The sequence below is a fragment of the Cheilinus undulatus genome, linkage group 1 (genome assembly GCF_018320785.1).
Source record: "Cheilinus undulatus linkage group 1, ASM1832078v1, whole genome shotgun sequence".
Taxonomy (NCBI): Eukaryota; Metazoa; Chordata; class Actinopteri; order Labriformes; family Labridae; genus Cheilinus; species Cheilinus undulatus.
In genome coordinates, this window is record NC_054865.1 from 32,919,565 (window position 1) to 33,174,740 (window position 255,176).

General features: G+C 38.4%; 8 protein-coding genes across 11 annotated transcripts in view; 1 reads left to right on the forward strand and 7 right to left on the reverse strand.

Annotated features, from left to right (window-relative positions):
- fes (FES proto-oncogene, tyrosine kinase) overlaps positions 1-5,798 on the reverse strand; it is a 25,066-nt gene extending 19,268 nt beyond the window's left edge. The window contains exons 1-4 of the mRNA XM_041791568.1: positions 5,490-5,798; positions 1,842-2,015; positions 178-274; positions 1-43 (exon numbers count right to left, since the gene is read on the reverse strand). The exon at positions 1-43 is cut by the window's left edge and continues 141 nt beyond it. Coding sequence (XP_041647502.1) covers positions 1-43; positions 178-274; positions 1,842-2,015; positions 5,490-5,714 — 539 coding nt within the window. The 5' untranslated portion in view covers positions 5,715-5,798. The remainder of the gene's footprint in view (positions 44-177; positions 275-1,841; positions 2,016-5,489) is intronic.
- Positions 5,799-13,730: 7,932 nt separating this feature from the next.
- Positions 13,731-151,340, reverse strand: furina (furin (paired basic amino acid cleaving enzyme) a). 3 transcript variants are annotated; one of them, XM_041789352.1, is made up of 17 exons: positions 151,183-151,340; positions 150,626-150,726; positions 141,191-141,516; positions 89,720-89,818; positions 74,823-74,918; positions 72,072-72,200; positions 70,409-70,485; positions 51,942-52,030; positions 40,202-40,374; positions 38,795-39,007; positions 32,441-32,541; positions 31,204-31,307; positions 30,880-30,997; positions 25,571-25,750; positions 25,342-25,466; positions 21,652-21,774; positions 13,731-18,410 (listed from the first exon to the last, which is right to left on the reverse strand). In XM_041789352.1, exons 3-17 carry the CDS (start codon positions 141,398-141,400, stop codon positions 17,803-17,805), a joined length of 2,445 nt encoding a protein of 814 aa, XP_041645286.1. In that variant the 5' UTR covers positions 141,401-141,516; positions 150,626-150,726; positions 151,183-151,340; the 3' UTR covers positions 13,731-17,802. The 3 variants fall into 3 exon arrangements, with proteins under 3 accessions (XP_041645286.1, XP_041645268.1, XP_041645277.1); XM_041789334.1 differs by lacking the exon at positions 150,626-150,726; XM_041789343.1 differs by lacking the exons at positions 150,626-150,726; positions 151,183-151,340 and adding an exon at positions 146,205-146,258.
- A 2,040-nt stretch (positions 151,341-153,380) lies between these two features.
- On the reverse strand, positions 153,381-181,173 carry LOC121504031 (stereocilin-like). The gene is made up of 29 exons (XM_041778667.1): positions 181,080-181,173; positions 179,847-180,974; positions 179,282-179,306; positions 178,639-179,188; positions 174,402-175,280; positions 174,258-174,320; positions 174,050-174,175; positions 173,657-173,823; positions 173,387-173,573; positions 172,617-172,729; positions 171,304-171,436; positions 171,041-171,223; positions 170,698-170,736; positions 170,417-170,618; positions 169,991-170,127; positions 163,744-163,802; positions 163,450-163,567; positions 163,227-163,309; positions 162,994-163,128; positions 162,344-162,544; positions 160,658-160,748; positions 160,384-160,555; positions 160,059-160,228; positions 159,661-159,816; positions 159,401-159,543; positions 158,180-158,328; positions 157,869-157,966; positions 153,661-153,808; positions 153,381-153,469 (listed from the first exon to the last, which is right to left on the reverse strand). The coding sequence occupies exons 1-29, from the start codon at positions 181,171-181,173 to the stop codon at positions 153,381-153,383; spliced, it is 5,838 nt and encodes a 1,945-aa protein (XP_041634601.1).
- A 2,517-nt stretch (positions 181,174-183,690) lies between these two features.
- LOC121506777 (transcription factor E2F4-like) lies at positions 183,691-191,436 on the reverse strand. 2 transcript variants are annotated; one of them, XM_041782655.1, is made up of 13 exons: positions 191,307-191,436; positions 191,034-191,127; positions 188,873-188,990; positions 188,732-188,789; positions 188,147-188,306; positions 187,610-187,719; positions 187,356-187,511; positions 187,070-187,113; positions 185,446-185,510; positions 185,037-185,355; positions 184,599-184,646; positions 184,453-184,497; positions 183,691-183,885 (listed from the first exon to the last, which is right to left on the reverse strand). In XM_041782655.1, exons 3-13 carry the CDS (start codon positions 188,979-188,981, stop codon positions 183,776-183,778), a joined length of 1,224 nt encoding a protein of 407 aa, XP_041638589.1. In that variant the 5' UTR covers positions 188,982-188,990; positions 191,034-191,127; positions 191,307-191,436; the 3' UTR covers positions 183,691-183,775. The 2 variants fall into 2 exon arrangements, with proteins under 2 accessions (XP_041638589.1, XP_041638582.1); XM_041782648.1 differs by having other exon boundaries at positions 191,034-191,141.
- Positions 191,437-191,492: 56 nt separating this feature from the next.
- Positions 191,493-198,034, forward strand: si:ch211-122f10.4 (cathepsin A-like). Its single transcript, XM_041782624.1, has 11 exons — positions 191,493-191,812; positions 192,256-192,367; positions 192,447-192,584; positions 192,670-192,828; positions 192,963-193,054; positions 193,486-193,570; positions 193,647-193,799; positions 193,887-194,032; positions 196,624-196,786; positions 196,873-196,962; positions 197,056-198,034. The coding sequence occupies exons 1-11, from the start codon at positions 191,643-191,645 to the stop codon at positions 197,137-197,139; spliced, it is 1,392 nt and encodes a 463-aa protein (XP_041638558.1). The 5' UTR covers positions 191,493-191,642; the 3' UTR covers positions 197,140-198,034.
- Positions 198,035-198,084: 50 nt separating this feature from the next.
- slc38a7 (solute carrier family 38 member 7) lies at positions 198,085-212,691 on the reverse strand. The gene is made up of 12 exons (XM_041782636.1): positions 212,630-212,691; positions 210,922-211,382; positions 209,653-209,706; positions 208,310-208,454; positions 207,679-207,823; positions 207,125-207,223; positions 206,934-206,991; positions 206,730-206,844; positions 205,560-205,707; positions 201,803-202,002; positions 201,665-201,716; positions 198,085-200,554 (listed from the first exon to the last, which is right to left on the reverse strand). Exons 2-12 carry the CDS (start codon positions 211,174-211,176, stop codon positions 200,452-200,454), a joined length of 1,374 nt encoding a protein of 457 aa, XP_041638570.1. The 5' UTR covers positions 211,177-211,382; positions 212,630-212,691; the 3' UTR covers positions 198,085-200,451.
- A 1,503-nt stretch (positions 212,692-214,194) lies between these two features.
- Positions 214,195-226,085, reverse strand: got2b (glutamic-oxaloacetic transaminase 2b, mitochondrial). The gene is made up of 10 exons (XM_041789587.1): positions 225,927-226,085; positions 222,251-222,407; positions 221,766-221,894; positions 221,626-221,685; positions 221,376-221,537; positions 221,030-221,134; positions 220,658-220,808; positions 219,146-219,311; positions 218,899-219,049; positions 214,195-215,497 (listed from the first exon to the last, which is right to left on the reverse strand). The coding sequence occupies exons 1-10, from the start codon at positions 226,007-226,009 to the stop codon at positions 215,375-215,377; spliced, it is 1,287 nt and encodes a 428-aa protein (XP_041645521.1). The 5' UTR covers positions 226,010-226,085; the 3' UTR covers positions 214,195-215,374.
- A 6,656-nt stretch (positions 226,086-232,741) lies between these two features.
- LOC121512471 (calretinin-like) lies at positions 232,742-250,641 on the reverse strand. The gene is made up of 11 exons (XM_041791755.1): positions 250,493-250,641; positions 242,079-242,155; positions 240,491-240,580; positions 240,122-240,202; positions 237,459-237,515; positions 236,881-236,958; positions 235,568-235,623; positions 235,222-235,261; positions 234,452-234,505; positions 233,440-233,511; positions 232,742-233,270 (listed from the first exon to the last, which is right to left on the reverse strand). Exons 1-11 carry the CDS (start codon positions 250,584-250,586, stop codon positions 233,154-233,156), a joined length of 816 nt encoding a protein of 271 aa, XP_041647689.1. The 5' UTR covers positions 250,587-250,641; the 3' UTR covers positions 232,742-233,153.
- Between the last annotated feature and the right edge of the window lie 4,535 nt (positions 250,642-255,176).

Consider the following 255,176-nt stretch of genomic DNA (forward strand, 5'->3'; position numbering starts at 1 on the left):
GAAGCCTTTATGTAACGCTCTTTAGCCTTGTCTCGCTCTTTATCTGCACACATGGAGGAGGAACACATGATGACATGTCTAAACATCACATATGACACTGTATTATAAAGACAGCCCTATACCATCAGTATGAAACTGATTCTGTTTAGAGAAGTAAGTGAGGCCAGCTTTCCACACCTTTGTAAGCCTCCATGTACTTCCTCTTGGCTTGAGCTGCATCTCTCACTGCTTGTCTGTAGCTGCTCTTCAGCCTCTCCAGCTCTGTCTGAGTCACCTAAGGCAGCGCGCAGACAAACAACAGGCCAGGAAATGGAAAACAGTGCAAGGATAAACGTTAAACAGAGGTGCTATATGTGTGGTTAAAACAATGCCTTCTTCAGCGTGAACGCAGCAACACAGGAAGTGGACAGTGACACTTTTTTACGTTGCACAGCAGAGAAACAAGAAACATTTGAAAAGACACGTGAGGAAATGATCTAATCTTTGTTGTGCTGCTGTTGTCAATACTTCCCATGATAGCATCTCTGACGTTGTTCAGTTGCAATCGCAGCGTGAAATCTTTCTATTGTAAAACTTCTATGCCCGTGTAACAAGAAGTCACCTGTTCTTAGAGGGTGGCTTAGTGAATTTAAAATAAACAAACAACAGGATAATAAGCAAACCAAGCCCAGGTGTGGATTAATGGAAATGAACACACCATTTTCTTTAGCCAGTTTAGAGCATGCACAGTTTGAATCTGCATCAAAATGTTACTGCAAAGTCTCTAAATAGTAAATTGAAGTGCACTTACCTGATATTTATTTTTGTATTGACTGTAATGTCAACATAACATACAAGGATGCATTATATTGTCAGCATGATATTATCTGCAGATTTGAGCGTCAAAAGTCAATTATTGTGAAGGCATGTATGAACATTTCTGCTGATATTCAAAACCAACACACTGGCTGTGAATATCAGCCTGATGTACAAATATGTTTTTGGAGTTTTAGGCAAGTCTTGTTCTTCGTTTATCCTCATTCCTTCAATTTTAAAAGACAGAAGTTTGTTTCTTCTTGTTCATCCTCAAACTTAAATGTCTTTTATAAGGACAGACATTTTAGGTTTGTCCAGCCACTGGTTTCTGTGTGGTGAAGTTACTGTGCTGGGTAATAGCTGTGAGCTAAAGTTTATTTCTCCATCTTCTGTTCTCAGTCCACCATCTTTCAAATCATATGTGCCGCTGCATGTGATTGGATTATTGTCTTCTTTGGTCTTGTCAGCCTTTAAGAGCCCCAGCTATTGTCTCTCTTTTTCTCCTTCATACACATTCACAAAAACATTCATATCTTAGCTTGTAAATTGATGTAGTTTAGAAGATATAATAGTTATTTGATAAATAAAGTGTCATTGATAACAAAAAATCTATTATAGATTTAAAGTGAAGTTGTCTTTGATTATTACACTGAGAAGGTCACGCCTTCTATTTATTTGAATACTGATATTTACTAAATTATCACGAAAATATTGTTGTTCAGGGCATGCAGATGGCCTAGCAGTCTAATGTGCGACCCATGTACGCGGGCGGCCCAGGTTTGAATCCGACCTGTGGTCCTTTACCGCATGTCTCTCCCAACTTTCATCCCATTTCTGACTCTATCCACAGTCGTCCTCTGTCCAATAAAGGCACTAAAAAGCCCAAAAATATATCTTAACAAAGATAAATAATAATAACAATAATATAATATTATATTAATAATAATATAACAGAACAGAACATCTCTATGACCTTCAGAAATGTTGGTCCTGATAAAGCTGTTCTGGAATGGTCATAAAAATGTGAGCGTGTTAGTTTGTCTCACCTTGCTGAGCTCCTGTCTCAGCAGGTTCCACTGGTCTGCGTAGGTTTTGCGGAGCTGCTGTTTGTCTCTGATGAGCAGAGTCAATTTGCTGAGGGGACCATTCAGCAGATCTTCAGAGCGTCTCTTCATCACTTGGCTCAGGAGTTCGGTCTGAGAGACCAGCACTCCCCATGACTGACAGACAGAAACAGAGGCAGACCACAGATCATATTAAAATTTTTATCAACCTTTATTCAGGTATCTAGGTGCAGTGAGGTTTTCCTCATTTTTAGTGATGTCGAGTAGAAAAAAAGAATGATTACAATTATTACCATGAATAATGGAGATTTCACTCAGAAAAACAATCACAAACTGAAGTGAAAAATTAGAAGTGATGAGCTCCAATTTTCTCAGGGAAGATTTCACATATTTGGAGCACAAAAGCTAAAAGCAGATCAACCAATCCAGGGTAAACCTGAGGTATATGAAGCTTTAGAGTAGGACAGTCAGCAGAGTGAGTTCGGAAATGTCAAGTGGACCAGGTTAGGATAGATATACACTATATTGCCAGAAGTATTCACTCACCTGCCTTGAACTTTAGTGAAATCCCATTCTTCATCTATAGGGTTTAAGATGATGTCAGTCCACCCTTTGCAGCTATAACAGCTTCAACTCTTCTGGGGAGGCTTTTCACAAGGTTTAGGAGTGTGTTTATGGGAATTTTTGACCATTCTTCCAGAAGCGCATTTGTGAGGTAACACACTGATGTTGGACGAGAAGGCCTGGCTCTCAGTGTCAGATCTAATTCATCCCAAAAGTGCTCTATCGGGTTGAGGTCAGGACCCTGCGCAGGCCAGTCAAGTTCATCCACACCCAACTCTCTCATCCATGTCTTTATGGACCTTGCTTTGTGCACTGGTGCACAGTCATGTCGGAACAGGAAGGGGCCATCCCCAAACTGTTCCCACAAAGTTGGGAGCATGGAATTGTCCAAAATCTCTTGGTATGCTGAAGTATTCAGAGTTCCTTTCACTGGAACTAAGGGGCCAAGCCCAGCTCCTGAACAACAACCCCACACCATAACCCCCCTCCACCAAACTTTACACTTGGCACAACACTGTCAGACAAGTACTGTTCTCCTGGCAAACCCAGACTCGTCCATCAGATTGCCAGATGGAGAAGCGTGATTAGTCACTCCAGAAAGCGCGTCTCCACTGCTCTAGAGTCCAGTGGCAGCGTGCGTTACACCACTGCATTGCACTTGTTGATATATGGCTTGGATGCAGCTGCTCGGCCATGGAAACCCATTCCATGAAGCTCTCTATGCACTGTTCTTGAGCTAATCTGAAAGCTACATGAAGTTTGGAGGTCTGTAGCGATTGACTGCAAAAAATTTGTTAGAATACCACTGACAGTTGACTGTAGAATATTTAGGAGTGAGGAAATTTCACGACTGGACTTGTTGCACAGGTGACATCCTATCACAGTACCACATTCTAGAATTCACTGAGCTCCTGAGAGCGACCCATTCTTTCACAAATGTTTGTAGAAACAGTCTGCATGCCTAGGTGCTTGATTTTATACACCTGTGGCCATGGAAGTGATGGTTTCAATTATTTGGATGGGTGAGTGAATACTTTTGGCAATATAGTGTATATGAGATGGTGTACGTCTGATAAGGGAAACAGGTGTTTAACCAACGCTGCTATACAGACACAATGATGAGTGACAGCCTCTAAAACACTTTTCTACAGTTAAAAGGAAGTTGGACTTCTTTCTGTATAAGAGTCTCTGTGTCTCTGATGAAGCTTGTTAGCTACACGATCAATATAGTATTTAAATGTAAAAGTTTCATCAAGCCACATCCAAAGATATTTATAGACTGTTACTCTTTCAGTATTATTATCACTGAGTGAGGATAAATGTAGAGAGTGAAGAGGAAAATCTCTAGCCCAGAACAAAGTATGCATTTTGTTTTGCTACAATTAAGATCAAGCTTAAGGCTTATACGCGTGTGTCAAGGATACTAAATGAAATCTGTAATGTCTAACACGGAATCAGCAAAAAAACACAGAATCATCTCATCAGCATAGAGATAGATATTACAATTATGAGAAAAGGAGAGAATATTATTGAAATAGAGCTTAAACAAGACAAGGCGCAGTGGAGCCCTGTGGAACACCTTTAATCGATGGTAAAAACTCAGTCTGACTGTTTCCTGCTTTCACACACCTAAATCAATCACAGGTAGCTCTGGAACCTTATACAGATCATGCAGTAAAAGCCAGCAGTACTGAATGTTTGTATGAGAAGTCCATGGTCGAAAACGTTTAATAAGTCAATCAAAACAGCTGCACAATGCCTCTTCTTGTTCACATCAAAAGCTATAACTGCTATAAAAGCAGAGACGGTCCTGTGCACGGATCTGAAACCTGACTGATGAGGGCTTAAGACAGATTTAGAATAAATGTTTTTAGTTGTTAATTTTATAGTGATCCCAGGATTGTAGACTGGCAGGATGATTTGGATATACGGAGATAATTATCAGAGTCTGTGTTGTCCTGCCTTATATAAAAGGAGCAGTTTTTTAGAAGAAATCAAAAGACTAAAAATGTGTGTAATATGTTCAGTGATAAATGACAAGGAAAGCTTTAAAAAGAAAGGATTCAAGCTGTCTGCTCCTGTGGATTTCCTAGGAACAATGGTTTCAAGGGCATGAGCTACATCAAATGGAGAGATGGGTTGTAGAGTAAACTGTGAGATTTTTTTATGCTGTTTGACAAGCACTGTTGTTAGATGTGGCCTCTCTAGCTACAGTGCATTCAGGAAAATGCTCAGACGACCTTCAATTTTTTTCTTATGTTGCAGCCTAATGCTAAAGTCGGAAAAAAACCAAAACCATTTCTTCTCATTAATCTGCACTCAGCACCCCACAATGACAAAGTGATTTTTTTTTTCAAATTTGCTACAAATAAAAAACACTGAAATATCACATTTGGACCCTTTAAAGCACTGTAAATTAAAGGCCTCACAGTTGACAATGTATTTCAGTGCAAAACCAAGCCATGAGGTCAAAGAATCCTGTCTCTGAACTCAGAGGCAGGATTATTGTAAGGCACAGATCTGGGGAAGGATATAAAAAACCCCTTCTGTCGCACTGAAAGTTCACAAGAACACAGTGGCCTCCATAATTCTCACATGGAAGAAGTTTGGCACAAGCTGGACTCTTCCAAGGTGAACTCCAATCAAGGTGCAGAAACATCTGAGCAAAGACGGAGAGAAATGGGAGGAACCTGCGCTAAGCTTCAAATGTTTTTACAAAGAGTCTGAATACTTATGTAAATGTGATTTCAGTTCTTTAATAAATTTGCAACAAAAAAAAATCTTTCACTTTGTCATGATTGGGTACTGAGTGTAGATTAGTGAGAATAACAATGATTTTCTTTTACTGTAGCATCTGCAACATAGGAAAAAAGAATAAGTGTAGCGTGTCTGAATACTTTCTAAATGGCCTGTATATCACTAAATAAATGACCACTGGCAGCGAAGTGCTTTTTCAAAGCCAGGAAGACATACAGTAAGTCACAGTTTTGTGCATCGTTCCTTACTAGAGTAAGTTCTGATCATGCTGATCATTTCTGGGTTTGGGAGCAGAGTGGTGTTTCTCACCTTGTTGAGCTGGCTGATGTAGTCCTGTCCTGCACCGCTCTGTGGTCTGTCCAGCTTCTCCACCATGGCAGCCATGTGGTGCAGCTGCACAGAAAACTCCCGTTCACTCTTAGCCCGCTGACCCATCCACTTCTTCATGACCTCCATCAGGTGAAGCTCTGAGTCCAGCAGCCTCATGACGGCTGCATGTGCCTGGGGGCACCACAAGTCTTCTCCAAAGCCCATCTCTGAATAATTCAACTCTCCTCCCTGCCAAGGTTTTGTTGACAGCAGAGCGTCCTACAACACCTCTGTGATCCTCAGGAGCGAGACAAGAAACAGAGCGGTGAGCTGAAGCAGCTGCTAATGACCAACAGCAGCTATTTCTCTGCGGCCACAGAGAAGTTTCATTTCCCTGTGAAGAAAAAAAGTCAAAGCTGCATGTGAAGCAGCACTTCCTCATGTCTGAGCGAATGTGTTGTTTAAACAGCATTTTGCTTTCAATTTTTATTTTTAACCACTGTTGAGACAAAAAAACTCTGGAACCTCTTGTATTACTGCAAATGTGGAAAGATTCATACCAGACCATTCGTACTTCATTTTTGCAGCTTCAGTCAAGTGCAGCTGGCTTTTAAGGTTTATGTCTCACTGGACAGGTGTTGTTTTTATGACGCTCATGGTAAAAGATAGTACAAATTCAACAATCTCCAGCAATATAAACAGTTTAAATTTAGATCCTTTAGTTCATTTGCAGAAAAAAGTAATGTATGGAAGCCCCACGAGGACACACTTTGTTGCATTTTATTTCATTCATTACAAGGTTGGAAAGTATTCATATATTTACTTGTGTCACTGTAACTAAAGCGTTTTTTTTATATCTGTGATTTTTTTAGTGGTTTTGAAACTTGCCATTTCATTTCTACTTATACTTTTTGGGAAGTATTTCACTTCACTCATTTTTAATCAAATCCAATACTGAAAGTAAAAATAAATCCAAATAGAAAAAAGTAGAGGTCCAAGCTATCTATCAGCTTCATAAAACTAGCCAGTTGTACCTACCACTTAGCCCCAGCCCTACATTTAGCGTGTTCATGACTTCTATGGTGGGGGTCCCTATTATTGTTGGAACGGTGGTGAAGTCTTGGGGCTACAAAAGCCCTTCAACCTGACTTTCATTTGCGAGATTTAAACATTTCAGCAACAATCTACGTATCATCATAATGTAATGTTGTCTTAATGCATTTTTAATGCATTGTGGCTCTTTAGATTTCAAACACGCCTTTTTCAAACATAGGTAGTAGAAATGTCTGGTAGTGCCATTAAGTCTGTTTACAGACACTGTCAACAATTATTGATGATATAGAGGAAGATCTCACCACAACACTGTATAACTCTGTTTGAATTGGGCCCTTGAAATTAAGGAGTAAGATTTAAAGTTAGAAATGGGAGTGAGGAAAAGTTTCCAAGTTAAGGTCTGTTATTTTTGGATGCATTTTTTGGTACCCATAAAAAAAGTTATACTCTTAAACCTTGAGTCAAATGCTATCTATTATATCTCATGGTTGATGTCCTCATAATACATAGGCAAATCACGTCACATAAAATGAAGCTTCAGAAAGAAAGGGAGAGAGAAAGAAAGGGAGCTGCAGTCGTTATTCTGAAAAGTCAATCACTCTTTAAGTGACTGTCAAATGAAAAAGAAAAAAAAAAAGAACCTGATATGAAAATAATGGTGGACTAAAGTTTGGGGGTCAGTGTGTAAACATGAGCAAAAAATAAGATTTATCTCTTTACTCATTTATTTATTAATTTACCTTTAACACAACAAAACGTGGACTGTTGTGCAAAACATGGCGTGCAAAGGCCTCTCTATGAAAAATGTACAGTTGCAATGCAATTTAAACTTTAACCCTCATCATAATGTAGCAATTCTCTGGTAACTACAGGTAGTATTTAACCCTAACCCTTACTCTCTACCCCTGACCCCTAACTCTCATAATATTGCAGCAATTCTTTGATTACTGTAAACGGTATTTTACCCTAACTGTCAACATTTAGTGCAATGTTACATACATAGATACTCTTATGTATGCTTTTCCAGTGCAATCATACATGCATAAACACATCTGTAAATGCAAACTATGCACAATAGGGCTATGTGCAATAATATTAGCACTTTAACTAACCAGGCCAAGGATGATGTGCAATCTCTTCTTTAAGCACGCTCATGATCATGTGCAGTTTATCAGCACACTTGCACTTTAGCACCATAGCACTTTACCGTCTTCCTTGTGCACTTTAACTGCAATGGTCACTTTATTCCTGGTCTCTTAAGCAAAGGTCAAGCAGTAACCTACTGTAACGTTATATTTGGGTCTTTGTATTTTATTGTACTGTCTATGTTGTCTGTTCTCTTGGTGTTGTCTGATTTTTATCTAGATTTTTAATGTACTCTTTGTTGTAAATATCATCAACCTGCCGGGGACTACAGATGGAAATTAGCCTACGGCTACAATCTGGCACATTTACATGTCCATGTTCATTAATGTGCATTACTCTTTGTAATAGATAAATAAAATAAAATAGAATAGAATAAAACATCTTACCTTTGTAATATTGTGGGAATTCTCTGGAAACTAACAGACATTTTACCTTAACCTTCTACCCCTAACCCTTTAAGCCTAGCCCTTGTAAAATTGTGGCAGTTCTCTGGATGTTAGGTAATATATTACAAAGTAATTTATAGGAAATAAGATAAGATTTTCTCTATTTTCTCGATAATTCCTAAAAACAATTTCTTCATTTTGGCCCTCTAAACTAAAATGAGTCCTTTCTGAAAAATTAAAAAAGCAATTTTTAGGGTTATAGTTAAGGTAAAAGTGCAGCGCTCTGATAAGAGTGCTTAAATTAAAATAAATAATACAAACTATAAGTGCTGCAAATCATCATAAAATCAATTTATTTGAGTTAAAAAGGGTTTAAAGGGGCTTCCCTCATGACCAGGTACCTAGATACAATCTCAGATAGTTTAAAATGTTAAAATCAATTGATAAGAATATGATTTGTCCTCCTAAACTGCTTTAAAATGGGCTAAAGAGGCAAGTGCTTCAAATAACATTATTAAAATGACAACATAGTGTTAGTGAAATATGCACAAGGTTAGAGTTTGAATCAAGGTCTGAAAATAACATGACTAGGTAAAAACCTAGTATATGGCTGACCACAACTATCTGGGATGCCTGTTGAAATGCCTGACTGGCAGAGTAATTTTGTCATTATTATTTTTTGTGAGCCAATTTTATGGTGGCTACTTATATGTACATAGCTACATGCCGTCCTCTCTCTCTCTCTGTCTCTCCTCTTAATAAAGATCTTCTCTGTGTACATATGAAACTCTACAGAGGCATGTGTCAGACTTCACTGATAGAGACAGACACTGAGTCACTGGGGATTGAATGTTTTTTAGATTTAAGTCTTTAATGGTAGTAATTTGATATTAACAATAAAACATTAACTGTTAATGAACACTTTACAGTAGGTGTGTGCGTGAGCATTGCGTTTGTGTGTGTCCCGCAGCAAGAAAGCAGACGAGGATGACAGGAGAGCAGCTGCGTAAAAGACACCCGAACGGTCAAAGAGAAAGGGACTATAGGAGAAACAGTGACGGGGACAGGAGCTCATGATGGAAAAATTGAAAACTGAAGATTGTGCACGACTCACAAATCACAAAATATATTCTATGCACAAGACAAGCTGTCGGTGTGGCTGTGTGTGTTGGATTTAAAAAGAACAGCGGTCCAGGTCGGAGTAAACTGCAGCGGTCTTGCAGCGATATCCAAGCTAACAGCTAACGGTGGGCAATATTGGACAAGCCCACCGCTATGATCAGAAAGCCATGCCGAAACAGACCGGGAGTAGAGCAAGAACTATATTTCTGTCACAGAACGCTTTCAGTGTTACTCTCTGTGCTTGTTTGGATAAGATATGTCTGGTTCAGACAGAAGTGCTGCTGTGGCTCAGTCCCAGGCCTGCTAATGACTAGCAGGCCTGCTAGTGGAGTCATTAGCTGGGACACAACTACTCATTAGCTGTATACAACAACTAACCCTTTCCCTGTAACTATCACATAATTACATATGTCAAAGCTGGGGGGGGCAGAAGAGTGACAACATTGTTTTCTGTCGCACGAGCAGCTGATGTACACAAGCAATCAGACAAGAAGTTGCCTTTTCCCCTCAACTATGACGTAATCATGCCAAAGCAGGTCAGAAGAGGAGAGAAAACATCTTTCCCAACATGAAAAACTTACAGGGTTGTTTTATTCTTTGTCAAACATAAATGTGGCCCAGTTCTGGTGAAGCAGAGGCTAAAGCTATATCTGAGGTATTTACAGCAGTGGAGGCAGTCATTAGGGCTTTCAGCACAAGAAAACCCCGCCCATAGTGCAACTCTGTATGTATGGCAAATATTGGTGCACTGATTCTACCTCTGTTTTCTTGCCATTATGTGTTTGTTTCAGCTCTTATCTTTAGATGTCCAAATAACCACCAACATTTAGTAATTAGCATGAGAATGGGAGTAAATAAAATGCATGGATGTCTACTGAGGACTTTCTTATACATGACTTCTTCTAAAAATGAAGCATTTTTCACATTGTTGCATTATCACTTTTTGAGTTTAGCAAATGATGTGAATATTTCCTCGATGACTTCTTTCTTCTTTTTATCTAACCAGGGAGTGAATTCATCATACCATAGTGTTAAAATGTGATGATGAACAGGTGGTGAGCAGAAAACAGCGCGGCTTTAAGGTTTCCCGCAGTGATCTAAGGTGTGATGCAGACAGGTTTTACTGCTGAACCCAACATGCTCATCAACTTAGCACTGAATGCTAACAGCATATTAAAGATACTGTAATGCAGAGCGCTACATAACTGTGAGAAATAGCCATACTGTTGAAAATGTTTTTCTTTTTTTTTTATCATATTGCTTACCGCCATTAGACCAAAGCAGACTGTAAAACTGCTGATGATGTTTGCTGCATATAATTTAAGAAAAAGCATTTCATTTTGTTTTTACCACAGTGTGAACCCAGTCTCACTCCATTACTTCTGTTTATGACTTGGTTTGTGTTGTGTGCAACTTCTCAGCTGTGAACTCGTTGGCTTAATTACAGCAGCCATACATCATCAAATACACTCATTACATAGAGAGGACAAACAGAAGAGACAAACAGAAGCTACACAATTCAGCACAACCAGGGTAGGTTTGAGAAACCACAGAGGAAATGACTGCTTTTATGTTTAGATGCAGCATAAAAAGTCATGTAGTAACTGATCAGACACTGCAGCTATAGAAACTGACAGTAATGTTACATTGGGCAATGTGTTTTAATATTTTACACTTGTGTTGATGTTACTAGTTTTTTTGTTTTTTTTTTGCTGCAGCTCAAGGAAGTGGAGCAACACTTGAAAACGATCATAAGTTCTCCTTAATCAAAACATCTTTAAAGTTTCCTGATCAGTTCAGAGTTTGGTATCTAAACTTTGCTTTAGTAGTTCAGGTTTTCCACTCAGACATATGTGTAACTTAAACTGCAGAAAATTTCAGAGAACTGCACCAATTAACATTTGCTTTGACATCTATTGCCCCTTAAAATATAAAGTGTAATGCTTTTCTGGCTCAGTAAGAGGTCATTCTGGAAGAATCTGTTGGGTTTCAGGCCCTAAACAAACAAGGTGCAACCTAAAAAAGTGTTTCTCACTGGTCGACACAGATGTTGCCCTTGTAAGATGTCAAAACATGATAAAATACTCTCTCTGGTGACCTCTTAATGAACAATATTTGACAAAGTGCCTTCCAGGGTGCCCTTCCAGTGGACAACATGTGATAAAGCGCCCTCGAGGCTGCCCTTTTGTAGCCAATACACAATAAAGTGCCCTCTAGGGTGTCTTTCTTGTGGATACTAAGGGGTTCCTAAGAAAACAGCATGTAAATGTTCACTATTAGAGCAATTTCTGTTCTTCCTACACATATACATTTTTATTTCTCATATGCCATTCTACCACATAGTAATCCACTAATTCATTATGTCAATATTGTGATATACCTAACTGCACTTTAGTTTTTAAGGAGCTTGGACCTTATCGTTGGGCCAGGGGTCCCCACTGCCTTTTGGATAATCAAAATCTATCGCAGAAAAGTCTGGACCAGCTCACCAGGTCTGCAGTTTTTACCTGACACTTTAAGGTTATATTTCTAAACTGTTCTCTGGGTTTTATTTGAAGAAATTATGGATTTATTTCACATAGAACAGTAGAGATAAGGACAAAATGACTACCCCTCTATAAAATATTCATGTTTTTAAAAGTATTTCTGCAAGTGCTGTTAAACAGAGTTTAAAGAATTTCTAACACAGCTTTTCCAAATATCTAGTTTTATTTTGGATGCAGAAATTGTTTAACTTTGCACACAGAAACATAATTAATTTACAAAAGCCCAAAGCTATCAGGGTCATAATTATTAGCCCCATTTACTGACCTTTTTGTTGAGCCATAGCATAAACCATGTTTTGAAATGTTGTGCTTTAACTTTGTAATGCTCAAAGCTTAAAACTGAGGGTTATTTTCCAATTTACACACATTATAAAAACTTCAGTAAGGGTTGTAGCCTTCTCTGAGAAAGCATCATGGCAAAAACAAAATAAATCAGTTTAGACTTGAGAAAAAGAATTTTTAATGCTCACAGAGCAGGAGAAAAATATACAAAGTTATCCCAGCGTTTCCAAGTGTCAAGAACTGGCGTGAGAAGAATCATCAAGAAATGTAAAGAGAGTCACACAGTCCAGAACAATCCTGGCAGAGGTAGGAAGAGAAAGATTTCAAAGACTCTGGAAAGAAAACAAGTGAGAGATGTATGTAAGACCTCAGAACAACTGCCAAGACACTAGTGAATGACTTAGCCAAGTCAGGAATTGTCGTCTCAAAGAAGACCATCAATAGAACCCTGCACAGGAATGGACCAAGAAAAACTCCACTTCTGCAGGAGAGACACCTTCAAGGTAGACTGAAGTGTTTTTAAGGACAACCTGGAGAAAGAATATTACTGGAAGAATGGCCTTAGGTCAAAAGGGAGTATTATGCTACGGGGATGCTTCAGTGTGTCTGGAACTGAAAATCTTGTGAACGTGGAATGAATCATGAAGAAACAAGGATATGTGAAGATTTGGAATGAAAATCTCAAGCAGTCAGCAGCAAAACGGGGCCTGGGTTGTCATTTTATTTTACAATGTGATAACAACCCAAAACATAGTATGTGGCTCCTGGTGAAGAACTACCTTCAGAGGGCCAAAGTTAACGTTATTGACTGGACTGAACAAAGCCCCGACTTGAATCCCACTGAAAATCTGTGGGGTGAACTGAAGACCAAGGTCTATGATAGAAGACCATCAAATCTGGAGGAGCTTGAGAGATTTGTTACAGGAGAATGAGCATGGATTCCTCAGGAGACGAGTCTGAGACTTGTTGAAAACTACTACAGGCTGTTATTCAGCAAAAAAGAGACACAACTGACTATTAACATCAGGAGGACTAAAAATTTAGACCCTGGTAGTTCCTGTGAAATAATCTTGTTTCTGTGTCAGAGGTAGAATGTAGGCACTCAAAACAAAACTGGGATGCTAGGAAGCTGTGTATAAAAAACATTGCTCTGTTTAGCAGCACTCAGGAAATACTTTTTAAAAAAGGACATTTTCATCATCTATCTATCTATCTATCTATCTATCTATATCTATATCTATCTATCTATATCTATCTATCTATCTATATCTATCCATCTATATATATATATAGATATATCTATATCTATATATATATCTATATATATATCTATATATATATATATATATATTTCACACTGGCAGGACCTGAAAGTTAAAGACTTGGTCTCATCCAATTATTTTAAGAGGATGCTAGATGACTTGGAGGCAGACACATCTGTATGTAGATGAGCTGCCTGGTTGATGCTTGAATGAAGGTGAAATAAAATAAACATATGGATTATAATAATATCCTGCTTAAAAAATTAAACCATATCAGTTACAGGGGACAATTAGTTGCAGAATTATTTATTGCAGAATAAATACTTTTACTTTTAATCTTTGAAGTATTACTACTGTGGAAGTTCTTTATTTGAATAAGATTTTGTGCTCACAGCAGAACTACATATTGGTGTGATGCATTAAGTTAATAAAGACACATTCAAATTTGCATAGATCTTTATTTTTAGTAGAATCTATAATTGACATCAATTAAATAAAAAGGAGAAAAAAAACAAGAGCAAAAAAATCTTTAAATTACAAGAAAATTACACTGCACCATTCATATAGTACAAAAATAGGCCTTATTTTAGAGTTTGTCCCATGTAAGATAGTCATTCTTGTACATTATTCATAGGTCACAAATCTATAAGGTACTGTGTGCAGCCACAGGCCGGGAACCTCAAACGAGAGGCGACAGAAGGTCAAGAGAGTGACCGACCTCGCCCACACCATCACAAAGTGTTTCATTTAGACTCAAACAAGCATGTGCACACGCAGATCTGATTCAGCCCTTTAGTTAATGGAGATGGGATACATTCTAGCGCCCCCCTCCACAGCTGCTGAACATACAGGCTGTCGCTGCAGGTCTTTAAAAAAAGGCAGATATGACAGAAGCATATCAATGAAACACTCTGAACACACATGAAGGGCTCGATGGACTGTGAAAACCTGAAAGCAACATGTTGTAATGCTAAACAGACAGCATTAAATGATTGTCTTTGGTTATGCCAAAGATATTGCTCCTATTTACTCCATCCAACTTCATATTGATCACTACATCCTAAGGCAGGAATGAAGCAACATCAAGCTTCAAATAATTCAGCTGAATAAAGGAAAAGCCTCCAATCATCATCATGAGTGACTTTTTATCATGAAAAGAGATGGTTCGCAGATTTTTCTGTAACATTCTTGTTATTTTCATGGTGAGGCTTCACATTTTGGTGCCAGTGAAGTGGTAGAGTTTTAATTATAAGCATCCTGGCACAGAGAACCTCTCCCTTTTTTTTAGTGTGTCGTTTCCATCGAAACTTTGCTGTAAGAATGAGCTGCATGCTGCTAATGGTTTTTCATCAGCTCACCGTGCTGTAGCAGCATGAGCTACTTAATGCTGCCCGCATTCACGCTTTCTTAAAAGTTGAACACATGAATGCACAAAGCTCTGAGTTAATCAGTTTAAACTTTTGAGTTTTCAGGCTGTAGTGGATAAGACATGAAGCCAAAATGAATAAATCATTTTGTGTGTGCACTCAAGGGGCAGCAGAAAGTTGAATAAACACCCCAAAACGTTTCACTTTAGGGGCAGCTTTAGTCTTTCAGGAAGCAATATGAATCTGGAAGGAAAGATGGACATTTGAAAATGCAGACATGACTAAGCATAAATAAACGAGTCCCATATTATAGTTCTGATTTTAAAAAAAGCTAGCTGAGCATTAAAATTTAAGTGTATGGAAGCAATTTTGGTGCCGCATTAGCCCCTAATCTGTTGTTTACACACTTCACGCCATGCTGGGAAGTCAATAAGGAGTCAAGTGTGAGGCTGTAGTTATTACATTTTTTTTAGATTAGCGTCCTCCTTAAACTGAGGCTAATAATAGCCTAAATGGCAGTAGGCACTAATGTACATCACACAGAGGGATGCAGCACACACTCATTACTCTGCAGCCACATTAGCTTCTCTCCTTTGGAGAGCACTTCCTCTAAAATCCTCTTTCTCTGCTGGGTTTCCAAAACTGTTTAGTTCTTCCTGAAACTGAAACTGCCATAATGAGCCAAATTTGCTGCACCTGCACAGATTGCTTGAGATAAATCAGGCTTTCTGGCTTGGTGCTGTGATTGAGAGCATTCATAAAAATCCTCCTTATTTTTTTAAAGGATGTTGGCTCATATTAGATAGAATCTCTTGTTTTCGTGTCATTTTCCAGTTAACTTTCTCTGTTTAGCAATTTAAATCACATTCAGTTTTGAATATTTATGAAACCATACCTTCTGAGAAGGTTAAATCATCATTATTTTGTTTGCTTGTGCACATTTCTCAGCCTCAATCCATGGTAAATGTTTGATTGTCATAAAAATAAGAACAAAAACCTTTTTTTCTCTTAATGGAGCCGCCTAGAAACAGAGTAAATCAAGTGCCCCACAATTTTAGCACTTAAACGCAGCATCTATGATCCTCTCACCCCTTCTAGTTTCAACAACAGATTTTAAAGCCTAGGTGTGACAGCGTATTGATGCTGATCCTAAAGGCCATATATTTGAAGGGAGATAGTGGGTTTAAAAGATGAGGATTTACACTTTCGGAAATGCCGTTGCTCTCTAAAACATAAATTTGATTCCTAAACCTTTCATGAGAAGCGATTCCATATGTGACCTATATATAATAATCATTGAACAGCTCCTATTACAGCACATGAACCTCGCTGAATGATATGAGAGGTAGATAAAAGGATGAGCAGCTGCAGTTTTGTATGCATGTCATCGCCATGACAACCTCTCTCAGCAAGCTCCACTGTTTTACTTCTGGAAAAAAAAAAAATCAACAATCAAAAAAAGAGATAGAGTGAACAACGGATTCAGAATATCTTCTCTGGATTGAATCAGGAGATGCATATTTAACGATAACCAGCCCAGGAGAAAAATCACTTTAAAACAATCTCCCCTTAAGGTATGATTAAAATCTCTCAGAATAAATAGTGGCTGCACTCTCACTTTGAATATAATTAATAGGCGCGTACGCTGAAGACGTAATCTGAAATTCAGATTAGAAGACTGGAGGGAAAGAGCAGAGACACTAAAGACAGCAGTCTCATGCAGCATTTTCTGAAGGGTATTTAAGATTTGTGAAAGAGATGAAGGAGGAGAGGAAATCTTAAGTTTAGAGGGCAGATCAAGATTTCTGGTTTCTTTAGCAGTAACACACATACATTTGCAAATTTTTAAATGATATGAGGCATGTGTAATAAGCTCTTGTAGTGCTAATTTGCTCTGACAAAAAAAAAAAAAGGAAAGCATCGATTTGTTGTAACAGGGTCTGCACAGCTGCTTTAAGAAGAGGCTCATGTTCCCTTTAGCCACATTTTGTTCCATCAGCTCCGGGATGTGAGCACTTCACACAAATAGCCCTGGGAGGGAAGGTGCCTCAGGCTTGATGGAGTAGCCTTTTTTCCCTTTTCCTTTAAATTTATCAGATTTTTTTTTTGATCTCCTCCTCTGATGGTTTGGAGGTTATGGGGGCAGATGAATTTAGAGTTTCTGGGAGTAAATCTCAAACGGCTGGAGGAAGCTTCACTGGATGTGTGACTCACCGTTTGTTTGGCCAGAGCTGAGAGAGATCTGTGCAGATTTTGTGTACAAAAGGAGAACTGAAGCCCCCATCGCAGAGAGATCTACAGCTATGGATTTAAAACATGACTGAGTGAGAGATAAATGTTGTTTCTAAGTTAATATGAAAGATTTCATCTAAAAGAGCTCTCAGACTGCTTTGGTGAGATGCTATTAGTCACCAACAGTCTGACAACTGTTATGCTTCTGATTTGTGCATTTCCAAAATTTCTCTTCAACTTCAGATTATTAGAGCTTTTCATGGAAAGATTTAGACACTGATGTCACTAAACAACCCTTCAGAGAGAATCAGTGTCTCCTAATCCGATTTAATGCCTCATATTACAAGTTTTTGTTATCACTTCAGCATTAAATGTGACAGGGCTGGCTTTAGTTTCTCTATAAAGGGCACTACACTGCATCAGATTTACACACTCACACAAACACACGTTCAACTCCTCACATTCAACAATCTCGTCTGGCTACTGCACTGAGACTGATGGAAAGCAGGATAAAAGAGGAAGAAAGCAAATAATAATCTGTTGTTTACTGTAACAAAAAGGAGACGGAGCTGGAGGGGAAAATGGACTCAGCACAGACGGACACTGTTAGTGATTGAGGGCAAGAGGAGGGAGAGAGCCGGTTTTAATAGAAGTGCGACCAAGTGTGAACAGAGCAAAGCCGGGGCCATCCCGAGCTCTGAGAGACAGCTGCTTCCCGATGAGTCTCTCTCTGTAGAGCTGAGGACGAGATCCTGAAGCAGGACTCAAATGAAATTCCAGTAACATAAAGACAGACGTTGAAAAAGAATGAGAGATAAAACCAGAGCCAGAGGACAGAAACCACAACCCTGAATCTTCAGCCCAAAGAGGGAGAGGGGTTTTAAAAGCAGGTTGGGAGGAGGGATGTGTTGGAGGCATTAAAGAGCACTTTGTGTTTTGATAAAGGCAGTCCTCTCGTTGTGGACGTCAAACTCTTCATTTTCAGAGTCTGTGTTTACCCCCTCATCCCCCCACACTGTCGGGATGCCACGGTACGACACTACCCTGTTCCCCCCGAGGCTAAAGCCGGCCCCGAGGCCACTGCCGGCTTCCAGGGAGGGCAGCTTGATGATGGCGCCAGAGCGGAGCTGCAGCATCAGGAAGACGCCGGCGAAGGTGGCGATGATGGCCATGCAGCTGAGCACGGCGATGGTGATGGGCAGCCGGGAGCTGAGCTCGAGCTGAGATTCCAAGTCCCCCTGACCCACCATGATGCTGCCAGGGGTCTCGCGCATGAACTGGTTGAGGTGTGTGCAGGTGCCGCTGATGGGGTCCAGCGACCTGTGAGGGGGGCATGACAGGCAGGCCTGACTGCTGAGGCTACTGCAGGTGAGGCAGGGCGACAGGCAGGGCAGGCATGCGGGGACGGACGCTGGTGCTATGGAGTTTCCCACGGTGTAGTTGAGGGGCTTCGACCCCACTGAGAAGCCTGCAGGACATTCTTTCACACAGCCCTCCTGAAAGAGGTAGTAGCCCGTGTTGCACTCTGAAATACAAAAAACAAAACTTTTAACTCTTCATATGAGTCAGACATCACAGAGAGGGAGAAGCAGGAGGTCTGCACACACAGCTGAGATTCAAAGTGCACAGTGTTCGTGGTAAAGTATACTGTGTCCAAACCTGTGGCTTTAAATGCTTATGCTGGGCTTGTGCAGTATCTTGTTAGTGTGTTTGAACTTTAGAAATACCATTTTCATTTTAGTAAGTGTAACTTTTGCCAAAAAAGAAAGAAAAAGTGATGATGAAAAGCTTTAGCATTTATATGCTGAGTGCAGCATCTTTAAGTCAACACAGAGCCTTTTCTATATGCAGCAGGTCCAGATGCAGGCCATTGCCTTTAAAGGCAATTAACAGACTGAGGGTGCTGGAGGCTAACAGAGCTGAAAACAGCAGTACGAGCCAACAGAAGGAGGCAAAACTCAAACACTGCAGGGTTTAGTCAATGTGTTCATACCCAGAGGAAACTACAGTTGTCAGACAGCGATGTGTACGACATGATACATGATAACCATTAGATAAGCAAATCCTGTGATCAAAATTCAATTATCCCTCAGATTATTTCATGTTTGATCCTGTCTGTAAGTGTCTCTAACAGCCTGTAGGGGTCAGACTGTCACCGTTTCACACACATGTAGGCGTAATCACAGGAGATGAGGAGACCTTGCCTCCAGCAGTATTTGTATCAGGAAAAAGATGGGAAGTATGGACACCATTAAATTTAAATTAGATTATTAAAAAGGGACATGGAATGAAATTTGAATTGATCTAATCTGCAGTCATTTAAAATTGATACTGATGCTTGAGTGAGATAACCAGATGACATCTGAAGAAAGAGTTTGAACAAGGTGATTGTTTGGCTTTGAAAAAAAAAGTCTTCTAACTGTGCTGCAGACTGAACATGGGATTGTATTTAATCTCATGGAGAATGTGAAGTTACATCATGCTACCTTACATGTTGGCGCTGAAGGAGCCATCTTACAGGATTTTGCACAATCCTTCCTGTTTTGTTCAGCTGAAACTGCAAAGATCGACAAAGTGCAGCAGCACTGCTGCATTAAAGAGTGCCAGAGAAGAACACATAGGAGGGGAAAACTGATGATGGAATATGTTTTTTTCCATCATGTGGAAGACAGGCTATGATATGATATGTTTACTCCAGTGCAGAAGACTTTCACTAAACACACAAAACAGCATTATGGAATTAGACTGAACTTTAATGTATTTGCTAATGTGCTGTGTTTTAGGTATCCGCCCTTTTCTCATTTCCTTTATTTCTAAATTTAACATCTGGACAGGTGTCGAAAATTAGCATTTTACTATAAACACTTACAGCGATGCATCTGGGACCTGTTCATGATTAAATGTCACAGCATCAATGCAACCGTGGGTCCATGTTAAAATAAACAGGTATGTTTTTTTTCTATAATAAGACTTTAAAAATTAAAATGTACTATTGGAAATTAGTGTTTTTCCATAGTTGCCATTTATCTTGATCTTTGCTGAGATGTTTCTTTTTTGGAGTCCACCTGAGGTAAATCAAGTTGATTGGACATGATTTAGAAAGGCACACACCTCTATATAGAAGGCTTCAGAGCTTACAATGCATATCAGAGCAGAAAACAAGCCATGAGGTCAAAGGAACTGCCTGCAGAGCTCAGAGACAGAAGTGTTGCAAGGCACAGATCTGGAGAAGGCTATAAAAAATTCTGCTGCACTGAAGTTTCCCAAGAGCACAATCGCCTCCATAATTCTCATGTGGAAGAAGTATAGCACAACCAGCACTCTTCCAAGAGCTGGTCTTCTGGCAAAACTGAGCAATCAGAGGAGAAGGGCCCTAGAGAGGTGGCAAAGAACCTGATGGTCACTATGCCATCCAGAGATCCTGTGTGGAGATGGGACAAAGGTCCAGAAGGACATACATCACTGCAGCCCTCCACAGATCTAGGCTCTCCTCTGTGCAACACACATGTAAGCACAACTGGCTTTCATTTGGAGTTTTTTGCCAACTCCAAGCCGGCTTTCAAGTGTATTGCACTGAGGACAGGCTTCTGTCTAGCCGCTCTGCCATAAGCCCAGATCTGTGGAGGGCTGCAGTGATGGTTGCCCTTCTTGAACTTTGTCCCATCTCCACACAGGATCTCTGGAGGTCAGTAAAAGTGACCGTCAGGTTCTTGGTCACCTCTTTTACTATGGCTCTTCTTTCCTAAAGGCTCAATTTGGCTGGGCAAACAGCTCCTGTTGTGCCAAACTTCTTCCATTTGAGGATTATGGAGGTGACTGTGCTCTTGGGGATCTTCCCCAAATCTGTGCCTTTCAACAATCCTCTCTGAGCTCTGCAGGCAGTTCCTTTGACCTCATAGCTTTCCAAATCAGGCCATCCCAATTTAATTTACCACAGGCTGACTCCAAATAAGGTGAGGAAACATCTCAGCAAAGATAGAGAAATGGGAGGAACTTAATATTGATTCAAGTATTTTTGGTAAGGGTCTGAATACTTACAGTAAGTCACTGAATACTTATGTGATACTATAGTTTTTAATATTTCAAATCAATTTTCAGTCTTTCTTTGATCTATCTAAATGAGAATGATTTTTTTTTTCAACTATAGCATCGGGCTATAAAATAAGAAAATTGAAAAAGTGTGGGGGGGTCTGAATAATTTCTGGATACACTTTAGTTCCCAAGCTTGTCATTTACAGATTTTTCACCCCTACACTGCATAACTGCCCATGAGTTTTCACAGTTTCATTGCATTTAAACTCATTCAAAGTGAAGCTCACAGATCAAACATGAGGTAGGATACAATGTTTGGATATATGTAGTTGATCATCAGAGTCATAATCCAGTCCCAAGCTGCTAACTCACGAATGATAAATTGACTCTTACATCATGCATTATTCTCTTTGTATCTTTGTTTCAACTTTAATTTCAATTTTACCTTTTTGCTTTCCTGTCTTTTCTCATTTCTTCCCCTTCCAATCAAATATAAGCCGTTCAATCATTTCTTCTTTCAGTACAAATAAAAGGCATCAGGTAACTGGTAAATAACCAAAGGTGTTCCTCAAAGGTAGCACCCATGACCCGGCATGCCTAGCACGTGACATCATCATCACTCTCCCTATTAGCCTCATAACGTCCAAACTGCTTTGTATATCACATCTCAACATGACTCAGTAGTTACACCACTCCTCCTCAGGTGTTGTAACAGTGTCAGACACAGGTCTTACCGATGCATATCTGCCTCAGGTCCAAAGTCTTACAGCTACTGTCACCGGGCTGAGCCTTCTCAGAAGAGCTGGAGGCTGCCGAGCCGGTGCCGTACAGCACCAGGATGAACTGGGTCAAAGTGCCTGAGAGAAGAAGATAAAGAGATGGATGAAAAAAGTGAAATTAACTGGAAAGTAAAGTAGGCCTGTCAAAAACATTATAAGGTTTTGGAACTCCTTAGGGCAGATTTAGTGAATGTATTCTCTCTTAGGTTTTCTGCATAAAGTGACAGGAAATGAGCTTCAGTTTAAAGACAGCATGATTTCACTTGCTGCCAAATATGAGTGCTATAAAGGGAACGTCTGAGAGGAATCATTGAAGTGTGGAGACTTGTGAGAGGATCTACTTTAGTAAACGACCCCTCACTGAGGAAGGAGCAGTGGCACGTTTGTCTACATCTGGTTTCTTGGCTTTCTTGGACTCTCAGTGTGGTGTGACAGTCATGAAGCCAAGGTCAATCATCAAGAGCTATAAACCACAGTTTCTATGTCTATCTGCTCAGCTTCCCTTTTCACGCGGTGTGACTGAAACTCATTTGTTATGAATCAAAAACAAATCAAAAAGCTGTTTTTTATCCACCAATAAATTTACGCCAATAACAGGAAAGCTGGCAGCTGAGTGTCATCTGACTGCATCAGAATGGTGTGAAGCAAGGCCATTAGACTCAGACCTCCATTCAACAGGTAAAAAGAGCACCAGCTGAGTGAAAAAGCATGTAGCTTGTCTACTTCAAACAATTTGTCTCGCTTACTGAGGTAAATCAGACTTGTGTGATGTGACTGTGAATGCTCACAGTGTGATAACGATGAAATTGAACTTTATTGTGAATGCACATACTTGAAGAAGCTTGTAGTTTATAAGGGAACTGGTTGTAGCAGACTTGCTCAAACTGAGCTTCACAGTTCTGCAAAGAAAGCAGGAGCTCAGAAACTCTGGATACAGGAACAGCTTGATCTCTAATCTGTTGGTCCTGAATCCTCTAACCATGAGCTAAACATGTGACTCAACAGATTTATACACGTTAAATAACACCATGTGGGGGCCGTTTTTTGCTGTTCTGGTGACCCAGTAACAGAGATGTATACAACTTGACTTCAATGGCTAAAGTATAAATCAACCTGTTATGTAAAAACACCCTCTGTCTATTCCTGTGGTTGCTCTCTGGATCAGTGCTCACAGAACAAAGCAAAAACACTAATATCTAAAAATCACACATTAAGAGCTTGTGTCCACAGCAGCTATTTTTTGTGACAGAAACTGTCATTTACAGTAGAAAACTAATGTGGTCCAGAGTTTTCAGCGCTCTGTGTCCTAAGGACAAAAACACCCTTTGAGTCAGCCTATTTTTTGTGCACTGCATTCACAGCAAAAAAGTTCAACTTCCATAGCACGGCTGGGCTTGTCAGTGTCACCTCTCCCTCACTGGCCAGTCATAATCAAAAATGGGTGCGACTTATGACACCAGCTTTGCAACAGCAATGGTGGAAGGGAAACCGATGTGACTTGTCTTTACAAGGGTTAAGTTTGATATGACATGGATACTGCTGAGGAAAGCAGAAGTCAACTTTTGTAATCTAGCAACAATAAACCCTGTTGAAACTGAGGTTGTGGGTGCTGCCAGCACAAAAAAAAAAAACAGCAGCTGTGGACACAGGCTCTTATCCTTACATCGATTTTATAAATTTTTTCCATTCAGTCATGGTCACTATTATTTGGCGTTTTTTTTTTTTTTTTTTTGGCATGTTGGTGGTGATGTTCATTTTGGTCTCATAAGATGAAAGAAATCTCCTCCACTTGACCATGGAGTCTCCCACATGCCTTTTGGTGAACTCTAGTTGAGATTCAATCTAAGCTTTCTTCAACAGTGTCTTTGTCTATGCCACTCTCCCATAAAGCTTTGACTGGTAAAGAACCCAGGCAACAGCTGTTGTATGCAGTCTCTCCTACCTAAGCTGCCGAAGCTTATAACTCCTTCAGAGTAGTCACAGGTGTCTTGGTGGCCACTTTCACTGCACAGTCACTCAGTTTGTGAAGATGGGCTGAGCTACGCAGATTTAACCACGTGCCATATTTCTTCCATTTCTTGATGTTGGATTAACTGAACTCTGGGGAATGATCAGTGCCTTTGAGGTTTTTTGTATCCTCCCTGATTTATACTTTTCAATATCCTTTTCTGAATTGACTGGAGTGTTCTTCATGGTGTAATAGTAGCCATGAATACTGATTAACCAGTACTTTACTAGACTTTCAAGAAAAAGGGGTCTCTGTACTACAATCACTTGAGACACATCCACTGCACCCAGATGATCCTCATTTCACTAATTGTGTGGCTACTAGCACTAATTGGCAATCAATTATTTTACGTTACATTTTTTGTTTAATTGGCACTACTTTCTAGAACTCTGTTTTCAGTTTGATGTTATTTTTTTGTCAAAAAAGCTAAATTATATTGACCATGTTTGATTTCTAAAATGCAAGGGGTGAATATTATTTATAGGCACTGTAGGAGGTATGACATTGTCTTCAGGGGGTACCAGAACCTACACAAACCTAACATCACTAACAGGAGCTTTTATTTAGTGCTTAACAATAATCCATTCGATATGTTAGTTGACAAAATTAGTTTGCTTCCGATAATTACCCAAACAGGGAAACTAAATCAGTATTTTTTTTTTCTTGATTGCTATTTTTTCAGTGAGGTTACAAATGCTTTACAATAAAATACAGACGACAGAAAAAGGGAAGCCATAAAAACCCCTCACAATACCAATATTTAATACGCAGGACATAAAAGACATAAACTGACTAATAATTTCAGGACACAAAAAATCCTTCTTAAGAGGAAAGCATTAGAGGATTAAAAAAAGTTAATCATGAGTTAATGATGGCCTGCAGAACTGCATCCACAGATATGAGGGATGAGTCGAGGAGAGGGTCAACAGATTTCACATTTGGGAGCAAGGTCATTGAAATCATTAACAGTAACAGATTAGTTGAAAATAATGTTAAAACCCACCATGAGAAGATGATTCAGACTCACCGAAGCAAGAACGGTTCTAAATTGTAGATGATATTTGTCACAGAGCAGTTAATTCGTAGAGGGACCCAAGAGTCAAGGGAAGTGGCAGAAATGGACGATGTGTATATCAAAATGACAGAATAAAGACTAAATTGCTGAATGAATCAGAGGCAATCCAGAAGTCATGATGCTATCTCTTTGATATCATTGTGGTTTAAAGAAAAATTACAGAGTAATGTGTTTTAAGCCTTGTTTACTTGTAAGAGATCATGCATTCTCTGTTTAAATTGAGCTTGTTTACATTTTAGTTTTGTCAGATCATCTATTTCATATTTATAATATGCTTAATTTAAGGGCTATTTTATTGTGCTTTTGTTAATCAATAAAATGATATTTCCAGTCAACAGGAAATTAACTGGCAGCAATCTTATAATGTAATAGTTTATGAGAGTGCCAAATTTCCTGTTTCCATCTTCTTGAATGGAGTATTTGTTGCTTCTCTTTATTAAATATCGTCTTTCACTTGGATAACAAAAGATGAGTTTAGACAAATACACAAACACGCAAACAAATATACTACTATATATATGTTTTGCATTCCTCTGACAAATAAAAAACTAAGACTATTTACCATAATCCCCAGTGCCGGCCACATTTTCAATTTCTAGTGCCCACGCCCCTGTTGGGTTCTCGTCCCAGGAATGGGTGGTCATGAATGCCCAGTCATTAAAGCCCTCTGAGGAGTAGTCATGAGGCCTGTAGGAGGATGATGAACATAAGCGATAGCAGTTTTGTTTATCAGAGAGTTGGTTTTTATACAGTAAGTGTAATTGCTTGAGTGTTCATGTGTGTGTTTGTACCTGGGGTGGAGCAGCGTGGAGCGTGTGCCTGCAGGACTAATGAGGTGGATCGCCAGGTTTCCTCTCCGGTTGTAGGACAGGGTGAGGCGGGCTTGGACGTGCTCAAGCGATGTCACATGACTGTCTGTACCAAAGCATGCGTCCACACTCTTGTTTATGTATAAATGGACGCCGATGTTCCTGACAAAAAAAAAAAAAAAAGATATACAAACAAATTAAGACGGCTGGCTTGTGAGTTTGGGATAAGCTAAACTCCATGTAAGTGTGACATTTTTGCTCCTGGCTGGTGTGCAAGCCCGTGAAGGGTGAAGAGTTTGTGGCCTGAACAGGATTAATGTCTCACAACCTGAAGACCCAGCGTCCTCTGTGGAAATAAAGCATCCACCTTTTTCAGTCTTCCCCCACAAATCCGCTTAGGAGATTACACGAATCCACAACAATACTGAGGAGAGGGAAGATGTTGGGTTTTAGTGACATTGAGGTGCCCAAATTATAGACAATATGTGCAACAATCACTAAACTGTCACACTGTTTTTAAAACACGCTCCCTCAGGGTTCTATGATAAATTTTTCATGATGTTTTAAAGGACTGCATAAACACTTGTGACCTTTGTGGCAGCCTCACATGAAAACACACTAAATGTTAATTTACCATAACACTTTTCCAGATACCAGCGACTGCCAACATTATTGCATGATGTAAACTGACAGCGACACTGCAGCCCACATTTGCATGTTTGGGCCAATACAATATGTATTTTTGTGACGTTTCGAGATAGAGCCAGAAAACCTGGAGGAAGAGAATGGAAATTTATACAAATAGCTGCTGAAGTTGATTTATGATTGCTAGTTGACTGCTGCAGCACAGACGTCTGTGATTTAAGGTCTGGAGGAAGGAAATTTGTGACACTGCTGGAGTTGTGGCATCTGTTATACAAGCACACACACAGAAATAGTGAAACCTGTAACTGGCAATCTGCCTTCAGTCACTGCAGAGAATCACCAGGTAAATATGAGAGCAAATCGCCAACAAGGAGAGAAGGCAACTTATGGAGTTTTTATAATAAACATTTCAGTCACAGCTGCAGGTGACAATCACTTCAGTGATGATGGATAACACTTCTGCTGCTCATATGAGCCAAACATAACGGTGTTATTTTATTTTTATCTTCCCTCTGTTTAGTATTTTTCCCTGGCATTCAACAAGTCCCAGCAGATCAGGTCCAATGCATGATGAAAAAAGAATTACCACACATTTATCACACATTTGAAATAATTTATTAAATTATCCTTAAATTAAATCTGTTTACAGCAGTAATCCTTGGGAGTCACAAAGAGGATTTTAATCCAGTGTGAATAAAAGCTTTTCAGGGCTACCAAAAATATTCTGTGAGTCGGCCAAACATGAGGGACTGCCATCCATTTGGCTGAGTGTGCCTGGGTGAGGACGGGGTGTTTCTAAATCATAAATCTATTCTTGAGCTTCCAAATTGTGAAGCACTCCAGTGAAATAATGCAAAAATTTGATGGTACTTTGAATCAAGTTTGTTCAGAACAAGTCCTTCAGAACAGTGTGGAGTATGATTCAAGGTTGAAACCATTGTTGGAAAAAGCCTGTATGCTCACCTTCATCTTCATGTTTAAAACTAGCCTGTTTGAAATACATGATTTCAACTCATATAAAAGACCCGCAAAATCTCCTAAATCTATTAGCAAACTTTTTCTAACACTAAACTTCAAACTCTGAAGGTATTCCTTCCACTCACAGAAGCCAAGGTTAGTGTGTGAGAGGTGCAGTTATGGTGATCATTATGTCTTTATGCTGCAGCGCTGTAGTGTCCTCATATGTGTGGCTTTTCTGAACACATTGTGATAACATAATCACAGGATGTATCAATGACAGCTAGAAAGACACTGAGCACCTACATGCTGACTTATTTCAAGTCATTCTAGATAAGTGAGCCAGCTAAACACCTAAAAACCTAAATTGAATAACCTGCCTTGACTGCTGCTCCCAGACGCTCGAACCATCTGCTCTGAGCGTCTCACAGCTGCAGTAAAAAGAGAGAGAACACTCAGACCCAGCAAGAGGAGTGACAGGGAGTGCATAATGAAGAGAGGATGTCAGAATGCGTTAAAAAACACTGACGCCATGAGAAGAAGAAAGAAAAATGGCTGAGGAGAAATGCAGAGCTCCAACAGTGAAGAGTGAACACAAAAATGACAAATTATTTTTGCTTTCCTTTAGAAAAAAGTTCCATCTCAAGTGGAGCCGAGTGCCTGCACACACACTCATAAAAACATACAGACACACAACTGAAGATAAAGACATTAAGTGTCACTACAGTACAGCATCAGACCTCGGTCAAACCCGAACATTTCTTACATCTACAGCCTGTTTGGACTATTTTAATATCATCTGCTCTAATCCCATCTATCTGCAGTAATACCAGACTCACTTTAAGTGAATCTAAATAATATGTTGCATATGCTATGCAACTCTTCTGCTGTTTCTTGAAATGATTTAATTTTTCTTCATCTGTCCATACTTTCTCATCTTTTCTTACCCAAACTTCTCTTTGCTCAACCATCAGCGGTCATAAGAGTCTCCCTTTATTTCTCTATGTAGTTTAAATGTTTTTTCCCCCATATGTGTGTTTATGTATTTCTCCTACGAGAGTTAAGTGATGTGCTCGTTTCTCCTGTGTTTATGTCGCCTAAACAGTAAACTGTATGATTTCAGTATGATTTCAAATTAGCACACATATTTAATATAAAATCTCGTGTTTGCAATGCACTTTTAATACCTCCCTTTTCTACCAAAAATTTGTCTGTATCCTACATATCGATGTGACCAGCAGAGTGCTGCCTGTGCTAAGTTCCCTGTCACAAACTACACGAGACTACAAAAAACTCATTCATACACAGCTAACTTCCCTATGTTCTGTAGAAAGAGGATTGACAAGGCTGTATTCATGTCAGTCCTTGACAATGGTGATGTTACATACAGACATGCAGCCTCTACAAACCTTACTCTGTTAATCACTCCATGTTAAGATTTATTACCGTTGATCTTTTAACACACATCATTGTAATCTATAGAGTAAGGTTGGACGGTCTTCACTCCTGACTTCACTTGCATATTTTATTTCTAAAACCCTTTTAGAAAAATAACCATCTTACCTCACTGAACTTCTCCGTTTTTTTTCTTTGAACAATTCTCACACAGGCTCTTCTAACCAGCTGCTTTTGTATGTTCCACTGCTCAGGTCAGAACTGGGAAAGACTACCTTTTCTTTTCTGCTCCTGACTCGTGAACAATTTATAGCAGCTGCTTAAACTCACTGAACTTTTACCTTTTGGGCTTTTTAGATATTTTATTCTAAACTTCCAATTTTTTTTCTGTAATTGTTTCATTTAAGTGTACCCTTTATGTTCACTTTTACAATTTAAATGATTAAACCTTTCACCTTAAATATTCAGGCCTCAAGCTCAGTACGCATCCTCAGTCTGAGGATTTTGCCTTTTAATCAGTGTTTTTTATTGCTTTGTATTCTCTGGATTGCTTCTGAAATTGACTTGACATCACTGAAAAGAAAGGTTGCTGCCTTAATGAAATCTTGAGTATAAATAAAGGCTGACTGATATTTACAGCCCATAAATTGTTTCATAGAAATTGTTGTACCTGATAATCACATTTAAAGCCAATATCTGCTAATACCAATATCATGACAATAATATTGTGCATCCCTTGAACACAGTTGATTTTTTTTTTCCTAAATAATGTATTTTGATTTATTAAGACAAAGACTTATTGGTCATTTTGCAGAACAAGTGGCTGATTTGCCTGACAGGTGGGCACACTGAAGTGGTTTGTCAGAAGACTAAAGGCCTCACCACCACCTCTGCTGTTACTACGCTTGCCACAAGTCAGTTAGCATCAGCATTTCCAATGTAATTGCTGTTTCTTAAAGCCAAAGAAGTATCCTAAAGCTGATGTTTTTTGTTGTTTTTGTAGGATTCTACATCACTGACTGCCGTCGGAGGACTGTTCCAATGTTGAGGATCCTCAAAATTTTTCCAAGGACTGAGTCTTTCAAACAGAGAATTTCCAAGGATGAACACAAGTATCCACCACTCACAGGAACAAGGGAAAAATGAATAAATAGCGCAATATCAAGAGGAAGTTGGGTCCTCCTGTGCACAAGACACTTTTAAATGCCCTGTTTCCACCATAAATATTTTATCAATATTTTGTGGCATCAAAGTAAAGCTTGACAATAATAGTAGGGCCATACAATCTGATTATGATTATATTATTTTATGATGACTATCATTATATAATCACATTATCATATTATGACTATATAATGATAGAATAACATATTAGACAGTGTTGGGTAAAAGTTGTCCAAGTCGTTGTCAGTGCCACTCTCATTTTGAATCCTGCCGCCGCTGTGTGTGTGGGTGCGACCACTTTTATGATGTAATCACACAGAGTCACTAGCCTGCTCCCAAACTGTGTTTAAGAGTTCCAGGGCAGACTCTGGCCTCGCCTCCAAGGGACCTGTCCTGGGAGGATCCCTCCCACGGAGGAAAGATTCTGGACTTTGAGAAACAGCTAATTACTCCTATTGTTGTTGCTTTATAGCAATAGAAACCAATGGATGGTGTCATTGTGAGTGCATTTATGTTTTCTACAGTCTATGGGCAAAATCTAACTTGTGATTCTGAGTTATACTAATCAAACAGAGTGGACATGACACACATTCAAAGGCAGTTGGCCGTTGCTATATGTCGTTTATAACTGGCAAGTGGAATGAGTGGTAAAGAGTTTTAATAGTTGGTAAAGCAAAAGGTTTCTAACCTGTTGGTTTTCTCAGTATGTAACGCAGTAATCTAACACGTTACATACAAAAAATAACACTACCCAACATTGGACACAAAGAACAGATAACTGCAATATCAACCCCTGAGGGAGTAAAAAGAGAAAAGGCAGCTAGAGGAAAGATTTGGTGGGTTTGTAAAGAAAAAGCTAACTCTCACTCAAACTCTCTCAAACATTTGCCTCTAGAATAAACTAAACAGCATCAATTCTACAGCACTGTTTAGGATTCAGCCTCATGTGTTACATACAAATAAACTAAACCAAACCCCCTGTTTGACCCAATTAGTTTGCTCTTATTTTTTAAATATACAACAAAGCTTTAACACTGTATATGTGGATATTTGTCATCACAGTCTTAAGTATAATTCAGAGAGCTTGTGCATGTTTAAAACGTGTGTGTGTTTAACTTAGGCATACTAACCTTGGGTCACAGACCATGGAGATCACACACTTCCTCTGTGGCCCCACACTTGTCCACACCTTTGCCAGAGATACAATTGCTCTGGCATCAAGCAGACCGTATCCATAAGAGTGACTAACTATAAAGAAAAGAAAGGAAGTACACATAAAAGCCTGTCTGCTGAGATACGAGCTTCATGGTGTACACGCCCCTTTCAAAACCACCATGACCTCTCTGGACAATTTAGCTTGTTATTATACTATATTACAAAAACAAAGTTATTATTATACGTTTAGACTTAAAGACCCCTGAAAACCAAAGAGAACTTAAAAGGAGTTGCAGTACCTTTGCGGCCGACCCCATTGGTCCTCCAGTCGTTGGTGAGCAGGTGGGTAGGGTGAGAAGTTTGTACAACCAGATGTTGCATGTCCCTCCAGGTGAGGTTTTTACTGGAACATGTGAATATGCAAGTACACACACACACAGACACACAACGCCACATAAAAGGAGGAGAGACACACACGCACATGGTGAGACTCTGACTTTGAAATCCAGTTAAAGCACTCAGCCAGATCAAACACATTCTCTGACAATGCTTCTTACAGTGTAAACCTGCAGGTGGACAGCTGATTAAACTCAGAAGACAATAAAGAAACAGTAACGGACTCTTCTGAATTACTCTAAATCTTTACTAAGCAGATGTTTGAACTCAATTCTGCCCTTCAGCAAAATGTTTCCAAAAAGAAAACCAAAGTGTTTATTCCAGCCTGCAGCTGTACAAAATTAACACAAAAGATACACAAACAGGGTTACACAAGGTCAAGATTGTATTTAACTTTAAATGTATAACTCTTATTTATTAAAATGAATCATATGATGTTGTTACTTTGCTTGATTATTTTCTCATCAAATCTGCTCCTAATTGCAATCCTTTTCCATCACCTCACTGTGTTTTTGCCTCAAGACTAATTACTCATTTTCAGTAGTTCTGCTGTTCGTGTTTGTCCCTCCATTAGTGCTGCGTGACTGGATAGGAATGATTAGTGCTTACATCATATGGTGTGGCTTTTATTTTGTACATGCTCTGCAGAAATCTGTCAGGCAGAGGGGCTAAAAAGTCACCCATGAATGTCATAATCAAGAGGAATTAATGCAACAACACAGACCACCACTAATTTGAGCCTGATTTTTAACTAGGGCATTAAGTCTAAAATCGTTTGTCTAAAAGTCTGCACAGAAAATACAAAGTAGAATAATGTTCCACTGACTGCCACTGAGTGACTTATTTGCATTTCAAAAATCCTACCCACATGCCTGAAAAGGGAACACAGGGACTCTGAATATTTTAGTCGAAATGCAAGTTGACCAATGACTTTCCCTGGAGTAATTACAGTCAGTCTAATCTTGAGTCCATTCAGCACAAATTGTATTTCTAACACTTTAAATTTCCATTGGATAAAGGATTTTAATCAGCGAAAAAGTCAGGAATATATGCAGATAAGGAGCCTGAGAAAGAGACTGCATAACTCAAAGAGAATTGCGAGGCTTGGTAAGACTCAGGAAAATGATGATAAGCACTTACTTGGCCTCGAGGGCGAGAGCGATGATCCCAGCAGCTAGCGGGGCAGAGGCAGAGGTGCCTGTGTGGGAGTCTGTGCATTTTGATTTGAGGTCTGTAGTCACCTAGGGAAGATGAACATAGTGGGCTTAAAGACAACTTCAACAAAAACCAGCAAAGTGAAAAAACTGCCTCAATGATGAGTTTGTTGCATTTTGTACCCATTAGACTGTCTCATGGATCATCTTTTATGCGTTGTTGTTGTTAAACAGAAAATATACAGACCTAATCCTCTGCTTATTCCATCAAAGAGATTTGCTGCTGATACTCACAAGTAGTTCACTTTTACAAGACATGAGTACAGTATAACCAGGGTGTCTTTTGAATGTCATTCCTCACAAACAGTGACAAAGGTTTTCAAGTTTAATGGGCACACCATGCTTGTTATTAACATTATAAGTAAAACCTGGAGTACGCTATGAGCAAGAGTAAAGGAACCCTTTTATTTAAAAGGGCAGTTAGATTCATGTGATTCATCCTTGAGGACACCTTTAAAACATCAGAGTAACAGGGAGTGAGCACAGTTCCTGTACCTACCCTTAAGTCAGTTATATTCAGCTGCAGCTCTAACAGAGTACAGCGTAGTTGGGATTTACATGAATATAATACATTACTGAAAGTTTTAAGTATGCTTAGTTTTCCGTCTTTAGCATCTTTAGTAGAGGGCCTCTTGTCTTTGTCCAATCAGCTTACAGAGCTCTGAGATTTGGTTGGTTAGTAGGCAGCATTTCATACAAGTTGATCTTTTATCCTGGACATTACATACTCCAGAGCAAGTAATGTTCTGCATAAGTTACCATGATGACCTATCACAGGAAGAAAAGAACCACCTTTGTAGTCCTAAAAACCCTGCTTAACCCTGAAGCTACCTTGATAACCAAATATCCTGCACTGTAGAATGCCCTCCTATTCCAATGCCCAGTTATTCAAAGATAAAGTCACAATAAATCAAATTTCTTGTCACCTATTTATTTACTCACATCTTCTCTCATTAATTATGTGTACTTGCTAGAGGCAAAAATCATCTAAAGGTTAAAGAATCAGGAACAAAACGCCCCTAGCATGACTCTGTTAGCAGCTGGAAATTGAAATCTTAAATATTCCACTCACCCTTTTTTAAAAACTACCAGTGAGCTGACTATGAGTGTCACTTCTTTCAGGGCGCAGTCACACTAGGTAATCTGTACTGTGCCTGGGCCCGTTTCAGCCTAAAGTCCGGTACGTTTGGCCAGTTTGAGTGCAATTGTTCTGTACTTTGGCACGGCATGCTTCGCGGCCCCAGCACGGAAGGACAAGGTGAGCACAGGCACAGCACAGATGCAAATGAAGGAGCACAAGTGCGAGAATGTGACGTAACAACAAAAGGACACGCTTCAGAGCGCAGACAGCACACCAGGCAGCAGCTGCATGCAAGAGACAGCAGGATGTTTTTCTAGAAAGATAGAGAGGGATCTATATATTTTGTCTCACTGTATTTCAACAAGTTACACAGATTTTATAAGAGCTGAAAAATTTAACTTTCCATAGCTCCACTTAGACCTTATTCTAATGGATTCCAGTCCAGTCCACATTTCTGACCAGTTTCTTGCAAAGTCAGGCTTTAACCACTGTGAGAGGTTTTTTTTGTTTGTGAAATAAAGCTTCTTCCCTTGATTGAGCCACAAACAGCAGCTCACAGGATAACACACACCTTTCATCCTCCGTGTGTAAAGTAGAGTCTGCCAAATACGTGGACATTTGTGTGCCGGGGTTAATCACACAGCTGATTTAACCTCTATAAAATTATAATGCCAACTATCATCCACTGAGTTAATATACCTTTAATTCTATTTTGAGTCATCAATAAGTGAAACTGTGGTCTTGATCGCTGATGTTTGAACGGAACATCGTTTATTAATCCCGTCGCATATTCACTTCCAGCTCTAGTCAGATGGATCATATTGCTCTTGTCACGGTTAAAAAAATCTTTAAACTGAACATTTAATCCTGCTCTGGACACAGGCTGTCCTGTGACAGGACAGCTTGTTTAGTGCAGCACTCACAGGCATCCAAATATATGCAGAAAGATGGCACAGTTCATGGCGCATCAAGGAATGCCAGGGGGATTCAGATAGTTTATGAACATGCAGAGGTATGACTGTAGGGGCTTATATAAGTTACAAAGTCCAGGTTTCATTCAGCAGAGGTGCTTGGAACTCTGATCAGGCTCAAGATTTTATGCTGTGAGTGATAACTCTTTGATATGATCTGCTTTCTCTCTCTCTCTCTCTCCTCACTTGGCTCTGTACAGATAACGTAGCTACAGATCCCAGGTCAGCTGAAATAAGTCGGGTGTCAGATCAGATATTGCATACATCTGTTGCTATTTTACAGCCTAAAAACAAACACTTATATAAACTGAGTCATCAACACGTATAAATTCATCAACGGTGGATGCTTTGTGTGATGACGTTGGGGCGTGACGTATCCATGCTCAGGCCTGGATGCGTTCAGCAGTGTGAGTGCGGGCCAAAGGAGGAACAGGGGAGGGGGTCAAATGGGCTTCAGCACAGTTACAATACGGCACGGTACAGATGGCCTAGTGTGAGTGCGCCCTCAGATGAGATCTCTTCAGTGACCCACAGCAGAGGGCTGTAGTTGTACTCCACTGAATATCTGCAGCTGCATGAATACATACTGAAGTGATGCGGGAGCAGCATGTTCTCACTCAGGAAAACTCATCTCAGGAGGGATAAAAGTTAGAAAATATTGTTGTGTGAAAAGCCCCTGGTCACCCATGTAGTAATCCTACAGGAGAAATCAGTGTGTATAAGCAAACAATGCAGATACAAAAGCATTCAGAAATCAGAGATCTTCTATTTGTGCTGACCAGCACACAGCCTCCAGAATCTGGTCTCTAAATGGACTAAGCAGAATAATAAATGCACTGAAGGAACTGACTTTAATGGTGCGATTATACATTCAGGAGATTCCTATATCCCCCTTACTTGAAATTGAAAGAGAAGGATAATATGAGCGTAATAAACAGAAGATATTCACTGCTGCCTAACCCCCGGAGGTCCCACCCTCTCTCTTCTCTTCTATTCCATCTCTTCATTCGGGGTTCATGAGTGACAGCACAATTAAATGAGTACAGCAGTGAAGCATTAAGGGACCAGCCACATGTCACGGAGATGTCATAAGCTGTCTGTCCGGTCGGCCTTGCTGCTAGAGAAAGAAAGACTGTGTTTATGACTGTGTGTGTGTGTGAGAGTAAGTGCATTCGCATGGTTTTATGTGAGGGGAATGTTAAGCAGCAACATATTGCCAGATGGAGTTTTAGCTGTTCACGATTCATAATAATTTTAATGGTCCAAGACGGGATGAATGGAGGAGAAGAAAAGGCAGTAGGATTGAAGAAGTGGAGCTGTGGTTCAAACAGCAGGCGTACGTTAAAGCTGGAGATCTCAGCTCTGTTTCTGAGCTAAAGCAGTTTTTAAATTCCTTCATTTATCTATTAAGATTCAAATGAATATGAACTGTTTTGATAACCAATCACTAAGTTGGCTACCAAAACTTTAAAATCTTCTGGTCGTCTTTATGTCATAGCAGCTTCTCATTTGAGTTTTAGTCAGGTGGTTGAAGAATTACTAAAATGATATTCAACCTTTGAAAATGTACAGCTAACAAGACTAGGTTAAAACGTAGGCCGCTTTCACATTAGGCCCAGTTGTTTCGGACTACACCGCGGCGTGATTCCTCCCCCTCCCCCCACTGGCTTGCTTTCACACTAGCAACATCGAACTGTGCCTGGGCCCACTTGTGTATTTACTCGGTCTGAAACAGCAGGTGGCTGTATGCACGTAGTTGGTTTACAACCCCGCAAAAGAGAAAAAGGAGGAAGAAGCTACCATGGCAACCACTGGGTCATGACCTGAGCGAAGAATGTTTTTGTTTTCACCCAGCAAAAATCCATCCTGCAGCCATGGATGACTTGAAATCTCCTTTTAAGAAGCCAGCGACATCACTCTTTGTATCTGCATATCTGCTACAGCTCAGAGGATTAAATGGGCTCATGCTGCACAGATACAGCGGTTTTTGATGATTTCTGCCCCTTATTGAGGAAAAATCTGAACAAACTGCCGCACTTTTGAAAGAAGTTTAGTTTTTACGATGACGTCATAAAGCTGATACAGCACTCTGTCCCATATCCGAGCGCGACTGCATTCACATCTCATCCGAACTGAGCCAGAGTCCACTTGAACTGTGCCCGAGACCACCTCCCCAAGTGGGCCCGGGCCCGGTGCCCAAGCGCGGTTCGTTTGCATTCACACTACCAAAACAAACTGGACTTTGGGCTCAAGTGCACTCGGGAGCAGGGGGGTAGGAGTAGCTCCACCTACTCCCCCGAACAAGGTACCCACAGTGCTATAGACAGAGCATTACTCTGACATGCCAGATAGACTGTTTAATATATCCATCGCATGGATATATTCCACATTCATCTGGGAAAGCTCCCATAGAAAGTGTTTGGGAAGGGCAGAACTTTTCAAAAAAATCTCAGATGTTAAAGCAACATGTACAGTTTATACAAATCATTAAAACAACTAATGTAACACTGATCTCTAGTGACAGCTTTCTTAATTTATGAAAAACTAATCAGACAAATCAAAGATAAAATATATTAGTCATCCTCTCCTCATCTGAATCAACAAACACAGCTCTTCCACTGGTGCAGTTTCTGGGTAAAATTTTATTCCAGTTGAAAACTAATTGGTCACAACATGCTTTGATAAAGTTATTAAAGACACAGAAAAACCAAAAAAATCATCTCATAAAGAATAATCAAATTTTCAGGCTGGATCCAGCTCATGTTTGTTTCCTTTGATAAATGACTCTAATCCCCCATTATGACCTCTTGTAGAACTATGAAGTTTTTCTTTAATTATGATGTGCCTGTGTTGTTTGACTTGTACACGTGCACCGGATGCACACGCACACAGACGTGAGTGATGGGATATAAAGGGCTGCCAATGGTTTCCCAGTACTCCGGTGATCTACTACAGGTGGCTGTAACACGCAAACAAACACAGCAACGTGCCAGCAGAGGCTGAGAGAAAGTAAACACTGATGTAAACAATCTGCTTTGCAAATGTTTCATTAGACAGGGAGTTAATTCAGCATGTTTGTGAGAGCTCAAGGATACATAGAGTATGGTTTGATGAATGTAAACATAACTTTAGTGTGTTTATTAAGAAACTCTATAGGTCAACCTTGAACAGCCTAAAACCATTGTTGGCAAGAATACTGATAAACTGAAATCATAACAGCTTCAGCACTGATTTAAATATTGGAAGGCCCAAGTAGTCTATGTTACTATAAAGAGGGAAACAGTGATAAGTATACTGCACAAGTAATTCTTAAAACAAAAACTCTGGCAGATTTTAAAATTTTTTGAATGACCTCTGGCAGAACAGTTTTTGGATTTTGTCCAAAATTAAAGAGTTAACATTAAAATCTGCACTTTAATCTTAATATATGCAGGCTATTGAGAATTTAACATTTTTACCTCTAAACAGTTTGACTTCCTCCTTCTCTTTCCCCCTTTAATTATTAAGTAAATTCTCTTTGAATAAAATACATGTTGTCAAGTTTAAACATTATTTTTTAAAATACATTATTCATTCATTTATTGTTTCCTTTCTTTAATTTTAGTAAATTACTCATATGCCAATGCACGATTATAGCCTGACCCGTTTTGGCATTTGGGATCTTTTGAATTTTAAAAGTGTCATGGTGAAGGACATGAAGAACACATCTGAGACACCTCACGGCTCCTGGATAGAAAGCCTACCAAGTCTGATTTTTGTCCTTCCTTCTATGATTTTTTCTGAGAAATCAGTGATGCTGACCAATAAGAGCAGAGAACAGTCTGAACGTGCAGCAGTCACAGATGTAAACAAAACAATTGGCAAAGCAAAAGAAGAATGACAACATTTATGCTGAGGGATGAAGCTATGAAGCTAAATATTTTGGATTTTCTTTTGTTTTCACTTGTTTCTTCCTGTTTTTAATGTTTGTTCATATTTGTTTTATTAAGTTTTATTCATCTTTTTTTTAATTTGTGTTTAGTTGCTACACTTTTAGTGTTCTGGGACAACTGGGGCTGAAAAACTAATGAGTGAATGTTGGCATTGTATTCTTCATGTAATCTGATGAAATATGTAACCAATGATCAGAGCCAGACAGTGAAAATCTTAAAATCTTTCATCTATCAAAAAGTGATTTACTTAAAAAAACACTGTCATTTATGATGCTGCACAAACAATGCGGACTCACTATCTGCTTCTCGTTGAGGTTCCCCGAGCTGTAGGTGGTGGCCAGGGTGGAGGAGCAGGCCTCGCTGTACCAGGGCACATTGCCATTCTGAGTGGAGCTGCTGATGGACAGGGTGTAGATACTGTTGGTGTAGCCATCACAGTTACAGCTGTCCTTCTCTCTACCCCCGTTCCCAGAGGCCCACACAAAGATGGAGCCCAAACCACCTCGACCCTGAGGAAAGATACACAGAAATCAAACCAATTGAAAAAGAAGTTTCATTCAATGATTTATTATTCACCACTTCGACCAGCCAGACACAGAAAAAATCATAATCTCATCCAATATTTGAAAAGGAATACCAATTACAGGAGGGCATATTCAGCTCAAAACAGACCCATTAAAAGGCAGCATCCATCACAGAGGGCTGGGTGGTCACTCAGTGAATTAAAAAGAGCTAAATATCATATGACAGCAGTGCACTAGACAAAAGGCATATATGACAACAGCTCATTGTGATAAATCATCCAACCTCTCAGCCTTTGAAGTGCTATAATTCTCATCTAAGAGTCTCTTATTGTATTGAGTGGAACCGTCTCTCTCGGCATTGATCAAACCCAGCTATGCACCACCCACACCACCGTCTGACAGCACTGTCACTGTGGTAATTATCTTTGTAGACAGTGTCAGCATCTTCAATCAGCTTTATGGCACACGTCTTCAAACGTTCTGCTCTGTAGCAGGAATCAGAGTCTGCTGGATGGAGGTGTTTATTCATAGAGTGCAGATGTTAGAGCTTTTATTCACTGACTTGTTAGTTTGACATCTATGAAACTGTCCCATACATCCCCACTACTGCTGCTTTTAACAACTGCATGAACTCATGACCTGGCCTTGTTGTTAATATTTACATTTGTGTGCTTCTAGCAGACAAGTTATTAAAATCAGCCTTCTAACAACCTATTTATGCATACTGGAGCATTTGAATCAGAGATACTAATCAAAGACAAATGCTAAGGCTCCAGAAGTTGTCTGATCAGACTCGGAAAAAACAACCTGATTTACACTTGAAGGGACAATGTGTAGTCTAACTGAGATAGATGAAACAAAAAGATGAGCTGGCAGATAACGAAGGGCCCTCAATTAAAAAAGAAAACCTTTTTTGAAACCTCTATCTATTTCTTTCTTTGGTCAGCACTGCTTCTAATAATTTTCCAAGATTTTACTCCCTTGTGGCTTTCACAGGACATTCCCTTCCATACATAATTGCTGGGGTGAAAAAAAAAAAAAAAAAAAGCTTTGTTCTTGCCGCTTTGTCCTCTCATGCTTGAACAGTTCAATTACCAAGTGCTGAAAGGAAGCAACACACATGCTGTAAATAATTTCTGTCTCTCACAAACACACACACACACTCACAGACTCACACACCTCTGTCACTCCACGCAGAAAGGCTTCTTTGGCAAGTTTGGCAGGTCCATCCACGGTTTTGCCGTCGTCCTCTGGGCCCCAGCTGGCGCTATAGATGTCGATGTGCTGGGGGTTCAGGCTGAGGGACTGAGCTTCCACCATGTCGGTCACCTCACCATCCAGCATGCGAACACCTGCAGCCACAGCGTGCACACAAATGCACAAGACGACAAACAGAGGGGGGTTTTTTTAGTGAGTACATGCTCATTGTTTTCTGTTCTTGGTCAACTTTATCTGACTTTCATAGCTGAAGCTTAAGCAAAATCAGAAACTGATCTTCCAAACATACAATCATTACTTTTTATATTTCGATTTAGGGCTAAATGGGGGGCTAAACTACAATCCAAAGCTCCTCAACACAATCCCACCCCCTGGTACTACCATAATGTATGAGCACTGTGCTTTTACAAGTTGATTTTCACATTACAGTCCAGTGTTTGTTTCATCAACAAAAACTATGACAAAAAATGTTTTTCTAAGAGGAAGATGAGACTAAGACCAGCTAAAAATAAATAAGTGTTGATTAAACTCTGACAAAAGTAAGTTCAGTTTTTGTCAAGGGGACTAGAATGAGACCAAAATGAAATTTAGTCTTTGTTGGACATTCAAAATCCATGATATTTCTCCACTACATGAAAAGACACCAAAACACAACAAATCTGTTGCTCTTCTGCCTCTCAGCTATAGAAAGCAGGGATCCCAGGTTTTGCAGGCCAAATAGAACACAAGTAGGATTTGGCACCAGATTTAAAGAAAGAGAATACCTCATGTCAAACATGTTTGATATTTACGATTCTAGGGCAAAGTGCCTCCGTCGGAATACCTACAACAACCAATGGGAGCAAGCAGACTAGGTAGTGTGGTACGCTCTATCATTCCTTACAAACATAAACACAACTTCATTCCAGCCAGGATTTCATCCTGATTCTTTTACTTGTTTTATGACTTTTGCTGCACCGGTAATGCATGCCAGGACAGCCTATGGTGGAGGGACAGCAAGCATGTGGTATCCATACATGTACATGTTTGTTTTTCTTCTAAAGTCATGTGACCACGCGAGGTCGCTGGCAGGCCAGCAGGTGTGCGGTCCGAGTAGACTCAAAGTCTAGCTGAGTCATCTAGTGTGTATGCTCAGAGGGTTATAAGATGAGAAACCCTTGGAAATTGTTCTTATGTCTGTCATTTACGATTTGAAAATCGTCTAGTGTTTGGCCAGTATAAGGCACTGATGTTTTTTTCTGTCCTCAAGAACACAAACTCGTGATTTTACCTAACCATTCCTCATTTTCAGACAAACACACCCCTGGGCCACAGGGGTGCATTTGTACACAGTTCACCTTAGTTTGCACTAAAGTGTACACCAGGGCCCTTTAGGCTGAAATCATAAAAATATTCTAGGATAAGATGAAGTTAAAAAGGATGGGATTAAACTAAAAACACTACTATTGCCATGACAGAACATCATATTCTCCAATGAAATTGTTAGTGGAGGACTTAGAGCATTTTAAAAAATTACAACCTTTCTAAGCTGCATCAGCATTGATCCTTTTTAAAACCCTGCTATTTTGTTGTCAATGAATGAATTACAGAGGAGTGCAATGATGTTAAATTAGTGCTGTTATACATTTCCTACAGATCAGGCCTACACCGAAACATGCTGCAAGCTGACATCTGCCACTAATCTTTCCGAATGTTCCTTCAGTCTGCAGCTCAGTGCTTTGGTTAATGTTGTTGCTATTCTGATTTACATGACTGTGTACTCATGCTCAGCAACGTCTGACATGTGCAGGGACAAAGCAATGCTGCTGCAGTGTTCTCCAATTTGCATATTTACGCACTTGTTTGCAGTGCTGTACTGCCTGTGTATATTTGTACTGCACGTGTAGATGTGTAGCACATGATGTTGGTGCATCATCTGTAATGCTATTATGGACACCCCCATGTATATCAACTCCAACTCTATTGATCGATTCTGGCAGGGAAGCAGGTTTGCAAAAAAAACACAAAGATGGAATGAGATGAACTGCATTGTGGGTGAGCTGCCTCTTCAAGTGTGAAGCTGATTTCTAAGGCTGCAAATTCAGATAAGAAGATGAAAGAAAGCATCAGACATGTTCCTCAACACACCTGCATAGAAACGATGAATATGAGTGACCATGAATCAAAACTTACTTTCTTTAGTTTATGAAAAGTGAAAAACCAAGCTGATGTTTTACAGAAGACTTCAAATAAGAATTATTTATGATAGACAGTGATCATTGATTTTCACGGGAAGACTCACAAACACAATACAGGAAATAAAATAACTATTTCTTTGTTGTTGTAAAAAAAATTATTTGAGTTCAGATTTCTGTCCACAGAACTTTCTTTAGTATAAAAACATACACTCAAAGAGGTGAGGCCAAAATTCAAGCACCTTAAAAAAATAAACTAATTCCCCCCTTTGAAGCATCTCAGGTCAGGTAACTGCACGCTTCTCAATATGGGTTAAAGCAACAAGATTCTGTCTCTTTGAAGTCCTCCAAAAGCATCAAACAAACGATGAGCTGCTAGTGTTTCCATGGCAGCCCACGATTCTGTGAGAAGGCTGTATGATTCGTCGATGAGACTCAAGTATCTTTTAAAGGAGGAATGAATTCATCAATCCCAAAAACCTCAAGACTAAGGCTGATGATAAAGAATAGCTCTTTCAATCTCTCATCTCTACCAGGCAGTGTTAAAAACAACATTAAGAGACTGAGTTGTCCATTAAATCTTGCTTTTACCTTAATGTTTTAGAACATTTATGACTAACAAAAAATTGTGTCAAAGTGTAACTGGTGGCCTCCACTCTGGCACATGATTCTTTTATGTGAGATATGAAAACATTTCCTTTTCTTATAAATTCATTCTTATTTTAAACAAAGAAAAAATCCAACTCACTAGGGATCAAGGTTATTGTAGTTAACTAAAACTAACTAAATAACTAAAACTAAAATTAAAAAATCAATTTAGTTAACTGAAACTAAATAAAAACTAAGCTTTACCAAAAAAAAAAAAGAAAACTAACTAACACTTTATCGTGCGCTTACAAAGCTAACTAAAATAAAATAAAAATGAAGACAAAATAACCTTAGTTTTAGTCTTTGACACAACCATACTGACTGGCACCGACACACAAGTCTGGGAAGTGTAAAATTGCCTGATATGATCGGTTAAGACTTCACATAGTGGTAGTTTTATGTCTGGATTTGTATTCAAACATCATCATTAGATAAACAAATGATAAATGAAGAGCAGCCTGTTTTAATATGTTTTTAAAAATGTATGAGGCTCACTCAGCCCCAACATCTATCCATAAAAAATTAAACGCTAACGCTAACACTAATAAAAACTAAACAAAAACGAAACATTTTTGCAAAATAAAAACTAAACTAAACTAACAAACCAGAAGTCAAAAATAATAAAAACTAAACTGAAATCAAACACTTAAAGTGAAAACAAAATTAAAAAAAACACTGAAAAATCCAAAACTATTATAATCTTGCTAGGGATGCACCTACCCCGACATACCAGATAGACCGTTTCACATATTCATTTCATGGGATATGTCTTGCATCCATCAGGGCAATCACCCATAGAAGGTGTTTGGGAAGGGCTGAACCTTAAAAAAATTCAGAGGGTGGCTGGACAAACATTCCTTCTGTCTCATTCATTATCCAATCAGAGCAATGATATTTATGACACATTAGTAGGGCCAGGTATCGTTTTTTTCTGATACCAGTGCTGAATTGATACTTTTTAAAGGTTCCTGGGGCCTAAACGGTGCTTGAATCAATACTTTAAAGAGAAAAGAAGTGCTTTGAAAGTTGGTAGCTGATGAAAGGTGCCTCTGTATCATGAATAATTCAGAGACAGTACATATAAGCATGGGAAACAGGTGTAACTTCTTCACATAATGTATTTTGGTCTTCTGGAGAGGCAGGTTGGCAAGGTACTGAAAACAAGCACCAAAATCTGTCTTGTGATTCGGTACGGTAGGTATTGGATGTGTTTGCACCAGATTTCAATACTCATCCTACATATTAGACATGTGTAGCTCTGGAGTTAACTCCACACAGTATTGTAGCTAACTATTAGTGGAGCCAGTTGATGAAACAAACTAATACTAAAGCCGGTCAAGAGAAAAGTAAAAACATCTGTCACGCAAAGCTTTCAGTTTGATTCTTGCTCTTCCTTAAATGAAGAAATGTTGTCCAGTTTTGATAAAAACTGCTGCTACACTACAGCTACAACCGAGCAAATCACTACAGTGATCACCATTGTTTACTAGCTTGCAGGACAACTAAACCACACCCATAGCTAGTGTCTCGATTCCCTCAAATGACGCTGATTGGTCCAACATCTCTCAGATCGGGTGCAATCATTTCAGATAGGAGCCTTGCAAGATGGATCTGTCTGATAATAGATGTGGAATCTGGCCAGCCTATTGGCTTTGCGAGGTTAGGATGCACTGATGCATTGGTTTAATTTTCTGCCAATCCTGGCTCTTTTGACAGACTTGGCCTTCAACAAATAATGTGGCATGAACAGATGTTATCAGGCAGTGTTTATCTCTGTTTAATGCTATTGGCTAAATCAAATAAGGGTTTTTTCAATAGGCAGAAGTTGCCACCTGTTGGACGCACTCTTATCTGTTTTCAAGGTCAAACCTTAGAGAAAACTGAGTGTTACACCACTGGTTCTTAACTGGTGGGTCAGGACCCAAAAGTGGGTCTAAGAGCAGTTTTCAATGAGTTGCCAATGTCTAGAAAAAAATTGTGGCAAAAGTGTATGAAGAACATGCAACCATACAGTTTATTTTACTCTTTTTTGTGATAATGGGTAAATTTGAGTTTTATCAATATTTCAACTCATTTATCTCCTTTTCTTGCAATAAAAGAGCTGCTTTTACCATGTTACTAAGGAAATTTCTAAAGATCGCTGGAAAATTGGCCAAAATTTACATGTTACCATGGGTAAAAGGGAGTTGTAAAACATGTCAGCTTTGTCCTATCTCTTGTTCCTGTCATAAATTCTGTTCCATCCAAGATCTTCAGTGCAATATTTTTGTTTACCAAACGTGCATGATGAAAATCTTTGGAAATTTGGGACACAATTTGTTACCAAAGATATTGGTGGGTCCTGAGGCTAGACCAGTTGAGAACCACTGTGCTACATCAAAGGAAAAAATAAAGTACAAATTTCTATGAAGAAGACGAGACCAAGACTAGCAAAAAATTGATCTTGGATGAGTAGAACTCAGGAAAAGTACGGAATTTTTGTCAATGGGACTAAAACACAACCAAAATGAAATGTAGTTTCATGGGACATTCAAAATCCATGATATTTCTCCACTATGGTAAAAATAACATCAACACATAACATAATGTAGCTCTTCTGTCTTTAAGCTGTAGAAAGCGGGAATCCCAGGTTGTGAACACGAGTAAGATTTGGCTTCAGATTCAGGGAAAGAGAATAAATGTTTTGACTAAAAGTTTCAACTAAAATGGAAGGACTTTTTATGGATTAAAAGTGGACAAAAATGTTTTGAGTTATGTCAACTAAATCTACAGTGGAGAGAAAAGACTTAAATGAGACTAAATGTAATGAACATTTTAATCTTAAATTAAAAATAGTTGCCAAAGTTAACACTGAACAGTATCAGTATTGGCCCTGATTTCCACAATCTGTGTGTCTCTTGACTTTTACTTAAGCTCATACGAGGAGTTTTTAACTTAGTTTCAAACAGGATTTAACGCTGCTGCCTCTTTATGGCTGAAATACAAACAAGACTATAAGCATTATGACTGATTGTTTCCATGAAGACAATTAAAATGTCAGAAACTGTTGCCAGGTAGTAAGTGTCTGATAAAGTGAGTTACTGCAAACAGCAGAAAATGCTATTATTTCCATTTTCACAGCAAAGATCCTCCATGAGTGATACTTAAATGTTTAAATAAAGCAGGAATTTAGTGAAATTGAAAATACAACTAACAAATGTTCATGACGAAGAGATAAAAAAAACTTCTTTGTCAGCCAAAATCAACCAAAACAGCTTAAAGTAATCCTTAAAACTTTTCTGTAATTTGGAAAAGGTTGATACCACTGATAACTTTATGCGGAACATGAAGCTACAATCAGCTATCAAATCAGCTCTTCCAAGCATAAACAAAAAATAAATGGATCTGAAGGTAACAACATCATCCAAAATTTCAAAAATATGTGTTTTCTTCAATAGCAAAGGTAAGTTGACCGAAGAAACCCAAAAGAATTTCCTGAAAACATTCTTGATGGAGACCCTGAGGCGTAGCAGCAGCCCTGAGCAGATATTTGCAGTAACTCAGTGTTATACTTATTGTACTTTTGCAGGCCTGAGGGTTTTTCTTTCAGTTCACCAAAAGGACTTCTTTTACCCCTGACGAAGTCGTGTGTAGAGGAAGATCTAAGCCAGCCAATATGTGTTTGAAACTAGCTAGAAATGTTTCACACAAGTCTCCTGGGTGAATAATGAGCTACAGTACAGCAGGTGGCATGGGGGGCAAGTGGGCAGGTGAAGAATCAGAGGAGCTTTTTCACTGCTCTGGCTGCACTCAACCTTCCCGATAAAATCTCTCTGGACACCAGAATGACTGAGAAGCTCCAGCTGCCTTGGATTTAATAAGAAAGTTTTTGTTGCTGCATTTTGTATCTAGTTTAATGCTGAGAGTTTTTGCCAGACTTGCACAATCAATCTGGGCTCTCCTTTGTTTTATGTGTTTGGTATAGGGCTGCAAATAATGTTTATTTTTTTATGTTGACTATCTATAAATTCCCTGATTAGTCGATTAATCGCAATTATTTGGCATGCTATTTTGGATCCCCACTTTACGTAAATATTAGCAATTAAAATAGTAGCAGTTCACCTGCCTTGCAGGTTACAAATAACTAAAGGATGGCTTTCTTTAAAGTGACTGGTATGTCCATAAAAGTAAATAAAGCAAATAGCCCATCCAAAGTCCAAAAGGACAAATAAAGCTTAATGTAAACAAATCAAACTTCCAGCCCAAGTGACTGAACAATAGATTATAATTTCTTTAAATTGTAGTGCAGGAACAACATGTCAACATGTTCTGGTGTGAGGCTGGCTCTCTTGTTTGAGTAGTGAACTGCAAGTACAGATGAGTTTTTACCGGCCTGTATTTGATTTACCAATATCAAAAACAATAATATGATTAGTCGACACTTGAATTTCCATGTCGACTAATTTTTATGGTCAACACAATCAATTATGTCGACTAATCGTTGCAGCCCTAGTTGGGTATAAGTCAGGTCATTGTTCAGTGAATGTTTGACACCAGCATTAATTTTGGCAGCTATTTTTAATTTTAGTTTTAGTTTTAGTCTTTAAATGAAATGCATTTTAGTTTTAGTACCATTTAGTCATTTATATCCTTTTCAGTTTAAGTCTAGTTTTAGTCCATAAAAAGTCCTCACATTTTAGTTTTTACTTTTAGTCCAAGCACTTATTTTCTTGCCTAAATCTGGTACCAAATCATGGTGGTGTGTTCTGTGCACTCTGCTAAACCTGGGGTCCCTGCTTTCTACAGCTGAGAGGTAGAATAGATACAGCTACATTGTTTTTTGACAGATTTACACACTGGAGAAATATCACGAATTTTGAATGCCCGACAAAAGCTAAGTTACATTTTAGTCTAGTTTAAGTCAACTTGACAAAAACTAAACTTTGTTTTTGTCAGTTTTAGTCATCACAGATCTATTTTGTTACTCTTAGTCTAGTTTTTGTCATGGGGAAAAAAGGCTGTCGACGAACATTTTTTAGTAATAGCTTTAGTCGACCAAAGTAACACGCACATCAGTGCGTCTCATGCTGGGAAAGATTTCATGCTCTAACCGGCCAGTTATGAGGTTACACTGCTGTAACATTTCAAAATCATAAAAAGAGGACTTGAGAGGAGGGAAATGAGTGAGAAAAACAACTTTCAAAGTGAAATTTTGAGCCAACTGTTTGTAGCGAATGTCTAAATAAGTGCTTTACTTGTTGTTGTTCAAGGTTATGTTTCCAGTGTAACAATGATGCCCTCTGGGATTCCACTGTTGGTTTATTTTTAGAGATTTTGATGTGTTACACCACTTTTGCAATACTGTGTTTACTTTTTCAGGATGTGAACATTGTTCATTTACCGCCTCTGGACTTCTGCTACAGGCCTGTCTATACCAGTAGCCAAGTTAACCTCAACATTTATTGAGCTAGCTGTTAGCAGAGTTGTGTGTCAAAGTCAGATGGCTGTACTATAAAATGATGGCTGAATTAAGAATTGTAAATTGATTGTAAATTATTTGGAAAGGTGTACACCTTTCTACAGAAGCCCTCACACAGATCTAGAGTCCTGCTGCACTGAAGGTTCCCAAGAACACAGTGGCCTCCATAATTCTAAAATGGAACTAGTTTGACATAACCAGGACTCTTTCAAGAGCTGGTCACCTGGCCAAACTGAGCAATCTGGGGAGAAGTGCCTTAGTAAAAGTGATGACCAAGAACCTGATGGTCACTCTGACTGTGCAGAGGTCCTGTGTGGAGATGAGACAAAGTTCCAGAAGGACAACCATCACTGCAGCCCTCCACCAATCTGGGCTTTATAGCAGAGTGGCCTCTCCTTATTGCAAAACAAATGAAAGCCTACTTGAAGTTTGCAAAAAAGCACCTGAAGGACTCTCACACCATGAGAAACAAGATTCTCTGTCCTGATGAAACCAAGGTTGAACTGTTTGGTCTCAATTCTAGACGCAATGTATGGAGGAAGCCAGTCTCCTTTCATTACCTGCCCAGTACCATCCAAACAGTAATGCATGGTGGTGGCAGCATTATGCAGTGGGGGTATTTTTCAGCAGCAGGACCTCAGACTGGACTGAAGGTTCATCTTTCAACACGATTATAACCCCAACACAGGAGTGGCTTAGGGGAAACTCTGTGAATGTCCTGAGGAGCCCAGCCAGAGCCCTGACTTAAAACCTATCAAACATCTCTGGAGAGACCGTCCACTGCAGTCCCCATCCAACCTGACTGAGCTTGAGAGGATCTGCAAAGATGAATGGCAGAAAATCCCCCAGTTCAGATGTGCAAAGCCTGTTGCATCATATTCAAGAAGACTTGAGGCTGTATTTGCTGCCAAAGGTGCTTTGCGTAAGTACTGAGTAAAGGGTCTGAATACTTATGTCAACCTGAATACATTTGTAAACATTTCTAAAATTCTGTTTTCACATTGTCATTATGGAGTACTAAGTGTAGATTAACAAGAGTAAACATGAATTAAAATGATTGCAGCATCAGGCTGCAACATAATATTAAAAAAACAGTGATGTGGGTCTGAATACTTTGTGAATCCACTTGATATATAAAGCTAATACATTTATGGGCCTTGAATCTACCAGTGAAACTGAGACTCAAGCGTTGTGATTCCAGCATGTGTGGATTTATCACACAATTCTACTTCTTGTGTTGTTGAAGCAGACTGGATGTGCTGTGTTCCTGCCTGCTGCCTGAAGTGCCATAAAGACCAGAGTTACAACACTCTGGGATCCACAGAGAGGTAATGCAGTGGGATAAAGGAGCTCTGACAGTTAAAACACCACGCATCACTCAGAGTATAAGTGAATATGTTACACGTAATCTCAGAACAGGAACATGACAAAAACAAGCAAAAAACAGAAGCATGTGCAGCAGCAATGTGACCATATCAAAAGACAACTTTGATCTCGATACCCCGTTTCATTCGGATAACTTCTGGGAGAAAGCAGCTTAAAAAACATCATGAAATAATAAAAGAAGTTGTTTAGGATGAAAAATGTATGCACATCGACTTTGTTGTTTTTTTTAAATATCACAAAGCAACTGACGCTTCTTTTGAAGAGCGAGAACAGAAAGTGGAAAAGTGCCCTCCCTGAAGGCAGAAGCAAAACAACACGAGATGCAAACCCTTTTTAGAACAAACAAATTAATATTTCACAATATTTTGCCACTTTCTCAACCTCTGTATTGCAAGATTCTGCTTCTTTTCATCTCTGACAGAAAAGTGATCCTAAAATAATAAAGACCTGTCATACTTTGAATATGTTTTCTGCTAACAGAGCTGTTAGAGTTAGATTTGTAGTGAACCTCTGCCTTTGGGCCAAAATGCTGCTTTAGAGTTTGTTTTTAAATCAAAGTGCATCTTGTTCTGACTGAACTCACACCTTGACTGTAAAATTTAAGATCGCTGACATTTGGTAAAGTACAAGGTGACAGTAAAGTAAACAGTCAGTGAGTTTAAGTACACATGGCTATGAAACAAACTCATGTTTGACCTCAAACATTATCCCTTTCTCTTTAATTTGGTCTCCACTTACAGTCTTACCCAGCAAAAACACTGCTCTAAGTATTACGTTTAGCAGGAGAGTTTATACCATTTTCCAGTTTTCAAGGGAATAGTTTTTCCAAAGCCCCAAAATGCAGAGAACTCAAAATGTTTTTCACTTAGCTCAAAAAACAATGCTTGATCACTTTATCATCACAATGATTGGTGGTTCATCTTTCTGTCAATGGATGTGAGTAATTTCACCACAAATTTGAGCATTTAGTCATGCTCTCCAGATGAAAATGGGGAAGGAAAACGTGTCAAAAAAAACAACAATGTGAGACAGAGGGCAAGCAAGGACCACAAAAATGTATTTGGACTTCATGGATTCGGTATTGGAAGGTGAAACATGACTGCATGTCGGTGACAGATGGAGGCTGATGAAATATCACCGACCAAAGTGACACATTCAAGTATCAAGGCTGTGTGGCTCAGGAACAGTGGGGGCTGACATCACAGTAGGGAGACAACAAGGTCCCGCCAAATGTTTATTATGATGATTTCACTCCAGCCCGTCTGTGACATCACTTCAAAAGGCTCCAACATCGTTTGATTCGATTTTAACACACTGTGAAGAAAGTGATGTCAAAGTGAGGCAGCCCTCCGTCTCTTTCTGACACCACAACCACACGACTCTGAACACAGTGAGTTTGCAGTTTATAAGCTACATCTGTTCAATGTCATGCAACCAAGCAAACTACACTCCCTTGCTAAAGTACTGGAAAAGTGAAGCCAATTCCTTAATTTTTGCTGTAGACTGAAAATAGTTGGGTTTGACATCAAAACATGAATATGAGACAACAGATCAACATTTCAGCTTTTGTTCAGCCTCACTGTTCCAATACTTTCAGAGGGGAGTGTAGCTCTGTCCCTATGGAACTTCTATTGCTATGTCAACTATGATATTTCTGTGGCCATAGTGAGGGATTTTGCTCAAATCTACATTGAAACATATGTACTATGATTTGTTTGCACCAATTTCCACAGGATACTGATGTGAGACAGTCAATTTAAAATTAAGTATTCCCTTAAAGCTACATTGTCTTGCTTTTTTGAAACCTGATATCACTTTGCTTTTTAAGCACTGTGAATTTATTCAGAGGCAGTACACTTAGAGTCCACTGGTAAGCCACACTGCAGCTGTGGTGATGCTCTCAAAGAATTAGAAGCATGCTGTGCCTAGAGAGTGCACTAAAAATACCACTGTTGCTACAAAATACACAATTCAGCTGTTCCTTTTCACTCAGTGTGATTTGATCAATCATCTCCATGTGTTGTTCTGACCGTACCTCCAATCTTGGCGTTGTAGGCTACGCCAACTCCACAGAACGCATTGTTGGCCTCTGCTGCCACTTCTCCTGCACATCTTGTTCCATGCCTGGAGGGAAGAAAGTAGAGAAAATGAGATAAGTGTTAATAAAAGATGCCACTTATTAGCATGTCAGAGTCACTGACCTAATGACACAGCATTTTACTGCACACAGAGTTAATTAATATGAAGATAACGGAAGATAAACTGCTGCTTATGAAAGACTTTCCTTCTCTAATGTAGACTGAGACAAAACAAACTCAGAGAAATGTTCTTGGCTTTGATTTCTTCAAGCAAATATAAATTCCCACACTGGTCCAAAAGAAAACATTCAGCCCATGAGTGGAGACCACTGTGAATTATCCATGGCCTTCTAGCATTAGAAACCTTGGATAGCCTGCAGGGCCTTGAAACCAGTCAAAAAGAAATCAGATGACATGTTACACACACATAGGGGGGTTATGAATAAAATTTTCTGTTTTCACAACAGCTGTTTTATTACACCTGAGCTTCTGTATTAAACTCTAGCTGCAGGCGTCTCACTGTAGAGATCCGAGGAGCTGCTGCTGCAGAGGTGCTGATCATCACATTCCAGTCAGGTGCACTCTCATGGTCTGCCAGATGGATTTGCACTCCTAATGCCCTTCAAACCAGAATGCAAAACCCCCACAGGAAAGCAACACCAAATAGAGAGGACCGCTGGAGCCTCAAACACTGAGCCACACTGGGACACACACACTAAAAAATAACATTTCCTTCCAGAGGAACTTTCTATGCAGGTGGGGCTCCATTAAGGCAGCCTGGGTATCAAGCCAAATCCAAAACACAAGAATCAAAACACCTTGGCTGTAGTAGATAACCTCTTCTGGAATAATAGACTTTATCTGCTGTCAGGATTCCAGGAAAATTCAGTCAAAGGGTTGCCTGCCAAAACTGCTGTTATCAGCATTTAACTATGAAACACACATTATGTGAATTCTATCAAAACAAGAGAATAAAGATAATGTTCAATTGAGTACTGTGGGATTATATGAACTTGTGTAAAAATTGCAAGACAACCAAGCTGCAACCTCCAGTGCTGCAAAAAGAAGTCAATGTGAAAGTGCAAAATACTGCAGTTCCTCAAGCATCCACTTGGGGCTGCAAAAGCCTGTGAGTCCACATTAACATACTAAAATATTCTCATGACTTTTGAGGTATTATGTCTGGATAATCTAACACAAGAAAAAAAAGACAGATACTTGGTTGAAATACTTGTAGCGGCATCAAAGACGGCTATTACAGGAAAGTGGTGTGAGGAGGAGCCCCCCCTCAAAGAAACTGGATGGACATTGTGGAGAAAATACATCGTACAGAGAACTTTAGGCATGCTTTAAGACTTCAACAATATTTACACGCCCAACATGAAAAAAGACTTTCTGACGACAAACTTTGTATGCTATTACCTGATAAAAAGCAAATAAAATACAAGGTTAAAAAAGTAAACTTTAACCGCCGAAATTAGCATATCTGAAGCCTGGTTCAAAAACTAGGTACAGTCTGAATGGCAACAGTATTTTATTGATTAATTATTTTATTAATATATCCATTTAGATTACACTACAGCTAAAAGTTAGACATTTGCATAATTAGAGTGTGTCTGTGCTGACAGACAGGAGGCAGAGTTAGAGTGGTTTGTCAAGAGACATGAGCTTAAATTCCACATAGTCCATTTGTACAGTGATCCACTTGCAAAGCCGGGCAAATCACTCCCTTTCTACACTGAAAAAAGAAAATTGTTGACCAGCCTCAAAAGATTTCTTCAATTTGTTACACTCAATTGAACTGAGTTTATTTAATTCATGTAAATAACTTGCTACTCAAGTTAACTTCATGCAACTTGTTGACTTGAATTTAATACATTCAATTCTGTTGCTTAACAAATTGAAGACATTTTTTTTTTAAAGTAGGTCCATAGTTTTTATTTTTAGTGTAGTCAGTCTGAGCAATTCCATGGCCCTCACTCCAGAAGCGCCACTCTGCTCTGCTCTAGCTGTATGCCAGCTCTATTTTCAGTGCCGACTGCTGCTAAAACACGTCAATCTACATTGAGCAGATTGATCCAAACAGCTGGAAAAATTGTGCAAAGCAGAGACAGCACAGCGTCACTGCCAAACAAAGTTAGCTTATGAGTTGAAAAACCACTGAATTTTACATTAAACCACACATCCTTTGTAGCAAACATAAACCTTTTAAATTCTGGATGTACTCATTTATGGTGAAAGAAAAAAATAACATGAAGGATTGTTGAAATGTGCAGCAAAAAAAACAAAAAACAAAAAAAAAAACAGAAAGGCAAAATAATCTGCCATTTACTCCAAGACTGTTTTTTTTCAAGGCTGATAGGATCCAATTATTAGTAGTTCATTGATATTTGGAACTGATATGCAATCATTATGATGTACAAAATGATCAGTTAAGCCCTAGATCTATCAGCATGAGAGCAACACAGCAGAAACAGGTGTACAGGAAGTGATGCCATACACCCACTGTGTCAGTGGTACCCAGGCCTAAGTTCTGGTTGGCTTGCATTGATGAGACAACAAGTCAATCACACTGTGTTGTATGCAGGACAATTGGTTAGACTGTCAAGAGTGAAAATAAAGCCAGAAGGGAAGGCACACCTAGGAGTGGAGCCTGATACTGATTATCAGCCAAATGCCAAATATCGTCCACAGTAATGGATCAGGCTGATAAATGGTCAACCCCTAGTTTACATACTCTTCCCGCATTAACTCGTAGTTCTCCTGTGATCTTGACATTTTGAGTCTCCTGTGCTTATCTGTGCTCTAGGAACACTTTCAGTGGGAATGGTTGCTCGCTGTCAGTCGGAGCTGAGCGCCATACAGCCAAAATGCAGCGCAACAGAGTATGTAGAAAGTGGGGGTTAGTGTCCGCCTCTACTCAGCTGTTTTTCCTGTTTCTAGGTTTATATATAGTTAGTTGAAGACTGCATTCCAAATATGGTATCACCATTGCTGCCCTTCAAAACTCTGCATCAGAAACCAGGTGACTTCTCTGAGACTCAGTCCATGTTTTAAAAGTCAATAAAAAGTACCAGCATTGTTAATGAAAATTTATCTGAGGTGACTTAGCAGCAGTTTTGTTAACATAACATTTTATTCAGCTTGTGTCATTTTATGCTAATGAAAAGCAGCAATTCATGCTTCTGACAAGCAGTTATTTCACCAAAGATAAATCCAAGACTAACATCTGATGAGCAATTAAAGCTGTTCACAGTCGAGACGTCAGAGGTTACAGAAGAAAAGACCTATTTTTATTCAGCTTTTTAATTCCAATTATCTTAAAGACTTCAAGGTACAAGTATAATGATAGGTCAAAAAGCTATAATTCATCTGTAGGCCTGTTGAGATTTCTTCAGAGGTGAGCTTAAAAAAGCAGAGGTTAATGATCATGCTAGAGTCAAAATTAGCATCATATATCCAAGTGCCACTGGATCTGATTGAAATAGATTCAAAGGTTTCAGAGTGCTGAGAAGAGGTCTGTGGGTTGATTAAAAACTTATTTACAGACAGCAATGTATATATACACACACACACACACAGAAATACCATCTGGACAATTTCCCAGAGAACTTTATCTCAACATTCCTGTGAGTGTGAGTCTGTTGACTTAGACAGGCAGCATCTGTATTTGTGATGCAGCTGCTGATAAGCAGCAGCTCAGGTGTCTGTATGGGATGCAGGGCATGCACAGGCCTATACCTACAGTGTTCAGCTGAGCCTTTCTCCAAATCTCCTTTTGACACATTCATTAAAGTCACTCACATGGTAGACTGATTCACAGCATACAAATGCTGCTATGGAAGGTGAAGCTCTCAAACTCTGTATCTTATTATGCAAGCTGTTCTTGCATAATCAGGTTTTTGGGAGTTATTTTCCCAGGAGTGATAAAATGGATACAAGAAGAATCCTTTTACTGCTACCACTCAGTGTTTGGGTCAATAAGACTGTAAAGAAGAGTTCATGAGTGGGTCAAAAGCTTTGGTTAAATGTTCTTGTGAAAGCTGCCTGCATGCTGATATTAATTCAATAACGATCTCTAACATAAAGGCTTTTTCATTCAACTATTTATATTAGCATTAGAAGCGGGACCATTCTGTGTGAGTCAATCAACAATGGTTTGTCTAGATATTGACTTTTACTGTAAAATGTTTCTCTATAGTGGCTGCTTGTTATGGCTTTAAATGAAAACTGATAGTTCTATAAGATCTACAGAAAAAACTACACCATCAGCAGGAAGATTGATTTAGTTATATAAGCATATTTTTTAATGCCTGCAAATGCTGTTAATTGATTTTTACCTTCAAACATTTATCCCTGATTAGAACATTAACCATTGAAAAATGAGACTGATTTTTGTCCTTTAGAGTATACCAGTTGTGTCCAAACTATGGCCCTGGGGCCAAATGTGGTCCATCGCTCATTTTAGATTGGTTTTACCTGAGTGGGAAAAGTTTGGACACCCCTGGAATATACCAAGCAGAGACAGAGCAGGTTTGGAAAATAAATATTCCAAAGACCATGAAACTATTTTACTCTGACAGGGCCTTTTCTCCCCAGTCTTCTCCTTGTGTTTTTGTGGGTTGCCTCTAAATAATCTAGCTCCCTTACTATCAAAAACTTGCTTCACAGACTCTAAATTTCCTGAAAGTGTGATATCTGTTGCCTGTTTCTACAGGAAAAAGCTATTTGACTGAGACGCTGGACAACAATAAGATTAGAGCTCAGACCTTTTGCATGTAGACAGAAGTTTATCTTTAAAAAAAATCATCAGATATCAAAATGAACGCAAGCTTTGGTACTAAATGCACTGTCTCATTTTTATTTCCTGTTATAAAACAGGCAGATCATACAGCATGTAGACTGACCTTGCTTTCATGTTTGCAGTGTGGCCGTGTTTCCTGCCTCAAACAAGCCTTTCAGACTCCTTTCCATGACCTAGGGACTTAATAACCAGGTATGTGGGTTTCCTGTCTTAATATTCCACAAAATGATAGTTGTGGTGGGCCCCTGTACAACACGGCTTTGCCTCATTTGTGCAGAAACTGCTGTCTAGTCCATATCTGTCAAGCAAAGTAAATGGGGCTTCTTTGTTTGTTTGCACCACATCCGCGAATACCTGTATGTGTGTCTGGAAGAACTGAAGCAGATTACAGATTTCAGAAAAAATGCCTCAAAATGAAAACTTTGTGTTTATGTTTTATGTTCACACATGCCATGCATAAGTCTAAGATGAGTTAGTCAAACATCAGTTTCTGCTCATCGAAGTTTTGAACCACAATGCATGATGGGAAATATGGCTAGGATCGGGACCATTTGTTGTTTGCTACTTCTCATAAAGCATTGTAGGATAGAGTGAGTACAGTACATACAGTACAAAAAAGCTCACTCAGACTTCTGCCACCGCTGCAGAATGGCCTACCACTTCTTAGTGCCCATATGGTGAACAGGGTGTGATTTCCAACACAGCCTATTTATCAGTTCTGTGGATGAGCTGTGACCTGACGGTTTACCTTATCCAACAGCGGCTGTGATAAGTTCCAGTCCCCCACAACCTTTTGATTTTAACACACACACACACACATATGCATTTTGTTCTGTGTGACAGTGAATAGTCCTCTGGATGTATCTCTGTAGCATAGTTCTGCTGAAGGCTCATTCAACAGACATGGGCAGTGGAATCAAAGAGGTAACAGAATAAAACCAGATAGATAATGGATGAACTGGCGTCATCACTTGTGTTTTTTCTTTTTTTTTTTTTAAACCAGGTGGTAATGAGAATAGCCACAGGTGTGCATTCAAGTGATGGAATTGGCACAGGTGCTGTTTGCACAGGAAGAGGTCTATGGTTTTTGATTGTGGACAAACCATAGAAAGACAGGTGGCTTTTTTATTTCTTTTGTTCCTGTTCATGAATAAATGTGACACCATAGCCAAAGTCTGCTTGCTCAGTAAAGCACTTTATGATTGACAACAGAGGATCCAAAGATTGTTTGGGAAATACACAAGAGCCGCGCCACACCAAGAGAAAAATGTACGCCAACAGGATGGATGTAAATATTAAAGAGGCAGCAAGTTATTTTGGGTATTTTTTTTCTCTATGAACAAATTAGTTAATTGGCTGGTCCCTGTCCTGTTATATCATTAAACATTTTATTCATCTTTATTTAGACTCAAAAATCACTGAGGGCGAGCCCTCATTTACAATGACGTCAAGCAGATAAATTAGGAAAATGCATGATATCATACATATTCAAAAGATACAAAGTATATTAGCAAGTTAGAAATACATCATATCAATCAGAAAAGGCACATCAAAGTCAGGTGAAACAAGTGCAATCAGAGCACAAGAAATTCAGCATTAATGATTTGAAATGCCCCACAGTAACCAGTTCTTTGATTTTTAAAGTGCTCTGCAGTGAGTTCCAAGCATATGGTGCAAAGAAACTAAAGACAGATCTGCCGAGCTCAGAATGAACTCTTGGAACCTTGAGTGTAAGCCAGTCACTTGAACGGCTATTATGCGTTCCAGAGAACCAGGCTAACATGGAGGAGATGTAAGGAGGCAGCATCCCAAGTAGAGCTTTGTATATAAACATGTGTGTATGCAGGTCGTGTCTCTCTGAGAGTGACCATCCAACCTTACTATAAAGGATGCAGTGGTGAGTGTTAAAGGCAGCTCCTGTGATAAACCTAAGTACAGAGTGGAAAACTGCATCCAGGGGTTTTAGAGTTGCAGCTGAGGCATGCCTATACAAAATATCCCCATAATCCAACACTGAAAAAAAGTTGCCTCAACCAAAGTTTTTTAACAATGCAGAGGAAAATAAGATTTGTTTCTATAGAAAAAGCCTTTTTTTTTGGACAAAGTTTTCTTACCAAATTAGAAATATGATTTTTAAAAGTAATTTTCTCATCTATCCAAATGCCAAGATATTTATATTCTGACACTCTTTCAATATTGGTGCCACCATGAGTAGTAATAATGACACTCCTAAAATCAATGTTTTTAGCTCTAGAAAAGAACATAAATTTGGTTTTCTCTGCATTCAGAACTAACCGGTGATTGGTCAGAGCAACCTCCAAAACATTAAAGCAGCTCTGAAGCGAACACACAAATACGTTGAATGCTTACACACAAAAAATGAAAAATTAAGGTAAAGGACGATGACAATCTGAAACATGTCTTAGTTAATTTGGTGCTCCTCATAAAAAATCTGGAGCCCGCTCTGACCTTTCTAAAACACCATCCATCACAGTGACAACACGCACACACATAGCAGTCAGCCTCATGACGCTTCATTAGACCTGTAAATGTTAATTCATATAACAAATGACACCCAAGGAAAAGATTTAAACAGTTTATGTCCCTAATCCCCAAATGTGGGATTACATCACAGCTAATTAAAGGCCTTTACTGTGTGAGTGCATATGTCAGCAGGATGAGCAGTCATAATGAGACGTCTCAGGGAGCCACCGATCCTCTGACAATAAGAGCAAAGCTCCACTGCATGTCCTCAATTTCTCCGTGTGCACACACACACACACACACTTCTACCATTGAGGCTGACATCAAATGTAGCAAAACCTGGATCCAGTCTCCAGGCTCCCTGAGAAAGGAGGCCGGAGAGACATGGCAGCTGAGTGCTGGAGATCATCACATGAAGTGCTGCAGTGAAAATAGTGGAGGACATTGTCTGAAGGAACAAAGAGCTGTCTGTCAATACAAGCATGGCATTGTTCAATCAGTTGTTAACAAGTAGCAGGATTAATTATCAGCGCCTGAAGATCTGTCTGATAGATGATTCTCTGACGTGCTAGCACTCTCAGTCTTTATTTTCTCATTTCTCAGGGAGAGGTATGGAATCTATCTGCATCCACTTATTTAAAGCCTCATTATAATCCAATCTGAATCCCAAACACTTTCACCAATGAACAACAACAGCTGAACCATCTGGTTATGAACAAGATGAATAAGTCACACAGTTTGACTGAAGATTAATCAAGCACAAGGTTTAACTGGGTTTGATCTCAAGTAATCTCAGAAATCATCAAAAATTGTCTGCAATCATGGTCTATCATTGGATGAGAGACAATGACTGCCTCTGTGGGATGAAGCCAATTTCACTGTAACTTTGTTGAAGTCACTGTTATCGCAAAACAGCTCCAACTAAAGTCTCCATTTCACTGCAGCATACAATGCTGTCATTTCCTGGTTTATAATGTCTCCCTAAGGAGCACTGGTTCATCTTTTTCTCATAAATCTAAGTTCAGCAGCAGATCAGTTTCAAGTGGGCTTCACCCTTCTTCATTTTAGTGAGATGAGTTTCATAATAAAACCAATTTTCTTGTGATTAGCCAAAATAAAGTCATGAGCAAATTTATAACAAGTAAAAGTTGAAGCTCTGTCAGGTCTGCTCCTTACGAGAGGAGAGAACAACTTTTGAAACGTTTCTTTGTTGAACGGCACCCATATTGAATATTTCTAGTTGGGGAATTTAAATACTGATTGGGTTTCGATGGACAGCATCAAGCAGATTTGTGGCTCAGGTTGAAATATCTGATCTTTAATGGATCTTTAGCTGCTCTTTTACAAAGATATGCGGTTGTACAGACAGATTAGTCACCGATGGAATATTGCATATGTGAGCTGGTATGTCAACACAGATTTTTTTCAACCTGTTTTAACTTTTGTTTTTTTCTTGCATATCCCCAACCTGTTAATTCAGAAATGGCCAATACAGTCTGGATTACAACAGAAACCAGTACTCCTCACCTATTAAAAATCCAGATCCCTGAGTAAAGATTTTTATGTAGAATCTGTAAGGGGAGATTAACTTATTTAATACATTCTGTTTGGCATTTATACCATCTATTAAAATGTTGCTGTTAAAGAGCTACTTATCTACACTGAGTTTTTATGAGTGCCCTCCCCCTCTGTAACCATAGCCCTGTTCACACATGCATAAAACTCCTGGAAAACATTTGGATGTTTAAGGGGTGAGCTGTGTGGATGAGCAACAGATAAGGATAAACTTTATTGTCCCCATGGGGAAATTAGTCATGGACTGGAGTGCCACAAAGAGCACAGACCACAGTCAGTGCATCCATCACACAAATTAGACAATGAACAAATGAAGCACACAGAAAAACAAAAGGCAGTCTTCTCTGTCACCAGATGACAATTAGAGTTACACAGACTAGCTCATACTGAACCATCCTCTCTAAAATCACAAATAAACACAGAATCATCAGTGTTTATTCAACTCCCATAGCGTTAAATTTGACATTTACTCAAGTTTATATAATTCTCAAGGGGTCCAAGTTGATTTTACACGTTGGAAAGTAATATTTTAACTTTCTTAAGGTGTTAATTTTTAACACTCGCAGTGTTATTTATAACAAATTAAAGTGAGTTTGTTAGTTCCTTTGACTTTGAGTGTTAATTGAAGTATTCCCTTGTTTTATTAAGACCTCTCCATGTACTTACCATACTCAACTGACTTTTCCACCACATGTTAAATACCTGTGACAAGGTAGTGTACCTTGAAATGTACAAATTAGAGAGACAAAGCCTGGTAAAAGTGTCCTTTGAAGTCATTAAATTCAACAGATGGGATGTCACTAACTCAGAGGATAACCGCTCATGGTGCAAAAGCATATAATATGGAAAACAACAACAATCAACCAGAAATGTGAGCAGATGAATCCCAGCACCGATCTTTGTACATTTACGCACATCTAAAACATCGGAGAGACATCTATACACTCTGCCCAAGGGCATGATGGTAAAGCTATACCCACATATCAACCCAGATTGGAAATGACAGTGGGCAGAGCTTACTGTTATTGACTCTCTGCATAGTTGGATTAACACTGTCAAGTAACTCCAACATTGAAGACAGTTTCACCCAGAATGGAGTTAGAGTTGTACTTTAGGAGTTCAAATCAACTTCAAAATGTTTAACACTGAGATATCAACACTACAGCTTTGTACATGTCACTGAATACATAATAAAAAAGGCAACATGCCCAGTGTGAAAAAAATGAGGTGAAACCGCAATACAAAGCAAAAAGATAAACCATGGTAAAGCATTACAAGTCGCACAAACAGCCTAACTTTTCACCTGACTTCACCTGCCATCCCTTCAGAAAAATTTCCACTTGAAGTCAAGGTGAGCTCATAAGAGAACATAGCCAGAAATATTCAGGATACTTACGTGAGAGTGAGAGAGGGTGATGACATTTATATCTTGCAACCTTTGCAATCAAACTTTCATGTAATGAAATGGCTTCATAACATTTTCAGTTGGCTGGGATGTAACTCTCTGATCTTTTGTTGATAACTTGAAAATGTCAAACCACAATAGCATTAATATAAAAGAAAATATTCTAATCATAGCGCTGTATAGCACATTCTGTTGCTTTGTCCGCCACTTCTGCATTGTTCTTTTTACATCATGCCCCTGTTCGACAGATATTGTCTCATGCTATGAGCAAAGCTGCCCATAATGGGGGAAAAAAAGGGGAGAGCTTTCTGGGGACAAGGCAAACTGGGGGCCCAGGGAGGTCAGCAAAATCATGGTAAAGTTAAGCGATAGCCACATTGTTTTTTCCTGAATCACAATCACTGTTATCAAAGCAAAAAATATTTAAACTAGAAAAGCACTCGGAGAGCATAGACCTCCACCATTAGCCCTATCTCCCAATAGTAGTGAATCTTTAAAAAAAATTCCTGGTTCCAGACGGTGATCCGTATCACTCCCAAAATCTAATCAGTTCTTCCTTATGCCATTTCTGACATTTCCTGAAAATTTCATCAAAATCCGTCAATGACTTTTTGAGTTATGTTGCTAACAAACTAACTAACAAACCCTGCCCATCACATAACCTCCTTGGCGGAGGTAAAAAGTGTATATAGCCTTCTTCAAAATGTCAACCACCTATTCTAAAACAGAACTGAAATTGGTTTTAAGTGGCAAAAATGAGTTTAAAGTAGGGGTGTCCAAACTTTTTCCACTGAGGACCACATGCATTTTTATGTATGTTTTGTATCAGTTTTATGTGGGACAACAAATGGAAATTAGCGACTCTCTAAATCTGGTGCAACCATGTTTTCATTTACTTTGTATGGATGATCAATGTCATTGCACACTGTCCTTCAATAAATAAATAAACTAAATTATGTGGAGAAATTTAAGGTTGGCGGATCCACATTGAGAAAGCTCTCTTATTATGTGTTAAAGACAGTGAATCCAATGTTAAAATGTTTAAAATATTTATAGAAAAATATCCTACATCACAGCTTTCCATTAATGGCTTTTTAAAATAAAAAGCTCATAACTGTTAAGGATTTTGGGATTGCCAATCAGAATTCAGGGGGCCTTCCCCTCTAGATCTGCCCCTGGTTAGGGGCAAAAGACACACCTTTCATGGTGACAGCTCATCTCCAGGTTCAGAGTCAAAACAAGAGCAAACTACAGGAAGTTGTGTAACTTTATAGTAGTGATGGTACTTAAGATGATTACAGCTGTCTGCTTTCTAAACCGGACCAAAAGATGGAGCAGGAAAAGGAACAAATGTGCGTGATTAGCGCTATTTTCTGCTGTAATCCGTGGTCTTTACTACCAGGGTGCTATGAATGGAGTTTTTGGTTTGGTAGTTTATTTTTCACTATTCATGTTTCTAACTATAGTGATTTAAAAAAATAAACATGTCAACCATTTCTTCTTGGCAGATGTTAGTTTACAAATTAACTCTGAGCTCCGAGTCCGTGGGCCGCGGTTTGGACACCCCTGGTTTAAAGTGACAAAAATGGGCAGAAAAGATGGTAAAAATGGATTACAAAGTAGTAAAATGGGTTAAATGAGGCAAAAATGCACCCAAGAGGTAAAAAATAGGCAGAAAGTTCACAAATTAGTTGAAAGTGGTCAAAAGGGGCAACTAGTGGCTAAAATGGATTTAAATGGGAAAAAAGGGTCAGAAAAGTGGTGAAAATTGGTTACAAGTGACAAAAATGGATCTAAAATGGGTGGAGAACTTGGTGAAATAGGATCATAAAGAGACAAAAATTGGTTTATGATGCCAAAATATATTTGAAGTGGCATAATGTTTCCTGGGTCAAGGGGCCTAGAGAAATCTGGAGGCAGGCCTGGCTGTGAGAAGAGCATATGTGAAAATGGGTCATGTAGCATTGAAGTTCATTACAAATCTTAGGGCCCTAACTCATCATGGCTCCCTGTATGCTCAAGACTGGCTGGCCTTTATTGTCAGCCCACAGACTAAATCATTTGCAAGTCCTTATTCCCTCTTACTTATGTAGTTTCATTAACATATAAAAAAAGGTGGAAGGCAGCTATAGCCTTTGCTCTGTGATTGAGTCACAAGACCTATTTTTGCTCTTGGTCCCAAAAAAGCATCTTAAAATGGGGAAAGGGGGGTTTATGTATGCCTGCAGCTTGGAATCTGCTGTAAGAGGATTTGGGTCTGAGTCTCAGATCTTTATAAAAGAAGATTGTAGGTGTTGGAGGAAGATGTATCAGGTTGTAGATTGGTTGACTAATGAATTTCAGCTATGTGACCAAGGATGAAATCACCACTTGTGATATTTTTTTTGTTGTATGTCTATCTGGGTTAAAATACACTACTGCTCTTCATAGCTAGGTAACTCTTGCAAAAGAGATTTCTCAGTATCAATGAAGCTTTATGTGCTGAATAAATAAATAATCTTGAGCATCATGTTTAATTTTTAAAGCCTATAGACCTACAATACTCAAGTTTTTTAAAATACTTTACAAACTACCAGCAGACTCAAACAAAAGCAAGTCAAGAAACATTGACCTTGTGGGTTCCTGCCAACCACTGAGGTGATGCAAACTTTCATAACTCATAACTCTGTTCTTACACAATCTTTAATTTTATCAACACACTGTAAGATCAACAAGTGATTTCTATTTAAAACACATTTTTGCCTTCACTAATCCTGCTCAACCAAACTTTGATAGAAGAATTCACCCACACGTCTTGGAAAAAGAAACAGGACAAGTTTGTAAAAGCCTTGTGTATCGAGGGCCTACTGCAGTAATCTCAGGATTCCCACATCATACATAATGGTGATGATAGGAGATGCTGGAGAACAAAGGGGAATTTCAGTAAAGCCTTGTTCTGATTACAGCAAGGACAATCCCCATGGCAGATTCCACTCACACAGACTAACTCGAGTTACAGTTGGCTGCAGGCCTAAGGCCAAAAACACGATCAGTATTCATAACCACAGCTGGAAGAGCCATTATCGCTGTGAAAAACCTTAACTGTCTGTCTCTGGAGACATGCCAAAGAGGTATGCTATTGTCATGGACATGTCTCTAAGCTGTGTCAGTGGAATGACTGGAAAAATGTTTACCAGAACCTGCAAGGCCATCAAAAAGATAAAGGGAGAAAGGACGCTTTTTTTTTTTTGGCTCATTAAATCTGCTACTGATGCTGCAAGATTTCATGTGCTGGAAAACACAGCTCAGTCCTGGTGCCACTTCTAATCAGAAAGACTCAACAAGTTCTGAAATGTTCTCCTATAGTTTGCGAAACAGAGAAGAAATTTGATAACAAGATGACCAAAAGGAAAAGTAGCAAAAAACTTAAACCATGAGAACAAAAACTACAGAGTCAGAAATGCAGACTGGGAACTTCCTCCCTAAAATAAATCACTGTGGGAACAGCAAGTCCAGCACCACAATGGCATCTGTGACTATGATCAAGTCATAATGACTGTGCTTTATCAAAGATATCTCCAGAGGATATCCGCCTATCAGCACCTGTGTCCAGCCAGACTTAAAGTGGTTTGTCTTGTTATGATTTCGGCCATGATGTATTTTGTTATACTATTGTTTGCTCCAAATTGGCTGTGCCAAGTGTCTGGTGCTGTTTTTCTGTTTATGTGCCTGCTGCTGATTGGTAGAGGTATTACCCCATCTAAGGCACTAGAGGATATCACCACAGCAAAGGCAAACCCCATCTTTCTCTTATCTCTACCAGCCATGCCACAGTGATGCCTCTGATTAGTTTGGTTATCTCTTTGTTAGACTTTTTTGTTTGTTATCTTAAGCTGATTTATCCTGAAGTCATTTTCTAATTATTACCTACATTCATCTAAACTAATTGAAAAAAAATCTTCATTTTTGTTTACAACTCTGCTTGCTTGGGAATTGAAGGACATGGGAATTTTTTATTTTGTGTCCTGGCCACACCAACACAGCAGTAACAGTCTCCACTACTAACTATCATGCTTCCTGCCTAGATCCCTGCTTATTTTGTAATTGCACTGAGATTAATTTAACTTTGGACAAAAGGATCTTCTACATAAGGTTTAGAATTCAGTAAAGGTTTAAGTAGTATTCTGTTAAGAAATATCTGGGCTGCTGGTTTGGCTTAGTCAGTCAAGCAGGCACCACATTCACCGTAAAGCCAAAGAGTTGAAGGTTGTTAATAATCAAAAAATAAAAAACATGAGATGAGTTAACTTAAAAATCCAGAATAGCTATTTCAACTCTGTTTTTTGAGTCAGTAGAACACATTTTAGTTTTAAGCAAACAGTACTCAATCACATTTTTTTTGTCATTATACTCACAATGTTTAAAAATCATCCCTCTATCTGCAGAATTTTTCTACAATACCTTTGTCATTAGACACTTTTGCACCACGAGTGAAGTTACTGACTCAGAGAAGTCCCACCCTTGGTGGAGCAGCCACATACACAACTGATGGTTTACTGAACATGATGGAAGAAGACTCTCTGGTGCAGAATGCACTCATCTGTTATTGTCACTTACGTTGGTCTTGAGATTAAACTATGGGATAGTAATAAGTGAAAACTGCAGTGTATGAAGAAGAATAAATGGAGCTTAATGAAAAACACTTAAACATGTTGTTTTGAGTTGGCAAATTACACTACATTTTTAAGTGTAGGAAAGTTACCACAGTGTAAGCAGGGTTCTAACACAGCTTTAAAAATGAAATTTAACACTTTTAAAGACCTAAACTGAGAAAATTCTATACCATTTTGTAGTGTGCCTTGATGAAAGTGAAGGTGTGTGTTAGTAATTTGTACAACTATATGTTATTTAATTGTACATTGTGTAAAGATACTGTATGCCTCAAGATTTGGCTTGATTTTAGGTGTGCCATGTGCAAAAAGTTCTGATCGAGAGCAAAGTAACACTAAGTTCACTAGTAAAAATAAGACTTTTAATGGCCTTTAATTTCAAAAGTCAGATTTAAGACTTTTTGAGACTTCAAGGATCTGCAGGAACCCTGGTACAGTGTTTTTACACAATTAGTTGCCTCCGTTGTTTTGAGTTCAATTAACTCATCTGGGATTACAGTGCAACTTGCACATTTTAACTTGAGTCTAATCAAAATGTAATATCCACTATTTAAAAAAACTTTGACATAATCAGTTCAAAATGTTTTAGTATTTTCATCTCTTTCAGTTTGTGTGCGAAAGTTCTGTCACATAGTTGCTGGATCAACTCCCAGTCTTCCTGGACACTATTTGGAGCATGACATCCTGAATCTCAATAGCTGTCCCATGAAATAAAGTCCAAAAGGCCCTCAAACATGTATACAAATATAGAAAAATAAACAATATCCTCCTGCTGTCTTTTGTTGTTGATGGTAGTTTTTTTCTTTAGATCTATTAGTAATCATTTTTTATTTGTTTCATAACTTGCTAAAAACCTCTTGCAAGAACTGTAAAATTATCCTGTAGCATTAGACCAAATATTTTCCTTTATTTTTCTTTCTGACCTCCTTCATTTCATCTTTGGACAGATTTTATTTCTAAAAGATCTACTTGGAAGGGATGAGAACGGAAAAAATCAACATGACTACTGTAGAGACTAAAGTCAGCTAATTATATCTTTGCGGGGCATGTAAGGCCTAATCATATAGGCAGTTCAAACATCAAGTCAGCCTAAAAAAAGGACATGTTTTCCACATTTTTCTCCCCACATTGCTCCTGGAGGCCCAATAGATAGATTGGCTCATTTGACATTTGCCTGAAATGCCACATTACCAGCCTAAGCCTGGGTCCATCATTGTATTGATCTTTTTATTTTCAAAGTTCCACTTCACAGCCTTATACAGAGTCTTGTACACACCATCTTTCACTCAATTGCTTTCTCTCTCTTGCATTAGCTTAATTACTTTCTAAAAAAAGTCACTGGGGCTCTAGAGGCTGTAGATAGCAGTGTTTGCTGTTCATTAGTCTTTTGGCTGTGCGTAGCCTCAAAGGTAAATCTGAACAACTGTTTTTGCTTCGCTTGTTCTTAAGTCTGGTAATGGTTCAAGCCAGTTCACTAATGAGCGGCCTTTAGGACAAAAGGTCTGACCGTGTTTACGGAGGATGCTACAGAGGGGAATAAGAAGAAAGTGTCTAGCAAGGGATCAGTATGGATTGGTGCTGTTGCTGGTAAATAGATCCCTTCATCTGTCACTGTGCGTCAAATATTTCTTTTTTTTTTTTTCTTTCATGTGTTTTCTTTAAGCATTAGTGCATCATTAAGGTAATTTGCATTTTTTGTGGCACATGTTGAATAGTGTAAATCTATCAAATGGAGCATAAGCCGTGTCCTTAATCAAGAACCATTTGGTCCTGTATTGTCCTTACGCCTAAGTACCAGTTTTGCCAAGTTTAATCCAGAAAAAGCACATTTGGAAAGCATCCTGATAGGACTCAGAGGAAATCCTGGAAAGAGGAACACCTCGGTCTCATGGCGTCTTAGATAAACATGTGGGTGAATGGTTACATTGCTGCTGGAACCATCCTCACAGCCTCCTGTATGCTGAGAAAGAAAGACAGCTTTATGGAGGTGAACAGAGTTAGGCTTTCTGCAGGGAACAGACACATACAGTCCTACACAACCTCGCACATTTTCATGCTCGCCCACAGGTTGTTTACACATGCATCTGCACCAACCCACTGCAAAGCAAAGGAAACACACACCGCACAAACACAGACACACAAATATGCTCCATCACATTTCATCCAGCCACGAGGAAGACACAGAGAGCTGGGTGGCAAGAGATAAGGGCTGAGGTAAGTGAGGGTTGGAAAGAGGGGCAGCCAGAACGAGGAAACATCAATAGCGAGTGTCTTGGCTGGGCTCTGGGCCACTGCGAGCCCCCAGAAGAGCTTAAGCGTGCTTTGGCATAGATTGAGGATCTGTAGAGTTGCACCAAAGGGATGTTCTCCCACATTCTTTTACATGAAATTTTCCATTTACGGTTTTGTTGATGGCGCTGGTGACAACAGTTACAGGCACTGGCAAAGAATCTTAAAAACACTCAGTTCAGGCTGAAATAGAAAGCAAAGGCATATTCTTTGAACCAATTCCTTGTTTAGGGGAACTTTACTGATAGCTGTGTGTTCTTTTGCACACTATTTTGAGCTTTGAAACAATTACACACCCACTACAACTAGCCTCCACCTTTGATATATTCCACAAAGCCTTCAAAGAGTTGATACAATATTGGCATAGTTACGGTAAGTTAAGGTCATTCTGCAGCTCTGACCACCTCCCTCAGGCCTTTATATTCATGGTGCTCGCTCCTAGCCCCTGTCTCTGCTGGGGACGTTTGATTTCCATCCATGCCTAACTTTAATCTTCTGTGCCTATCACCAGTAATCACAGTCAGCCTCAAAATAAAAAAGCCTCTCAGACAAGCCAGTGGCTCACAACCGGCAGATTAGGATCAGAAATTAAAGTCAGAAGGAAGCAGGTGGTCTAAATGAAGGAAGACAAGGGCCAAGAGATTTGCTAATTCATTAACACTGATGAACTTAATTTAATCAATTCTCTGAGAGACATCACTGCGGAGATAAACAGCTCCTAATGTCAACAGCAGAGGCCACTGCAATAAAGCTTGTTTTTTCACATAGCACCTTAATCTGTGTGTAGATTTACACAACTCAGAGATGCCCTAGTGGTGCCTGACTTAGGAGGCTCAAACAAATCCACAAACTTTAAATCAGGGACAAGTTTTTAGAGTAGTAACTGTGCATTTTTGGAACAGAACAAAAAACATGAAATGGAAGAAAATTAAAATGTCTTGGACAAAACAAACCCCACAGGCGCTGGCCTTTAATTAGTTTGTTTCCTATAAATGTTGCCCTTTTGACTAAGCAGTGGGTGATAAACAGCCACCGGCCTATTTACACATCAGCTGTCAGCCATCAGACAGTGAGGGGCAAGAATTAATGAGCACGTGTAATTTCAGCCTGACATGTCTTCCACACAGCCATTATTGAGAAAACACAAGCATGTGGTGACAGGGCGGTCTGGAGGGCAAAGAGAAGAGTGGGAATAAAAGCGTAAGTGAAGGTTTCTACCTGTTGTCATTAAGCTGTGTGTATCGAGGCTGTGGATCTGGGTCTCCATCGTTCACATCGTAGCTTGCATCTGGGTCCTGGGAGAAAAAAGATATGCCACTAGTCAGTATGTTAACACGAAGTTGGAGAAATTCAGTTGAGTTTGTTAGACTAAAACTGAATGTTTAAACTACATGTAAACATGTTGGTGCTTGTATATTGATTAATCAAGCTGTAACTGTAGCTCAACTTAACTGTGTGTGTAAATAAATTGTCAGATACAAATACAGCCTATTCTCTGTTTAAAATAGGGACGGGAGAAAATATGGATATTGTTCTCCTGCAAGTAGCAAGATTCTTTGATCTCTAGTGCCAAATATTGATATTCTAAGGGCACCATTATTATTACCAAAACATTACACTGTTTTTTTACTCTATTATTGATCTTATAAATCAGTCATGGTTAATATAATTTGGCTTTTTTTTTTCAACAAAAATACAAAAAACATCTTAAATGGCAAAGTAAAAGAACATTTCTACAAAGTTATTTTGATTGAATAAAATGTGAAATGTAAATTAGTGAGTGCATAAATATTCACCCCCTTTAGGTCAATATTTAGTAGATCCACCTTTGGCTGCAATCACAGCACTAACTCAGTGTGGATAGGTTGCAATCAGACTTGCACAACTTGACACTGCAATGTTACTTCATTCTTCTTTGCAAAACTGCTCAAGCTCTGTCAGGTTGTACAGGTATCAGGCATGAACAGTCCTTTTCAACTCCAGCCACAAATTCTCTATTGCATTGAGGTCTGAGCTTTGACTCAGCCACTCCAGAACATTCACCTGTCTTCTCCTAAGCCGTAGTGCTCTTGCAAACTAAAAAAGGCTGTCCTCCAGGATTTTCCTATTTTTCCACATTCATTTTACCCCTTTTACCCAAGCCTTCCCGGGCCGGCTGCTGAGAGACATTCCCATAGCTGGATGCTGTATCACACTGGGGATGGTGTGATTGTGTCGATGTGCAGTGTTTGGTGTCCACCAAACATAGCATCTTGGCTAAGCCTGATCTAGGGAGATTTAAACATGTGACCAGTATTCCTTCCATTTCTTGAAGATGGATTCAGCTGAACTCTGGGGGGTGTTCAGAGCCACAGAAATTTTTTGTATGCATCCCCTGACTTATATTCTCAATAACTTTTTCTCTGAGTTACTTGGAGTTTTCTTTTGTCTTCATGGTGTAATAGGAGCCAGGAATACTGATTAGCCAGGGACTGGACCTTCCAGACACTGGTGTTTTTCTACTACAATCACTTGAGACACATTCACTGCACTAAGGTGATCCCATTTCACTAAATATCGGACTACTAGCACCAGTTGGCTGGACCTCTGTTGAATTAGGCTAGTCACTTTACAGGGGGTTAATTTTTATGCAGTCACTTATTTTATTTTACATATTTTTTTTCAATTGACATTACTTTGTAAAAATCTGTTTTAATTTAAACATTAAATTGGATTTATTTTGACAAATCATTATGACCATGATCGATTTCTAAAATCATTAAAAGGGTAAAACATCCAAGGGGATGAATACTTTTTATAGACACTATATTGTGTTAGCTGTGACTTTAAAGAGCTGAAACAGTTGCGTTTTATGTAGAAGCTATTAAAGATTCATACTCACATAGTTCTGCTTCAGGTCTGGATGGTTCTTCTCTATTCCATCATCCAGGATTGACACCACCACACCTTTACCTGTGTAGCCCAATTGCCATGCAGCTTTGGCATTCAGGTCACGGTGGTTTCCATTATACTGTGGATGGAGAAGGCAAATAACTTAGATGGAATCTAATTTATGGGGAAGACACCTGAGAGCTGACAGGACTGTGCTTTTAACTAAATCCTGAAGGGCTTACTCCAAAAAAGAAGGCAATCACTGAAGACATTTAGATGAAGGGTGAAGTATTAGGGAGAAGTGTGCTGCTTATTGAATTCACTCATTCGTTCTTGTAGTGAAAAGTTTCTCACTGAGAGGGGAAAAGGTACTGCAAGGTCACAAAGAGTATCTCCATTCTGAAAGCATCAGTGCATGTGTGCATTTGTTGCATTTCTAATTAATATCAAGCAGAGCAGCAGCATCAAGTAATGATTCGCTTTTTGATATGCTCTTGACATTCAACCTGACTTTTGTTTTTCATGTTGTTCAAAACTTACCTTACTTAGAGGCTATCACCTTCATATTTCATGTGTCTGATGGCTTCATGTAATCCATTTCATAAACTTGGAGATGTACCTTATGTCACAAGGAAAGATTTGTTCCTGTAACATTTTTCATGCGTCAACCATCAGGAGGAAAATCAATTAAAACTGAAAATTATGATCTGCAATGCTGATTCAGATTGTAAAAAGCCTTTTGCTTATGGCTCGGTAGTGTCATTTTGAACAACACCCTTTAAATAAGTCCTTTTTTTATACTTTTAATGTCAGAATTCTCTCTACAGACCAAAAGCTTGATCTTCTGCTTAAAATCTCTGCTTTAAAACTAGGATTGATGATCTGTGATTGATCAGTGGGAGAAAAATCTATCTCATCATTACTCATGGATATAAAAAAAAAAAATCCTAAAATATTTATTGTAGCAGGAGCTGCTGACCATTAGCATCTGTCCTCGAAGGACACCCTGCAGACGGACCCACCCACACTCTGGTATGGTCAGCCAGGTTTGGCTTTAATGAGACCTCCACTCATTTTCTGCCAGGAGAGAGAGGGGCAGCAAACTTCTCTAGCCTGGCAACCTTTGCTTCATCTTTGTCCCTCTAAATGAACAAATCTTTTTTGCCCATTGAGGAATAAGCCCTGCATCAAAAGCATAACAACATATCTTTAATTATTTCTCCCCTAAAACAACATAACGAAGGAAAAAACACTTTACTGCCAGGAAAAAGGCCATACTGGCTTAGAAAAAGGCTAAGAAGCTACACTGTTGTAAAATAACCAGACAATGAATGCACCTACCTTCATCCAAAGCCATGCTTTATTAAGCTTTTTTGCCAATGTTAAAATGGTGGCATTTATATTCAGTTCAGAGCTCAGCTGATCCCACCTCTGCAAAAGATCTGAGAATAGCAAAGGTGTTGCTCCCCTTTTTATATCTTTTGTTGTTTAATGAGCTCACAACCTCGCGGGCCACCTGCAGACTCAAATAGAAATCGATCTCTGTTTTAAAGTTTAACTCTCATACTGGCACAGCACTGCTTTAAAAACATGACTAAAGCTACAGCAAGACTGTTCACAATGCATGCTGTGCTTCCTTGTAAATACAAATACAATAAAACTGTTATTTTGCATGTTATGTTATTGAAATACGTACAGAAAGATCCTAGCTGCAACAATTTGGAAATTATGATAAACCTGATTGTAGACAAACCCTTTTAACTTCTGAGATGTTTGGGATTTTGACCTTTCTGATCTAATTAAGCAATCAGTGGAATATCCTCAAGTTTATAGTTATAAATAACTATTTCTGACACTGTATGGACAAAACAACTTCTTGAGATCATATGTTGAATTAAGTGACAAAAAAATATTACCATCTGCACTTTAAAAACAGTGATATATTTTTACACTTTATGCAAACTCTTTCAACATCTATATCCATCACAGCCACACTTTCACTACAAGATCAGTGCTCTACCTTTGATTTCTGTGGCTAAAGTCAGATTGTATTATATCAAGTCACACTGATAAAAACAGGCAGCAGGCTTTTATCTGCTCATTTGCCTTTCAAGGTGACGCTAACTTCTCCAACAAGGGAAGTCAGCCAGCCTACGTCAAAGCAGACACATTTTGAACTACTGGTGATGCAAGTCTGTTTTGCATCAGCATGAATCTTCTTCTGCCTGAAGCATCCTCCGAGTAATTGAAGGAAGAGTGAAGCTGAGGAGGAAAATCTTGGGTTGTTACAGCTGCTTCTAACAGGCCAATGTGTCAGTGACATTCTTCTAGTCAAACCTGAAAAATCAATCAACGGAGAACAAGAGCGCTTCAAGGTGAATCACCTCCACTTTCTCTCTTTGTTTCTCTCTGCAGATTTAAGTCAACCATCAGTTCAAAAAAAAGGATGCGATTCAGAAATCAAAGAAGCTCCCTGTATGTCTGTCTGCTTTTGTTCGAGCTGAATCCTTTTGAATCGAAGTGACTCACACTTGCGCTGCGTCTTCTGCAAACAAGACACACATCCACCTCTCACACAAAGATGTAAATTATTGGAGGCATACCAGCTTGTCTTTTGACAGCAGAGGAAACAACACAGCTTCAAATTTAATTAGCTGTATTGACTTCTGGTGTATAAAACGCTTAACAAGTATGTTGATTTATATCTGACATACACACAAACACAGGCTTTCTTAGAAATTAAATTTCCTTTCATACTCACCAGGTACCACTGGTCTCTGAATTTAGGATCCAAAGGTTCCACGTAGACGTCCCTCTTTTTCCTCCGCTTTGACACCTGTTGCTCCGCCCAAGTCACCTGAACAAAGAGTACAAATATGAGTGAAAATTAGCAATAAAAGCAAAAGAAGTATGTGATGCTCAGTAAAGAGAAACACTTTAGAACAAGACATAATTAAGCGCAAGACAGAAGGGTCACTGAGTCAAAAGAATAACTTGGGATCAGAACTGCCAGCAGGATGATGTGAAGCAGCATAAGATGAGAGGCAGCGGGGTATCGAGGAGTCCACACTAATGAGACTCAGTGATGAACTCCACAGAAGCGCCGACTGAATAAAATGCCAGATTTCTGAACTTAAGATAAAAACCAGTAAATATTTAAAGATATCGATTACTGTTTAGTTGCCATGAAAAAATCCCCATACAAATCAGAGGCAAACTTATGTAGTGTAATATCCTATTTTTAGGGATGCGCACGGTTAATCGGTAAAACGGTTAAATTTGTTTCTCAAATTAGCCGGCGCAGGATTTACAAGTCGGTTAAACGAATTACCTATTATTTTTTTATGAACACGGGCTTGAAATCCTGGTCTATAATGCTCTTTTAAACTGTAATGAACCTCCCGCCATTAGAGGCTGCAGTAGCTTTGGTTAAACGAAATGTAAATGAGCGTTTAGTCGAATACGGAAATAGACGCTTAGGGACATCCTCAATTTTTTGTGATCAAAAATGCAAGCAAATGATAAACCATTATTACTGGAACATTTCAAGGAATTTTCTCATGGACTTGGAAAAACCAGCTTTGATGTCTGGTAGAAAGGAGATAAAGAAGTTCAAATCTTAATATCTTAAATGAAATGTACAAGTGTACTGTATGTCCACTTAGAGCTTCTGTACATCATAGACATTTTGCCATATTTTCCCTAGGAGCACATTGATGACCCACTGGAAACACCATCCCGATGCACCTCTGGGTCTGGACCCACCAGTTGAGTACCACAGCTCTAAATACCTAAATATAGCATATGTGCTAAGAACAAAAAGTGGGTTTTCATAATACTTCCTCTTTGGAAATATGACCTGAGATCTTAAGTTATCTTTTCAGTCCTAGTGGACCATTAAAATAACAGAAAGAGACTGTAATATTTCAAAACATGTGGTGGTTTTCAGAATCTTTAATACTTCTACTCTTAAAATATTTTTTAATGTTTGTGGGTTTTGAAAAAACAATCTCCGTAATTGACATGATCGCTGTACCTAAGAGGAGCAAAACTTAAACAGACTACAGCCATTTGATCAGAAAAGCGCATAACACCATGCCATATGGACACTGTGTAGGAGTTCACTTAGAACTTTTAATGTAAGCTGGTTTACCAGCTCCTATTTTTAACTGCTGTGGTTTAGGCACAGGCATTGATATTGCTTTATTTTTACTACAATCAAATCCAATTTTAAAATCAGGTATTGTGAAAGCTCTCCATGTGATATCAAAAAGTAGTGAAGCATCAAAACTATTGACAACCTTGTGAGAAACTCATGTGCTAACACAGGTAATCTAAAAATAAACAAAAAAAAGCATACCAGCATTAGAGGTACATTTTCAGTACAAATCTCACAACACAACAGTTACCCAGTCTGCAGCCCCCTTTCCTGATGTGTGTGAGCTCCTGCAGAAAATGTTTACAGTGGCAGATTGCATACAGAGAAAATAAACCTGCATCTTACTCCCTCTGCAGAATTGTGCTCGCTTTACAGCAAGAAAGGCTGAATGCACCAGAAAAGAAACTAAATATGTCAGTAAAAGAAGACAGAGAGCTGCCTGCCGCAAGGACGGAGCACCTGATGTGAAGGACGAGTGAATCACAGCGCAACTCTCTCCCTCTCTCTCTGTCTGCAGATCACCAGAGACACAAGAGTAAAAAGAGGAAAGAAGTAATGAAGGTCACATTAGCTGCAACGCTGAAGCGATGCCAATTCAACACCAGCATAACAAAACGCCATTATGGAATAATTCCTCTTGGAGGAGCAGAGAGTTCATGTCTGTGTTTTTCTCTAACGGGTGAGTTTTAAGTGGGGAAGACATTTCCAGCTGATTCTTACTGGGAGGATGAGGTCAGCGTTGTGTGTCTGAGAATTTCCACTTAGAGAGGGGAAACATTTCTGGTCTTTGACACAATGAGTAAAAGAACCGCAGCTGACAAACAGATGGATGCGTCAGCAAAAGTTTTTGGTAAAAAGTTGTGAGCTGTGGCAGGAAATAACAAGTAGGCAGTCTGTTACTGATGGAAAAAGGCAGATAACCAAAAAAGTGGCCAACAGTTTTCAAACCAAGGGGGAATGTGACAATCTCATTATGGTATATGCTCTGAATATCAAGAAGATTATCTCTATAAAATAAATATAAAATATAAAATAATTTTTTACTTTTTGCTGATGCCATCAGTCTGTGGACATGAAGAAGAAAAATGAAATCTTATCTATCAACGCTGAGAAAATAAACATCCATCTCTAACTGTGTCTGTATTTTATTCTGCTAAATTCTCCTGCAGACAGCAACAGAGTGATAAATCTAGTCAATACACCCCGTTGCAATGTGTATGTTTATTAGAAAAACAAGATCTACATTTCTGTTTCCTAACTCTATAATGTGTGATGGAATCTTAAATAAATTGCACCACATTGGCTGCTCAAATGTGCAGCGTATCTCCTCTTGATCAATGACTGTTTATTATTTCTACCACAATTTAATGAGAGGTTTGAACATTTCAATACAAAATCTAGTTAGTGGTTTAACCACAGATGGGCAGTATTTAAGTTTGGCTGTGATACTGGTGTTCTATATTTTCTAAACAAAAGGGCAGCACTTACTGATAAGGATCTCTCCTGTCAGGAAAGAAAAACTCTTTTCACTTGCGTCACAAGTGTGTGCATGTGATTTCCCCACATCCATTTCATTATCATAAAATCCTGTGAGAAACTTGTCTTGTTTTCACACATACGTGGTGTGAAAGTCTCTGTTGCCATGCTGACAAAAACATCACAGGATGCTAAAGATGAAAAAAAGCAATGCTTATGCATTATTTGTTATCTGGGGCAATGCAGGAAGTTATATATAACATTATGTTAAGGGCAGCTGCCCGTTTATGCATCACGTAGCTAAAGTAGCATGCATTGAAGTAAACCTGCATCTTCAACGATCTCATTATCACTGTGGAGCATAGTGTGAGCTGTAGTGTATGTCCCTTGGTATGGTACCCTATATATAAAAACATCAACATGGTATGAGTCTTGTGCATGCCTTTCCTGACAGTGGCAGCTTCTCTTCACACTTCAGCTGCAGAGGAAATGATGGAGAGATGATAAAAAAATCTAAACAGACGCATGCTTAACCTCAACGTGTGAAATCAGTAAGGGTGTATGTAGGCCGACAATTTGCCTCGAAAATTTGGTTGTGATTGCATGACATTAAAGAAACAGATTTAATCAAAGGATAGATGCCATTAAAGTGTTATTGTAAATGTTGTTCTATATTCTGCTGTTGTGTTATTATCAGTAATTCACACTAATTTCATTTTTCACAGGAACAGCTATTGTCTTGTAAAGGGGAATTCTGGCTTTCAATCTGGGCACTGTTTGCATATTTTGGGGGCTTAAAGATACAACGAAGTTTTGGACTTTTCCAGATATCATCAGAAAATAGGCCCACTAAAAAGGTTTATTTTTATTCTATATGCATCAGATTGTTTTAAAAAGTACATGACAATTGTCAGAAAGGATCCATATAGACCAGTTTAGGGTAGGACAGCACCATTATGTTACTGAAGTTGTGTTTGCATGTAGTGTTCACAGAAACAGTGGAAGCAAGTGGAGAGAAACAGAAAGAAGCAGCTGGAAAACAAAAACGACCTTCATTTACAGAGTACTGTTACTGAAAAACCCCTTTGGATCAGATGTTAATGGTTGTGTATGTAGCAGCGGGTCTTATAGGTCATTTTGGTCAGTTTGATATGACATGGTGTGTGTTTATTTGTGTTCTTTTGTCAAAAACTGAAAGGGTCCCAAATAACTGACTCATAACGTCCCACTTTTTTGGCACACTTCTGTAGGAGTGCCAAGCTATCCATCCGAAAAAATAAACAGATAAATAACCCGACAGTCCGCTCTATGAGGAGTGGGTGAAAACAGGAGGAAAACGGACTCATATCTGCTTAAATTAGAGATATTTGGACTCGTTAGAGATCTATACAGTTTCCTGGACTGTGGACATTGATATGTGGTTATTAATCAGGTTTCCTGATGTTTATGTAGACCTGATTTCACGTGCACGAAGCAGAGCCTAGTTCATCAGGGGTGATGACGTTTTGCCAAGATGAAGCTTTGGATCAGCCAATTCTCTGTATTGTAGTGATTTATCATCTTTACTACAGGTAACCTGTGAAAAATTCACTATGTGGTGGTTAAATCCATTTGCAAAACTTGGGCTGTAGACTATTTCAAAATGAGATCAATACACCCAGGATTTCTCAATCTTGTTTGATTTTAACACCAGATAAACCTTTTCTTTATCCTTAATGTGACAAATCCTCAAGATATAACTCTCAATTTTTAAATAATGTTGTATAAACTGTTAAAGCATCGGATATGTTCACTTCATAAAACATTCACAGAGATAACATCACTATTTAAACAAACTGCAGTCATGTTTATATACTTTATACAATTTGTGATAAATACAGATGAACTTGACATGACATGACTAGTTATTAAACATCTGTTGTTATTAAGCGCCTTGTCATCTTGGACATTATTTTACGGTGTGGTTGATCTGCTGAAATTTAAGGAGTTAACTTAGGAAGGAGTATAGAGTTGAGATCAGATTATATTCACCACTAAACAATTGTTCTTTGTATCTACTTTAACTGCCCAGTTTCATCTTGTGCCTTTACTGACATACTAGTATGACTTCAAACATTTCTATAAACATATTTTATCATCTGTACTCTCAAGATTAATCAGTTTCCAGCTGAAATAAAGTTGCTTTCTGTTTACTCCCTACTGATTTCTGTCACCAGTACAAACTTTCTTCAACTCAGCTACTGGAGCAGCAGGGACTTCTGCTCCCCCTGACATCACATCACACGCATAGCCTCGACAGTCCAGCCACCAAGTGAGGCGACAGGTGTCTGTGCAAATGCAGGTTTAGCGTACTGAACCATACCAAACCGTAGTCAATCAAACTGGACCACCTGATGGAAACATGGCTTTAGTGATTAACTGGCTTTATGTCCTTACCACTGACTGAGCATTATGGTAGTCCATAATTTAATAAATAAATAAATAAATGAATGAATAAATATACATACATCTGACAAATCTCAGTATTTAATATGCTTGGCATGGTTGCAAATTATACAAACTTAGATGTACTGAGAGATTTTCAGATTTTCTTGAACATGTCTGACCACTGCAACTTTGGCTGCCTTTGGATCCTTGACCCGCTGAGCCGACAGAGAGTACAGATCAGGAAACCTTATCCCATAGCTCAGGGGTAGGTTTTTACTATAAGCAAACTTGTTTTCTGTAGCTAAATATTGAAATAATTGTAGAAGGCATCCAGACAGTCTAAAACTTTCTGATATGAACTGACTGCGAGCTAGCCCAAGCTTATACTTCCTCCCACCAGTTGTGCTCTGAATGCAAAACAAATGATCGTCACTGTGTAAAAACACAAATGGTCAACAGGATCTCTATAGAGACGTTTGTGTTAGGAGGAAAATTCATTTTCTGAAATCAAATATGGAAATCCCATTTTGAAATCTTGCTGAGGTGACCAGCTGCAGCACAGCTGGACATGCAAGTCTGGAGAGAGGAGGCATCGTTATCAGAAATTTTACAGACACCAAGAATAACAATCGCAGTGTTATAGTTGCAAAGAGGAATCTTTTAAGATTAGAAGCTCCTTTCATTGCTGACTCTTAAAGAAAGGCATTGGGAAACTAACTTATTGCACATTTAGACCCTTAAATTTGTCAAAATATGGCCCGGATTAAAAAAAAAAACAAAACAAAAAAAAAAAAAAAACACCAGAATTTCCCTTTTAAGCTTCAGAAAACATGGTCTGGCTTTAACATCCTGTTCAATAAAAGACTGACCTGACTGCTTAATCACAGCTCACATGCTTTCAGTTAACATGAAAATCATCTTCAGTACAGTAGCTTCAGTCACTGCATTCTCTTTATGCATACATCTCCAGCTATTTCCATCTCATTTGTGTAGCCAGACAGCTTAACGTCACACACCATTCTTGAAAATGTCAATTAAAACACAGCAAAGACAAGACTCTGCTTTAATCACAAGGAAATAATGGCACGCATTAGCAGCCTGGGAGAAATGTTGTACACATTGGGATTTCTAAATCAATAAGCCCTGGGGAAAATAACTTAATGAAAGCTGTATACAAAAACAGTGATTACTTCTGCTCATCTCATTTGGGAGGGTATACATTATTGTACTCACAGATATATCTCCCCTACAGCAACTTCACATTGTTTGCCAGCAGCGTTTAGTATTAGATGATATTGTGACTATTCTTCAAGATGTACAGCTGTGATATAAAAGTTAAACTTAACTGGAGAATGACGGGAAAAAAAAAAAAACATATTCAAGTTATTATGTATAGGGAGCACATTTTTAGGAATTTTATAGAAAACATTTCCATTTTCTGAGTTTTCTAAAATTTTTCTACCCCAGTTAGTGACGGTACAAAGAACCAACATGTTGACAAAAAGCTTTGGTATAATAAATGAGCTTTTGAAAATGGAACACTGTGTCTATAAAGTGTGCTAATCCAGTGGAGAAGCACTATAAAAAAATTCATATATACATACATATTCACCCACACACGCCCCTTTTCCTGTACGTATGATTTAGCCCACCCACGGAATTGTCCTTTTTTGTTCTACAAACTCAGCACCATCCCTCTGAGGCAGCACAGAAACCTCAAATGAAGCATCATTACCATAAGGGAACATAACACCAAGCACAGCACAGATCAGATGTTCAGATTTAAGCTAAAGCTTTCTCATGTCACAGCTGCTACTACCACTCTTCCACAGCAATTATGAGCCTCAACCACAAGCAAACAAATGATGAAGTTCAATGTTTCTGTCAACTAGCTAAATAAAAACACAGGAGAGTCTCAACAGAACAGCTAGAGACAAAAAGAGAAGACAGTAGAAGGCATGGAGGTAGAAGATAGACCCGTGTTTTTAATGTTCAATAGAGCCTATTAACCCAGAGCTGTTAGGCGATCTATGAGACCTGGCACGGGTCCAGGTGCTTTTGTCAGTAATTAGACTCTCTTCAAAGAGAGTTTTCTGGGCCCTTTTGTTCAGGCTTCATCTCAACCTGTTTAAAAGCTGTGGGGACAGTTTCGCCGGAATTCAAATGACTCCCATTAGGAAGATTTTTGTGCCTGCTAAAGTTGTGTGGCTATTGCAAATCTGAGTCAAAAAGATCTTCAGCTCTAGAAGCTTTGACTGCAGCTCTGCAACAAAGAAATGCTGCAATATGAGGCATGAAGTCTGCACCTTAGAAAGACTAAGGGCTTTGTTTAAAACATGCAAACTCTTACAGTGTTATATGCAAAATTATCTTGATTAGACATAAATGAAACAAAATACTGGAAAACTCCTTTATACTAACAGAAAGCCCTGTAATTTCTGTAGATGATGGAAAAATCCAAACTATTTCTGTAGAAACTGACAAGTTGAGCTGATCTCTGCTAAAGAGTTTGGCCTTCTTTAACTGTCATGGGATAAAAGGAAGTCAACAACAGGAAAAGGAGCGACAGTGTAAAAGGAATTCCCATAAATAGTTGAACCATTTCTAACAAGGAAACAAACTTAGGTTGTTGTACTTGTTTTGTGCAGCTGATCAAAGTGGAGCATGGTCATTAAAAGTTAGAGTTAAAGGCAGGAGATCACTTCTGTTTAAAATCCTTCTACAGATTCTGTTCTTGTAACCAGATTTGTTCAACATTTCATTCAGACATTTTATTTTGTCTATACCGGATCTGATATTTCCAAACTCAATAATGTACTTTTTCAGTAGCAGCTTGCCCTCAGTAATGTCAGTTTTTAGATTAAAAACTTCACATTTCTTGCTTCCTGCTGCAACAGTCCCTATATACATTGTGTTTTGTTGAATAATTCTTTATTTAACTTATTTGAAGAGTTTTTATTAATTTTTGCAGATATCTATCACTACATTCTAATTTTTTTATGCTGTAAAACACTTTAAATATTCTGTTTGCTGCAGTAGCCCTGTGGTGCTGTTGGTTGTTGCAGCTGTTTTTACTGTGCACTACAGATTCAAATATTTAATTTAAAAACATCACATTTGTTACTGTTACATGTTTCTATCTGAAGCCTACACACAGTTTAAATAAATGCACTGGTAATAATGGTAACAGTTTTTTGTCTTTGAATAAGAAACCCTGTTTCAAGTTACTAGAGCATTGTGTAACTTACATATAATACCATTAAAAATAACAAGAATTTTAGTTTTGATTTAAAATCAGGTAAAATCAGGTATCTATACATATGTATTAGAATGAGATCAGAACTGAAAGAAAGTGGACCAGTCCATCTCTACTGCTGATAATATGTAGGATCCCTAAAAAAAAAGTCAAGATACCAGTGCCCTTCTAATAGTATAAACCCTCAGAGAAGAGACCCTAATCCCAATTATGCCCTGAGGCGCTACTGATGAGTTACATAACCTACAACATGGCCCTTAGCTGCTACTGGAACAAAAAGCAGCACTTCATTAGCCTCAGGCTCTCTATGTGCAAGCACAAGGTAGTGACAATGCTGATGATACCTACCCCACATGGAAGCCCCTATACACCTCATACTGAATTTTCACATTTACTTGAAATGATCTAGTTCCAAACTTGTTGATCCAATACCAAGAGACAAGAACACTGTAAAAATACAACCTGATTAATGTTGAGTGAACAAATTGTGGATTATTGGATGCACTTTTGATAACTGAACTAGTTGATACAACACATTATATTAAGTTTCTTAAACATTGTAAGATATACCAAGTGAACATTAAGAATAAAGTAGAGCCAACATTTTCTGGGAGCTCAACCTCAACAGCTGCCAACTCAACATTTTTAGTTGTGAGCATTTGATATCAACTAAGTGGCAACATAAAGTATTAATTTTGGCACTTTAACTCAAAAAAGCTGTTAAACTTGTTACTCAACTATTTTACATTGGGCACTCAAATAGGTTTTAACAGTGAAGAAGACAGTTTTCAAAAGCAGAAAAGGTGAAACATTTTCTCAAATTGTCAAAGTGCTGCTTGGCTGAAGATCTAAACAGCTGTAACCTGTTGTTCTCTAGGTATCCCAGCTCCTGAAAAGCCCTGTTAAAACACTTAGATGTCCCACTAATGAACACTGTTATCTCAGAACATATGAAGGCGTTGCTCAGTTCTTCAGAAGTTGTTGTCTTGTTGGTTCATTTTAATGTTGTGAGGTAGGGGTGTGACGAGATCTTGTACCACGAGATCAAAACGCCACGAGATTTCTCATTGCAACAAAATCAATCTTGCGAGATCAATATTGCACAGACACTTGGAGCAGCAGCCCTCCTTACAGAAAACAGTACCAAACTGGAAGTTATAAAAGATCACAAAGATGCCCTGGAGACTTTAAACTGTAGGTGAGAGAGAGCTAACGAAGAACCGAAGCTGATCCGTGATTCATTAAGATGACTGCTCCAACCCCCAGCCCCTCCTCCACCTGCGCTACTTGGGGCCGCACAAGATCTGCCTTTGCTTATTAAGTTCATCATAACGGTCCAAAATGATGAAATGCTGCTGCTGGAAACCGGAGCAGTCTCCATGAGGAGAATACAGGGTTTGCTTAGTTCGTGTATACGTGCAGACTCGCTCACAGTGCTGGTATTTGTGACTTTGTAACTTTGATTCAGTCGCTGCTTCGTCATGTCTCCTTCTCTTCTCACCGTCTGCCAGTCGCATGTCCATCAGCTGTTGGCTGTGCGTATCATCAGTCGGAAGCTTAATACATGAAGCGTGACAGATTGTTGTATATGGTATCAGCTGTAAACTTAGCAAAACAAACTCTGTCTGAGCGCCATAGAGTCCATTGTTAGCTCCTAAAAGAGAAGTTCTAGCTCCAGTTAAACATGCCATGTTTGTTGTCTGACAGCAGGCAGAGACACACAGAGATACACACTCACTCACCAACGCACACACATTAACATTCATGCTCATCTGTGCGTTATGTCCAACACTGTCAAAGCTCATATTAATAAAAAGACCACAAAACTATAAAATAATTTATTTCTCTAAATTACAGCAAATGTGTTACTGACAAATATTTCATTTGAGTGTTTTAATTATGGATGTCCTTAAAGAGGATGATAAAAAGTTTTATTTTACTGATGCAGCTCTTTGGATTTCAGTCTGTAAACAGTTCTTAAAGTACTTTCAAAATAATCTAAATGCTTTTATTATATATAATTAAATATATTAAATATAATTATTGAAATTGTAGTGATGAGTGCACAGTGTGGGAAATTTAAGATTTTGTAGACTGTTAAAATGAAAGGTTTGATCTGAAGAGCATTAAAATGTACAGTTTGAGTCAGAGTTAGACAAGAAAAACTGTTTGGAAGCTTTGATAGCCTATTCAGGAGTTAGTTTTATTTTTGAATAGACCTGAATGTGTTGTAATTATGACTTTCAGTTGTGTAAATGACATTATCCACCCATGTATTTTTTTTTTCCAAAATTAAAAAAAGTGTAAAATCTCGTCTCGCAGGCCCAAATTTTCTCTCTTCTCAACTCGTCTTGTGAGATAAGTGTTAGGGATGCACCGATCCACTGTTTTTAAGTTCTGATCCGATTCCGATAAATGTGTATATATGTTTTTTAACAATTATTATTGTTGTTGGTATAATGTGTGAGATTACATGAGGCTGTAGTAAACCACCCAGCTCCTCTTATTAAAAAGCAAAAAAATACAAAAACTAATTGAATTTAAATGTATTCCAAACATATTTATTTGAACTACTACTAAACAATAATAATTGTTAATATATATATATATATATATATATATATATATATATACAGTGCTTAACAAATTTATTAGACCACCACTCAAAGTAAGGTTTATGCCACAGCTGCCCTAAATTAACAGCATTGGTAATTACCAAAATCATTTATGTTTCTGCAATGGTTAATACACCAATATGTAGAAGCTCTTTAACTGAAATGACATTTTTAATGCTAAAATATAATTATTATTGTCATCCATGAATTTTCAAATTTACTGATTTACAAAAAACCTGAAAAAGATAGTAAAGCACATTATTATTTCTTCATTAATATGTCAGATTAAAGTTATTTACTTGCCTCCCTGAACAGAAAAAATAGTTTTAGTGGTTGAATGTTGTACTTGATTCATTTCTGACTTCTTAGAGAAGCCCAGTGAGCCGGCTCAAATTTGGGTGAATTCAGTTTGAAATTCCTAATTCCTGTTCAAAATGGTAAAATGTGGAGAGATCACTGAAAATGAAAGAGTCTGCATTAAAGCACTTCATGATGCTGGATGGTCTTTGAGACAAATATGACAGGTGGTCTAATAAATTTGTTAAGCACTGTATATATATATATATATGGGAATCTTATCGTTATCGGCACATATTTATCAGAATCAGATCGGAACTGAAAAAAAGTGGATCAGTGCATCCCTACACAACATTAATCCGCAAAGAGGAACAAAGGCGGGCGGCGCTAGCTTTCAATGCTAGCCACGCTGTGCAGAGTATATCAGGCTAATGTCACACCCACTCTTCTTTGTGTTCTCTCATCTTTAGACTAGTTTTGACTATTCTAAATATAGATTTACGTTTACTAGACTAGGTAATTATACCACTAAGAGCATCCTAATGAATACTTGCTCAGTTACACACAGACAGTCCCATCCCTAACAAGTCTCTCGTCACACCCCTACTGTGAGGTGTTATACATTTTATTAGTTAATGAATTCATTATAAAGGTACAAGAAAAAAGCAATTAAATTTACGGCCCCATTTGCATCCCTGAGATTAAACATGGAGTATTGTTACCATCTTTCTGACAACAGACACTAAAATATAATAAGCTTTAAGTCAGAACTGCTGTACCCTGTCACAATACAGCTGTACCTAATAAAATGACTAGTGTATAGACAGTAAAAACAGCCAATTTTATATATCTTAAAGGGTAGACAATTTCCAACAGAACAGTCTTTATAAAAATAGTATACATCCTTTCTCTTCTCAAACACTTTATATTCCCTCAGCTCTGAATGTTAATTTCACACTCTTCTCCTCGTCCTTCCCAATGGGACTAGGGCACCGTTTCATTTCCAAACTAACCTCAAAGTTTCCTATAAAAAGCCAGAAAATACAGAAGTATGATTTTTTTTTAATTAGATCAGTCAGGGAAGAGGAAGCACTTTCACACAGGAGTGGATGTATTTGTGGGGCGATGCAGTGAAGCAACAACTCACCTTGGAGCAGTCAGGTGAAAAGAAAAACAGGCAGTGCGAACGCTGAGGAAGCCATTAAAAGACTGTGACAAATGAGGGCTCAGGGTTTGGTTCATTGCTCTGTCACCGTTATCTTTCTGTATTCTTCTTTGTTTCTCCTCACCCTCTGTACTGTGCACAATAACAGAGGGACCTGCCTGGCTGAATACTTAACCTCAAATCATCAATCACATTAGAGAGATTTACCTGCAACATTTAGCCAATAGATAAATTTCATTTAGATGATACAGAAAGTCTGACATTTTATCATGTTGAAAATATGCTAAACTAGAATATCTGTAGAGTTCAGAGCTTGAATAACATTTTTGATAACACAAGTAGAGAGGATGTTAAGGAAATTGGTCAGGGGATTAAAGTGGTCTAATGTGGTGCATTTAATCTAAATAAAAAGTCAAAATTTCTGGGAAATAGCAACAAAGTTTTAAGGTATGATAAGCAAAAGTACTAAGTTACGCAAGTCTGGTAATCCTGTATTGATTTCTGGAGGGGGTATTTTTACAAATATAAAAATCTAGTGTAGATTGTGATGTACTTTGGTACAAAATTTGCTTTTTTATTATCAGTAATTATCATTTGCCACTTTTTTAGAGTTTTAAGTCTGCAGTGCATTTTACTTTTTAGTGTGTTTTTGATAATTCTGAGTTTTTTTGGTGTGTGTTTTACATGTTTCAATGTTTCTATTCTCTACTGCCACTCCCAAACTGCCTTTCCTTCTTTTAATTGACCTTTTACAAGAGGATGCTGGGCATATCCTGCGCTGTAATCTATCTATAGTTTTTGTATCAGGAAAACTCAGAAAGCTCTTAATGCTAATATTTGATATACCTGCTATTCATTTTATGTGCAAACACTAAACAGTAAAGCCAGCAAATGCTGGCGATACAGTTTAAAGCATGACCTTGTTTACCAGAGACTTTCATTTAAATGGGAAAACATAAAGAGTACTGCTGTGCTCAATACCTCTTTGTGTAGTCTGTTTAGCATTCTTTGGCATTTTAATGGAAAACAAAACAAAGAGGTATCTGCAAGGATGATGTAGGCATCTAGGCTACTGTGTTTCTTTTAAGATCAATGGCCGTGTACAGAAACTTTCAATCATTTCAGTCAAGTTTTATTGTTTTTGAGGTGACACACCTAATTTGAGTCACTGATATTTGTGTTAAGCAGGATAATTCTGTTGAATTGTGTATTCTCTTACTTAAATTCTATGGCTCCCGGATAAAATCATCAACTAAAATGCAGTAGCCTATTGTCAACAGCAGGTACTTCTGCCTTCCACTAGTCAGAGACGTCACAGTGTTCACATGCTGGAAAAAGTTGATAGCAAATATGATTAAGATCTACTCTATTCTAAAAAAATAAACAGCTTCATTCACCTGTCCAATATCAACTAAAACATTCAATCAGTCCACAGATGGCAAAAAAGTCACTGTTCTCATTTTAATACTGCTCAAGTGCTCAAGTTTATAAGCATCTCACAGCAAAAAAAAAAAAAAAAATACATGATTACACTGGAAACAAACAGCTGCAAATGATGAAAAGATGGTTTGAAATTAATTAAATTTGAAAAAGAAAAATGTTTTTTACAAGCTTGACTAACAAGAGTCACTCTGAGAGGAGAATGGCATGCACTTCTAAAAGATCGACCGATAGAAAAAGCTCTAAAAAGAATTTCACTTGTATTGTTTTCATCCTGAACACAAAGACAGCCCTTATCCCCCAGTAGCTGCTCCCATAGTGACATCACCAGACCATCACTCAGGGATGATCTGTGTGTTCAGCATCTGCACTCCCACCTCACACAAAGACATACACACTTAAGGTTACCCAGACAACACATTCTATAGGCATTTTTAAATACAAAATACAGGTAGACCAAAAATAGAAAAAACTGTTTTCTCTCAAAACATGAAATTCATCTATGAAAATGAAATACATACGTACACCTCATGGAGTTCAGTTTTAATGTTACGCACATGCATTTATGAATGTCCAAGAGTACATGTGTTTATGGATGTTTGATGTCTGCAGTCAAACTCTCTGAAATAAAACGTATCAAACTCAGTCTGCAAGGCTGGAGTGTGTAATGTTATTCTTTTTTTATTCTGGATCTAAAAAGAAAAAATGCATTTGAAAGTAACAGACTCAGTGGTCAAGACCTTAACATTGCCTTTCTTCCCACCATGCACTCCAGAGCATCACTAAACCTCAGCCATGAACACAAGATCCATCCTCTTCTTACCTTGGGATCTTTATCCAGACGAACTTGTGTCCCCCTGTGCTCTGACAGCGATCTCTTAAACACTGTACGATGCCGGAAGTGATAATAATCACCGAAAACCTGAAAGGAGACAAAGAGATATGATCAGTTATCACAAAAGGATAAATCTCACAGCCTCTCTCTGTAATCTGATTACACCTCCTCCTGTGATAATAGCCTCTATGAAGGATCAAATCACTGTTGTTGCTCGCTGTACACTTGAGCAACTAACTCAAAATTAAAGTACACAATATCACAATGGGATTTCTTAGCTTTTACAGACCAACAGCAGTAAAAAGAGGGTTCACAAGAAGCCTCATTCAATCTTTTTTAAAGTCCTGAGTAATATCAAAATATGTTGGATTGCCTTTTTCTCTGCAGCCAATTTTCCACTCAGGGTATGCAAGTATAATGAATTCTGCCACCAGTACTAATCATTTTTCTCCATTTTCCCACATTTTGTGGTGCCAAGTGTGGCTAATGAGCTGCACAAGCCAGTATAAGGTGTGCTCACAAGTACAAAAAGCCCATTTCCATTTTTATTCCCAATAACTGTCTACAAGTCCTTGTATCAGCACATGGACTAAAATATTCCCCTGTGAGAAACCTGATACATGATCCATATTTCCCTGGATCCCCTGAGAAACAATCCAAAAAAAAAAAATGTACATTCAGAAATAAATGATGTGTTCAGAAACCTTCCAATACAACTTCCTTGAAGGTGCTCACAAAGCATTTACAGCACCATTTGCTCTGAACTTTTAATTAATGATTTCACTAAAGAGAAATTTAGGAAACAATCACACTGAGTCATTAACAAGAGGTACTGCATGCAAAATGTAATAATGATACACCAGATTGTAATTATGGTTAACAAAAGCATGAAGACTTTGTGGGGGGAAAAAACAGAAAGGACATAAAACAGCAGAAATGCTTTTGTCTCATCCTAGGCTGATGTAGAGCCAAAGTACCGCAGTGTGTTCAGTAACTTTCCTACACTTGAAAAAGAGTCACGGCACAGTCCCCCAACCTCCTCTGCTCCCATTTAATCACAGCAAACAGGCCGATTCCAGGCAGTGTGACACAAAATGCCCTGGCACACAAAGCCAGAGGACAATAGGGAAGCAATAATCGAGAGGGAAGACGCACTTTACAGTGATTCTCAGCTGAGAGGATGGAACCGCCACCATGAGTGTCAAACATGTAAGACGGAGAGCAAAGAGAAAATACAGGATATAAAAGAGGATAAAACGGTGACATTCAGAGGCGTTAGCAAGGCTGATGGTCCCCTCCTCTGTGAAAGAGAAGAATAAGAGCAGGTAGAGGATCCACTGTGTGGGCTCAGATAAGAGCTGGGGAGGTGGGACACTATCAAAGACATGAAACAGGATCTATAAAGCAACTCTAAATAACACGAACACCAATGAAAGAAAAAAGAAAGCCTGTTTGGGGATTTATCCTGTGATAACTTATCTAAAAAGAAAGAAAAAAAGATATTGTAATGGATTTGTATAATTTCTTTAGACATAATATCCTACAGATAACTCACTGCAGTTAACACCTCCAGCGCAATGATGAAAATGTTGATCATTCCCAAATAAAAAAGCATGATCATTTATTTTCATGAACCCTCAAATCAAAGAAAAACAGCTTCTTTCTAAACTGGTCATCCTGTGAGGAACTCCGTTGTGCAATCCTCTGTAGAAACCAGACCTAAATGTGTCCAAAACAAGCAGCATAAACAGATTGTTATGCAGCCACAACACACGCTGAGTTTTATGTAACAGTGCCATTTTCACTTTCTGACAACTGAAAAGCCACTTTCTCTTTTTGCCTCTGCTAATTGCCATCTTTGCTTTCAAGTAAAAGTCGTGTGAAGAGTGCTGCAAAGCTCGCACACATCTGGAAGTTGTCAAAAGAAAAGAAAAGCTGGGTAATGTCAAGAAAAACTATCTAAGGGGGAATTAGTGTGCAGTGTTTTGTTAGAAAAGAACTGCTGAGCAGACTGTTTAAAACATCCATGTAGTCTCATTGATGTCACCCACTGATTTCTGAAGAGGCATTATGAAGCCAAATGATGGCGCCTGCCACATTGGAAATGCTGACTCCAACTGACTTTCGGCTCTTCAAGAACCAGGCAAAAAGACAGAGTTGAGGTTGGTCAAATGAAAATGTTGGTTGCTGATGCATATCATTCTAGCTTGTCTTGTCACCTAACTAGCATTTTCAAAATGATGAGAACAATGAAGACAAAATTCACAGTTTAAGGTCACAAATGGGGTTTAGCTTACGTTAAGCCTGACTAAAAAAACAGCGACAGTGAGCCCAGCTGTCAGTAAAATCAGTTACACTTCTGATCTTACATCCATATTATAAGTCCTGTAACAATAACTCAAAATGCAACCGATACAATTTTAAAGTGAATTTCTGCGGCAGCACCATAATGAAGCTTTGTTGTCACTATGTCTTGAGGTAATCTAACCGATTCCACAATGATGTGGTATTGCTTCTCCCCATCTGTCGATTCACATTGTATTTTAGCATAGCAGGAGCTCTACAAACACACAGTCAGATATGCCCACACACAAAGTGCTGCACTCCTCGATGGGTCCGCTGATACCATACTCACCTCTGTAACGCCTCCGTTACTAGCTCAAAGGCAGCACAGAGGAGGATCACCCTAGGAATGTAAATCTCACAGCTTTAAACACAAGACAGACTGGCTACAGACCGTTCATCTCTGACGGCCATTCTCAAAGACTGTTTATCTGACGCCCTGTATATCATTAAGGCTTAGGGTAAGATTAAGGTAATGGTTAGGATACCAAAAGCTAAAAGTTATCAACCTGGCCTGCAAAACCTGGTTACAAAACATTTAATTAACCCGATTAAACAGTCTGCTTTCAGGAAAAAAGCGCATCCTCCATGAAAACATTCTAACACAGCATAGCTCACATAGGTCTATTAGCTGCATAAGCTACATATATGATGGAGCTAAGTAGCCAATGTAGCTAACATACCTGAAGCTAAGCTCACAAAGCATTTATGGAAGCTAAGTATCTATGTTTTCTAAACAGCTAAGTTAGCTTTAGCTACATTTGCTAGCACTCAAGTTGCTAAAGCTAACTTGGCTATAGATAATGGAGCTACATAGCTAAAATAGCAATGTGGATACATAGCTGAAGCTAAGCTCACAAAGCATCTATGCAAGCTAAATATCTATGTTTCCTAAATAGCTAAGTTAGCTTTAGCTAAGTTGCTAAAACTAACTTGGCTATAGATCACGGAGCAAAATCCTGTGATCTTGGCTTGGTTTGAACTGCTGAAAAAAGGAAAGAGTTAATGTCCTGAAAATATTAAGACAATTAATTTGATTGCATTGCATTGATACTTGCAAGTAACACTTTTATTCTCTAACACAACAAGCACAATTCAAGACTGAGCTCTCTCAGATGAGATGGAGATTTGTTCCAAGATAACAAAAACAAGAAAACATTGTGTACAACAAATACGTATGCACACGTACATGCTGGGACAAAAGTCACCAAATAATAAAAACAGCTCAACCATTTCAAAGAAATTCAAACACACGTAAGCTCACCTCACTAAATAAATGGAGGTGTTTTCCCTCCTGCTAAATGTCCACCCCGCAGCTCAATTCTCATCTGGCAATCAGCAGAAACATTCAGGAGCGTATGTTTTCAACCATTCGATCTCAGGACAACATTGTTTCTGTGGGATTTAACTGCTTTCCACTGGAAAAAAAGGGTCAGTTTACGACGAGACATTTAGATGGGAAAGTGATGTGGAAAAAGACGGATGAGGGCTTGTGAGTGACCATTACTGATGTGATAAGCTTGGCTCTGATAGAGCACAACAGGCTTAACCGCTGCTCTCCGAGTGGCCTATTACTGAAGTGAAGCATTAATCCATCAACTCCATTAAAATGCACAGTAACAGGCGGCTGGAAATCACCGTCTGCTGGTTTGTTTGTGTGTTTACTCCCTCCTCGCCTGCCAAATTTACCTTATGGGAAAGCACTTATCAAAAATGGAAGTAGGTGGCTCATCTCTTGTGACTGTTGACACAATTATGTTTTACAGAGAGACAAACAATGTCTGGAGACAAATTGTGAAAGTGGGTTTGGGGGCTGCAGTTAAAAGATATGAAAGTGTTTTCCATGTAAGGCCGTGAAGGTTAAGGACAAACCTGTGGGTTTTGGTTATTCGACTAAAGACGCTATTACTGTAGGTCAGCTATGAAAACATCAATCAAATTTCATTTTCACTTTTAAAAACATAGCATTTGATTTTGAAAATCAAGGTCATGGGTTATCACATTGCCTGATTTGAAGCAAAAAAATTAAGCAATATCTGTTTGGATACCATGGCAACCAAAATGGGAATCAAAGACCTCTGATATTCGGCCATTTCTTGTTTCTAATTATCAAAAACAGCACATAAACTCCTGCATACTATCTAAATGGCATGGTAAAAAATTCTGACATTAAAGACGTTCCTCTTTTTTTCTCTTGTTGAAGTTTTTGGTTAAACTTTTTATTGAAGATTTCTGGGTTGTTTTTTTTTTCAGTTTTTTAAGATTGCATCATTTTAAACCACATGGAACAGAAAAGCATCAACTAATTAAATTTTTGACCTTAGAGCCATATTTGTTGGTACATTAGCAGCCTTACACAGGCAGAATCAATGAACTCCTTAAACAGTTGAACATCTTTTCCTATAATGAAGCTGGATTGTTCTTACTCTATACTGTGAGGCCACTGGAGCAGCTGGACAGAAGCAACAAGTTTCTTTTTAAAGCCAAGCAAAGCGGCCCGAGCTGACCCCCCTCATACCTGAAATGGGTTTGCACAGCTGGCCCGCCTGGCTGCCAAGCCACATTTATTCATTATTATTGCATGCTCTCTCCATTGCACCCCCTTCATTAATTTCTGCAGGTGTCATTCTTCACCTTGGCACTCATTAACTTTTAGGAGTAATTTGGCATCATTGCGCAACAGCACTTGGTAGTAAGAAAACAAGCTTAACAAATATATTTTGGTGGCATTTGCATGCAGAGATGTGCACAGGTGTAGGTGAAGTAGTGGTTAATGTGCAGTTAATCTGGAACAATATGTCTCAGTCATTTAAGAGTAAACCACCAACCTAATAAAGCCTTACAAGGGAAACCTGAGCTTCTTTATTTATCAACACACTGTCCTTCTAAACACCACCTTCCTCTGCTGTGTTGATATAAAACACACAGATTATGATTCTTGGCACAGTCCACTGTCTGCCTTAATTGTAGTGAAGAAGTTAGATTAGTGCGTTGAATGGTGTTGACAAAAACAAGCAGAGTAAATGGGATGCTGACATATGGGGCATTTAATTAGGGAGAACGGCTCGGAAATACCCCAATGACTGCGATAGTAGCAGTGGGGGGTTGATGGCTGATATCAGTATTACAGCAATAGATACTGAGACAGAAAGCTGTAGAATAAGACTCTGAAGCAAACTTGACTCTATACTGATTCTATACTGACTATAAAAGTTAGTGGTTATAGTGCAAAAACAATTAAAAGATTGTGGCATTAAAACCTTTACTTGCATGTTTCTGCATCCAAACATAATTTTTCCTCTGACTATTTAATAACTGTTTTTCCCCCAACTTGACCATAATATATCTCCATCGTTCCAAACCTTTCATCCATCTTGTTTACTTGCACAGAAAATACATTTTTCTGCCTCCATCAGATTACCTTGGACCATGTGCTCTGCTGTTTGCAGATTTTGAAGCTTTCTCACCCCTGCAATCTTCCCATCAGTCACCTCGTCACAAGCGCTGCACCATCGTGACTCCAAAATAAAATCACCTTTCCCCTTCAGGTTGAGTTTATAAAGCTGCAAAGAGAGCCTTAAGAGGGTTTTTTCATAAGCAAGCTTTTAGTTTCCCCCTGCATCCAGCCCTCCTCTTGTATGTACCAGATTATAGTGATTCTTGATATCAGACATGTTCCTCCACTTTTTTAAAATTCAGAATAGTAAAATAAGGTTCCCTTATTACTTTCAAAATCATGTTCAATTTACGCATCTCAGCTTGCTGGAGTTACTGGGCTTCAAAGAACAGATAAGAACACCTGAGCTCAAAGAAAAGGATTAGAAATGATTGTACTGCTTTCTGCAGTCTCCCTCTAACTAGTTTTGTGTTTTTCACCCTCGTCCTCCACAATGGGGCTCTTCTGTTGATTTAGCAATACGGAGGTTTAAAAGTCACATCAGGTTAAAGTAAACACACATCTCTATTTACACCAACCAAACACTGCGTGAAAATGACCAATTTTGTCCAGCATCACAACATCTATCAGACATTTTCTGGCATGCAAAGTAACACCAAAACAACAGCAGAATTCAGATGTGACTGACACAACCTAGGAAAAACCAAACAACAGAGACAGCTGTTCCAATATTACAGCAACAAAAATAGAAACCCTGCCAACCAATATTGGTTATTTCTTGATCTAAAAGAGAAAAACACAACACGTCACACTTCAAATCACATCAAACACACCAGCAATGTGTACTTCAGTACTGGAACATTGCCAACATATTTTGACAATTTAGACAGCGTGGCCTCTCTTTCCTTCACACTGCAGCTGAAAAATAAGACTGAAGAGCTGTATCTTCTTAAAGCTTTGGTTCTCTTCCATACTACAAATAACTAGAGCCCCGCACGGGATGTTTTTCTTAATCCCGCCTGCCTGCTCCTGCTGGATTTCTGACCATTACCACCCACTCCCGGAGCATGTGCCGTCCACTCTCGCCTGCACTTGCAACAGGTCCGTCTAATCTCTCTCGTGACCCACACAGATTCAGACTGGGAGTCTTAGACTGATTTAACTCCTAGCTATGGCTTAGTAAAAGCAATGTCAAAGTAATGTTTAACAACCTTATTTTCATATCATTTATCAACATTTATTTTAAAGTCATACAGAGATTAATTGTTTCCTGATCTCATACATGGAATGGGGTGTTTTTTCCCCCAAATAAATGTACAATGGCTCAGCGTCTCCGCACGCCAGCATGTAGTTGTTTTCCAGCTCTGTCGCTTTCTCTAAAGAAAAACCAGAGTCACAAGCCCATTTCTTAGCATGTGTTTGAGAGCGAATGCTGTCTCTTCTTCATCATTGTGGCGGAGTGAGCATATGTTATACAGGGGAAGTGATGTAATGGGTGACATAGAAGGGGAGGGGCACAACATTTTGAATTTTTATGGAAAATCTGTTTATATTTGTGATTTTGCTACAGGACCAGTTTTGAACCAGTGCAACCAAGAAGTATTCTGAGAGTTACCAAGGACAATTGGAGCAATGGTGTGAGAGCAAAGATAAGATAACACAGACTGTTTCATTTCAAACACACTCAATAACAAAAAGTACTGAAGAAAACTCAGATGTTATATTTTGCAGCCAGTTCCAGTCATAGGAAAGCATGCACAAAATGTTAGTGGTGTTTTAATAATGCTGTTTAAGTATGCACACGTGGCATGTGTTGTAAGTTCAGGTAAGGTGTACAGGTTCTTGCAGTTTGTCTACATTGTTAGTCATGTATTATTGAACTTGGACAGTTTGTTCTTCCTGATAACGGCTCAGACTACTAAATCATTTCAGGGAAATTTGATGTTTACTTGTTGGCATTACTGGCAGAGCTTACCAGTATATGAAAACAGACAAAGTACTTCAACATTTTTAAAACCCCATGACACTATCACTACTTATAAACTCTAAGACGTGAATATCAATGTTGTTTCTAAACTTCACAGGCTACACTGGTTTTATGGAAATAAAAATCACAGTATGCCATGTCTAAATCTTTTTTTTGGCTTGTTATATACTCCAGCCTCCTTGGGTTTCTGCTTTAATACAAGAACTCATTCACTGCAGCACACCTCGGCTTTATGGAGTGTACGAGGGAGTAAAAAAGTTTACAGTGTCATGGCAGAACTGCTGCAGGGCTGTTAGCTCACGGGTCGATGGGAGGCATCCTCAGATGACTAACTCTGCCAAGGAAGGTCTTTATATTTCTGTAAGGGTAAAGTCAGATGCACACATGCTCAGTTAAAGAAGTTTTAAACAATGCTGTACAGCATGAAATCCTTCCAAATTAATTCCTTTAAAAAAGTGTTCCTTTGGTTCCCTCGGTCTCAGAAAAACATCATGGCTAATGACCTGTAAAGCTAAGTTGAGAATATTGTGTTGTGTTTATGGATATCTCCCCTTAAGCGATTTATTCTCAATGATTTTTCTCCTCCTGATCAATCTCTGACAAAAGGAAAGATGCACCGATGTAGTAAAAGGAAAGAGTAGCCTTGACTCTGGGCTCTGCTTGAACAGGCTCATTCCTCAACCGACCAGACTGACAGACTGAGTGAGATGTGAACTTTAGCCTCGGGGTGGAGTCAGATGTCTTCTCAAATAATTGGTTGACGGTGAGCAGCACTGGTCAGCAGGTGCTGCAGTGAAAGGCTTTCTGACCGAGTCGCTCTGACCTCAGTCAGAGAAGGATTTCTCAAAAATAAGAGCCTCTTAGACCAGCAGAGATGTGCTCCTTTAGAAAGGATGCAGCTGTGATGAGAGGGAACTTGTGGATGTAATGAAATAAAACATGTCTTTTTCAGAGGCAGAAAGTCTGGTATGTGAACCTGGGGTCAGATGCTGATCTGCTCCAGGCCCATTTGCAAAATGAATAAATTGATTCCAACACAACAAACTGCTGCACGGTCCGATACGTGTACTCAACTTCTCACAAAAAGAGTATTTTTAAGTCTAAAATCATTTCAGTATCATTTAGAGGTCTTCAAACAGGCTTAGAAAACCACCATTTGCATACTCCATCTACTAAACCTCCACTGGATTAGGAAAATATAAACCCTCACATGCAATTTGGTGCTGGTTAAAAGAGAAAGGCCATTCTGTAACAGGCTTGTTAGGTTTTTAACTATAACTGATGTGGCTTTCAGTGCATTAGCCTGCTGCTCTTGACATTCATCATGGTTTCTCTAAAACAGGGGAAAGCAGATCAAATTAAAAGCACACACAAGTTAGCAGTCAACAATCTTCACCAGTGAGAAAAAAGGTGAAGTCAAAAACAGGATATGATTCATCTAAAGAGCAAACAAGAATAATGTCTAATTAAGTCAATGCTTCTCCCAGCGCTTCACTTTATTTATATATTATTTATGTTACTCTGACATTAGTGGTGGTACTGCACGTGGTTCATTACTCTCCAAGTAAAATTTCATTAACATTTAAAGCTCTGTTTAATTTATACTTCTGTAATCACCTCCCAGGCCACCGTAGTGCTACTGCTGTTCATTTTAAAACACTGTTGCAATCCACCCATCCAACAGCATGATTTGAGATTAGATTTAAAGCATCTATAATGAGTGTTTGAAGTCAAGTAAGAGCAAACCAAGATAAAAAATATATACATGACTCAGTTAGACAAACTAAGAATAATGGGGAGCACTACAAACAGATGATTCAATATGACATCAACCAATAAAGCATTTTTAGTGATTTAATCTTTTTTTCCTTTGGTCAAAAACCTTCAAATACCCATTGATACAGCAAAGATAAATACTCATTATCCCAGCAGTATATAAAGCTTACACTCATCTTATGTAATAACTTCATTGAGATCGTCCTATGCATGTAATTCTTGTCTTTGCAGAAAGTTAAGATGGGATGTAAATCTTCAGGCATTTTCCGATTTTTCTAATGTAAATGCTTAACAATGAACTGTTTCAATCTACCATTCATGAGAGTTAAATCAGAGCACTGGTGAGTGATCACTGTCACAGAACTCTACATGAATCATGAAGCTCTAATAACACTGTCTTATAAATTTGTCTGAACTAAAAAGAAAACTAGTTTTCATAATCAGTCTGCTGGAAGTCAAAGTTTGCCCAATAAGGAGTCATATTAACAGTTCAGAGACAATCTCTCCAAACATGTCCTCTTCTCTCATGCACATGCCTTTATGAGCTCATCCTCATTAGTGGGGGAATTCAACTGTATCCATCGCTAGTTACCCACTTTTTGAGTGTGTGCATACGCGTGTGTGTGTGTGTGTGTGGGTGTGTGTGTGTGTGTTTGAAAAAAAAAAAAGAGAGAGAAAGCTAAACTGAGATGGAGGAAATTGGACGGGGACAGAGAGGAAGCAGGTTTTTAATCACCAGGGAGGCACTCCTATCCCTCGGAGTGCAAACTGTATGATTGCTTTTGACACCGTGAGGGAATACTGAATCTAATCTGAGCTTTGAAACTGTATGAGACAGTAGAGGAAAAACACTGACCAGCACATACAGAGATAATCCACACTAATAACTGGAGATCCAGGAGAGGCCTTTCATAACAATAATAATAACTTAATTTGTAAAGCCTATTTAAAAGCAGTGATAATATTGTGTGGATATCTAGCTGATTGAGTTTACATACATGATTTCTCATACACAGGCATTGATTTCCTTTTTAAAAAAAATCCTGATTTGCACATTAGATTAGTTGCATTCTTCATAGGGTGTTATTTCTCTCTCATAGCAGTGACTTCTTAGGAGTTTTCAGTAGTTGCCTGGCAACCTCATATTGGTGCCAAAAGCAATCACTCTTTTTGGGAAATTTTGAGCTTAAACATTTAAGTGTGACCTTTGCAGTGTAGAAACCTCATAATTAAATTAATTTTATTATCACTCTTTAAACCTCAAAGATATACTTGACCTGTGTGAATTCATGTTAATTTGTAACAATGGAAGATTTTTTTCATTATATAGTGTTTGATGCTACTTTAAAGCTCCTGTGAGCAGTTTTTAGCAGGAGATAAAACTGACTCAAACTTATTCTCTCCTCTTCTTCACCCACTGAAACAAACAGGACCATCAGCACAAACATTTCTGGGGCCCAGCCAAATGGGGGCCTTTGGAGATCAAAAATCATGGCCCACTGTAATGTTAAGCTGTGATAACCATAATTTATATTTAACTTGAATAATAACCACACTTATCAGAGCAACAAAAAATGAATTTTATTTATCTTCGCTCCAGTACAATAGCCTTTTTCTTAAAACAGAGCAGTCTATTTTTGGTCATGTTAGCAGCGTGGATGGGCACTAGGGCTGAGCAATTTGGGAAAATAATCCAATTGCAATTTTTTCAACCCAATATTGCAATTGCGATTTGTATGCGATTATTTCTTAAGTTCCTCATCCCATGCATCTTACAACAAAAACAAGCAATAATTCATTCTATACTATAACCAAAACAATATTAGATCAAATCAGGACAGAATTATTTTTAAAAAATTATCTAATTAGGATGATTTTTTTTAACTCATTTTGCAATTTGATATGAACTGTTTTATTAAAGGGAATGATAATTTTTAATAAGAAAAACAATAATTGAAGAAAATATGATTTTTTTATACAGTATTCTTAAAATATGGCACTAGAATGATTGCACGATATGTAATGCACAACATCTCTGCTGCAAAAAGTTCTAAACTGGTATTTTGACACAAATTTCAAGTTAAAGAAATACTGCACTTTCTGCAATTTGCTTGCAGCAGGCCATATTGCAATTAATCTAATTTGCGATTCATTTCCCAGCCCTAATGGGCACTCTGACTAAATCATTTGGAAAGTAATGTTAGACTTCAAAGCTAAACCATGATGTGCACACACATCAAACAACATGAGAATAACGTAAAAGGGACTGTAATAACTTTATGGGGAAAATAATTAAAAATTGCAAAATAGCAGCAACAATTGGCAAATGTATGTGCAATATTCTGTAAACTAGTGCTGCATTGTTAGAGTGTGAAGTTAGTTAAGAGAATGAACTTGACTTTAGACTCACTAGAAACATCCTGAGTTTAAATGGCCATCAAAGCTGCATAGGGTCGCATTGATTGCCAAAGACATAGCCTACACTGTAAAAACAGATTTTGACTCTTAGTATTTATGACATATAATTATTAAGTTTGTTTCACTAATTTGAATGTGTAATTTAATCCTGCTTATATTTTTTGACTAATTTCAAAATGTGCTGTCTCCATTTCGAATGAATTTTTTTAATTGTGTAAAAGTAACATATTAAAACTTTGTTCAAATAAGTTGGTTTGAAATGTGTTAAAATAATGTAAAAAAATGTGTTAAACTAAAGTGATTTTAATTATATAAAAGTAATCTTAAAAATGTGTTCAGCCTTGTTGATTTAAATGTGTACCAGGAACATAAAAAAATTGTGTTCAAATGAGGACCACATACTGCTCTGTCTGAGCATGTGCAGGGAGAAACTGCCATTTTGTTCTTTCCTGGTTTGGATTTACACTTTTCCAAGGACATTTTCAGCGCTGCAGTTACCCACCCATTTGGGATTTACTGTTTTTGGTGGTGAAGCTTGTGTCAGGAAGTTAAATGAGTTTCTGTTCTAAGTATTTTTTGAACACATATAGCTGTTTTTATAAGGTTACAGCCATAGATATCAAGACGTAGCCAACACCTGGTTATTACTCAAATTATTTGAGTTATGACAAATCTGCAGTTTTCCCAGAATGCCTTTGGGCACTAAACCTGTATGCATGCAGTTTGCTGCTACTGTCTTGGTGAGGACACCCTTGAAAGAGAGATTTTTAATCTCAATGAGGTTTTCTTCTGGTTAAATAAGGGTTAGATAAAATAATTAAACAGAATGCACCATGAGTGAAGTTGCCCTCTCAATTAAAGAGGTCCCACCTACAGGAGGCAACCTTACTGTTGTAAATGTTAATGACTACTGAATGGCAGATTGACATTGGTGAAACTTAAGCTACTGGCTCAGTGGATCGCCAATAGTCACTGCTATAAATGATTGCGTAAGTTAATCCACCTTGGATGAAATGATAACATAAAAAAAAAACCTATATCATTGAGTACTATTTAACATTATAAGATAAGCAGTTACCTATGATGATAAATATACCTCTAATTCGTTGAGCTAAAACTATAAGTAAATTAATTTGGAATTACTTAAAAATGATAAGTTGAGTCAACTTAAAAAACATATGTGGAATTGAGGCAAATTTCTTTTGTGCAACTGCTAAAATTGATAAAATTGAGTCAATTCAACTCCATTCATTTGAGTCTGGTTAACCTAGGTTTAGTTGGCTTTTCTTAAAAAAAAATTAGCACCTTCTACACAAAATTATTAAGTTAAACTTATCTGTATTATTCATCTGCGTTTACTTAAAAATGTTAAGTTCAGTCAACACAAAAAATATATCTAGATCTAGATAAACATATCGTGTGCAATCTGTTGCCTCAATTTTATTGATTAGTTATGGTGTATCTTTTTTTACAGTGTATTTTGACATTTTCCACAGCAAATATTGACCATGAGTGATTTTGGTTAGAGCCTGCAGGCTGTTAGAAAACATGCAAAAGGAGGACAGCGTCAGCCAAGAGAAAGGACATAGGTCGTGGCCAGCAGAGGGCACTAAAATCAACACAACAAAATTTCCTCACAGGAGCTTTAAAGTCACTTTACAAACAAGAAGCATGCTATTCATGGCACACATATTCAAAGGTATTTTTTGGTTATTTTCTTCATGTAAAATGAAGTAAATAGTGGCAGGTTTTAGAGACAAAGACGATTAACCATGACTTCCCTGGCATTTTAACAGAGGTAGTTAGTCTGTCGGCTCCAGGACCCCTGCCAGGAGTGCTGAAATAAACAGCATTATATAAGTAGACATGAAAGCACCCTGCCTTAAATCTTGGGTGGGATAGAAATAATCACACAGTGATGAATAAACATGAGAAATGATGCTCATGGAGGGATGAGCCATAGATCACAGAGCAAAATTTAGTGTTAAAATGTCTCTGCACCGGATTTCTGGTTTTATTTTAAATTCTCTAATTTGAAATCAAAAAAGCCGGAAAGCTTTTTTAAGGTAAATTTAGGATGCTCACACAAGGGTGTTTGTTCCTGGCAGTGAGCTTGATGGCTCAGTCTGCAGCACTTCTGTGGAGTTAACAGTCCCTTTAAACTGGCAGAGAAGCACTTGGGCTATAAATACAAAAAGAGCAAGGACACACATCACTGTGAGTGTTCGAATCTCATTAATAACCTGTTGAGCTTTTCCCCACCTCACACACACACACATGTTCACACACACACACCGTTTCCAAAGACGTCGGAGCGAAAGGTGATTGCCAGTGGGACAGGAGCTAATAAGATTTAGCTCTGACGTCTAATTTTATCTCCCTTCTTTACTCTTGAAGCGCTGATAGACCACTGCTACAGGACAGAAATACCAAACAGGTTCTCCCAAGCCCAAATGAAGGACCACAAAGGCCATTTGAGGAAGCTGCTCCTTCTTAATTTCCCTACAACTCCCTGTCTAGCACACCTCCATCACTGTCCTCCCTCCACAGAGACTTTGGGAACTTTTGTCCCCACCAGGCACCCTGGTCCCTCTGCACTTCAATTAAATGGGCTGTCACAGGGCTCTCCTTAAGGTGCCCGGCAGCAGCAGTTTGAGAGTGACTTTGGGAAAAATGCGGACAGGATATGCTTCTAGATTTGTAGGTTAATAACCTTTTCCAAAATGAAAAAGTGCTATTAATAGGGAGAATTTAAAATCCATTTCTTTTGGTTTCTTTAGAGGTAAAAAGACAGAACAAGATGAATCTGACTGATATGAATTTTGTTTGAAATGCAGATGCTTTTTGTGCCATTATAGCTGATTTGGTTATCCCAACGTGGCCTACCGCACACTGTCGACATGAAAACGAGCCGCTGCTGCTGCCAACGCCCGAGGCTACACACATTTACGGTCTGTGATCCCCCCTCGCTCTACAAAAAGCCTCCCACTCATTGTACTCCTCCTCTCAGCACTGTATAGGGGAAGTGGGGTGAAAGAAAGAAGGATCACAAAACAATATCCTCTGCACAGATGGTGGAGGGAAGCCCTCCAAGCCTGTTTGTTTGTTTCGTTTACATGGAGACTGGTTCTAAAGGTTCAGCTTTGACATTGTGGTCTGCTGGAGGAGGGCAAAAGGGCTCAAGGCTGTGATAAAGTTTTTGGTTTAGACGGGGGGAAAACGCCAAAAATACTGAACTGTTTTTCTAAGCGGGCATGAATAATATGGGCGAATTGTGTAAGAGATTACCACAGAAAGGCAAAACAGATTTTTTTTCATGCTGTGTACTCTTTTTACAGTGTCACAAGCCTTTTCAAAACATGACACCAACCAGACAAAACTGACACAGCTTTGGCATGGTATGCATCGTTATCTTCTTCTGGGTGATTATGGAAAAAACACGCTGTTTGAATGACTGACTGTGTCATCAGTCACCACTTATCTGTTCTACTATTGTCTAGCTCCAGGATACTACAAACTGGAGCCTTCTGCGTCTATAATGTTATCTCTGCGCTCTTAATTTGGACAAATCCCTCACTGCATCCTCCATGGACTTAATGGTGAATTTGATCCACTAATGAGAACCTTTTCAGCCATGAGATACACATACACATGCCTGAATCAGTCCCTGCGTCAATTTCACAGATAAATGTGCTGAAATGGGCAAGAAATTCATGTTGCTAAAAAACTAATCCTGTGCCTCCTCACATAAAAAAATTCTGAAAGAAATGCACAAAAACGGCCGTGAAATGCAGTTATTTTTCTGTGACACTTCCTAATAGCCGGCCTGGCCTTAGTGAACGGAGGCTTTTCAGTAAAAGCGTCCAACACAATGAGACAGATCATCAGCGGGGCATAAATGCTCATTTCAGGTGCACCCATTTCCCTGCTGGCTGCTAAAAGAACATTTTTAAGCTCTGCTCTGGCATCAAAGTTTCCCTTCATTTAACCGCATCACAAAGTGTGAATAATACCAGGAAATAGACGCACGCCATCTCTGAAAGCAGGCTCGATATTTATCTGTTGAAAGAAACCAGAGGACATCCTGTAAGTATAGGATCATTTCCTCGAATGTTTCAGTCTTCTTTGAAGTAGACATTACAAAGTGTGCTATACGCTGGTCTAATGTAGCATATAATGGCTGGCTGGATCTGATAACCATGTGTAGAATCTCTTTTTTAACAGTCTGATGGAAACTATAAAATAAAACAAGAAAAAAAATCCTATATGTGAAGGTGAGAGCTCTGAAATATAGTGACATTCACAATATTCAGTGAAGATGAGTGTTTTCAGCCAATGCCGAATTTTTGATGTACTGGATCCATAGACTTTATCAAAAGTGGATGTAATCTGATTGACGTCAGCTACTGGTCTCTGAAGGGTAGTTCTGAAGCAAACTGGTGTCAGTCACCATATTTGAAATAACGCTTTGAACTAAATTTCAGTCAACCTAGTGACAGGGAATGGGGGTTGAGGTAAGTCCTAAACAGCAAAGCACACTGACCTGTAAGCCAACCCTTAATATGAATAATAGGGGTGTAAAGGTACATGTATTCGTACCATATCCGTTCGGTAAGGGCCTCTTGGTATGGTACAGATGTGTACTGGATAGATACATGTTGAACGAAGCTCATACACAGACAGAAAACCAGAGCGCAACTCACTGTCACACTATCCTGGCAACCACACAACCACGGCAAACGACAGCAACAGCCTGAATATTCCCAGATAAAAGTGTCCTGTTTAGGAACACTTTGTTTCCCAGTTTCCCAGTAGTATCCATACTCCCACAGCAATGGGCAAGCAAGAGCCCTGAAAAAGAATGTTAGGTCTTTTATCATGGACAGATACAAAAACATTAAGAAGTTACAAAAATGTATAGCTTTTGAAAACTTTCCATTGGAAGGAAATGTGCCAAGCATGTTTCAAGGCCCCAGTGGTATTTACAATGGGGAGGTGGAATTAATAACAACTTCATAATCATCACAATATGAGTAACAATGGCAAACACACTGCAAAAGCTGAGTAAAAAAAAAAGCTGACTAAAACTTAAAACTAAAACAGGAAATAAAGGTGGGGACAGTTTTCTGGTGGAGATCAGTTTTTGTTCAAATCAGAGACGGTCATGTGACTTGCTGCAGTTTTGAAGATTTTTTCAGACAAAACATTCATATGAACACAGAAATAAAGATCCATTAAAGACAAGGTAAAATGTTATCTAGATAACTGATTCTTTTAAGAAAAGAAGTTCAGTTTCATCATAAATCTTTATCGTCAAGCCAGACCGGAACAAAACTGAAAACTGGAATTGGCCAATCAAATTATAACGATTGCATCTTTAATTTATTTTTTCCAAATTGTTTGAAGAAAAAGAAATTTACACAGATTCTGCCTCTTCATTTTTCTCTAAAATGCATAAGATTGGTGCATTTAACTTCAAAATCTTTAAATTTTTCTCCTGGTGAAGAATACCCCCCACCACCACCAGAGTCTCATAATTTTCTGTAGGAAACACTGTGAATTAATCAGAATAAATAAGACATTTCCTTTTCCCTTTCTTACAAAGCATTTGTACAGTCTACCTGTTGGTAAAATGGCCATGCTTTCACACCATCAAAGCCCAAGCTATGAATCAATCTTACTCAGGTGAATTTTGTGGTGATCAAGTGGTGAAAAAATGCTTTTTGGACTCATTTTGGATTTAGAAGAAACAAGTTGCAAAACTGCAAAAAAGCATAAACAGTGTGTAATAGGTCTTTAACTTTTTTTTATTGATTTTTAAATTATTGCAAAGTTGAACAATGTTATGGCATGATGTGCATGGCATGATTTTCTTATATTACTGAGATTTACAAGACCATTTTGTAAGAATTGCTGTTTGTAAGCAGAAGTTTACAATACCTCATCAGGTCAGCTTTAGATTCCTCTCTGCCCCACAGACAGAGCACTTAAACAGATGAGTTAATGAAACATAAGCCGTGGTTTGTCCTTGCAGCTTGAATGAAAGCTGCATGGTGTGCTACATGGTTAATGCCCTGAAAATAATGAGCAAACATCAATTAGCATGGCGCTCTTATTTATAATGAAGCTGAGTGAAAATACTGTCAACAGCAATTAAGTGGAACTGAAATTAGCCGAAAGCGGGAAGTCTATTTCAGAGAGATTGGATTGGGCTTTTAATAGGTCAACACAGTTTATTTTACATCATCATTTTCTAATCTTATAAAGGCAAATCACCACAGAAGTCTGACACAGTTTGGGTCCAGCTGCAGCCGCCTCTGTTACCACACAAGGCGGACTGCTCTGGCTCCTCCAGATCAGAAATTGATGTGTTCATTTATGTGGGTGAATGCCGATCAAAAAATTATTCATAATTTCCATTCCCCGAGCAGTATGAACAAATGAGCTCTTCCAACCAAATAATTCAGCAATCGAAGGGTTGATATTGAACGAAGTTACAACACAGAATTATTCATAGTAGACAGCAGCGCAGAGCAAAACAACCACGCTCTCGTCTACATTATGAGAATGAAAAGCAGTCACCGTCTTGTCAAGGAACATTAAACTCATATGACATGTCCGCCTTTATTTTATCTCCCTGTCAAATAAAGCTGCGCTGGGTCCAGCAACAAAAATGATATCAATCAGACAGTCGTTCCAGTCAGTGGAAAGTGAGCCATTAAGCAGCGTATCGGCCTGCATAATCTATGTGATTCTGGCACAGAAAACAGCACAGTCAAGTTCAACATCAATACAGTTACAGCAACGCTACATGAGAGGAAAAAGCTGAAATGTGACATGAATATCCAGTAACTATTATGGGCACTGTATCAATCTGACTATAATGATTGACTTCTACACAGGACCTCTCACTACTTACAAGACATACAATGTGTGGGTCTCTGGGCTGAGGCCTTTGGTGAGGAGATTGCTGTTGGTGTCAGGGATCAAAGATACATTTGTAAGCTCAATTTTTCTCTCTGACAGTAGATCTTGTCCATGTACTGTATGTTCAGCAGGGTAAAATCGTTTATCAAAGGGATATTCAACAAATCAACTTGATGTTCCCATCCATTCATTATCTGCACCACTTATTCCATTTTGGGTCACTCAGGCTGGGGCCTATTCCAGCTGACACCCCAGCACAGCTGACATTTAGAGACAAACAACGAGGCACACTCACACTCACACCTATGGCCGATATGGAGTCACCATTCAACCCACGGAGCGTGCTTTTGGTGGTGGGAGGAAGCTGGAGTACCCAGAGAGAATCCAAACAAGCACAGGTAGAGCATGCAAACTCCACACAGAAAGGCCCTGACCAATCTGAAATCTAGAATGACATGGAAGGTTTCAGGGGGATTTAAATTTGCAAATCCATATGAGTTTGTTGTTGGTATATGTTTTGGTGCAACTATCTACAGAGGCAGCTGTTTCAGAAAAATTACATTTCTCATAAAAGTGAGCTGAGATAATGACTTTTTACAGTTTGGGAGAGGCTGCGTGCTTGACCTGATTTGATCAATTAAAATGCACAGATGTTCACTGTCCCAGCTGGTTCCTCAGTCTCTGTTCTCTCAATTACAGCACTGTTGCAATGTTGTTGTCACAGAGAGTCTGGAGGCCCCCAGCTGGCGAGTACAGTAAACTCGGAGTATCTTTATTCACTCCCAGCACATATTATTTTTCTTCTGCGTAAGGCAATGACGTCAAATACACCTTGAAGGACAAAACAACCTCTGTAACACGAGAAAAGTCTCAAGTGTGTTTGGCGCAGGTCTGAAAGTGACATTGTTAAAGCTGGCCATAAAACAGCCCAGCCTGGCAGACATCACAGTAGAGACGGACTGCTCCTTGATAAAACAGGATGTGCTCCACGTTGTCTGAGTACACAGACAATAAGCATTTCACTATCACCACCTCCGCCTCCTCAATCTCACTCACAGCAGGCTAGAATAGAAGCAACAGAGCCACTGGCCGAGTAGTACTCACAGTGATCTTATAGCACCAACAACTCGTCCTGTGGATACTTTATTTTTACCAACAGGGCGCTTTGATAGACACAGCACCCATGCAAACAGAGATGCAAAATACACACTCAAGTCAAAATCAAAATCTCTGCATCCTCAGCTTTACAATCATACCACCATATGTGCAAAGCACTAAAAGCAGAAGTTACCTTATGCACATCCATGGGTAAGGCAGATTTATCATGTGCATATTAAGGACTTAAGGCATATCAAACCATACACCCTCTGTCACAATGCAGGGATTGTTCTAAAGTGGGTTATGTTAAGTTGTCCCACATTAAGGAACGCAATCTCCACAGCAGTATGTAAGGATGTAAACACTGCAATGGCATAGAAATTCTGTAATGAGACAAGCTGAAATTACAGCAATCAAGATGTAACCATCATTGCGTGACTTCAAAGTATGTCGACTCATTACTGTGGGGGATTAATTACAACACCATAGTACCTCATGTACACTTCCCAATCCCTAAGAGTGGTGCTGATATCAACAGTGGAGTCTTGACAATAAACTATTAATAAAACCCATGAGGGAGGAATGTATCGCAGGACTTCTGTTTAGGTCCCTATACACCCATAATCTACCCACACAGCTTTTTCATTTTACCCCAGACTAGACCTCGCATTAAGGCCGGCCACACACTACAGGATTTTAAGCCCGATTTGGGCCTCCCCCGACGATCGTGGGGGCGTAACCCGAGAGAAGCCTCGTCACAAACGACTGTTTGTCTGAGTAGTCTGCATCTGTGTGGTGTCAACACGTTTGTTTTATTGCTCCAAATCGCGTTGTAGCCTCCAAAAATCCCGAATTGTAATTCTAGGTCTTAGTGCCGCTGAGTACCCACTACAACCAGTGAGAACAGACAGACCGGGTAGCGTCACAGCCAGATCATACATACTTTCACCACTCACAACCATAAACACAGCTTTAACTTAATTTTAGCCAGGATTTCATCCCGAGTCTTTCCCTTATATTATGATTTTTGCTTCACCTGTAACGCATGCCAGGACAGCCTGTTGTGTAGAGACAGCAAGAGGGTATCGACAGATTTCTGTGTTTGTTTGTTTTTTCTGAAGTCACGTGATCACGCAAGGTCGTAGGCAGGTCGGCAGGTGTGTGGTCTCCAGTGATCTGACAGTCTGGCTGAGTCGTCTAGTGTGTGCGTTCAGTGGATTAAAGATGAAAAATCTTTGGAAACTGTCCTTAAGTCTGTGGTCTTCCACAGTTTAAAAATCGTTCCAGGTTAAAAAATCGTCTAGTGTATGGCCGGCCTAAGACTGTGTGTTTGTGATCAAACATTGACTGACTTACAGCTCCATCACTTTGCTGCACCTGTTCAGGTGAGATTATTGGTTTAAAAGCACTTTTATTGGTACATAAGCCTTTAGTGACAGGAAGAAATCATCATATTCTCACAATCAAGACTTTGATGGTACATGAATATAAAAGAATGGCTGATCCTATTGATAATGAACTTCTTAATAATGTAACCGAATATTATTTAATGTTAAACAAAGCCTATAAAAAAGTATTCTTCCCCTTCGCTGTTTTACCCTTTTAGATGCAGCATCTACTAAATACTGCATTAAAGGGGGTGAATATTAATGCAGTCACTTACATAACATTACATATTTTTGTTTGATTGATATTACTTTGTAGACATCTGTTTTCTCTTTGACACTGAAGAAGGTTTTTTTGGTGGTTTATTTTTTTTGTTGTCAAAAAAATATAAATTACATCGATCAGGATTATTCATAAAATCAATAAAAGGGTTAAACTTTCAAGGTGGTGAATACTTTTTGTAGGCACTGTATTACCCAGAGAGCACTAGTCCAAATTTCAATGTTGAGATTTGATGGAGAACAGGTTGAAACCTGGTCTGAACGTCTAAAGCTAATAATGTATGATCAATGGGCTAAAATAGTGTGTAGCCTCCATGGCAGACATCCCTGCTCTTAAATAATATTGTAAGCCACTGTTAATATGAGATACGGTTTACAAATTGCCATTTGGGAACATGTGATCAATCTTGTGCCAAAAGCTGATTGAAATCAGGTCTTAACATATCGTTTTAATCACCATCTCCATACATATGCTTAAGAACTGCCAACATTTTAAGAAGTATGGATATTTTTTATCAACAGTGGCCATGTGAGTCTTTTAAACATGTTTTAATAGACAAATGCTCACAGGCCGTAAGGGTCCTAACGTTTATTATGCACAATCTTTATAGCTAAAATAATGTAAATGTGAAGTAATCAGGTCCTAGATGCCAGATTCATGCAGCAGGGGCAAAGTAAATGTGTCATAAAATGAAATGCATTCTTCCACTGTCTATAGAAGCACAAGAGTAAAATGCATAATATTTTCCCTTGGATTTTATGTTACCGCAGTGAACCACAGAGTATCTATTTAGAGCAGAGTTGAATTTAAATAAAACAAGTCACCACACTGGCAAATTACTCACTTGAACCTTTTTGATGTTGACATAAAGTTTCGCCCTGTTCTTTGTCCTCTCGGAATGCCCCGTTTCCTGATAAGTGCCTGGGTGTGTGGACTTGCATGCATGCATGACTAGGGTGTGTGAGCGTCTGAGACCATTCTCAGTATGTGTGCATGTGTGGTGTGTGTCCCTGTCCAGTGGTGACTTCTCAGGTCATTCTTTGCACAGGGAGGAACATTCCTTCCACTAAAAGAGTCCAGTCTGAAGCTCTGAACATGCTGACTGTGTCCAGCTGACTACCACAACCACTGGATTCAGCTCTGTGTTTGGCCAAACCATGCTGCTGCACAGAGGCTGGGACAATGACAGGAAGGCTGACCACAACTATTTCCTCCAGTCAGACAACACTACCTACATGATACTATGTCCAGTGGAGATTCTTACACTCTCTGTTTAAAGGCTCATTTGTTGGGTTACACTGCTTGGTATGTTCTTTGACTATACTTTTTTCTCAGCTTGCTAAGAAATCATAAATCTTTTTACTTTTTTAATCCTTTTTTGAATAAACATCATGTTTCTCATCATACTTTGACACTATTGGAATAAACAAAGATGTTATAATAGCTGATAATTACTCTGTGGTTCCTTTCTTTTCTCTGTTGGTGTCTAATGACTATAAATAGAACAGTGCATGTGTCTAAGTTAAAGACACAAGGTGAGCTTGTTTTTTTGGTTATTGCAGGTTTGGAGAACAACAAAAGCTCAGATAAGTCTAAAAACAGAAGAACAAGCAGACCGGGTGCTAAAATAAGGATAATAAAAGGTTCCAAGCTGTGTTATGTGTGTGGGAGAGAGAAACAGAGAGGGGGAGAGAGATTCTTTCATAAACAGCCAGTATTACAGGTCTGGAAAGCAGTGGGAGACTGGCTGTTGTCTGTGGACTAAACACTGAACCCACTTGTTGGGAAAAGCTTAACTCAGCGGAGGACTCAGCTCTTTCCGATGCACCATAATTGCAGCTCTCCTGGTTTACTTGTTTATTGGAAAATCGAAGAAAGGTGGCACTAGACTCCTGAGAGAAACCTGGGAGATGGAGTGCCTCCACTGTGCCACACAGCAGGGTATTACCAAGCAAACTGGGGGGGGCGAAAGCTGAAGTCGTCTGGACAGCCACCCTGAGAACAAGAGTGATTCACTCACTGAGGCTCCCCAGCTATCGCCACCACAGTCTCCTGTCCTAAACACTGGTAACACTCCCCGAGCTGGAGCAGCCTCCAGAGAAAGCCATCCAAACAGATGGACACTTCTCATAAAACGGCCTCTTCAGTCCCTCCTGTGCAGTTAGATTCCTTTATACTGTGGTGAATAAGGCAGGAAGGGAGATCATTTTAGAGCTCTATCAAACACTGGCTCAAATACATGTGGCATTTATAAAAGCATTCATACTAGAATCATGATGTACAAATATGTCTGCTGCAGCTTTTATGCAGGGCAATGAAGGCAGCTAATCCAAATAGTGGATAGATATTTCAAATTACATTTAAGTAACAGAAACGGAGGTTCTGCTATGAGCATGAGTTACTAAATGAGATCACAGACAGCTAGGGTGCAACATCTCTGCTGCAAAAAATAAAAACTTTATAACCGTTCTGACACATATATCAGGTTAAAAGAGAATATGCCTTTTGTGATTTGAAAATTTCAGTAGGCCAAATTGTGATTTAATGAACAAAAACACATCAAAAAAATTATTGCCTTTACTATTTTTTTTATACTGTTGGTTCTCAACCACAAGGCTCTGGAGTTTAAAAATAAAAATGACCTGATGAATAAACACAGAGGAGCTAGCATCATAAAAAGTGCTCATTTTCTCTACCTTGTGTTCCATCCCCAGGTCCCTTTGTTGAATTAATACTCTTCATCTCCAGTCATCATATCGTACCAACACTCCTATACAGTTTGGCAGCATTGTGTGATTTGCTCTTGTTTAGTGTCAAGGCGTCTGTTAGCCCCCAAAGCATTGATCTCATTCTGGCTAGGGCTGAACACTTTGGGAAGATAATCTGATTGCAATTTTTCTTTCATTCTTGCAATTGCGATTCAATATGCTTATACATTTTTCAACAAATGTATAAGCATACATTGCAATTGCAATTCAATATGCTTATACATTTTTCAACAAACACAAGCAAAAATACAACCAACCCAGTATTTAATAAATTACGCTGGGACTGAACAATTTAAAAGAATAAATATGTCATTGCAATAACATTGACTTGTATTGCAAATTTGATAATCAATTTTAGCCCATTCTTATTTTAAGAAAAACATCTATGTAAAGGAAAGCAGGATTTTTTTTAAACTATCCTAAAATAACTGACGCTTATGTATTTGGATGATACTGCTGCTGCTGCAAAAAGAATGAAACTGGTATTCTGACACACATGAAGTTAAAGAAATATTGCACCATGTGTAGTTGAAAACTGCAGAAAGACCTATGTGATTTCATCTAAATTTTGATTAACTTCCAACCTTAATTCTGACTATTGGCAGATCCAGTGGTAGCCAGGGAACCCTCTGAAATCTGACTGGCCAGCCCAACATCCCTAACAAACCCCTGGTTTAAAGGTCTTTCAGAAGGATTTGTATGTAGGACTACACTGTTTGGGTTTCATCAATAAGGACTGATGCTCATTTTGCAGTGATGTATCATTCTTTTGCATGTGAGTTCTTGAGGAGCTCAGCTTTTCTTAGATAGGTATGATTGGGGTACTTAATGGAAAAAAGGTTAAGAATCTTTGTTTCATTTTACTCCATGGTTAATTTGTAAAGATGACAAAGCAAAGCTATGATTGGAAGATATCTCCTTAGTTCATGGAGCATATTTTTCCTTATAAAGCATAGAAGCTAAAGAGACAAATTTGTCCATCTAAAACGAAAAGTTATAGGCCCTTTACGTCCAGTGTAATGCTCATCTACTAAAAAACCTGGAACATTATTGTGACACTGATTCAAGCCATCCAGGCTAATGTAAGAGCCACAAGATAATGCCTTTAACGTTTGTATTCTCACAGCTAAAGGCATGCAGCCAACAGTACTATGGCATGTATTATTCTCCATGCAACAATCTGCCACAGTTACAAACTAACTGTATAAGGCGTTCAATTCAGTCAGAGCAGCTTAAGTCAGCAGAACCATCACACACAATGAAGAAGACGATCTCCATCTTAAATGGCAGGCATCAGGGGACTGGAGTTCACATCCATATGATGAGATGGGGGGAAGGACAGGGGAAACGTACTCAGTGATGCAGAGCTTACATCAGCAATAAAATATTCATGAACACACAAACAGATACACCAACGACTGATCCTGTACACAGGCATCATAAATTCGCCTTCTTTGTGGATAGATGACCTAGGAAGAGATCCAGTTGGTGTCACTGGACTGTCAAACTGGCCCACTTTCATGGAAAATAAAGAAAACAGAAACCTGTGGAGGCTGTCACATCAATAAAACAGATGTTATAACATCCTTCAAGGGAGGAAAAAAGATATCAGAAAAGAAAAAATAGAGCTCTACCTCTAGCACATTTAGGAGGGATGTCTGCCAAATTGGAAGGTTACCAAACTATTACTGGAAACATTCAGAGACAAATAAGCACCTACTCAGAGCGCGAAGGAAAAAGCCTCGGCATGATTGGAAGTGCTGAAAAAAAAAAAAGCCTGAGAAATGGAATCGAGGTGATACAAAACCATCAGAGAGAGAAAGAGAGATGTTTGTTTGTTTGCTTGATGTTTTTATCACCCACTTTGTGCCAAACAATATTTTCACAAGATTTCTTCCAAGGCAAACTTGGAATGTGAATTAACTGTATCAACATCTTGACATTGTTCAGGCTAAAGCAGAAAATGGCTTCAACAACAAAAAGATGTTCTCAAGATCTTTATTTAGCAGCACTGCAAAGATTAAGAGTGCAATGGCAAGCACATAAGCTGTGCTATGCATGACCCTTTAACTGCACATCATGTACAACAAAAAAAGCATGATCATCACTAATGACTAGAACATGATCCTAGAAGTAACATAATCCTTTCAAATAGAAACTGGTTTTTATGGAAACAAAACCTGCACTGAAATCTAAATCCAGCATGTCTGAACCTAAACAGATCTGTTAGAACTTAGCAGGACTCTTGTTACAAAGTTTTTTTTTTAAATTCAGCCATCATAAAAGAAAACTCCACCCATCGCTGCATTCCTCTCCCACTGCTGCTTCCATTAGACCGTTATAGGCCTTTAACCTTAAATGTTCACCTCATTGTTTTCATTGTATAAGGCTTATCAGATCACAGCCCTTACCCTTTTCAAACCCCTGCTCCACCTCCTGGGTCAGCCTGCGTGCGTGTCTGCCAACATGAGGGAGGAGGGCGGGGTCTCACAGGTCTGGTTGGACTGTCCTTGTTTCGTTCCACATGACATGAGATCCAATCCAAACTCAACTTCTTCTTCCATTGACAGATCAGTTACCTCAAACACAGCTGAACAATGTGTCCCGCTTCAGCTGCCAACAACTCAGAGATCAAACTGTCTGTGTTCAGATGTTGACCTGAGGATAACGGAGGAAAACCTCAACATGGACTGTTACCCACGGATGCATTTCATTTAAACAACAAAAGATGATCTAATTCAAGAATCTAGCATGACTCCACTTAAAAGGATGCGGTATGTCAGCCACATTCACACCTGGAAGCTTCCCAGCACAACCACAGTCTTATCTCTTATCAGGCCACAGGATCAGTCGTGTAATTGTGTTGTTGAACAGCCCCATAAATCGGCCCCTTCCCCTGGAGTGATGAGTTCATTTCTGCCCCCAAATTTATTCAGTGTTTGTCCAGGATTTAAATTCATGACCTTAAGTGACCAAAGGCCTGCTTCTTTAACCTTATGACTCCTGATGCTCTGAAATGTCCAAAAAAGCCAAATTACACTTACCAAGCTAAAGCAACATCTCTTGATTAAAGATCTGAGCTTCAAAAAGATTCTGAAGGGATTTTACACATGCTTTCAACTTGTCATCAGAAATTATTCTACAGTCAAAAATAAAGTTGAAATTCTTTCCTTGTGCTCATTTTGTGTTAGTTCAAAGCTTAAAAGTGAGGAAAAATGACAGAAAACTGATACAAATTACTAAATGGAATCCAACTGGATTTAAATAAAATCTTTTATTGACATTGTATTACAGGATACAATGAGAGTAAGGACACACACACTAGGCAATCCATACTGTTGACCCATGCATTTCCACTTTGCTTAAGCACATTACAAATCCTTGGCATTTGCTGGGGTGGGAGAGAACAGCATGGCACACAACATAGATATGATGTGGACCACAATCATCACCTTGTATAAACAGGGAATTCATGTGTTGAAAGGTCATATCTGACCACAATGTAATGCACACCAATACCACAATCTCCACTATGAATTCTACTTCAATAAATGTATGACTTTGTAAATGATGTTGACACTGAGATGATTCATTCTTCTTTATGTTAATTACTGAGATTATAGTGAGTGTTGTTGTTGTAAGAGGTGTTCCTAATATTTTGACCCTATGGTCCATGTGAGGTTGGCAAAATATCACAGACTCCTCAGTGTGACGTGTCACCAACATCTTCACCACCTCAATAACAAGCATACAGAAAAATTAGCAACAGCCAATAACATTTTAAAAGCAATAAGTCAAAAAATAAGTCAATCAAAAAATATTATGTAAAAATTTCATCGGCCAGCGTATCGGCATTGACTCCATACCATTTGGGCCCTTGTCTAGAGTGCAGAAGCAATAACTAGTCAGTCCACATATATCCAGTAGTGTTGATTAAAAGGTTTTCTTACATTTTTGTAAATTAGATCAACTTTGGGAAATAAAAAAGCAACTTACAAATGAAGAAAATCTGAAAAGTAAACGATAAGGACTGTTAACTATTTTTTCTATGATTAATAAACTTTAAGATACTTTGTTATTCAGTTCATTAAGTGAATATGAAAGATCAATAATCTAGTCAGAATGAGCAAATATTAACTTCTCTGACCCCATTATGACATCTTAAAAAGGGTTTCTGTTCCAAATTCCAAGGTCAAAAAATGTGTTCAGACAAGAAAAAGTCTACTTGTTGTTGAAGCTCATTTTTGTCTGCCAGTAAAAGCTTTCCAAGATGTCTTAGTCAATACGTCTCTGCTGTTTAAGAAGAGCAGTAGGTGTAAAATATGATACACTAAAAACTTTACCAACAAGTGTCAGATAACCATTTGGGTACTTGTGACTTTGGTATTTCTGTGAGAAATCTTGAGAGAAATGTGTCTATCAAAAATGCAGCCTTTTGCTATCATTCCATCTAATAAGAAAATAACAAAAAGTAGTTCTTTCCACTTCAGAGCTGACATTCTTCAAATACCTCAACCCTCGCTCTCCCTGTGTGTGCGTGTGCGTACATGTGAGCATGCTTATATTTAAAAAGCCAGCGAGAGAGAGAGGGGTGCACGTACGTGTACTTTGACGTCCCCTCAGCACATCTGGCTCTTGTTACGGCCTCTGTGACCTGTGTGTGGTTCTGCTCCATCCCAACCCCCATCACTCCTCTGTGGGAGAGCCCCGTAATGACTGCAGCAGTTCCCAGGACCCCTGGCAGTATGGGTGTTCACTCCTTTGCTCTAGGCTGGAGACAGCCTCCTGCTGACCAGTTTATTTTTTTTTCATCTTAGTCTTCAGAATGATGTTTTTTTTAACAGAGAATAAGTGAAGCTAGTGCCAGCTCCTCCAGACTTTTAGAATCATCCTTTATATCTGACTCAAAGAAGACTGATTCATGCCTCACTTCTATCTTATCTGGATGATGTTGGCCTTTAGTATTATTACCACAGGTTACAATGCTGCCTGTTTTTTCATAAGATAGCAATTATTAGTGTGACCTGATGCAGTGTCCTTTAGATTAATAACCTAATCTAAAAAGACAAACACATACAGGGTCGCAAAATGTTATCAGTGCATGAGCCATAATGAAAGTCATGACGACCAGAGCTGGGAGAACAAATCTGTCTGGGTGAAAGATGTTCCACACTATCAGCATCAGTTATTGTTCTCCTTACTTCTGAGGACAAAACCAAATTATCTTTAAAGATACAGAGTTTCTTATAAAGACACAAGAACAAAGGACAGAGCAGACCTCTGTGCTTAAAAAAGACCAGAAGGGAACAAAAATCAATGTCTGGAGGGTTCTGAGACACATGCCAGCTTGAGAATAATCTCTATGGAGGCTTTTCCCCTATTCTGATATAACACCTAGAAACACCAAAATAACAAGGTTAAAGGATGGATATAATAAAACAGACAATTATCTGGCTGCCAAACTTGTTCCATAGCTCTCAGAAGTGTGTGGTATGTGGCTCTGAAAAGCTGCTGCTGATGAATGATGACAGTCTGATGTTCACGCCTTAGTACTCCTTTATTTCTCCTTGGTTGGACAGTTTGTACAATACAAACAATCTTGGCAACAGATGTCAAAACTCAATTATGTACAAGGTTGCGGGAATTACTTACAAAACAAGGAAGTAAATAAAATGACTGCATGGTTATCTTTCTTAAAGGAAAGGGTTTTTTGGTTAAGGTAAAATGTGTCTGTGTTAAACACAAGCTCTAAGAATTTTCAAAGACTTTGGTAGAAATCCCACTTCTGATTTCTGTTGTAGTGATTTAGATCACTACAACAGAAATTTTATTTGGTGCTGAATATTTGATTTTTTTATGGCAAATATATGTATGGTTAAAAAGTAGTGAAAATATGCAGATCATTTTCAAGATTATTTTGCTGTATAGAATGTTTAAAGGGATACTTCAACATTTTGGCAAATTCGCCCATTGCCATAATTCCTATAGTCTTAGTAATAGGTTTGTTACCTTTAGTTGTCAGTGCAAGCTATTTTTAGTACGGACCTGCTGTGCCAACTCAATGTAAGCAGATGGTATTCTGGCTTTCCCTCATCAAACTCATCAAATACACAATCCAACAACTCCAAAATGCTCTCGTGGACAAGTTGTGACCAGCACATTCACCAAGCTATGAAATAATAACGTATAATTATGTAACATTACGACACATGAAGCAAATACTCAGAACTATTTCTTGAGTAAACCACTGGGTGGAGTGACACAGTGCAGCAGCCATGTCTGGAGTGTAGTTCTGGCTTTGCATTTAGCTTTAAAACATCTCTGCCTCATAATGTTCCATGATTATTTCATAGCATGCTGAATGTGCTGGTCACAACTTGTCCACGAGAGCATTTTGGAGTTGTTGGATTGTGTATTTGATGAGTTTGATGAGGGAAAGCCAGAATACCGTCTGCTTACATTGAATTGGCACAGCAGGTCCGAACTCGGCAGCACCGATCTAAAAATAGCTTGCACCGACAACTAAAGGTAACAAACCTATTACTAAGACTATAGGAATCATTTTATGATATCACTGGTGTAAAACATGCATCAGTTCTTGAAAGGGGAAAATGAACTAAAAGCACATCAGCACTGTGCATCGATTTAAACCAAAATGTGGTAGCTTCAACTGTCAGCTTGAGAGAAAAGTCTTGGTTGTCAGAGCTGGGGATGACATCTCACCCGAGTTGAATGTGTTCCATTCACTAGGACTTCGTTACTTGAGGCACTAAAGTTGCTCCAACTTTCTGAGTCGGAAGTCAGAGTTCAGGGCGCACTTTTGATTACACACATCACATTCGGATTTTCTGAGATTAAATGGAACGCACTACAACATGAACTCATAACACTACATTCAGCTGATCAAGCACAATTTTCTTCTTCATCTGTTCTGACAAATACTGAAAAGCAAGTACGATTAGTCAAAAATATTAACCTGTATAGAAATCTGTTGTGAAATCGGCAGAATTAAAGTTGATTAGTGACTTAAAGCTGTAGTAAGCGCTTTATTTTTAGTGTCGAATCCCCACAAAAACAACACACCCTTGGGTTTTGTCACTGAAGCCATCTAACAGAATAACACACTCCTGCAATGCCACCTCGTGCTACTCTCTCACTTGAGGAAAACCAGCAAGGGACGATGCTCCAGGCAATGAGGAGGCTAGCATTCTCAGCCAATCAAGGCTCAGGTCAGAGGGAGCATTTCTATTGGCCGCTGTAGTAGGTGGCGCACTTGCACCTCTCAGCTCAGTGAGAAGTTGATACAATGGTGGAGTAACCAGCGGTGTTTGGTCCTGTGTAGAATTTGTTCATGCCGAGACAAAATGTTTTCTTACCTGTAATTCTACCATTGATTTCAGTGGAAAAGCGAAGCAAAATCACTCCACGAGAGCTCTGCCACCGTCAGTATTCGATTCATCGAACATGCACATTCACAAGGAGGTATGTGAGAAGAGGGGCTGAGCTATGGAGCTCAAACACAGAGAAGAACAGGAAGGGAGGGGGAGTAGAGTTGATTCTACACAGTTCTCATAGAATGTTACTTACTCAAGCTCTAACATCCTGAAAAACAGTTATATATGATGCATTCAAGTAACCTCAGTGAATAAGACAACTGTATCCTATACGTCATGATGTGTTCAAATGGCACATCAAAAAATGAAAATTCAGTTTTTGATGAGAAACTCTAATAATTAAAGTTGTGAATGTCACACTGATAAGGCAGCCTAAATTTGCTAGCTATTGTGTAACTTAAACAATGTAAGAGTTTAATTTAGTCAGCATGAGTGTAATGTCTCATTACATGAAAGCTCACCATGTTGAGCTTCCTGTAGCACGTACCTGCAGCCTTCAGAGCCACCTTGCATAACTGCATGTCTGCCTTGAGCATCAAGCTGATGTGTCTGTGACATAAGAAGCGTCTCCAGTAACCTGAATGTAAGGGACACACAGGCTCTGCATACACATTCCACAGTTCTCTGACTGCTCATGGTGATATCTGAATTTTACTGAGAGCTACTAATGAAAATAAGGAAGCCTGTGCTTTTGCTTGCCATCAGCTATTACAGAAGTAGCATGTATGCTGTGCTTCAGGTCAAGTGACTTACATCACATATTCTGCAAAGTGACTTCACAATTAGGATTATAAAACCATATATCATTGAGCCCAACATCCATCCATGTAGCATTAATGTATAGGCAAAAATATAATTTGAGCATCCAACTGTGTCTCTTCATGCTCCACACTGTCTGTTTTTTTACAACATGCTTGCCTCAACAGCTCAGGGTGATTTCAGGGGGAGACTGTCCTAAATTTTCTAGCAATGTTTTCACAAAGAGAGAGAGAGGGAGTGCATGTGTGAAAGGGCTTTAGATGATCTGATACATTGAATCAGTGTCATTGCTTTGGGACTGTGATGGTTAAAGATTGGATTTCAGCACTAGTGTCTCTAAAGTCATCCTTCTAAACACAGAAGTGTCCAGCAGAGCAGCTGAGATAAGTCAATCTCTGCAGTTCATTAACTCTCAAAGACGAGCGGCTGCACTGTGATGAAGTTAGATCTGAGTCTACTTAGTGCAAGAGAGAGGCCCGAGCGTGGAATAAAGGGAGGCTCTCTCATTGACAGCAACACACAAACACCAAAGGCAGAGGGAGCAAAGATACTGCAGAGATGCCCCACCCTCGGCTGCTGATCAACCACACCGAGATGAGAAATGATACATTCCTCTCTGGATGACAAGCACAGCCTCTTAATGAGTCCATAACAAGCAAGAGCCAGAAACAACAGCTCTGACTGAACTGTGCTTGCAGTGTTATCGTCACTGCACTTCAAAGCTGCATCCTTTCTAAAGGCCATGTTCTGCTGGATCTATAGGGCAGCATGGGCTGAATGTGCCATGAGCTCTCATTGGTTAAACTAGGCCAGAGCCACAGCGCATGGAGTGGCGTGTTAAAGATTCATGAAGATATCTCAGGAGTAAACCCGCTTACAAAACATGCTTGAGCTTAATAAAATATTAAGAGGTGGCAATCTATACAGCTAGTGTGTTTGAGCCGTGGGTTTGACCCTCCTTTGGCCCTCTGGGGATACTAACATATCACGGATGAATAGAAACAATCATCCTGATTTAATCAAGCAGTAAACCCAGCATTTGAAAAAGGAAGCCAATGATGAAGTGCAAAACGCTGCAGTTCTTTGAGCATCCACTTGAGTTAAGCCTAAAATGGCAAAAATCCCCATAAAGGTACATGTCGAAATACCCATTTAATGACTGAAATATCTTTGCATTGGCCTGGATAGCTCATTTCTTTATTTGCAAAAAACTTTTAGAACTTATTTGTTTTGATTGTATTTAGAATTATAGTGATGCATAAATATGCAGAATTACTATTTTTGTCTACCATGATAAGACACCCTCATATATTAAAGAACTTATAGTGTTGTATTACACCTTTAGAGCATTATACTTTCAGATTGCAGGTCTGTTTGTGGTACCTAAAGTCTCTTAAAATAGTGTTCATTTATCAGCCCTGCCTTGTTTAGAATCATCTACCAGTCTGGGTCAGGGAGGCAAACATCCTCTCCACTGTGAAGAGTAAGTTTAAAACATTCCTTTTTGATGAAGCTCACAGTTAGAGCAGATTTTTGGTTGTTATAGATATTTATGTAGCTTTGTCTTTTAACCCACAATGGCTGTTTTTACACAGAGATTCTGCAATAAAGGTGAAAAGGAATGCCCGTCTCTGTTCCGCAATGAACAATTCACACAAAGGTATAACAGAGCCATGCACACCCAAGCTTACACACACACCCCGATGTCCCATAATCAGATGACAGCCGCTGCCTAAGCTGCTGCTTCAATGAAACTCGAAACTCTGGATTTCTCGGTTCAAAACTTTGTATTTTCTAAATGAAATACGGGGAATGGTTTTTAAATCTCCCATTTATGGAGACAGTAGCGCACACTCGCCGTTGCGGAATGCCTTGACATCCTTTCACACTCGTTGCGGAAAAGTCTGTTACAGCTCTGATACTACCTCTTGATCCGGATCAGAGGTGGGGCGAGATCGACCCTCCCATTGCGGAACGGTCGCTTTCATACAGAACGGCACTGCGGAATGAAGGCGTAACAGACATGGAAACGAGAGACAGTGTGAAAGTAGCTAATGACTTATAAAGACACAAATTTACCAGCAAAGCCTTTCTAAAGCAGCACAGTTCAAAAACAGGGTTCCTACACACTGAACAATCACAATTAAGACTGAAGACCTGAGCACATACAAAATTAATACCATATTATTTCTTCGGACAGGACAGAGTTGCTAACTATAGCCTCTGTATGTGGCTACCTGTCCTGCCAACTGAGCTAAACTGACACTGGTTTTATGCACTGTTCATTAAATGTCAATTGATACAGTACAAAGATTTTGGGTTATAAACACCTAGATTTGAAGTCACTGAGAGAGGGATGAAGAAATCATTTTAAGCAAATATCCACTATAAGTTCTGAATTTCTAGAAAGAAGCCAAAAATTTCTTCAGATATTCCCCTAAGGTTTCAGAGAAATTAAACATTCCAATAAAAATTCCCCCAACATTTCATGATTAGTCAAACAAATTCCCTAAATCTTAGGGGTGTGAATCTCTCCTTCTCAAGGCTATTCGATTTGAATCTCGATTCACAGACTACGATTTGATTCACTGACGATTCATTAAAATAAATAACGATTCAGTCTGATCCGATTTGATCTGGTACAATCTGATTATAGAATCAAAATAACTTTTTGCTTTAACAAAAAATAGCAAAAAAGGGGAAAACAAGATCATCTCATAATAATCTAAGTTTATTTGATCCTATTTATAAAACAGACTAAATGCCAGGCCTCCTGTGCTAACATTCTGAAATTATGTTTAAGAAAGTTTTCATCACACCCAGGTGCCCAGGTGTCTTACTTTGACATCAAATTGGGAGATAAATATTAAAATGAGTTTTTCTGGTACATGTTTGTCCTTCTGTACTCGTAACTTCCTTAGCATATTAACAGTACAAACTAAATATTAAATTTTCACAAGAGGCACAAATTAAAATGAATTTAAAGTCAGAAGGAGATTTGGATAGACAGAGCTCTGTGTGTCTGCTAGTACAGGAGAACAAGGGGTTAAAATAATACTGAAAACAGTCAAATTAAAACAGCTTTTTTCCTTTTTTTCCTACATTTTTTCCTTTCATAATTCCTCTGAACGTAAGTATTCAGTCTACATGTCGCAAAAACATCGTCATTTCCTTTCTCTGTGTATCTGACCGTTCTTGATTGTTTTTACTCTTGAATTAATTCACTGGAGAACAGCTGATCTCCAGCTCAGTGAAGTCCTCTCTGTTTAATATATCAGTGGGCTCAGTATTGACTATGTCAACAAATCAGTCACTCTCAACAACATGTTATGGTTGTAAACCCCGTGAATAAAGGGGCTGTTGTTACGGTGAAAACTTAAGAGTTTTAACTCAGAAAGAGTTTATGTTCAGGTCTGTTTGTGCTGTGTTTAGGGTTAGAACCTTAGCTAAACTTCAGCTCCGCTGTCTCAACCATAGACTGTAGAAAGAATTGGACAAACCCTATGTGACATCAGTCATCTGCTTACAATAAGTGGACTCAAACGGCTCTTGAAGCCAATCCGTGGAGGCTTCCATACCGAAATTGCGGTCTCAACCGCGACTTCCTGTCAGCCTGCTAGATAGCATTCTGGTTGACAGAAACAGAGCCTCTGCCTGCTGAGCTATCTGTCAATCAAATGAGACGTGCCAATCAGCTTTCATCCTAAATTTAATCCAAACGATCGTGGTACAAAAAAATTCACCCCCTGTACAGTGGGAGCACAATAAGATACTAGCTAATTAGACACGATTGGTGTTTTGAACCAGGCTGTCAACCAGTTTATTTCTAGTGTCAAAACCAGCTGTTTAACATGTGTCCAGACGGGACTTCCAGTGTTCCTGCAGCCAGCCTCAAGTGGACACTCGCGGTATTGCATTTTTTTTGCACTTCCGCATTGGCTTCATTTTTCAGGACTGGAGGTTGCCGCTTGGTCTCAACAGGTGAGATTTATGAGCTGCTGTAGTTCTTAATTGCTTTTCTACAAAGCGTACAGATGGGCAGACATTTCGAAAGTTATCCTTCCTTCATATAAAGTCCATATGACATTTTCCTGAGGTGCAGAACTGTAACTTAAAGACGTTTAGCTGACGACCGGTGAAACACATCCAGCTACCTACAGCACCTCTACAGCGAACGGAACTCTCGTTTAAAGGTAAAAGGTCACCGTGGGTCATGTGAGATTACAGACGCTAAGCCAGAGCATGGCGGAGCAGGCTATGAAAACAAGCAGCAGAGCCTCATGAACCGATCTCTAACGTTAAAACCGGTCCAGAGACCGGTTTGTGCGAAATTTTTACCAATCCAGGGCTCCACGGACTGATGCACTTGGACCGCTGACGTCATGATCGGTTAACCAATCCATATTAGATTATCTTTACACCACTAGTAAATATGGCTGATTACTTTGAATTTTTTCTCATTGAAGTGTCGATGACATCAGATGTCTGTGATCCCTACCAGCAGAGTAGCATCCTGTCATAATGCACAATAGGCCTACATTCTTGATGCTTTCTGAGTGTTTATGAATCTGCAGTGATGGCTTTTGAAGTGCTTCTGTGTTGAGCTTCAAGATTTCAGCATCACCATTAATATAAGGTTGTCATGTAAAATGATAACCTGTAGCTGTAACATCATGATGAGGTTATTACAGGCATGATCAGCCTTAGGCTATTAACATCCTTTCAGTTACCAATTGGTGGCATCACTGAGACAGTATAGGGCATAAGTAGCTGGCTTCTTCAATACATAGTATATTAAACATATTAATAATGGTCATATCAAGAGGGCAGAATTAGTGTATGATTTATTAATATGTAATACAGAACAGCTATGGGTGACCATTTGTCAATAAAAAGGGTTAAACACACAAAGGTGAAGGAGTATTTTCATATTCATAATGATAAAGTGAGAGCTGACTTTATCTGCCCATCACATTTGCCTCATATATAAAATGGACTGTGCTTCCTCAGTTAATGGCTTCTTCTGTGTTTACATTAGAAAATCATAAAACCTCCTTTCTTTCTCCTTTAGAGCACAGAGCACTTCAGATATTAGCTGACATGAATGAGAAACAACCTTCTCACTATTAATTAATTCCAGACAGGCTCCCTCCATTTTTCATGTGGGCGTGTTTACTGACACGGATGCAAATGTTTGTTGAAGAAAACCTTATTATTCAATTACTCATTGCAGCGGCTGGAAAAGCACAAATATGTCACCGTTTTTGTGACATTTGAAAAGTTCATTTCACACCTTGCTGCAGACTGGGAAGAAATGCAAGCAGAGAAGCGTGGATTTAATCCTGAAGGGGCTTTATGGAGGTATTTATATGTCTTGATTCTGGAAGACCAGTTGTGTTTGGTGGCTGTGTAGCACAAAAAAGGTGGAAACATCTGTGTGGGCTTGAACAAATCATGCAGAGCACCTCCTTTCAGCACTCAGCAGGCATCTTCTTCTTCTATCATCCCTGGGCCTATCATATCCCATCTGAAGATTTTCCAGGAAATTTCTTCAACCCCCCGCAGTTAATTGCTTCACGTCTCAGGAGTCCAATTATTTAGTCCATACCTTCAGCCCTCTTTTCTGCTGTTTTTAAGTTTACACTGAGATGTACATTGCTATGAAGTTTAAACTGAGAGACAGGTCAGAAATGATTCAGCTCTTATCAGGCAGTGCAAGACATACAGCTGAGCTTCCAAATGGAGGTGTTGAAGTTTGCACAGTTATCTCTCCAAGAAGATAAATTGAGACAGGTAGTTTACATAAATCTACTACCAAATGTTGAGACATATAAAAGTGGCTGGATTATTTCCAGATAGAACAATGGTAAACTGTTGGGATTCTGCTTACTGGATGTGTGATGTTTATCAGCTACTTTCTCACCCTGAAAAACTAACACTTCTGCAGGTGAGACAAAAGCACCACCTTTCTGCTAGTTTAATTTGAAACAAATCCCTTAAACTACATTAAATACTTATAAGAGACAATAAAAGAAGCCTTCACCATGTGATCTGCAACAGCACACACTAAAAGCTAGGCTGTTAGCAATTTAGTGTCAGATAAAATGCTGAAATTGCTGGTTTGAAAAACTATGAAACAGAAATTACTTAAGTTTATAGGATGTGGCTTGGGCAATAACTTTACCACAAAAGGTTGTGCAACATGTGACAGTAAAGTGTGACACATCTGTCCTTTATTCTCTCTAAAGTCATTGGAGATAGCAGGAAAAAACACAAAAATAAGCCTAAGTCAGTAAGCTCTTTACTGCACAGTAGCTGAGTCCAAATGGAAGAAAGCTTTTTCATCTGAGCTGTGCAGCAGCAGCATGAAGTCAGAATGAGGCGTAATTTGGGTAGCTCAGCTACAAAATGCAAGTGTATCCAGTCACAAGCTAGTCTGAAACATCAGTTTTTCAGATTTGATTTAGACTAGGCTTCATTTACTTGAAACTTTAACCCTTTAAAGCCTGATGACTCAATAATAGCCAGAAAATTCTTATTTTTTTGGAGCTGAGATGTGTAACATTCTACACAAATCCAAAAACAGAAAAGGTGCCATAAAATTTCACATAAATATTTGTATTTGTATCACATCTGATACATCAGTCGTTTTTGGCCACTGATAATGCACTGGAAGGCATTTTTATCATTTATCAGATTGTATCCAAAATGTTTTTCAGTAATTGATTGATCATATTGATTAGATAGAGTTCTCATAAAAGTATGTACCAAATATGATACAACAGGCTGTAGGGGTTTAAACTTCCACACAACTCTTGACTTTTCCCCACTGAGCAAATTAAACCCTTCAAAGTCGGGGAGAAGCAACTACTGTAGACAAATGAACTTTTCTGGTTTTGTTTTGTATCTTTAACCTCCTCAGACCTCAGCTTTAGGTTCTAAAGCATTTTTAGTTCCCCCCGCTCATTTAGGATCAGTAGGACCTGATAAGATTCAAAGCTCAGCCAAGTCTTTGAACAGGAAGTAGTTCAAACCAAAAACCATGTTCATAGATCTCCTGAAGGTCCTGTTTCTGCAGAAAATACGGCCCTGGATCACTTATAGAGGGTTTCAATCAGTTTGGGATGATGTCGGTCATTGAGAGAGGGATGGGGAAGTCATTTTAAACAAATATCCACTGTAAGTTCTGAATTTCTGGTAAATGCACCTTTCCAAAAGCCACACAAATTCCCTAAAATTTCAAAGAAATAGCCATGATCTGTGAAATTTTAAACATATTCTCTCATTAAAAAGAAGCCAAACATTTCTTCAGATATTCCCCCAAGGTTTCAGAGAAATTAAACATTCCAATAAAAATTCCCAAACATTTCGTGAAAATGATGGTTAATTCCACCAAATAGTCAAACGAATTCCCAAAATCTCCATGAAAATTCTTAGTTTAAAAGGACACCCCCTCTCCCTTGATTCCCCATAAAATTCCCCCAAATTTGCATATCAATTACCCAAATTTCCATGAAAATACAAAAAAATATTATAACCATCCCCCATATTAAAATTCCCAGAAGTAAGAAATACATAAACCAAATTTCAATGAAAATGCCTGAAAATTTCAATACACAATTCTCAATGAATATTCCATCTAAAATCCAAAAGTAATCAACAAGGTCTTCAAAATTTCTTATCAAAGTCCCCAAAATTTAATGACCATGACAGAAATCTCCCCCAAACATCCAAACACATTCCCTTAAATTTCTTGAAAATTTCAAGACATCCAAATTACCCAAAATGTGCAAATAAAGTTCCAAAATTTCCATAAAAATACCAAAAATTTAAATGATTCCCTAATATTCTTCTCTGTCCAATAAAGGGGCCGGAGAGAGGGAAGTCTGAGCTTCCCTGCTTAGGCTGCTGCCCCCGCGACCCGATCTTGGATAAGCGGAATAAGATGGATGGATGATTCCCCAATATAAAAATTCCCAAAAATCAAAAGTAAATTAACCGAATTTCCATAAAAATGCCTGAGAATTTCCAAAGCAATTTTCCCCAAAAATCCATGAATATGACAGAAAATTACACCAAACATCCAAACAAATTCCCTAAAATTTCCTGAAAAATTCTCAAAAATTTCAAGACATCCTCATTTCAAAAAAATGTAGAAATACATTTCCCGAATGTTCATGAAATCATCTAAAATTTCAAAGCAAATTCACACCAAAAGTTCAGATCAAACGTCAAAAATTACAAATATATTTCACAGATATCTCTTAAATTTCCAAATTTCCTAAAACACCAAAACATTTTTTAAGTTGCCAAAAAAAAAAAACCCTTCAAATGCAAATTTCCTAAAAACTTCAAGTGAAACTCTCCAGCGTACACAATCAAATTCCAAATAATTTCCATGAAAATACTTGAAAAACTACATGCAAACTCCCCATGATATTGAATTCCCTAAAAGTGTCCATGAAAATTCCTGGCATTTTCATAGCAAAGCCTCCCAATATTTCAAGCAAATTACTGAAACATCAATGAACATTCTGGACTATTATCTCAAAAATAATAAAATATTTTATTATTAGGAAATATTATATTAGAAGATGTAATGTTCTCATATGTGCATGCAGGGTGTGAGGAGGTTAAATAAAGTTCAGGTTTTTGTATATTATATATAGTGTGGAAAGGAAAAAGGCCTTATATCTCTCTCTTTCATAAACATATACTGGCTTTACAAGGAGAAATATTTTGAAATAATTTCCTTGCCTGTAAATATGGTCTTAAAGCAGCAAACGTTTCATGCTATTACATCATACCACATACCACAAAGATTAAGGCTTCTGGTAAAGATATTATAATTTTCTGATCCTGCACAACCCTAAAGGGAGTTTTCATATAACGTAGCTTGTAAAAAAAAAAAATAAAAAAATAAGGAAAGCCAAGCAGATGTGTAGGGAAGGGATAAGAAGTTCATCCATCCTTCACATCTTCTGAACTTGTGAGAAAACTGTGAGCTAGATTAAAGGGGAGTTCTTACAGAGGCTGCTTTAAGTGCAGCGCTGTCTCAAGTAACTGATAGCAGAGTGTCATTTCATGTACTTCATTACAACTACAGATAATATCCATCTCTTTTTGCTCCTTCTTTTAATCTTGTGCTGAACAGAATATTAAATTCCTCCATAAAAGAGTGAAACCACTTCAGAAAAAGTGGGGAGAAATCAGAGCACTAGATAGAAATAGGCCGAGATGGTGTCATGGAATACAGTGAGGGCACAGTGTGGCAAACACAATCCTCCCTCACATGCAAAGCTCTGGGGTGGGCCAGCACGACAAGCTATGAAGAAATGTGGCCTCTAAATAGATTAGGTGTACAAACATAGACATTTTTATTCACTAAGGGCAACAGAAATTTCTCTTCATAGGAAGGGAAGTTACACGCTTCTGAGAAATGCTACATTTTACTTTCAAGTGTGAGTAGAAATAAGATGAGTTATTTATTTATCACCTTTTTTCCCTCCCACCCCGGTTGTGAATAATCAAAGCAGTTTCTAGAGAAAATGTGAGATTTGTTTTGAACCCTGCTAGTATGTCTTGTAAATTGTATGTCAGGGTTTTCTCCTGAATGATTACCAGAACTGTTTTATATTCAGGAAGGAGGAACCAGGAAATAAAAAACTTTCTCAGAGATAGTGCTCTACATAACTCTGACCTAAAACAACTCCTTGCAGGAAATTAGGATAAAATCTCAATTCAATTTGCTGCTTTCTTAGTTAAAATTATGACTGGACAACCTCACTTTCCATCATAGGAAAATAAAGCATAGCACTTATACCTAATACCCAGTCTTTTGCCATATCCGTGATATTTTTTAACTTTAATAGCAAGGTCAATAATATATTACTGAACTGCAAACAAAGTTGGGTAGCAGTTGTCACAACCTTAAGACTGCAACAGAGCCTGCCTCTGTCAACTGTTAGTACTATTGTCAGTATTGGTATTGTTGTCATTCGGCCAGGTACTAAACTTTTCATGCCCATATATACCTTATTATAGCCATAGTTTCTTGAACATATCCCATATCCATCTGATGCTTTTAAAGCACTTCCTCTTTTTGTATCGCTCTTCTTTTTAATGCTCTTTTATATTCCTTTGTTGTAGTGCAACACTGGAGAGGCCTGGCACAAGAATTCAGTTGAGATTACAACATTATATTGTTCTTATCTCACAAAGATGCAGACATTTAGAAATGTAAATAGCTCAAAACAATCCAGACACTAGTTTTTCAACTTTTCAAACAAGTGAAGCACTGAGAACCCAAGGCCTTGGCATCAATATGGAAACCATCCAAACGAGATGGACAACACTGTGAAAACCTGAGGGCATAGACAGAGAAACACAGCATTTCAAAAGATATAGCTGACCTAATCTATCCAGCAGTCAAGCTCTGCAGATCCAAAAAAAAGGGCCGCTTTTGTTGTGGGAGTGACCACAGCCGATACAATTTAAAATGCAGTCTCTTCTCCAGTTGATCTAATCGACACATTACATTTTCATAATAATCCTCCAGATTTATTTAACTTCTGTCAGCCCTTCTTATCAAAATCATTTCTAACTGCTAATGGCTATTCCTCTCATCTCCTTTCACTATTTATTAAAAGACTCACGTAATGGAAGTGCAATTGAACCAAGCTTAACACAGAAATTTAAGTTCCTCCTCTGAAAAAGGGCAGTGCAAGTCTGATGATGTGGGCAAGAAAAGGTCTTTAAAATGTAAAATAACCATCAGGAGATGCAAGTTCGCAGTTAATGCCCGTTTACGGCTGTGTGAGTCAGCTGTTTCTTAATTTTACGACTTTAACTTAGTTTTAATTATTCTCCTTGTTCTTAAATGGCCCCATAATGTAGAAGCAGAGGCACAGTGAGGGGTGTAATCCAATTGCACATCACTTGGTCACGGCAACCTTTTACTTTTAGAACAGATCTGCTTCACTTCAGGCACATTAATATTCATATTCCTTACAGGCTTCATCTATTGCAGCTCCTTTGGAAAAAGGAAAAGAAGAGGAAAAAGGAGAGATTTTGAAACCATAGAAGTTTGAGACAGAGCAAAGCAGAGGTAAAACTCAGCAGATACAGCAGCCACTCAGACCACTGAAGAGGGTTCTAAAGGATTCTCTGCCATCAGACAACACGGCCTTAAAGTTTCCTCCCTGGCCAAAAAAAAAGACCAACCCTTCCGTCACATTGCCTTGACTGATTGGAAGTGACAGAATGAGAAATAGACTTCAGGTGACTTCTGGCCCCTCGACACACCAACCGAACCTTAAAGAAAAGCATCAACAAAGACAGACAGATGTATCAAATCATCCAGCCATTTGACAAGCCAGCCGCCTGTGTTCCTAATCCTAAAAACCGTGTGGAAAAGCAAAAGACACAAATATAGCCAATATTTTCATGTCACATCAAATCTCTGTTGATTTTTAGAATCTTTCCACAGGAGCTACTTCTGCTGCCACACACAAAAAAAATGGAGAAACTGAAGCAAAATGGCGAATATGACTAACTCTAAAATCAACAGATATTCTGCAAGCTAACACCAACTAAACATGATGAATCAGACTAAAAAATCTTGAGTTACAACAGCCATGTGGTCAAAATAAGACAAGAGGCTGATATAAATGCTTCCTAACAGCACCCAGCGGACCACAGCTGGCTTTGCATAGAGGAACCTTAGATCCTTGGGTTAACAGCAGGTCCAACTAAACATGTTTATCAAGGCCATAAGGCTCTGTAAACAGTTAATTCATCTCAAATCACCTTAAATGGGAAATGCCATGTAAAATGTTTAAAAGGAGCATTTGTGATACTACAGCTAAAAAATACTAAATAATATCTTAGCATTTATTACAGCAAAACCATCAAGTTTGTTAATCTAGAAGAAAAAAATCATCATCTACTCTGTAGAATCAACCCATTTATTTGATACTTTATCATGTAAAAATGTCTTTTCTGTCTTGAAATGATTTATTTTGGGTTTTCAACAGTTTAATTCAAACAAAAAAATATAACTTTAGACATAAATTTGTTTTTACTATTTCTCTTTTTTCAACCAATAGTTACAAAAAGAGTAGACAGGTTCGACCCCAATTCTCTCCTTGTTCCAACATTAAGCCCTACCCCTTGTTTTGGAGAACCCCCTTGCCCCTTGAAACAGATTTAAAGGGGGCAGTGGTGACGCTGTGCCCTTCCAGATGGAGCAACCACTCAAGCTCCTGATACATTATCAGTAGTCAACTTTTATGGAAACAGATGCAAAGACTACTGTTTCTACTAAACATTTCTACCATAAGCATTTTTTTTGCTTGTCAAAAATCCAAAGGACCATACAGCACTAACAACATTTAACCATGATATCTGATTGTTGTTATTCATTTAAAAATCTGGCTGATGATTTGCAAGGATCTGGGAGATTTCCCACAACACTCAATTTGTAAAATCTCCATTTGAAAGGTCATGTCACCCCACCTCTCTATTCCAGTAAGAATCAGCACAGCCTGCAACACACAACACTTGAGGGTAGGGATAAGCGGTAGGGGCGAGGGGTGTATCAGAAGTGAGTCAAAGTCTGAGCCAAAAATAAAAGAAATCATGATTTTACTGCCATATTTTTTACAGGATGAAATACTTTTCAAAAAGCGGTAAAGTTAATTCTGCTGTGGAGAATATCGGAGTAGCTGCATTAAATTAAAAGATGTCTGTGTAATGTCGTCATTTGATAAAATCTTGTAAAAAGTTATGACCTACTCAACAGCATCAACATATGGTGCAGCATAAGTTTGAGAGGTTTAAGAGGTTGTAGCTCTTAATGATTATTTTCACAAAAATGTGGCAAAACAAATAAAGGAAGCATGTTTTAATGTAATGATGGAGGAACTGAAGAATCTGGGATCTCAGAGTACAGGCTGTAAAGATGCCGTAGTGTGAGGAGAATGAGAAATTCTAAAAGAAGCATCATAAGAGCTGTAAAACCTGCCCAGCTGCAGTCTTTGATCCTTCCCTCCAGCTCTCCTGCCTTCACTCCAACATCTGCACACACACACAGACGCAGAGCTGCATGCACACACCCCCTGCAGCTCACTCTCACCATGGCTGGCCACACATGGCTCACAAAGCAACGCTCATTTCCCATCAGCTGAAGGCAGAAAAAATGGATTAACAGACGCGTTTGTTAGCAGCTGTAACAAAACGGCTTCTTTTTAATGAATGAGCAGAGACTTGCTGGAACAGCGGCAGGGCGGTGCCCAATATCATTTCAATCATCACTCATAGTTATACCTTTTCTTTCAAAGTTAATGAACAGAGGAAACACATCAAAAAGCAGCTCAGAGCTGAACAGATGTGATTGTTTTTTTTATCAGTTAGTGGAAGCTTTATGCTGTTTATGCCATGTTGCTTGATCACAGACAGAGTATGCTCATCAAATGATCATTATAGATTACAGCCAATTAGTATATTATTTTTAGGGTTGCATGATATAATCAGGATGATATCAGTATTGGCAGATAATAGCTTAAAAAGTGAATTATCGAGGAGCAGATGGCTTTGTGGTTTAAGGCGTGCCCCATGTACGTATGTATGTCCAGCCTCCGGCTACTTTCCTGCATGTCTCTCATCCACTATCTCATTTCTGTTTCCGACTCTGTCCGTGGTCCTTCTCTTAATAAAGGCATAAAAGCCCCAAAAATATATCTTAAAAAAGTGAATCATTGGTTTTGGCAGATGTGAACATTTCTGGCAATATCAACAATCGGTTTTTGGCTTTAAAAATCTGCCATTATCAGCTGTAAATTTTGGCTGTACAGAGAAATGAGTTAGCAGAGTTTAAGAACGACCAACAGACCAGAATCAGCTGAAGTCTTTTTTCTTTATTTATCCTCATTCCTTACACTTCAAATTGTTTTTTATGTCTGATTTAAGGGTATCAGTATTGATATTGGTATTGGCTGGAATTTACTTAAAAACATGATATGATGCAGCACAATATGACATGATACTATATGATACCCTTCAACCCCTTGGAGAAATCTTTTCTGGACTCCATGTGCTGCACATACAAAGCTGCCTTAACAATAGCCAAATAAATAATAATTAAAAAAAACAACAATCCACATGTCAATTAGAGAAGCACATAATGATGAAAAACACAGCATAATGCCCATTACTCATTTTGCACAGGAACAGCATGAAACAAAACATGATCAGTGAAAACACAAGTAGATTTAAACACCTTTAAACACATTTAAAATTGAAATTAATTTGGGCAATAACCCCACAGGAAATAGATCAAGGGTCCCATTTTGTCCATCTGTTATGTGCTTAATTCTTTTTGGTCAAAATAAATCACAGGATGTTCCCTTTTCAGAAGCTAAACTCACAAAAGTTTGCCTTTTTTCATCAGAGAAAATGTTGTCCTCAATTAAGAAGACAGCCCTGATATCACAGCCAGTTCATTTATAATTCAGTGAATCAACTATTAACCTTGCAGCGCTAAACTTAACCCGTGTAGCTTAAATCAAAAACTTTGCTGATCATTTACCTAAGCTGATGCACCTCAACATGACAGAAGCCTCTAAAGCGGAGGAAGAAAATTCACAAACACAACAGCATTCAGGCATGTCTCATGAATTTCTGTTTGATATGTCAAACTGAGCGTTTCATGCAGTGCTAGCAGCTTCACACATGCCCGATGGGACATAGGTGCTGATTGGATTCCTTGAAAGCACAACATGGTACATGGTTATTTCATCAGAGCACACAGATCAGGTCTGTTTTTTCTGCACCGTTGCCTTTGCTTTGTGGGTGGTCTTATCTGGGTTTTGTAAACACTATTATTCACCGGCAAGAAATGCAAGCCAGATAAAGAGTCTGACTTATAAAGCAGGTTTAAAAAGAGGAATAAAAACTTCGGGAACATCTACTTTAGCCTGTAATTTTGATTTTTACTTGCTTAAGGCGTTCCTCTGCTTCTATCCATCTGACTTCATCAAGGCTGTCACAAGCTTGTCAGCCTTGCTAAGGTCAGACAAAATAGTTCATTTCCATGCCTCAAAATATCATAAAATGTTTGACAGCAAGTTACTGGAACGGGAAAAAACCACGCACCTCCTCCCCTCTATGATCCAGGGTTTTGTTTTTAACTACATGGGTGTTATTGCTTCGTCTGGGCTCTTTGCTGTCCACAGGCAACACATACTTAAAGGATTTCAGTGTGTAGGATTACTCATAAGGCTGCGTGCTGTGATTCAGAACACAAATTACATTCCTGGTGATAACCAGCAAGACTATATGGAGCAAACAGAGCTTTGAAAAGCAGATACAATTGTATTGAAAACCCGCAAATGCTTTGTTTCTCAATTTCAGAGAAGTATAAATGCACATTAATATGAAAACCATCCCTGCATTCCTAAATCTCAGTCAGCCCAGTTTCACGATGCCGGTAATTAAAAGGTCTTAAGGTACAATTGGTAACTATAGCCTTGCTGTGTGATTACATTTCCTCTTACAAAATGAGAGGAATAGTAATCATAAGATGTTGTTGAATGTAGGATTAGAATATTTAAAATAGCTGATAATTATCATCATAATTATCTAAGTTTTCACATCTGTCTACTAAAATAAAACTATTTGACATAAGATTAAGACTAAAGGCTTGGATTTAAAGGGTTAACATTTAAAAGAAAAATCTTTCTGAGTAAAATACACATTAAAATGGGGCTTGTAAGAGGGCTTGTATCACTTGCTGATTTTTATACTTTTTATTTGATTACAACTTGAATGTGGTTTCATCATCAACCAGCTGAGTTGTGAGGAAGAGGCAGATAAACATAATGAGTGGGATTGAGGCATCACTGTCTTTCATGTTTTCAACTCATTTTTGCTTTTTTATTGGATGTTTTTGTACATTTAATAAGCAGTCAATCAACACAATCATCACAACACACTCCCACTTACTCTGTTACTGCCAGGTTTCTATCAGCAACACAACAACCGATACAGTGCCTATAAGAAGTATTCACTCGCTTTGATCTATACCCTTTCATTCCTAAATCAATCATGGTCAATATACTTGGGCTTTTCTAACAAAAAATCTGAAATAGCATCTTTAATGTCAAACTGGAAACAGATCTCAAACATATGTCAAGTAAAATAAGTGATTACATAAATATTCAACCCCCATTAAAATGGCTGAATTCAAAGAGGATTGGTGCTAGTAGTCTCACAGTTAATGAAATGGGGATCACCTGAGTGCAGTCAATGTGTCTCAAGTGATTATAGTATAAAAAGGCATGTGGGAGACTCCGTGGTCAAGTGGAAGAAAGTTCTTTGGCCTGATGAGACCAAAACAGCCATCAGACAAGACACTATGTTTGGTGGACACCAAACACTGCACATCACCACAAACACACCATTGCCACAGTGAAGCACAGTGGTGGCAGCATCATGCTGTGGGGATGTTTCTCAGCAGCCAGACCTGGAAGGCTTGTGAAGGTAGAGGGTAAAATGAATGCAGCAAAATAAAGGAAAATCCTGCAGGACAATCTAAGTCTGCAAGAGAACTATGGCTTGAGAGATTTATTTTCCAGCAAGACAATGACCCGAAGCATACAGAAAAAGCTACACAGAAATGATTTAAAGACAACAAGGTGAATGTTCTGGAGTGGCTTAGTCAAAGCCCAGACTTCAATGCAATAGAGAATTTGTGGCTGGACTTGAAAAGGGCTGTTCATGCCGCACCGCTGAGCAACCTGACAGAGATTGAGCAGTTTTGCAAAGATGAAGTAAAACTGCAGTGTCCAGATGGTCAAGCCTGATTGAGACCTATCCACACAAACTCAGTGCTGTGACTGCAGCCAAAGGTGCATCTACTGAATACTGACTTAAAGAAGTAAATATTTATGCACTTATTTTACCTTATATATTCTTACTTAATTGGCATTAATTTGTAGAAATCTTTTTTTACTTTGACATTTAAGAGGCTTTTTTGTTTTTTTTTTTGTCAAAACAGCCACATTTTATTGGCCATGATTGATATATAAAAATCAATAAAACACCCAAAGCGTGACTACATTTCATAAGCACTGTATTAGCTGCCAAACATGTTTGTTAAAAGTCAAAAAGAAACTTCTGTTATAGCAGTGAAGTTATGTGCATCAGTCCTGAGTCTTCAGCACATTAAGGTTCCAGGGATGCATCAGCGTTTCAAACAATAGTGGCCCGCTCTGCAAACAACAGCCCACCAGCAAACACTATGGCATAGATTGATGTCAGCAGCTAATAAATATCTGTTGTTTCAAGTAATTTCAGCACTGGCAAGGTTGTAAACCAAACTGCTGATTCAGAGATTATTTGGTTTTATTGATCAGTAAAAGTCCAAAACTGAGTTGTTTTTACAACAAAACAAAGGTAGTAGTGGTAAATCTCTAAGAAAGATCAGTGACAGCCAGTTGGTAAGACATTTTCAAGTTGCATTTCACGAGGAGGGACAACCAGCAATTTAGATGCATCCAATTGCATAGCTCATTTAAAACCAGACACAAAGAATCAAAAGAAGTAAGGAAAAAACATCAGTGTTTGAGCTGTCCCTGATTCTCACAATCTGTGCATCTCATCATTTATCAAAAGAACCTAAGAGAAAAGAAAACGATTCAGGTTTAGAAAGGATGTGATGAAGTTAACCCGGCTTATCATTTTCCAAACAGGAAGTAATTTTAACAGGAAAACTAAACTAACGTACACAGGAAATGTTTATCGTCCACACCTAGTGTTCCTGCAGAGCTGAGGGCATAACAGGGCCTTATTATTTCAAAACTTTCTCAAGAAAAAAAGAAAAAGAAAACTACAATTAAATTGATTCTACATCATCGTAGGTTTTACAGTTACCTACCTCTGTGTGAAGTCGGGACAAAGAGATGCACAATCATTTGATCTGAGCACTGCAACTAATCAGAACATTCTGGGGAGATGGTTTTAATCTGAGCAAGCAGCTGGTTTCAGTCAGGAGATTAAATCAACCTGTGTGTTGTGTTGGAGAATTTTCATCCTTGTAATCCTGTCACTGTCAATGTTAATGGATATCACTTGAAATTATCTGAACACAATCATTTTAAACACAGATGTGTTGTGTATTAGGTCTGGGTTATTGTATTAATGAGGTGAGGACAACTGAATCAACCTCTTTCTCTTCCATCTTTCACTACTCTGCATTTTTTAGAAATTCATTTATCCATTCAGATTTTGGTTCTTTCTGGACACAATTTTCAGCATGAATGAGTAGGAGCGTACTCATTGGTTTATATGATGGAAACTTGTAATCTCACCTTTAATATGCTGAACTAAAAACAATATATGCATTATTTTGCACATTAGCGCTTTAAGCACATGTACATGTTAGAAAGTTACCGACTTTGTCTAACCTTTGTAAATCTAGGAAATCAGATATGTTCCCATCATAGAAATGTGACTTTGACTATTTCAAAACTGGTTCAACACAGAGAAGCCATAAGGAGGGGAAAAAACAAGAGTGTTTGATCGAGCCTTGTATAAAAGTGTCTTGATTGTTGCAGCACCACAACAAGAGAACAATGAAGAGACAACTGAATGAGCACTAAAAGATCCTTTTCTGACAGTGAAGCTCTGACAAGCTCTGATATTTGTTCTCACTTAAGGAAAACAAATAGATTGACAAACAAGGAAACACTGTGTACATAGGGGCATGATAATTTCCTTGTATGCAAACAGGATGTAGACAGGTTCTATATTTGCACAGTCAAATTGCTGGGTTTATATTCTTTGACTTTCTCATAATTCAAAGTGTCACACCATCGTACCAGCAGGGAAAGCAAACAAAGAGTGACATTTCTGCCAGTTACTCACATGTCCAAAGTTAATGAACCCATGTTTATTGGCGACACGATCAGCTTCCTCCTGACCTCCAGTTATGTGAACAGCCCATGTGTTGGTGTACACCTTCTGACCCTGTGCAGGTACCAGCCCAGAAATCAGCAAGACCAACAGAGGTCCGAGCAGCAACTCCAGCAGCCTGAGCCTGCGGTCGAGAGAATAAAATTGAAGGCCAGAAGCCATGGGTTCTCCTAGTGCAGCACAGTCTCTGAGCACGGTGCCTCTCCAACAGGCCGGGGCTGCCCACGGTACATGCAGGTGCACGGAGAGACGAGAAAGGGGGGACAGTCACAGCTCACCTGGCAGGGAACAGAAAAAAAAAATGATGCAGTTTTACAAATATGTAGAGTTTATAGTTGTGAATCACTTTGTGAGCTACTACAACAATAAAACTGTATCAAAAAGGAGACTGTATACTTTAGACACGCCAAGATTCACAAAGAAAATGCTCACACAAGGCTCAAGACAGAACGCTTGCTTTAAAATTTAGTTTTGTTTTTCCCTTTGCAGCTGCTTTAATGTTCAGTGGAATAAGAACAGACAGGGAGAGAGATATAAAGTAGGCAGAAAAGTTTAAGCTTTAAGAAGTACAAAAAAAAAAATCAAAATCTTTCCTGTCCATAGCGAGGACAAGCTTCCTAACAGCTGTTTAGATCAGGTGTACAACAGCCCAGCTGAGCACAGACATTTGATAATCCCAGGGGAGGCAGTGAGGAGAACGTCAAGGCAAGGCCTGATGCTGTGGTCAGACACACAACAGCAAATTTTGGTGTGTACACTCTCATGGGAGGATTTGGAAGATCAACATTGTGAAAGGAAAATGCTTAGGTATCCTGAGTAGGCAGCAGAGGTGGAGAAGTGTGGTTTCGAAAGCTGAAACACGCCCTGTAATGCTGAGGGATCACAGTTGGGTCTCACTGTAAGGTGAAGTAGCTGCGCACTCGAGGGTGGAGTTTAAATGCCTGAGGCAGCAGTGGCCTTTCTGAATGACTGTGGTGAAGGAGTGGACATGAAAGTAGAAAAAATTGTTGCAGGACACATTTTTACTGAAGCATATGGGAAAAATCTGGCTTTGCATTATATTTTTTTTTCTGTAACGTATAACCAATGCTTCTTTTGAAGGTTTTAATGCAGGAAATTTAGCTTTCAATCATACCATCACATTTGAATTAATTAATACCCATGTATATTTTTTTCTTTGGCTGGTTGATGTGAAAACAAAGTGATGTACAATAATATTGTTTGATACTTTGATAGGATGTGAAGTGCAATAAATAAACTAATATTAAACTATCTTTATAAGCTTTGCCACATCTGTGCACGTCTGAGGTATCTGATCTTACAGCCTGCCTGATCTGAGCAGTGCTTTGTTGTTGGACTTCTGTGCTATTCATGGACTATCCATAACAAACACCATGTTCAAACATGGGGTTGCTCATAAATGTACCAGGAACTGGAGCACTCTAGGCCAAAGACCTATGATCAGCTTCATAGTGGTTACATCAGATCTGCGGCCGTACGTCTTGGACACTCGGGTGAAGAGAGGAGCAGAGCTGTCAACTGATTACCTGCATCTTTTTTACCTGTCATTTGCCCCCACCTTAGGATACCTGATAGCTTCATCATCATCTGACTGCACCAAAATGGTACGAGAGTGTGGCAGCAACCCCCATGCCATGAACTGACTGTAAAGGCACTGAAATAAATCTCATATTTTTTGACAGCTTCAAATTTTTGATAGGTGTTTATTGCTATAGATGAGATTGGGATTCACTGTGCAGTCCTATTTTTTAACATAAATCAAGAATAGAGAGAATTTCAGGGTAACACACCAGTGTCCTACAATAACAATTACATCGCAACACAGCAGTTCTGCAAGACTTGATACATTGCAAGTCAATCATTTTCGAGATGACATTAGATTAGCTGAAGAACACAACGATGAACAGATTGATCAATCAACTTTTGTTCAACTGGCCCTCATAAGTGGCTTAATGAGGAGTCGTCGAGTAGTGACAGGGTTAAGGTCAAAGGTGTATTTTGTATCAGTCATAGTCATACTGACTGATCTGTGTGAATATTTATCTTTTCTGTCAAAGCTATTCCATAACTCAAGCATCTATAAATATCAAACTAATCCAGATTAGCCGCATCTTTAGTTAACTGAGACCATTATTCAGTCTTAATGTAGCTTTCATATTATTGAATCTGTACAGTCAGATTTGCTTTCAAAGTGTTTTTCAGGACAGAAATGTTTCATCCCTCTGGAAGTGTTACACCCTTCTATTATCACTCAGTTATTCCTGCTTTAACTAATCCATGAAGAAATTGAACTCACAGTGTCATTATTACAAACTCAAAATTTTAAAAAGCACTTTAATATCTCCCAGGATGGTTTGCTGTTAACCAAAAATGATGTGTTGGAGAACGGTGCCTTGCACTTAAACCGTCATTTAGTATCACATCACAAAGTCATTTCAAATTAAAAAATACTGCACTTACCCCATTTAACACCAATTCAAGCAACTGGATAAAAGAAGCAAGATATCAAGATGGAAACTACTAATTTCCAAAGCGGTTTGAAATACTTTTTTAATTTAATTAATAATAGAACATAATGGGTATTTTTAAAGGGAAATTTAGCTATTAAAGTAATTCCCTGGGTATCAGTTGCCAGATAAACAGCTGCCTACAGCCACTGAACGTCTTCTAATTTCAGAGATTTGGGGCAATGGTTACATTGATTTCTGGCAAGACTTTTCGGTGCAGATGATTTGCGTCATTTGCTGCCAGCTGGCGTCTTTCCATTGCTTACTAACCCTCAACGGACGCTGTTGATGCATGCAGGCTTTCAGCATTTCATCACCATCATCAGGCTGCTTTGCCTGTGTATCAAATACAACACTGTGGCCACAGTATAGAGTGGGACTGTGTATATGGCAGCACAATTCAACAGCCATTAGAAGGATTTTTCTTACAAAGTTTAGGATGTTCAGTGTTGTTCCTGTTTACATTCATTTTTGCTTGTTTCTGAGGTTATAGTATAATAAGCTAACCGGAGTGTACCTCATAAAGTGGCTTAGTGTGAGCAGAGTGACCCGGTAGACTACAAATAAATGAGTCAGCTCGCTTAACAGTGTCTTCTCCTAGGTAATGTGTTTAGGAGCATTGTTGAAGTCTTTGCCCCACACATTGTGAGGGTTGTAGTCATTAACACATCCTTGGTAGTTTTATAGGCATTTTAAAAGGGCTGAATCTATTCTGAATACACACAGTCTGATACTCTGACACACATTTTAAAAAGATCTAATTGAACACTTCAAGTAATGGAAAGTACTTTGTACAACATGTATGGCTTCATGTTTGTATTACTCTGTTAGTGAAAGTTTAACCTGACAATACAAATGAGCATGTAGGCAAAAACATGACTGATTCTGCTGCAAGCTTTCATACAATTCTCACCAATTCTACTATACTAAATAAAAGGAATGTTTCACTATAGATCTTTAATACTGTGTGACATCTGATTTTTAAACTTTGATATGTGGCAAGTAGAAATCAAGTCCTAGCTTATTTAATTATTAATTTAAAAAAATCAGGGAAACTCCATCCCACCACAAACCACACAACCACACAATTTGAACAAGAATGTTGCCATTATATTTGTATTCTAACTAACTCATGGCATTCATGACTTAAACTTTTATAAATGTGTCTGGCGTTTTGCTAATTCCTCAGCATTTGGACTAATTTAATGGTTAATGACAAATGTATTCAAGGGATTTTCAAACAGTCATTATCATGCTTTATATCAGTGGTTCCCGAACTTTTATCCTTGGAAGTCCCCAACTTGGATGGGAGAAAAGCTGAGCCCCCCTCAAGAATCAAAGTGTCTTAATTACCGCCAGTTTTCATTGTTTTATTGAAAAACCCTAAGAAAATTGATCTGCATGTGTTTTTCTTGCCTAAAGACTTTTTGATAGTTTCAAATAAGTGTTTTGTCATTATTTTATTAATTTGTGACAATCTAAGTTTAAAAACCTGAGCACAGACAAAGCGTTGTACCTGCCCCTTATGGGGTCCTGGATCTCATGTTGGGAACTACTGCTTTATATTTTTTTTAAAAACTAATCTTATAACTTTATCCTCAGCCAGATTTAACAAAAATGTAACAGATTTGTAAAGATTTGTATTGTAAATGTATCCCCTCTTAAGTATGTAAATCCTTAATATATGATGCTTTTACGAAATAAAATTGACCAATAATTGTGCAATTGCAGAAAACCCCAAATTGTTCACTGGAAACCTTCTCCAAGTTGGTCAAAGGCGTATCACAATAAGCCCTTGAACCTTTTCCAGAGCACACAAGGCAACATCAAAAAATCTTCTGGGATTTTTTTTAAAAGAAAAGCAAATGTCTAAAGGTGTAAAACTGATTTGTTGAGAAGCTACAGGTGTCAGCATGTTAAAAAACAGCAAGTTTACGAGGCAGGCAGTGAGCCCATGCTAGACATTTCTATAGTGGGGGCTCTTTACATGAATAATCACCTGGATAATAGCTGACTTCAAAACAGAGAACCATATATCAAACTAGCAAAATGTCTGCAAGGGGAACAAGGCACCAATTAGGTGTAATTAGTGTCTCCTAAGTAAAATGAGCTTTGAAGACACCAGCATGCAGTGACATCCATAGCCTCCTTTTAACTTTTATTTTTTTACAAGCCTGATCAAACCTTTATTAACACATCTAAATCAGTCTTAATTCAGCTGCACTGGTCCATAAAAAACTTTAACTGTACTTTTAAAATGTAATCTACAAGTTAAGGATAAATAACATTGTAGTTAATTAAATAAGTACATTTCAGTTTCTTAATCAACTAATTGCCAGATTATGTAACACACAATAAATGCTCTAACTGTTAAAATAAAACAATAAGACAACATGACAATTAGAGGAACAGGAGAGAAATCGGGTGGCTCCACTTACTCAACTTTGTCCTATGTCCTTTGATGCAACAAGTCAACAGAGGAAGTTTCCAAACCTCTGCTTGATTTCATGACACACTCGCTGTATTTAAACACAGACGCCCGTGACCTCATCTGGGTGCTCAACCACTCAGTTTCTTTCACGTCAGTGTGAAAACCACACACCATGGGATTATAGCTGCCCAACGACTTTACTGTTCCAGGAGACAAAGGAGAAGCCGAGCGCAGCATACAGAGTGGTCTTTAGTGGAAGCACAGTAAATGATACCATATGTCAGACTGTGATAACGCAGGTTATAATAAAAAAAAAAATACACCAAATTACAATTAGCCAAGTATCATTAAACCCAAAGGATAATACCAGCCTCATTACCGAAGTCATCAGGGCCATTTCAAAAGGAAACAGTTTACACCTCATCAGGTTATTATTTACATTTTAATGAGATTTTTTTTAAAAAAGGCATCAGATGAATTTAGCCCTACTTCTATGTAACATTCAAATGTCATCAGTGCTTGTTCGTAAAAATGGTGACAAACATTACATCTGAATGTGGTGAAGCTCAGACAGCACACAGAGGAGAGCTGACAAATTATGTGCAAACTAAAGGATAAAATGACATGAACAACAAATAGTGATTTGTTTGCAGAGAGAATTTTGCATTGTTTCATCCCCAACATCCCACTCTGATAATATGTGAGAAACAAGGGATGCTCTATATAATGTGTATGGTACTGGCATCAGCAGATATTCACTTGTAAAATGATTATTGGTATCTTATGAACATTTCGGCCGACAATTAGAGCCAACATATTGGCAGTTAATATTGGCCTCTATCAGCTTTAGATAATGAGTTTTAGGCAGAAGCAACACCAACATCTGCTGAAGTCTTCATCCTCATTCTTTAAACTTTAATGTGTGTTTTAGGAACTAAAATGTGATCATTTGTTCATCTTTAAATTTTAAACTGTGTGTTTTCAGGACTGAAGTTTTAGATCGTCCCAATCTTCAATTAGTGTCCTTCAACAGACGAGCACATTACTCCCATTCTCTTTTCCATTCATTGGCTTCCAGTCCATTTTAGAATTGATTTTTAACTTTTAATGTTTGCTTTTAAAGCTCCTAATGGCCTTGCCTCTTGTCCTGTTTATCTGAGATTATAACTGTTTGTGAACATGGAAGAGCTTTGAGGTCATCCAACCAACTTTTGTTGGAAGTGCCCAGGTCAAAATATGAATGCTGGGATAATTGAGGCTTTTCAGTTTCTGCACCAAGTATGTAGAATAATTTTCCCTCTGAGATGACTCTGACTCTGGCCTCTTCAAATTGAAATGTAGAACTCATTTATTCAGGATGGCTTTCAGTACCTAGTAGTGTGGGGACACTTTTATCCTTTTGGTCTCTATCTATTCATGTTTTTATACTTTAATTTAATTAACTTGTTTTGTGCTCTATATTTTTAATGCTAATGGATTTTTTGTAAAGCACTTTGGTCACCCTTGGGAGGTTGTAAAGGAGTGTATAAATGAAGTACATTTACATTCTAAATCTGAACTATTTAAATATTTATAACAGTATCTAAAATTAATTTGCAAGTATCAGCATCTCAGATATTGTCAAAAAATCCAACATTGTGTATCCTTATAGCTAACTGTAAGACCAGCAGTGAACTATTGAGTTCAGATTAAAATTTAAAGTGATCCAGTATCAGTCATTCTAATGATTAGTAGGATCATAAAGTACCATAATACAGCTGCAGAATACAAATCAAAAAAAGAAACTACCCAATACTGGATGGCTAGGACTTTTATTGTTGTCGCAGTTTCAAAGCAGTTATCATAATCTTGTCATTTTATTAAAATAGTATCAACATTTAAAATTCTGGTAATGCAACAAGCCTACTTCAGGGTACAGTATGGAGCAATGGTTCTCACTGGTGAGTCAGGAGGTAAAAGCAAGCAGCAAAGCTGATTACAGAGGGTCACTAACCCGTGCCTGGAAAAAACATCATGAAGACATGTGTAATGAGTAAATTTTGCGTTTTTTTCTCAAGATCTCAACTTATTTATCATATTATGTTTGACAACAACCAAAATTGACAAGTTATTATTGAAGCAAAGACAAATAAATGTATGTATGCATGACCCCTCCTGGCTTCTATAACGATGTTCATGTTTTCTCTCTCTTTTACTGGTATGTTTAAACTCAGGACCAAGATGCAACCATTTTTATCAATTCAGTTTAAGTGGTTTTAAATTTAGTGGAATTTGGTTGTGATTTCTCATATAGGAGGTGGCGGTGACCCCTAATGCTAGACCGGTTGAGAACCACTGGTATAGAAGTACCATAATCAAAAATGTTTGCCCATTCCTTTCATAAGTGTGCCACACTGAGTCAAGCGTCCTCTCTTTCTTCTTTACAAAGTTTGTTTTTTTTAGAGTAATTACACAGGAGTCAAGATTCACACTGTTATTATCATAAAAACTATGCATGAAACTTTTTAATTTAAACTTGAGGTTTCAGCGAATGTGCTTCAAAAACAATCCAAAGCCTGTGCTGATAACGGCTTATTGCTGACTGGCGTTCATTAGTTATGCTGCAGAATTTCACCTGTGAGATCAGATATTTACAAAGAGCAAAAATAGGAGTCTGTACATTTTCACAAATAGGGTTAGACTGACAACAGATCAGGTTCTAACTATGTATTTGCAAGTCTTTTAGATGTTAAATTCATGCACAAAATATGTTTCCAGTATCTTCAAAAATTCAGTTATTTTAAAATAATTCAGCATAAGAAACATGGCTATTTTTATTTGCTGAAATCTCTTTGTAGTAAGTGAGAATGATGCAAATTCCAAGCTGGATAACATACACAAAACAGACGTCACATCATTGAAATTCTCTGCAGAGGGGCCTTGATAGGCTCTGATTTTTAATTACATCCAGCATGTTTGTTATTCAGAATATTTTTATGAAATGGATGCACAGGGTGAACTTTAGGACCTCTGATGAATGCTCACATTGTGCTCAAAGTGAAGGGAATCGAACAGGAAAATAAATGTTGGAATATTCAAGAATAAGGACTTTAAAACTCCAGATCTGAGTGAGGTTATGAATATAAAAGCCTTTCTTAAGAAGGAGAAAAACAACTCTTTTTAACTAACTGTGTTTTTCCCACATATGGCTACCCTCGTGACAGATTAACTTTGGGTGTGGAAAGACGATCATGTATGGCCTCAAAGTTAGAAAAACCATCTTCAATCAATAAATATGCAACAGAATTCAAGATATGTGACTCCTTCATCCTTGCAAAATCATAGAGCCCCTTGTACTTTTGCCTTTTTCTCCATTTCCAAACACAGGATTGCACCGCATCAATTGTTTTGCAGCCATGAGTAGCAAGGATGCTAGTTTGCCAAATTCCTGGATTAAAAATGTTGATGTAATAATTTTCAGAAATGTCAATGTCTTCCAGAACCAGAGCTTTCAAAAAGTAGATTGAGCCCTATAGAGTAGGTCTGCATCCAAACAGGAAGTACATTCCCAAATCCAAAATGAAACAAAAGAAGGTTTAAAGGCAAAAAAAAAAAAAAAAAAGGAATTTAAAAACGTGACAAAAGGGAAGATTAATTGCATTCAACTTCAGGAATCCTCTTCAGGAAGACTGAAGTGTTCACTTACTGGAATAAGAAACCTCTGTTGCATATTCTCCTGCTGTATTTCCTTATTTAGAGCATTGCCATCTATCTCATTCCTCAGACATCCAGGGACAGACAGGAATGAGTATAATTAAGATGTTTTTGTATATCTCACAGAGATAGATCAATGTTCCTGCAATTGAGCCAAGTATGGTGACCGTTTATTATAAAGCTTTATGTAACGTGTGCATGGACAGTAATGTTACTCTGCAGAGCATGCAAGACCCTCCAGTACTTAATGTTCCTCCAGATAATCATCAGCTCAAGATTACCCCAACTACAGTGTAGTGGTAGCACAAACAGCGCCACTTCACTTATTCTAAAACATCTATTCAGGCACTCAACATTTCAAACTTTGTTGCAACAGGCTTTCCTACTGACATCCTTTTCATATCAATCAGAATAAGATTTCACATGTCTGGCCCAGAAGCATCAGCTGTGTGTTGTATTGATCACTCCTGATGTCAAAGTTCAGTGCTGCAGGAAATTACGTGCAGCAGCTCAGCAGAACCTCAGTTCCCTCTGAGCTGTGTATTTAACCAGCTATTGGTGCTGGGCTGTAGAAAGACCCAGAAGATTACCTGTAGTAACGTAGCAGATCAGGAAGGAAGGAAAACTTCTCTCGCCCAGGCCTGCAACACTTTCATGTTTATGAGCTAAAGTTAAGAGGTTTAAACACATCAGCTGATCAGAGTAACGCTTTGAGTTTGCGGTCTATTGACTCACCTCACACGGTAAGACCTTGACAACAACACGTAGTCATTGTTTGGCTCGGAGGCTGAGATGAAGATGATCTGATGAGGACTCCCTCAGCTTGCCAAATATGTCTGAAAAGTGTACAGTAATTAACGTAAACTTGACACAGAGGGTTGGCTAGTCGACCTGCTCAGTCTCACAGGTACCTCCTCCTCTTACTCAACTTTTATCCACCCCTGACAAGCCTTCCTGATCTACAATAGCTCACATTTTACTACTCGTTGCTGCTGAGAAATGTGAATCACGATCTACCACGAATTTCCCAGGAACAACCATAGAAACCGGACGCGGCGCAGTCGACGTCACCTCGGTGTGTGTGAGAGACGAGATCCCCCCTCCGAATGGTTACACAAACAAACTGACAGCCAGTAGGATCAATAACACAACACTCCGTCCTGTACCGTCCTGTCTAAGAGCACCCGTGTGCCACCAGAGCCGAGAACACGGCAAAGTCGCCGACCACGCAACCCAAACAAGTAAAAATACGAGCTGGAGCAGACGGGAAACTTACAATCGGCTCAACTTACCAGCTTCCGTTTACATCCTGCTCGACACGGCTTGTTGTTGTCTCTCGGCGCGGCGTTACAACCGACGACAATACGGCGTAGCGGCTGAAAAATTGATAACTGAGAATTGCTGGTTATAAATAGTCATGATACCCCTCTGGTGTACCGCTGAGTGGTCCGTACAAGCCCCAGGAAATACGTCACGACCGTGGACAAAGTGGGGACGTTAGAGCAACACCTACTTAGCGGCTAGCAGCGCTGCTACACCGCCCCCCCGTGGCCACAAGGTGCCTTGCACCCCACATGCTGTTAAAGAGGCTGTCGCCGGCAATCTGTTCAGTTTACGAGGAGAGCTGCCAACAGTTTCATAGACTAAGCTGATATTTCTTCTTTATTAAATGATTATATGATAAAATAATAATAATAATAATAATGATCGATTGTGTGCGATTAATCTTGATATTTAGGAGCCTCGTTTTTGTCTTGTGTTGTGTAGATTAGTTCGGCGGTTCTCAACTTGGGGGTCGGGACCCCTTGGTGGTCGCCAGATGCCTTGAAAAAGGAATATTTTTAAATGATCTTAAACTGTTTATTTTAACATTTTTTATTAAAATAATATGCACAAGATTATTAAATGTAAAATGAACACATGGTAACATGGTAATTCAGAGAAATTTATGCTGAAATCAAAGTAATACTTAAAAATCCTTTAAATGTAAGTCTATCAAAACTATTCTGGAATGTGCACCGCTGTGTTTATGGCTTAACCACCGTTAGGTACAGTGGGGGTCCCTGGTCTCTGGCATCTTTATTTTGAGGGTTGTGGGCTATAAAGTTTGAGAACCCCTAAATTAGGCAGCAGCAAAAGGATACTTCCATTGTCAGTGGTCCATTTGTCTCCAGTTATAAATTACTAGGCTTTCCAAGCTACAGATGATTTATGATGTTCATTTAACGCAATGAATTTAATTTTAATTTGAAAAAATTAGGTAAGGTGGATAGCAATGTCCATTCCACTTTTCTCTTACCTTATTTTCTAGTAAGCAGCCATAAGTATCTGATGAATCTGTCAAATAATGCCATAAAGTTTTCAAACACAGATTAAAAACTGAGTACAAAGGCTGCTAAAATGGCAAAACTATCATCATTAAGGCAATATTTTCACAAAGATCAACATTTATTTTGTGCTTCTACAGTTTAATGATACCATAAGCGCAAAAGAAGTAGTAAATCCCCAGACTTAGAGATGAAGAGGGCAAGCCATTCTTTTTAATCAAATATTTTTGCATAGTACTGGTTCTATTAGTTTTATGTCAATAAATAACAAATCCTATCTATCATGGTTGAAATTCCTAAATCATATTTTGCATTTACTGAAATGTGCCTTTCACCAAAGAATCTTATTGAGAAGTTTAAAGCTCCTGTGAGGAACTTTTGGTATGCATTGATTTTGTCTCACCGCTGTGGACACAGTGGTACTTCTTGTCTCTCGAGAAAGCCCAACAGAGGATGTACTTCTTGCAGCAACTAAAACAATTTAACCTGCCAAAGACAATGATGTGCACTTCTACACCGTCATCACCAAGTCCATCCTCACTTCATCTATTACCGTCTGGTACGCTGCAGTCACGTTGAGGGACAGAAACAGGCTGCAGCAGATCATCTGCTCTGCAGAGAGGGTAATCGGCTGCAATCTACCATCGCCTCTTGGACTCTGAGGCATGTGGATAAAATTGCACCTCACCACTACAGGCTATACCAGAGGGGCAAAGGTTTTCTTGGAGGAGGAAGGTCCAATCATGTTGGTATACTGAGTAAACAAAGGTTATGACTACATTTTTTAAATTATTTCTGTCTCCTTTCATAAGCCTGGATATCTTTAGAAATAGATACTCAAGACATTGATTTTATTTAATCAGACATCCTGTGGCGTCCCTACCTCTTTAGAATAATTTTTTTTAAAGTATTGCAAGGCTTCATTTAATTTCTATGTCAAATGAGTATTATTCATGGAATAATAACCGTATGAACTTATTTACATATTTTCAGGCTGGATGCTCACATTGAAGTGAAACATGGACATCAGAGAATAAACAACAGCTATGTAAATTAAAGGGCAGACACAAGAAGGGAATAGAACAGTCCAAAATATTTATTTAAAGTACAAATGTGATGGTACCAAGGGAAGTCAAGGAACGAATTCAATTATTTCCAGCATTTTAAATTAGCTGCCATAACAAGAGGCAGAGCAGCAGCGAGTGTAAAGGGAAGCTGTGTGTGCTCAGGCCTTCTGGAGCTGAATTTCTTCCTGTGGAGGCAGACAAACAACATTTATTATTCCCTTATAAATACAACATAAAAATATAATTGGTTAGAGGAAACAAGTGTAACCATAATAAAAGCATAAGTGCTCCCAAATACTCTTTTGGTTAATTAAGAATAAAAATGAAGAAGGTAATGAAAATACAATTTTATCATCTTAATGTTTAAAAGACACACCTCTCAGCTCCAGCAGGACGTCTCCCTCGTATCGAGCCAGTCCGACAGCATGTCTCTGCTCACTGTCCAGCTCTTCCCACTGCTCCTCGGTGACAGCCCAGGCCTGCTCAGCACTCAGCCAGGACAGCTGAAGAGCACTGAACACCACCTTTCAGACACACACGCAACAAATACAGACTTAATATGCAGGGCACTGTGAAATGAAGAACTCTGTGTGAGGAGAAGATATGCCGTTCTGACACTTTTTGAAGAACTTTGGAGTTATTTCAAGTTGCCAAAATGTGTACAAGAAAATAACACACTACACCAGCATTTATGGTTACTGGCTCGATCCCTCTCCACTTATAAAATTCTATATTTATTTTACTGGGACTCCTTATTCTTACTGCACATGTATTTGTATTTTTAAATGTTTAAAAACTAATCTTTGTAGTCTTCCCTTAATTTGTTCACATTTCATAGCCTTGTTTAACATTTTGTTACTGTTTTTACTATGTGCTGTTTTTACAATGTGGTATTTAATTGGTCTCATTCGCCTTTTCTTTTATTCATATTTATTACAATAAAACAAACAAAACAATTTCTATCCATCATAAAATCTCTCTTTTTGAATGAAAAGGAACAGAAAAAAGAACAATCTTATACCATCTACCCCACTTTAACTAAATACTAAACAACAAAGTATATACACTATATTGCCAAAAGTATTCACTCACCCATCCAAATAATTGAAATTAGGTGTTCCAATCACTTCCATGGCCACAGGTGTATAAAATCAAGCACCTAGGCATGCAGACTGTTTCTACAAACATTTGTGACAGAATGGGTCGCTCTCAGGAGCTCAGTGAATTCCAGCGTGGTACTGTGATAGGATGCCACCTGTGCAACAAGTCCAGTCATGAAATTTCCTCGCTCCTAAATATTCCACAGTCAATTGTCAGTAGTATTATAACAAAGTGGAAGCGATTGGGAACAACAGCAACTCAGCCACAAAGCGGTAGGCCACAAAAAAAGACGGAGCGAGGTCAGCTGATGCTGAGGTGCATAGTGTGCAGAGATTCATTCTGCAGACATTCACTACAGACCTCCAAACTTCATGTGGCCTTCAGATTAGCTCTTCCTGTTCCAACATGACTGTGCACCAGTGCACAAAGCAAGGTCCATAAAGACATGGATGAGAGAGTTTGGTGTGGATGAACTTGACTGGCCTGCACAGAGTCCTGACCTCAACCCAATAAAACACCTTTGGGATGAAGTGGAGTGGAGACTGAGAACCAGGCCTTCTCATTCAACATCAATGTGTGACCTCACAAATGTGCTTCTGGAAGAATGGTCAAAAAGTCCCATAAACACACTCCTAAACCTTGTGGAAAGCCTTCCCGGAAGAGTTGAAGCTGTTATAGCTGCAAAGGGTGGACTGACGTATTAAACCCAATGGATTAAGAATGGGATGTCACTTAAGTTCATATCCGAGTCAAGGCAGGTGAACAAATACTTTTGGCAATATAGTGTACATACACTGTAAAACTAAACAAGTTGAAACTGCTCAAAATTTTTGCTGAAACTGATTACGTCAAAGTTTTTAAGACACAGACATACATTTTTTGAATAATCATTATTTTTACATTTATGTTGGGTTTAATTGACTTTTAAAGGTTCAAATGCACTGTGAAAAGTTTACAATACTTAAAAATCCTTTTCAACTCAAAACAACATGTTTAAGTACTTCTCATAAAGTTACGTGGTCTTCATGCAATTTTCCCTCATTTCTACCACATATGTTAATCTTGAACATAAATGCCACAAAGGCAGACCAACTTAAGAGAGTACAAGGGACAATACCTGGTAAGTGTACACTGAACCAGGGAGTCCTTTTTCAACGGTTCAGTACATCGTCCGTTTTATATTATAGTTGCTCCCTACAGATGGGAATTTTCTAACTGAGTAACTTCACTCATGGTGCAAAAGTGTCTAATACCCAAAGGCAAAACTCTGCAGATTAAGGCATGATTGTCAAATAATTTGATTAAAATGACAAAAAACCACTGTGACTGATTAATGTTTACTTAAAACTAAAAATTTGTTCAATCGATGCAGAAAACTAGAGCTGAAAGCAGTGTTAATTTTATTGACTAAAACTATGACTAAAAATGTTCAATGACAGCCTTTTTTTTCCATGACAAAAACTAGACTAAGATTAAAAAAAATAGATCTGTGATGACTAAAAAGGACAAAAACTAGTTCAGTTTTCGTCAAGATGACTAAACAAGACTAAAATGTAATGCAGTTTTCATATAAGACATTCAAAATCTGGGATATTTCTCCACTGTGGGTAAATCTGTCAAAGCACATGTATCTGTATCTATTCTGCCTCTTAGCTGTAAAAAGCAGGGAACCCAGGTTTGGCAGAGTACATAGAACACACTACCATGATCTGGTACCAGATTTAGGCAAGAAAATAAATGCTTGGACTATAGCAAAGACTAAACTGTGAGGACTTTTTATGGACTAAAACTAGACTAAAATGTTTAGAGTTTTTGTCTACTAAAACTAAAAAGGGTAGAAATGACTAAAATGTGACTAAAACTAAAAGACGTTTTCATTTAAAGACTAAAACTAAGACTAAAATAAAAAATAGCTGCCAAAAAATAACACTGGCTGAAAGAGCTCTTTTGGATTTTTAGGTTATCACAACTCATTTTTTTAACAAACTTCAACTGTTCAGTCTTACAGTGTACCTGATACAAAAATATAATAAACTGAACAAGCTGCAGGCTTAAATAGCTGCTCAAATCCTGATAACAGCTCATAAGTTACAAAATCAAGGTCAAGTCACCATGACTCAAAACAAAAAACGATCTTGTTCACCATATGCTCAACATACTGGCTTTAATAGTTCTTTTTAAAACAATATCTGACGTAGACTCTTCGGTTTCTCTGTCAATATTGTTCCATGGACTGATTCCTTATACAGAAACACAACTTTCCATCAATTTAGTTCTGAATCTTATCTCTTTTGAATTTCTTTTTTTTTTTTTCAAATCTTTGTTGGCTGGCAACAATTTCTTGTGAGCTTCTTACATCATTGGCAGAAAACTGATCAACTATTTCATGAATTAATCAGTTGTATCTGAATAAATAATGCCAAGCCTAATAACAGTCTTGATCTTTTAGATTTAAAAAAAAAAATTATTATCATCTTTGCTCTTGTTTGAGTTTTTTTTTAGTATTCCATTCAATGCTGTCCATTTCTGCATTTGTTTCATTGTTGAGCTCTTTGTGCTGCAGGCTGGTGTGTATAAAAGGAGAATTTTAAATTGTGTTTAGTTGATTTTACCTGAAGACATTGAGTGCTAGTCCTATTATACCTAATTTTTGCAGAAGTTATCAATGGCATTACAGTTCCTTTTCTTTGTTTTTGAATCTAACCAAGGTTTTTTTTTTCCTCAATAAGACCCTTTGCTTTTTAACACCTTCAGAGTAGTTGAGTGTCATTGTGATCAAAATTAAATATAAAATGTCTATTTAAGCTGTTGTCATCAGACCCTGGTTTTATTGTTCTATAAATCCACATCTCTTTAACAGTATGTACTAAAATAATTCTCTTTATCCTTACTTTAAAATCAATCAAGTCTAATTCCCATAAAACAAGATATGCTAATGTAAGCTGATTTGAATCAATATATCATGAAATCTGTCATTCCATAAAGATCTAGGCTAGCTAACAATGTCCATGTTTCAACATAACAGTTTAAATCCTCCCAACATTCTGTTATGCCTGCCTATTCTGTTTCTGATCATGAAATGATGTGGAAGCTAGATAATTTACTTAATAAACTGTAAAGAGCATCTCGCATATCGTGGTACTTATAGTGCCTATTTTCCATTCCCCTACAGTCTGACAAATAATAATAAAAAAGCCATTCATTTTAATAATAGCTTAACAGTAGTTGAAGTATTCTTGTAAGGAAGTCCATGTAAGAGTAAGCCACTGATACCTAAACTGACAAACTGGACTCCACATGTCATCTCTTAAAAGAGCCTATTTATTTCTTTAACACTCTACAACACTCACAGAACAATTCAATACTTCAAATTCAACTAAACAGACGTTTTTCTTTGCTGCATGCATGGGTTGTTCAACAACCAAACTTTACTCTGTAGTTTACTCTGAATAAATTAATTCAGAATCTTTGGGTGAAACTCACTGCCATCTTTTTCTTAGACATCAGGGCAATGGCTTCGGGTGTTATTCCCTCCACTTGTTCCTGTACCAGAGCTGACAGCACCATGTCCTCCAGGCCCACTGGACAGAGACACAGACACTGCAGTCAGATAATTAATGTTTCTCATATCATATCAGAGGGAAAGTTTCCCCTAACATCCACACCCCCAGGGATATATCTAATTGTAGACATCCATCCAAAACCTGTCACTGCCTCCCCCCACTGTGCAAAAACAATCTGGGAAAAAGTTGATCAAAAACTCATACCCCGAGGGATACTATGTTCTACTGCACCTGCCAGTGTCCCGATTTCAGTGAAAACTTCTGGTCCCCAAGCACTGACTGGACCAAAGGCCTCTGGTCTGGACAAACGGCTTGTCAACATCTCCATCTGCTGCTCTGTGCATGGCAGGGACACCTCCCGCAGGAACACGGCTGCTATGCTGTTGTTTGAGGAGAAAGAGTCAGGACTTAATCCTCCTCTGGGATATGCAAAATGTTTTCATGAAGTTTATGCAACTGGGAGATGTGCCTGCCTCCTGTCAGTAGGCATCTATTATCTCTTATATTACAGTTAGTCTGAAGCCACTGCAAGTATGTTGCTGCATGACTGGATCAACTACAGTTTTTTTAGTGCTAGTTAATTCTCCTTTATGTAGGTTTACAATATATTTACTAGACAGCACATACATTAGAACTATTTGGAAAGTAAAAATCCATCTTTGTCAATATTTTCTTTTGTTTTGGTGCTATTTTCTTGAATTTTATAAATGTCACAATTCATGGAACGATTGCAAACCTTCAGATATGTAGGTAGGTAGACATGTAACAAGGTTGTTAAGGTAAAAAGGCTATTAGGTTGGTAGGTAAGGAGGGGAAGGTTGGTTGGTAAATTGGTCCATAGAATAGGTAGGATGTTGGGTAGGTAAAGTCTGTAAGGGCAAAGGGTAAGGCACGCAGGTCAGAAAGATAGGTAAGGTAATGTAACATAACGTAATGTAACGTAACGGGAAAGACGAGTTAAGGTAAGGTGAGGAAAGGCAAGTTAAGCTAGGGTATGTATGTCATTTGGACAAAAAAAAAAAGGCCCCAGAGTTGGGGATTCTGCTTGTGGCTCTGCTCCTATTGTGGTAGTGTGTGCATTCTAATGACCAAAACATCAAACATGCCAGAAATCCATCCAACCAGTCGAGAGAAGCTGGTCAGGCTGTGGTCAAACAACGTGTCTGTACACTCACTGTACAATCATGCTAAAAGTCACCCTGACTTGCAAGTGGGTTGTGTGACTCAAAATGCATGTCTGAATCAGCTGAAAATTGCACAGTGTATGCCCAGCTTAGGGGTAGGTGGGTAAGGTTAGGGAAGGAAGGTACTTTGGGGTTAGGTTCAGTGTTGTCAGGTTAGGCTAGGTAAAGTAAGCTAAGGTAGCTCGGTAGGTAAATAAGTAATGTAATGTAAGGTATGGTAAGGTAGGTGCGTTGGTAAGTATGATAGGCAGGTATGAATTTGACTGACCTGAGGTTGTAGCCACTGAGTCTTTTGATCTCTGATGGATACAGACCACAGATCAGATGGCCAAATATTGCCAGATCGACCGCTGTTAACTGTTCCACTTTCACTTTACGCTTCCTCATCACACCCAAAATCACCGCTCTCATCTGAAAAAACAAACAGAAACACTAAACAAGCACTAATACACCTGTAAGATATCAGTCTAAATTGTTTCATTGACATTTGCTTTAATATATGAAAAAAAAAAACAATCTGAAGTTTACTTTTTTAGGGCTCCAGTCAGTCAGTATCCCTAGATGAGCCAGCACACTAGGATCAGTAAGATTGGTGTCCTGAAGTTCTCTTTCTCCCATCTCTGTCACCACCGAGCCCAGAGCCAGCACCTGATCTGCTCTCAGTTCTTTCACTGGACTATAAAACTGGATTGAAAGAAGAAGCAGACCATGTTTCAACCACAGACAACAGCAATGTTAAAAACAATTCATGTTTTAGTCAGTCAGCCAGGGCACTCCTTGTCTATTTTTCTCATCTTCAATCTTTAATCTTACATTTTAACAGCTGGAAATAACAGAAACTCTCCAACAATCCCATTAAAAACATGAGAGATACAGGTACAAATCACCCTTTTAAGCATTGTTCTTTCTTGCAAGCAGTTACCAACCTGCCTGAGCTTCCCCCACAGTGCTCGCCGCTGCTCAGAGTTCAATGAAGCATCCTGTGCAAATACTTCAACACACTGTTCAAGATCCTCCTGTGACATGCGACTGAGCTGTGTGGACGTCCACGCTGAAGGAAATGTCCCCCTGATGTCTGCACAGCTTGGAACTGGCACTGCATGAAGAGAGGCCAGTGAATTCCAACACACAAAGACACAATTTAAACCAACACTTATCTGCTGTGTAGGTCACGAGGAGTGGTGCACTAACAGTAGTCACTGGCATGTTGAGGTAAAATGTCTTAGACACAGTATAAGAGCAGCACTAGACCTTTTGCTCTCCTACTCCGTGCTTTAACAATCCCTCGAATAAGACTCTGAGTCTGTCTTCTGTGGCGATGTTTGTCCATACACCGAGTAACGCAGACTCCACCGACTGTGCTGTCCTCCCAGAGACTTTGACCCACCAGGACCTGCTCCACTGTGTCTTTATTTAACACTGGCTGTGCAGGAGAAAAGACTTATTATAAATGCATATTAAAGAAGAACAGTTAAAGTGCAATAATATTGATTATTTGAATAGGTTAACAATTGTTGAAGCTCACCAGTGGGATAGAGTTAATTTGCTTGGTTGAAAGAGAAAACACCAGCCTGCCCAAGTGCTCAACATCGCTGACCTGCCATTTGGAAGGTTCCCTGTCAAACAAACAGACATAATTCACCGTAACTAGTGTGCACTCCAAACATTACAAAAATGATATACTAGTTTGTTTGTTTTTTAAAAATTTATTAGTTGTTGTTTTTGCCCTTATTAAAAGAGACAGGACAGTGGAAAGAGCTGGAAACAGGGATGAGAGAGGGGAATGACATGCAGTGACAGAGCCAAGGGCTGGACCTGGACTTAGGCTGCACCGAACACAGATGTGACCTAACCACTAGTCCATCTACGGCGCTTGATATACTAGTTTGATGCTAATGCTAACAGCAGATACTCCCAAAGTTGCTGAAGTACGTCTGCTATTGCGCGCCATCATTACGCTTGCTCCAGTTTGTCATAGTTGTCCCTTTATGACACATAACAACAGGGTTGCTGTTTTTTTAGAGCTTGACAGACTTTTTCGTTGTAGCACTGACTTCCTCTCTTACTTTTCTATTTGGTTAGTTTACATTTGTGACTTTGCATGTGCAGAGCACTCTCTGCTCTCTTTGGTTAACTTTACTGACATGCGGGAACAATTAGCAGAAGGCAGAAAGAAAAATCTAATATGCTTTCACTCAGGAGCAGTTAGATGCACAGACATGGCCTTGATTGTTGTTTCTTATGACACTAAATGGGATAAAAAGATGATTTTCAGGGCTAAAGAGTCCCAAAACCCTACAACTGTCGGAATCGGCTTTAATAGTATTTAAATGATTAGTCTGCCCTCATCTTATGTAAACTGTACTACTTTGGTATTGTTTGCCATCCATCAATGGATCAAAATTCGATCCCATCCATTTGGGTTATAATTTCAATACCTACAAATATTATGGTGTTTAACATGGCCTAAGCTCCCTTTAATAAGAAAACTTAAGAATGCTACATTTCGTCAAATGACCATAAACAGTCAAGAAACAATCTCCAGTGCTGAATAGATGAGCCCAATGCACAATTGCATAAAAATCAAAGTCTCTCAAATGTCCACTGGAGAGCTGAAAAACTTAACTGGCTTGGTGGATAAGCTCCATCAATGTTTAAAGCAGAAAAAAGAATAACATCCTGGTCCAAAGAAAGTTTTGGTCTCTATAGACAATTTAATTTTTGATTAAAGCTGTGCCTTGTTTATAACTAGTTTAAATGAGAGTTTAGCAGAGTCAGCAATGACCAGCATCCATGGGCTTCTGAACTTCTCTTTAGAAACCAGTGGGTGATGTTACTGAGACTGCATCCATGTTTTATTATGTAAACATGGCATTTCTCACACTACAAACACTGCAAGAATAATCACTTGTTTCTTTTATTTTGCATGGTTACTTGGTTTTTTCTTCTGTTAAATGCAATGCAATAATTGCAACAGAGTATTGAAATGTATTCCTTGCAGAATTTTCCACTGATTTGTTAGAACTACATTTCTATTTCCCGTGTCTGCAGTTTTATCACTAATTGCATTAAACTGATTGCTTTTAATATGCCTCTCTACTATTCTGTATTTTGAATGAATCAATAAATCATCATTCATTGAAAATACTTGACATATTTTATGCCTGAGTGTGATAATGTGATGTTCTGCACATCGGATACGATCATTTACCCGAGTAGGTCTTTCTGAGTGAGCAGGGTACTAATATCTCTCAGGGCCTCTTTGGGAAGACAGAAACTTCTCATTTCTTCTAGCCGCAGAGACAGAGCTCGTCTGTCCACCAGAGCCAAACTGTCTCGGTCCAAGAAAGGCAGCAAAGGCCCCAGGACGTCCAGTGTGGTGCCATCAATCTCCTCTTCAGCCTGAGAAGAACCCAGCAGACCAGCACACACAGTCAGTGACCCTGGATTATGAGGATTTCACATAAATGTGAGTTCACTTTTTTGGAAGCTGTTGAGAGGATGAGGCAGGATATGTGCTGAATTTTCCATCAGTTGACTCTTGGCTGTGCTAGCTTAAAGACCAAAGAAGTTTGCTCTTTTTGTCCTATTAAATTGCTCATATAAATCAAATACACGGCTCACTAATACTGACGCAAGGCATGATTTATTCTGTGTAGAAATAGCATCTCTTGGCTCCAGTGTGCTCTTAAAGCTCTTTGTGCCAGTTCAATTACACATCGGTTAATTTGGGATAGCCGTGTCTCTCAGTAACCCGATCAGATTCTCTACCTTAATCATAAAGTAATGCATCATTCCTGCACATGAAAGAGGGATATGCACTCCATTTAGTACTTGCACGGTTCATGTAAGTGTTTTACCAGCTCAGAGACAGCTCTCTCTGCTAAATTCGTCTGCTTGTAATGAGGAAGTCTGAGGAAGTCAGCAAAGTTTGCCTGAATGTGGCTGAGGATGGCTCTGAATGAGACATTAGATAAGGTCTCTAACATCGTCACTCTGGGGAAAAAAGAAAAGAAGAGCCGTAAATCTTTGAATTGACAGGAAATAATATAAAAAAAGAAAAAAAACAATATTCTTATTAGGAGATACTTAACGGTAAAGTTGCAGCAAACCCAGAGCTTAGAAAGTTGAGGTCCAGTTCAGGATAATTCCTCAGTTCTTCTACAATACATTTCCGCTGGTAACACAGCCAAAACACATCTGAATTTGTTAGTATTCAACAAGCATTTTCATTTGTTTAAGACAGATAACAGAGAAATGAATCATTGCTGCACATCAGCTACTGTTATGTGTTTTAATGGAGTATTTGTTACCCACCAGAGCAGGTCTCATAGATCCAGGGAGCTCAGTGATAAATTGAAGCAGCTCTGCAAAATATGTACTGTTGCGCCTCAGAAAGTCACAACTCATTCCACTGGCGATATGACCCAGATTTCTGTGTGCAAAAGAAATGTCCTTTTCTTTATTGTTTGCTCAGCGTTTTGGATTACAAACCTGGTATTACTTGATCTGTAATTTTGTGCATTTTAATTTAGTTTTTTAAATTCTAATTTTAATATTGACTTATGGTTTAAATTATGAGAATGTCCAGGAGCAATGCATCCAACTCACCTCACAAACTTTCTGGAAATGTTTTTAAATTCTTGGACCTTTCTGAATAGAAGCTGAGCCTGTCCAGAGAAAAAGAACGTCAGAATTTTTACCCTGTTTGCCTCACAGTGAATAACACTTCAAAATGTAAATAAAAGGATTAAATCATATCTGCTATACAAGATCAACCCCTAATTTTAGACCCTAAAATCGTATAAACTCAGTCTGATTCTAAGACTGTTTCTATACTCTCCTGAAAATTGATAAAATGCATTGTTGCTAATAAAGTTGGCAAAGGTTACTTAAATATCTACAGACAAACCAACTGCTATGGTCCAATAATCACTGTAGTCTTCATAGTTTAGACTTTTTCATGTTTAGTATAGGGTGAGCAGGCCACCAAATAAGCATATTTTTCCAACATGCACATACAAACACCTGTTTTTGAGCGAGCCTTCTGTTCAACCTATTGACTATTAATGTTATAATGCATTATGCTTTGCTGAGTCATTGCCTCTAAAACTGCTGCAAAATAAAATAAATCTACAGCTGTTTTATTTTTTCTATTTATAAAGGACACAACAACAAACCTCTCATAAATCTAAGTTGTTTGAAGGTTTAAAGATGTTTGAAGCTTAAATGTGAATAGGTGGAAAATCACTTGAAGATATCCGGACCAGCCCTTTGGTCAAAAGCATTTTCAAAGAGCTTTGAATGTGGTTATTTTTGCTGACATTTTGCTGTATGCCACCCTGGATATACACGGTTTATAGATGACTGATATTTTCTTTGACACCCACGCTTTTGAAGATTCACATTTCATAAGAACTAACCCTTTATAATGTGAACACAGTTAAACTAAATTGAATTTGTATCCAACCCCTCCCTATGAAAGTGTCCTGACACCTCCTTAAAGAAGTTTTAAGCAGCTATGAAAACAACGGATGCAAGACTGATGCTTTTTTTTTGACTCACAAGCGCAAACAAAACATCATCACAATGACTCGTTATTTCTAATTGTTAGTGCCTGAAACTACTTGACAAGACAGGTGTTATTTTGTGGAATAGCAGTTTTTGCCAACAATTTTTTTTAATAGTTTAATCAACTTCATCGTTAAGAGACAGCGGGATAAGACTGTTGTCAAGAAAACTGAAAATAGCTTACAGCAGCTTTAATTAACACTTTTGCTTACAGGAATTGATCTCACTTTTACAAGTTTAACTCCAGCAACATAATTCAAAGTAACCAGACTCCTCAAACATTCTGCTGTTGGCTAAAGGGATCAATGCTCTCGTGTAAAAAAAGCGAAGATAAACCAAGGATAGGTGTTTGGAGAAAAAATATGCTATCAAAGTCAACAAGCAGTCTTTCACAGCATTTGGGATACATTTATTCCAGATTCATCTCATACAAAGTGAAATATTTCAAGACTTTGTCTTAATTTTGATGATTACACCTTACCCACAGAAAATCAAAATTCACTATCTCAAATTATTAGAATATAATAAAACATCAGACCAAAAAAAAAATAGATTTATGACACAGAAATGTTGCACTTCTGGAAAATTATGCTATTTAATGCTCAGTAACTGCACTCAGTAATTGGTTGGAGCACCTATTGCACAAATGACTGCGTCTAGGAGATGTGGCATGGAGCCAATCAGTCTGTGGCACTGCTGGGGTGTTATGATGCCCAGGTTGTTCTGATAGCAGCCTTCAGCTCATCTGTAATGTTGAGTCTGGTGTCCCTCATCTTCCTCTTAATAACACCCCAAAGATTCTCTATGGGGTTCAGGTCAAGCTCAAGCAGTGTAACACCATGACCAGTTTCTGGTAGTTTTGGCTTCACTGTGGGCAGCTGCCAAGTCTTATTGGAATGGATATCAGAATCTCTATAAATCTTCTGAGCAGATAGAAGCATGAAGTGCTCTCAAATCTCCCACTAGACAACTGACAGCGTTGACTCTGGACTTGATAAAGCACAGTGGACCAACAGCAGCAGATGACATGGCACCTCAAACCATCACAGCCTCAGCTTGGCCTTTCACCTGCTACAGTCTGGACCTCTGCTAGCCTCAGCTTGGCCTTCCGCCTGCTATAGTCTAGACCTCTGCTAGCCTCAGCCTGGCCTTCCACCTGCTCCAGCTTGGGCCTCTGCTGCAGCCTGAACCTCTGCTAACTAGCTGGATGGTGCTACTACTCCAACATTATCCAGCGTGCTCCTGCAGGTGACTTTTCATCTCCCTAATCTCTAGTCCCCTATTTCTAAAATTGACTGGATTCTGGATTCAGGCAACCAATGCAGACATCCTTACTTTATCAGAAACCTGGCTAAGTAATGCAGTTTCTGACAAGGACATTGCTATTGATGGGAATAATGTCTTCCAGAGTGTTCGCCCTCGAAAAAGTGGAGGAGTGGCTATATATGTGAAAAAACAAATTTCATGTTACCCAGTTATCCTCACTATCCATTACCAAACAATTTGAACTCCTTGCCCTGAAGTTAGAGTTCTCCCATGGCCAATCTCTCACAATTATAGGTTGTCATAGATGTCCCTCTGCCTCCCCCAAAGCCCTCGCCTCTCTTGAATCTTGACTGGGTTTAATTCCAGTGAGCTTCTTTTGGTTGGTGATTTAAATCTTGACTGGTTGACTGCCTCTGATGATCTTAAAGTTGTCTATGACTCACTAAATTTGATCAATTTCTCAACTCTGCCCAATACTAAAAACCCATCAAAATCCTCCTTACTTGACAATCTTAACAAACGCTCCTCACAAGCACACGGATACAGCTGTGTTTGCCAACAACCTCAGTGATCATTGTACCATTGCATCTATAAGAAACTCCAAGCTTCCAAAGTCAAGGCCCAATATTATATGCAAAAAAAGATGTTAAAAAGTTTTGCATCTCAACTTTTATGCACAACCTAGCTGCCTTTAAGTGGAGTAGAGTTGCTCTATTTGATGATGTAGAGTTGGCTCTGGAATATTTTTGTGATGGATTCCAACGTATAGTCAATAAACATGCTCCTTTTTGAAAATTTAGGGTGAGGGGCCAAAATAATCCCTGGCTTCCTCTGAAACTGGAAACCTCCTCAAAGAGAGAGACATTACTTGGACCAGGGCTTGGAAAACAAAGACAGAGTTAGAAGATTTCACCAGCTTAGAAATAAATGTACTTCCCTTATTAAGAGTGCTAAGTCTGACTTTTACTTGAATGAATCCATAAAAATATAAATGACCCCCCAAAATTTTGGAAAGTTATAAAATCTTCTTCAAATCATGTGACAACTAATGACTTGCCAAGTTCTTTAATTACTCAATCTGGTACACTGTATGATAAGACAGCTATATTAAATTGTTTAATGATCATTTTATTTCTGCTGGATCCTTGTTTGAGTTGCTAAACCCTGAACTGACAAATGCTGGTCTGGCTAGTGTTAACCCCCTCGACACTCCAGGCTGTGAGTGGACCAATCATTTTTCCGATTGAGTTTTCGTCTGTATCTGTCTCTGAGGTAAACAATGCACTAAAGAGGCTGGACACAAGTAAAGCAGCAGGACCTGATAAAATTGAACCCCTTTTCTTAAAGTTGTCCTCTGATTTTATTGCTGAGGCTCTCTCACATATTTTTAACCTGAGTCTTACCAGCAATAAAATTCCTCAAATCTGGAGGTCGGCCTTTGTTCTCCCCCTGTTAAAAGCGGGTGAACCCACAAATGTAAACAACTATAGACCAATTTCTAACTTGTGTATTTTAGCTAAATTGTTTGAGAGGATCATCAGTGACCAGCTAAAGGATTTTTTTTAATCAAATAATATTCTATCTCCATTCCAATCTGGTTTTAGAAAACAGCACAGCACTGTTACAGCTGCGCTGAAGGTCCCAAATGATTTAATTGAGGCTCTGGAGAGCCAAAAATATTGTATCGCTCTTTTTATTGATTTGTCAAAAGCATTTGACACAGTAGACCATAGCCTGCTGATACAAGCCCTACATCACATTGGCTTATCTAAACATGCAGCTGTCTGGTTTGCCAACTACCTATCCAATAGAACACAATGTGTTCAGGTGGCTGGAACTACCTCTTCTTTTCTGGACATTACCAAAGGAGTGCCCCAAGGTTCAGTGCTAGGACCCATTTTATTTTCAATCTACATAAACAATCTCTGTAACAACTTGTCAAATGCAATGTATCATTTCTATGCAGACGACACAATTATTTATTGCTGTTCAACCTCACTCACTCAGGCTTTTGAGGTTTTACAAGTTGCTTTTAATGTTATGCAGTCTTGTTTATATGATCTTAAATTGGTTTTAAACACAGATAAAACCAAGCTCATGGTTTTCTCTGATACAAAGGTGCTTCCACAGAACATTACATATATTACAACATCTAAAGGAAAACCTATAGAACAGGTACAAGTACTTGAGTTTTATCCTACATCAGTTCCTTTTATTAAAAGCACAATAATCTTGTCACTAAACTTCAGGTGAAGCTTGGGTTCTATTTCAGAACCTGCTTCTCTCTCGGGGTCAGAGAGAAATTAGTGACAGCAACCTTATCGCCCATTCTTGACTATGGGGATGTGCTTTATTTAAGTGCATCATCCAAATGTCTCCAGTCCTTGGACACAGTTTTTCATTTGGCACTGAGATTTGTCACTGGCTGCAGTCGTCTCACCCACCATTGTGATTTGTATATGAAATTAAACTGGCCTTCTCTGAGGACTCGCAGATACGCACATTGGTTGACCCTAATTCATAAGGCTCTTTTAGGCTTGATTCCCCCTTATTTGTGCGCTTTATTGCAGAAAACAAGCAGTTGCTATGCCTTGCGCTCTTGCACTACACTTGTTTTATCTGTTCCTCGGGTAGGGACTGAATTTGGTAAAAGAGCTTCCAGCTTTGCTGCCCCCTCTGCGTGGAATACTCTACAGACTGAACTGAAACTCTGAAGTTATTCCACTTGGAGCCTTCTGTTCTATCCTGAGGGACAGACAGCATGAGACCATTGAACAGTGCCTGTGTTTTTAAATCTTAAATTGTTGTTTGTTGTTGTGTTATAGCTTCCACGCTTCTTATTGAAAACACTATTGCACCTCTAAAATTATATGTTTTAATCTATGCTGTCACTATGTAACTGTTCTTATGACATGTGCTGCTGACCTCTTGGCTAGGTCATTCTTGTGAAAGAGATCCTGATCTCAATGGATTTTTATGTGGTTAAATAAAGGTTTAAATTAAAAAAAGGCTCAGGAAACCTTTGCAAATTTGACTTTTATGCAGATATTTGATTATTTTGAGAGCATGGATTTCTGGTTTTCATGAGCTGAAAGCTGCAATTATCAAGATTAAAACACAAAAGTCTTGAAATATTTCACTTTATATGAGATGATCTATAATTTATGTAACTTTAGCTTTTGAAGGAGCTCACGAGAAAAAATAAACTTCTACATGATATTCTAATATTTTGAGATACACCTGTAAATGTGTTTAAGTAATTTGAGTTGTTGTTTGTATGTTATGTACCTAAACCTTTTGTTGTGTTTTGTTTTGATTTATTTAGATGCAGTTTCATGTGTGTTTGTAAGCAAATGTGAAATATTAAGTTGCTGAAAAGCAATAATAAAATATTTTGACAAAAAAATGGCCAGACTCCACCAAGAATGCACTTTTCATTGCATACCCAGGACATTACTCAACCAACGAACACATAGTACATACTGTATGTGCGCAGTGAGATACTATTTCAGGTCAAGCAACTTGAATGAACAAGGTTAATTACTCCTGAAACTATCATCTATGAAAGAAATTTTATTACACAAATTAAAGAGATTGAAGACAATAGTTGTATTAAACTTCGGGGTTATTTCAATATAATATAGAGGGTCTAATGGTCTGTGTCACAACTAAAAAGGGCAGTCTTTAAGAATTTGACTGAGGTCCTGTAAGGACAAGAACAAGGGCTGAAATACACTCTTGGCTGTGACAAAATCCCTTAAAGGTAGCCATTATTAATTTATGCGACACTCCTCCACACCATTGTACTACATCCAAACTAATTAGCCTGATGGTGGCTGATGCATATGGAGTATTAATATCCTGAAAGGCTCATGTGAAGCATGTCCAATGAGTTACAGATTAATGGGAGCAGTAGCTGGTGACATTTTCTTCCCTAGTCAGAGAACTGCAGACCTATTGTTGTCATATCAATGCAATGTTAAACATCAAACACAAAGGTAGGCTGAGGTAAAGTGAGCACCTGCTGTGGTGACCAGAGCATGTCTCTGTACAGGCTGATGTCTCTCAGGATTGTTTCTCCTTTTATGGTTTCAGTCAGCTTCTTCAGAGGGACAAATGGTGATAAACAGTTCACCTGCTGAGTGATGTTCTCAAAGTCTCTCTGTAAGGCCCACTGACACAAAACAAAAAGCAACAGTAAATTAACACTTGGAAGTCTTTAAAAGGCCTTCAAGAACAAACAAAGCAGGTGTTTCAAGTGTGAATTAAAAGCCAGAGAGGCATCTTCATATATATCTTAAAGCGGTTATTTGATTTCTTAAACAATCTGTAACAATAAAATGAATTTGTCAAAAATGTATCCACCTTCATTTTCTGATTATTCAACATATGGCAACAATTTAAGCCCCAACTGACTAATATGTGAGAAAAATAATCATATTAGTACTGAGGGCAGATAATAGCACCATCACCTCCAGCACTGCATTGTATATCATGGCTCTGTGACCAGGCTTAAGCTCATTCAGTAGCATTTTCAAACACTGGCAGTGTGCAGCCTGGCTGATCTCAGCCCACTGGAGGTCTCTGAGCACAGCAGGGGAGAGACCACAGAGTAAAGGCTTCAGCCTGCAGAGCTTTTCCACTGTGAGCTGGCAAAGAGAGAAAACAAGGAGATGAAAGTGCAGTTGGTTGAAATCCAACAAATTAAATTAAAAAACATCTACTTACAGGGATGTCCTTTGAAATCTTGGCTAAGATTTGAAAAGCCTGGAGGAAGAATTAAAAAGTTAAGAGGGGTTGCACTAAAACAACTACACAAGTGTTTCCTTTTTGGAGGGGTTGAGGTTGCACATTTCAACAGCTTTTAAGCCCTTTTTTCCTCTACAAAACAAGCCGCTGAATAATTGAATATCCTCAATGCAAAATAGCCAGCTTCTTTCTTTTAAACAAGGGTGATGCATACAACTTTTATTATCCTGGAGAAATGATGAAAGATTGCCTTGACATTTATTCATGAAAAACTGTTTTAAACAACAAAATCCCCAAAATGTAGAACAAAATCTCCACTGACCTGTGCAGGTGAGTATCTGTGTATTCCTGGCTGTGAGAAGATTTCCATGAGTTGTTGTGATGGGAGTGACTGTAGGAAAGAAGCCCCTAACTGAGGCAACAGGCCACTGAGTGCTGACAGCTCTGGAGGAGCCAAGCTGCTGATATTCATGTTCTCAAAGGTTTGTATCAACCAGGCAGACAGCTGATGACGAAATACAGTTAAACAGAGAGTCAGACTACAATACAACTGAGTAAAGAGTTTCTGTAGAGTATGTTTCCTACCCTGCCGCTGGGACTGATGAACCCTTTACACATGCACTGAGCCAGCTGCTGCCAGAGTGTTGAGGACACAGGTGAGTCCTGAAGAAATGAAGACAGGTCCTCTGGATCCATGTAGCATATAAGAACTCCTAATCTGCAAAAAGACAATGTCTGTCTCTTTTCTTTTTACCTCAGCCAAAGAGGTTATGTGATCAGGAGGGTTTGTTAGTTTGTTACTTTGTTAGTTTGTTAGCAACATAAATCAAAAAGTTATGGACAGATTTCGATGAAATTTTCAGGAAATGTCAGAAATGGCATAAGGAAGAACTAAGTAGATTTTGGGAGTGGTCCGGATCACCGTCTGGATCCAGGAATTTTTTAAAGGATTCTGTACTATTGGGTGATAGGGCTAATGACAGAGGTCTGCGCTCTCAGAGTGCTTTTCTAGTTTTAAACATGTTTTAGGTAGTTTTGGTCTCTGTAGCTGAGCACACCTCATAAATACTGTACCTTTAGATGTTTCAATCTTGCCAGCCAGCAATATCATAGATACAGAGGTGGAAAAAGTACATGATTATTGTACTCAAGTAAAAGTACAGTCACTTTGGTTAAAATTTTCTTGAGGAGAAGTAAAATAACCCATCTATGAATCTACTCAAGTAAAAGTTATAAGTATTCCATTTAAAGCTGAAATTCAGCGTACTGAGTAGCTACTGAAGAGTTAGACAGGAAAATATGATCTTTCCTTATTGGCAAGAATAACAAGAGAATAGATCTCCAACCAGGTAGTTCAGGTAAAGTCACACCTCTATCATAAAGTAAAATACACAGCAAAATTTACAGTGTTAAGCTAAAATAGATTTACGTGTAACAGTTTAGAAGTGTCCATATTGACCTACCCCTCATACAGATTAAGTACACCTTTAAAAGCATATAAAACATATTTTACAGTATTACAGAGCTGTAGTAACTCTTGAAAATCGGTTGCAACATTGGTGTCCTCTAGCAAGACAATGCATACTGATGAGGAAATATGCACTAAACACTAAAGACAAATTCACTTAGAATGGAGTAGCAATTACACTTTTGGATCAGAATCAGCTTGAAATGTTTAACCCTGAGATATGAACACTCCAGTTTTTGCTGCTAACAGCTGTTTTGGGATGTGATGTAGAAACATTCTCTCTATGTGCTACTGAACAGTACAAGAGTGTTGTACTCGAGTAAAAGTACAATTACTCCTGTTGAAATGTACTTAAGTAAATACAGTAAAATAGACTAAGAACAAATTAACAGTGAAACTTGTACATTAAATATAGGATTGTTCTTCACACCTTACTATATGATCACTTGTAAGATTCTTCTTGCTAAAAAGCGTCCGGAGCACATGGCGGCCCCTTACACCATCCAGACCGCTGTTGCCAAGTAACTCTATGAGAGGAGTTAGCTAAAGGGGGCATAGAAAAAGACAAAACAGACAACTTTAAATAGTTGTTTCACACACTATTTTGATCCAAAAGTCTTACATGAGAAACAGAATCTGTGGAATGCATCTGCAGTGATGCAATCCTGTCTTTCATCTGTGGTTGTCTGCAAACAATTTGAATTCCTTTATCTTTTTCTCCATATACCATACTTTATTCTTTTCCTTGAGGAAATTCCCTAACATGAAGTCTATGCCACAAATCCCAAATTGTTAACTGCTGGCTACACCAGAAGTGCCAAAAACCGCTGTCCACTTTCAGTGGCTATGCTATAATCAGATGGGTTCTGACACTGCAAATTATGGGATTAAAAAACTGTGAGGTGATGATTTTGGTAGAAGTGGGAGCACTTTCCCTCCAGTTTAACTGTGTTAATGTCTGGTGACCAAGGCCATAGCACATAATTAACATATCTCTATCCTCATTAAACAATTTATGGTCTGTTTTTCCACTAATTTATCTAGATTTTCCCTAAAACACATCATCAGTCCGTACTGTGTAAAAAAATAAATAAAAATAAACTCCACTCAATGTCTTGGCTAAGTACTTGACCCTGTCTGAGATCTATTTGTCAAAGAGACACTACTGCAGACTTTTAGAAAAACAAAATGGCCTCTAACCTGTTGTGAGGTCAGCTGTTGAAAATGACTGACTGGAAGGTAGGGCAGGAGTGGAAGGATAGAAGTGAGGAAGTATGGTGGCCATGTAGGGACATCACCCACCACACTGGACTGCAGAAGTCTTTTCACAAAAGCCTTTTTCTGCAGGGACTTCATTCCTGAGCTGTGGTCACGAATGGCTGTCAGCCTAAAGAGAAACACAGAAGCTGTAAAAGCTGTTTGCATCAGTGTAAGAAATAAAAATCTGAAGATGATTGTTTCCTCACTCACACAGTGTCGTTGACTATCAGGGAGGCTGGGAAGCTCATGATGTCAGAAACAGACATGAAGGGAATGAACTGAGACAGGTCCACAAACAGCTCCGGGGTCACTCGTGGGAACTTGTGGATGAAAGCGGCAGTCATTGTTTCCATGGCCTGCAGCTCTTTTTGAGAGGCCTGACAGAGAAAACAAAGAGAGGGACAGAAATTGATGTGCATTTAATTTGGCCCTCTTTAACTATGCATCCTGGGCCATTTATTCAAGGAAATAGATACAGCTAAAGAGAGTATACAGTAATAGAGAAGAACCATACATCAGCAAAAGGGATGAGGGAAATTATCTACACAATAAGACATGCCTCTGAAAGTATATCCAATGTTTTTAGGGAGTTTAAGAACAAACCTGGCCTGTTTCAACTTGCAACTGGTCCCAACTTTGATGCATGTGAGAGAGGAATCTCTTTACAGCATCTTTTTCTGCAGACATCACAAGAGTGCGAATGCTGTCTCTTGGCATTTGGAGGTACTCCTGGTGAGATTACACATACACCTTCTTATAAAGTTCAATATAAATGTGTAGCTGTGATTATTATGGCTGAGAAGACAGATACCTGGAGTAGAACCCTGAGAGCAGATGAGTTGTCATTTTGCTGAATGAGGTCCCACAGGACAGGCTGATGAAAGGGCAGAAAAAAAAATCAGTTATTCAGTCTCCAGTCTAGTGTATGTGTGTTTGTGTCAGCAGGCTATCTTACACTAAAGCAGCTCAGCAGATCCTCCTTCAGAGTGGCATTCTGCTCTCTACGAAGGAACACTCCAACAGTGTGCAGGACGCTCATGGATGCTTGTGGCTGCAGCTCAGCCCAGGATGTGTTGTCAAGGAGACTGGAGAGGAGGATGGCCTGACTCAAACCTTGCCTCGCTTCTCTTTCCCCCTCATCCAGTCCAGAAGAGAGGCCTACCATGAAGTCTAGGACTCGAAACACATACCCCAGCGCCAACAAAAACCCCTGGCGCTCCCCTCCCTGGACCTCACATACGCTCAGTTTGTGCAGAACGTCAACCAGCAGCGGGGCCGGGTCCATGCACAGCTGGGATGTGTCAAACTCATAGCGTGCAGGGAGCATGTCGAAAAACCTTTGCAGGAAGCACTTTTTTTCCTCCTGTTCTGCCTGCAGGTCAGCACAAAGTTCAGAAAACTGGGGCACTGATCTTAACAACTTACTGTAGAGTGTGACATTTAGACAAATATGTTCTCTCAGTCCATGTGTCTGCCTACAACTCTCAAGGAGGGTGAAGTTGGTGAAATCATGCACATCCCAATCCCTGTACTGACAAGACTCCTCAACAGTGTCTGCATGGGTTAAGTTGTGTAGTTTGGAGCAGTATGCCGCGGCCCAGCTGCCCTCTGGTAAGGACTCGGGGGAATCTCTTCCGCACAGAGCAGCGATCAAGACAGAGTTGTTGGGCAGGAAGCAGTTTCTGAAAGCCTGCGCAGTGAGCATCCTGCTGCCCAGCTGAGACAGACAGCTCTCCTCCAGTCCTGGGTTTGATGTGGTCTCATCTGTCAGCCGCACACACAGGTCGTCTATACTTGTCTGGTTGAAAAAATGGTAGTCCTTTGTCAACACAGCCTGCAAAAAGTAAAATTGAAATCAAAAGCGATAAAAAGAAGGCACATGGTCTTGTAAGTAATGCAAAATTTCATCAACAGATTTCATTTGAACCTCTGGCCATGAATTGGGTAATGATCTATTTTTCTTACTCAATTCCACTTCAGAGACTTAAGTATGGTCAGTGACTGCAGATAAAGGTATAGACCATACATTTCTACTTCCCCCTATGGTAGAAATTTAAAACCAAAACACCCCTGTAATAACCTTGCAAAGCAGATGGATTCACTCGTTCCCGTGTTTCTCACCGGAGAATCCATCTTGCAAAGCTCCCATCTAACATATTGGGCCCGGTTAGAAAGTGACAGGACCAATCAGCGTCAAGGGGCAGTACTTTCAGGTGCGACAGAATCGTGTCATAAGCAAGCAGCGACAGGAGGCTGGTGCAATTATGCCAGAAGAGATTAGCATGGATGCTGCTAAAGCACCAGTTTTATCAGAACTTGACATGCTGTTGACACTCAACTTTATGTTGCCGTGTCTCCTGATGACACAGGGCTACTTGATGCCCTTTTTAACTGTATTTAAATCATGGATGACAGAGAACTTTTTACAGCTCAACCAGGACAAAACTCAGGTTTTAGTCACTGGTACAGAGGACAAAACGAGAAACTGGTCAGCAAACTCAAAGCATTATCTTTTAATCCGTGTGGGCAGGCTAAAAAATTAGGTGTTTTATTTGATTCAGATTATAGATTATTGTAACGCTCTTCTTTCTGGTCTCCCTAAGAAGAACATTTTACAGCTCCAGCTCCTCCAGAACTCAGCTGCTGACAAAGACCAGAAAGAGAGATTACATTACACCGATTTTAAGGTCTCTGCATTGGCTACCCGTCTCTTTTAGAATAGATTTTAAGGTTCTTTTACTGGTTTTTAAAGCTCTTAATGGTCTTGCCCCTTCTTTTTTATCTGATTTGCTTTTACCCTATGAACCCAGTAGAGCCATCAGGTCTTCAAGAAGTTCACTGTTAATAGTACCTCAAGTTAAAACTTAGGGTGCAGCATCTTTTTTATTACTACGGCGCCGTCTGTGGAACAGCTTACCTGAAAATCTTAGGGCAGCGCCTAATGTTAATGTTTTTAAAAGCAAACTCCAGACCTACCTTTAAAGCCTGGCTTTAACCTAAATTTAATGTATTTTTTTAATCTGTTTGAATAATTTAGGTTTTATCTTTTTCTGTTTTAGCTTCAGAATGATCTTTAAGTATTTTATCCTCTTGTTTTATCATGTTTCACGAAGCCCTTTTAAAGTGTTTTATTTTCTTATTTGGGCATATTGCCCTGAGTAACCTTTTAGTGTTTTTATTCTTATTAAAGTATCCTTTTATTTTATTTTAATTTATTAAAATGTATTTCTATTTCATTTGATGATATTTTATTCTACACTTTAACCTAACCTCCAGTGTTTACTCATTTTAAACCTTTAAGATGGCATTTCCACGGTACGTATTGGTACATGAGTTTCCTGTTCTTAAAGTGTCTTTTATTTATGATGTATTTTGCCAGTATGGATTGCAGTGTTGGTGGGTTAGAGGGTTGGGTGGAGTGGGTTTGGGTATTATTTCCTTTAATCTCCTTTTATTTATTTGCCTGTTTGTAAAGCACTTTGTGATACATTGTCTTGTATAAAAAGTGCTATTTAAATAAAGTTTGATTGATTGATTGATTTCTTCGTTAAAAGAATAACAAAGAACAGCAATGAGTTGTTTTCTTTTCTGAGACGAAAAAGGTCGTGCACTGACATGCCTACAGTCACCATGGTTCGCGTTATGCAGTTCTCTATAGAGTTTATTCCTTGATAGTGGCACACCTCGGTATCGGCGACGCCATCGCATGTTTTGTTGCTCTGATTGGCCTGTAAAGATGTGACAGACAGAACGTCCATCCAATTACCCTCCAAGTTTTTTTCAAAGGCTCTGCCCTTTCCCAAACACTGGCTGTGGAAAGTTTTCCAGATGGATGTGTGAAACACATCCATCTGACGTGTCAGGTTACCCCTGTAATGGATGCTGACAGGGACTGGCTTGTGGAACTGTGGTAGTGACATTCATCCTACACATCAAAGTTTAATTTAGATCAGCAGAACAGATTTTTGTGTCCGTCACAGTTTTGAAAAGTTCATTGAGCACAAAAACTGTTCGGCAGGAGCTTCACTGAATGGCTTACAACGGCCAAGCAGCTCCATGCAAGCCTCACATCACCAAGTCTATTGCCAAGTGTTGGATGGCGAGGTATAGAACACCCTAAAACAAAGCTATGGCTCCAACTTTGTGGCAAGAATTTTGGAAAGGCCTTTTTTCTATTCCTGTGCACAAAGCAAGGACTGTAAAGACATGGCGTGTTGAGTTCAGTGTGGAAGAACTTGACTGGCCACAACCCAAACGCTGTTGGGATGAACTGGAACAGAGATTGGGACCCTGGTATTCCCTTTCAACATCATCGCCTGACATCATAAATAATCAAAAGAATGAATGAGCACTCCAAAAAACACTCCAAAAACACGGAAAGCCTTTCAAGAAGATTGGAAGCTGTTAAAGCTACAAAGGAGGACTAACTCCATATTAAAGTTCATGTATTTGAATACAATATTATCACAGTGCCTGTTGGAGTAATGGTCAAAATACTTTTGTCCATAATCTGCTTTTAACAAAAAAACTGTAGATCCTTTTTCATTACTGAGTTACCCCTCAGTGTTTTTAAACTCATGTAGCAATGAATCACATCACAACCAGACATAAATGTTTCATTTTGACATAAGTGAAGACCAGAGAGTGCTGTCACATATAGTGCAGTTCCATGCCATGACATGAGAGTGCATATGCATGCATCTACATAAGTGTGCAGCTGCTAAAAACTGAGGTCGTATTTATAAACATGCACTCAATACACCCCACCACCTTCATGATAGTATTTAAAGCAACACTGGCCTATTTCTAAATACCCCAGGATAGAGTATTGCCATGTTACTGCCCATTCTTAAAGGGGAGTTGCAAATTTTGACTGCCTCTCAGGCAGTTGTTTTCTTCTTCAATGCACTCTATAGTACCAGTTCCCAAGTACCATTCCGAGAGTGCTTATTGTATTTTTTCTTTCCTTTTTTTTTTGTTTTGCTTCAATTTTGCACTCTTTGAAATAGTTATTTTACTGCTAAGATCACAGTTGATGATTGCTTCAGTGGTATGATGATTAACCAGAAAGCACTTGACTTCTTTATCTAACTGGTTTTGGTATTAAATCTTTTCTGATGTCAGTACTGGAATAATTCCACCACAGATATGGTGAAATAACCCCCCAGAGTTCTCATTTAGCAGATGTTTACCTGCTGTGCTTTCTGCAGCCAGAAAGAGGAGTTGGCACACACTGTGTTGTTGAATTCTTGAGCGAAGAACTCACTGCAGACATGAACCCAAAGAAAGTCCTCCTCAGCAGCCGACAGGTACCAAGCCGCATCAGAGCATGTGGCGTGCAGGTCTAGCCCCATCTGAGCCACCGCAGAGCTAACCGAGCCATTCTCCCCTTCAAACAGCTTACAGTAGAGAAACACAGTAAAGTTGGAGACTCCTGTCAAGCCTGGGATAGATTCATTACATGCCGCCTCTAGGATTTCCAAAGAGGTGGAGTACTCCAGGTCTTTGTGCTGGTAGTTGCTCTCTCTTGTTCTCCCATTCTTTCTGTCTTGAGGGTGTTTTTGTTTGTTGATTTTTCTTGAAGATGGGGCTGGTTTTGGAGATGAGCGTGCTCTTTTTTGTCCTGATCCTGGTTCATCTTCATCACTGGAGGGGCAGGATAGGAATGGGAGAGAGCTTGGGAGACCCTGGGACCCAACACCAAGGGCTTCTGTGTTCCATGTTACATTGTGTCTTATACCCCTTTGTTGGCATGAAAAAAAAAGAAACAATAAAAGTGATAAGAATGTATGATAGCCATCTATAAAATATGCTGACTGGCTAAAATTATCTTACCATAGGATCAGCTGCCTCAGGTCACCTTAAAAAAGACAAATACATGCCAACATTAACAAGAAATCAAAGTGAACGATTGTGGAAAAAGCTCCTGGAAGCTTCTGCACTCTGTGCCTGATGTAACATTTCAACCCAGCTAACAATGACCAGCTTATAATGTTACCAACATCAATGAGAGGATAAAGAGATTAACCAAGCTAACAACAGCTGCTTTCACCAGCCAGGATGATTATAAGAGATTGTAAAGCAGTGTCAGTCACTGTCAGGCTCTTAATTGTTTCTTTCGGGTGAAACCAGGGACAAACTTAGGTTCACAGGAGTTTTTTTTTCCTTAGTGTATTATCAAAATATAATGTAAGCAACTCAAAATACATGTTTCAGCCATGACACTTGAAATAACAATGCTTTGGCTCTTTGTCTTAATTATTTAATTATTTTATGTCAAACTGTATGAAAGCATTTTAACATTTCCGTATAAAAACATTGTTTGCTGTCTGGTTTTCTGTTTAATTAGCAGAGTTTAGCTCCTTTTTTGTATGTGAGACCAGCTGCTCCTCATACTCACCAATTGAGCACTGACCCTGAACGTTGGGCTGTGGCACATCCACCAGACTGCTGACATCATCAAGCAGCGCCATGGTAGCTTGTGAAACTTTTCTCCTCAGGTTATCATAAACAGAACTCCCCACCCTGTGCAGGAGGCCCCTCCTCAGCCCATCCAAACTCTGCACCAGAGCTAGGTTTTTCTGTGCCAGATGCCCCCCTCGATCTCCTCCCCCTGAACGTGACAACGCCTGCAGGAGGAAACTTTGCATAGAGTCTGGATCATCCTCTGTGGCCACTGAATCTTCAAAAGATGCATTTCCAAACCAAGCATCCTTCCTCAGGGCCTCAGGGGGCAAACTAAAGGGCTTAAATCGTCCAAATGCACTCGAGCTCTTACTGTGATCAGCACCCTCACCTATTGGGTGTAAACTGACCACAGGCTTCCAGTGGCGTGTTTCTAAGAAACGCAGCAACTGCTGAAGCCAGCTCACGCTGAAGGCACAGTCACTGCGGCCCTTCAGAGCACAGATGAAGCCCTGCAGGCCAGCGCTAGCCTGGCCGTAGGTCCCGCTAACTAGTGCCTGGAGAGCAGCTTCCAGCACAGCACTCACTGTCCTCCAGTTCTGAGATAGGTAAGTGAGGAGAGGCCTGTAGGGCTGACGCTCTGACAAAGTGATCAGACTCTGCAGCAGCCCCAGCAGCCAGTCCCAGTGAGGGCTGCCCCGCAGGGACAAAAACCAGTCCTGAACCCTAACACTAGGTCGGGGTGGCACCCGGCCATTCCACTGGTTCATTGCAGCGCTCCCCTCAGACTGCAGAAAGAAATGCAGCACCTTCTCCCACAGCTGCTCCTCATCTGTCTCTGTGGGTGCTTCCTCCAGCTCAGCACCCATCTCTTGGAGATACAGAGAGATGTTGTAGAGGAAGCCAGACAGACGGTGCCTGTCTATTGGTTTGTTTAATGACGGCAGTTTCTTGCTGGGAAATATTGTTTTCAGGCTCCCCATGATATTCCTCATCCAAGGGTGCACAGACTGGTCTTTGTTTGTTTCTGTAGGAGCTTTCTGAGGACTCCAACCACCTCCTGAGCTCCATTTTGAAATAATCTCCCTCAGAATGGCATCTCTCTGCTCCTCTTTACTTCCTCCTGAAAGAGTCAGATTAGGGAAAGCTTGAGCCAGCAATACAACTGAACACATGTAGAAATCACCATAAAATTGTAGTTAGTGTAAGAGTTTGGAGTAGCACTCACCTGTCTTTTCAGACGATCCTTGTCCAAGTAAAACTGCACAAACTATGATGCTTGTGATTCGTAGAGTAGCCATCTGGGGCCATTTCTCTGCCATCTTCATTTCATGTTAGCACACACGGTGACAGAGTGATGTCACATCTTTCTCTCCATGATGCTTTTTTTCTAACGATTTCAGATAACCTTGTTAGAAGCATCAGATGCCACTTTCTCTTTTTCAGCAATGAGATTAACTCAAGGAGTAAAGTATCTCAGCAGAGAGGACATATTAAAGCTTAATGACCAGCAACCACATCAGCTTACCACTTTGACTGCATGGTTACTAATACAAGGAGCACCACTTTACTGATAAAAACTTGAAGACTAGGAAGTAGGAACTGTTGAAGAGAGGCCCGAATGGGATGCAAAAAGTGTGAATGAAGAAATGCTGTGGATATCAGGTAAATATTTAAACATATTCCTTTTAATATTTCCTTAAGTTTGCCAAGATTAAAGTACAGTTGTTCCTCTTTAAAGCACTTTTCTGCATGTTTATCATTAATGGTTCCTCACAATATTTACAATCTAACTTAAAAAATATCAGAACTCACCAACATCTATGATCCATTCATTTCTTTAAGTATCCTTTCAAGCTTTCTGCAGCGTAAACATCCTCAGAGCTGACCTCTTACTGTGTGACACTCTGTTTCACCATCACTTACCTTTCACTCTCTCCTCCTGCACCCCTCCCTCCTGCGTCCTCTGTCTCTCTTTCATTGTGCTTTTAGCTGTTTGGGGCACTTTTTGTCTCTGGGGGTTGATGCTTGGTTTCATATTCATGTATGATGGTTTGTGAAATTGTCAATGAAGAGTAACTAGGAGGATATATGGGTTTAGTTTTCAGTGCTAATTATCACTGAAATAAAGACTTGCACCTCAGCTCTTTAAGCATCTTACAGAATTTAGATGTGCATTTTAAAATAGTGGGTTTCCAGGTCAGTGTTTTGCAGCATAAAAGGACACATTACTCAGCTATGTGCTCAAACGAGGTGAAAATCTGGATCATGTTGATCACACCCAGGATATCTGTCCCATTCTCAAACTGTCAGATGTCTCCCACTTACTGGTTCCCCATTGAGCTATCTGTCAGCTGAGACTCATCTCACGACTCTGGGTTTGTTGGGGGGTGTAGTCTTACCGACAGGGTCAGGCCAGCAGGACTGTGCAGGTTGTCGCTATTTAGACACATTTATCCCTCAGTCAGGCAGACTCACAATTGAGCCCTGTGCGAGGGCGCAGCAGCAGGCTCCCCAGAGTCAGCCCACTGTCTGCAGGCCCTGAAACCCTAGAGGGCTGAGTGAAAGAACCACCTCCTCCTTCCACTCACTTCAGCCGTGTGATACTGTGGCCTGCACAGGACAATAACTTCCCCCTGTATTATTGATACTGCAGAAGAACAGCGATCACTCAGTGTAGCAGGGCTCGATTCACCACGGGAATATTCAATGAGAAACCTGAGCCACCCCATTCGTCCCTCCTCTCTCTGCAGGAAACTCATGCAGGAGGAAATCAGCTGATCAAACGACCTGTTGAGATTGAAATATTTGGTTGAAATCCAACTTCTGGCCTTGTTGCTTGTGCCCAACTTCCAGTGGAAACAGTGATGCAGAATTAATGTAAATTACCCCTTACAGAGTCTTTAAAGTAATTTAATGACATAAAAAGCTGAGGATTTTGTTTCATTTGCTCTAAACCAAGTACAGTTGGTTAGAATCAACTATCTGTGGAAGAAACTCACAGAGTCAAGGCTGCACAAAGTTCAGTAGGAAAAATTAGTTTTGGTGGGCTGTCAGGAAGATTTCTAGCCAGAGTCAATATATAAGCAGAAAAAAATGTATGTATAAGCTTTACTTCTTTAACATAAACAGATAACAGCGACTACAATTTTCAGATTTCCTTCTCCTGAAACATCATCCTGTCTCTAACCACATCTACATTAAAAAAACTACTCAAACTGACAAGCTTCTCTTTAACTAAATGATATATCTAATATTTCTTTACTCAGTGAAGTACTTCATGCTCTAATTCTGGTCCTTTTTTCAGATTTATGCAGCAGTGAAAGCTCCATCTGTAGGAGACTAATTGAAACTGATTTGCATTTTTATTTTGAGATCAATGCATTCAGTAATTTCATCAAGAAATTGGTTCCATTTCCAAGGGAAACATCCTTAATGGCATGAGCTCTCCCTGTACTTGTCCTCTAGCACCACCATCAGGTAATTATTTCTGTTTGTGTAATTCCTTGGTTTTGAGCAACATTGCCTGTGAGATAATGACATTCACAGCAGCCTCAGCTGCAGCATATGGCTTTACATAAAGTTATTGTTAGAATGCTATGCAGTAAAGGATGAAAGGCAAACTCACAGAGCTGCCATCATGGCTGCAAAATCCAAATCATGCTAATAGTTAAAGTTTCATACATCATTGATCAGTGATAATTGCTGCGAGACCTGCTTAATATTTTCACACAGTCAGACACCTATTGATTTAGTTCCCATGCTATAGTTAAAGGTGTTTTATTGGACTGTATTATATTTCAAGATGTTAAAGACACATGCATGAGATGGACAAAATGTGAGAATCATGTGTTTATTATTTGTTATAACTATCTAAAAACAGGTTCATATGTCATTTTTGAGGTGCAAATATTTACTCGGAGTTCATGTGTTGAGCAAAGGGATGTCAAAGAGATCCGAAAGGCTCTCATCCAGATTAAATCTGCAGTCCAGTTCAGATGGGGGTGAAGACAAGCCGAGAGGAGGAGCATAAACTGAGGAGAATGAGAAAGCACATGATTAATAATCATAATCAGGGTTTTTTTTTTTTTGCCAGGTATGTTTTCACATATGAAGAATTTTACTTGGCGTTTGGTATGAAAAACAAATAACAGAAGAAGAATAAAATTAGTAAGAAGCTAATAAAACAGTAATACTTCTGCTGACAGGGAATTTTGTTAGATTAGTATAGAAAGATATAATAGCAATCTAAAACAGAGACGAAAACGTATGTACCAGGTGCAAAGGTGTATACAAAGGTGAAAGAAAGGAGCTATACAGATGTGCAGGTTTGTAAGTGGTTAAGTTATAGTACAGTTAAACAAAAGGAATATAATATACAGAATGTACAGTTGTAAATAGAAAAGATGAAGAGTCCAGACAGTGTTAATGTATCGCATAAGGTCTGTTTAAACATTCATTATTTCTGTCGGCTGGCTCTGGGGCTCAAGTGAGAGTCTGTCATGTGGGGAGAAAGAGGAAGTATTGTTCATGAGGTATATTTACCAGCATAGAGAAAATGAATATTGTGTCTATAAAGTCTGAAAAAAAAGAGTACTTACCTTCAGAGCTCATCAGCTGTGCTAAAAAATTCTCTCTCATTTTTTCTGAAGAAACAGGGAGGATATTATTTATCAGATGTTAGTATACATCAAAATAAATGGAGAATCTAAAGGTCATGAATTATTTAAAAACACAAGGGCACTACCTTTGTTTGGGTGGAGTAGTTTCCCCAGTTCTTTTGATAAATTTAGCACTGAAAAAAACATAAAACCATTAAAAAGACAACTGAGAGAAACATCCATAATGCATGAAGGCATGACTTTGTATAGAAAGAAATACAGTACAGTAGTGAAATCAGCACAACTTGATATAAAACTATGAAAATTGTTTATTTCATCAATGAAGGAGGGGGGAATACGAGCATTTTCTCCTCTGAGGTTCAGATAATTTTCCCCATTAATGCTTTAATGCTCTACTTTATAGATTCAATTACTTAAACACACCTTAGTAACTTTCTATACATTAAAGTTAAAGAATTTTTTCTACTCTCATTCTGACATTACAATGACTACTTTAAGCCTTGCTTTTCAATTGCACATCATTAAAATTGCTCTTTAAAAAAAGTATGAACCAAAAAACTCACATTCAGATGAATCAGCTTTCTGTTGAGGCTCATTATTCTCCAGTGATGATGACAGAAGACGTCGAAGGTCTTCCAAGGCTGGACACGTGGGTTCGGTGCTGCGTGTGACATGATCTGAAGCCTGAAAAGATGAAATGCCACTTCCTGTATCATTTGAGGTGGGCTTTACAGATATGCCTTTTTGTAAAATTTCCTCAGATGGTGGGACAGGCAGCACGAGAGGATCAGAGCTCTCTGAGCTTTTGTTAAGAAGTACGACATCTATGGGCCCGTTGATACTCTTTAGATGGATCTGGTACTTTGCTGGGCTGTTTGGGACCTGAAAAAAGAATTTATGCACACAATCATCTCACCAAGTAAAGAGCAAAAAAGAAGAAACTAGAGATTTATTCAAAGATATGATGCTTACAGCCTTTGGAATGGGGACATCAAGCTGTGTGCCTCGTGGGGCCTGTACTGACAGAAGAGTGTGGCCTGGAGAGAGAGAGAATAAAAACAACCTTGATCCAAACTCAAACTATTAGTCTAGTCTTAAGTATTTAAAGTTAAAGGAAAATCTAAAGTTCTTTTTCCATCTTCTCTTAACAAACTGCAGCAGTGCTACAGTAATACAAATGACAACAGAACCTGATGCAACAGATTGAAAACATGCTAATAGCAGTAAAACAAGCAAATTACGACTAATCACTGCAATCGTTTCAGCATTCCTCCTCAGAACTCCCGAGCTCAAATAGTCCTGTGCAACTTCTGATATCGACTCTTTTTTTGGCTAGAAGATACCTATAGTGATGGACGAAAGTATTGGCACCCCTGGAATTTTTCCACAAAATACACCATTTCTCCCAGAAATTGTTGCAATTATAAATGTTTTTGGTATACATGTGTTTATTGCCTTTATGTGCATTGGAACAACACAAAAAATCCAGAGAAAAAGACCAAATTGGCATAATTTTACACAAAACTCAAAAAATGGGCCGGACAAAATTATTGGCAGCCTAAACTTAATATTTGGTTGCACACCCTTGGAAAAAAAATAACTGAAATCAATCACTTCCCATAACTATCAAAATGCGTCTTACACTTCTCAACTGGAATTTTGGACCACTCTTCTTTTGCAAACTACTCCAGGACTCTCAGATTTGAAGGGTGCTTCTTGCAACAGCAGTTTTAAGATCTCTCTATAGGTGTTCAATGGTATTTAGATCCAGACTCATTACTTGCCACTTTAGAACTCTCCAGCGCTTTGTCTCTAACCATTTCTTGGTGCTTTCTGAAGCATGTTTTAGGTCACTGTATATACTACTTTCGTCCATGACTGTATATAGGTTATCAATGACAAATAAGTAAGCTTTAACCTGGATTAACCTGGACTTTTAAATCCATTTTAAAAACATATCTTTATTGGAAAGCCTTCTTGTGAATTGTGTTTTATCCATGATCCCTTATCTATACGATTGTTTTTCCACTGGTCAAGGTTTTTAATATTTTATCCAATTTCTCCATCCTTTTTTATTCTTCTATTTAGTCTGTCAAATTTTGTTACGACTACTTGTTGTATTCTTTTATTTTCAAATCAATAATTATTTTTCTTTTTATTGTGTTTTTCAGTGATGAACTTTGATGTTTTTGTGAAGCACTTTGTAACACTGGTTTTAATAAGTGGTATATAAATGAACACCATTATTAACACGATTATTTCCTTTATGTGTGAACTACATGAAAAGTCAGTTTTATTTCACATTTTACACACTTCAGCATCAAGGTACATTTCCAAATTAGGAATCAACTTTTGGTTCAAAATTTTGAATCTAAATTTCAGAGTTTTGCAATGGGAACACAACTTCTATACAGTAAATTAGCAAGACAAAAGAAGAAATATGCAGAGTGAATATTAAGATTTAATATATCAGCAGAATTAAGATGTGTGGTGTACTCCACAGAATCTTGCTCTTCAGCTATATTTGGTTTTCATCTGTATCCACACTGGGCTATAACAAGAGTGAATTATTAAGGGGAAAAAAAAAGGAATTTACCAGTGAAGGCGATGTAAATATCATCATGGTTCACATACGTCAGAGTTGATTTGAGTTAAGGTTCAGATGAAAGTCTGAGAGAGCAAAAGGATTTTCAGTGGGCCAGAAAATAGCACCTCTGCACAACAGATTCTCTATAATGGCTTTAATTAAAGGGTTGTGGCATTCCTGTCATGAAGAAATTAGCCATATTAAATCTCATTATGTTTAAAAACTGCTAATTGAACTGTTAAAGCATGAAACATGATTTATTTCACTCATTGCTCAGTATTTATAAAAAGGATATTGACTGCAATCTTCTTTTGTGTTCCTGATGCTCTGTTCAACCCAAAACTTCTGCTGATCCAAAGTGTGTTCCTTCTGCTCCAAGTCCTCCAGGTCAGACTTTAACTCCATTAGTCTGCTGTCAAACTCCGGTGAATCTTCCCCTGGAAATGATCCCCTTAAACACACACATATGGTATAAACATACTGTGCACCACACCCCAGACACAAAAACATGTCCAAATGTAAGCACACAAGGCATGGTTAAAAACTTACTTCCATTTAACAATGCTCTTTGATATTTTCACAATCAAGCCAACACCCTCCAGCACATTGGTTATGTCATAGATTCGCCTCTTCTTTCCTATGGCCAGTTGATCGATAGCCTGAGATCACAGAAATAAAAATAAGATACATTCACTGTTTCTGCTTTGGGTTGTCATAGAGTACAGCCTTGACATTGCATTAAAAAATGAGAACACTAAAAGTGAGCTCTGAGAATCCAAACCTTGCTTAAAAATCTCAATTTAGACCTTAACCAGAGCATTCAACAAAAATCTTTAGCTTTTCTATCTCTATGGTTAAGGATGCATGTGCAGACCTGATACACATCCTGAGTCATGTGATAAAGAAGATTAAATGCACTAATTCAAAGTCGTCAAAATATTACATGATGATAATTTTTCATATCACGTTTTAAAATCAGACGGCCTGTTATTTTAGTAATCAATAGTTTTGAAAAGGATGATATCTCCTTAGTTCAGGAGTAAGGTTGACATATTTATGTGCATCGACTGGTCTGAGCTCACTTACATCTTTGAGGTCCACCTCTCCATTCTCAGCTTCTTGTAACATCTTGACAAATTTCGTAGCAAGCAACCGCAGACTCCTCAGACTCCTCTGATATAAAATGCTGTTCTCTGGTAAGACGGTCTCCCCTTGTGGACTTGGTGGGCTGCTGTCAAGATTCATGCTGCGGGGCATGAAAAGAGGACAGTTAAACCTCTCTGAGCTCTATTGTTTGAAATGGCAGCTTAATACTACACACAGCATTAGGAAATGGGGGGAAATCAATATAACAATAAGAATATGCCAGTGTTTGTTGGACGAGTAATATTTTCTAAAAATGTTTGTGCATTAAGCCAAAAATGTACAGTAAGATGAAAACCTTCTTTTTCACATTAGTACTGATTTATTATGAAAAACACGCACCGGAAATGCTTGCATTAGGTGTAGTTAGCTTTTCGCTCGTGCACGACTAACTTGAAAACAAAGTGTTACATTATTGCTAACTTACAATTGTTTGCTTGTCAAAATAATCGACAAATATAAATCAAACTGAGAGTCACCATTGCCTCTGGGGTGAAGAAGCAAACGTCGAGAATCATGTAAACTTGCCTGCAGTGAAGTCGTTGTTCGCGGTTCACAGAGATAGTGTCCAAGAAATTGAGCAAACCTGGCGACAAAACTCCTGACAGTTTTAGACAAAGAAACTTTCACTGCATGCGCAAACTCTGTCTGTCAACTTAATTTTTTCACCGTGTAAATCCAGTCTCCGTGAAGTGTTTTCAGTCATGCTCCATCTCTGTTGATAGTCCGCCCCCCTGCTGTTAAAGAGTTGGCTGCGTAGTTGTTCCGGTAGCTCCATTTTACCTGCCTTCACAATAAAAGCCCAAACTTTTCAACGTTAGCATAAAAACCCTATTTTATCTCAATTTGACCATAGGCGCTATCTGAAGCAGCTCTGTATTTAAGCATGATCTTGATTGGATCAAGCCAAACAATTTACTTTAGTATAATTCAAACACATTATTTCTGTTGAAGTTTGAATTGTCTTTCCTTTCACGGAGAGTAAAAGCCACAAGAAAATCAAACACACACAGTGTAGTATTAGTAGTAGTAGTAGTAGAAATGTTTTTCTTTATTAATAAAAATGTATCTTGAAATTAATAATCAGTTACCTATTTGTTTTTATGATCCTGGCTTTTACCTTTCTATATAGGCTCAGTACTTGTCTGAAAATCAAACATTGGTTATTACACTTAGCCTATATTTCAATAACTCTGTACTAATGAAACACTATTAGGTATTTTTAATTTCTGTTAACATTTTTATGACTCACTAAATTCCTATTTAGTGTTAATTTGACTGACAATGTTTTTTGCTGGTTATTCTATCAGCCAGTAATTAGGCTTGTATGCTATTCTCATATTAGAATATAAAAAGGCTGTGAATTGGACACATTCAACACAAAGATAATTTTTTGTTGAAAATACTATTACATGTCACATTAGTTCTAAAGCCACTCTGTCAATGTGATTCCTTTGACTTTTGTTTAAAATATGATCTTGATTATTATTTTTGATAGGTCCTAATTTCTTCTACTTTTGAGTGATCACTATTTTCATTTGTTTAACTAAAATAAAGTTTTAGATAATGGAAAGTGGAAACTATATCAAATTAGGAAAACTATGTTTTGCAATGTACAGGGTCATTTTGAATTTTTTCTTATTATTATTTCCAGGATATTGAATGATGCTAAATTTGGAAAGTAGGATATGCATCATTTTATGTGTGGACCTATTCTGTATGCATATTATGTAAAATGTATACATAAAAAAATTATAGTCAAAATTCAGCTAAAGCTATCTCAAGATTTTTTAATGCATTTACTGACCATTCTGACATATTAAAGCATATGCTTTAAAGAAATCTGTGATTAAATTCTTTCAATTGTCAAAATCTGTCAGTAACCTAATAACATTCTTTGTGGTAAAGACTTTTGTATATGCAATAGTCTATGATCTTTTATTTTGCCTGGTCTATAGCAGACATGTCTACAATCAAATTGTGATCACAGTTAGCCATAGTTTTTGAGGATCCAAAATTTTAAGACCACTAAAATCAAGATTGTGGGTCCCTGGAGAAGGCCTGCCCCACAGAATTGTTTGGGCCCTTGTAAAATCCAGTGAATGGGCCCTCCCTCTATTTTCTCCATTTTCCCCACAGCCTCCTCATTTTACCACTTTCTTCCACCTGAAGCTAATTTTTCACGAGTTTTGCCATTCTTTGACCCCTTTTCACAACTTTGTCTGGCCATTTTTGGTACTTTTTGTCGCTTTTCACATTTGTTTCCACCCATATTTGCCCTTTTTCAGCACAGTCACCCACTGTTGCCACTTTTATCTCATTTGTGCTTCTTCTTACCCATTTTTGCCACTTAAACCCATTTCCATTATTTAATCTAGCTGTTTGTGCAACATCCTTGACACTTTAAACCTACTTTTGATACATCTGCACCCGTTTTGCCTCTTTCAGACAATTTTCTGTCAGTCTTCACTCTCCTTTCACTATATTCCTGTCAATTTATTTCACTTTTAATCCATTTTTGCAGTTCTTTATTTAGTTTTACCATTACAGTTGTCCCAGTTCCTTCTACTTTATTTCCTGGCATCTTCACGTTTGTGCTCATCATGGCTTTGCTTTGAAGCCTGACATTACTTTTAAAGTGGATTAGCCAATTTACTCATCCACACTGTTAACATTACCAAAAAGGGTAATTCTGTTTTAAGAAAGGCTGGGTTAGAAATTAATAAAAAAACAAAACATTTTTTTTGCTTTGATAAGTGTTACTATTCCAGTTAAATATAAGATAGGGTTATCACAGATTAACTTTACAATGGACCATGATTTTGCTGACCTCCTCATGGTCCCATCATTTGCCTGGGTCCCAGAAAGCTCTCCCCTTTATCCTCCCTTACGGGCGGCCTTGCCATGGATGGAGCTAGTTGTTCCTAAAATGATTGGGCTATATTGTAGATGAAGAATGGCATTGAAGAATATTAGGCAGAGATACAGATCAAAGATCTTACTGGAAAAACACAGTACACATGAATAGCAAGAGTGACATCTGTACTGAGAGAAAGTTTTTAGATTTCCTGTTAACTTTGTTGTAGGTAATTCAGATACAAACCTAAAGCCAAACATTTAAAGGGAGTCATGTAACAGCCCTCTCAGAAGTTGAACACACTAAAAGAGAGGAAGAAAGCCGTCACAGCGCTGTTAAAGTTTAATCTAAGGGCGATACACTCAGGTATTTTGACGAGAAAGGTATCTATGTGACTTCCGCGTCGAGTCAGGCGCTGGTCACGTGGTCAGCGGTTACAGTCATATGACGGGCTGGTTTGTCCTGCTCAAGTGGAGCTGCAGTTGACATCGTCGAGGGAAGTTGTTGCAACAAAGATCGTCTTTTCTCCCCCAAGGTCGGTCGTGTAGTGAGGGAGTACTTATTATTATTAGCACTGCAGTGATGCACTCCTGTGGTTTGCTGGTGTGCTTGCTGGCTGTGCTCCAGCTTGGCACGCGGGCTCAGTATGCTCCCGACGAAGTCACTCACCTACCAGGTATGACGTTCAAACCGAATTATCGACAGTGGTCTGGATACCTGCAGGCTCGTCCGGGAAAGTTCTTACATTATTGGTAAGGAACAGTAAGAGACTAACTTATAGAGCTCAGATGAGTTTGAATGAAGTTGAAAGGCTGAAGTAGCCTACTACGTGAACTGTTGTGCCAATGTCTGCAAGCAGCTTAGATAAGATTCTGCGGTATCTCTAGAGTATCACTGTGTAACTGTATGACTAAAAATGTATTCCACGTTGATGAAAAAAATGGAAATGAATAAATTCCGGTTAAACTTAAAATAAGTCAAAGTAGAAAATTATAATAAAGTCAGCTGTTTACATGTGTTTGCAGTAAGTGTTAAATACGTTTGAAGTTCTGTTTTAATAAACGTGACTTGCCATTGGTGTACAGGTACTGTGACTCTTTAGTTCTGCTCTAAACCCTAACCCTAACCCTGGTCTTGTATCTTCCGGATTCCTCCCCGAGGATCATAAAGTATTTTTTGTTTTCATTTCCTGCAGGTTTGTGACTTCTCAGAGGGCCCCGGCTAAAGACCCACTGGTTCTTTGGCTGAATGGAGGCCCAGGCTGCAGCTCTCTGGATGGATTTTTATCCGAGAATGGACCATTTCACGTGAGTATGCTGACTCTGTGAAAGACAAAATGTGCTGATTTAAAAGCAACTGTTTACAGAAACTGAGTTTTCTTTTCAGGTGAATGATGACGGGTTTACTTTGTACGAGAATAAATTCAGCTGGAACAAGAATGCCAATATCTTGTATCTAGAATCACCTGCAGGAGTGGGATTTTCTTACTCTGATGACAAAAAGTATGCCACTGATGATGATCAGGTGGGTTCAGTGATTGACTCATGCACTTTAAAATGAAAAAGAAAACTTGCCTAAATCCTTTATGCCTCACATGTTTGTTTTTTAGGTTGCTGATGATAATTACAAAGCATTGCAGAGTTTTTTCACAAAGTTCCCAAATTTCACCCAAAATGAGTTCTTTATCTTTGGGGAAAGTTATGGTGGGATTTATGCACCGACTCTCAGCCTGCATGTGGCTACTGGATCTGCAAAAATTAACTTTAAGGTGAGGTGCATTATGCAGTGTTCTAACTGAAAAGTCGTCAACCAGCATGCCGTTTGTTTAGATCTTCAAGCATACTTGCAAGAAAGCAGACTGTTAAATTGGCAGTTAAATTAGAACATGTCTTTGATTTTTAGGGCTTTGCAGTGGGAAATGGTCTCAGCAGCTTTGCTCTCAACGACCAAACGTTGATCTACTTCGGTTACTATCATGGTCTCTTTGGAGAAGAGTAAGTGGTACACTGTTTGTCAGAAATATTTTTAAACAGCGATTTCACTGGTGCAAGTGTTAGCTTCAGAATCATTCAGTAAAATGCAGACCGTTCTTTTCTTGTTTTAAGAAAATGATGTGACATTAGAATTTTTTTGGTGCCTGGAGTGTTTCACGAGTTTAAGAAATGAGTGAAGTGCATATATAAATTGTTAAGTATTTGTAGTCCTTGACACTAGGATTTTTATGATGATTGCTCATTCGGGAAGAAGATGCAGGACTTATTTCCCTCAGTTCTCTTCACTAGATATTGAACAGACAAAGAAACATCGGTCATTTACACCCATGCTACTGTTAAGAATATTTTCAAAGGATTGACAGCAAGCTGAAAAAATGACAAATTCCACTAATATAAAATTATGTTAATTCAAAGCTATTTTATGTATACAGTTTGTGGCGTGATCTGAACATAAATTGCTGTGATCAGGACAGCTGTAGCTTCTACAACTCCACCTCTGAGATGTGCCAGACACTGGTATGTGAGCACCATTTCTTTAAAAGTCTGCTGAGGTAACTCACTCAGGTTTAACTTCATACTTATCTCCCTACAGGTGAACGTGGCCTTTAATATTGTGTACGAAAGTGGCCTGAATGAGTATGCTCTGTACTTGGACTGTGAGGGTGGTAGACGATTCCACCAAGGGTATGAGATGTCCATGAGTCATCTGTTCAAGAACTACAGGAAAAACCCACACATCTTCAAGGTGAGCGCGTTTCCCTGATATTAAAAAAAAGTGCTTTGTGTCCATCCATGTACCTTTGTGTTAATGAAACAAAACTTGTAAATTAAGTTTTTAGAGGCAGGCCCTTCGTCGATGTCTGTGGGTGAAGTCCCTCCCTGTATCAACAGCACGGCTCAGATGACCTGGCTGAGGAGAGGCGATGTGAGGAAAGCTCTCCACATCCCAGATACTCTTCCTCCATGGGACATCTGCAGGTGTGTTGCAACAAAAACGACACATTTAAGGTCACCTTTCTCTGTAAAAGCTTTTATTTTCATTTCAATACCACAAGGGAAGCAAATATCAAATTCAACCATTTAAATCACTTTGCTGGGGTTTTTTAGCAAAGTTTACATTAATAAAATCTGTTGCTCTAAATGGATTTCCTTGACAAATGGACTCACTGTGTCACTGCCTTTTTTTGAATTATGATGAAGCTTACTTTAATGGATGTGATCAGCAGTTAATATGCCATTGAAGTTGACAGGGGGACAAAGGAAGATGTTGGGATATTGTCAGAATAGAAATGAAGAAATCAAGTATGATATGAGGTGAAAGGTGAAGACATTAGCTTTCCTTTTTAACAAGCACTTAATTGACATCAGTGACTTATGGTTAATCAACCAATCAATCTTTATTTTAGAGGCAGTTCATAACCAAAGTTATCTCAAGACACTTTGCAAAGAGAGCAGGTCTAGACTGCACTCTTTGATGTATTATCATAAAGACCCAGCATTAATCACCATGAGCTTAGCTAAGAGGCATTTAGCACTGTTACACTGGTGAGGAAAATCTTCTCGGGCAGGAACCTCATGCAGAACCAGGCTCATGATCAACAGCCATCCTCTGAGGCTGAGTTGGGGTTAAAAAGGGGAAACGGAGGAAACAAATACGAGAATTTCATGGCTGTCATGGCCATAAATTTCTCCTCCATTTTGTAGGATGTAATGTAAGTAAAGATAGTAGCAATATGTCAGGACTTAAAAAGAACGACCATGATTGACAGAAATCAGAACACTATGTTAGCATTATCAGCAAGGATTGTAATGAAATGGAGAGACCTATTATTGATAATTATAGCAGTTACAATAGAGCTTCTCTTAGATTCAATACAGCTTTTTAACATCAATTGCATTTGCAAGAAAATATGGCAATGAAGGGGAAAGTAGTGCAGAAATATATAGCAATTTATGATTGTCTTAGGAAAATGGCATTTTTGCAGAGCATATTTTTGTTGTTGTGACCTGAGCTCCCTTGGAATTTCCCCTTGTGGGATTAATAAAGGAATATCTTATCTATCTTATCTTATCTTAGGACCCACATGAAGAGAGTGTAATGTCAAAAATGTATATATTTAACTGATTTAATAATAATGTCATTAAGTGCCTAATATTTTCATGTGAGTAAACATGTTTTTAAAGTTCACTCTATAAGCACGTTTAACTGCTACCTCAAACGTGGCATTGTTTTGGGCTTAAAGCTAACACTGGCATGCTAGCCTGTTGATTTCAATACGATACAATATTAATGGTTTTAAACTTTGTTGTCCAAGGCGCACTAAAGATCAAGGCACACTGTTCATATCCATGCAAATCAGCCCCTGGAACATACACTACAATATCTTAAGATGTATAGTTGTAGTTATAACATATGGTTGTACAAATTGCCATGGCCCATCACTGTGCCTAGGTTAAGGTTGAAATATTTTTTGATTTTGCTGGTTTCTTACTTTAGTTCTCTTTTTATTATGTGAAAATGCTTCTTTTTAGTGTAGTTTCTAATAGTTTTAGTGTTGGTTCTAGTATTTCAGTAAAATTGGATACTTTTAAGAGGTGACACCCAAAAGAGCCCCGAAGAGTAAAAAAGAGTATACAATTTCAAATGCTACTCTTCACATTTCATTTTATTGATTCAATTGTGATATTTAAATGAAACTCTAGACCTGAATTACCATTGTGTGAAGCCTCAACTAATCAAATGAGGCAGTTTTACAATCTAAAAGCCTGGGGGGCTGGCGAAAGGCTTAGGTGGCCCAACATATTTATTTTCATGCTAAGAATTAGAGTAGAATTGATTATTGGTGGTATGCCGTAGACTGTTTAAGTACGTGCTCTGTACTCATGTGTGCATAAAGTTAATGTCACTCATTCAAAAGTCCACAAGTCAGGGTCCCAGTCACTGAAAAGTTCATTAAAAACGTTTAAGAGTATTGTGTCAGAAAAGAACCCATTTTGAAGTTCAGCAATGAATAAGCTCTTCCAAAGTTGTAAATCACAGTGCCTATACAAATTATATTGGACATGTCAGTCTGTAGGCTTGTGTCAGAGACTAAAACTAAGGATATTCTGTCTGTGATTTTATCTTTTTTTGGGTTTGTAAGCACACAATACAGTTTATTTTCTTTTTTTGGTAAAGGTTTTTTTTTTATTATTTGAGTTTCGGTTAACAACAATTATTTTTACCTTTAGTTATTTCAACAGATTTTGTAAACTAAAATAACTTTGACCTGGCTATACCATTTGGGAACGCTTGCATGTCTTATCCTTATCAGAGCTTGTTTGGTAAATCAAAAAAAGAAGATGCGTTAGGTTACCAAACTGGAGACTTGGTGTGTATTCCACTGCTGTTTTAGCTGATTTAAATCAGTTTATGTAAACAAGACCATACCAAAATACTTTTTCACTTGATTTTTTAGGCATTATTTATTGAAATTAGTCTGTTGGTGTCTTTGTACATCTCCCTGCATCTAGGTATGATGTGTGGGACATACAGCATATCATCATTAGCACTCTCTTCTATGTTTTAGTTCTGATGTTGGAGAGCAGTACAAAAATCTGTACGGGACAGTGAAGGATGTTTACCTAAAGCTGCTCTCTATGGGCCTGAGGGCACTTGTCTACAATGGAGACACCGACATGGCGTGCAACTTCCTGGGAGACCAGTGGTTTGTTGAAGATCTTGGTCTTGAGGTAGGGGGAATGTTGCTAATCAACTTTTCTTTCTCCATTTACAACCAGATAACACTTAGTGGTAAAATCAATACATTTTTTTTCAGGCGACCACAGAGTACCAGATATGGAAACACGATGCTCAGGTTGCTGGTTTCTACCAACGTTTTGGAAACATTACCTTCCTGACAGTCAAGGTAACGGCAGCACAATGTTCATTCTGTCATTGGTTTGTTTTACAATGATGACATGGCTGGGTTATTATGACACTGCGCTTTCCTGTGTTTCAGGGTGCAGGTCACATGGTTCCTCAGTGGGCTCCAGGTCCAGCTTTACACATGTTTGAGTCTTTCATAACAAATGGCCCTTATTGAGCCTTATGAGACTGCTGTGTGAGGTCTACCTGCACTCATCACTTGTGATATGGTACTTTTTTCTCAGGGAAGATGATTTTTAGAGGGAAAGGGACTGTTTGCACTCTCCTGTATGTGTTTTTCATAAAGACTGCATATAAGTATATTGAAAAGGAAATTTCTTGTGTGGGCTTTGAGGGCATTGGATATGAATTATATAAAGTGCCAATGTTCAGCTTTGTGTATCTTGGGCTGACTGTTTAACATCCTTGGACTGGACACAAAGACGTATAGATACAATACATTAGGTTTACTTGGGCAGCCAAACGTAGTACTTTTTATTTTAGATTTTTATTCGGGGATTTTTTTTTCTTCTATTTGACAGAACAGTGGACAGAGTAGGAAACTGGGGAGAGAATAGATAATGAAAGGTGGAAAAGGAGCCACAGGTCCTTGAACCATGGCTCCCCACTGAGTGAAGTATAGCCACTGTACATGGAGCATACTTGGCCACCAGGCCTATCAGCACTTCTTCATACTCTTTGAGGAATTTGTGTCTGTCTGGATTGAAGGAAGCTAGAGGCTCTTGTTTAGTTCTGATTGGCCTTTAAATGACCTCAGCTGCCTTAACTGCCTGTAAGGGTTTGCCCTAAAACTTTAGACTTTAAAAATGTGTAAAGTCTGACCCCAAGATGGTGAGGAAGCCAAAATAGTTTTAAAAAGTCAGCCCTTTGACCTCACCTTTTTGATTTATATTGCTTGTATCTATAATACAGTCTAACAGAAATATCCTTATCCAGATACTCATACTACAGTCTACTCTTCAAATGAAGCTGTGTTTTGTGGCCTTGGTTTAAATCTGAAATGCTGTGTTTTTAGTTTTGAATTGACAAAAAAATAAATGAAATGACAAGTTTTTTGACATGGGTCTTTATTAAACATATGAACAGATTGTCATTTATTCACATGCCTGGATTGTTGTTCTTTAATGTGATACCACAGGATGGTTCAAGCATTTCCATTAAATTATTACATGAACTTAATTTTCAAGTTAATTCTCTGAGATGACAGACACATGAGATCTGATTAATAGTAGGGATGCATGATATAGGAATTTTGTTGATATCTGATACGCCGATATTTTCAAATACATTTTAGCTGATCTTGATGCCAATATTTATAAGTCACAAGTTCAATACCTAAAAGTCCTTAAACACACAATTTAAAGTTTGTAGATGAACAAATAACCATTTTTATCCATTAAAACCCACTATAAAGTTTAAGGCATGGTGATGAATAGGGAGAGACTCTAGTATACATAGGTTTGTTGGTGCAGCTTAAAGCTCCGCTCACTTATTGGTTTGTATGGCCATACTTACAGCTGATTTAGGCAGATTTTTACAGTTAAAATATGTTTTAAATATCTTCAGAAATGTTCGAATCTGCTGATTTAAAATATCATGCTGATAATATCGTGCATCCCTATGTAATAGATGTACCAAAGAAAAAAGGAGCACCCTCAGACTGACAACACACAAGAAAACAAGAAGTCATATATCCAACATGTTTTCTTCAGCATCACAATTATAACATAAAACTTGACGCAAAGGCTCCACCACAATCCCTAAGTGTCCGTCAAGAAAACAGAGCAACTTTTTGTCCAGACAGAATTACAGTTTGGTCTGCAGCTTCTTTTCTCGAAATACTATGGTATATGCATTAAGTCCAAAAGTGTGTCTTAATACATTATTGCTTTTTTATGGTAGTGTTGACTCCTTTTGTAGAGCGGTCCCTTATGTTCACAAATAAAAACACTCATATTTTTGGATTTGATCAAATCTAGGGTTTAAAAATATATATTACATAATTCCAAGACTTGCCAAGAGAATCAGCTTTCACTCTGTCCAAAACATGTAAAGCAATTCCGTTTAGTCTTGATAAACATGATTTTAAATGTTCAACATTTTCTCATTAAAGTTTGCTGCAGCTGCTTTAACAGCTTGAATGTGAAGTTTAGCCTGAAGTCTGATTAAATGATCAATGATTGTGTTTTGAACATTTTTAATTAGAACGAAGCAGAAATGGTATCACACAATGGGGCTTTGAAAATTAATAAAAGCAAACACTTTGGTTTCATGTTAAAATATTTGCACCTTCTAAGGCAAAAAAAGACATGATTCAAGTACATGAACCCTCACACTAAAGAGTTTGAAACCAGCGACAGTGAAGATGTCTCTTCCCTGCTGCCCAGATAAACTGTTTTAAAAAACTATTCAACAAAAATAGCAGTTTACATCCGATTTTCTCTTACATTCACAAAATTTAATTTTCCACCCCACCCTAGGGCCTTGTAAGAGTTTGCACTGTGGTGCAGCACATGTTGACACTGCACATTAGTACGTAATGTTTGGAGGGTGTACTGCTTTAGTTTCCAGCATGTCTGTAAACTGATGTAAACTGACAACAAAAGTTATTATTTAAAATGCATGCAAGCCAACCGGAGCCATAGCTTGTACATGCCTATCTAAAATTATTTAAAATCATGGCAAACTATCAAATCATAGTACAACTTCTGACTTTCAAGTATGAAACAGAAAATAAAAAAATAAATATCTCAAATGATTTCTACAATGTGCTTAAAAATGACACATCCGTTTCCTTTAGCCATATTGTAGAAAACCTCCCGTTTCCTACTTTTTACAAGTACTACAAAATAAAACACTCAAATTGCACAGTACTGCATTTGAAACATCCTTTAGTAATGATGTTGTTAACTACTGTGTGCAAAACTATCACTCATTTAAACTTCCCTGTATATGAGAGACAAAAGACTTGTTGAGGAACTTTGAGCAGCAGTAAAATAAAAGTGGACCTGGGTTAGACCTTGGAGCCACAGCATGTCAATCTAAACAAATGTTTTTTGTCAACATGCAGGTTAAAATACTGGTACAATGTCACGATTAAAATCAACAGGATTATAAGACTCCTCTGTAGTAATTCCTCTGCTCTATACAGACTTCAGGAATGTTTTGACTGTACAAAGTTCACAGACAGAGAAGTTGAAGCCCATAAAAACATGCGGTCAAAATGTACAGAAATTACAAGGCAGTGTCTAAAGCCACTTGGTTTTGTGGATCCTCCCAACTACCTGACAGAGTGAAGAGCAGTGGAGCAGGGCGGCGTTAGAAAGTAGACAACCTGACTTTTTGTACTACTGTCATGAAAGGATTCTCCTTCTTCTCCATTAGTTCAGAATAGCAGCAAAGGACTGAACGCCCTCTTCCTCCATTTTCAAGGGTAAAGACTCAACTGGCTCCACTTTAAATGTTACTTTTAGCTAATGATGTCTTGATAAATGGCGTTGGTTGTGGTGAGGCCGAAGATGAAGGCTCCAACTGTAACCATGATGACACCAAGGCCCACCAATCCGTGCCAGCTGAAACAGAGACCAACATGTCAAGAATTAATCAAGGTAAAAAGTCTTCAGTTCTCTAATACAGGAGTTGTCAACCTTTTCAGCCCGCAACCCCCAAAATAAAGGTGCCAGAGACCGGGGACCCCACTGCACCTGAAGGTGGTTGAACACAGCCATGAACATTCTAGAACAGTCATGTGGAGACAAGGCCGTCCATTAGGGGGGAAAATGGGAGAGCTTTCTGGGGCCCGGCCAAACTGGGGGCCAGCAAAATCATGGTCCATTGTAAAGTTAAGCTGTGGTATTTTATATTTAACCTGAATAATAACCACACTTATCAGAGTAACAAGTTTTAATTCATTTTTGTAGTACGTAAGCTCTCTGAAAAAGAGATCTTTGGTTAAAAACAGAATTAAATTATGTTAAAAACAGCTAAAATGGGTTTACAATGGAAAAAAGGTGTTGGTGGTGGTGGGTAAGGTGGTGAGATTAGATTGTAAAAGTAGCAGCAATGGGTTAGAAATGCCAGAAATGTGATAAAAGTGGCAAAAAAATGACAAAATGGGTTAAAGTGGCAAAAATGGGCATATTAGGTGGTGTTAAAGTAGCAGAAATAGGTGGAAATTTGGTGAAATGGAATGAAAATGGATATAATCTAGCAAAAAAACAGTTAGCTGAGGCAGAAATAGTCCAAAACTGGCAAAATGGGCAGAAATGTGGCTTAAAAAGTGGTAAAAGAGTTTAATAGTGGCAATAATGTGTCAACAGAGCCAACAATAGGCAGAGGGTGGCAAGATTTGGTTTAGAAGTGGCAAAAACAGCCAGGAAAAAAGTGCCGGAAAGGGTTTAAAACTGACCAAAATGGGTTTTAAGTGGCAAAAATGTGTTAGAATCGATAAAATTAGTGTAAAGTGGCAAGACGTAAATTAAAAAAAAACTCCTAGTTCTTTAAGGGATCTGGAGACCCCCTCTCAGTGACTTGTGACCCCCAGTGGGGTCCCAACCCCAACGTTGAGAACCATGGCTCTAATAAACATGTTTTCAATACCAACATCAACCTCTCGAGGTTCCATTTTATGCGTTTCATGTTATAAAACTTTAAAAGAAACCAAAGACAAATCTGCTTCTCACCTGGCAGACCGGTTGTCAGTCTCTGCCAGTTTGGCTTGCATCAAACACAAACCTATGAAGAAAAAGAGATGGATGTTATGATTTATGATGTCACGATTTCAGAGAAATCTGAAGCCTTGCACAGTGGGGAATCGTCACCTGGAAAGACAAAGATGAAGCAGGCTGCTAATCCTCCAATCAAAGAGATCACCCGACCAATATCTGGGATGAAGAGTGCAAGGACAAGAGTGACGACAAACCACACCAGCGTCTGTAAGATCCTCCTCCTCTGTTCCCGGCGTACGCACACCTCCACCTGCTCACCTTGGAAACGCAGCCAGAGTCCTTCAATAACTGCCCTGAAGGACAAAAAGTAAACAAGAGCCAAGTGAGGAAATGCTGCATCAACTGCATGTTAAGTATGCACAAACAAAAGCTCTTTTGTTAAATAATAAATATGCTCATCTACAAGTGATCAAAACCATCGATAAGATTACATGATTTTTATTTAAACTATTAAAGCACATGTCAATGCTAATGCTACAAAGCTCTTTAAACAAAGACAGTATTATAAAAAAAGAAAGAAACTAATGGCCATAAAAAAGATTCATGATAGCATGAAAAATATTAGAAACAGAGATAGTATCAATGTTAGGGAAAAAGAAAGTGGGATTTCAGAAGAGATTTCTTGGAGACAACAGGTAGGTTGTTGCAAAGTCCAGGGGCCTTAACTACAAAATCTCCATTGCCTTTGATTGACAACATCAACCCTGGGATATGGAGCTTTTATTGTTGCAAAACTATTCACAAAGTTGACAAAGATCTGTACACAAATCTGCAAATGCATAGATAGATTTGCTAATACATGCACAAAGCCACAAAAGTATGTACATACCTGCAAATGCATGCAAAAATTTGCTGATAGGTTTAAATAACATTAGGATGCTTGGGATAACAAGTAGATATGATGGCTGAGTGGCAGTATTGTGACCTTGGATTAAATGTTTTGGGTTCAATTCCAGCAGCGCCCACATTTTTATTTTAATTTTGCTGCTGACTCTTATGCACTTGTCAGAAATTTAATCATTCAAGCCAGGAAATCTGTAGGACTTCTGTAGGAATCTATGTATGTATCTGAAAATCTTTGCACGCGTTTGCAGATCTGTACATACATTTGGGGATCTGTACATGCATGCGCAAATCTATCTGCACATTTAAAGATTTGTGTACAGATCTTTGTACACATTTGCAAATAGTCTGCAACAATAACAGCTCCATACTGGAGGAATCAGGAGCTCATACATTTAAATTAGATGTGAGAACAAGTTTGGCACCAGGCCTCAGTATTTTGTAGCAAATGTATTCAATTAAAAGAGTCAATACTAAATGCCACAAGTAGTCAGGGCAAAGCAGCTAAGATCAGAGTGATGACAGAGTTTTTTCATTTTAGTCACATCCTGGCTGCGATTTTAGATGAGCTGGAGGGAAGAAAGCAGGGAATTACTAACCATAGTCTAACCTTGAGGCTATAAAGGTGCATGAATGACAGTTTTCACATTTCTTGAGGAGAGATTCTGTCTTATCCTCGAAACATTTCTGAGATGATGGAAAACACTAAAATACTGGCTCTATGTGCTTATACTTACTAAGCTTTGATTAAAAAACATGAAGAATTTTGCGATGCCGAGTGAATGAATTCAGCAGAAAACCAAAACCATTTGTAAACTACTGAATTACCGCTATCTTTACTAAGACTGAGCAAATAAAGAAAATTTGGATAAAATCACAACCGGGCTACCATGATTTTCAAATCAAAGAAGGTGCAAGATTAGTCTTTAACCTGAATGTATCTCAAAAAACAGTTTAAGGCATTTTTTCAGCAGAGATGTCATGCTCTACATTCATGTCATGCAAACATTCATTTGTTATGAATTTAGAACAGTTAAAAAATCCAAATTTCCTTTTTTGTATCTGCTTTCCTTAATCAAAATGAGAATCAAGTTTCAATTTTTTTTATTTGCATTAAATATTTAAGTTAAGTGTTATAAACTCATTAATTAATGCCAAAAAGTCTGGTTAACAAGTTGACAGTCCTATAGTAGTTAATTTTGAGGTCACAACTTTAATAAACCTGATTATCATTTGTCTAAAATTAAGAAAGCCAAGAAGAAGAGCACATACTTCAAAGAGAGCTGGACTGGTAGAAAAAATGCAGACATCAGTCATAGCAGGACTGTGCAACTGTAAAATCTTGATCACAGTCTTAACAACAGTGACTGATGGTGGTGTTCACATGTCCACTACAGGACATGTGTGTAGGGTTGGGTATATTTTTGTTTTGTTTATGTTACTAGTGCTAAATAGATACTTTTAAAATGGTACCAGTGCCAAACAGTTCCTGAATGGATACTTTCAGGAGGGAAAAAAGCTAATGGTCCACATTAACAAATACTTTTATAATTGCAAAGTCAACTTTAAAAACACCATAAACAAATACAACTAATTTATATATAAAACCATACTAAACTCTGACAAATTGTATTTCCTACTAACAACTCTGCCCTCTACTCTCAAATTCATTTTCTAATGACTCTTTTTACTGAATCATAAATGCGTCAGTCCTACTCGAACTTGCAACTTTCACTTGACATTTTAGCTATTCATTTTTTACTACTGTTACATTTTTTGTTTGTCAAAGAAAATTTGAACTATAACGTTAAATATTACAGTAATACATAATAATCCATTGTCTGTGTGCACACAAACATAAAACTCACCCCACACAAGCTAGAGCATGGGCCCCCCAACCAAGCAGTCTGGATTCGCCCTTGCTCAGACACTAAGGACCAGACGTGCTTCTGCTTAGTGGTCTGTGTCTGCTTTCAACTTTTAGTAACACCTCATAGGGAGACTGACAACGCCAAAAAATAAATGTAGAAAGGTCAGGAGGTGAATAGTTCCTGAATAGTCTGATTGTTTACAAATATCTGTTCTGTTGTGACGAGCTCACCAATACACTGCACAGTGAGCTGATTCCCTCATTAAAGGCCATTGCTTATCAATGAGCTCTCCCTCCCTCCACCATCAATATAAACCGATACTGATCCGTCCAGATCATCAAAGGGGGATTTTTCTGAAACAGAATCTCAATGAGCAGCACCATCAATACTTTTTTTGCACTCCAATAGCAGTATGCTGTGGCGCACTCTGGAGTCAAATAAAACATTAAAGATGGCACATGAATAAAAGCCATCTCACTATCTTTAAAAGATGCCAGTTTGACATGGGAAAGCAAAATAAAGAGTAGTGACCGCTTTAGATTAAGACTGGCACTGTGCTAGAGACAACTCAAAGTAAATAAAGAGGCATACGAGCAGAGTAGAGACATAACTCAGCAGCAGCGAAATGAATAAAAGACGTTCCTACTAATAAAACTATTATAGGCCAATATCAATTATGTTATTTCCAGATGGCCTTTCATTTGGTAGTGGCAGGGGGTCATGTTGGGGTGGTAAGGTAACAAAATGAAGCACCAAAACCTGTTTGATTCAGTTCCACAGGTATCGGATGTGTTGGCACAGGTGCCACGCTGGTATCAGATTCCAGTACTCATCCATACACGTGCGAATGCAAATAACTGCTCTTTTTGAACTTTCTCCAGCCAGTCCCCAAAAGAAGGAGTCATGGCAAGAGATGAAGACGTTTACATCTAGTGGCTGGTTCTATCCTTTGCGAAGGTGCTTAGTTATTTTTTCACCATTCAAAACATAGCATTAGTACAGGGAAAGCCTCCCGCTTTGAGTTGCAAGTGTGAATATTTAAGTCAGGAAGATTTCAGGGGCAGCATGTCCTGAATTTTTTTTTAAAAGTTTCAGAAACAGTTTTCCAGTAAAGCCTACAGGTTTGGTAACCTTACCTGCCACAGAAGTGCAAAATGGGGTAGGAGGTGATGACACAGATGACAATAAAAGCTCTTGCAATGGCCACGGCAATATCATCAGAGGGGTATGACATCAACACATCCTGACTGACGTTAGAGCCAAATGTCAGGAAGCCACAGACACCTGAACAAATACAAAACATCATGAGCATTTTTATAGAAATAGGGCTTTTGCTCTCAACACCATTGAAACTTATTAAAAACTAAAAAGCTACATGTTTCTAAGTAGGAAAATTTGAAATGTGTTGGAAAACTATACATCTATTATCAGCTGGTTTACTATTCCTATAAACTGTTGTGTTAAAGCAGCTCTTAAAAGTCTACACACCTCACAGGTTCAAATGCCAACCAATTTTGGCAAAAAAAAAAAAAATCATATAGAGGCTGTAATGGGGATTGTAAGTATTTATGCAACCAAGTTTTTTAATTAATTCCTTCTGAAATATTTTGGTTGTACATGAGTATGATAAGTATCCCAAGGGATAGCAGCAAATGCCTCAGGGTGTCGGGTCAGGACGCTATTTTGATGTGTGTGCAAGTGTGGGTGCAAAAGAAGGACATGCCAAGTCAAAAGTTGAAGCTCAAACTATTTATATATTGTTGAGGTGGCTGGTGGCATATACAGCCTTTTCTTTGGCCATATGAATAGGAGTTTGCTTGTACAGGTAACAATAAGAGTGTGTATGTGTGTGTGTGTTTCTACAACAGAAACAAAGTAAGATAAAAAATTAGGTATTATGAACCAGCATAGCAATAGCTAGGGTACAAAGAACTGATAGAAATGCATGTTGCTTAGCTTAAATATAGTGATTAGTACTCTTGCTCTCATTCTACATGCGCTTGCAAGGATGTTGCATTCAGGTACCCTCAGGCATGGGAGTTTCGGGGTTAATTAGGTGGAGCTGGCTCATAATCAGACAGTTTGTTTCAGTTGTTTTTCAATTCATTTGCGAGTGTTATAAGTTTCATTAAAGGTAGAAAAACCTCTGAAATAACATTAGAATAATTTATTTATGTCATAAAATGTAGAATTTTAACTTTAACTTTTTAGGGCCACTGTATATAACAGTATAAAATCTGTTTTCAAGTAAGTGACACATTAGTCGAACTGAATAAACTGAAAACATCTGTACACACTGTTCATACCTGTTCCTGTGTAAACAAAGAGGCAGATGACCATGCTAAGAGTAACTACAAACCCCCAGGGTTTGATCTCTTTTTTTCTCATGCTGTTGAACACTGGCACACAGCTGACATGGCACTGTAGAGAGAAGAAACAAATATCCAGTTAATACTAAACTCTGCTCAACAGAAGAGGCGTTATAATTTTATAACCAAAAGAAGAGATACCTGGAAACCAAAGCATATGGTGGGCATTGCGTTGAAAACTGCAGTCCAGGAAGAAGCACTGAAACAAACACAAAATTTTAGCAGCCCAAGCAAAGCATGGTGATGAGGGCGCAGATGTCGGCATAAGGTTAAAATTAAGCTGTGAGCATGCAATCGTCAAGGCAGTGTCATGACTGGTATGCAATACTCACCTGGTGGGAATGTAGCCCGGTTTAATCACTCTATCTGGCCACAGGTATTTAATAATGACCACGATAGTAACATACCAGGTTCCCAGGACACTCAGCGTACTGCAAAAAAAGAGAAACAACAGCTCAGACACGAACACAAAGCAAGATTTTTTTTTCCAGGGATGCACGATATTATCAGCCTGATATCTCTATCGGCAGATATCAAAACTTCTGCCGATATTTTGGCTGTGAATATCAGCATATATCAACTGTAAAATTTGGCCATATATACTAATAAATTAGTCGAGCTTTAGGCTGGACCAACAGACCTATGTAAGTTGAGATCTTTTTCTTTATTCATTCTAATTCTTCAAACTTTAAAGTGTGTTTTAAGAAAAAATCATCTTTTTCATCCTTAACCTTAAATTTTGTTCAAAGGACTGAATTTTTAGTCATGTAAAACATATTGAAATATCGGCTAAAATGAATCGGCATAAAGGATATTGACAAAAATCCAATATCATGCATCCCTATTTATTCCTTAAAGAGAGACTAAAAGGGTAGAGAATTTTTACCTGGCGTACTTCTGGAAGCCGATCTCTTTGGGAATGGAGAGAGGCAAAATAATGAGGACACCAGTAAGAGCAATGGTAAACTTGCGGTCAGTGTACCAAAGCCCACTGACTGTGTCACCCTCATTATGTTCAGCTGCTGCTATCACTGCAAAAAAACAATAAAAAAGGAGAAAGAGACACAAACTTATAAACTAGTATGTTCTTGGGACAGTTTAAACTTAGTTGATCATTGAAGTCAGAATCCATTCAATTCATTTCAAAGACCAGAGAGAAGGAAGGAATCAAAGGTCTCTAATCTGTCAGAGTTGGTCACATGAGAGACATTTAACTGTAGGAAAAAGGCTGACCGGTGACATCTATGATGCTCTTTGTCCTCATCAACGATAGCAAAGTATTTAAAACACTAGCACCGCATGGCATCTTCCTTTGATCAATGCATAGATCACTCAAATGTCAGACAAAACTGACAAAGTCCATGTAAAGGAAGCTGACAAAACATTAGCAAAGCAAAGTTTTTTGTTCACATTTGTTTTAAACTTTTTCAGAAAGTCTAAACTGAGCCCAAAGATGGAAGACTGATTGAAGGAATCAGAAAAAAATGGCTTTAATGAACTTTATCAGATATACTTACAACGATCAAGCTGGTCTCCAATAACGATAAAGAAAGCGATGCAGGTCCCAAACGTGTAGACAGCGATCGCCACTTCACATATGACTCCTGTGACTTTTCCACAAGAGGCTCGAACCACTTCCTGATAAGTACTTTCATTACTGACCTGAAGAAAACCAAGCAGATGATTAGAAAGTGGACATGTGTCTTTAGGTAGAAATGTATGTTGACTGTGCATTAGTGCAGGACAGTGTGAGGATGTAAGCTTCATTTCATATAGCCATATCCATGAACATTAACACCAGGGAGGGATCAGTCACTGTTATATTGCTCTGTCTCAGGAGACATACCTAGTGTGATGTTTGTGAGAGATGGGATATAAAAATGTTAAAGTTATCCATTCAAAAATGTCAGGATGGGTGGATGTATCGGCTCAGACAACATTTTGCTTTTATATGACAGTCATGAAAAAGGCTAAACGAGCTAAAATAAATAAATAAATAACAATCCCTATTGTTTCAAAAATACCAACAGATCCAGAGTCACAGAAAATTGTTATTGGTTCTTAAGAACAGACATTTACCAGAATAGGGTTCCTACTGTCAGCCAGCTACCCAGACATCATCTGCCCACAGCATGTTTATTCAGCCTTTTTATTAATGACTATTGTAAAAACCAAGAACAACCTCCTCTTTATAAAGCTCATGTGATTTCAGACATGTCAAAGCTCTTATTTCAATGCAGAAGTGGTGGAATTAAAGGCAAAAGGTCAAAGATGATAATAGACAGGGTCAGATAGTATTGGCTCGGTAGCATCACAATAGGTGTTTCTCACATGCACCTGCTGCAGCTGTCCCACTCCAGTCATCGTCTTTGTTTAATGCCTGGTTGCAGAAACCTTAATGGCTGTAAAGTTTAGTCACATATTCTCAGAAAACAACAGCAGTTCTTATGGCATCACATGCTTCAAGACAAAGGTCAACCTATCATAAGTATCTGTATTTTAGCGCAGTATTACAACAATGGAATCTTTCCAAAACAAATATTTAATATTTAAAGAGTAATGTGTTTGACTGAACTAAAACTTAGACAGGCCTAAATGTTTTTTTTCTTTGGTGTTTAAAGATGCAAGTCTGAGCCAACAGGAAATGAAAGTCTAGGCTTTTTGCAGTGTGCTACATTTTAAAACAAGAGTTATTACACAAGACTGATCCTATTATATCACCACTAATAAGAGCAGAAAATGCTGAATTGATTAAAAAATAAATCTTTGTGGACACAGAGGATAAATGAGAAAGACTGGAGGGGGGGGGCAACCAGGGATTGAAATAAAGATTTAAAGGACGGCAGAATTCAACACAAACCTGGGAGCAGTATCCAAGGATCACCAGTCCACTGATTATGAAGACCAGCATGAACTGAAACACAGAAACAGGAAGCATCATATCATAGTTCCTGACCATATTGAAAATAGGCTGTTGTAATGTCACAAGACAGTATAGTAAGGCATTTAAACAGTCAGCACTTTCAGCTTAAACACTCAATGATCACACAGTTTTAAGAGAGTTTGTCCATAGATAGCAGGTGAGATTAGAGTTTGATCAGTTTATCAGTGGGCTAATACGGCCTTACTGGCATACAACATTGGCATATATGTTTTTGACTAATGCATATGTAAAACCTTATTTGTATGCATCACAAAATGCAAAAAAGGTATGTCCATCTGGTCATTTTCTCACTGCAAAGCAAACAAAATGTTACAGTCTACAGCCCACAGAGCCGACTGTCAAAGCTGAGTACTGATGGTAGGCTCTAGAACTGTTTGTCAATAGGGCTACTGCTAATTTCATTATAAGTTACTTGTTTTAGATAGCTTTGTAGGAATTTTTCCATAGTGATATTGATGCTCCTGGGGCACAATTAAACAAAGAATTGTCAAATTATAAATCTGGTTCAGAATCCCTGCATTAACTGTCCAATTTGTCTGAGTAAATCAATAATCAGTGCATGTATCAGTCTCAAAATCTATTTATAGGTCAGGCTTCAATTGAGATAACTGAAAAGTTGCTTTGTCAAAAGTGAAACAATAATGCAGGTTTTTGGGTCCTCATCTCATCTAAAATCCAGCACTTTAATCTCTCTGCTACATTTTACATTAGGATAGACGTTGATGGACATAATGAACCTTTTTGGGCACTCCTGTAGCATCTAGAAATATTTGATGTACTGCAATTTTCAAGGGCAGATCATGAAAGATGGCAGAATGAATCATCATTTAAGAAGGCCCAAAGTTGGCTCACAGCTCCTTGAGAAAAAAATATTAGGCAAGCCGTAAAATTCGCCAGTCTCCAGATGATCCTGCAATGTTCATCATTTACACAGTACTTAGGGAAAGCAGAGTTACTGACAAGTCCAAAACTGAGCCAGTGGCTAAAATTAAGGTTAGAAAGCCAGCTTACTACATTTAAGATTTCTCTACGTTTCATTTCACAGTAAATAACTGGTGCCAAAATAGAGATAAGAAATGAAGTTTGTAGATCAGTTTGTTGCATTGCACCACATATTAACAATTAGAACAAACAGTAGGTAAAAGAGCCTGTGGATGGGACAAATAATGGCTGGGATCTCCTCACCATTTGGAGCATTACTCCTGCAGTTACTCCTCCTGCCATATTAAAGGCTGCAGGGAAATTTAGAAGACCAGCTCCTAATGCTGCGTTCACAACGATGAACACCGCTCCCAAAGACGACACGCCATCGCTCCTTCTCCTGTCCATCTCAGGATGTGGGATACTATCCACGCTGGGACTCTGCAAGAGCCAGGCCCGTTCTCCAGAGTCATGACTCCCAACCCCGGCCCAGTCCTCCACATCAGCGTTAATGGCCATGAGTCCACCGGCTGAAGTTCAGCCTGCTCAGCCTCAAAAACACCAGAAAATTAGTGTCCAACTCTCTCGATCCAGGTAGAGAAAGTTGATGAGAAAGTCAGCAGCAGTTAATAACGAATGCCAGACGTCTTCAGATTTACTGTCTTCAGGCGGAAAGTTTCAAAGTCTTCAGCAGTGTCAATATTATAACAGAGCCATTCGATTATCTGTAATTAAAAGCTTATATTTAGCTAAACGTTTAAGCATGTTTGAATAGCATAAAGACATACAGTGTAAATGAATATACGTCTCAGAGTTGTTGCTTAGAATTCAACTATTCAAAATAAATAAGTAAATACTTAGCCCCCAGCCCAAGCATTATTAAACTGTATATTTGGCTTCATTTATATAAACATGATTCTTACATAGTCAACTAAACTTCATAAACAACACAGCTTTCTATGCTATATTCCATACAACAGAAGAGGCCTTTGCTTTCCAAATGAAAGATGGCATGTACAGTCATAGTGATAAAATCGCAGCTTCTCTGTGAAGTTTTAAACACAGAGTGTCTCTTTCAAAAAAGTGCTGATTAGCCACTTCCTTTTTTAATTTCCTCATAACCTTGAAGAATAAACAAACAGGATTAGACACTCAGGAACATCAGAGTGACCTGATGCAGGACAATACCACAGAAGAAGCATAAGGAATGCATTCCTTTAATCAAGACAGACTAAGGCAGCTGCTAGGGTTAACTTCAACTTAAAATGCTGACAGTGCAGCAGGGACTAGTAATGGAGACATACATCCTCAAATCAAAGAGGCGGACTGAACAGTGACCTCCACATTAGTGAAGTCTAATATGAATGAGTATTGAGGTAGGCAGTGAAACTATTTGAGCATGTCATTATAGGCCAAATAAAGCAAACGTGAATTGCTGATATATGTTTTTCTAGGTTTTTAGAGCCCAAGTCTTATTTCAAGCCAATTAAATTAATGACACCCCTATTATAACGCCACAGCCACAAGGATATCATACATTAACATAAGATCAAACATTTGATCATATTTTGAATCCCTATTCAGGTTAAACAATGCTGAGGAAACTGTACAGCTAAAACAAACGTTAAAGTTAACATGGAAAGGTGCGACTCATAACCTTATTTTAACTTACTGTTAGCTTATCCTACATATACACGCCTTCAGCTGCTGACTAAAACACCATTAAAGAACTCCACCCTTACATGTTTAGATTTACGTAACAATAACATCGAAACCAAAGCAGTCAAAGCCTTTTGTTACTGTCCTACAATAACTAAGCTAGAAGCGTAACACCTGGTTGACCATAACATACAAATATGCACGTTTTCATCTAAACAACAACCCACAAATATAAATATGTTTTTATCCTCTTTATCCACAGCCAGAGTTTAAGACACGTTCAGGACAAAATGTCGATAATTAGAAACTGTACCGTCTGTGTTAAAGCCTCCACCACCGCAGGTTGCAATTGAACCGTGTGTGTTTGGGTAGCACTTACAAAGCAGAGGAGCATGTGACACCCTGTCACGTGACTGGAATTCTGTGTATTCTTCCTGTTGTCTAGAATTGTGGGTATTGTAGTTGGTTGCACACAACCGCCTTTACGGATGTGTGCATGCCAACCGTTCATTTTGAAAATAAATGTATATTTATTTTAATAGTAATTTCGTTCTACTGCTTTTTTAAACAAACAATAAATTAATTATTGGATTAAAGCTCATGTGGGGATCTTTCTGTCGATTCATTCTGGCACCACCCTGTGGCCAAAGCTGGAGCTTGCTTTAGTCCTGGATGGGAGGATGTGTAATCATCTATCATATTTAGATATTTAATACTGTGATTCTTTGTTAGGGACAACCTGGGGACAACATGTCTAGGCAGTATGCTGTAAGTTTCCTTATCTGACAGACTATATCATAATACCGTTTTTTTTTTTAGCTTTATTAAACCAGCAATGTTCCCATGGAGATACAAAGATCTCTTTTACATGGGAGTCTTGGCCAAGACAGCAGCATGACAATGTACTTAAAAGCATGCGAGGGAAAAAAAAAACATTCTGAAATGAACATTTGCATACATAAATTTCCATTAGGCATAACTTTTTTTTTATTGGAGTTCAAAGCCTATGAGGAAATCCATGTTAGTACAGTTAACTACAACTAAAATGTAAAAATCATTTTAGTTAACGGAACCTTCACAAAAACTAAGCTTTAAAAACAAAAACTTAAAAAAAAGAATAAATTAGATACAAAATCTCCTTAGTTTTAGTCTTTGACAGCAGCAGATTTACTGACATGAACATCCAACCCTAGAGAGAATAAAATCACTTCATTTGATTGAGGAAGACTTCAAAAATGATAAGTTTAGGTCTTAAGTTGTATGGAAATATCAAAATTGAACAAATAAAATGAAAAGTGAAGAGCCTTTTGGTATCGCCCCTGATAGGTATTCTTTATTGCAGAAAAAATCTAGATCACTAAAACTAATACACTAAAATGAAGCATTTTTGCATACGGTAATACAAACTGAACTAACAAACCAGCAGTAAATACAGCCACTTTTTAATTTATTTGTTATGCTTTGAGAATGTGCACATTTCAGTCATCTTCTTCAGATTTCTTATCTTCACTTTCTTAGGATCTAAAAGCTGGTTTTCCCAAAACGAGGAGCTTAGTCCTCAGTAAATTATCAAAATTTTTACACCATCTTGGGAGGAAATCCAAGGGTCTGCATGCAAGCCCTTCTGTAACTATGCACTTTTTAAACATACTTGTTTTGTTCTGCCTCCTCCTCATTTAAGCAGTTGAAAATGTGAGTCACAGTTTCTCATAGAAGGTGGTGGTGGGTTCTGATAGCTGACCAGTTGGAACCAGACCAGTGGGTTAATAATCTTATGTGAAGCAAGCTACCCGTCAAAATAAGCTGGATGCAGGTATTTGGCATGCAAAGGTGCAACTTTGGGGAGGAATGCAATAATACTCAGATTACAAGAAGCCATTACTCTATAACCATTTATTGTTTGTTCAATAAGGTACATGACCGCTGAACCGTTAGTTATTGACAGAATGCAAAACATGGAAGTATAGGCAGACTTGAAGCAAATCCCACATTGCTGGATGCCATTTGTGTCACAGTCTTAATGACAAATAGATTCATACACTGAACCATGAAGTCAGAGAGCAAATGAGAAGCATGTTTGTTGTTTCTCTTTGTGAACTGTCCAGTGTAAACCTCAATCATGTACCCTAATCATCAACCACACAGAGACATTTGTACTTGTACCAAATATAAAGACTCCATTGTGAAAAGAAGGTAAGAAATGGGATGATCTGAGGCAGTGGTGGAAAAAAACTTAATTGGGGAAATAGTTTAAGTCATTGATTGCTTTTATCTTCAGAGTTTGACTCTGAGAGACTCCTTCTGGCCCGTGTGCTTGTTCTTATCAGGGGTTAAAAGGAACTGACTGACAGACTGTTGCCGTGTGATTAACTAGATTGATACCCAAAAACAATTCACAAATCCTGCTGAATAAAATAGACTGAAGTAATCAGGAGGCTACATTACTGGAGGATTGATAAGCTCTGATGAACAGCCAGCAGTGACCTGATTAAAGGATGGACAAAAGAAAACAGAATGCCGACCTAATCTTCAAACAAACAGTGCCTTTCAACTCATAAAGTGCTATTACCTAACCACCAATATTCAAAGAACTCACATTTCCTACAGGCTTTCACAAAGCAACAGGGATATCAACTTGTATGTTAATACTTCAAAGAGTTACATTATCCTGATGTAAGTACTTGGATGTTTTAGAGTGAGTGGCCTCACAGCAGATAGACAGCACACATTTAGGAGGATGCACAGCTGATAGTTGATTCCACATAATAAATAAGCAAAGATGACCCTTCAGTGGTGGGAGATAATTTGTCAAAGTTTTTTTTTTTTTTGGGGGGGGGGGGGGCTGTTCAGTGAAATGTTTAAAAAGAGAAAAAGAAACTAAACTGTTTAACAGCAGCAACTGTCCCAAGTTGAACTCATGATGAAATCCAATTAAGAAAATGTCTAACTAAATAAAGCTCTTTACTAAAGGTGGAATGGAGGAGACAGAATAAGTGATGCACAATGCTCCTCTTTAACACAGCCGCTTTGATGTTGTAGTGTCTCAGCAGGATCTGCTCTACTTGGTGACAGCGTGGATCGCTTGTGCCAGGTAGCCAACGTTCCCAGAGGAAACACCTGCCATGGAAATTCTGCCATCCTTGGTCATGTACACTGAAAACTCCTTTGTAAGGCGCTCAACCTGCAGGGAAATAAATAAACCAACATGTCAGTGTTTAGACAAACATTTTGGCAGCATGCTGGAATCAGACAATGTTTTAAGGCCAGGAGGAGTCAGCTGCCAAGGAGGATTCATGGAAGCCTTAAACCTTTCATTTAAGAGTTTTGCTCTTTTTTCAACTGGCTCAAAGCTTACATATGTGTGTTTATTACTACAATATATCTAACGATCTGAAAGTCTGAGCATATGGAATGAAACTTGTAATAGGAAACCATATTAATCAAAGACTCTTCAAAAAAACAGGAAAAAGCCCAAAAGGCAAGTATTACATCTTTAAATCATTACATTCAAATGATTAATCTGTCAGTCACACAGTTTGCAAACACATTCACCAGAACACTTAGTAGGTTTCTATCAATGTCCTGATCCACACATTAATATGTGTAGTTTCTGGCTGGAAATAATCTAAAACACTAAAGTGTCTTTGAAAGATGCAACTACCAAAAACTGGATTAGGAATGTAATTTTATTCAAGCATGCAGCATTATTGTTCCTTTGCCAATGTAAAAAATTTTAATTCTGTCATTAAACTTTTAATGACTTAACTTTTGATTGACATAAAATGCATGCTCATGCAGAAAAAGCTATGACTCAGGTATTCATTTGTTCTCTGTGATGACTGTAAGAACATGAACATCGTTTGTCTATGATAAGCTGTTTGAGTAGGAAGTTTTCTCAACCATTGTACATGATCAAAGCAAAACTGCCATTGTGACAAAAAAGCATCAAAGAAAATGGTGATTGACTCCTGAAATAGAAATAAAGTCCACAATCACGTCAACGTGCAACATCATGCACTATTTAGTCATGCGATAGCATGAAAACAAAGCCACAATTTGCAATCAACGACAGCTTTAAGTTCTCTATCAGTTTTTGTTTCACGTAAACAGGTCAATTAAAACAGATACTCTGAATTAGATCCGGGGGGATTGTTCCAGGGGTTGTATGCTAAATATATGTATATATACGTGAAGCTCTAGAAGTTGTCCTGCTGGGTTTTCCAAAGGGGTCTGGAACCTGCAGCCAGGGGGGGTTTCCACACGTGTCTCTCTCACTCTCTTTTTTCTCACTTCTTCCCTGTCTATGTGTGGTTATCTTACAGAAAAATAAAGGTTCAGGGAGAGAATCACTTTTTGTCGAAGTGTCACTCATCTGTATGTCATAAAATAATTCTGGCCAGAAACATGAAACATTGTTTTTTATCTTTTGTGTCTTATTTGTTTTTTTAATCACCTTTTACGTGATTCTTTTAAAATATTTTCATTGTTTCTTTTTCCTTTTATCGTTGTATTTTAATGTCCTGTGTGGAGCACTTTGAATTGCCTTGTTGCTGAAATGTGCTATACAAATAAACTTGCCTTGCCTAGATATTAAAATCAAATTTACACATGGGGGGCAGCATTCTATACTGTACAGGTCTGATGCTGGTAATTTTTTTCAAAACTTTAGAATTTTATGTTATTTATTTTCAAGGGAAAAAAACTGATTATATTTTTACTACCTGCTGATCACTGATTCTGTAAAAATGCAATCCATGTTATTCAGTTCTCCATGTAATTGTGTGCAAAAAATATTTTATAGTGAAACAGTTAAAAATGGAAAAAACTCCTATCTATATGATTAAATTTTTGCCTTTAGCTTGATTATGGCTCATTTATACTATATTTGTATTTTTAATTTGTACTGCTTGTGAATCCCTCCCAGTTATGGAATTCAAATAATGCCATATTATTCTCTGTTTACTTATGTACATAAACTATTTTACACTTTGGCATTTATTAGTATTAGAACACCTTTAGATACATATGTATTCTGTGTAAAAATATTTTCTGTGTACATTTACAACATTTCTAAATGCGTAACTCATAAAATTACAACACCATAAGTATAAATATATAGTTTTCTTAAATAGAAGTTTTTAGAAATCTGCTTGGATGTTTTTGTTGTGTGTGTGTATTCGTTTTTTGGGGGGTCCTATATCTATTACAGTAATTTCAAAAAATAGTTTTGATTTTATAAAGTTGAGGTTGTGCTGAAAAAATATACCAGGCATGAGCATGGCAAACATTTTCTGAGTGGTTTAAATTGTCAAAAGAAAAGAATTAAGAAAACAGCAAAAATAGCCTGTGGACCTCCAAGCTGTTAAAAACAAAAAATCTTTTCATCAAAAATCAGGTTCAGTGTAGTGACCTTTAAATGCAGGGATTCAGATTGCTATGCTAAGCTTTCAAAACAATTACTCTAAAAGTGTTTTCCTCCTCTTTTAATGCTACTGTAAAATATTAAAGACATTTACTTCAACACCCTAAGGAAACAAATACAGGTCCCTTTCAGAAAGCAAGATGAGAAGATCAATATCAAAATGGATTATAAATATGGAATCAGAGGCTGGTTAACTTAAGTAGGTATTCAAACTTAAAGCTGAGAGAAAGAACATACCCAAATAAAAGAAAATTTCAAACTCATTTATGGTTATATTTTATCTTATTTGTCTATTCAGTGCAAAAAGATGCCATAAAAATAACCATTTGGTTATTCTATGCATATTGTGCTATTTCCTTACTGAACAGCTGACATGAAACAGACTCCCATGAACTTAACAGCCTCTGCTACTAGCTGTAGTTTCATACTGACAAGGCAAATACAAGATTGATATTGACCATTAATTTTTCATTTTAGTAAATCTGAATAACTACATTTATTGCAGATTGATGCTGTAAACTAAAGTCTGTTTCAAAAAGGGTACTTGAGATGCACGCCTTTATACAGACAGTTTGATTTTAAACTCAGCTTTTACGTAAACAAGTCAGGGCTTCATGACGGCCTGTGTGGGTGCTGCATCTCACGCCTGATACACGGTCCTCAATAGACAGGTAAATGATAAACAGAGAGCCACATTTACCTTTGTTTAACCAGAAATGTATGCCTACATCAGAATATGTTTGCATTGTGTTTCTTGATGACCTTGACGAAGGCCACAAGCCAAAGCGCGGCAGTCTAATGAAGTTGTTCTCTGAATTTCAACTACTAGTGAAGCTTTCTGTTTCCACATCGGTAGAATATGTCACAGGCTAGATAAACACACTGGCAGTACACTTCCAGTTTGTACTTTTCAGAGCAAAACCTGGTTTACCCTTTGAAGAAACCAAACTGGTGCGTACAGAATGCATTTATTCAGAGGTTTTCCAGCTCAATTCACTATAAACGAAATTAAGTCACTTTTAGGTAGATTTACAGAGGTAGAACATGAAGAAAGAGAGTGCTGTGACAGCAGGAGGACTCAGCTAACATGCAGCACAGAGAGGCCTTGTATAAACACGCGCTCAGTCTGAAACTGACATAAAGGGAAAATGTGAGTGTACCTGGTCAGGTTTGAGTCCTGTGAAACAGAACATCCCAATCTGGTCAATGACGTGCTGCCAGTTGTGGGAGGATCCCTCCTTCTTCAGACCAGCCACCAGCTGTTCTCTCATCTTTATGATGCGGTTAGCCATACCATGGACCTCCTGCAGCCTGAGAGCAAAGACAACAGGGAAATAGGTCAAGAAATAAGTCACTTTGGAGAGCCTGAATAGTTTTACAAAAAAAATCTCCCAAACACGTACTTACCACAATGAGTACAGCTCTGGTGTGTTGAGAATGGTTGATGCAATTCTGGCACCATTCATGGGCGGGTTTGAGTAAATGGGTCTGATGAGGATCTTGAGTTGAGACTCGACCCTCTTTGCCTCTTCTGCGTTGCCGCACACCACAGTGAAGCCCCCGACACGCTCACCTGTAAATATCAACACGCACATGAAGTTTAAAAATACAATATTCACAAGCAAGTGTGACCAGCTAGTTTCTGAAAAGAAGAATGGTATTGGTGAATTAATGCCTAAATAATGAGGAAGATGATTCATGTAGGACAAAAAGCCCAAAGTTAAAAAATAGAAAACATAATGATGAACTCAGTGCATCTTTGTAGTTAGTCAGATAGAAACACTGTAAATTAAATTTTAAATTTACTCAATTCTTAGCAGTTGGCCAAAATACATGATAAGGAGCGTTTTTAACTTAAACATGATGCAGCATGATTGTTTTGGAGGTTTGTGGCATACACTATGGGGCTGCACCTCCACAAAGTTCAAACCTTTTAATGTAGTTAATTCTCACAGTGGTGATCTGTATAAACATGACAGTTTAACATGCAGTGATGATAAAATGTAGATTTAGACACATGACAACTTAATACAGGCTAAAATAGGCAAGTATTGTGGCAGCTAGTAAATCTGCTGTTTGTTTACTTGTTTTTTTTAAATGAAGGAAGTCAAAGCAAGGTTACATAATAATATTTAACCCTGCAATTTTGATGATCTCTCCCTCCTTCACAGAGCCAGAGTCACAAGAAAGACAAAGCCATCCTTTCTGATGGGAGTCCCCTTTTGTCTTGCGAGTAGAGGCTGCTGCTATCTGGTCACAGGTACATGATACTGATATGTAAAACAACACAATACAGGAGTTTTATTTATTCTTGCTACAACTGGCCTCTTAATAACCTGATCTGACCTTTTCCTTGAAACCGTAGTGACCTACATCTGCATGTTTAACCTGTCTGTGTTGTGAATTTTGTGTATATCGCTGTATATTTCGCTGTAAAACGAAATGGGATAATAAAGTTTACCTTATGTTACCAACCGAAATAATACCACTGGTAATCAGCAAACATTTATATATCGCAATAAACTAAAGTTTATTGTTCATTACAGTGATATCCATCAGCTTTATGTGAAATGACCTAAAAGGTTTTAGAATCATTTTAAACGAGGGGCCACGTAGATGGTCATCAGTGCCCAGTTTTGATGTAAATAGAAGGATTTCTCATTTGGAAAATGTATCTCCCCAATCCTTGTATGTGTTTATTGCATCTTTCTCAAATAGGAGTGAAATTATTTCTAATAATCTATCGTTACCCCTTGTTTAAAAGATTTTGCAGCAGGACCAAACTTATCACAACCAATGAGATAAATAAATGAGCATCCCTTGCCCCATACTAGTTTGAATCTCTAATATTTCACATAAAGAGAGTAGCTTTGTGTATGCGATTATAACCTGTATTTTATTTAAAGGGCTCAGACTGACCATAGAGCCCCATGTTCTTCGCAAAGGACTGGGACAGCAGGATGTTGTGACCCTGCTCGATGAAGTAGCGCACAGCCCAGGCATCACGGTCAATGTCTCCACTGGCGAAGCCCTGATAGGCCATGTCGAAGAACGGGAGCAGATTCCTTTTCTAAAAGGGGAAAAAAAGGGAAAGTAGATAGGAGAAATACACAGACAGAAACAACCTGTTAATGAGTCCAGTGTTATCAGCTTGACACCGTTAAGGACTTATCACAATGACTTTTGAACTGCAGAAGAAATTAGGACTTTGAGATACATGCAGGTCCTTCTTTTTCCTCAAACATTACTGTGATAAAGTTACAGATTTTAACAGAAATGATACACACTCACCTTCACAATGTCAGAAATCTCCTTCCACTGCTCAGGCTTGGGGTCCACACCAGTGGGGTTGTGAGCACAGGCATGCAGCAGGATCACGCTCTTCTCTGGGATTTTCTATTGTACAAAAAAGGTTTAGTCAACATACAATGCAATGTTTAATACAGACTGTCAGTTAAAGTTATACAACTGATTATATCACTGTTATATCCAGTTACCTTTTCACAATAAACATTCTTCTAAATGACAAATAATCATTCATCCAAAAAGCATCCAAAAGGGTCATAAAAACAATATTTTAATCATCTCAACACATATCCCTCTTCTCCTGCTTCTTAATCCATCCTTAATGTCTTACAGAAATGTCGTCAAGGGCTCCTTTGAAGTCGAAGCCACAGGTGGAGGCGTCATAGTATCTGTATGCATTCAGCTGCATGCCAGCATCTCTGAAGATGGGTGTGTGGTTTCCCCAGGAGGGTTTGGGCAGGTAAACATCGCGTGGACCTCCATGAAATCGAGCCTGCGAGAGAATAAAACGTCTGGTGAGAAAATCAGTCAACCTTGATCTTTGCATGAGCCAAGTGATCAAAACAAGAAGCCCTCCTCACCAAGAAGTTGGCTCCAATGCGCAGAGACCCAGTGCCTGAGATGGTCTGGACAGTGATGTTCTATAAAGAGAAGAGATGGTGCATTAATATGGACTTCAAACCATCAAATAGTTTGGTGTTTTCAACAGCACTCAGCTTACCCTGCCACTCTTCAGAACCTCATTATCAGAACCAAGGGCAAGCTGGGCACAGGACTTGGCAAATTCTCCCAGACCCCCGATGGCGAGGTACTCCTTGTCCAGCTGCTTGGCTGCAATAATGGCCTCTGCCTATGAGTGTGAAAATTAAAAGAGCATAAAAACAATTGTTCAGTGATCACATAACTTCCAGGGGGATCCCTTAACTGTTTCAATGTTATTGCCTTTGTGGCAGCTTTCTCAGTATTACAAAAGTGCTAAATTTCATTTTTTTGTGGAGGTGTTTAGTACTCTAGTGAAAGAGTGGTTTCAGTTGAAAAAAAATCTACAATTTAGCAAACATGTTTTTCTACACAAGTCAAAAGGCATACACATTCTCATGGTGATGAGGCAGATCTTCTCCTAATCATTAACATCTGTGTGCATGTAGGACATGGGAAAAAAACAAAAACAAAAAAAAAAAAACAACAGCTGGAGTTAAGTTATACCTTGCGGACACAGCTGAGCACAAAGGGCTTGCCTTGGTCATCCCTGTAGGCTCCCACTCCCAGGTTCATCTTCTTTGGGTTGGTGTCTCTCTTGAAGGCCTCAGTCACCCCCAGGATGGGATCGGGGGGACCCATCTGCACTCCACCCCACCATGAGCTGCAGATTTGATAAATCAGATGAGTATTGGTTAAGGTTGAGCAGGTTAAGAGACAGAAGAACACTAATAAGCAGTCTGTTTGTACTACACTAAAAACGTTTTTTTTTTTCCCTCTACAGGGTCACGACATGTGCTGTTTCTTAACATTTCATGGCGTTAGGTAATAAAGGTGGTCACACTAAGGTGATGTCAGAATTAGCCGTGCTCCAGACTAACATGCTGTAGACTTAATGCGTGAGCTTAACTCCTCATGTGACCCGAGGACACGCTGACGTCAATACACACATGAAACATGCGCTCAGTGGGCACTAAGTGGGTTTCATGAAACAAACATAATCCATTCAAAGGTTCCAAAGTCCAAAAAAACAACGGTTACACTTAATCTAGGCCTTAAACACACTGTGTGGGGAAAAAGAGATTACAAAGCACAAAGTGTCACTTCCATCCAGTTAACAACAGCAATGCTAATGGCAAAAAAGTTACTCTATTTTTCTTCCTCTCCTTTTCTTACTTATTTTATCATTTTACTCTTATTTCATTTGAATGCATTATTTAAGTGCTTATCATTTACTGTTAAATGTGTTTGACCAATATTTAATGACCCGTTACATTGTTTTCCTAGATTAAATTTAACTTAAGATGCCATGTCAACCTTACTGCTGAACAGTCTTGTAATTTTTTCTCCTCAGTACTGCATTTGTTCTGAAATACAAACCAAGTGACCTGCTGTAATTTGAAATATTATAAAGATATGATTTGTGAAAAAAAAATACATGCAAGAATGAGTAACAGCTGTACAACAGATAAGAAAACGCAGAGGACATTAAGGACACCAAATGTGAGCTACAGATACATATCGGATGTAAAAAGGTTGAGCACTCTGACCTCATGACCTCTCCCCTGACAAAATGCACCACTGACCATGCAGAGAGCATGTGAGAAAGGCTGCTTGAATATATCAAAAGTTAAACCAATTTAGAATTGCTAAAATTAATAATAAGTATTTGCATCCCAGCACAAATATGGGCTTATGTAAAGTAATGCTGGATATTCCAATTTCATATAATTTACTGTCTGCTCAACATAAAATATCTACGAATTACATATAGATATATAATATTAACAAAAAATGACTCCGATAAGAGGACAGAAGATGTTTATGTAGGCACTTTAGGTTCATGAGAACACATGTTGAAGGAGGTAGTAATTCTTTGTGGCAATCTGAATCATCCTGTGCTCAGAGTGTTGGTCATAATGGTTTAAGGAAACAACCAAAGCACAGATATACAGTAATAACAGTGCTTGTTGTTTCCTACATCAAGGAAGAAGGCCATTATTATAGAGAACTATTTCACTTCCTCTGTCAGTCAGTGAACAGTATGAACTTGAAGTGCAAATCAATACCATGTGTGCATGAAAGCATGTAAAATCAGAGCACTGTTGACTGTTTTGCAGCAGGATATTTGGCTTGTAAGTCACAATAGATAGCTAAGAATATGACATACTGTTGTATATGTAATCAACTGTATTTTTAGATGAATACAATAAAAACATTCTGATACAGATCTGTGTGATTAATGACGGTTGTAGCATGTTGTGACCTTGACTTCTCTGCCGCTCACATATTGTCTCAGGTTTCTTGTACTTCGTAAACCCCTCTAAACTTTGCAGCTAAATTTAGGACTGAACACTTTGTAAAAGGGCAGGAGGCACACATCCACTATCTCTAATTAAAAAAAAATATATGGGGTTTACTAAATAGTGACTAGCACTCACAGATAAACAATTTTCATTGGATAAATAAGCACTGAGAATGGCCTGAGAAAAATGGCACATGCTGACTGAGTCCAACCTCACAACTGTTTATCCGAACACAAAGGGATATTTTGTTTTGAAGCACTGATACTTCCAGGAGAGCGTAACATGATTAAACCTTACTTTATTATGCAATACTCTAAAACAGACATGAAAGATAAACCCAGAAATTAAAATACACAGGGTCTATCAGAGATGTATTACTTCGACTAGGAGTGTAGTTTATGTGCTGTTTTATGGTGTATTGCAAATGCTGTTATAATAACTATGCTATAAACTTTCACAGTTTAGATTAGATAAGATTCTTCATACACTGTTGCCTATAACAGGCAGTAATCTTCTAGTACACTCATATAAACATTGCTTGATTAAAGGCAACTAAATAGACAATAAAATAAGATGTAGAGTGCAAACAGCATTTTTTTTGCAGATTCAAACTCTTTAATTTTCAACTATGGATTAGTAAATGGAGCAAATGTGCAAGAGAAAGTGAGGACAGGCGGGTTCAGTCACTGTTATCATGCTTGCTGTGGGCATACACACACAACCTTTGAACTGCTAGACTTCAGTATTTATATAAACACCAAAGACGACCAGCAAGTAATCAGTAATCAACAGACAATAGGCCCTGTTTGAAATGTTCGCCAGTAGAAAGAAACGGTGTTCCTTTACAACCACCTCTGCTTTTAGATCCACCCACATTTATTCATTGAAACCAGGCCGACGTGCGTTTATTTGAGACAGGATGAGGCACCAACACCCACACAGCACCGGCTAACCAAGCCAAGCCCAAAGTAGCAGGTATAGGGATAAAGGCAGAGAATGAGCGAAGATGTAATATCAAACCTAAAGTCCTGACAAAGCTGTCAACACTTACATTAATATATGTAAATATATATTTTTGTAAATAAAGTCGCACTTCGCTAATCTTGACGAGTTTGCCCTCCAAGCAGACCCTGAAAGGACATCTAAGCTAGCTGCAAGAATTCCGCCAATCAGCGATCGAAGGTGGAACAAGCCAGCCAATCAACTTGCACGATTTCATCAACTACGACAAGTCGCTAAGCTGAAATGAGCGCTAAATACTTGGCAAAGTTATCTTAGAAATAGTAACAATGAAAGTTCATCATCCTTATTTTGTAAAAATTGTATTTCTTTCGCCAGAACGCCAAGCGGATCATATTTTCGACCGTGGTTGCATGTGTTTCACGGGGACTCCTGTGGATGACACACCAGCGTGACTTTCATCAGCGGGAGCTTCAGTGGCGAGTTAGCGACATCAAGTTACCTTTGAGGTCAACTGGAGGATGTCTGGCACAACAGGTGCTGACCTGTGAGATTATCGAGTCATAAAATTCTGTTACAGTAACCTACAAATGAATGTTAGCGTTAGCTGCAGCACTCTGACCACACTAGCTAGTTAACCTCACTCAGCTCAGCGGGCCTATTCCAACCATTTGACCCCTGTCTGTTTAGCTAGCGTGCTAATATGGATGAAATTACAATAAATCAGGAAAGTCTTAACATAAGCAATGATTTCTGTTTGAATGGTTCCAGTTATTCTTTAAATGACAGCTTGTCTGCTGTTCAAGTTAGCAGTGAAACTAATTTGAGGCCACGCTACTGCATCACCAAGTCATGCGTTACTGTGTATCAAAGTCTCTAAGCCCATCGGTCTGATCGTATCATAGCCTTTAATTTACCTGTTCCGGGTGGACAGGATTCCCAGAGATGGGGAGATGTTTCCCAAACAGAGGATCACCTTGTTTGACTTTCGCAGGGCCATCGTTGTGCTGCGCTTGGGAGCAGAGCCTAGAAGGATGTGGACGGATATGAAGGGCAGGCACGACCACGACGTGACGCTCCGTGTACGCGCTGACGTCAGAGCAGGAACCAGCACAGTACAGCGTGAGTGCGGTAGAGTAGACTCATCAAGAAGACCTGAGATTATGATATGATTTACACTGTCTAACCCAGTGGTTCTCAACAGGTGGGTCGAGACCCTTAACCCTTTGATGCGCAACATGGGTCAAAAGTGACCGGAATGAGTTTCTTATCTATATCTTTGGAAAACATCAATTTCATCATTCAGTCCTCAACAATTTTTGTTTACTTATTCTATAAAGTAACAATCAGGCCCCAGTTGGTTAGATAAATTTGGTGGAACAATTTCCCCTTGTTATTTTAGGAGTTCAGTAAACTCAGACCCTACTCTTTCTCACTGATTTCATGTCCTGTCCTCTTCCCAATAAAAACAAAAAGGCCCCAAATAACTCGGAGATGTAGAGCAACAGTAAAAGCACTATAATTTCAGTATGCAGTGAATCTAGTGAAACTTTATCCATAATATATTTCAAAGAAATAAATAGCTTGTGTTGAAATAAATCTATTAAAGGCAAGAGGTAGATATTATTCCCAATTACTCAACATTCCCACTTATTACAGGCATGGGTTAAACCTGAATAGAGGAAAATAAATCCACAAGTACATTCTTTGTTTGACAAGATTTAATGTCATGAAGGATAGGAATCCGTAGTTACTCAGTATGACCACTTGAGGGCAATGTGATTCAATAGACACCACATCATGTTTGGAGTCTGTGGTTTAGCTACTCATCTCATCTTTATGTACCAGCTGTCTTTGTTAAATTTACCTTCAGCATTTCAGCAGATGCTGTGATGATTCATTTAAATGTTTTATATGCTTTCTCGTAGTCTGTGCAGGACTTCAGTGAGTTGCTGATTGTTGCTGCTTTTAGATATACAGCGTTTCACTGATTCACTGATGATCATTCTGTGCATACAACCTCCCATCCTGCCTGAGATTTGAATATTTCTAAATCCACGGCCATGACAAGAGTTTCAAGACATTAAACACAGAATTGTCCAATCCTCTGCAAAAAATTTTTATCACTTATTTCTTATTTTTTAAAGCCCTGATGTACCTCCACCCTCCCACTAGATGGAGACATCCTTCAGAATTTATTCTTCAAAGCTCATGTGCACTTTGTTATTGTGACAGCAGATTAGAAAAGAATCCAGCATTAAATAATAAGAGCACCTTACAGTCACCAAAGCTTCTTAGCCACTATAGCAGAAGAAAATGCTGTTATCTTCCTTATTTAAATGTCTTTTTTCCTTCTTTCATGTGTGTAAACTATTCCTTTGCTGCATTCAGAGAAGATAGATGCCAGGCGTGATTTCACATTCTGAGTCGTGTAAGTTTACAGGAGAGGCAAACTTTCTTTCAGTCAGTCTGCGGGGGAATCAACCTCCTGGAACAGCATCACACTCCAGAGCCTGGAAGTCCATGAAACAGTTTCCCTGCAGCATTACAGGCACCTCACTGGCATCCTTGCTCAGTTACAGAGCGGGGCATGCATTTGGCTTGCACGTGGGGCTGCCACTGTGTGCATGAGATATGAATATTTCCAATAAACCTGTCAGTCATGTCAGAGAAAAGTCACATCTGCACATGCAATGTTCAAAAACAGTCATTAGTCAAAGGCAGATTTGATTACACTTTTCATAGTTAATTCAATAGCAAGCTAAGTGCAGTGCTTTATTATTCTGCAGTTTTTCCCTCCTGAAATATGAGCAAAGAAAGTGATGACAGTATTATAAAGATGAGGAGCAATGGGAGGGTGGGGGAGTAAAAAGAGCCGAGCTGAAAGAAGCATTAAAAATAAAAGAGCAGCAGAAAAAGAATAATGGAAAACTGATAAGAGAGGAGTGTTTTCTGACTGTAATGCTGAATGACGTTTCACAGCTTAACTCAGGCTTCTTTAATACCCATTCTACAGTGCATATACTACAAGTATGTGCTAACTTCAATTTCTTTTACTTCAACCTTTTATTTGGCTCTAAGATAGCATGAAGAAGATTCTCTATTTTAAAACACAGAAATGTAGCATTTGCAATGGTGGTATCTATCTACTGCTTTCCCCAGCCTGTGGGATAAAGGGTTAATAAATTATGTGACAACAGACAGCTGTGATGACATACTGATGTGAACTAGAACTAAACCATTAGACACTAGATTTTATAAATCATTTACAGTAATTATACTGGACACAGTGTGGGCTGTGAGGGTTCATGTCACATCTTTCACATTTCTCTTAAATAGATTCCTATAATGTCTCTTTAATTAAAAGAAAAAAATGTAGAAAACAATATTTAGTTTAATTCAAGTTAAAATATATTAAGCACTCTATTTTAAAAGAAAAACATGAAAAATCAATAAAATAAGAAAGGGTGTCATGTCATGCCATGGAAAATCATCAATTCATATGCAATGATAAGAAAAGAAAAATAATCATCTGCCTGATTCTTGACATATCTTTGATTCAGAAAATGTCTGAAATGGTTTTGGAGCTTTCTTTGGTTCAGTCTTGCTGTGTTAGGTTTGGTGTTAATGTTTCTGGTTTATGGCTGAGGGAAGATCCAGTTAGTGCATGAATGATTGAATTTATCAATTAATGGCGCTGAGCAGTTAGGGTAATGTTCAGGCTAAAGAGTATCCTTCCATTTATCATGTTTTAAAGACTAAGCGAAAATGTTCATGGACGTCAAAACCAGCCATTATGATGACTGGTCTTATCATTGTGAAAACCTAAGATGCACCCATCCATCCATCCATCCACTCCTGATCTCTTTATTGTACAAAAACACCAACTGACATAGCCTTTCTTTAATGCTGCCATTATTCTTACAGCAGGAATTAAAAAATTTTCGTCATCTCTACATTACACAGGCCATGGTAACTGCACATTGCTATATTATTTCAATTTTATTGAACATATATACAGTACAAAGTATTCACCCCCTTGGATATTTTACTCTTTAATTGATTTTATAAATCAATCAATATAATTTGGCTTTTTTGATTTAAAAAAAAAAAAAACCTCTTTAATGTTAAAAGGAAAACAGATTTCTAAAGGGTAATGTTATTAATAAAGATATTTAAGGTAAAAAAGGGGTCTGCATAAGTATTCATCCCCTTTAAGGTGACCTAATTCAACAGAGTTCCAGTCAATTGGTGCAAGTAGTTTGCACCAATTGGAAATGGAAATCACCTGAGAGCAGTGAATGTGTCACAAGTGATTGTAGTCTAAAGACATCTGTGTCTGGAAGGTCAAGTCACTGGTTAATCAGTTTTCCTGGCTACCATTACACAATGAAGACAAAAAAACACCCCAAGTAACTCGTAGGAAAGATTATTGAAAGTGTAGGTTAGGGGTGCATATGAAAAAATTCAAGGCACTGAAAATGTTCTGGAGTTCAGTTAAATCTATCATGAAATGAAATGAAAGGAATATGGCACATGTGTAAATCTGCCTAGATCAGGTCGTCCTTGCAAGAAGGAGACCAGTGAGAGGCCACCAAAGCCGTGTTTCCATCAGGGGGTCCAGTTTGATTCAGTACGGTTTGGTATGGTTTGGTACGTTAAACACCAAAATAGTTTGTGTTTCCGCAGACACCCATGCCCTCTGTTGGTGGGTGGGCTGTAAAGGCGTGAATGTGAAGTCACATGCAACGCGAGTCTGCTGGTCCAGCTGCAGAGTTACAGAAAGGATGAGTAACAGAAATCAGTAGGGAATAAGCATGAAACAGCTTTGAAACAGGCCATCCTCACAAAATGAGTGACCGTGCAAGAAGGAGCCTAGTGAGAGAGGCCACTAAGACACCTATGACTACTCTGAGGGAGTTACAAGCTTCAGCAGCTGAGATGGGAGAGAGACTGCATAAAACAACTGTTGCCGGGGTTCTTTACCAGTCAAAGCTTTATGAGAGATTGACAAAGAAAAAAGCCACTGTTGAAGAACACTCACATTGGATCTCAACTAGATTTTGAAAGAAGGCAAGTGGAAGAAAGTTTTTTAATCTGATGAGACCAAAATGGTGCTTTTTGACCAGCAGACAGTATGCTATGTTTGGCAGAACTAAAAATTGCACATCATCACAAACACACCATCCCCACTGTGAAGCTCTGTGGTGGCAGCATCATGCTGTGGGGATGCTTCTCTGCAGACGGCCCCGGACAGTTTGTAAAGGGAGGGGGTAAAATGAATGCGACAAAACATATGAAAATCCTGGAGGTCAATCTTATTAAGTCTGCAAGAGAAATACAGATTGGGAGAAGATTCATATTCAAGAAAATGACCCATAGCATTCAGCAAAAGCTACACAGAAATGGTTTGAAGAAAACAAGGTGAATGTTCTGGAGTGGCCAAGTCAAAGCCCAGACTTCATGCTAAAAGAGAATTTGTGGCTGGATTTAAGAAGTCCACACCTGATCCCTGTGCAACCTGACAGAGCTTCAGCAGTTTTGCAAAGAAGAATGCCGTAAAATAGCAGTGTCCCAGTGTGCAAGCCTGATTGAGACATATCCACACAGACTCAGTGCTGTGATTGTAGCAAAAGATGCATCTACTAAATACTGAATTAAAGGGAGTGAATATTGATGCAGTCACTCATTTTACATTACATATTTTTTAAATGATATTATATTATAGAAATCTGTTTTCTTTTTGACATTTAAGAGGGGTTTTGTAGGCTTTTTGGGGTCTCAAAGAAGCCAAATTATATTGTCCATGATTGATTTATAAAATCAGTGAAAGGGTAAAACATCCAAGGGGATGAATACTTTTTATAGGGACTGTACTTTGGATCTTTTCATGGAATTAAAACTCTTTAGGGCTTCCAAGCTCATCATAACTCATTTATGAATTACAGATACATGAATAATTGACTATAATTATATTTTTCACTGTAATATCAGTGCTTCTGCTTGTATGTAAAAACACTTAGTGAATCCTTAAAAGTGGTATATAAACTGAAATATTATTGTTTAATGATAATAATAAGTTTGTGACCAAACGCAACATGCAGATAAAGCTGAAATAAACTTTAAAACTTTAGTTTACGCTAGAGTTTTTCAGGTGGATGGTGCAATGTGATTCCTTTTCTTAACAAAGGAAAAGGAACGCTGTCCCTAGTGTCTGTTGCAAGAGAGACACAATTAGAACAAGATCCAAAATATCACTAATACTTGTATATAAATTCTGAGGGAACAGAACAAATAACTGGGTAAACATTTTAGTGGCTTTAAAAAAAATCACCCATTATGTAAAATTTGATGTCATTTCACCATTTGTAATTCACTTCTAATATATCAGAGCACAACATATGATGCTTTAAATAGTAGGTAATAAAGTTGTCTGTTATACATCTAACTAAATCTTACATTTTCAAAATATGGAGAGCATCTAGGTCACTACTGCGGTTAAATGTATAATAATTCATTAAACGAGTCCAGTAGTGTTGTAGTGTTGTGTGTGCAGCTGTACTGAGGGTAAATAACAGAGGGAATCTCATCTGTCTATTCCTCTCGCTCATCTCGTTCCTCTCACTGATGTGTGTGAAGGAATCAGAGCGAATATAACTCTCTTTTTTCTTGTTGTCAGCAATTAACTGCCTAAACTACAGCTCAGTGTTTTTCTTTGTGTCTCTTCTCTAATGTATGTGAACATTCGCTGAAGAAGTTGAGCTGCGTATTGTTTTCTTTTTGCGTGTGTTTGTGTTGCTACAGTGAGGGTGTGTTAGGGAGTGTGTGGTAAAGATAGTGGGTTTAATTAAAGATGAAAGAGCTGATTATTAATTGATGGAAGGTGGACTGTTCCATGATGCTGAGATATGGGGGTGTGTTGACTCTTTCTCCAGTGGGAAGGTAAATTTTTAGAGTAAAGTAGGGCAGCATGTTTTAGAGCTAACTGCTTTTTGTTGTTTTCATTAGTGCTGAATGTTAAATAATCAGTAAGTTATTTACAATAAAGACATATTATCACTGAAATGACAAAGAGAGAGATATAAACAGAGAATATGTTTAATCCTGTGAGGTGCAGAAGCTCAAATACATACACTTCCTTGAGACGGCGACATATTTCAATTATTTAAAAGTGCAAATGTTGTGTTGCCATGTCTTATTTTCTCCTGCTGTTATAGCAGATTTGTATACATGTAGCGCGAGCGAGACAATCACCCTGTTGTATTTTTGTTGTTCCGCATCTCTCAGCTTGTCCTGCTCGGCTCACTTCATCTCAGAGTGGCACAGAGGCTTCAGAGAGTCTCCTCCATGAAAAATGGAGCAGCACAAGCTTTTTCAACATCACACTTTGTGTTACCAGGAGATTAGAAAGTGAAGGTGGAGCACTCTGGAGAAAAACACTCTTGCTCTGGGCATCTGCAGTCTACACTGGAACCAAACAACTCTGAGGATGAGAGGGAAATTATCTTCATTTCTTCTGCGCTGAGAGAGAAGATTAAACAACTGGTTCACAGTGGAAGCAGTGGCACACTTAAAATGATCCCTCTAAGAGCTCAGGTGTAACAAAACAGCATTTAGATGAGTTATGACTTTTTCATGGAAGTGAAGAACCGGGACTAGAGTTGTCATATTATATTTATTCATTCTCTCATTATATCATTAATATATATTTAATAGAACAGTACAAGCCTCATCATAAAACAGGATCCTTTAAATTAAACAGAAGTAAATAAATTAAAAAAGCAGATGCTACAGAACATATTAATTTTTCAAATTAAGTGGAAGAGGAACATATATAGATTAGTGAAAAAAAATACAAATGCATACAAGTCAGATACATATAAACACAAATGTCTTCCTGTCTTCATTGCTATGGCTATCTCAATGTGGGTCTGCATTAAACATTAAAAAAAGAAGCTCAGAGGGGGGTAGAAAGCTAAATCTGCAGTGCCAGCAGTACACTTTGGGCTCTTTTGTTTTCACTCTAAGTTGTGTAGCGAGGTTTAGGGTCACACATGCACCATGTCACATCAGGAGGTAGGACAGAGGAGGCTGTGGAAGAAGAAGAAGCAAGGAGGGAGGTGTCAGGGTCCCATGCAGGGAGGTCACAGTGTGGAGTCCCGGCAGAGGACGATCTCCAGCTCAGTGCGGTACAGCTTCCCTCCATCAGACAGAGCCATGATGCTCTTCTTGTAGCCCACCAGTCCTGTTGAGTCGACGTCCTGACAGAAAATGACAAAGGAGGCACACCGAAGTTTAGAAAGTGCTCTGGGGATGGTGCAAACGTACAGACTGCAGAGGCATCTCAGGCAGCTTTTCAAACTCTGCACTATATTTGGCAGGTAGAAAGGTAACCTGAACAGATCAATCAATAGGCCCACTATTCATTACCATTTTGTTCTTGTCACAAAGGTCCTTCAGCAAAGCATCCAGCTCCTGCTCATCAATGTAGCCATTACCATCCTGGAGACAGACACCACACAAAAGGTTGGAAATAAAGTATTTAATGCAAGGATAGGTTTCAACATTTAATAACAAAAGCATTCTAATGTTAGTTTGGTACAGATACAAGACAATGTCCTCTGTTTTTAAGATCAAACACTTCTGGATTATTCTTTACCTGTGATGGCAGTTAATATAAAATACAGTCATGGCTGTCCTATAATAAACTTTTTCAAACTGATTTTGATTGCTGAATTTAGATGGTTGATTTCAAGCAATCACGTTTTAAATTTTCATGTCTAAAAAGGTTTATATTTTGTATTTCACACCAGTTTTGAAGTCCATATAGGCTATGTGAAACATTTCCAACTGGTGTCTTGATTTGTGAATCACATGAGTGTAAACAGATGTAGTTTATAATCTGACTTGTTTAATTGTTATTTGCAATTAGGTTGAAGTGCTTCACTGGTATAGTGTGGTCTGAATCCATCACTTAAGATGTAGGAGACAGCTTCAAAGCAATTATTCTGTGAAATGCAGTGTTTAACACTGTCATACATTACACAATATGCAGAACTGCATGTACAAAATGACTCACTTAAAAGTCCAGGGACTGTACCTGCATTTTTGGGAATTCCAGTTGAGTTTCTTTCTTTATATAAGTAACCAGTCTAATTCCAATAATAAAGCTAAGAAATTATAAAAAATAATTATTTTTATGCTTTTACTTTGTATTTTGTACCATCATAAGGTAAGGGTTCTTTGTTTCCTGTTTGGATATAAATCTGCTTTTATTCTGGAAAAATATAAGGAAATTCTGGCTGATCAAAAGTTCTTACATTAACTAAACCAAAGACAAAATCATTTAAATAGATCAAAAATAAATAAACAAGAATCTGTGCTGTCTCAGAAATTGTGCAACGTTCTTTAATGTACATTATAAAACCTGAGCGGTTTTCACCTTGTCATAGTAGGTGAAGAGGGAGTCAAATTCTTTCACTGTGAGTCTGATACCCTGTGAGAAAGAAAAAGAGAGAGCAGTGAAAATTGTTAGAAACTGCAGGATGTTTCTAGAGAGCGTTAAAAGCCCCACCAGTTCGAGAACTGATATTAATCCATGCAGATTATGATAACTGGGACTAGAGTTGAGATAATCCTGATCAGACAGACTAATCCTCTGTCCGGGAGGAATTGTTGATCTGTTCACCAAAGCTAGCGTGTACATATGAGAACACACATGACAAAATACATGTGGGAGGTATGTGCAGATTAACATTGTCACGGAGCAACAAATGTCCAATCCTAAAGCTTCAAAATATGACATACTGTTGCTATGGACTCCATAAATAGCATCTTCTAGCTAGGAATAGATGTGGATTTGTGAAATAAGATAAGCTACTCTGCCTTTGAAATGCAAATTTAAGTTGTCAGCATCTAGGACTTCACTTTGGCCTGAGAAATATCATATCAGTTTAATCTGTGTTAAAGCCATTTTCATAAAAGAGGTGTGTATCTTTTTTGGGAGACTTTATCATTCTGCAAAATCTGATTTCCAAAGGACTTAACCTAAGTAAAAACATTTGTCTCAATGTCCCATATGTCCATTCTGTATTTTGATGCCAAATAATCCTCTTTTTGTGATCCAATAATGTGGAGTTGTACTATTTTGACTCTCCTGTGTTGTGCGACATCTCTGTTTCAGACAACCAAAGCCTGTGGGTTTAGTCTTACCTGGAACTTCAACAGGAAGTTTTCCTGGACGGGCAAGAGCCTGGATTTAAACAAGATAACACTGTCTTGTTAGTGTCCAAGAAAACTCTCGCACCCTGTCTGACTTAAAAACTGATTTTATCTATTTGCATTGTTTTAGCACTAGACCTTCATCTGGCATCAGGTTTGTCTGATGAAGGTCTAGGAGTGAAATGCTGCATAAAGACATTTTCTTTTGAAGTTAGACAGGGTCCAGGAGTTGCCTTAGAATTTTTTTCTGCACACATTGCCCTGTCTTATGAAATAGTTGTGTTAAATATTTTTTCCACTGAGAATTTACAAACCGACCACAGACAAACACACTCACCTTGCCATTTCAGAGAGACCCAGCTTACCGTCTCCATTCAGATCAAACATCCTCAGCTGGAAGCAGAAAACAAAGTCTATCAGTGCTTAAACACCTTTATGAATATACACATGTAACATGTTAATCAAGGACACTGAGCATGATGCTAGTGTGGTTCTACAGGTAAGCTGGAGTGGAAACCAAAACTCCAAAATTGCTCTGTCCAGTAAATTTAGGGCTGTTTAAGTCACTATAGAACTGCATGAACATTGTCACTGAGTGTAGATGCAGTCTACTCCTACACAGGACCGCCCCCAGAATCGTCTGGGCCCATAAAAACCCAATCAATGCATATCAATGCATGTGTGTTGGATCAGTAGAATTGCTGTCCTTTTTCACTGGTATTTCATTTGGAGCTGAAAAGTGTGTAATGCTATTATTGGGTTCTGATGTAAAAATTATTAGTGCCATTTTTTAAACACCCTTCATAGCTTCTACTGCCAGTTTTGCCATATTTACTTCAACTTTTCATATATATATTTGCCTCTTTTTAAAAATCCTTTTCATAATTTTTCCACCCATTTTGCCTTTGTTAATCAATTTCTGCATCTGTTATCCCATTTTTTGCCCCTTTAATGTATCTTTGCTACTTTTTAACCACATTTTCACACTTTTTCTACCCATTTTTGCTTTTCTTAACCCATTCCTGCACCTTTGATCCCATTTTTGCCTCTCTGTACTCACTTTATATCATTTTTGTTGGCCAATTTTTGCCATGTTTAACCCATTTTAGTAATTTTGTCTTTTTTTTCTTTTGCAGTTATTTGATTATTTCCACCTTAAATTTATTTCAGTTCCTTCTTCTTTATTCTCTGGCACCTTTATGTTTGTGCACATCATTTCTTAGCTATGAAGTCTGACATTACTTTCCAAATGGTTTAGTCATCCACGTTGTTAACATCAGCAAAAAGACATAATTCTGCTTTAAGAAAAGAGGTTTATGTTTAAAAAAAAAAACAACAAAAAAAAAAGGCTATACTGTACCACAACTTATATAAATACAATTTCTGGGCTCCAGAAAAGCTCTCCCCTTTGTCTCCCTTTATGGATGGCCTTGCTCCCACATATCTGAAGTGGAAAAGGATGAAACCTTTCCTTCTTTATTTTTATGCAAATGCAAAGACTTGACCTTACATGTTTCGGTCTGTTATTCAGACCATGTATAAATATGTATAAATCATTTTGAAATGCCAGGATTTCTCATCAGTCTTTTCACCTATAATTTTGTCTAGTTTTGGTTTTGGGTGTAAAAAACAATGTCAAATGATTCTCACAATTGTCTTTGTGTACTCGCTGAGCTTCTTGTCATCGTAGTTTCTGTTCGCCTTCTTCAGCAGGTCTGACAGGAAACCCTAAACAGAGAGAGAAAAAACTGATTATTAGTCACACTGATATTGCGTGGTTTGTATGGCTTCAAAAAAGTGTTAAGCCAAGTGTAGAATTGCTCTCTTTGTTGAGACATTAGCACTGACTACTGAATGACATAAAGCCTAATCATCTGTTTAAAAAAGGTCCAGATTCTTCACAGAGTCTCACATTAATTCACACACATCTCAAGTTTCTTTGTGTCACTCTTGCACACCCATGAGGCCACAGAGAAAAGACGTGAATCTAGCAACACTAAAACAGAAAATATGAACGTCTTCCTGCATAGTCCTGATACCATGTTTATGAATATTATCAGTACTTCATAGGTCAGCTGGAGAACAGAGTGTGCATGTATTTAATAAATGACAGAAACCTCTGTGAATACACTGCGCTGCTGCTGGAGCAGCTGTGTTGTTGGCATGTGCTTCAAATGATCTTACATCAATTAATTAGCAGATTGCAGAGTTTGACATATGTGTTTTACCTTCAGCTCATTTGACTCAATGTATCCGCTCCGGTCAGAGTCATATTTCCTCCAGGCCTGCGGGAGAAGAGAAATACTGTTATGGTGGAGGAACTATGCGCCACTTTCACCACATTATCAGACTTAATGTATTATGCCTCTTATGTAAGAGGAAATGACGCAAAGGTTAATGATAGTGATAGGAGGGTTTCGTCTGCTAATGTTTAAATGTAGATTTGTCAAAGCTTTTATCAAAGATGGATACCTAAACCCTTCCAGCACTCACTACCGTCCCCCAGCAGAAAGCTGTGGTCCATTCATAATGTATGGCTCGCTGAGAATAGCTTTAACGCACAGAGAAACCCGAACATCACACCACTGAAAACCCTCCTCAACCAAAGCCAGAGAAACACCAAGTGTGGGTGTGTCATCTTCAATCATACAGGAGCAGATGTGCAGTATTTCCCTGTTTACCCTCCACTGATTTCTACATATGCAATCATAAAAGAAGACATGGTTTTCAGACAGAGGTGTGGGTCACTTATGCTATTGTTTACATGCAGATAAGGCATATAATACCTGTGAAAAGTTTAGTTTAAGACAATCTCTACAATGTTTGGTGCAGAGTGGTAAATAATTAGCCATATGTGTTAAAGTAATTCATTGTAAATTAATTTTCCCTTTACTTCTTTGACTTTTCTTGAATAAAAAGCTGTTTCCAGAACAGCACCAAACATTTCTGGTGTTTGAGTTTTAGTCACGACATCCAGGCTGTAAATTAACAATTTACACCCTCACTGGAATTTTTCCACACGAACAAAGCGTCCTAACTTGGCTGTGAAACAGAAGGAATTGTGAGGCCAATGAACATGAGTCCCACAGGAGGTGCTGTGATGGTGGTGTTGACTGGAGGCATTTACGTTGACATTTCACAGCTTGGTAAAGAAAGGCAGTTAGTGAGCAGCTGTTGTAACTTTTAAAGAGAGAGAGAGAAAGAAGACTAATATGACATGATTTGTTACTGTAAGAAACGTTACAATGAAATACCATACAATACAATTCAAGATGGCATGACACTATAAGAAACCACATGATAAAAGAAGTTACATGGTAATACACTATAGCATTGTTAAATTTGATGTGATACTGTGTGATCCAATCCAAGTGTCATTTTAAAATAAGATAAATTTCAATTTTACAAAATAATATTACACAAAACGATATGATACGATACAACACAATGTTATATGATTCATAACGGTACAACACCAAATGAAACTATATAATAAATAAGACACATGATAATACACTACAACAAAAATATGTGATGTGATGCAATGTGATATTGTGTGGTACAATCTTATGTCCTGTTTAAATATATACATTTTTAATACAACAAAACAAAATATGTGGTAAGCAAGAGTTGATATGATTCAATAAAAAATGGAACGATACAGTTTTAGGGACATTAAAATAAGATACATGTTCAGAAAAGACAAGAAAACAGAATACGACATGATATCTCAAATAAAATCATATGAAAGGCAGTAAAACAAAATTGTAAGATGTGATGCAATACAATTGGATACGATGCCATAAGAAACAATACAATACGATACAAACAATATGACATGATGTGGTATGGTAAGATACAAAACAAATATACTAAACTATATGATACATTACGATAGCATATGTTCATACAATACAAAACAAAATAATTAAAAAAAAAAAAAATGATATGACATGACATGATACGATATGATACAATATATTCATAAACAAAATCTTTGAAAACAATACATGATACAAAAGCCAACAATATGATGCCTTACAAAACAAAATGACACAAACTGATACCATATGATACCATGCGATAGGATGCATTACGATACAAAACAATACCATACAAAACAAAACTACATAAAACAAAATGACCTGATACAATACATTAAGTTACATTACGTTACATTTCGTTACATTACGCGTTACAAAATAAAATGAAACAGATACGATACTACTACACAATACAATACAATGCGATGTGATATAATACAAAACAATATGAAACAAAATGATCTGATATGATACATTAAGTAACATTAAGTTACATTAAATTATGTTGCATTACTTTATGTTACAAAACAAAGTGAGACAAATAGATATGATATGATATCACACCATACATCAAGTACGAAACGAAACTACAAAACAAAGTGATCTCATACAATATGTGACGTTAAGTTAAGTTACCTTACATTACGTCACTTTACATTACAAAACAAAACAATGTGATACAAAACACAACATAATACAACACAAAAATTTTTTCTACGATATGATATGCTGTGACACAATACAATGTGATGGTCACTTAAAAATGATACATAGCAATACAACAATGTCGCATTGTAACAATACAATTTAACAATATTACTAGATACAGTAAGATAAAATATGATTCAATACAGTAAATTACGGCCACATACGGTATAATTCTGCACAGTATGGTTCAATATGACCCTGTCCCATACAGTTATGCAGTTCAGTACTGTTGATATGATATCAGGTGAGAGCAATTGATGAGATTTTTGGCAGAGATTTCGTATTCATATTACTATTATATGTACTCATTGTGTGACATGTGTGAGGGTCACAAATAGCAAATACAAACAAAAACTTACTGCCATGAATTCAGCGCTGGATCCCACAAACTCTCTGAAACAGAGCAGGAAGTTTTCTTCTGTGGGCAGGAGCTGAGCCAGCTACAAAGTGAATATAAGGCATATTAGTTATTACTTTTCTGAGATTTATTCCATACATGTTATGGTTCAAGTTTGAAACTTTCAGAAGGAAGAAATTGAAAATGGTTACTTTATATTAACAAAAGCAACATTATCTAAGAAGATTCACAGTAAGGATCGAATAAATAAATACACAAGAGAAAGGATTTGGACAACAAAGGCTCCAAATGAGCTGGGAGTGTGTGATACACAACATTCATCTCCATCTAAAATGAATCTGAAGTTGCTGATTTAATGTCATCTTCTCACCTCTGCCATCTCAATCCTTCCATCAGCATTTTTGTCAAACTTTGCCATAAACTCTCTCATCTTCTCTTTGAACGCAGCATGTGTAGGATCCTGCAGTCACAGATCAAAGCAAATATGATAATACAGCCTTCTATACAAACATATATTCAAGATAATAGTTTCATATTCATTCATCTATTTAGAATAAACATGATTATAATGCAGCCTCATATAAATTCATTTATGTAAGATAAAACCTTGAGAAAACAGAACAAAAACAAACAAAGCTAACCTTACTCCCTAGATACTGTGTAAATATTTACAGAAAATCAGTCTGTACTGAAAGTGAATGCCACCCAGAAATACATTCCAATCAACATAATAAGAAAATGTTTTATTAACAGTGTTCCTCTGGTGGGGAGTCTGTGGCACTGACTGTATAGGCAGTTATATGTTGACACTTCTTATTGCTTTACAATTGGTTGAACCCCACTGACTGATGTAGAGGGTGACCAGTAACACTGATTTATAAAAAATAAAATAAAATAAAATCACGAAAAACTGAAGTACGAGGTTTTGGCCGAACATCAGCAATATACAGAAATGTTGCAAATCCCTCTCATTGGGCCAAAACATCCTATCTCCAAAATCACCAGTTTTCAGGGAATGAAAAACAACCAGCTGTAAAATAATTTAACACTCAATGGTCATAGTCAGCCTCTTTTTCACATTTTTTGTTGGCTTAAAATTTGTAAAATGACACTTAAAAATGATGCCCTTTCAATGTAAAGGGCGACAAACAACACTGATTTAATTATCATGAAATACAGAGATAAGAGGTTTTGGCCCAACAATAGTAAAATGCTTTTGTATAATTTATACAGCGTGTAGGAGTTTACTTTTTTAAACAGTTTATTATGGGGCTTTTTTTGCCTTTATTAGAGAGGGATAGGCCAGTAGCCAGTGGGATTGGCCCACATATACATGGGTTGTGACCTTACTACTAGGTCATCTGCACCTCAAGAATTTACAAATATTTATCTTAAGAAATGAAAAATCAGATGATACTGGGTGCCAAGGACTTATATTTTTGTTGCATTGTGATCAAACGGATAACAATCAATGTCATTTAATATTCAATGTTATCATATCAAAGTTTATAATTCAACCATTTGTTATTTCTTTGCAGAAAAAAAGTATTGAGATATTAATTTGTTTATTGCCATTTGGCAAAAAAATATCAAGCTATGAATACTGGTCCATATCGCCCAGCCCTAGATCTTTTAACTCAACAGGTAGGAGTTTCTTATTAGCATATGCCTTGGGTAAAATGACTTAAACCAGCCCTGATTAATCAACCATATAGCTTTTTTCCTCTCCTTAGTTCAGCCTATATGCCAGGCATTGTTTATATTTGCTCTTATAAACATAATTTGTAAAGCAAAGTAAGGATATGTGAATCTAATCTCCAAGAAACAGCGCTGTGTTAGTAGTTTTTCATGAATATATTCATATTCAGGTTTATAAATGACAGACTGAAGGAGGACATATTGGTTAGCTTTGATCACATGTGCCAATTCATTTAAATGTAAAGGAACCAAATACTTACCACGCCGGCTCCTCGTCTGGCACTTTCCAGCTCTCTAAAGAAGTTCTCCAGCTCCTTTCCTTCAATGTAACCATTTCCTGTAAGAAACAGCAAAGCATTAATTAAGTTTGACTCAAAACAACAGTATGAGCTTCTGATGAAAAATCCCACTTTATGTTTTTTGGATGTTTTATCAGATAATGTTAAAATACTGAAACGTAGCTCTGGTTGTAGGGTTACTTTACGCCATCGGAAATCATCCAATATGTCCACTTTTAAGAATGAATAGAGGTGTTGAGCACAATTGTGAGCTATGAGTGGGTCATTTATAGAGTGGCTGGGAGGGAGGATCTATTTCTTGATCTTTTCCTAACTCATCAGATGGATATTAACGACTGACACTGTTTAATCTTATTAAGATCAGGTATATGATGTATTGTCTTCTTGGATTTCTTTTTCTTTTGTTTCTGTCGTTTTTTTCTCCTCCTATCTGGCTTAAGTTTAGTGTTGCTGCTATGATGGGCTTTTTCTTTCGTCCTACTATAAATGTGTTGCCAAAAATATGAATTAAAAAAAGGAGATTGTTCTTTGATTCGGTCAAAAGATTGAAGGTCACTGAGGGTCTTTAGATTTTGGAAAGCTTTGACTACCCTAAAGTGTTTACCCAGTCTGTGAAAAGGCCCTAATAGGCAACTTTACAGTGCAGCTTACTGAGACTGTATTCAACTCTTTTACATCCTTATAACTGTGCTAAAAGCAGTATTTGGTGCACAAGTCAGAACAGAAATTATATATGACCGTCACATGCCCAATCATTTTTCCAAACTGAAAACTTTTAATTGAAAGCTTACTTTTCTGAAGTTAAGGAACGCAGCACAAAAACAAGTCCTTAGCTAGAGATTATAGTCTATCCTCTTCCATACATCTCAGCCAAATTGGCATTAAGCAGCAGCAGTGATTGTGGGATTCAGTGATGTGCAGAAGAAAAACAAAGCAGAAGAGCCCAGCAGTGCAGTTGGAGTGTAAGCAGTATAATGAGGCTTTTCTTGCCTAAGAGGGTGAAAGTGGGCAGATTGATGCTTATTGGGGCATTCTGTCCCCGTGTTTAGATTTGAACTTCTTTGACAGCCACACGACCGGGAATGATTTAATACAATAATTTAGCCCACTGTTTTTCCTGTGAGTCAGATAAACATATAGGACATTCAGCACTCTCTTTTTAATCATAGGAATGAGTCCCATCTGTCCACAGTCCCAGTGGGGATTGTGGGGTTTGTGCATTTTTATCCTAAACAAAATGGACCATAATAAAATTATTATTTCAATCCAGAATAAAACACTGATGAACTGACTAAAGTACACAGATTCAGCCCTTCTCCACCCCCTAATCTCTTATCCTCTCATCTTCTTTGATCATTTTCTCCCTCCTGCCCCCTCCTCCTCCTCTCCTTGCACAGATTGATTTGATCACTGAATGTCATAGGTGCTCCACGCCACCATCTGTGCTCAGGGTTGAGCTTGTTGTTTGGATATGAACAAATCAGTGCAGGAACACAAAGCCCTGTGTGTGGAAACAAAGCACACAATATTTCCTCACAGTCATCTTTGTTTTTTCTTTTATTAATCAAACTAAAACCATTAATAGTTCATTATCGTCGGTGAACAATCAATCTGAGTAGGGGAAGGATTATTCCTCAACAGCTGTTTAATTAAACTAAGTATCCCACTGTTTCTGGGAGAAAAAGAGGGATATTTAGCCGGAAAGAGATTTCTCAAACTAATATATCTGCAACTGCAATACTAATACCTGACAATGGGAAAAAATGATGCAATGATTCTTTCAGTAACAATTAGGGTGTCATAAGTAGAGTTATGGCTTGCAGTTTTATGTTTAGGTTTCTTTAGATTGTAGAGCAGGATATCAGGAGAGAGGGTTGGGAATGACATGAGAAAAGGAGCCACAAGCTGGATTTTAACCTTATTCAGCCTGCTTGGACTTTAACCTCAGTATATGGGATGTGATCTAAGGCCATCAGTCCCCCCAGTGAAGATTTATTACATCTTGGTACATCCGGCAGTTCTGCAGGAATTTCAGCAAGCCAAAAATTTGGACTGAAGACCAGTCTTATAAAACTGAAAAACTTCTGTCATGAAAATGGGGCATAAGGATGGTTGAAGGGTTGCTGATGTTGCTACAGTTTATCCAGCTGAGACATGAATATGTGAGGCAGATTTCATAGAAATAGAGATCCAGCAGCTAAACAAGAAATATCCCAGAACAACAACTAGCAACCTCCTGATAGTGTCAGAGTAAACATCTGATGGTTGGCAAAGTCGTTACAATTCATCTACCTGGACAAAATAGGAGCACACTCAAACAATCCAACTTCTTAAGGTGCACAACCACAAAAGACAAGAAAACTGAAGGGTCAGCACTCAAAAATGTTCTTTCCAGTTCTTACTGGATAATGCGATACAAAAGACACAATGAAAGCAGGAGAACGCTTGTCAAAACAGGACATTTGTTGTGTCTTTGTACTGCCTTACCTAGAATTAAAAGGACATTTTTGAGTGAACATGTAATATCAGTCCTTCCTTCTCTTCTGTGGATACTGTAATTCAGGCTTGAACAGAGTTGGTTCTACCAGGAGTGTGATTCTGGCTCAGCAGTGTTAGGTTACTGACAAGAGTTTCTGAGGCCAATCTGTGTACATTTTAATAGTGAAAACACTCTCTCAGACTGACCCCATATCATCCACAGAAGTGGAGCTGCCTCCTGGCAAACAGCTATTAGGCTTAGTCACATCAGCTACGCCTGTAAGAATATATCACTTGTATTCTTCCTAAAACAAAAATAGACAAGTTTTCAGAAACGTCACCCCTGTACAGTGTGTACCCATTGATCCTATTCTGACAGAAATCATGGTTAAAACCAGGTTTTGAATATGTTTATGTCTGTTATAAGAATCTGTATTTCAACACAGGTGTGTATGTGACGTCCAGTGTTACTGCAGCCAGCCTCAAGTGGACGCTTGAGGAACTGCAGTTTTTTGCACTTTGGCATTAGCTTCATTTTTCAACATGCTTGGTTTGACTCAAGACTATGTTATGTTAGTACTGTAGTACTAAAACAGCTGGCTCTGTGCATTGTTTATGAAGACTGATAGAACTAAAATGCATGCATGTAGGGGGAATAACCCCAGCTTATTTTGCCTAATAGTATCATCAAGGAGCTGGGCAGCATTGTCTGCACAAGCAGTGTGTTTTCACAATAATTGTGTAATTCTCCTTCAAGGAAATAATGATATCGAATACCAAACGTATTGTCTCATCAGATCTAAATGACCATGAAAACAAGTTTTAACATGGTGTCTTAACAGAATTAACTTTTTTCCTACAGCTTGTCTAAATAGAAACCCATCCCACAAAGTTGTTTGCCTTGGATTTTGCAATTACATAACATTATCTACAGAGCTGTAACAGATGGTTAAATACACTGTGCTGGTCACTAAAGCAAAGAACAAACTATTCTGAAGTGCGAGCTTGTTCAAATCTTGTGGCATGCAACAAAGTCCCACAACAATGTTCTCAGTTCATCAGGGCTTGCTGTCAGAGTTTAGCAGCATTACAAATCTCAGCTGCCACATGGAGCGCACCACTGCACACTGAGCAGATGCAGCCTTCGTCTTCCAAAAACAGTTTCAAACAGCCACTGATTGCTCTACGGCATCTCCAAAACAATCCAGCTGTCAAACCCGTAATGGCTGAGAACAACAAACGGGATCATGCCAAAAACACGTGATTCATATGTCAAGATAAGCCCACAAACCTCAGACTGATGCTTTAAATTCCTCCTTCACTTCCTCTCTAGTTCCTACTGTCCTATTTTTCCCTGCAGCCAATATGGGCTCTGCTTCAGTCAGTCACTGCTGTTCTGCAGCTGTGGTCAAGACAACAGCCTGTTGCTGCATGATGCATCAATCCATCCCCAACACATCCCCCAAAATAGAGCATTTTATACTGAGTGGAGAGAAGACTGGGTTACTTTGAGTTGGACTATTTCTGTAAGGAGGAATACTTTTCTCCATCCACGCAGAGCACAGAGGTTCATTCATTAATGATGGTAGTAAGAACTTCACAAATAAGACAAATACAACAGGTAAAGTAACTATTTCAACAGTAAACAGGCCAAATAAAAAGCCTTAATCAGCTGTATCATGGAATCAGATACACCTCTATCTACGGAGGCTCTAAAGGGACATACCGGCGAGCAATACGCTATGGAAACCCAGCTTAGTAGCTCAGTGTTTTTCTGTACAGCAGCTTCTGGAGCTGAAGAATGATGCTACTGATGAAACACCAAAAACTGCAGTTCCTTAAAAGGCCACATGAGGCTGGCCTCAAAAGAGAGTAAATCCTGGTTAGGCCCAATGTTAGATCATGCAACTTCAAGGCAGAAATGTACGCTTTAAACACGTTTGAGAGACTAATGCAATGAGCAGCAGCTCAGAGAAGACATTAGGCATGATCTGAAGACTGATACAAACTCCTTCAGTTAGTTCACCTTAAGTGAACACATCCCTCACTAAGTGTAGGACCTGATGCTGAGTTTGTCATCTCCCATGTCCCACAAGCTCTCTTAGCTCCTTTAGGCTCACAAATGAAAGACTTTGGTCAGTTACACCTTCAAGTAATGCTTTATTTTGATGAGAACATGGTGATTAACTACTGTGTTTTATTAGCATGCTAATGAATTAGCCTGATGCATGGATAACTTAGTGTTTTCATTTCCTCAGTTCCCCTCTAGATCAATCTTCAGCTATTTAAAGCTATTTAAAGAGTTTATACTAGGGCCTGAAAAGTGAAGAATACAGTTGTAAAAATCAATTCACAAATGCTTAGGCAGATAAAAGAGGTCTGAGATTTATTTTGAAGTCTGACAAATAAATGTTGGTGGTTTGAATTGACCGTATGAAAGGCGTTACAAAAATCCAGACATTAAGGACCGTTTACTTTCATTCACTCACAGGAGTTACTTTTTGGTTACGGGACTTTACATTGATGTTTTAATCCAAAATTACTCCACATATACTGAGGACCAGTTGTACAGATCTTCATTTTTGAGGATGCTTATTTCTTAGAAGCCCTTAGATGAGGACAATGTTATGAAACATGAAAACTCAAAAGGGTGGTAGAGTTTTTGTTTTCGTCACAGTTTTGTGCCCTCAAAGCCAAGAGTTTTTAGTCATTTATGTAATCCAGTCCATGATCGGCCCCTCTAGGTGAGGAGGTAATTAACTCTGGTTTCTTCACCCTCATTAGTGCCGAGCCCTTCAGCAGAGCACTTAATGTGAATTTCTCCAATAGAGCTCCTTGAAGATGACAGCTGAAATAAAGGTTGCAGTTTTTCAGGTCTCTGCAGTTATGTGCTAATTAACCACTGATCAGGAATTAACATATTTTCTTCTTTATAACTTAGTAAGAAATGTTTTCAGATCTGATCTGCTCTGTTCTACTATAATGATAGAGTTATGTACAATATTTACAAAAAAATCTGTTTTTGCAACTGTTTTCAGAGAATTAATCAATTGTTTTATTTTTTGCGAGCATCAGCTCTTTTAAACATCTCTTTAATTATGGTTATAAATAAGGGTTGGATCTTGGTCTGGATGGAGGACTGGATGAAGTCTGGGTGATGTAGCCCATTCCTTACTGTGTTAATGTATTTAATACTTTCTTAATACTGTCTTTACTTGCAAGTTTCCATTTTTATGTTTCTTTAGAAAATACTGAGGGTGGTTGAAACATATTGAACACAGCCATGCACATTCAAGAATAGTCATGTTCAGACTATCATTTTAAGGATTTGTTGAAAATAACTTTGATTAGAGCCAGGGTTATTATAGTTAACTAAAACTAACTAAATAACTAAAACAAAACTGTAAAAATCAGTTTAGTTAACTGAAACTAAAAAAACTAAGCTGTCAAAAGAAAACAAAAACTAACTAAAACTTAATCCTGTGCTTAGAAAACTAACTAAAATAAAATAAGATTAAAGACAAAATCTCCTTAGTTTTAGTATTTGATGGCAGCATAATGACTGACATGTGTGCCCAAGCCTGGAGAAAGTGAAATCCCCTGATTTGATTAGGGAAGACTTCACACAGTGGTAATTTCTGGTTTAAGTTTTACATAAAAATCTAAATTGAATAAATAAATGAAAAGTCATGAGCCCATTTGGGTCTCAGCCCTGACGGGTATCTGATGTTGCTGAAAATAAACTAAAACTAACACTTAGACTAATGAAAACTAAACTAAAACTAAGCATTTTGGCAAAATAAAAACTAAACTAAACTAGCAACCCAGCAGGAAAAACTGATTACAACTAAACTGAAATGTAAAAGTTAAAAAAGAAATAAAAATAAAAACTAGTGAAAAACCCCAAACTACCTTGATTAGATGATTTTATTTTACATTTAACTAATTTCATTCATTTTTTAACAAAAATGGGTAAAATACACAATTTGTAATCATTTTAGTTTTTTTTTTTTTTTTTTTTTAAGGCATCTGGAGGTCCAAACTCCCAAGTTCAGAACCACAGCGCTTCACTACACAACATTCCCAGCTGTGGCTACTCTATGGATTAATAATTTACACAAAACCAGCTTATGATTCATGCTGCAGTGCTCTAATGACATTCACAGATGAAAGAATGATTATTTCTCTAATTAGTCAAGCTGGTTTGCAGTCTCATTCAAGAAAATTGAAAGCTGTCATAAAAATTTCTAAACGCAAATGTTGACATATTCTCACAGCTTGCACTGAGTGGTAAACATTAAAATACCCCAGAGAACCTCCCAAGTCACCTCTCTGCTCAGTGATCTTGTATTTAACCCTCTCTAACCCAGAGTGTGGACTACCACTTCGCCTTCACCCTCGCTGTTAGCAACAGGGCACCTCAGGGTGCTGTTCTTAGCCCCCTGCTGTTCTCCCTGACATTTAAACACATAAAGTCTCAACACCAGCAATAACATCACCAACAAAGCTGTGATGGACAATCATGAAGATGTTTTAATGATGCCAGAGAGTTTTTGTTATGACAGCCTTTTTTTTTGTAAAAGATTGAAGCAGCTTTTAGTTGACTGTGGGTGGAAGAGGGATGAAACTACACTTTCTTTGCAGTTTGATAAAAGGTGGCAAGGGGGGGCAGCTTCAGTAATCTCTTTAGATACTGTATGATCACCTCTACGCCATCAAGAGTGACATCACAGCAAGAAACCATCAAGTCCTCCCAACAGCTTAAACATACAGAAGTTTTTAGTTCTCCTCTGTTTGAACTCTAATGCAGAAGTTGAAGGATTACATTTCACTATGATTGCACATTTTAGTCCTACCCATGAAAATAAACCTCACTGATCTCCACATCACAGAAAATGGAATGTAGAATTTTTCACCAAAAAAAAAAAAAAAAATTGATTAACCGTCAACAAATCCACTAATCTCTTCAGCTCAAAGGAATATAGATTTAACCACACAATAGCATTAAAATGGTTCCAAATATGATTCAAGAAGCAGATGTTCTTATGATGCAGCAGTGATAATAATTCATGGAGTCTCTGTAACAGCTGCACGGTCATTACTTTTAACTCTAATGCTTTAAATCCATTTTAGGTACACTTATTGCCTTTATTCTAGTAGTTGTGAAGGATTTGTTTGATCTCACACACCACTTAAATCCCAGTAAGCTCCCAGGTTGAGAGGCTCCTCCTCCCATAAACTCCAGCAGAAACACCCCAACCCCCCTGCATCTTCTCCCCCTCTCCCTGGTCCTCCCCCCATCCTTTTCTGCCTCCTTTTCTGCATCCTTTCGTCCCTCCCTCCCCCATCCCATCTTCAACCTCTCATTCTTCTTCACTTTCACCCCCCTCTCCTCTTCCTCCCTCTCTCTTTCTCTCCTCTACCTCTTTCCCTGCTTCCTCTCAGTCACTCAACTCTGAGGGAATCTTATTTCATTCCCTCATCAGACATTTTTGAAACGAAAGCAGAATTTTGGACACAATAATAGCCCCAGATAAAATGTTAATGTTTTGGGGAAACTCTTATGTTAGAGCGAAAAACATGCATTTATCAGGAAAAAAACATAAATTCTTTCAAAATAAAGCAAATTTAAACAACTAAAAAAGATACAGCTCCCAAAAAGTAATATACAGTTCAAAAAGCAGCAGATAGTGCAGTGTTTCCTCGCCAAAGTAGGAGAAATTATTCAATTTTTATTCTAGAAAATTAAAAATCTTAAGTCAGTTATTTAACGACCAGAACGACTTGCACTATTAAAAACACATTACTAGTATTATTTTCATGTTTAAGGTCCAATAACACTAATTTATCACTCAGTTAACTCCACTTTAAAATATGAAATACTTTGATACACTCACCATCTGCGTCAAAATGCTTCCAGATGTCGATGAACTGCGCAGCGGTGAGCTCAGCCAGGTGCAGGTGTGGCGGCTGCTGGGCTTGGGTTGCCATCGCTGCTGTTTCTCCGTCCTTTCAGTCGAGCGGAATAGTCAGAGGTAAACTTTTCCCGGTGTGGAGCTCCTTGGTACTGTGGGCTGCTCCTCCTCAGTTCAGGCTTTTAAACCCCCCGCGGCGCGCGCGCTTCTCCTGCCCGCCACACGGGGGCGCCGTTAGAGTGATGAGAGCCTGCAGGCAGTAGACCAATTACAGGAGGACGGGGAGGAGGGGGAGGCAGGCTCTCATGGGCTTTGCATATGAGTTACTATTAACTGTTGTCCGTGCTGCAGGCTTCATGGCTGGATCATTATACATCATCCAATCGTGCTGCTCTCGTGAGAAGAAAATTACATCAAACTATTTATTCTTCAGCAGGGCGCCCTGCTGCCTTCCAGAGGATCTTATGGGATCTATGTCAACCATATCCACTCTGTGCATGGTGAATTATCAAATAAAGCCTGAACACATTAACATCTCAGGGGCCTCAGGAGGTGTAGAGAATGAATAAAATGTGCAGTCATGTGCATCTTGAACTACATTTTTCTTCCAATTCACTTCTTCCACATGTATTTATTTATTTATTTATTTGTCAGGGACAATACATAAGCATTGCTGCATTTAATTACAGTGCAACCGATGCAATGTATAAAAGACTTCTAGCCATGGCTACATTATCCTGTGTTTTGATTAAAGCCAAGGCTGCCCATAAGGGGGAATAGAAGGGAACGTTTTGTGGGGCCTCGCAAAATAGAGGGTCCATGGAGGTCAGCAAAATCATGGACAATTGCAAAGTTAAGCTGTGAAATCTATATTTTACATTTAACCTGAATGATAACCACTTCTATAAAAGGAACCCAAAATCAATTTTATTCCTTTATGCTGCAATACAATAATGCCTTTTTTCCAAAATGTTAAACCATTTTTAAAAAAAACAGATTTACATTTTTATTTGTAATGTTAACAATGTGGATGGGCGCACTGAATAAACCATTGGGAAATTAATGTCAGACTTCATAGCCAGGACAGCAGGATATCGGAGAATAAAGTAGAAGAAACTTCAACAGCTTAAAGGGGAATACATTAAATAATTTTAATGGAAATGACAAAAAAGTGTAAAATTTGACAGAAAGTGGCAAAAATAGTCAGTTAAAATGGCAAAAAGCAGTTAAAAAAGACCAAAAAAAGGGTTGAAAGTGGCATTATTAGTGGTGAAAAGTGGTTAAAGAGTAGAAAAACTAGTTAAGGTGATAAAAGAGGATATATATAAATATTTATATTTTTTTTATTTATTTGTATTTTTTTAACCAAAAAACCTCAAAAGATGCAAAAATGTGTGGTAAAACGGGTTAAAAAAAAGCAATTAAAACATGGCAAAACATTTTTTTAAGTGGTAAAATAGATTTTAAAGGAAAAGGGGATAAAGCAGCAAATATGGGTTAAGAAAGGGGAAAACTGCAAAAAAATAAAATAAAATGGATGGTGTTAAGTGGTGAAAGTGGAAAAAAAAATACAAAATCATTTCAAAGTGGCAAAAATGTATCAAAAGTGCAAAAGAAGACTAAAAATGGCCAAAAAAAAAAAAAGAAAGAAAGAAATGGGTGGTAAAAATGATGAAAAGCTGTTAAAAAGTGTCACAAAGAGTTAAAAGTGGCAAAAATGGGCAAATTGGCAGCTAAACTAACAAGGGTTAAAAGAGGCAAAAAATGGCTTGAAGTGGAAAAATGGGTTAAATGTGGAAACAACTCTGGCAAAATGGGAGGAAACAGTGATGAAAAGGGGTTAAAAAGTGTCAGGAAATAAGTAGCTTGATGCAGTTTTCAGGTCCAAAATGACGCAACTGTTAGCCATCATGCTAGCATGAATGCTACCGATCCAACACACATGCAATGATATCATCAATAAATCACAACTGGGGAGGGCCCATTCACTGGGTTTTTCAGGGGTCCAACTGATTCTGTGGGCGGGCCTGATTAAACCAATCAACTGTCAGAGCTTTTACTTTCCTCTATCCCTTCCTAAACCTTTCACTCTTCATCATTCCTCTTGGCCCGGGGAGGTCAGAGGGGCACTCCGTCTCTTTGGTCAATCGAAGCTGGGCTTGGCGTTAATCCAGCAGCAGCTCAGATGTTGCACGGCTACTAAATCACCTACACAGCTTTGTTCACTCTGCAGGATGAGTGCATGGCTCATCCTATCTTTTTCTCATCTTCCCCTCCTGCTGTGGTGCATCTCCCTCCTCGGTTTGGTCCCTACACAAGCTGGTGTTAAGGATGGGTGGGGTGGGTATAAGATGGAGAGGATACAGAAGAAAAAAGAATACACTTTATCTCCTCCCTGCAGAGCTTTGTGCAGCTGATCAGAGAAAGGAGTGCAAGAAAACAAAAACAGGGAGAGAGTTGGAGAGGGCAGATAATAAGTGTGTGTAGGATAAGTGTACATGTGCAACAACAGAGTGTTTATGTGGGGAAGACAGGAAAGGGGGAAGGGAGAGATATTTATAGGAACTCTCATCATAAAGCCTAAAGTGTATGAATAATAATTAGAGTTTATAGGATTTGTTTGCAGAGCTGTGAGAGCTCTCAGCCTGACATGTTGGAGTTAGAGCGATGAGATGAGTGCCAGAGAGGCTCCATGATGGATAGAGGACAAAGATGTTAATGGATACCTGATCACCTGCAGATGGAAAGTTGAAATGAACATGCAAACCCATGTAGTTACATAAATTGTAGACACATGCTGCACACACAGACAGATGGGTGAACATGCACAAACATTAATTTCAAACAGGAGTCAGGACGGATGGAGCTTTATATGCAGAGCATTATTCATTTAGTGGCTGTGCAAATGATGGGTAATTATGAAATCCTGTTAATGATGTATTAAATGTATCATTCAAAGTGAGACAAGTTATGATGATAATTAAAATGGGAAGAGAAATGGGGGAATGGTGCAGGCGGGCAGGTATTAAGAGGCTTTTCAGTCACTTTGATTTAATTTTCCGAAAGGCAGCAACAGTTTCTCTCGTCTCTGGTGTTAAGCAGAATTATCAAGGATCAAGCACATAAATCCTGCTTGCATTTATCCATTAAAAGAAATTATTATTTAAAAAATGATAATATGAAAACCTTTGATCAAAGTGTGTTTTAAACTGAATGAACACTGATTGGAATATATTCTAATTGAATTAAAGACGGACGAGTTATTGACTGCAGGTTGAACTGCAGGTTAATGTGACTGTTGGATGACTTTTACAGCAGTGTCTGCCGCAATCTAACACATCCGTCCTGCCTGAATCAATGAAAGCCATTTTTCCAACACCTTTTTCTTAAAGACTCATTCTCCATGCTACCCTGTTCATTAGGTAATCTCAAGAAGGATTTAAAGGTCTGAGATTTAAACAAAAATCAAATGTTCTGTGTGAATGTTTATGCCAGGGGTGTCCAAATTATGGCCCGGGGACCAAATTAAGCCCTGTTAATCTAATAATAAAATGAACGATGGCTGGTTTTAGAACATGAAGCTCTTTTTTCTTTCTTGCTTTTTTTTAACATTAAATGATAACATGCATTAACTTAAGCACTGTACATCCAGGGATAAACCCATTGGTACATAAACCTAGCACATAAACTAAAAAAATGTGTTTAGTAAATGATTTCTTTGTTGTAACAATGCCTCTTGGCAATAACTCTCATCACGTTGCAAAGCCTGTTTATTTTTCTTTTAAATGGTGACACATTTGTAAGGATCATGTATTTGTGGGATGAGCAGCAGAGCTGAGTATGTGGGTTGTGCCCATGAAAATGTTCCAGATCTTCTCTGCTAGTGCCAAACAGCTTATTCTGCCATTGACTCTTGTTTGGTTTTGTTTGGTGGATTGAATGATCGAAGACTGAAGAAAAAAGACTTCCTGGCAATTTAACAATGTAATTATATAACAAACATGAGCCTCACCTGTAATTCCCATATATAATGTCTGCGCCGTCCTCCGCAGTGCCACGAGGCAGGTGACCTTACCCACTTGAAGCATGTCTAAAGTGCCGTGGTGCGCAGCCCTGATCAGTGGGCAGAGATCGCAGGAGAACTGCGAGTTCACGCTGGAATAGTATGTCAACAGTGGATTATTTTACCTTTTTGGGGTTAATTTATCATCTATTCCGGTATGAAGCCATGATATTATTGCTTACGCCATGAGTGAGTAAATTAAGAAGTTAAAGGTTTACTGTTGAATAAAGGATGTGTGGTTTTATGTACATTTTTTGGCTAAATTTCCTCAAAAGGTTTCCTTATCAGCGGTGCCACTGTAGCTCTGTGACCCACTGACCTCCCGGTGACCCTTTGCTCTCGCTGCAGGATGAGACGTAATGTTGATATAGTGATGACTTACGATCAGGAGTCCATGCATTGTGTCTTATTTTTAAAGTACCGGATATTCTACGCTTTTGACTTCCTGTTTGGACTTTTCTAAACAATGGGAATTGACACAGTTTGGTAGTTTCCAGCACTGAAAATAGGAGAGGGACCCAACTGCAGTCAAGATGGCCGACATGGGCGTCGTGATACATCCAATCCATGCCGGAAGTCCCAGGCGGAAGTTTCTTCTTTTTG

Excerpts from the sequence above, each read along its gene's own strand:
- furina (XM_041789334.1), bottom strand. The coding sequence starts at position 141,400 with ATGGCTTCTGGCCTTCAATTTTATTCTCTCGACCGCAGGCTCAGGCTG. Across the intron at positions 31,308-32,440 it reads GCTCTCGCCCTCGAGGCCAA|TAAAAACCTCACCTGGAGGG; the intron begins GTAAGTGCTTAT and ends CACATGTTCCAG. Across the intron at positions 25,467-25,570 it reads TCCACGCTGCTCCACCCCAG|GCCTCATGACTACTCCTCAG; the intron begins GTACAAACACAC and ends ATCCTCCTACAG.
- LOC121504031 (XM_041778667.1), bottom strand. The coding sequence starts at position 181,173 with ATGGCAGAGAAATGGCCCCAGATGGCTACTCTACGAATCACAAGCATC. Across the intron at positions 163,129-163,226 it reads GGGTTTGCTGCAACTTTACC|AGTGACGATGTTAGAGACCT; the intron begins GTTAAGTATCTC and ends TTTTTTCCCCAG. Across the intron at positions 153,809-157,868 it reads TGTCTAAGAAAAAGATGGCA|GTGGTGTTCAGTGCTCTTCA; the intron begins GTGAGTTTCACC and ends TGTGTCTGAAAG.
- LOC121506777 (XM_041782655.1), bottom strand. The coding sequence starts at position 188,981 with ATGGAGCTACCGGAACAACTACGCAGCCAACTCTTTAACAGCAGGGGG. Across the intron at positions 188,307-188,731 it reads GAACAACGACTTCACTGCAG|CATGAATCTTGACAGCAGCC; the intron begins GCAAGTTTACAT and ends CATGCCCCGCAG. Across the intron at positions 185,356-185,445 it reads ATGTCCCCATTCCAAAGGCT|GTCCCAAACAGCCCAGCAAA; the intron begins GTAAGCATCATA and ends TTCTTTTTTCAG.
- si:ch211-122f10.4 (XM_041782624.1), top strand. The coding sequence starts at position 191,643 with ATGCACTCCTGTGGTTTGCTGGTGTGCTTGCTGGCTGTGCTCCAGCTT. Across the intron at positions 191,813-192,255 it reads GGAAAGTTCTTACATTATTG|GTTTGTGACTTCTCAGAGGG; the intron begins GTAAGGAACAGT and ends CATTTCCTGCAG. Across the intron at positions 192,368-192,446 it reads CCGAGAATGGACCATTTCAC|GTGAATGATGACGGGTTTAC; the intron begins GTGAGTATGCTG and ends TTTTCTTTTCAG.
- slc38a7 (XM_041782636.1), bottom strand. The coding sequence starts at position 211,176 with ATGGCCATTAACGCTGATGTGGAGGACTGGGCCGGGGTTGGGAGTCAT. Across the intron at positions 208,455-209,652 it reads TCCTTGGATACTGCTCCCAG|GTCAGTAATGAAAGTACTTA; the intron begins GTTTGTGTTGAA and ends GGTTTTCTTCAG. Across the intron at positions 207,824-208,309 it reads TGGAGACCAGCTTGATCGTT|TGATAGCAGCAGCTGAACAT; the intron begins GTAAGTATATCT and ends GTTTTTTTGCAG.
- got2b (XM_041789587.1), bottom strand. The coding sequence starts at position 226,009 with ATGGCCCTGCGAAAGTCAAACAAGGTGATCCTCTGTTTGGGAAACATC. Across the intron at positions 221,895-222,250 it reads TGCTCAGCTGTGTCCGCAAG|GCAGAGGCCATTATTGCAGC; the intron begins GTATAACTTAAC and ends TCACACTCATAG. Across the intron at positions 220,809-221,029 it reads AGATTTCTGACATTGTGAAG|AAAAGGAATCTGCTCCCGTT; the intron begins GTGAGTGTGTAT and ends TTCCCCTTTTAG.
- LOC121512471 (XM_041791755.1), bottom strand. The coding sequence starts at position 250,586 with ATGGCAACCCAAGCCCAGCAGCCGCCACACCTGCACCTGGCTGAGCTC. Across the intron at positions 233,512-234,451 it reads TCTTCACCTACTATGACAAG|GATGGTAATGGCTACATTGA; the intron begins GTGAAAACCGCT and ends GTCTGTCTCCAG. Across the intron at positions 233,271-233,439 it reads TTTGTGACAAGAACAAAATG|GACGTCGACTCAACAGGACT; the intron begins GTAATGAATAGT and ends ATTTTCTGTCAG.